This window comes from Mytilus edulis, chromosome 4, assembly GCF_963676685.1.
Source record: "Mytilus edulis chromosome 4, xbMytEdul2.2, whole genome shotgun sequence".
Classification (NCBI taxonomy): domain Eukaryota; kingdom Metazoa; phylum Mollusca; class Bivalvia; order Mytilida; family Mytilidae; genus Mytilus; species Mytilus edulis.
Genome location: NC_092347.1, coordinates 68,554,013 through 68,842,370, shown reverse-complemented (window position 1 = coordinate 68,842,370; position 288,358 = coordinate 68,554,013). Strand labels below are relative to the sequence as shown.

Here is a 288,358-nt window from a genome sequence, read left to right as displayed (position 1 = left end):
TATGTATAAAGCACATAAGCAACAATAAGACAGGAATACAAAAAAATATCAAGACGCAATTACGGGATGCGTAAGTACCAAGTCACGTGAAATTGATATTTCCTAAAATGACCCGACGGTAAAATTAATAATCTACGAGACAAAAAGTGATAAATGTACAGAGTTTTCTACCATTTTTATGTCGAAAAGTATCAGTCTATGGAAGAAGGGATTCGATAAAAGCTTTTCTTGTATCAACGAGCGATATTGTCTTATATCAACGAGTTGCATTGTGGGAAATTTCAGACGAATGTTAGCATTTGTACGAAGAAAGGCAGATTTTTCGGTATAAAGTAATGACTCTTTTCTTAAAATAGGGTGACATTTAACACGACATACGTCTGGTGTATAATTTTCATGAGTTATTTTATGTAATAACAACAAGGTGTATTTAAACGAGAAAATTGAATTATTGAATAAATGAGACATAAATGCACGATTTATCATTTGTAGATGTACACATTCTATAAATATCATGTAGCAAATTCAGTGGAATGCAATTGAGATGAATTCAATTGTTTGCTACGCCAAAATCACTTATAGGTTGCATTTCTGTAAATATTGTTGTGTTACATATTTGTTTTTAGTTAATTTTTTTTTATAAATAAGGCCGTTAGTTTTCTCGTTTGAATTGTTTAACATTGTCTTATCGGGGCCTTTTATAGGTGACTATGCGATATGAGCTTTGCTCATTGTTGAAGGCCGTACGGTGACCTATAGTTGTTTTAAAATGTCTGTGTCATTTTGGTCTCTTGTGGATATGTAAGAGTTTTCAGCATTAAAACATTTTTTAAAGGTTTGATTTATTGATTGTTGTTTCCAGCAGACATATTATCATGTTACAAAAACTTCATGCATATTCAAGACAAGACAAAAAAGGAAAATTATCCGATGGATGTGTACAGAGTAACAAGATAAAAGTAACTTTGTATTGTAACAGGTCCCTGTTGATCCGTTCCATGGGTTCTATAATGTGTAAAGTTAATGAGTGTTCTCTTCCTTCATCAGTTTGAACGTTCCACACTTCGTCTGTAATTTTAGTAAACCATGAAACGCTATATTAATCGGTCCAGTAAGAATCTATGTTTCCCGTGTTCAAATGTCCTATCGTTGTTAGATTGATACTTCGGTTGTGTTTATACTAAGTTTTGAATTTGTGGTTATTCATCTTTCTCCGTTCTACAAATAATCAACAGTTGTTTGAGATCTTGGAATAGCGTTTACAGTGTTCGTTAAGTCAGTTCCATCTTTTATTTTTAATTACATGGCCAAATTGGTTCTTTTACCAGACATGACTTCATTTCGGAACAAAATAGCTTCAACCGTCTTTCTATGTGAAAATTTCAAGAGCCAAACAACATTTTGAATAACCTAACACAAAATATAAGCCCAGGTACGAGATTTTCTCGCTGTGTTGAATACCCATTTAGGGCCTTGGGCTGTTTTCTGCTCTTTTGTTGAATTGTTGTCTTTTTGACGTATTCTCAATTTCCATTCTCAATTTCATAAAAAAAAAAAAAAAAAAAATCGATAAAATGCTAACTTGTATTCGGGAAGTAATACATTCATCACTGAAAGAAAATTGTTTCCTCGAGTCGGAACTAAATAACATCAGTTTAAACATGGCGCCATGGTTTGAATGATTTTCGGAATACAAAATCCAAATGTACAAAACGAACTTAAGGCAATCGATAAAACGCATTTCTGGCCACTTAAAGATACAGAATAAAATACTTTTGTTTCACAAAGAACATTTGTAATAACATTCATCTTTGAAAGAGGGGGATAAGTTTTATTTTATACTACCCAACTAAGAATTTGATAGCATATATTTTTCGTTTCAATTTATAAACACCTTAAATATGAGTTACGTGTAGCATGTCGTCACATATCTATATTTTAACCTTCCTGGTCCATATAACATTTGTCATGTAAATATACTCATCAAAGGTTCCAAGATAACATATTAAATCTAGACCGTTCAACTTTGCATGTAAGTTTTAAGCTTCATTAAATATCGCTGTTATATGTACATACAAATCCATAGAAAAGTCTAGCTCAAGGAAACAATGAAATACCATTATTAAAAATGTGGGCAATTTGCTATATTTTGTAAAAATGGGGCGTCATTCTTTTTTAAAACTGCCTATTTGGCAGTAGAGACGATAAAACGGAATTAACTTTTGTAATATAACATTTGTTTGTTGCTTCAAACTTAACTAAATCATTGCCTTTTTGAAGAACGGAAGAAACTTCTAGATAATATCAATATTGTAGTTTCAAATAATTTATCATGAATTGTCTCCCATTTAACTAAATTCTATGAATTAATGAATAAAACGTATTTTCTCCAGGTCACAGTGGCTTCTAAAAGACTTAATGTTTTATCAATGTCATTTTCTAATGTTGTTATTTTCATATGTGTATACATGTTTTTGTTTAGATGTACTCTAATCACTATTATTAATCTAATCATTTACATTTGTGATTTATTGTGTATAAATATTCCTTTGATTGAATTTTTCGAATTCGGGTCACTTTGCTTTTTTGCCAAAAATATTTTATAACATATAAAAATAGTGGAAGTAACCATTTATTCAGTCTAAAAACTTTGAATATATTAGATAAAATACGTGCTTTTGATTTGGTTTACAGTTTTGACTTTCCGCTCTGTATACTACACATCAAAACAATTTTATCGAAAACAAGTTTTCTATTTGTTTGAAAAGTCAATTGATAAATCTGATTGCAAATTATTTGCTGCAACTCATATATACAGCCTTATTCTCAAATTAGAAGATATACCTACTGTAGATGTGATGAGATGATTAAAGCCGTTACGGTAATATTTTTTTTCATAACAAAATTTATGATTTATGTATGTTTCGTCAATTAAGTTTATCGACAGGCTTTATGTATTGCTATTGGTACTAAATGAACCCATTTGATAGCAAACTTGTTCTTGTACTTTGATGATCCACAGTTTATGGCCAAACTCAGTTACTACCGATTGATTCCATTTAATTTATAAATTCAAATCACTTTCCTTTATCTTAATATTTTTTTCGTCAAATAATCTAGATTTCTCAAAATTTTGCTGCCGAAATTTACCAACATGGATTTACCTGAAATAAATCAAATATTAACAGCCATAACAGTCCTTTCCTGCATTTAGATATTTCAGTTTTACAACATATAACTCTACACAAAAATGTACGACAACAGGGATATTTTGTCCTCTAATTGTATAAACACCATGCCACGTACGGTCTCTGTTTTTATTTTACTGTTTTATGCTTTCTGCCGAACCCTGTTTATTTTGTTTTGTATTTTTTGTTCTTATGTTGTGCTTGAACACCACTGTTCCAGGCAAAGGGGGGAAGGTGGGTTAAGCGACCACAAACATGTTTAAACCTGCCAAATTCTCTATTTGCCTGCCCAAAATCTGGAGCCTTTAGTTGGTGGTTGTAAATTGTTTTGTTATAAATAAGGCCGTTTGTTTTGACAATGGAATTGTTTTTATCTCCTTATCGTTATATTGTATAAAAACTCAACATAATTATCATAACATGTGGTCCGAGCCCACAATTGTCGTCCCTTGATTTTGTCGTCCCTTGATTTTCGTTGTTCACGAATATAGTCCCTAGTGTTAATGTAACAAAAAATATGTTCCGCCGGAACTTATATCACAGAAAATATGTTCCAGCACTGTAAAATTTGTTCCGGAATTTTTTACCAAATATGAAATAAGTTCCGGAACAAATATCAAAGCTCCATGAATTTTGTTCCAGTTAATATTAAAAGTTTTAAATAAGTTCCTGTGATATTAGTTTAAGACCAATATGTACATATTTCAAAGAAATCAATGAATAAGTTCTTCTCAAACCTATTTTCACTGAAATAAGTACCTTTGCAACATATTGCACAGCGAAACATTTTCTTGTTACACTTTAATTATAAAGCAAGCTAAATGCTGTACTGAGTGTGCTGGCATGGGATACATGTGCAATTGACGGCATGACTGTAAAGTTGTACAGGATAAAGCGATGGTAATTTATCATAAATTGTATCTATGTTATATGTGGTATTCCTCCTTGCTTCCTGTTAACTGTCATGGCCCTGTTTCTAGTCATACATGTACTTGTCATGGAACCGTTTCAAAAGAGTGTGTCTTTTGTTTCTTCATGTCTTTTGGAATCATTAATCAATTATTTTGTCCTTTTCAAATTAGTTCATATGTTCATGTTCATCTTTGACTTTAATTTTTTCTGAAAGATTTTTCTTATCCTATCCTACTCTTTTCTGGCTCAAAGTGGGACTGTCATTTTGATATTTTTTACGTTTATAATTAAACATTTGCTATAGTCCACAAGATTCTAATTGGATGATTTACATTTTTCATTTGTTATATTATCAATATATTATACTTATTTTTATAATGCACTTGAATGATAACTTTAAACTCATTGATGACAAATGTTCAGTATATAAGATAACCTGTTTAACCAGTGGAACATATTTCACAGACTAGGAACTTATTTTACCAGGTGAGGAACAAATTTTACAAACCCAGAACTTATCATCAAGTTCACCAGGTGAGGAACAAATCTGGAACCTATTTCACTAGGTAAGGAACAAATTTCACCAACCCGGTACTTATTTCACCAAGTAAAGTGTGGAACTTATTTCATAGAGATGGAACAAATTATATTGAAATTATCTATGAAAAAAGCTCTCCCAGAACATATTTCCTGTGATATTAGTTCCACTGGAACTTTTTTCACAGGAACAAATGTTGGCTCACATGAACAGTGGGTTACTTGCCATTAATTTTTAACGCCCTGTTATCTAGTTCTTTTACTTATTTATGAACTCTGAATCTACAGAAAAGAAGATCATCTCTGACAATGTGTGCAAAATGTGTTGTATAAATGACCCTTGTTTAATGCCCTGTTTGGATAAAGTCAAAAGTGGGGAGCTTGATACATAAAGTTCACGTCTCAGTCATTACAGCTGAACGAACGTGCTGGGCCAGCTCTCCTTTACCCGCTATCTTCGATGAGGGTTTGCAGTTAGATGATCACCGACTTACTACGTTAGATGACAGAAACCAATCCAAGCCGTACAGTAGACGTAGTAGTAGGCGTACCCGCGTTAACATGCACTCCAAAACCCATTGTATCATGGGGGAGTGTTATGCCGATGAACGTCAGAGGGCTGTATCCTAGGTGTTGGGTTATTGACCTTCATTTCACTGCCTCGCGGCTTTGGTCCTGATAACGCTTCCTGTCATCTATATTACTACGTCCGAGACTCATCTACCGGTACTCCTTCAATCATCGAGATTAGCGGACTGCCAAGCTGACCAAACTGGCCCTGAAAGCAGCCGTTGTGAAGAAATAACAACAAAATGAGTCAACAAAAGAAAACGAACTCACCAAAACCAAGATGGCGGCCTACATATGGCGTCCTCCACTACCTCTTCCTGACCCACGGCATAAAATATGATAAAGCTCTCCAAACGCCTTCCGGCACCGAGACGACCATGCGAGGGCTGAAAAGCCAGTCTAGGTCGTTAAACACTTCCATATATATATAAAATTTGAAGTCCATAATAAAGACCTCACTAAATTTGTATCAAAAGCACTTTACAATGTCTATTGTACCTGTTCCATTTCACATAATATCTTTCTTTTCTTCTGTAGGATAGCAAGTGGTTTAAATATAAGCCTGTTGAGACTAAAATTGCATGCAAGTTTTTCACTAAAAAAGGCAAAAATCTTTGTATCAGACCATACTGTCTGCAAGAAAAGTTAATTGCAAGAGTCTATTTGTGCTTAGATTTGTTGTATCATGTCACATGAGTATAGAAATGATAAAACAGACACAATTTTTAATTTCTTATAGCCTCAATATGCATTTTTTTAATGTAAATATGTGGCATGGCCTAAATTGACCCTAAATTTTTTTCCAGTCTTACTTGGCCTAAGACTAATATGATATGCTATTTGTAACTATTCTTTCCATTTAAAGTACATTCAATACATATGTAAGGATTATTTATAACCAAAATGCTTCACAAATATAAATTGCTGGAAAATATAACATCTTCATGCAAGCCCCCCCCCCCCCCCCCCCCTCTTTGAAAAACCTCAATTTTTAGGAGCAGGCTCATATAAATTTGACTTTTGAATAATTATGCTAATTCTGATAAATCAAATGAGTACTCTATTGCTTTAAGTACATGATAAATTATATATCAAAGCATTTAAAAAGTATTTTTTTGCAATATTTTAATTTTTAAAGCCCCAAATGTTGATAGTTGGAATTTTTCAATTTTAACGTCAAAATTTAACAGGCAAAGATAAGAATAGAATTTAACATATTGTATATGATAAATATCCTATTGTTATGAAACTTTGTACGCAATGTTATAATTTATAAAGCTTTGGTCATAACAAGTTTTTTTAAGATTGGTCAACTCTTTCTATATCCTATTAGGTGAAATCTGTAAATATAGAATCCGTACTTTGGCAACTTCCCTAAATGATTTGATGGTGTCAATATGTCAAATAGCGTAAAACTAAAGAATTTAAAATTTTATTTTATAGAATTTCTGCAAAAATGACAAATTTTGGCATTTTATGGTCAAAATAGGCATTTATAGCTTTTTGAATATTGATGCATAAATGGCACCCTGACTTTCTATCTGACAGGTTTTCATGTGTCAATATTTGTGTTTCTATGCCTGTATCTAGTTCTTTTACTTATTTATGAACTCTGAATCTACAGAAAAGAAGATTATCTCAGACAATATGTGCAAAATGTGTTGTATAAATGACCCTTGTCTAACGCCCTGTTTGGATGAAGTCAAAAGTGGGGAGCTTGGTACATAACATTTGAAGTCCATAATAAAGATCTCACTAAATTTGTATTAAAAGCACATTACAATGTCTATTGTACCTATTCCATTTCACATAATATCTTTCTTTTCTTCTGTAGGATAGCAAGTGTTTTAAATATAAGCCTGTTGAGACTAAAATTGCATGCAAGTTTTTCACTAAAAAGGCAAAAATCTTTGTATCAGACCATACTGTCTGCAAGGAAAGTTATTTGAAAGAGTCTATTTGTGCTCAGATTTGTTTTATCAAGGTAAATGAGTATAGAAATGATAAAAAAGACAAAGGCCTAAATTGACCCTAAATTTTTTCCAGTCTTACTTGGCCTAAGACTCTTTTAAACTAATATGTATGTTATTTGTAACTTTTCTTTCCATTTAATGTTCATTCAATACATATGTAAGGATTATTTATAACCAAAAAGCTTCACAAATTTAAAATTGCTGGAAAATATTACATCTTCATGCAAGGCCCCCCTTCTTTGAAAACCCTCAATTTTTAGGAGCAGGCTCATATAAATTTGACTTTTGAATAATTATGCTAGTTCTGATAAATCAAATGAGTACTCTGTTACTTTTAGTACATGATAAATTATATATTAAAGCATTTAAAAAGTATTTTTTTGCAATATTTTAATTTTTAAAGCCCCAAATGTTAAAATTTTTCAATTTTAACGTCAAAATTTAACACATAAAGATGAGTATAGAATTTAAGATATTGTCTATAATATATATCCTATTGTTATGAAACTTTGTGAGCAGTGTTATGATTTATTAAGCTTTGGTCATACCAAGTTTTTTTTAAGATTGGTCAACTCTTTCTATCCTATTAGGTCCGAGACCACAATTGTCGTCCCTTGATTTTAGTCCCTAGTGTTAACAGTGGGGACTTGCCATTAATTTTTATACCCCTTTCAAATTTATTTCTCCATGTTTAATGCCTCAAATTGCAAGTAGGGGGATGAAATTACACAGTAAAAAAAATTGGGGCCAGAATTTTAAAGGAAAGTAGTGATTTGGTCCAGCTAAAAAAGGTTAAAAATTAGCACTTCGGCAGCTGTCAAAAGATTTCAAGACGCCATAAACATAAAATTTCCATATTTTGAGTTAGAGCCGATGAAGTTTTCTATAATTTTGATATAATTTGTTCCAAAAGTAGCACAACACACTGTAAAAATTTCATTGAGAAAGCGCAGGTGGGATTTTTTTAATTTTCATTTATGTTCTAAAAGAAATGCACTACGAAATAATAACGTCCCTCCCCAGAATGACAAAAATGTCATTAATCGAGATGTTATTGATCTCATTATTAATATCGTTCATACATGATTTCTCTTGTTTATACATAAACGTGCATTAGACTGTTTCTACCAAGTACACGGTCTCTCGTCTGCACTGATTCAGATCTGAATGTACCAATTGAGACATGATCTGAATGTACCAATTGAGACATTGCATACATTTCCTTATGAAATGTTTGAAGGAAGCACGTGTTTATTTGTGTGTTTTTTTCATCACTTGTCGTCCGTCGTGGTGATCCGTTAACTTTTACAAAAATCTTCTTTGAAACTACTTTTTAAAACTTAGCAATACTCATCATTTGGGTATCTAGTTTCCAAAATGTGTCCAATGTCTCGGCATGCCAAACAACATGGCCAATATACCTGAAAAAATAACAAAGATAAAATTGCAAGTTGTGTCTATTATTTTGAAAACCGTTATAAATATAGAGAAAAATCTGATTGATGCAAAAATGTTCAGAAAGTTTAGATCTTCACGCGGTCTATTCGCATCAAAATTGTCAGACGACTTATTAGAATTAATGCCCTTAAAGGACGAATTTTACCAATCATAGATCGGCGAGAGAAACTTTAAAAAGAAAAATAGTCAGAAGACCAGATCTAGAAATGATTCAACATATCGAAGTCGTCCTAGGCCTACGACTCCTTTTTTAATTTATTCTTATTGACGGAAAGCAATGTCTTTGTAAGGTTTTAACTTTTTTAACACGATCTACCGTTTAAACAAAAAAGTAGATCTAACCCCGAGATTGCTGTGGCATCCGGTTTCTTTAGTCCACTACCGACGAAACCAAAGGAGACTTTACTTTAGGTTTTCACTCCGGCCGGCTGTCCGTCCATTCATCAGTCCGGCATATCATTTTACCACACTATTTTTTTTTCATGCTTGGAGATATTGATCTTATATTTGACGTATTGCTTTATTGTGACAAGTTGCAGATCAAATTCGAATTTTATTCCGGTCTGGTGATTGTGCAGAGTTAAGGTCCTTAGACTTAGAAAAATCACTAAAATAATCAGTGTTCAGCACTTTTAGCTGTCATGCTTGAAGACATCGATTGGAAAATTGTTAAATAGTTTTATAATGACAAGTCACATATCAAGTTCGAATTTTGTTCTGGTTTGACGATTTTGTGCAGTTTTTTCCTTGGATTAAGATTATTCACTTAAATAATTTAATCAGCTATCAACACTTTTTTTGTCATCCTTGAAGATATTGACTTAATTTTGGTTATATAGTTTACACCATGACTAGTTGTAGATCTAGTTAGAATTTTGTTCCAATACAATGAATTTTAAACCGGTAGGAGACTATGTATTGCCATGCAATACTCGCAAAATGCTTGTTCAATCATGTAAGACCCGTACAAGCATGTTTAACAATTTGAACTAATTACAGTCCGTCAGACATGAAATAAATGTCATAATAAGTTCATTTATTCCGAGATTGTTGACTTACTTGGTTTAAGTGCACTTTAAGCTTCTTTTAATGAAATGTTATTTAGTAGATTGTTTTGAGACAATAAAGATTATCAGAGTACTTTAAAAGTTACTGTCATAAAAAGCCAAATTAATATTATATGACTTACTAACTATCTTGCTGTTTTATACTTCATCACTATCCTCCAATGATCTCTATTATAGTGACAAAATTGGGCTCACAGTTTTTTTTTCTTTCTATTTTTCAGAGGGAATACTAATATCATAATATGGCATCATCTATCAAAGTAATATGTGGTGTTTGTGAGTCTCAACACAGAACAACAAATGCTGAATTCTGGTGCCCTGAGTGTGACGAAGGATTATGTTCCGATTGTCTGAAGTATCACAATGCATTAAAAGCTACACGTGCCCATGAAGTTATACTTGTCGAAAAGTATAAACAATTACCTACGTCGATAGCCAATATATCACATCACTGTTCAGAGCATGACAGAAAATTCCAGATGTATTGTCCACAACATGAAAGTATCTGTTGTCCACTGTGTATTCATTCCAACCATGCTAACTGCGTTGGGATATTATCGCTGGAGAAAGTCATACAAACAGCTAAGACTTCAGTCTTATTGGAAAGTTTTGATCAGGATCTACAAAATATCAAAATGAATATCGAGAGAGTCGTTCAAGATAGAAAACAAAATCTTTTTGAAATCCAGAAACAAAAGCAGAAATTTCACGATAAAATAAAGCAGGTCCGATATAAAATAAATGAACACCTTGACACTCTAGAACAACAGATACTTCAGGATTTATATGCTGCCGAAAAGAAAGTTAAATCCGAAATTGAAGACCTTCTAGGAAAACTTGCTGAAAATACAGAAGAAGTTAATGCAATGGAGAATAATATTTCAGCCATAAAAGAATATGCTTCAGAACTACAAGCATTTTTAGGGAGTAAAATGATTGAAACAGAAATTCAAAAACATGAAACATTACTGCAGTCTTTATTCGACGATGGAAGTTTGCGGAAGATAGACATAAACTGTAAAATTGAGGACAAGATAACCGACGTATTGTCAACTGTCAATTCACTAGGTTCAATATCCATCGAACCAAGCTCTCCATTGGTGGTTATGAAGTTAGGGAAAGAAATACAAGCACAGTGTTTGCAGCACATACCCCCTTTGACTATCAATGATTTAACAATGACATTACAAAGTAAATTCCAATTTAAACTAATCACTGGATGTTTCTTTTCTTCTACAGGAGACATCGTTCTAATAGATCACGGCAATCATCGTCTGTTGATTTTAAAGGAAGATGGAATCTTGAAGAGTGACATACCTCTTTCGATTCAACACCCAGCTGACGGTACCTGTATTGATGACAAAACAGTCGCTGTTTCTTTTCAATATTCGAATCAAATGCAAATAATAAATGTTTCAGCTAACATAGTTGATCGCACAATAAAAATGGCAGGAAATTGTTACGGTTTATGTCACTCAGATGACCATTTGTTGTACTGTGATACTGGCAGAGGTATTCAGAAAGTAAATATGTCGGACAATTGTTCTTCTACTTTAGTTAATGACAACACCTTATCCACCCGGAGTTATGTAGCAACTTATAAAGACAAAATGTTTTATACCAATAACTCCAAACATACAGTAACATGCTGCTCGTTGACTGGAGAGAAGATGTGGGAATACAAAGATCAATTAGTTAGTTCTCCACGAGGAATAGATGTAGATAAAGACTCAAACGTCTATATTGCCTCATATGGTAATGATAGCATAATTGTTTTGTCGTCGGATGGAAAACAGGCAAGAAAACTGCTTGGAAGTGATGACGGAATTAGTAAGCCTTATGGACTCGCGTTTGATACAAAGAAAGAAAATTTATTAGTTGCGAATTATTATGGACCTGCTTTATACAGACTAAGTTGAGGACCAAAGTGATGATAGTGATAACGTCGTTTACAGCTTTAAAGCAGATTTAGAAGGAATAGTAGAAGAATTCAATTATCTGAATTTTTTTGAAATGACAAACATTTAAAAGAGTATAAATCAACTATACTTAATTTCATTTCAGTTATTTGCTTTAAAAGAGGGACGAAAGATACTAGAGGGACAGTCAAACTCATAAATCGAAAATAAACTGACAACGCCTGGCTAAAAATGAAACGTATGATATAATGTGTAACAACATGTGGTATACGCGTTAGCTGGCTTTCATTTTTTTTAAAGCATCCCTGAAGAACATTTAAATCCTGAAAATAGCTTTGAACACAACAAATAAAAAATAAAAAATTGTCATTTTACGCGTGATAATGTAAACAGTCTTCGTACGATGGACATCATTTCTTTGTTTCCACCTGCTAGACATGGGTACGTTTATCTGTCGTCTGCGGAGTATGCTTTTATTTTCTGGTTTTGGATACCTGTGCTCTTTATACATTATAAGCATATACTTATTTCACAAGTTTACTGGTAATAGTTGAACAATTCAGTATATACATAACGATCAATAGGGGTAAATCAATATGCCCCTCGACATTTGTTGCGGGGTCATACAAATTATAAGCAATGAAAGATTGATAAAAAAAGATATTTTTGTCAGGAACTCAATTATAGTCCATAATGTTGGAGAGTGTTCATTGCTGAATATACACGTAAACATAGTTGACGTAAACCCGCCACATTCAGTGTATGTGCCTTCCCAAGTCAGGAGTCTGATGTTCAGTGGTTGCCGTTGGTTCACGCCTGTCATATTTGTTTTTCGTCAATTGTTTTGTCATTAATTAATCCGTTAGTTTTCTCAATTGAATGGTTTCATATTTTTCATTACAGGACTTTAACAGCCGACCAAACGGTATTGTTTTTTCCCACTGTGGAAGGCCGTACAATTGAATATCATTGCTTACATTTAATGCATTTGAACTTAGGTCGATATTATCATACCACATCTACTGATTTTTATATATGTATGTACTTAAAGTGTTTTAGTAAAAAAGAAGCCTCTTCCAACCTCTTATCAGATGATATCTGTGCTGTTAAATACGACTAAGACTTTAATCAAACCCAATTCAATTGAAAAGGTGTAATGACGTCTTATTGTCAGAAGAGTAATTAAGTTTTACGTCGAAGTCAAGGAAAAGCCAATTTAAAGAAGAAGAAAAAGATAATGCTGGTGTTATTACGGAGATGAATCTTCTGTAAATAGTTATCAAAGTTACCAGGATTATAATTTAAAATGCCAGACGCGCGTTTCGTCTACAAAAGACTCCTCATTGACGTTCAGATCAAAAAAGTTATAAAGCCAAACAAGTACACAGCTGAAGACCATTTAGGACCAAAATTCCAAAACGGTGTGCCAAATACGGCTAAGGTAATCTTTGCCTGGGATAAGTAAATCCTTAGTTTTTCGAAAAATTCAAAGTTTCTTAAACAGGACATTTATATAAAAAAAGGACCATATAATTAAAATTCAAGACAACACCGAAGTACTGACTACTAGACTAGTGATACCCTCGAAGACGAAACGTTCACCAGCAGTTCAGTATATACATAACGATCAATAGGGGTAAATCAATATGCCCCTCGACATTTGTTGCGGGGTCATACAAATTATAAGCAATGAAAGATTGATAAAAAAAGATATTTTTGTCAGGAACTCAATTATAGTCCATAATGTTGGAGAGTGTTCATTGCTGAATATACACGTAAACATAGTTGACGTAAACCCGCCACATTCAGTGTATGTGCCTTCCCAAGTCAGGAGTCTGATGTTCAGTGGTTGCCGTTGGTTCACGCCTGTCATATTTGTTTTTCGTCAATTGTTTTGTCATTAATTAATCCGTTATTTTTCTCAATTGAATGGTTTCATATTTTTCATTACAGGACTTTAACAGCCGACCAAACGGTATTGTTTTTTCCCACTGTGGAAGGCCGTACAATTGAATATCATTGCTTACATTTAATGCATTTGAACTTAGGTCGATATTATCATACCACATCTACTGATTTTTATATATGTATGTACTTAAAGTGTTTTAGTAAAAAAGAAGCCTATTCCAACCTCTTATCAGATGATATCTGTGCTGTTAAATACGACTAAGACTTTAATCAAACCCAATTCAATTGAAAAGGTGTAATGACGTCTTATTGTCAGAAGAGTAAGTAAGTTTTACGTCGAAGTCAAGGAAAAGCCAATTTAAGGAAGAAGAAAAAGATAATGCTGGTGTTATTACGGAGATGAATCTTCTGTAAATAGTTATCAAAGTTACCAGGATTATAATTTAAAATGCCAGACGCGCGTTTCGTCTACAAAAGACTCCTCATTGACGTTCAGATCAAAAAAGTTATAAAGCCAAACAAGTACACAGCTGAAGACCATTTAGGACCAAAATTCCAAAACGGTGTGCCAAATACGGCTAAGGTAATCTTTGCCTGGGATAAGTAAATCCTTAGTTTTTCGAAAAATTCAAAGTTTCGTAAACAGGACATTTATATAAAAAAGGACCATATAATTAAAATTCAAGACAACACCGAAGTACTGACTACTAGACTAGTGATACCCTCGAAGACGAAACGTTCACCAGCAGTTGCATCGACCCAGTGGTGTAAATAGTTATCAAAGGTGCCAGGATTATTATTATAAATACGCCAGACGAGCATTTCGTCTACAAAAGACTCCTCTAACAATCGAACTCATGTTGAAGAATAGGAAAATTCTGAAGTGATAATAACAGCCTGTGATTAAAGTTTTTGGTTAGCTTTGTTGTAGTTTGATCCCTTCAAAAAGTTTGAACTACAATTATATCGCTCTAATTCCTTTCACATTTTATTAGGTTCTGGGTAAGGGGTTCTTTATTTCTGTATTCTTTTAAATCCTTAAGTCCATTTTTCTATATTCTTTATATAAAGTTTACTTGTTATTTTCTATTCCTTTAGATTTTAGCACCCCATTATTCTTATTAGTTATTTTTTATGTAGTTTTTTTAACTTTATTTTGGGTCTTCCTTCTCTATTCTTTAAAGCCCATCCCACCCTCTTTCGTTATGAATACTTCTTCTCCGTACTGGTAAAGCCTTATTGACAATAGTTGTCGTATAATTTGTTGATTTTATTCCCCGCGCAAAGCGTTTGGGGAGCATAAAAAACCGTGCGTTCGTGTGTTCGGTCATGGAAAATCGCATTGATAGTATCATCAATATAAAAATTAGCAGATGTGCAATAATTGCCGATGAGACAACTTTCAAAAGACAAAATGACGTAGAAGTTAATGCATTAGTTTATATGTGCTTCTGATTTCTTGTCTATATTCGTTCCTCTTTCTTATGGTGATGATGTTTATAGGCTAGAAGATGTGGTATGATTGTTAATGGGAAAACTCTCCACAAGAGACCAACATGACGCAGAAATTAACAACTATAGGTCATCGTACGGCCTTCACCAATGAGTAAAGCCCATACCGCATAGTCAGCTATAAAAGGCCCCGAAATGACAGTGTAAAACAATTCAAACGAGAAAACTAACGGCCTTATTTATAAAAACAATGAACGAAAAACAAATATGTTACACATAAACAAACGACAACCACTGAATTACAAGCTCCTGACTTGGGACAGGCACATACATACATAATGTGGAGGGGTTAAACATGTTAGTGGGATCCCAACCCTCCCCCTAACCTGGAACAGTGGTATAACATAAGAAAAAACTATAAAGATCAGTTGGAAAAGGCTCAACTCATCAGATGGACAAAAAAAACCTAGTGGACGTGGTCGGGTACTATGTCTGTCAGTTTTTAATTTCCTTCTTTAATGACTGATATCAATAAAATATTTGAAATAAAAAGAAATAGTTGTTATCATTTGAGTAATCTTACTTTTCATAGTTAACATTGATGTGTAAATACGAAAGTTAAATATAAGTTTTAGTAATCTATTCAGTCAACAAACCACAAATAGGTCCTTTAAATGAAACCTGAGATGATATCGTTGTCCTTTAACCAAGAAAATATTTCAGTTATACTTTAATTGACACATTTAAATGAAACATAAAAAACTTTTAACAGAGACATATAATATAATGTTCTCTTTTCGTATAATATATCACCAATTAATTGGATAATCAGAAAGTTTTATTTTCCTCCTTTATTTCAGTTTTACCAACAGCGGCCTTTTTTGCTGAGGTTCAAATCCTCAGATACAATTTCCCTTCCTTCTTATGCATGTCGTTTTGTCCCCTGTGTATCGCGTCGCGGAGAACATAAAAATACCGGGCGTCCGTCCATTAGTCCATTCATGAATGCACCCTTAAGGATACGATAATAACTGCCCTAAGTGCAACGCGGGGGACATTGGAACTCTGTTCTCTTATTTAGCGATCTAATACACCGGGTAGCGATAGGTGACTCGAATATTGTCAATTAAGCTTGACATTTTAGCCAGTTAAGCGGGGTCTCATGATTGTAGATTATCAAAAAAAGTCTTGCAATGTCTAAATATTATACATTGCTAAGCAATTATTGAGCATTAATAGACACATCTACCAACTCCACTGAAGTTTTAATTCATCTGATTTACAGTTTCTTATAATCTTTCTTTAATTTACTTTAATTTGAACAAATAGAATAAAGTTGTAGGAAACTACTCATAACTTCCCATCAAAAACAAAACTAGTAAATGACTTCTGATAATACTGTATATTTATTTTTATTTGAACGAGGTTGTAAAATTTGAAATATGCTTATTTGTGCTTCCTTGTTACATATTTGTTTAATTTAAAAGAGGGCCAAAAGATACCAAAGGGACAGTCAAACTCATAAATCGAAAAAAAACTGACAACGCCATGGCGAAAATGAAAAAGACAAACAGACAAAAAATAGTACACATGACACAACAAAGAAAACTAAAGAATAAACAACACGAACCCCACCAAAAACTAGGGGTGATCTCAGGTGCTCCGGAAGGGTAAGCAGATCCTGCTCCACATGTAGCACCCGTCGTGTTGCTTATGTGATAACACATCCGGTGCATAGTCTAATTCGGTAGGTCACATTCATGAAAGGGAAGGGGATTGTAGTTACGACGTAAGGAACATATCCGATATCATTTGTGAAACGGTTATTCCATAACGGTCAACCAACTCGTGATGGCGTCCATAAAATTTACGAAGGGATGATTTCAACTTCACCATTTGGAACTCTTGGTTTAATAGCTTCCTTGTGAGCAGCAACCCTCTATCAAGAAAACCATGATAGGAAATGCAAGCACGGGAATATCGTATCAATTGGGAGATATATACCCCGTATGCAGGTGCTGCTGGAATGTTGCCACTTAGAAATGGAAATTTCACAATTGGAAAGCTGAAATCGTCTCTTTTGTCGTAAAGTTTTGTTTTTAACCCACCCTCATTGTCAATTTCTAGATGTAAGTCAAGATATGAGGCCGACTTAACTGTATCCGTAGTGTCCTTTATCTCTAGTTCGATGGGATAGATGCGTTCGACATAGTCACCAAATTTTAAATTATTTAGTGAAAGAACATCATCTATATAGCGGAAAGTAGAGTTCAAGGATATCGCTAACTTCTTATCTTTTTTCCTAAGAAGTTTTAAAAGTGATTACGATTTTAACACAATGTTGACTGCTGTACCCCTATTTTTGACATTTTTATCTATAGTGTCTGTTTGTTTTGTTAGCGCATCGTTGCCATAATAAAGAAGTTTGATGCGACTGTCATACATGTGAGAGGTTTAGCTAGCTATAAAACAAGGTTAAATACAACATTTTCTAAATAAGAAAACGTCTGTACCAAGTCAGTAATAAGACAGTTGTTGTCCATTCGTTTCATGTGTTTGGGCTTTTGATTTTGCCATTTCATTAAGAACATTCCGTTTTGAATTTTTCTCAAAGTTCAGTATTTTTGTGGTTTTACTTTTCAAAGGACATAACAATTGTTAACTAATCTTTAACGGCAGTGTTCGTAGTTTATTTAAGATACTATTTATTTTGTTTGTATAGCGATAAGTTAAAGATCTGATAAATCTTAGCAATATATTTACTAATAATTTTCTTTTCAGTTTGTTAGAATACTTTGTCTTGTTTTAAAAGCTTGGATTTTTGTTTTCTTAAGGAGAAAAGTGTCACGCCTTTTCATTTAACAGCGTTACTTTAAATATAGGAAAATCATCTTTCAGCTAATATATCATTACGATAGACGTATGGCATTCATGATAACTTGTGATTGTGTTCAGGTTTTTTTTTTAAAGAGTATTGTTTGATATATTGTTAAGTTTTATAAAATTTACTTTAAACAGATCGAATCTCGCAATATTTATCAGCTTTGTAATGGCCTCACTTTTAAGACATTACCTAAAAGACTCAGTTGAATCGCAGTAAAATGTTGCTACACCATGCAAAAAAGGACAAAATTATCGGTTAAGACTAGCCTGGTTAAACACTGTCTGCTATTGCCTATTTTTATTTTATCCAGTATTTTTCGACTCCCCTGAATCATTTCAAGAGCTCATTCTATTTACTTGTCTCAATTATTATGTATGTTTCACGATATTGGTAATTATATTAAACGTCTAATTGTTTATTGTAGGTATGTTTCTCAAAAACAAAAACAAAAAAAGATGCGATATGAACGCCAATGAGAAATCTCTCCATCCAAGTCACAATTTATAAAAAAAAATAATCATTATAGGTCAAAGCCCGGTCTTCAACACGAAGCCTTTTTGCTATAAAAGGCCTAAAAAAATACAAGTTTAAAACCATTCAAACGGAAAAACCAACGGTTTAATCTAAACAAAAAGGACCTGCGCTATAAGCGCATGATACGCCCTTTGCCCTTTAAGCTTGTCTTTATGCTTTAAATGATTTTTTTGTACATTAATTAAGCTGTTAGTTTTCTCATTTGAATTGTTTTACATTTTTATTTTATAAAGGGCTTTTATAGCTGACTGTGTGGTATGGGCTTTGCTCATTGTTGAAGGTCATTCGGTGACCTTAAAATGTTAATTTTCTTTTAATTTTTGAAAGGTAGCTTAAGTCAACAGATATAAACAATTCACAAAAGTTTCATAAAATTTTGTGAATTTACTCAAAGTGTTTATGAGTGATTGTCCAAAACTGGAAAATCCCTTTTTTAAGCATAAAAATTCATAACACGGAAACGTAAAATCTGAAATTTATAACAATTGAAAGGGAGCATATGTCAATAGATATAAACAATGCAACAAAGTATCATAAAAGTTCCTGAAAGCGTTTTTGAGTTATAGTACGAAAACTAGAAAATCCCCCTTTATTCAAGGAGAAAACTTCACAACATTGGAACGAAAAATCTGAAATTTATAAAAATCGAAAGGGAGCTTACGTCCATAGATATAAACAATGCAACAAAGTTTCGTAAAAGTTGGTGGAAGCGTTTTTTTAATAATTGTCCAAAGTGTGGACGACGGATAGACGGACAGACGTACAGACGGACAGGCGGACGGTACGACAGACGGACGGACAGACGGGTGGGCAACAGTATACCATAATATGTCCAGTCTTAGACGGGCGTATAAAAACGAGAAACACTTATGAACACATCAGCAAATGACAAGTAATGAACATCAGATTCCTGACTTAGGACAGATGCAAACAATTGCAGCGGGTTTAAACGTTTAAATGGTACCAAACCTTCATGATAGAAATCTATTACGGGCCCCGCACTTGCCCATCCAAGTATAATGTAGGTATTATCTTGGAATATATCAACCTAAAACATGACAAAAGAAGTATACAACAATAACAGATGTTAAAACATACTAAACATAATAACATTTTAGTTGATACCTTATCATGATTGTCAATGAATCCATAGGGCTTATCAGACAACCATTTCCTATTCGGGGTGAAGGGTGGAACAAATGTGGAAGGGGAGGTAGGGGATTTGATTTTGACGTGTTTTTAATCCTGTGGACTATAAAGACAGATTATCTATTTTCTCATGTTTCTACACCATTGAATTATGATTATTCCTTTTCACAAAAATCAGTCGTGTTCAGGATCTTTCAAATTGTATATTATTACATTTCTACTAAAATGAAGATGAAGAGCCAAACAGTGCAATAACTTTTTAATGCATGCTTAAGTTACTCTGATTATGATCGATTATGTGTTTTTCCTATGACAGCGGGATAGTACAGACCAACAGCTAATACAAATGCTATAAATTTATAACAGAGGATCGCTCACTAGAAGATCAAAGGAATACTAGTAGGTAACATGTTAAAACTACAGTTCTATTTCATTTTGATTAAATGCTGTCTACAGAATGTACCGCAAAAATGCATGTTTTGAGCTCGAGGTTTTGAGTTTTTCATATGAGAAATTGAGAAATTTTTTGTTTCAATCTATAAATACCGCATGTGAGTCACGTGTAGCATGTCGTCACATACCTATATTTTAACCTTCCTGGTCGATATAACATATATTTTATCATGTAAATAAACCTCAAAATAAACTCATCAAAGATAGCAGGATTACATATTTTAGACCGTTCAATTTTGCATGTAAGTTTTAAACTTCATTAAATATCGCTGTCATATGTACATACAAATCCATGCAAACGTCAAGCTCAATAAAACAATGTTACCCGTTTTAAAAATGTGGGCAATTTGATTGCTATATTTTGTAAAATTGGGGTGTCAAATTTTAAAGACTACCCATTAGACATTAGAGACGATAAAACGGAATTAACTTTTGTAATAAAACATTTGTTTGTTGCATTAAACTTATCTAAATTATTCCCTTTTTGAAGAACGCGAGAAACTTCTAGAAAATAACAATGTAGTGAAAAAATGATCATGAGTTGTCTCCCATTTAATTAAATTCTATGATTTAATGAACACAATGCATTTTCTCCAGTTCACAATGACTTCCAAAAGACTTAATGTTTTATCAGGCCAGTTGAGCTTTTGGCGTCCGTCGTCCGTAAACTTTTACAAAAATCTTCTCCTCTGAAACTTCTTGGCCGAATTTAAACAAACTTGGCTACAGTTTAACAGATTTTCTGATATTGTTAAATTTATTGGTGTAACTTATGCAAGACCTTTCTGGAGATAGGAAATACCTGTGCCTTATGGTCATGCGTCAAACGTCCCTTCCCTCTCCCTTAGCATTGGCATCAAATCAGCCTACTTTCTATCGTTATTTTTCACATTATATTTTAGAGCTACCCGAAGAGTCCAAAATAAGAAAATCAAAGTTAATTTGACAAAATATCATTGATCCTGTTGTTGTGATTCTTACCCATTCTCTTTTATGAGTGATTTCTTTTGTTTATTATAAGCCTTCCAAACTTTAGCAGTTTCTATAAAATTTATGGTCTCTCGTCTGCATTGATTAATAAAATTCTCAAGGTATGTCTCTATGAGATTAATCACAAAAATCATATCGTGGAACCTGTACGTAAACAAAACAAACATCTATGAATATTAATCTCCTCTAAAGAGGCTGGCTTGTGTAACAGCTGTATTCACAACGTGCAACATTAATGACGTTACCTGTTATATTGAAAAGCTATTTTTAAAAGATAGATAGATACTTTGAAAGTAACATTGATGATCAAGTCTAAATCTACAAAATTAATAAGTTAAATTTATCCTCAATCGTTAGTAAATAGACTCTTTGTGGTTGTTACTGTCCTTTATTGCCGATTGTTTACCTTTTTTTTTGTGTTTTGGGCAAAAACTGTTTAAAGAAGACAGAGAGTAACTGTCATCAAAATAAGGATAAGCGATACTAGTACAAGATCAACAAAAAACGATTTTTGTAATGAACTAGATGCTAGTCCACAGTGTTAAAGATCGTTTATTGTTGTAGATTCACGTAGACCTAGGTGAATGACTCAGGCTCTTAAGATCCTGACCTCTAGTTTGTATTGATGTCGTATAAGAATATCAACTCTTGGCTGTTTGGAGGTTGGAAAATAAATTTATCTGCTTTTCCTTATTACACATATAAATACTGTTTGGCAGTCCAACATTGCACTTTTATACTGACGGCAGCATAACATAATGTTTAGTGGAGCCCCTCGTAAAAGTCTTGTCCTACAATATCTAAATTGGTAGAACATAATAAGTATGTATGCGTTTTGTGTTTAAAAATTATTAACCGACATCTAGATTCTCAACTCAATAATATAAAACGTGAGAAAAATTCTTACAAGTAACATTTTTTTTTAACACAGTTAGTATTTGTATTTTGCTTGAATCTTCAAGTAACAGTCAATCTTGAATACTGATTCCTTTAATAACTCTCTATACAATATAGGTTTTCCTCATTCTTGAAGGCCTCCTCTGACCTATGATTGTTCACATATTAGTCGTTATGACTCATTTCCATTCATACAGCATCTGCTTAATATGTATCTAGAGTTTAACAAAATTGACAAAAGTCTTTTTCCCGACAAAAAAATAATGAACCAAAATGTCTTTGTAAGGAGCCTTTTTTTGTTTAACTATGGACCATTTACAGAACAGAGAAAATCTCGAAGTCGGGGATTGCTGTGACGGTCTGATTTTCTAGTAAGAGCCAAACAAACATGTCCAATCATTTTAACTCATTCCAATTACAGACTGCCTGACTTGAGATACATCTCAATTTTAGTATATTAATTTAAGATTACCATTTTATTTAAATGCATCATATTAAGTATCGTTAAAATGCAATTACATCAATAAATATTTTCATTTTCATTTAACAACCTTTTTCAACGACAACTCTAATATTGTATGCCTAGCTATACTGATGTAGGAATCTTCTTCACCATTATAATATTCAAAGACCTCTTTTAAAGTGACACAATTTGTCTAACGGTTTCATTTTTAATTTTCCAGAGTGAATACAATCATGGCATCATCCAGCACAGTAATATGTGGTGTTTGTGATTCTCAACACATGACATCGAATGCCGACTTCTGGTGTCCTGAGTGTGACGAAGGACTTTGTTCCGAATGTCTGAAGCATCACAATGCATCAAAGGCCACTCGTAACCATGGCGTTATACCTGTCGACAACTATAAACAGTTACCACCGTCGATAGCCGATATATCACAATACTGTGCCCAGCATGACAGAAAATTCCAGAATTATTGTCCCCAACATGAAAGTGTCTGTTGTCCACTGTGTATTCACTCCAACCATGCTAACTGTGTTGGGATATTATCGCTGGAGAAAGTCATACAAACAGCCAAGACTTCCGTCTTATTGGAAAGTTTTGATCAGAATGTGAAAAATATCAATATGAATATCGAGCGAGTCGTTAAAGATAGAAAACAAAACCTTCTTGAAATCCATAACCAAAAGCAGAAATTTCATGATGAAATAAAGCAGGTCCAATATAAAATAAACGAACACCTTGACACTCTAGAGCAACGACTGCTCCAGGATCTATATGCTGCCGAAAAGAAAGTGAAATCACAAGTTGAGGAATTACTAGCAAAACTCGCTGAAAATACGGAAAAAGTTAATTCAATGGAAAATAATATTTCAGCCATAAAAGAATATGCTTCAGACCTTCAAGCATTTCTAGGGAGTAAAATGATTGAAACAGAAATTCAAAAACATGAAACATTTCTGCAGTCTTTATTCGACGATGGAAGTTTGCGGAAGATAGACATAAACTGTAAAATTGAGGAAAAGATAACCGATTTATTGGCAACTGTTACTTCACTAGGTATAATATCCATCGAATCAAGCTCTCCATTGGTGTTTATAAAGTCAGGGAAAGAAATTCAAGCACAGACAAGTTCTTTGCAACATGTACCCCCTTTGACTATCAATGATATAACAATGACATTACAAAGAAAACTAGATATTTCTGGTATCACTGGATGTTCCATTTCTCCTACAGGTGACCTTATTATAATAGGCCACGGGAACCATCGCTTGCAGATTTTAACGGAAGATGGAACTTTTAAGAGTGGCATACCTCGGTCAACACAACTCCCAGCTGACGGTACCTGTATTGACAACAAAACGGTCGCTGTTTCTGTTCTATGTTCTAATCAAATGCAAATAATAAACGTTTCAGCTAACATAGTTGATCGTACAATAAAAACGGCAGGAAATGGTTACGGTTTATGTCACTCAGATGACCATTTGTTGTACTGTGATACTGGCAGAGGTATTCAGAAAGTAAATATGTCGGACAATTGTTCTTCTACTTTAGTTAAAGATAACACCTTGTCCGCCTGGAGTTATGTAGCAACTTATAAAGACAGGATCTTTTATACCAATAACTCCAAACATACGGTAACATGCTGCTCGTTGGCTGGAGAGAAGATTTGGGAAAATAAAGATCAATTAATTCGCTCTCCGCGAGGGATATCTGTAGATAAAAACTCAAATGTGTATATTGCATCGTCTGGTAACAGAAGTATAGTTGTATTGTCACCAGATGGTAAGCAAGCAAGAAAGCTGCTTGGGGAAGATGATGGAATTGGTGATCCTTTTGGACTCGCGTTTGATGTCAAAAAAGAAAATTTATTAGTTGCGAATTTTTATAAACCTGCATTATACAGCCTGAGTTGAGACTAATGTTATGATAGTGGTAGCGTAGTTTACAGCCTCAAAGCAGATTTAGTAGGAATATTACAATTTATTTAAAATGTATAGAAATGACAAACAATAAAATAGTATAAGTCAAATATACTTAATTTCATTTCAGCTATTTGCTTTAATTTTTTGAAATATATGATTTACACGTTACCTGGCATTATTATTTTTTATTTTGGCATTGCTGATGAACATTTAAAGCCTGAAAAGCGCTTTTGAACACAACAAATAAACATAGGGAGTTATCATTTCACTTGTGAAAATGAGCCAGTATCCCTTGTGTTGTTCTTCATGAAATATATAAATGAAGTAGAGGTATGATTGCAAATGAGAAAACTCTCAACAAGAGACAAACATTAAAAACTATAGGTCATCGTACGCCCTTCAATAATAAAAGCCCATACCGCATAGTCAGCTACAAAAGGCCACAATCGCAAATGTAAAACAATTCAAACGAGAAAACTATACTAACGGCCAAATTTATGTACAAAAAATGAACGAAAAACAAATTTGTAACACATCAACAAACGACAACCACTCAATTACAGGCTCCTGAATTGGGAAAGGCACATACATACAGAATGTGGCGGGATTAAACATGTTAGCGGGATCCCAATCCTCCCCTTACCAGGAACAGTAGTGTAAAAGTACAACATAAAGAATAAGCTTGCTAACATTTTTTTGCAATTCTTCATACGATGAACGGTCATTTCTTTGTCTCCAGAATACTAGACAAAAGGCATGTGTATCTGTAGGCTGAGGTGTAGGCTCTTTATATTTCAGATGTTCGAATACCTGTGTACTTTATACATTGTAACCAGTGACTTATTTCACAAATTTACTGGTAATAGTTGAACATTTCAGTATATAACTTACCATCAAAAGGGGTTAATCAAATATGCTCCCTCGACATTTTGTCACGGGTTCATAAAAATGATAAGCAATGAAAGACCAATAAAAAGTATATTTCTGTCAAGAAGTCTATTTTAGTCCATAATGTTGGAAAGTGTCCATTGTTGAAGATACATGTACTTCTTGTCATAATTATAGAGTAAAAGAAAAACGGAAAATAGTTTACACTTGTAATGAGTTAAAAAATTGATTATTTTGTCATGATTAACTTCAAATGTCTAGATAATCTCCTATGGTTATTTTTTCTTTTTTATGAATTGATAAAAATACCTTATCGAGCAATGATTGATGTGATTTAGGAGATAACTGTATTGTATTTTCAGCTCCGACGGCATCAATTGGGGATTTGATGGTCGCAAATTAAGTTTACTGGCGACGCGTTAGCGGAGACAGTAAACGGGTATTTGCGACCATCAAATCCCCAATTGATGCCGTCGGAGCTTAAAATACAATATTGTTATCTCCATTCTAATGAAACTGACAGAAAACAACGTTAAAACATGTAATTAAAATCTGTCATATGCTGTCTGCGCTTGCGCGTACGTCCCATAGCATCAATTGTCAATTGATGCTATGTAAAAAAGTGACGTTATCCAATCTAAATGAACGTGACAAACGTTGTTGCATTAGAATCTTTGGTCGCCTCCCATTTTTTTTAAAGACGAGTAACAGCAATAAAAATGTCTTTCTCTTAACAAACAGGTTATTTCGTAATAAAGAGTCTATCTGCGTCCACCTCGCAAGTTTTCAGTCAACAATCATTCGTTGTATGATGAAATTGAGGTACAAATGTAGAGACTTTACGAAAAAAATCGACTTGCAATGGAATTCAATTAATACATGTGATGTTGTATTTATTAAATATCAATAATGTGTTTGGTTTTTTTTTCATCTGTTCAATTTAAACACTGATTAAATCATGAACAGTTTATTTCTGACAATTTTTTTAGCACTGTTCCTATTGTAATTTGCATATTTATATTTTAGTAATAGAATACTTTATAGCAAACCAAATGAAAGTTTTCTACAAAGTCATCTGCTCTTGGATGGGGTTTTTAAACTTTTGTCTGTTCTATTGTCCATGTTGTTCCATTGAATAAATACAACAGCTATTGTTCCCTGTGTAGTTTATTAACTGGGACATAATAATTATCTTCTTAGATTTTTGGAATATATGCATAAACATGCAAAGTTGTCTTTATTCCTTTTACTAGATATTCAGAAACTCATTTAGCCTAAGTTTTGCTGAAATTGATACAGCAGTTTTGGACGTTTCGTCCCCGAGAGTATCACCAGCCGAGTCGTCAGCACTTCGGTGTGATATGAATATCAATTGTGTGGTTATTTTTATAAATTTCCTGTTTACAAAACTTTGAATTTTCGAAAAAAAAACTAAGGATTTTCTTATTCCAGACATAGATTACCGTAGCTTTATTTGGCACAACTTTTTGGAATTCTGGATCCTAAATGCTGTTCAATTTTGTACTTGTTTGACTTTTTAACTATTTTGATATGAGCGTCACTGGTGAATCTTATGTAGACGAAACGCGCGTCTGGCGTACTAAATTATAATATTGGTACCTTTGATAACTATCAAAGCAAGCAAACTAGATGGACAAATTCTGAAAAATTGTCTTTAAAGGGCAGTAACTCATTGCCATCACTTGGCGTCCATCGTCGTCCGTATGGTGTAAACTAATTCAAACATCTTCTCCTCTGAAACTACTCTACGAATTCCTACCAAAATTTTGCTGAATGATCCTTAGGGTATCTAGAATAAGTTTATGGTTTTTTTCTGTTTCGTCTGAAAACATGGCTGCCATGGCTAAAAATAGAACATAGGGCTAAAATGCGGTTTTTGGCTTATATCTCAAAAACTGAAGAGTTTAGAGCAAATAATTAGTATATAGTCCCAGCATAAATGTCTCATTAAAAACTCGAACCCTCAAAGTTTTTTTTATCGACATTTAAAAAAGGTCATTTCGGTATTCTTCGATATACATTTGTACACATGAAATCAGGCTATGCGGTTTGATTGACAATGAGATAACTATCAACAATAATCCATCGGTCGTGCATATACACAAACACAGATTTTTGTACGGCCGTCAATAATATTCAATACCTGTTCTATATTCGATAATAAAATTGAGAATGGAAATGGAGAATGTGTCAAAGAGACAACAACCCGACCATAGAGCAGACAACAACAGAACGTCACCAACAGGTAGGTCTTCAATGCAGCGAGAAATTCCCGCATCCGGAGGCGTCCTTCAGCTGGCCCCTAAACAAATATATATACTAGTTCAGGGATAATGAACGCCATACTAAACTCCAAATTGTACACAAGAAACTAAAATTAAATATAATACAAGACTAACAAAGGTAAGAGGCTCCTGACTTGGGACAGGCGCAAAAATGCAGCGGGGTTAGACATGTTTATGAGATCTCAACCCTCCCCCTATACCTCTAGCCAATGCAGAAAAGTAAACGCATAACAATACGCATATAGAATTCAGTTCAAGAGAAGTCCGAGTCTGATGTCAGAAGATGTAGCCAAAGAAAATAAACAAAATGACAATAATACATCAATAACATTAGACTACTAGCAGTTAACTGACATGCCAGCTCTAGAAGTCAATTAAACTGATTGAAAGATTATGTCTTTATCATATGAATATCAGGCACAATCCTTCCCGTGAGGGGTTTAGTATCATACCATCATAACGTATATGAGAAGAACACAACCCGTGTCATGCCAAAAACTGGTTTTTAAATAAATGTGTTTAGTTCCGATGCAGAGACCCCATAAGTGAATCAATATTAACGCCAAAATGTGCAATTTTTAATGACCTGACAACAGTATTGTAACTATATCCCTTCTAAACATATTGCCAATGAGACAACCTCTCCATATTAGACCAAATGACACAGAAATTAACAACTATGGGTCACAGTGCGGCCTTTAACAATGACCTATGCCAAAAATGCATAGTCAACTATATGCAAGGCGCCCAAATTACAAATGTAAAACAATTCAAACGAAAAAACTAACTCCGCCACATTCTTTATATACTGTCCCAAGTCAGGAGCCTGTAGTTAATTTATTAACGTTGGTTCATGTCTGCCATGTTTCTTTTCTGTAAATTGTTTTGTTATTGTTTAGGCCGTTAGTTTTTCTCATTTGAATTGTTTCTTATTTTTTATGTTAGAGCCGATCATACGGTATGGGGTTTTCTCATTGTTGAAGGCCGTACGGTTGCCTATCATTACTTAGATCCACTACATTTACACTTTGGTGGATATTTATCTCAGATAGCAATCATACAACATCTCCTTATTTTATATATTCATATACTAAATGTGTTTTAGAAAATAAGAAGCCTATGTCAACTTCTGGTCAAAATGATACCTGTTCTATGAAAAAAGACTAAGACTTTTATCAAACCCAAGGATGAGTTTCGTGAAGAATCCAACCGATGTTAAAGACAAAGGAAGTTCCATCCAACCTGCGATTAAGCTTGTGTGTTATCTTTGTTATAGTAATTATAAGATCTCTTTAAAAAGTTCGGACTGCAAAAAACATTTCGCTCCAATTCCTTCTACACATCATGAGGATCTGGGTGAGGGGTTCTTCATTTCTGTATTCTTAATTATTTTCTATTCTTAATCAATTTTAGCACGTCTTTCTTTATTTGTTATTTTTCACCTAGTTTTCTCTATTCTTTATTTTATTTTATTCTGCACATTTTACAAATTATTATCTATATTCTAAAAACCCATCCACACACTCTCTCTTTATGAATACTTCTTCTCCGCACTGGTTATGCCTTATTTTATAAAAACTATATTTGTCGTATAATTTGTAAATTTTATTTATGAGACAACTTTCAACCAGAGACCAAATGGCATAGAAGTTAATGCTTCGTTGTATATGTGCTTATTTGGGCTTTTTATTGCATGTTTGCTTTTTGGCCTTGTTTGTTTGTCCCTTGTATTTTATTAACTGTACATTTGAATTCAGGTATCGCAGATCAAATTTATTCGTTCATAGTGTGTCAATTTACGTTTTTCGATTGAGTTAAGCCTTCCAATTGATATTTTATCGTATGGTTTTCTATGTTATGATGTTATGCTATTGTTTCAGAAAAAGGGAGAAGGTTTGGTACCATTAAAACGTTTAATCCCCCTGCAAATGTTTGCACCTGTCCTAAGTCAGAAATCTGATGTACAGTAGTTGTCGTTTGTTTATGTAATTTATACGTGTTTCTCGTTTCTCGTTTTTTATATAGATTAGACCGTTGGTTTCCCCTTGTAAATGGTTTTACACTAGTAATTTTAGGGCCCTTTATAGATTTTTGTTCGGTGTGAGCCAAGGCTCCGTGTTGAAGGTCGAACATTGACCTATTATGGTTTATTTTACTTAAAAATTGTTATTTGGATGGAGAGTTGTCTCATTGGCACAACACCACATCTTCCTATATCTACTTATTGTCCCCTGCGTAACGCGTTGTGGGGATAGGAAAATACCGGGCGTCCTTCCATCCGTCCGTCCATTCACGGGTACGATCCTGGCCAGAATTTTATAAAATTTAGAGTATAGCAATATCTCGGAAAAGTTCTATAATGGTTGACGATCGACTGTTTTTAAACGTTATGCCCCTTGGAAATTTAATAGAAAATCGTCTCGTAAGCGAGCTCACAGGTACATTGATTTTTTATAAAACTTATACCACAGGTTAATATCAGCAGTATCTCTGAAAAGTTCTAAATGGTGGACGATTGACATTTCTTAAAAGGTTTATGGAAAATGGCCTCTGTGCGCTCTCACTGGTATTATTCTTGCCAGATTTTCATATAAGTTTTATAATATCATCAATATCTCGGACAAGTTTTATCATGGTGAACGATCGACCTTTTTTAAAAGAATTATGTTCCTAGGAAATAAAAACTATGGCATAAGTTACTTTTATGATTTTGTTTAAACGTGGGAGAAATCTCATACGGACCCCCGTACTTGGCCATCGCAGTAATGTATTCTTTGTGGACTATAACGACAGATTATTTATCTTATGCACTATTGAGCATGATTTTTTTAATTTTAAGTAGAACAAGAGATTTCTTTTTAACAAATGTATATTGAAATTAGTGGGGTTTAGCTAGGATATTTCATTTTGTTTATTCCTTCATTTCTACTAGATTGAGGATAAGGGGCCAGGCAGTGCAATAACAAATCAATTAATGAATAAATTGTCAAAGCTCCTTTGATAATGTGTTATTCCTACGGCTACAGTACTGTAAGACAGCGGGATAGTACAGACCAACAGCTAATACAAATGTTATATACTAACAAATGGACACGCAATTACGACTACATCGGTTACTGTAGTTTTGTTCCTTTGTGGTTTATAGACATATCGTTGTTATAAATCGGGAAAGAAGACAAAATGGCCGAACGCAGAGAATTGATACTCTAAATTTAAAATCGATGGTGATCGCTTATCTAGCGGAATAAAACTTTAATATCTATGAATTAGAGCATTTTTATACAGATTGAACATAATATCAATTTTTGATTTTTTTGCGAAGTTTCCCTTTAACTCACTATAGACATGCTAGAAGATCAAAAGAACAGGTAACATTTATGTTACAAATATAGTTCTACTTCTTTTTGACTAAATCCTGTATATAGAACGCACGGCAGAATGCATATTGTGAGTTTGTCATATGTAAAGTTAAGAATTTCATATCATGTATTTTTCGTTTTAATTTGTTAATAACTTATTAAAGTCACGTGTATCTTGTCGTCATATATCGATATATTAACCTTCCTGGTTCATAAACCATTAATGAAACCATCATATATACCAGGATAAGATATTCTAGACCGTTCAACGAATTTACACGTAAGTTCCAAGCTTTCATTAATTCGCATTCAAGGTCAATTTCACTTACCAATCCATACAAACGTCAATTAAGCTCAAGCATTAAATGTTTCCAGAATGGCATCCTGCCTTGTTTTTTTGCAGTGTCTCATCCTGCTTTTTTTTTTTTTTTAACTTAAAACCCCTGTCCTGCCTTTTTCATATTTCATCCTGCCCCACCCCACCCTTTTCCCTAGAATTCAAATGTTAGCTCCATTAGCTATATTTTGCTCGAGATCTTTTGTATAATTATTGGGATGGCAAATGTTTTCTTATATATTCTGACATTGAAGACGATAAAACGGTTCTGTATAACCACTCATCATGTATACCAATTCTAACTCTCTGAATACAGTTTAACAGATTTTCTGAGATTAGCAAATTTATTTGAGTAACTTATGCAAGGCCTTTCTGGAGATAGGAATGACCCGGGCTTTATATAGTCATGCATCAAACGCCCCTCCCCTCTTCGTTATTATTTGCGTCTAATCAGCCTACTTTTTTATCGTCATTTTATGAATATTCATCTCCCCAACATAGGCTTGGCTTGTGATACAGCTGTACTTACAAAGTGCAATCTTAATGATGTTACCTGTTATCTTGAAAACTATTTAATATAGATCGATACTTTTAGCGCTATAAAACCAGGTTCAATCCACCATTTTTTAGATTTGAAAATCCCTGTACCAAGTCAAGAATATGACAGATGTTGTCCATACGTTTTATGTGTTTTCCTCGGAGTTGAATATTTTTCTGATTTTAATTTTTAAAGCAACCATGGTGATCTAGACAAGATCTTAAAAAATAATTTAAATTTAGCCTCAATCGTTAGTACATACACTCTTATTGTAGTAATTGATATTTAATGCCGATTGTTTAACTTTTGTTAATGTTTTGTGCAAAAACTATATAAAGAAGTTGGAGGAACTGTCAACAAAATAAAGGATAAGCAATACAAGATCAACAACAAAGTGTTTTTGTTATGAACTATATTCTAGTTCACAATGTAATGGTGTCTATTGTTGAAGATACACGTAGACCTATGTGAATGACTCAGGCTCTTTAGATCCTCTAGTTTGTCTTGATGTCGTATAAGAATATCAAGTCTTGGCTGTTTGGAGGTTGTAAAATATTTTTTTTCCTTTTCCTTATCCCACTTATAAAGACTTTATTTGTCAGTCAAACATTACACTTTAACACTAACGGCAGCAATTGCAGGTGTTATAAAATGTTCAGTGGAGTCCTTCGTAAATATCTTGTCCTACAGTGTCTAAATTGGTAGAACAAAATAGGTTGGTATGCGAATGGACGTCAAGTTGATTACCTGTTCCCTATTCCCTATTCGTTACCTATTCGTTACCTATTCCCTATTCCCTATTCGTTACCTATTCGTTACCTATTCCCTATTCCCTATTTATTACCTATTCGTTACCTATTCCCTACTCCCTATTCGTTACCTATTCGTTACCTATTCCCTATTCCCTATTCGTTACCTATTCGTTACTTATTCCCTATTCCTTATTCGTTACTTATTCGATTTTTAATATCCTTCCCCCTTTTTAATTAAGTCTCCCAATCAAAGTTTGGAGACTTATTGTTTTTGCTCAGTTCTTATTATGTCACCCGATCGACAATGTCGGGTGACATATTGCTTTTCCTCTGTTTCTTTTTCTGTATTATTATTATTATACTTCCACCTAATTTTGTCCGCCCGATTTCTCAGAGCCAAAAGTACCAATCCGAATGATGGTGCACTATAACAAGGAACCCTGACTCCCCAGAGTCTGTGCAAAATTGGAACTAAAAAATGGCTGCCATCACCATGGAAACGGAAAAATGGTGAAAAAATAAAATTTTGGAGTTCCTTGAATTATTTGAGAATGCTTAAGCTTAAAATCTTTAGATTTTAATACAATGTAGGTGCCCCCTTTATACAGGTTTTGGATGATTTTGGCACATTTTGGAACTGCTATGTTGCCATGGAAACTACACCAAAAATTTCAAAAATATGGAAATGCTCCAATTTTTTTGAAACTTTAGCATAACGATGAGCAACTTTGGTAGATGTGGAATTTGGCGTTGGAATTTCCAAAATGTCTGCCGTTTCCATGGAAACAATGCAAAAAGGTCAAAATGCTCCAAAAACTTCCGGGTTTGGTGAATAACTTTGGTATGCTTGAACTTAAAATCATCAAATTTTTATGCAATATAGTTGTCCACTATATACAGGTTTTGAATGATTTTGATAATCATTGGAACTACTATGTTACCATGGATACAGGTGCAAAAATTTTAGAATGCTTCAAAATTGATGAAACTTGATATGATTGTTAACTGTCAAGTCTAGATATGACTTTTGAAGTTGGAATTTCCAAAATGGCCACGGTTGCCATGGAAACTGCAAAAATGTCAAAAATTCTCAAAATGGTTTTAACTTAATGAAATTTGATAATATTGGTAACTGACAAGTTAAGATTGAGACTTTTGACTTTGAAATTTTCAAAATGGCTGCCGTTGCCATGGAAACGGTATAAATGTGAAATACTTTAAAATGCTCTGAATATACTGAACATTTACAAAAAGATGAATAGCCATGCATATTTGTGCATTTACTGTTAAACAAGTTTGAAATGGCTGCCGCTTAGTGGCAATAGGGGGAAGGGTGACATCCGCTATTGCTTGCAATGGCAATTCTAGTTATTTTTATTATTCTTCTTCTTCCTCTTCTTCCTCTTCTTCCTCTTTATCTTCCGCCACTTTAAAAATGAACTTGTCCGCAGCATTTCTCCAAAACTACTTGTCAGATTTACTTAGGGTTTCATAAAATGTTAAACTAATATGTCTAGGTGAGCCATCAATCGTTCATTTGTGCATTGGGGTCTATTAAGGGGTATTTGGGGGGGGGGGGCAGAAAGAAGGGAGGGGTTTACTATAGAACCCTATGGGATTTTATTTTCTAATATTTTCAAATGAATATAACTTGAAAACTGTAAGTGATAGATACATGCAGTCTTCAGAAATGATTAAAGGACAATAAAACAAATGACATGAAATATAGGGGAGTCCCTTGGGGGTCATCCCTACCCCCTTCAATTCGAGAATATACTTTTAACTTGTAAACGGTCCAGATCCCCACCCCTAAACCATATATATTCTTGTATGGGACAATAAAAGTAATTAAATGAAATTAAATAAAAGTTCCTGGGGGTCACCCCCACCCCGTTCAATTTGAGAATGTACTATTATCTTGTAAACGGTCCAGATCCCCACCTCTAAACCATATATATTCTTGAATAGGACGATAAAACAAATCAAATGAAATTAAATGGAAGTCCTCGGGGGCATCCCCACCCCGTTCAATTTTAGAATGTGCTATTACCTTGTAAACGGTCCAGATCCCCACCCCTAAACCATATATATTCTTGTAGGGGACAATACAACTAATCAAATGAAATTAAATGGAAGTTCCTGGGGGTCACCCCCACCCCGTTCAATTTGAGAATGTACTATTATCTTGTAAATGGTCCAGATCCCCACCCCTAAACCATATATTTTATTGTAGGGGACAATAAAACAAATGAAATGAAATAAAAGGAAAGTCCTTAGGGGGTCACCCACCCCCTCTTGTTTGAAAACTTGTAAACGGTCAACATCCCCACCCCTAAACTATATATATTCTTGTAAGGGACAATAAAACTAATCAAATGAAATTAAATGGAAGTTCCTTGGGGTCACCCCCACCCCGTTCAATTTGAGAATGTATTATTATCTTGTAAATGGTATAGATCCCCACCCCTAAACCATATATGTTCTTGTAGGGGACAATAAAACAAATAAAATGAGATAAAAGGGAAGTCCTGAGGGGTGATCCCACCCCCTCTTGTTTGAAAACTTGTAAACGGTCAACATCCCCACCCCTAAACCATATATATTCTTGTAGGGGACAATAAAACAAATAAAATGAAATGTAGGTAAAGTCCCTGGGGGTCACCACCATCCCCTCCTGTTTGAATACTTGTAAATGGTGGAGATCCCCACCAGTAAGCCATATATATTCTTGTATTGGACAAAAAATCAAATCAAATGAACATGGGACCATATGAATTGCGAGTTAGGGGAGCTTTGTTTGGGAGACTTCGTAACAGCATCCTGTTACAATTACTTCTTGTTGTTTATACTCTTATATCTGGTAATAGTTCTAAATTTGTTGAGGTAAAATGATCTTTTTATGACCTATTTATATGTGTTTGTGCTCAACCGATCCTTTTACTTTATGTTCGATACTCATTTGTTCCTTATATGATTTTGATACGTTCTACCTTTTAACTGCTTTATGTCCGTATGTTTGAAGATGGATCTTGGTTCGAAGGAATGAAATCACCGTGTTAGCGCTTGCATAAAAAAAAAGATGTGGTATGATTGCCAATGAGACAACAACCCACAATAGACCAAAATGACACAGAAACTATCAACTATAGGTCAATGTACGGCCTTCAACAATGAGCATAGCCCAAACAGTGTAGTCAACTATAAAAGACCCAGATATGACAATTTTAAACAATTCAAACACCAAAAATAACGGCCGTATTTCATATACAAAAAAATAAACGGAAAACAAATATGTAACACAAAAACAAACGATAACTACTTAATTTCAGGCTCTTGTCTAGGGACAGGCACATACTAACATAATGTGGTGGGGTTAAACATGTCACCAGGGTGTACATCGTTTCGGAGCATGCTATTACCTTGTTTAATTCGTTCCATCACTCGCTTATAATTCGCTTATAATACGTGTATCATACGTTGTACCTTTTAAAACATGATTTTCAATTGTTTTTTTTTTGTCTCTGGTGGTAGATTTGGGTTCTTAGAGGTGATATAACTCTATAAGCGCATATGTACCCGTTCCAGCGCTCGGATAACACCCTGTTAAATATTCGTTACTTATTCGCTTTTAATACGTTTCTTGTACGATGCACCTTTTAGAAAAGGATTTTCAATTGTGTTCATATCTCTGGTGGTAATAATGTGTTCTTATAGATGAAATATCCCTATTAGCGCGTATGTACCCGTTCCAGCGCTCGGATAATACCCTGTTACTTATTCGTTCTTTATTCACTTTTAATGCGCGGGGTAAGTATACGTTGCACCTCGAAATAAATCGTTTTTTAATTGTGTTCATGTCTCTGGTGGTAACAATGTGTTCTTAGAGACGAAATAACCCTATTAGAGCGCATGTACCCGTTCCAGCGCTCGGTTAATACCCTGTTACCTATTCGTTACTTATTCGTTACATATTCACTTATAATACGTTTGTTGTACGTTGCACCTTTTAGAAAAGGATTTTCACTTGTGTTCATGTCTCTGGTGGTAACAATGTGTTCTTAGAGATGAAATGACCCTATTAGCGCATATGTACCCGTTCCAGCGCTCGGTTAATACCCTGTTACCTATTCGTTACCTATTCGTTACTTATTCGCTTTAAATACGTTTGTTGTACGTTGCACCTTTAAGAAAAGGATTTTCACTTGTATTCATGTCTCTGGTGGTAACAATGTGTAATTAGATATGAAATGACCCTATTAGCGCGCATGTACTCGTTCCAGCGCTCGGTTAATACCCTGTTACCTATTCGTTACCTATTCACTTATAATACGTGTGTTGTACGTTGCACCTTTTAGAAAAAGATTTTCAATTGTGTTCATGTCTCTGGTGGTAACAATGTGTTCTTAGAGATGAAATAACCCTATTAGCGCATATGTACCCGTTCCAGCGCTCGGTTAATACCCTGTTACCTATTCGTTACCTATTCGTTACCTGTTCACTTATAATACGTTTGTTGTACGTTGCACCTTTCAGAAAAGGATTTTCAATTGTGTCCATGTCTCTGGTGGTAACAATGTGTTCTTAAAGATGACATGACCCTATTAGCGCGCATGTACCCATTCCAGCGTTCAGTTAATACCCTGTTACCTATTCGTTACCTATTCGTTACCTATTCACTTATAATACGTTTCTTGTACGTTGCACCTTCTAGAAAAGGATTTTCAATTGTGTCCATGTCTCTGGTGGAAACAATGTCTTCTCAGAGATAAAATGACTCTATTAGTGTGCATGTACCTGTTTCAGCGCTCGGTTAATACCCTGTTACCTATTCGTTACCTATTCGTTACCTATTCACTTATAATACGTTTGTTGTACGTTGCACCTTTTAGAAAAGGATTTTCAATTGTGTCCATGTCTCTGGTGGAAACAATGTCTTCTCAGAGATAAAATGACTCTATTAGTGTGCATGTACCCGTTCCAGCGCTCGGATAATACCCTGTTACTTATTCGTTCCATTTTCGCTTTTAATGCGCGGGGTAAGTATACGTTGCACCTTGAAATAAATCGTTTTTTAATTGTGTTCATGTCTCTGGTGGTAACAATATGTTCTCATGAACCCTTTCCAGCTAATAGAGTCATTTTATCTCTGAGAAGACATTATTACCACCAGAGACATGGACACAATTGAAAATCCTTTTCTAAAAGGCGCAACGTACAACAAACGTATTATAAGTGAATAGGTAACGAATAGGTAACAGGGTATTAACCGAGCGCTGAAACAGGTACATGCACGCTAATAGGGTCATTTCATCTTTAATTACACATTGTTGCCACCAGAGACATGAACACAAGTGAAAATCCTTTTCTAAAAGGTGCAACGTACAACAAACGTATTTAAAGCGAATAAGTAACGAATAGGTAACGAATAGGTAACAGGGTTTTAACCGAGCGATGGAACGGGTACATATGCGCTAATAGGGTCATTTCATCTCTAAGAACACATTGTTACCACCAGAGACATGAACAGAATTGAAAATCCTTTTCTAAAAGGTGCAACGTACAACAAACGTATTTAAAGCGAATAAGTAACGAATAGGTAACGAATAGGTAACAGGGTATTAATCGAGCGCTGGAACGTGTACATGCGCGCTAATGGGGTCATTTCATCTCTTAGAACACATTGTTACCACCAGAGACATGTACACAATTGAAAATCCTTTTCTAAAAGGTGCAACGTACAACAAACGTATTATAAGTGAATAGGTAACGAATAGGTAACGAATAGGTAACAGGGTAATAACCGAGCGCTGGAACGGGTACATGCGCTCTAAAAGGGTCATTTCGTCTCTACGAACATATTGTTACCACCAGAGACATGAACACAATTAAAAAACGATTTATTTCAAGGTGCAACGTATACTTACCCCGCGCATTAAAAGCGAATAAGGAACGAATAAGTAACAGGGAATTATCCGAGCGCTGGAACGGGTACATGCACGCTAATAGAGTCATTTTATCTCTGAGAAGACATTGTTACCACCAGAGACATGGACACAATTGAAAATCCTTTTCTAAAAGGTGCCACGTACAACAACCGTATTATAAGTGAATAGGTAACGAATAGGTAACAGGGTATTATCCGAGCGCTGGAACGGGTACATATGCGGTAATAGGGATATTTCATCTCTAAGAACACATTATTACCACCAGAGATATGAACATAATTGAAAATCCTTTTCTAAAAGGTGCATCGTACAAGAAACGTATTAAAAGCGAATAAGTAACGAATATTAAACAGGGTATTATCCGAGCGCTGGAACGGGTACATATGCGCTTGTAGAGTTATAATACCTCTAAGAACCCAAATCTACCACCAGAGACAAAAAAACAATTGAAAATCATGTTTTAAAAGGTGCAACGTATGATACACGTATTATAAGCGAATTATAAGCGAGTGATGTAACGAATTAAACAAGGTAATAGCATGCTCCGAAACGATGTACACCCTGGTTACAAGTTTAACCCCACCACATTATGTTAGTATGTGCCTGTCCCTAGACAAGAGCCTGAAATTAAGTAGTTATCGTTTGTTTTTGTGTTACATATTTGTTTTCCGTTTATTTTTTGTATATGAAATACGTCCGTTAGTTTTGTTGTTTGAATTGTTTAAAATTGTCATATCTGGGCCTTTTATAGGTGACTACACTGTTTAGGCTATGCTCTTTGTTGAAGGCCGTACATTGACCTATAGTTGATAGTTTCTGTGTCATTTTGGTCTATTGTGGGTAGTTGTCTCATTGGCAATCATACCACATCTTTCTTTTTTATGCAAGCGCTAACACGGTGATTTCATTCCTTCGAACCAAGATCCATCTTCAAACATACGGACATAAAGCAGTTAAAAGGTAGAACGTATCAAAATCAAATAAGGAACAAATGAGTATCGAACATAAAGTAAAAGGATCGGTTGAGCACAAACACATATAAATAGGTCATAAAAAGATCATTTTACCTCAAAAAATTTACAACTATTACCAGATATAAGAGTATAAACAACAAGAAGTAATTGTAACAGGATGCTGTTACGAAGTCTCCCAAACAAAGCTCCCCTAACTCGCAATTCATATGGTCCCATGTTCATTTGATTTGATTTTTTGTCCAATACAAGAATATATATGGCTTACTGGAGGGGATCTCCACCATTTACAAGTATTCAAACAGGAGGGGGTGGTGGTGACCCCCAGGGACTTTACCTTCATTTCATTTTATTTGTTTTATTGTCCCCTACAAGAATATATATGGTTTAGGGTTGGGGATGTTGACCGTTTACAAGTTTTCAAGAGGGGGTGGGATCACCCCCTCAGGACTTCCCTTTTATCTCATTTTATTTGTTTTATTGTCCCCTACAAGAACATATATGGTTTAGGGGTGGGGATCTGGACCGTTTACAAATTAAAAGCATATTCTCGAATTGAAGGGGGTAGGGATGACCCCCCCAGGGACTCCCCTATATTTCATGTGATTTGTTTTATTGTCCTTTAATCATTTCTGAAGACTGCATGTATCTATCACTTACAGTTTTCAAGTTATATTCATTTGAAAATTTTAGAAAATAAAATCCCATAGGGTTCTATAGTAAACCCCTCCTTTCTTTCTGCCCCCCCCCCCCCACAATACCCCTTAATAGACCCCAATGCACAAATGAACGATTGATGGCTCACCTAGACATATTAGTTTAACATTTTATGAAACCCTAAGTAAATCTGACAAGTAGTTTTGGAGAAATGCTGCGGACAAGTTCATTTTTAAAGTGGCGGAAGAAAAAGAGGAAGAAGAAAAATAATAAAAATAATAAGAACTGAGCAAAAACAATAAGTCTCCAAACTTTGTTTGGGAGACTTAATTAAAAAGGGGGAAGGATATTAAAAATCGAATAAGTAACGAATAAGGAATAGGGAATAAGTAACGAATAGGGAATAAGGAATAGGTAACGAATAGGTAACGAATAGGGAATAGGGAATAGGTAACGAATAGGTAACGAATAGGGAATAGGGAATAGGTAACGAATAGGTTACGAATAGGGAATAGGGAATAGGTAACGAATAGGTAACGAATAGGGAATAGGGAATAGGGAATAGGTAACGAATAGGTTACGAATAGGGAATAGGGAATAGGTAACGAATAGGTAACGAATAGGGAATAGGGAACAGGTAACGAATAGGTTACGAATAGGGAATAGGGAATAGGTAACGAATAGGGAATAGGGAATAGGTAACGAATAGGTTACGAAAAGGGAATAGGGAATAGGTAACGAATAGGTAACGAATAGGGAGTAGGGAATAGGTAACGAATAGGTAACGAATAGGGAATAGGGAATAGGTAACGAATAGGTAACGAATAGGGAATAGGGAATAGGTAACGAATAGGTTACGAATAGGGAATAGGGAATAGGTAACGAATAGGTAACGAATAGGGAATAGGGAATAGGTAACGAATAGGTTACGAATAGGGAATAGGGAATAGGTAACGAATAGGGAATAGGAATAGGTAACGAATAGGTAACGAATAGGGAATAGGTAACGAATAGGTAACGAATAGGGAATAGGAAATAGGTAACGAATAGGTAACGAATAAGGAATAGGGAATAGGTAACGAATAGGGAATAGGTAACGAATAGGGAATAGGTAACCAACTTGACGTCCATGGTATGCGATTTGTGTTGAAAATGATTAACCGACATCTAGATTCTAAACTCAATAAAATAAATGTGAGAAAAAAACTTCATGCGGTAAAGTAACAACTTGTTTAACTTACTATGTATTTGTATTTTGCTTGAATCCTCGATTAACAGTCAATTTTCAATACTGATTTCTTTTATAACTCTCTATACGATATAGGTTTTCATCATTCTTGAAGGCCTCCTCTGACCTATGATTGTTCACATATTAGTCGTTATGACTCATTTCCATTTATACTGCATCTGCTTAATATGTATCTAGAGTTTAACAAAATTGACAAAAATCTTTTACCCGACAAAAAAATAATGATCCAAAATGTCTTTGTAAGGAGTTAACTTTTTTTTTTTTTTTAACTATGGACCATTTACAGAACAGAGAAAATCTCGAAGTCGGGGATTGCTGTGACGATCTGTTTTTCTAGTAAGAGCCGAACAAACATGTTTAATCATTTTAACTCATTCTCAATTACAGACTGCCTGACATGAGATACATCTCAATTTTAGTATATTAATCCAAGATTACCATTTTGTTTAAATGCAGCATAAGCAGCCTCGTTTAAATGCCATTTTACTTTAACAACATTTTTCAACAACAGCCGAAATATTGTGTGACCAGCTGTACTGATGTAGGAATCTTCTTCACCATCATAATATTTAAAGATCTCTTTTATAGTGACACAATTTGTCTTACGGTTTAATTTTTAATTTTCCAGAGTGAATACAATCATGGCATCATCCAGCACAGTTATTTGTGGTGTTTGTGAGTCTCAACACATGACATCGAATGCCGACGTCTGGTGTCCTGAGTGTGACGAAGGACTTTGTTCCGAATGTCTGAAGCATCACAATGCATCAAAAGCCACTCGTAACCATGGCGTTATACCTGTCGACAACTATAAACAATTACCACCGTCGATAGCCGATATATCACAATACTGTTCCCAGCATGACAGAAAATTCAAGAATTATTGTCCACAACATGAAAGTGTCTGTTGTCCACTGTGTATTCACTCCAACCATGCTAACTGTGTTGGGATATTATCGCTGGAAAAAGTCATACAAACAGCTAAGACCTCCGTCTTATTAGAAAGTTTTGATCAGAATGTGAAAAATATCAAAATTAATATCGAGCGAGTCGTTAAAGATAGAAAACAAAATCTTCTTGAAATCCAGAAACAAAAGCAGAAATTTCATGATGAAATAAAGCAGGTCCGATATAAGATAAACGAACACCTTGACGCCCTAGAGCAACGACTGCTTAAGGATCTATATGCTGCCGAAAAGAAAGTTAAATCACAACTTGAGGAATTACCAGCAAAACTTGCTGAAAATACGGAAAAAGTTAATTCAATGGAAAATAATATTTCAGCCATAAAAGAATATGCTTCAGACCTTCAAGCATTTCTAGGGAGTAAAATGATTGAAACAGAAATTCAAAAACATGAAACATTTCTGCAGTCTTTATTCGACGATGGAAGTTTGCGGAAGATAGACATACACTGTAAAATTGAGGACAAGATAACCGATTTATTGGCAACTGTAACTTCACTAGGTTCAATATCCATCAAATCAAGCACTCCATTGCTGTCTATGAAGACAGGGCAAGAAATACAAGCACAGACAAGGTCTTTGTCGTACGTTCCGCCTTCAACTATCAATGATATAACAATGACATTACGAAAAAAATACAATTTTTCTGGTATCGCGGGATGTTCTATTTTTCCTACAGGAGACTTAATTCTAATAGACAACGGGAACCATCGTCTGTTGATTTTAAAGGAAGATGGAACCTTGAAGAGTGACATACCTCTTTCAATTCAACTTCCAGTTGACGTTACCTGTATTGATGACAAAACAGTCGCTGTTTCTTTTCCAGGTTCAAAAGAAATACAAATCATAAAAGTTTCAACTAAAACAGTTGATCGCACTATACAAACGGCCGATTATTGCTATGGTTTATGTTACTCGGGTGGCTATTTGTTATACTGTAATACTGGCAGAGGTATTCACAAAGTAAATATGTCAGACAGTTGCTCTACTAATTTGGTTAAAGACAACACCTTGTCACAATGGAGTTATGTATCAACATCTAAAGACAAGATATTTTATACAAATAGCTTACACCATACAGTTACATGCTGCTCGTCGACTGGAGAGAAGATATGGGAATACAAAGATCAATTAATTCGCTCTCCGCGAGGGATTTCTGTAGATAAAGACTCAAATGTGTATATTGCATCGTCTGGTAACAATAGTATAGTTATCTTGTCGTCGGATGGTTAACAAGCAAGAAAGCTGCATGATATAGGTATTGGATATGATAATCTTCGCGGACTAGCGTTTGATGTTAACAACGAAAATGTATTACTTTCAAATCATACAGAACCTGAATTATACAGACTTAAAAGATACTAGAGTGAAGATAAAGTAGTTTACTGCGGCAAAGCAAAATATGTTGAAATATTATGATCTGTCGGAAATCTATTAAATAAAGGCAACAGTAGTATACCGCTGTTCAAAACTCATAAATCCATGGACAAAAAACAAAATCGGGATAACAAACTAAAACCGAGGGAAACGCATTAAATATAAGAGGAGAACAACGACATAACACTAAAATGTAACACATATAGACAAAATCCCACGAGAATAACAAATATAACATATATATATAACATCAAAACCAAATACATGAATTTGGGATAGACAAGTACCGTGACACGTCTTATCGCAATGTGAATTTACACTCAAAAATAAGAGAAAACAAACGACACAACGTAATAATGTAATACACACAGAAACGAACTATAATATAACAATGACCATATTCCTGACTTGGTACAGGGCATTTTTAAAGGAAAAAATGGTGGGTTGAACCTGGTTTTGTGGCATGCCAAACCTCGCACTTTTATGGCCATGTGAAATATAACATCAAAATGACAACACAGGACTACAATATAAATAAATTGGAGAACACAATTGACAAAGAATCACACGAACAACAGCCAACAAAAGGCAACAAGTTCAAAATTTTAATACGCCAGAAGTGTATTTTGTCCACACAAGACCTATGTGTGACGCACAGATACAAAAGTTTGAAAGCCGAAACGAGTACAAAGTTGAACAGCATCGAGGACCAAAAGATCAAAAAGGTTGTGCCAAAAACGGCAAGGGTTTTCCGTTAAGTTACCAGAAAATCCCTATAATTTAGAGTAATTTATACTTTTGCAAACAGTAAATTTAATAAAATGAATATTCAAAAGATGTACATGATAAAGCTGAAGTATTAACTAATTACAGGAATAACAAATAACAAATATTTAAAAGTATCAACCAAATAATTTTTATAGTTAATTTTCGTTACTAAATTTCACTTCAATTAATTGATTCAAGTTGTAATAACATATGGTATACAAAATGCCTTTTTCTTTCTTTTTTTTTTTTAGCTTTTTAGCATCTCTATTGAATATTTAAAACTTTGGAAGCCCCAAATAAAAAAAACGGAGGACATCATTGACGGGGTGACATTTTTATTAACAACAGTATCCTTGATATCTAATTTTCATGACAATTACTTATATTTTGGCAATTTCTACATAATTATGGTGAACGGTCACATTTTGTCGCTAGAATGCTAAACATAGACGCCTATCTGTCGCAAACGGGGTTTGCACTTTGTATTTTAGATGGGTAGAATACCTGAATACTTTATATCTTGTAATACAAATACGCAGTAGTTCAACTGCATGTATTTAGTGTATGGAAAAAAGTAAAATCACAAAAATACTGAACTTAGAGGAAGATCAATTGGGAAAGTCCATAATCACATGGCAAAATCAAATAACAAAACGCATCAAAAACGAATGGACAAGAACTGTCATATTCCTGACTTGAAAGCCACTAAATCAGTGGAGCAAAATGATGAGAAAAGCTCAGTTGGTCCTATTTGGCCTGTGAGCTAAAAAAGGAAATATTTCACACTAGTTATCAGTAAATTCAATTGTATTAATTATCCCATATGATTGTCTTCTTTTTTCCGAATGTTGCGTTGTAGTTAGGAATATCTGTTAGATTAACAAATGGTGAATTCTACAGGTCGCTTTTTAGTTATTTTTAAGATGAGTAACAGCAATAAAAATGGCTTAATGAAAAGGGTTCGTCTGCATCCACCCCTCATAACTTTCCCGTCAAACCCCTGTAGTTGTATGATGATATTGGGGGTCCCAAATTGGAGAGACTTTCCACAACTCAAAACACCCGTTTTACAATGTAATTTTAGTTTCAAATATAAATTTATTCCTGGTAATGTTATTTACTTACCTGTCTAGATCAACAGAGAAAGAACTAAAAAGCCTGTCAAAATGACGAATTGAGTGAACCTTGCATCGATTTAGTTTAATTTCTAGTTAAGATGTGTACATTGTACGAAAATAAAGGAAAGGAAATCAAGATGTAAGCATTGAAAATGAAAGACTAGCCACTTTTGGCACATCAATGAATGTATTTAAATGTTCATGGAACGAAAGAAATATGTCATGTAAATAATATAAAGACCTGGTTTTGTCAATGTTCACCATCCATTGCGTCTGATCGCCTGATGGAAATTGGAGGACCTTTATTTGAATTCGCGAAATAAAGAAATAAAGATTTAAACGCAATTTAAGGTAAAATTGAGAATGAAAATGGGGAATGTGTCAAAGAGACACAACCCGACCATAGAGGAGACAACAGCAGAAGGTCACCAACAGGTCTTCAATGCAGCGAGAAATTCCCGCACCCGGAGGCGTCCATCAGCTGGCCCATAAACAAATATATATACTAGTTCAGTGATAATGAACGCCATACTATAAACTCCAAATTGTACACTAGAAACTAGAAGTTAAAATAATACAAGACTAACAAACGCCAGAGGCTCCTGAATTGGATAGGCGCAACATGCGGCGGGGTTAAACATGTTTGTGAGATCTCAACCCTCCCCTCTATACCTCTAGCCAATGCAGAAAAGTAAACACATAACAATACGCACATTAAAATTCAGTTCAAGAGAAGTCCGAGTCTGATGTCAGAAGATGTAACCAAAGAAAATTAACAAAATGACAATAATACATAAATAACATCAGACTACTAGCAGTAAACTGACATGCCAGCTCCAGACGTAGGTGTATGTTCTCTATACGTTTTGTCATATGAAATATGTACATTTAAGTGTTCAAACTAATATAGTGTGTATTTGCGGTCTTGAAAAATGACCACATATTTGATATTTTCTTGGACAACATAATGGGTGTGTTAATAAATATTTCCACACTACTTACAGGATGTAAATTTTGCTATGATCGTCTGAAAAAATATACTGAACACTTAATGTTCACAATAAAGAAAGATAATAAGACACATGTGTATGCATGGATTTTCATGCGATGAAAAAGATCCCAATAATCATGCGTTAACATTCTGTTTACCCCGCCTTGCAACTACTATACTTAGAATAAATTAGCAAAATAGTCTCATGCTATCTAGAAACTGCATTAATGATTATTTCATCAGTAAATATAAAAAACAAACGTGTCTTTTATCTCTCCATTGTGTAATAATTACATTGCATGTATGTTTCATTATGGAACTTTATTTTGATTGGCTAACAGCAATCTCGCGTCTCATTCACAATGAAATTTAACATTCATATTGACATGAGGTCCTTCAATAAAGTTCACAGGGAATTTAGAGCAAAACTTGATAGAAATCGTGTTTTCATTATCCTAGCTAAACATGGTAGTTATAAGGATTGAATGCTTCTTTTTGTAATTTTTGTAAAAGCGTTGACTGAGCGCATAATTTTAGAATGAAGCCCTTTCGCGCTTCATACAAAATGTACTTCGGTCAACGCTATTACACCCCAATGTATTTTCAAAATATCGCATTCAATTCTTAAATGGTTATCGTACATTGGCAAATGTTTTACATTTTGGTGATGTTGTTCCAGGTAGTAGTTATCGGTTCAGCTAGCAAATTTGGTAAGCGAGTCTACATATGAATATTGGTAAACGGTTAAAATAATTAGTAATGTTATAAAATATTGACAACTACAACGTTATTATCATTACTGGGTTGACAGTTTGATCTTGTATCTATTTAGTAGGTATACTTTACGGGTCAGAAACTGGTCTTATATATGTTGTTTAATATTGAAACAAAACCATACTATACATCATTTTTTTAATTATTAATTTGTATTGGCTTCGAAATAGAGGCATGTACTTTCAGGTCTGTACTTAGTGTTTTTTTGTCGTGAGAATGTATATGTACCCGTCTTCGTTCACTCGTTGTATTTGTTACATGTATTTCTACATGTGTATCCATCTGAAGAGTTAACCCTTTTTTAACTGATTTTAATAGTTTGTTCTTATTGTTTACTGTTACATCGCTGTTCCAGAAATGGGGAGGATTGAGCGATCATAAACATGTTTAGCCCCGTCACAATCTGTATGTGACCGTCCTATACTTCTTTTCCGTACTCTTATGCCTTATTAACTATATTTGTAGTATAATTTGTTGATTTAATTCCCCGCACAACGCGTTTGGGGGAGAACGTTATCAATTTCTTTCTTTAATGGCTATTATCAATAGAATATTGAAATCATATGAAATACTTGTTATGATTTGAGTTATCTTACTTTTCATAGTTAACATTGATCTGTAAATACAAAAGTTAAATATTTACTTTAGTATTATCTTTACCCACAATAAGTCTTTAAAATGAAACCTGAGAGGATATCGTTGTTCTTTAACCAAGTAACATATTTCAGGTTTACTTTAATTGATACATTTTAATGAAGTTTTTTAATAACCTTTAATAGAGACATATAATAATAATACAATGTTTTCTTTTAGTTTAATATATCACCACGAAAAGTAAGAGGCAGATAATTGGAATAATAGTAATGAATTTCAGCCATTATATGTTTTGATGACATACTTTTTTTTATATTTACTCGTTTTTTAGCACAAATGGTCTAAAAACAACATGTGTGTTTTGCCTTCACATCACGCCCGTAGGCTAAATGTTACAAAACTTCAACTGGATGTTCCTTCCACAACCTAGTTTAAAAAACTTAATCTGGGGATTTGATTTCTCAGCAAACAAGGCCTCTGTTGCTTAAAATAAAAACATAAGAGGTATAAAAGAGTGTTGGCTTTTAACTCCAATAAGTAAAACTGACAGGGTAAAAGTGATCAGTAGTTCAAGAAATATCGGTTAACTCATTTTGAGTTGCTAATGGAAACAATAATTGCTGAGCAAACAATGTGAATGATTCTGTAAGAGGTGCTATGGTTGATGAGGGTGTACATTGGTACTTGACAATATTGATTATAAGTCACAAAAGTACAAAAAAAATAAGAAAAATGGCATAAAACATGAAAGAATTTAGAAATGAATAACCCCAATCCAGACCAAAAGTAATGTCCTTTGGAAATGTCAAATTTATAGAAAATGGCCTCGTTAGCGCTCTCCTAGGTACAATTATTGCCAGATTTTTAAAGAATTTATACTCTAGGTTAAAATCAGCAATATCTCGGACAAGTTCAATAATAGTGGACAATCGACGTTTTCTTAAGAGAATTATGCCCCTAAGAAACATAAACAAGTTGCAACGCAGGAGACATTGGAATTCTGTTCTTTCTAAATTAATGATAACAGATGGTGTATACTGTAGATTCAGAAATTGTTGCATGCATTAATTTATGAAGTTTGGATAAAAAATGATAAATTAAATGTTGCAATGTCAACAAAATTGGCTTATGTATAAACAGTATAACATGTCTTATTTTTGTCAAATTTTATAATACTTTTGTCTAGCCAACTAATACAACATATACAAGAGGTAGCGTATGGATACTGTTTGCTATCACCTTTTTTTAAATTTTGTTCAGTATTTTCCACACCCAAGGAGAATTTCAAGTGCTCATTGTATTTATGTGTCTATATATATTATGTATGTTATTTCACGATATTGGTAATTTTATTGAACGTCCAATGAAGTAAAGTATGTAATTTATGGCATAAGTTACTTTTAGGATTTTGCTGAAACATGAGATGAATCTCACACGGGGTCAAATTTGCCCATCCCAGTATAATGTAGGTATTTTCTAGTAATATATAGAACGATATATTTGATCAAATATCAACTTTAAGCAAGAAGTATACAAGAATATCAGACATTTAAATATACTTACCTCATAAAATCGTTAAACAATAATTGATACCTTAATTATCTGTGTATGAATCCATAGGGCTTAAAGAACAATCATTTGATATTCTGGGAGACAGGTGGATTTGTTTCGACGTTTTTTTTTTAAATTTTTGTGAACTATAGGGACAGATTATTTATTTTCTGCACTATTGAATAAAATTGAGAATGGAAATGGGGAATGTGTCAAAGAGACAACAACCCGCCCAAATAAAAAACAACAGCAAGCATGATTTATTTTCAGTAAAGGGACTGATTGTTTATTTTCTCAATTACATATTAAAATCAGTCTGGTCCAGAATATTTCATTTTAATTATTCCTTCATTTCTACTATTTCTACTAAATTGAGGATGTGGGACATGCAGGCAGTGTAATACCAAATTGATGAAGTAAATATCAAATCTTCTCTAGTTATGTATTTTTCTTATGACAGCGGGATAATACAGAACAACAGCTAATACATTTTTTATGTATTAACAGAGGTTCACTCACTAGAAGATCAAAAGAACAATTTACACTCATGTTACAAATACAGTTCTATTACATTTTGATTAAATGCTGTCTACAAAATGCACCGCATAATGCTTATTTTGAGTTTGTCATATGTGAAGTTGAGAATGTTATAGCATGTATTTTTCGTTCTGATTTATTAATAACTTATTAAAGTCACGTGAAGCTTGTCGTTGTATATCTATATTTTAAACTGCCTGGTTCATAAACCTTGATTTTATCAAGTAAATTAACTCATCATAGATACCAAGATATTCTAGACCGTTCAACGAATTTGCACGTAAGTTCCAAGCTTTTATTAAATTGCATTCAATGTCATCCTCACTTACCAATCCATACAAACGTCAATTAAACTTACGGAAACATTAATGATTCTCGGTCTAAAAATGTGGGCAATTTGCTTTATTTGTAATGGGATAGCATATTTGGAAGACTGACCATTAAGTATTGCAGACGATAAAACGATATTGTATACAATCTCATCATATACCATGTCTTTGAATACACAGTTTTTTCCGATATTGTTAAATTTATTGGTATAACTGTCTGGAGATCGAAATGAACAGGGTTTTATGGGCATGCGTCAAAGTTTACACGATAAACGCCCCTCCCCTCTTCCTTATCATTTGCGTCAAATCGGTGTACCTTTTCTTACGTCATTTTTCACATCATATTTAAGAGCTATCCTAAGTGTCATATATAAAAACATCAAAGTCAATTTTGCAAAAAATATCATACATCGAGATGTTGTATATATTCCCGCTTGAATCTTTTTTATAAAAAGTTGCTCGTGTTTATTTGTTTACCTTCAAAAATTTAGAAGTTTCTATTAAGGAGGCTCGAGGGTATAAAAGTTATCAAAGGTACCAGGATTATAATTTAGTACGCCAGACGCGCGTTTCGTCTACATAAGACTCATCAGTGACGCTCATATCAAAATATTTATAAAGCCAAACAAGTAAAAAGTTGAAGAGCATTGAGGATCCAAAATTTCAAAAAGTTGTGCCATATACGGCTAAGGTAATCTATGCCTGGGATAAGAAAATCCTTAGTGTTTCGAAAAATTCAAAGTTTTGTAAACAGGATATTTAGAAAAATTACCACATTATTGATATGCATGTCAACACCGAAGTGTTGACTACTGGACTGGTGATACCCTCGGGGTCGAAACGTCCACCAGCAGTGGCATCGAAAGAACTCCAAGCACAGACAAGGTCTTTGCAACATGTACCCCCTTTGACTATCAATGATATAACAATGACATTACAAAGAAAACTAGATATTTCTGGTATCACTGGATGTTCCATTTCTCCTACAGGAGACCTAATTCTAATAGACCACGAGAACCATCGTCTGCTCATTAACCTTAAAGAGTGACATACCTCTGTCAAGTCAACACCCAGTTGACGGTACCTGTATGGATGACCAAACAGTTTCTATTTCTTTTCGATATTCTAATCAAATGCAAATAATAAATATTTCAACTAAAACAGTTGTACTAACAATAAAAACGGCCCACAATGGATACGGCTTTTGTTACAAAGATGGTTATTTGTTGTATTGTGATTGTGGCAGAGGAATTCAGAAAATAAAAAATATCCTTCAGCTGGCCCCTAAACAAATATATACTAGTTCAGTGATAATGAACGCCATACTAATTTCCAAATTGTACACAAGAAACTAAAATTAAAATAATACAAGACTAACAAAGGCCAGAGGCTCCTGACTTGGGACAGGCGCAAAAATGCGGCGGGGTTAAACATGTTTGTGAGATCTCAACCATTCCCCTCTAGCCAATGTAGAAAAGTAAACGCATAACAATACGCACATTAAAATTCAGTTCAAGAGAAGTCCGAGTCTGATGTCAGAAGATGTAACCAAAGAAAATAAACAAAATGACAATAATACATAAAAAAACAACAGACTACTAGCAGTCAACTGACATGCCAGCTCCAGACTGCAATTAAACTAAATGAAAGATTATGATTTCATCATATGAACATCAGGCACAATCCTTCCCGTTAGGGGTTTAGTATCATACCATCATAACATATATGAGAAGAACATAACCCGTGTCATGCCAACAACTGGTTTTTGAATAAATGTGTTTAGTTCCGATGCAAAGACCCTATATGTAAGATGCTATGATGCTAGGGTTAGTACTTCGCTTTTGTAGGCAATAAAAAGACGTTGTGTTGCTTTCAATTCTATAATTCAGATCGCCCATACAAGTTTGCGTTACAATAACGTTACGTCAACAATAGTAACGTTGGGTACGTTTGAACAAGGTCATGAATCTTTGACACTCCGGGCGCCGAAAGTGAAATATAAATAGAAATGAAATGAAAATTTGACTAAATTGAAGACATAAATTATAATTCATCACTTTACTTTAAAGTCTATGTATCATAAAAGAAAGAATTAATCACTGAATCACTTCAAAGTCCATGCACTAAATCAATTTGAATTTGAATCTCTTAATTAATCACTTTGAATTTGAACAGTCTATTTCGATCATAATTTGAAAAGTTATTTTGTCCACTCGTGAATCTTTTGTACGGCATCTGACTTCGCCTGACGGAACATCTTGGGTCGTGTAACATCCTCCGGTTCAGATTCAATACAGTTCACTTCGATTGGGTATAATTTCGTGATTGGGCGGTTGGTGGTTCCATTTTTAGTGCGAAGTTTTACAGTTCTGATAAGATTATCCTCTCCTTTTACGAGTTCTTCGACAACGGCGAGTTTCCATGAATTTCTTAAAGTTTCGTCATGTATTTGAACAACATCACCAATAGCTATCGATTGTTCGTTATTTCCTACACTTCTGTGATGTTCCCGTAATGAGGTCAAATACTCATATTTCCATCGCTGTTGAAAGTGGTTTAGAATGTCTCTTTGTAATTGAACACGTTTGTTAAAGTTAATTGGTTCAAAATGTCTATTGTTTTCACTAGCTTGATACGGAAGTCGCGTAATTTTTCGACCATACAAAAGATGTGATGGTGTCAGTGGTTCTGGATCCGTAAGATCGGATGAAACATACGTTAGAGGTCTATCATTGAGAGTTGCTTCGATCTCTGTTAACACAGTGTGTAAAGTCTCTAAATCGACACAGTTACTTCCTAATACTTTCTTTAAACACATTTTCGTTAACCCAATCAACCGTTCATAGAAACCACCAAACCACGGAGCTTTCTTTGTAATAAATTTCCAATTTGTTCCTGTAGAGCTTAGACTTTCGCGCACTGAATTTGAGTTTGTAAGATGTTTGATTTCTCGACTGGCTGCTTCAAAAGTTAGTGCATTGTCAGATATTAGTAACTTCGGTAAGGATCTTCTGCTTGCGAATCTTCTGAAGGCTAACATAAATGTAGGTTCTGATAAGTTATTCACAAGTTCTAAATGAACAGCTCTCGTCGACGCACATGTAAACAAACATACGTATACCTTTGATTTTGTATCATATGTATTTCGCACATACATAGGACCAGCAAAGTCTACGCCTGTAACAGTAAACGGTATATCCTCGTGTAACCTCTCTTTGGGCAGTGGCGGTGGATCAGGTTGTTGGTAAGCATGCCCTGTTACTTTCCGACAGTTAACGCATTTTCTAAGAATAACTTTGACTCGTTGACGAATTCGAGGTATCCAGTATACTTGTCGCAAGTGTGTTACGGTAGAGTTGACGCCTTCATGTAAATGATTGATATGAGCATCCATAATAATGAGTGAAGTGAGTCTATGTAACAGAGGTAACAAGTATGGATGTTTAGCTGATTCCTCCAAAGGTGCATGTTGAATTCTCCCGCGGCAACGAAGTGCATTTTCTTCACCAAAGTACAAGTTCAATTGTCTTACAATAGACGGCTTAACTGTCACAGATTTGTTGAAATAATTAAACACTTCATGATATTCTGATTTCTGAACCGTTTGTATCCATGTCAATGTAGCATGCTGTATTTCATTAACGGTTAATTCCGACAATGTTCTATCACTCCGTGCTAACTTACAGTTTTGTATAAATCTCATCACATAGGCTGTAACACGTATTAATGTCTTCAAACTGCTATAACGTTCGATATCCATAATCTTATGTATGCCAAATTCTTGACGTTTCTGAGATGTGAGTAAGACGTGCTGTTTTTCTGAGGTTTCATTAGTGGGAATCTCCATTATATTCTCGTTTTCAACAATTTCGTTTCCGCTCCATGTTGGCCATTGTGTTTTGTCTGTTATCCACTCGGGTCCATGAAACCATAATCTGTTGTTTATGAATTTCGTTCCTGTTATGCCTCTAGTTAATAAATCTGCAGGATTTGCATCCGTCGGACAATAACGCCATTTTTGATTTTCATTTGACTCCATAATTTCCTTGACTCTGTTTGCGACAAACTTTTTGAGTGGTTTTGTTGATTGAAGCCATTTCAAAACGATCTGACTGTCACACCAGAAGTTGATTTGTAAGTTTCCAATATGTAGATTTTGAATAAGATGTTTCGCAAGTCGAGCCCCTAAAAGGGCAGCCATCAGTTCAAGATTAGGTAGAGTGACACTTTTCAATGGGGCAACTCGATTCTTTGCCATTACTAATGCAGACTCCTTTTCTGTGACAAGATACGCACAGGTTCCATAAGCTAGTTGACTTGAATCTGTGAAAATATGTAATTCTGCTGTTTCAATGTCCGTTATTCCTGAACACTCAAAATAACATCTAGGAATCTCAATGTTCATTGCAAATTGTAGATCTTTGGTCAAATCACTCCATGTTGATTCGATTTCTTTTGGTAAAGGGCAGTCCCATGCAAACTTTTCTTTCCACAACAATTGCATTAACATCTTTGTTCTGACGGTGATGGGGCTAAGCAGACCTAGTGGATCATAAATATTTGAAGATTGTTTTAAGATCTCACGTTTTGTTATTATCCTTTCCGTTGTTGTATTTATGTTGTTTCGAAACGAGATTTGATCGTTGTTCACATTCCAACAGAGACCAAGAATTTTAATGTTCGTATCTCTTTCTATGCATTTTCAGATTGGGCTAAGCGTAGTAATTCTGTGCTATTTGACGTCCATGATCTCAGATTGAATCCTCCTCTTGCCAATAAATCTCGTGATTCTCTGTAGAATTTCAGCATTTCTTTCTCATCCCAGAAGCTTGACAAAACATTGTCAACATACAGGTCGTTTTTCAGTATCTCGGCTGTTTTACAAGAATTGAGTTTGAAGTGCTTCATAAGGGTGGCATTCAATATGTAAGGTGAGCATGTAGTTCCAAATAGAACGACTCTTAAACGGTAAGTTATCAGTGGACTGTCTGGGTCAGATGGATCACTCAACCAAAAAAATCTTGTGACGTCCCTATCTTCTTTATCCAGTTCGACATTCAAAAACGCTTTCTCTATGTCGGTAGTCACTGCGTGCTTGTGTAATCTGAATCTAGCTAAAATTCCCGTCAAATCGTTTAACATCGGCGGAACTGACATGAGACAATCGTTTAAACTAGCCTTGTGAGGTGATTCGTGACAACTACAATCATAGACTATACGTATAGGAGTCGTAGATGAGCCCTTTTTTACTGCATGGTGAGGAATGTAGTGAATTCTGTTTGACTGGTTTCCATTTTCTGTTACCCGCTCAATGAACCCTCGGCGTTTTTGGTCCTTAATTATGTCGCCATACATTTTCAGCATGTTGGTATCCTTTTTGAGTCTATCGATCATATTACAAGTTCTGCGTAAAGTGACATTATAGTTCGTAGGTAACTCATTGAAATCATTTCTCCATGGCAGTTTTGCGGTATAGCGATTATCTTGGTAAGTTATGCATTTTGTTTCGTATTCATCATTGAAGTCTGTCATGGTGGTTGTTTCTAATTCGTCTGCTTTGACATCAATAGATTCTAAATCCCAAAACTTTTCCAGGCTGCGTTCCTCTTGCTGATGTTGAATCAGTACATTAAACATTCCTGTTGATGATTGTTCTCCTGGGATTTGTTGCAAAATATGCATGGCTTGGGTTTATTCGATTAAGTGTTGTTCCTGGAGTTTGTGTGTACTCTATTGACTTGTCTATAATTTCCTTTCATTGTAGCCTTTGTTACAAACGATGCGGTAGGGGTTAAATTATCTGTGTTCATAGCGTGGCCAGCTTGTTGAGCGCGCAGCTCCTTACCTATAGCCTTCCGTAGTAAGTCTATGGTCCATGTACTTGTATCATGCTCTCTTGTCAATGTAGTTCTCAATTCCGGTGGTAGTTTTCTAAAGATGATGGGTGTAAGTACTGTTCCAAAATTTGTTTGACACTGTCCTAGCGATTCTAGGCCTCTAATACTAGTTTCAACTTTGTCATAGAATGTTCTGAGACTGTTTAATGACATTGTGGGGTTTGGCAAATCGACTAGTTTTTGCATATGTGCATCAATAATGATTCCTTGTTGACCATATCGCGCTTGTAGTAATGAAATTGCTTGCTCATAGTTTGCGTGTGTAAGTGACAATCCCGATATGCAACTTTCCGCTTCTCCGTGAAGCTGGGCCTTCAAGTATGTGAAACGTTGTACGTTTGTCAATGATGGGTTTGTATGGACATTAGTTTCGTACGATTCCCAGAAAGTTTGCCATAGAAGTAAATCTCCCGAAAAAGTTTGTGATAGAACTTATAAGTTTCATTTAATGGCGGATCTCTGTTGATCTCATATTCTCCTTGTGAGTTTGCACTTGTCGATGTTTGCATGTGCTGATTTGTATTCTGATTGAAATTATTTGAAGATGAATGCGTTGTACTAGTATTTTGTACGATACTTGAAGTTAATTGACTCACCGAGTCCTGGGGTGTACTTGATCTCAACTCCAAATCACATTCTTTGTAGCGGCGAATATTAATGTCTATATGCTGATTAAATTCGTCTGCATCCAAAATTTCCTGTTCCACACTTTCTGCATCCAAGGAATCCAATATTTCAGCGTCTAGTTTCTGCAAAAGTTCATGTTTCCGTTCAAGGTTTTCAATGGCACTATGAATGTCCCGTCCGGTGATCTCTCCTTCGTTGATTTTCTCGTCAGTTTTGTGAATCTGTCTGGTTACGGCGCTTCTGTGGCCTCCTCTCACTGCTTTCAGCTTATCCATCGGTCACGGTACCAATATGTAAGATGCTATGATGCTAGGGTTAGTACTTCGCTTTTGTAGGCAATAAAAAGACGTTGTGTTGCTTTCAATTCTATAATTCAGATCGCCCATACAAGTTTGCGTTACAATAACGTTACGTCAACAATAGTAACGTTGCGTACGTTTGAACAAGGTCATGAATCTTTGACACCCTATAAGTGAATCAATATTAACGCCAAAATATGCAATCTTTAATGACCTGACAATATTATCGTAACTATATACCTTTGTGCTTTATAAAGAATATTTCCATAAAAAATTGGATGTGAAATACCTGAACGTATAAGAAGTCTGCATGTTGAGCTATATTTACGAATGATGTCCTTATACCGATGATAAAATTTAGTAAATGTTTTGACTAGTCTGTGATATCGAAAACCCTGGTGTAATAAAATTTCAGTAATACATAAATTTCTCTCGTTAAAATCTAAAACATTGTTACATACACGAGCGAATCGTACAAGTTGAGATAAAAAAAACACCGTAAGATGGTGACATGGGAACGTCACCATCTAAAAATTGCTAATTAACGATAGGAAATGAAAAATCATCTCTTTTATCATAAATTTTAGTATTCAGCTTTCCGTTAGTGATAAAGATATCAAGATCGAGGAAAGGGCAGTGGTCATTGTTAGTATTAGCTTTATTTAAAGTAAGTTCAACAGGATAAATTTCTTTAATATACATACTGAAGTCGTCATTATTGAGAGCCAAAATATCATCCAAATATCTAAAAGTATTATTAAATTTGTTTATCAGATGTTGTTTCGATGGGTCTTTGCTTATTTTTGTCATAAATTGTAACTCATAGCAATACAAAAACAGGTCCGCAATAAGTGGTGCCCAGTTAGTCCCCATTGGAATTCCGATAATCTGACGATATACGGAATCCCCAAAGCGAACAAAAATGTTATCTAGTAAAAATTCAAGAGCATATATAGTATCAAATCATGTCCAATTGACATAGTTTTTTTTTATTGCTACTAAAAAATGACCTAAAAGAGTTTGAACATATATATTCACATTCTGATTTTTTAAATGCCCATTTAATTAGGTGTGTGATTTTTTTCTTAATGAGAATGTGAGGCAATGCATTATACAGACTAAGCCGAGACTAACGAGATGATAACAGCTGCAAAGCAGATTTTGTAGGAATATTTTAATTTATCTGTGAAATTTATTGAAATGAAAAATATTAAAAGATTACAAATCACGTATACTTAATTTCACCTCAGTTGTTTGCTTTAATGTGTAACAAACATATGGTATACGCGTTACCTTACTTTTATTTTAAAATTTTAAACATCCCTAACTAATATTTAAATCTTGGAAAGCGATAAGAACCCAACAAATAAAAATAGGGGGTTAACATTTTACCCGTGACAACGTTAGCAGTACCCTTGTTGTTGTTTTTTTCGTGAATTTTATTTTCATACGATGAACGGTCATTTCTTTGTCTTCAGAATGCTAGACATGGGCATGTTTATCTGTCGGCTGCGGCGTATGCTTTTTTATATTTCAGATGTTTGAATACCTGTGTACTTTATACATAGTGATTTATTCCACATATTTACTGGTTATAATTGAACATTTCAGTATATAACTGACGAATCAAAAGGGGTAAACCAATATGTCCCTCCACATTTTGTCGCGTAGTCATAAAATATGCAATGAAAGACCAATAAAAAATATATTATGTCATGAAGTCTATTTTAGTCCAAAATGTTTGAGATTTTCCATAGTCTAGATAATGCACAATGGTTTTTTTCTTTTTAATGTTATGGTAAAAATACTTTGTCGAGCAATGACTAGTAAGATTCTTTGATCGCCTTCCAGGTTGTTTTTTTTAAAGACGAGTTACAGCAATAAAAGTGTCTTTCGACATATAGATTATTTCGTAATAATGTTTTAAGGGTCTGTCTGCATCCACCTCGCAAGTTTTCGGTCAACAACCTTTCATTGTATGGTGATATTGAGGGCAACAAATGTAGAGAACAACTGAAAACATGCAACGTACAATGTAATTCTATTTTTATTGCGAACAAATGATTCTTTTCTACAGATTCACTTGAAAGTTACCTGTCGATTTAAACTTTTGTAAGTTGTTTTGTCCCATTAAATTAATATAATAGCTAGTGTTTTCTATGTAGTTTATTCACTTGGAATTTCTTCTCAGAGAATTGTATCACTCATTACATGAGTAAAAAAATATTTTATGAATAGAGTAATAATACATGTTTTTTGCTCAAAAATTGTATGTGATGTTTATTTAATATTAATAATGTTTTGTTTAAACCTGGTAAATAAAAACACTAATTTAATCATTTAAAAGTTGATTTCTGACTAATTTTAAGCATTGTATCTGTTGTAATGTTTATTTTAGTAAAAGAATACTTTAAAGAAGGCATTAATTTGCGCATCATAATTTTTCGGTTTTTATTTGTCAACACACAGAAAAATAATTAAAAAGGAACAATGTTAAAAGCTTTGTTGGAACTCAACTTAATCACTGTTTACATTCAAAAGATTGAAAATATAACATTAATATAGAATAAAAACGACATAACATGCAGTGCATGCATTTTCGTTGAACCATAAGCTAATTTTTTTACTCGGGTAAATTAATGAATGAGTTATAGATTTCACTTAGAAGATATTATATAATATACATTTGAATACACATTGGTTTTCGCACTATAACTTTGGTTTAAGTAAATAGAAATCAATGAAATTCAAACACAAGGTTTATGACCACAAAAGGAAGGTTGGGGTTGATTTTGGGAGTTTTGGTGCCAACATTTTAGGAATTAGGGGCCAAAAAGGGCCAAAATAAGCATTTTCTTGGTTTTCGCACTATAACTTTAGTATAAGTAAATAGAAATCAATGAAATTTAAACACAAGGTTTATGACCACAAAAGAGTTGTGGTCCCAACAGTTTAGGAATTAGGGACCAAAAAAGGGCCCAAAATTTAACTTTGTTTGATTTCATCAAAAATTTAATAATTGGGGTTCTTTGATATGCCGAATCTAACTGTGAATGTAGATTCTTAATGTTTGGTCCCGTTTTCAAATTGTTCTACATTAAGGTTCAAAGGGTCCAAAATTAAACTTAGTTTGATTTAAACAAAAATTGAATTATTGGGGTTCTTTGAAATGCTGAATCTAAGCATGTATTTAGATTTTTGATTATGGGCCCAGTTTTCAAATTGGTCAAAATCGGGGTCCAAATTAAACTTTGTTTGATTTCAACAAAAATTGAATCCTTGGGGTTCTTTGATATGCTGAATCTAAACATGTATTTAGATTTTTGATTATAGGCCCAGTTTTCAAGTTGGTCCAAGTCGGGGTCCAAAATTAAACTTTGTATGATTTCAACAAAAATTGAATCCTTGGGGTTCTTTGATATGCTGAATCTAAACATGTATTAAGATTTTTGCTTATGGGGCCAGTTTTCAAGTTGGTCCAAATCGTGGTCCAAAATTAAACTTTGTTTGATATCAACAAAAATTGAATCCTTGGGGTTCTTTGATATGCTGAATCTAAACATGTATTTAGATTTTTGATTATAGGCCCAGTTTTCAAGTTGGTCCAAGTCGGGGTCCAAAATTAAACTTTGTATAATTTCAACATAAATTGAATATATGGGGTTCTTTGATATATGCTGAATCAAACCATGTATTTAGATTTTTGATATTTGAGCCCGTTTATCAAATTGGTCCACATTGAGGTCTAAAGGGTCTTAAATTGAACTTTATTTGATTTCATCAAAAAATTGAATTCTTGGGGTTCTTTGATATGCTTAATCTAACCGTGTATTTAGATTTTGGATATTGGACCATAATAGGTAAATGACCAATTTAAAAATTTTAGGTTTTTAAGTTTAAGTTCTTAGACCACATTCATTCTGTGTCAAAAACCTATGTTGTGTCAACTATTTAATCACAATCCAAATTCAGAGCTGTATCAAGCTTGAATGTTGTGTCCAAACTTGCCCATACTGTTCAGGAGTCGTATAAAGCTGCGCCCTGATTATATCCTAATGTCATTTAAAAACTCAGAAATCTCTTCAAACCTCGGATCAGATGATACCTGTGCTATAAAATACGACTAAGACTTTGATCAAACTCAAATCAAATGAAAAAGTGTTATTAACTTCTGTTGTCAGAAGAGTCAGCCAGTTTTATGTCCAACTCAAGGAAAATTTGGTTCAAGGAAGAAGTAAAATATGATGCTGATATTATTACTGAGATGAATCTGCTTTAACAATCAAACTCATGCTGAAGACTAAGGAGTTCGAGTTTCTGAAGTGATAACAATCTCTGATTAAAGTTGTGTGTTAGCTTTGTCGTAGTAAGAACTCTTATTAGGTTCTGGATGAAGGTTTCTTCATTTCTGTATTTTTAAATCAGATCTTTTTATAAAATTTACTTATTATTCTCTACTCTTTTATATTTTAGCACACCATTATTCGTATTCGTTATTTTTTATTTTATCTAGTTTTCTCTATTTTTTATTTGATATTGGTTGTTCATTCTACATATTTTGCTCATCGTTCTCTTTTATGTAAAGCACATCCCAACGTTTCTCGTTATGAATACTTCTTCTTCATACTTGTTTTGCCTTATTAACTATATTAATTGTATAATTTGTTGATTTTATTCCCCGCACAACACGAACATAGACATTATGTGCGTTCGGGTGTTCTGTTGTTAATGCCCGCGTCACACTGTCCCGATTTTTATATACGATGGACACCCGAATGCGAAAATTGTAAGTTCGTACGAAGTTGGTCCCGATCTCGTTAAAATACCAAAAAAGTGACCGAAGCAAGTACGATGAATAACGAAGTCTATACGATGGTGCCGAAATTATATACGATAGCAAAAGATGGACATACGAAGGTTAACCGAAGACGGGTATTTAAGCTTCAAATCTCAGCCGAAGCCTACACGATGGATCACGAAGGCTACACGATGGATTACGAAGGCTACATGATGGATTACGATGATGGCGCGATGGCCATACGATGTCTAAAAGATACGAACAGAATTTCGACAACATATCGTTTCTGTACAAGTCTTCCATGCATGGCGGAAAAACTTGGTATGGTGTTACTCGTTAAGAATATCTTAAGCGCTATTGACTTGAAAGTTCAAAGGTCAAGGTCAGAGTGGAAGTTATAATACAAGGCAATATCACCCTTGTAGACACTCTAAAACCAATATGCTTCAAAAGATTTTATCCACATTTGGTATATTGTTCCTCCTTGTAATGATCTGACATTTTTTAACGGTCAAGGCCAAAGGTCAAGGTCATGCAGATGGACTTGTTTTTTCTCCTTGAAATAGCATAATACACAGGAAATTGGTTGCTCATTTTTTTACTTGCTGGTTCTAAAGACAATATTACTGTTACAGTTACTGAATGTTTTGGTTGATTTCTAAAAACATAGTTTATGTATCAAATATGATTATTCAATTTACCATTTTCTACATGTGTCATATACAAATATAGTGTCCATAATTGTCCCTAATATGTTACATACAAGGGGAGGCCACGCTCGGCATTGCCTTGTTTGAACTGTAAAATGTGTGCACTAGTCTGAATAATCACCCATAATTATGCCCATGTTTACTGATCTATCTTAAAGGTAAGGTAATGGGTTCGTTGATCTATTTTATTCAAAAAGAGCTCTTTCCAGGAGAATATCATAATAATATAGATAAATGATAGGATGTGGGGAAAGCAACAAATGCGGCAAAATATGACATATAGAAAACAAAATGGTTATGGAGTAAACATTCGTGTGACAACAACTCAGACGATACATAAAAAATCAGAATAATGAAGAAAATGTTGCTTTCCCTATATACGTGTACCTGCAGTGTTGGTGTACGAGGCGCGTTTATGATTTTCATTATGTTACTTGATATGAAAAATTGACAAAAAAATAATATTTTACTTGTTAAAGTAAATCCTGAGCCTGTAATAGCTGCTCTTCTTGTTCCATTTGAATTAATAGAAACAACGCTGTCGCCTTTCTTGTTCTCATAGAATCATATGATATGAGCTCCATGTTTTGTGAACGTCTTTCTTAACTGTCGTATTAGACTGACCAGTGCATATCACGCATGGCACTTTAAATGTATTTCAGTGCGAAAATTAACTTACATTTAGCTGGATTTATTGCCGTCGTAGTTCCATCTTGTCGCCTTCGTACTTTTATTCGATGGCAACACGACGGGATTACGAGGTCTTCACGAAGTCGTGTTGTCATCGTAAGACCTTCGGGTATCTTCGTGATTCATTCGTGTAGACATCGTAATGTCAAAAATGACCGATGGAAACGATGGAAACACGAATGCAATACGATGTTCAAAGATGCATTCCCGGTGACATTACGATGGTGAGGATGGTGATACGAACTCAATACGAACCCTCAACATCGGACGCACCTTCGGGGATTTTTTAACATGTTAAAAAATTTAGAACCCTTCCCGAAGTTGTCCCCGAAGGCTAGAAAAAGTGGCCGATGGTTCTACGATGGTTAAAGATGGCACTACGAATAGCCCGATCTGGATACGATCAGTCCCGATTTTGAAAATTTCCATTATCGTGTTGCCATCGGCGTAAAAATCGGGACAGTGTGACGCGGGCATTAAAATTGCAGTTAGCATTCTCAATATAAGATAAGAAGATGTGGAACGATTGCCATTGATACAACTTTCTACCAGAGACCAAATGGCATAGAAGTTTAAAATGCCTTGTTGGGTATGTGATTATGTTGTCTTGACTATATAAGTTCCACGTCGTTATGGAAGATGATGTGTATAGGCTATGCCTGTCGATTTTCAATTCCCTTCTTTAATGACTATTATCAATAAAATATTTGACTTCTTGTTTTAATTTGAGTTATCCTATTTTTCATAGTTAACATTGGTGTGTAAATACTAAAGTTAAATATTTACTTTGAAGTATTCTCTCTAGTCAACAAGCGACAATTAGGTCTTTAAACATGTTACAATGAAACCTGAGTCGATATCGATGTTGTTCAACCAAACACAAATTCAGTTATACTTTAATTGACACATTTTAATGAAGTTTTTTAATAACCTTTATCAAAGATATATAATACAATGTTATCTTTTCGTTTAATAAATCACCATGAAAAGTTAGAGACAGATAATTAAAAAGTTTTATTTCAGCCTATGTTTTATTTTTTCAACAGCGGCTTTGTTTGCTGGGGGATCAAATCCCCAGTACAATTTCCCTTCCTTCCTATGCATGTCTTTCTGTGCTATGCGTATCGCGTCACAGAGAATATGGAAATACTGGTCGTCCGTCCGTCTGTCCATTCTATCTAGAGCCCTCGCGGGTACGATTCTAGCCAATTTTAGCCAATTTTTTTTATAATATAGGTGACTATCAGCATTATATTGGACAAGTTCTATAATGGTGGACAATCGACTGTTGAAAACTTGTCTCATAAGCGCTCTCACGGGTACATATGACTGATGGGACGACCATTTGATATTCAGGACGGGGATTTGTTTTGAAACTTTGAAAACAAATCTTTGTGGACTAAAAGGATAGATTATTTCTTTTCTGGACTATTGAGTATGATTTTTCGTTTTCAGTAGAACAAGGGACTGATTATTTATTTTCACATATATATTAAAACCAGTGGGGTCCAGGTTATTTCATTTTGTTAATTCCTTCATTTCTACTAAATTGAGGACGTGGAGCCAGGCAGTGCAATAACAAATTAATGCATCAATTGTTAAAGCTCCTCTGATCATATATTTTTTCTATGACAATGGGATAGTACAGACCAAATGGTAATACAAGTGTTATACATTAACCATTTTAACAGAGGTTTACTCACTAGAAGATCAAAAGAACAGTAAACGTTCATGTTACAAATACATTGCTATTACATTTCGATTAAAAGTACTGTCTACAGAATGCACCGCAAAATGCATACTTCATGTTTTAAAGCATGTATTTTTTGTTATGATTTATTAATAACTTATTAATGTCACGTGTAGCTTGTCGTCATATATCTACATTTTAACCTTCCTGGTTCATAAACCTTGACAGAAACTCATCATAGATACTAGGATAAGATATTCTAGACCGTTCAACGAATTTGCAAGTAAGTTCCAAGCTTTCATTAAATCGTATTCAAGGTCAATTTCAATTACCAATCCATGCAAACATCAATTAAGCTCAAGCAGTAATGTTTCTAGGAATAAAATGTCATCCTGCCTTTTTTTCCAAAGTGTCTGATCCTGCAAAACTCCTGTGTTTCCTTTTTCTTCAAATTTCATTCTAGTTCCCCCTCCCTTTTCCTAGAATTCAAATGTTAACTCTCTTAGCTATATTTTGATCGAGTTCTTTTGTAAAAATGGGGTTGCTAATGTTGAAGACCATATGTTTTGAAGACGAGAAAACGGTACTTTATAAACACTCATCATGTATACCAATTATAACTATCTGAATACAGTTTAACAGAACTTCTCAGATTGGTAAATTTAATGGTGTAACTTTTGCAAGACCTTTCGTAAGAATAAACGCCCCTCCCCTCTTCATTATCATTTGAGTCAAATAAGCCTACTTTTCGTATCGTCATTTTATGAATATTCATCTCCATAAAAGAGGCATGTCTTGTGCCACAGCTGTATTTACAAAGTACAATATTGTTGATGTTACCTGTTATCTTGAAAACTATTTAATATAAATCGATACTTTTAAAGCAAACATGATGATATAGACAAGATCTAAAAATAAGTTAGATTTAGCCTCAATCGTTAGTGCATACACTTTTAGTAAAGTAGCAATTGACCTGTAATGCCTATTGTTTACCTTTTTTGGTGTTTAGTGCAAAAACTATATAAAGATATCTTGGCTGTTTAGATATTGTAAAATAAGTATTTTTCCTATTTCTTATTATACTTATTAGTTCTGTTTTTGGCAGTTAAATATTACACGTTTACATTGACGGCAGTAATTGCAGGCGTTACAAAATGTTCCGTGGAGTCGTTCGTAGATATCTTGTCCTACAATATCTAAATTGGTAGGACATAATAAGTATGTATGCGTTTTGTGTTGAAAATGATTAACCGACATCTAGATTATCCACTCAATAATTTAAAAAAAATGTGAGAAAAAAAGCTAAATTCTTCAAAGTAACATTTTTATTTAAAAGTAACAGTCACTTTTGAGTACCGATTCCTTTAATAACTCTCTATAAAATATAGATTTTGTTAAAGGTCGCACTGTGACCTATGATTGTTTACATATTGGTCATTGTTGTTTCATTTTCATAAATACTGCATTTTCTTAATCTGTATCTAACGTTTATCAAAAGTGGCAAAAAACGTTTTACCGGGCAACACAATAATGATTGAAAATGTCTTTGTAAGGAGTTAACTTTTTTTTTACTATGATAAATCTTTAAGTCTTTAATTGCTGTGACGGACTAGTTTTCTAGTAAGAGCCGTACAAACATGTGCAATAATTTTAACTCATTCACAATTAGAGTATGCCTGACATGAGATACATTTCTATTTAAGTATTTTAATCCAAGATTACTATTTTGTTTAAATGCAGCATAAGCTGCCTCGTTTAAATGCCATTTTACTTTAACAACATTTTCAACAACAGCCGAAATATTGTGTGACCATCTGTACTGATGTAGGAATCTTCTTCACCATCATAATAATCATAATATTTAAAGATCTCTTTTATAGTGACACAATTTGTCTTACGGTTTAATTTTTAATTTTCCAGAGTGAATACAATCATGGCATCATCCAGCACAGTTATTTGTGGTGTTTGTAAGTCTCAACACATGACATCGAATGCCGACTTCTGGTGTCCTGAGTGTGACGAAGGACTTTGTTCCGAATGTCTGAAGCATCACAATGCATCAAAAGCCACTCGTAACCATGGCGTTATACCTGTCGACAACTATAAACAATTACCGACGTTGATAGCCGATATATCACAATACTGTTCCCAGCATGACAGAAAATTCCAGAATTATTGTCCACAACATGAAAGTGTCTGTTGTCCACTGTGTATTCACTCCAACCATGCTAACTGTGTTGGGATATTATCGCTGGAGAAAGTCATTCAAACAGCTAAGACCTCCGTCTTATTGGAAAGTTTTGATCAGAATGTGAAAAATATCAAAATGAATATCGAACGAGTCGTTAAAGATAGAAAACAAAATCTTTTTGAAATCCAGAAACAAAAGCAGAAATTTCATGATGAAATAAAGCAGGTCCGATATAAAATAAACGAACACCTCGACACTCTAGAGCAACGACTACTTAAGGATCTATATGCTGCCGAAAATAAAGTTAAATCACAACTTGAGGAATTACTAGCAAAACTTGCTGAAAATACGGAAAAAGTTAATTCAATGGAAAATAATATTTCAGCCATGAAAGAATATGCTTCAGACCTTCAAGCATTTCTAGGGAGTAAAATGATTGAAACAGAAATCCAAAAACATGAAACATTACTGCAGTCTTTATTCGACGATGGAAGTTTGCGGAAGATAGACATAAACTGTAAAATTGAGGAAAAGATAACCGATTTATTGGCAACTGTTACTTCACTAGGTTCAATATCCATCAAATCAAGCACTCCATTGGTGTCTATGAAGACAGGAAAAGAAATACAAGCACAGACAAGGTCTTGGCAGCACGTACCAATTTCATCTATCAATGATATAACAATGGCATTAAAAAGTAAATTCCAATTCAATCTTATCACTGGATGTTGTTTTTCATTGACAGGAGACACCTTTTTAGTACAGTACAGCTATCAGCGTCTGTTGATTTTAAAGGAAGATGGAACCTTGAAGAATGAAATACCTCTATCAACTTCAACCCCAATAGGAATTACCTGTATTGATGACAAAGTCGCCATTTCTTTTCTTAATTCTAAGCAAATACAAATCATAAAAGTTTCAACTAAAACCGTTGAACGCACAATAAAAACTGCCGGTGATTGTTACGGTTTATGTCACTCAGATGACCATTTGTTATACTGTGATACTAGAGGCATTCAGAAAGTAGATATGTCAGACAATAGTTCTTCTACTTTAGTTAAAGACAACACCTTGTCATGCTGGAGTCATGTAGCAACATCTAAAGACAAGATCTTTTATACAAATAGCTCCAAACATACAGTAACATGCTGCTCGTTGACTGGAGAGAAGATGTGGGAATACAAAGATCAATTAGTTAGAATTCCACGAGGGATAGATGTAGATAAAAACTTGAATATTTATATTGCATCGTCTGGTAACAATAGTGTAGTTGTATTATCGCCAGATGGTAAACAAGCAAGAAAACTGCTTGGGAAAGATGACGGAATTGGTGATCCTTTTGGACTCGCGTTTGATGTCAAGAAAGAAAACTTATTAGTTGCGAATTATACGGAACCTGCATTATACAGGCTAAGTGGATACTGAGGTGATAATAAAGTAGTTTACTGCGGCAAAGCAGACTACGTTGAAACATTATAAGATCTGTCGGAAATCTATTCAAATATTAAACATTAAAAAGTTTTAGAATCAAATATAGTTTCTTTACTAAATTTCCCTTCAATTTATTGCATTAAGGTGTAAAAACATGCTAGTATTGTATAAAATTGCATTTTTTTCCTTTTTAACATCGATTTTTAATATTTAAAACTTGAAAAACACTTTGAACCACCAAATAAAAAAAATGGAGGGTATCGTTGAAGGGATGACATTTTCTTACAACAGTATCCTTGATGTCTGTTTTTCATGACAATTGCTTATATTTTTGCAATTTCTACATATGGTGAACGGTCATATTTTGTCTCTAAAATGATAAATAGAGCATTGCGTATATGGCGGCAACGGCTTTGGTACTTTGTATTGCAGATTGCTGATTACTTGGAGACTTTCTTTATATCTTGTAAACAGAGCGACGTAGTACGTCAACTGTATTTGGTGTAGGGAATGCTTGTATGATGTACGTGTTAGTCTTATATGGTTTATCTAACCTTGACCTCATATTCATGAAATGTTGGTCTGTTTTAGGTTTTGGTGGTAAAGTACGTTTCTTAAAGAACCAGTGGGTCAACTAAATTTGGCATATGAAAGGATTGTAAAATGTGCATGTGCGTCTGAGAAGGTTAAACGTATAGCCAGCCTTTCCCTAGTTCGAAATGACCATTGATCACTGTTATGTTTTTGTTATTATGTACTATGTTTATTTTATGGAATGATTGTAAGATGTATATGTCTGTCTGACATAGGGGACATGACCTTAACCTCATTGATTTAAGGGCCTTTCATGTTATACTATTGTTTTCTTAAAATAAATATCTTTCCAGGCAATAGTATTATTTTTGTATGTGTTTGTGTAAAATATAGATATAAGTTACAAAAAGTAAAATCAGTGTTAAAATCTTGCTTTTACTTATTCTACCGTTTGCAATGTTCTTTTACTCTAGACTATTTGTTATATTCATATTATAACAGAAAGAAAAGACAATAGTTGACACTAGTTATCGGTAAAAAAATACTGATTTTGTCAGGATTTAATTTAAATATCTTAAGTATCCCCTATGATTGTCTTTTTTTCGAAAGTTGTGTTTTAGTTAGGAATATCTGTTAAAGCAAACAATGTCGAATTCGACAGATCACTTTTCTTTTAAGATGAGTAACATCAATAACTAGAGTCTTTAAAGAGCCTGTGTCGTTCACCTTGGTATATGTGCATAGTAAACAAAGGACACATATTGATTAATGACAAAATTTTGTTTTGGTGTTGTTGATGTGTGTGTAGATCTTACTTTACTGGACAATCTTGCTGCTGACAAGTATCTCTACCTATAATGAACTTGGCCCAGAAGTGACAGAGGAAAATATTTTGAAAACATATACAAAAATTTACAAAATTTATAAAAACTGTTAAACATTGGCTAGGTGAGCTTAAAATGGTTTCTTTTGATATATAGTGTATTCGTAATAATTCATTAATGGTTTGTCTGTTTTCACCTCACAACTTTTCGGTCAAACCCCTACAGTTGTATGATGATATTGAGTGTCACATATTGTGAAGACTTTCCGCAACTCAAAACACCCGTCTTACAATGTACTTTTAGTTTCAAATATAATAGGCGAGTAGATATATATTCATATACTGAATGTATTGTAGAAAATAAAAACCTCTTTAAACCTCTTGTAAGATGATACCTCTTCTGTGAAATACGACTAAGACTTTGATCAAACCCAATTTAATTGAAAAGTGTAATGAACTCATGTTGTCAAAAGGGTAAGAAAGTTTACGTCCATGTCAAGTAAAAGTCGGTTCCAGGAAGAAGAAAAAGATAATGCTGATGTTTTTACGAAGCTGAATCTCCAATTACAATCGAACTCATGTTGAAGACTAGGGAAGTTCTTAGGAGAAAAAACAACCTGTGATGAAGTTATATCCCTTTAAAAAGTTTGGACTACGATTATATCGCTCTAATTCATTTTTCATCTTATTAGGGTTTGGATGAGGGGTTCTTCATTTCTGTATTCTTAAATCTTTAGACCATTTTTCTAATTTTTATGAAGTTTACTTGTTATTCTCTATTATTTTAGATGTTAGCACCCCATCATTTGTATTCGTAATTTCCTAGTTTTCTCTATTTTTTTTAATTTTGGTTCTACATTCTACACCATTTTGCCTATCATTCTCTATATAAAGCCCATCCAACCCTCTTTCGTCTTCAACGTACTGGGTATGCCTTATTAATTATATTTGTCGTATAACATGTTGATTTTATTCCACGTGCAATGCGTTGTGGGAACATAGAAATACCATGCGTTCGTCGTGTTTGGTCAGGGAAAATTGCATTGTAAGGCTTCTCTATATAAAGATAAGACGATGTGGAATGATTGCCAATGAGCAAGTTTCAACCAGAGACCAAATAACATAGAAGTTTTGAATGTATTGTTGTGTATGTGCTTATGGTTTCCTGTCTATATAAGTACCACGTTGTTATGGAAGATGATGTTTATAGGCTATGCCCGTCAGTTTTCAATTTTCCTCTATAATTGCTATTATTAATAAATTATTTTAAATGAAATACTTGTTGTTATAATTTGAGTAATTTTATACTTTTCATAGTTAACATTGATGCGTAAATACAAAAGTCAAATATTTGCTTTACTATTCTGTTATGTTAACAAACCACAAATAGTCTTTAAAATGAAACATGAGAGTAACCAAGAAATTATTTCAGTTATACTATTATACATTCATCTTTAATGAATATTTTTTAATATAAAAAAATGAAGCTCATCTGGCATAGAAGGCTATGTGTGTGTATGCATTCACGTTACTTCCTTAGGCCAAATGTTACAAAACTTTATTTGAATGTTACTTCGGGAACCTTGTTAAAAAATGTATATTGGGATTTGATCTCTCAGCAAATAATGCCCCTGTTGCTTAAATCAAAATATAGGAGGTAAAATAGAGTGTTGGCTTATAACTCAAATAAGTAAAACTGACAGGGTAAAAGTAATCAGTAGCAGTAGAAATTTTGGACAACCTAATTTTGAGTTGCAAATAGAAATAATAATTGATGAGCAAACAATGTGAATGATTCTGTGTCGCTTTGGTTTATGAAGTTTCGAAAAGGTGTTTACAACATTGAGAATAATGGATAAAAATATAAAACATGAAAGAATACACAAATGAAGAACCAAAATTCAGAAAAATGTTTATCCATGATACCCCGACTCCAACTGGTTATATTTTTTAACAGGAAATATAAGTGTGGTCAGCACATCTAGTATGGTGAATATGGGATACTTCATGCATGAAACAAGCCTTCTGAAATTATAATGTATAATCAAAACAAAGAGCATATATTATATAACAGTTTAGCTTTCGTAGCTCCCTTCCTTCATATCCATGTCTTTTTGTCCCCTGCGTAACGTGTTGTTGGGGACATGAAAAAAAGGGCGTCCGTTCGTTCGTACGTCCAGTCTTACTAGCGCTCTCACGGGTACGATTCCAGCAAGCATTTTTTAAAACGTATAGTATAGCAATATCTCGGAAGATTTCTATAATTGTGGACGATCGACTGTTTTGAAACGTTATGCCCCTTGAAAATATTTAATTAATAGAAAATTGCCTCGTAAGCGCTCTCACAGGTACATTGCTTGCCAGATTTGTAGAAAACGTATACCACAAGTTAATATCAGCAGTATCTCGGAAAAGTTTTAAAATGGTGGACGAGTGACAATTTGATTTTTACCCCTGGAAATATTACATCTATGGAAAATGGCCTCTGTGTGCTCTCACTGGTATCAATAATTCTTGCCAGTTTTTATAAAACTTTTATAATATCATTAATATCTTGGACAAGTTTTATAAAGGTGGACGATCGACCTTTCTTAAAAGAATAATGCCCCTAAAAAATATAAACTATGGCATAAGTTACCTTTATGATTTTGATCTCACCTATCCATCGCAGTATAGTGTAGGTATTTTCTTAAAATATATAGATTGATTTTTTTTTTATCAAAAATCAACATGAAACATTACAGAAGACGTATACAAAAGTATCATACATGTAGACATACTAACATCATAAAATCTTAAAACAATCCATATCTGGATTGTCCATAAGGCTTATGGGACGACTATTCTATTTGATATTTTTGTTTGTTTTTGACATTTTTTTTTAATCTTTGTGGACTAGAAGGACAGATTATTTATTTTATGCACTATTGAGCATGATTTTTCTTCTTCAGTAGAACAAGGGATTTCACATTTTTCACAATTATATATTGAAATCAGTGGGTTCAAGGATATTTCATTTTGTTTATTTCTTCATTTCTATTAGATTGATGATGCAGGGCCAGGCAGTGCAATAACAAATTAATGCATAGATTGTCAAAGCTCCTCTGATCATGTGTTATTCCTTCTTGCTACAGTACTGTAAGACAGCGGGATAGTACTGACCAACAGCCAATAAAAATGTAATATATTGACAAATGGCTCTGTCATCAAAGTGAGAGGGTTAGGGCTTTAAATCCAGGTTTAATCCACCATGTTTTACATTTTAAAATGCCTGTACCAAGTCAGGAATATGACAGTTCTTCTCATTCGTTTTTTATGTGTTTTGTCTTTTGATTTTGCTTTGTGATTAAGGACTTTCCGATTATATTTTCTTCTGAGTTCAGTAAACACGCCAGGAGATCAAAAGAACAGTTAACATGTATTTTACAAATATATTTCTCTACATTTCGGCTAAATGCTGTATATAGAACGCACGGCTGAGAATGCATATTTTATGTGTGTCATATGTGAAGTTAAGAATTTCATATCATGTATTTTTCGTTTTAATTTATCAATAGCTTATTAAAGTCACGTGAAGCCTGTCGTCATATATCTATATTTTAACCTTCCTGGTTCATAAACCATTAATGAAACCATCATAGATACCAGGATATCATATTGTAGACCGTTCAATGAATTAAAACGTAAGTTCCAAGCTTTCATTAATTCGCATTCAATGTCAATTTCACTTACCAATCCATAAAAACGTCGATTAAGCTCGATGAAACATCAATGATTATCAGTCTAAAAATGTGGGCAATTAGCTATATTTTATAAGTAAGTATAAAATCTCATCATACACCATGTCTCTGAATACACAGTTTTTCTGAGATTGTTAAATTTATTGGTGTAACTTATGCAAGACTTTTCTGGAGAAAGGAATGACCCGGGCTTGGTGGTCATGCGTCAAACGCCCCTCCACTCTTCCTTATCATTTGCGTCAAATCGGTGTACTTTTTCTTCCGTCATTTTTAACATCATATTTAAGAGCTACCCTCAGCCTCGTACATAAAATCATCAAAGTCAATTTTGCATAAAATAATCATACATTGAGATGTTATGTATATTTCCGCTTGAATCTTTTAAAAATAAAAGGTTTCTCGTGTTTATTGTTAACCTTAAAAAAATATCAGTTTCTTTTAAGTTCATGTTCCCTCGTCTGCAATGATCAATAACATTCTCAAGTTATGTCTCTATGAGGTGAAACACAGAAATCATATCTTGGAATCAGTACGTAAACAAAACAACATATCTATGAATTAAAATCTACCCAAAGAGACGTGGCTTGTGAAACCTTTATGACGTTACCTGTTATCTTAAACTAATTTTAAAAGATAGATATAGTTGCTTTTAAAGCAAAACTGATTACCGAGACAAAATCTACAAATGAATTAAATATATCCTCAATCGTGGGTACATAGACTCTTTATAGCAGAAATTGTTTTCCTTTTTTTTAGTGTGTTTTGAATAAAATTCTATATACAGAAGACAGAGTGAAACTGTCAACAGAAAGAATATCAGCAAAATAAGATTAACAAAAAAAAGAGATTTTTCTCATGAACTATATGCTAGTCCTCAATGTAAGGGTGTCTATTGTTAAAGATACACATACACCTATGTAAATGACTCTGGCTCTTAATATCCTCTTGTATGTTTTCGTGTCATGTATGCGGATCAACTCTTGGCTGTTTGGAGGTTGTAAAATAAATATTTTTCCTATTACTTATACTTATTAGAACCGTTTTTAGCAGTTAAACATTACACTTTAACACTGAAGGCAGTAATTGCAGGGTTTACAAAATGTTCAGTGGAATCCTTTGTAAATATCTTGATATACACGATCTAAATTGGTAGAACATAATAAGAATGTATGCGTGTTTACTTAGTAGTTGAAAATGAATAACCGACATCTAGATTCTCAACTCAATAAAAAAAAAAAAATGCAAGAAAACAAACCTAATTCTTGAAATTAACATTTTTTCAGAATACTACACAGCTACTTTTGCAAAGGTACTTTTTCTGTACTAGAAATCTGTAGTACTGGAAATCTACTTTTAATATTAAGTACTATTTTGTTACTTTAACATTATTGTAATATTTAGGTACCTGTATTTTTTTTACTTGAAATTTAGGTACTACAGATTTTTGGTTACTACCGTTACCTTTTTGGCATTTTGAAAGTTTTTCTATTTCAAATCTCTTAAAATTATGATTTTCAAACATGGAATATTGTATTATTTCTCTACCAAAATATTTAGTACAAATCAAGTACTGTAAAATACAAGTACCTAAATATTACTATAATTTTAAAGTAAAGAAATAGTACTAAATATTAAAAGTAAATTTCCAGTACTTCATATTTTAGTACAGAAATAGTACCTATGCAAAAGTAGCTGTGTAAGTATTTGTATTTTGCTAGAATCTTCAAGTAACAGTCAATCTTTAATACTGATTACTTTTGTAACTCTCAATACGATATAGGTTTTCTTAAAAGGTCGAACTGTGACCTATGATTGTTCACATATTGGTTATTGTTGTCTCATTTCCATTCCTAGTGCATCTCATTAATCTGTATATACAGTTTATAAAAAGTGACAAAAAAAGTTTTACCCAGTGAAAAGAAAATGAGCGAAAATGTCTTTGTTACAGGAGTTAAACTTTCTTTATTAACTACCGAAAATTTACTTAAAAAAGAAAATCTAAGTCAGGGATTGCTGTGACGGCCTGATTTTCTAGTAAGAGCCGTAAAATGTCCAATCATTTTAACTCATTCCCAATTACAGGATGCCTGACATGAGATACATCTTAATTTGAGTATATTAATCCAAGATTTACATTTTGTTTAAATGCAGCATGAGCAGCCTCGTTTAAATGCAATTACAACAATAAAGATTTTCATTTTACTTAAATAACATTTTTCAAAAACAGCCCAAATATTGTATGACCAGCTATAATGATGTAGGAATTTTCTTCGCCATTATTCAAAAATCACTTTTATAGTGACACAATTTGTCTTACGGTTTCATTTTTTTATTTTCCAGAGTGAATAAAATCATGGCATCATCCAGCACAGTAATATGTGGTGTTTGTGAGTCTCAACACATGACATCGAATGCCGACTTCTGGTGTCCTGAGTGTGACGAAGGACTTTGTTTAGAATGTCTGAAGCATCACAATGCATCAAAAGCCACTCGTAACCATGGCGTTATACCTGTCGACAACTATAAACAATTACCACCGTCGATAGCCGATATTTCACAATATTGTTCACAGCATGACAGAAAATTCCAGATGTATTGTCCCCAACACGAAAGTGTCTGTTGTCCACTGTGTATTCACTCCAACCATGCTAACTGTGTTGGGATATTATCGCTGGAGAAAGTCATACAAACAGCTAAGACCTCCGTCATATTAGAAAGTTTTGATCAGAATGTGAAAAATATCAAAATGAATATCGAGCGAGTCGTTAAAGATAGAAAACAAAATCTTCTCGAAATTCAGAAACAAAAGCAGAAATTTCATGATGAAATAAAGCAAGTCCGATATAAGATAAACGAACACCTTGACACTCTAGAGCAACGACTACTTCAGGATTTATATTCTGCCGAAAAGAAAGTTAAATCACAACTTGAGGAATTACTAGCAAAACTTGCTGAAAATACGGAAAAAGTTATTTCAATGGAAAAGAATATTTCAGCCATAAAAGAATATGCGTCAGACCTTCAAGCATTTTTAGGGAGTAAAATGTTTGAAACAGAAATTCAAAAACATGAAACATTTCTGCAGTCTTTATTCGACGATGGAAGTTTGCAGATGATAGACATACACTGTAAAATTGAGGACAAGATAACCGACGTATTGTCAACTGTAACTTCACTAGGTTCAATATCAATCGAATCAACCTCTCCATTGGTGTCTATAAAGACAGGAAAAGAAATACAAGCACAGACAAAGTCAATTGCATCTATCAGTGATATAACAATGACATTACAAAGTAAATTCCAATTTAATTGTATCACTGGATGTTTTTTTTTCATTTACAGGAGACGCCATTTTAGTACAGGACGGCTATCAGCGTCTGTTGATTTTAAAGGAAGATGGAACGTTGAAGAATGAAATACCTCTATCAAATTCAAACCCAGTAGATATTACCTGTATTGATGACAAAACAGTCGCCATTTCTTTTCCTTATTCTAAGCAAATACAAATCATAAAAGTTTCAACTAAAACAGTTGATCGCACAATAAAAACGGCCGGTTTTTGCTACGGTTTGTGTTACTCAGATGACCATTTGTTATACTGTGATACTGGCAGAGGTATTCAGAAAGTCAACATGTCAGACAATTGTTCTTCTACTTTAGTTAAAGACAACGCCTTGTCTGAATGGAGTCATGTAGCAGCATATAAAAACAAAATAGTTTATACCAATAACTCTCATCATACAGTAACATGCTGCTCATTAGCTGGAGAGAAGATGTGGGAATACAAAGATCAATTAGTTCGTAATCCGCGAGGGATCTCTGTAGATAAAGACTCAAACGTGTATATTGCATCATATGGTAATGATAGCATAATTGTTTTGTCGTCGGATGGAAAACAGGCAAGAAAACTGCTTGGAAGTGATGACGGAATTAGTAAGCCTTATGGACTCGCGTTTGATACAAAGAAAGAAAATGTATTAGTTGCGAATTTTTATGGACCTGCTTTATATGGACTAAGTTGAGGACTTAAGGGATGATAGTGGTAACATTGTTTACAGCTTTAAAGCAGATTTAGTAGGAATAGTAGAATAATTCAATTATCTGAAATTTATTGAAATGACAAACATTTAAAAGAGTATAAATCAACTATTCTTAATTTTATTTCAGTTATTTGCTTTAAAAGAGGGACGAAATACACCAGAGGGACAGTCAAACTCATAAATCGAAAATAAACTGACAACGCCTAGCTAAAAATTAAATGTATGATATAAAATGTAACAACATGTGGTATACGCGTTACCTGGCTTTCATTTTTGTTATTTAAAGCATCCCTGAAGAACATTTAAATCCTGAAAATAGCTTTGAACACAACAAATAAAAATAAAAAATTGTCATTTTACGCTTGATAATGTAAACAGTCTTCGTACGATGAACATCATTTCTTTGTTTCCACCTGCTAGACATGGGTACGTTTATCTGTCGTCTGCGGAGTATGCTTTTATTTTCTGGTTTTTGGATACCTGTGCTCTTTATACATTATAAGCATATACTTATTCCACAAGTTTACTGGTAATAGTTGAACAATTCAGTATAAAAATAACGATCAATAGGGGTAAATCAATATGCCCCTCGACATTTTGCGGGGTCATACAAATTATACGCAATGAAAGATTGATAAAAAAAAGATATTTTTGTCAGGAACTCAATTTTAGTCCATAATGTTGGAGAATATACACGTAAATATAGTTGACGTAAACCCGCCACATTCAGTGTATGTGCCTTCCCAAGTCAGGAGTCTGATGTTCAGTGGTTGCCGTTGGTTCACGCCTGTCATATTTGTTTTTCGTCAATTGTTTTGTCGTAAATTAATCCGTTAGTTTTCTCAATTGAATGGTTTCATATTTTTCATTACAGGACTTTAACAGCCGACCAAACGGTATTGTTTTTTTCTCACTGTGGAAGGCCGTACAATTGACTATCATTGCTTACATTTAATGCATTTGAACTTAGGTCGATATTTGTCTCATTGGGAATCATACCACATCTACTGATTTTTATATATGTATGTACTTAAAGTGTTTTAGAAAAAAAGAAGCCTCTTCCAACCTCTTATCAGATGATATCTGTGCTGTTAAATACGACTAAGACTTTAATCAAACCCAATTCAATTGAAAAGGTGTAATGAAGTCTTATTGTCAGAAGAGTAAGTAAGTTTTACGTCGAAGTCAAGGAAAAGTCAATTTAAGGAAGAAGAAAAAGATAATCCTGATGTTATTACGGAGATGAATCTTCTGTAAATAGTTATCAAAGTTACCAGGATTATAATTAAAAATGCCAGACGCGCGTTTCGTCTACAAAATACTCCTCATTGACGCGCAGATAAAAAAAAGTTATAAAGCCAAACAAGTACAAAGCTGAAGACCATTTAGGACCAAAATTCCAAAAACGGTGTGCCAAATACGGCTAAGGTAATCTTTGCCTGGGATAAGAACATCCTTAGTTTTTTCGAAAAATTCAAAGTTTCGTAAACAGGACATTTATATAAAAAAGGACCATATAATTGAAATTCATGACAAGACCGAAGTACTGACTACTAGACTAGTGATACCCTCGAAGACGAAACGTCCACCAGCAGTTGCATCGACCCAGTGGTGTTAATAGTTATCAAAGGTGCCAGGATTATTATTATAAATACGCCAGACGAGCATTTCGTCTACAAAAGACTCCTCTGTAACAATCGAACTCATTTTGAAGACTAGGAAAATTCTGAAGTGATAATAACAACCTGTGATTAAAGTTTTGGGTTAGCTTTGTAGTAGTTAGATCCCTTCAAAAAGTTTGAACTACAATTATATCGCTCTAATTCCTTTCACATTTTATTAGGTTCTGGGTGAGGGATTCTTTTTTCTGTATTCTTAAATCCTTAAGTCCATTTTTCTTTATTCTTTATATAAAGTTTACTTGTTATTTTCTATTCCTTTAGATTTGAGCACCCCATTATTCTTATTAGTTATTTTTTTTATCTAGTTTTTTTAGCTTTATTTTGGGTCTTCATTCTCTATTCTTTAAAGCCCATCCCACCCTCTTTCGTTATGAATACTTCTTCTCCGTACTGGTTAAGCCTTATTAACTATAGTTGTCGTATAATTTGTTGATTTTATTCCCCGAGCAAAGCGTTTAGGGAGCATACAAAAATCGTGCGTTCGTGTGTTCGGTCATGGAAAATCGCATTGATAGTATCATCAATATAAAAATTAGAAGATGTGCAATAATTACCGATGAGACAACTTTCAACCAGAGACAAAATGACGTAGAAGTTAATGCATTAGTTTATATGTGCTTCTGATTTCTTGTCTATATTCGTTCCACGTTATTATGGTGATGATGTTTATAGGCTAGAAGATGTGGTATGATTGTTAATGAAACAACTCTCCACAAGAGACCAACATGACGCAGAAATTAACAACTATAGGTCATCGTACGGCCTTCACCAATGAGTAAAGCCCATACCGCATAGTCAGCTATAAAAGGCCCCGAAATGACAGTGTAAAACAATTCAAACGAGAAAACTAACGGCCTTATTTATAAAAACAATGAACGAAAAACAAATATGTTACACATAAACAAACGACAACCACTGAATTACAAGCTCCTGACTTGGGACAGGCACATACATACATAATGTGGAGGGGTTAAACATGTTAGTGGGATCCCAACCCTCCCCCTAACCTGGAACAGTGGTATAACATAAGAAAAAACTATAAAGATCAGTTGGAAAAGGCTCAACTCATCAGATGGACAAAAAAAACCTAGTGGACGTGGTCGGGTACTATGTTTGTCAGTTTTTAATTTCCTTCTTTAATGACTGATATCAATAAAATATTTGAAATAAAAAGAAATAGTTGTTATCATTTGAGTAATCTTACTTTTCATAGTTAACATTGATGTGTAAATACGAAAGTTAAATATAAGTTTTAGTAATCTATTCAGTCAACAAACCACAAATAGGTCCTTTAAATGAAACCTGAGATGATATCGTTGTCCTTTAACCAAGAAAATATTTCAGTTATACTTTAATTGACACATTTAAATGAAACATAAAAAACTTTTAACAGAGACATATAATATAATGTTCTCTTTTCGTATAATATATCACCAATTAATTGGATAATCAGAAAGTTTTATTTTCCTCCTTTATTTCAGTTTTACCAACAGCGGCCTTTTTTGCTGAGGTTCAAATCCTCAGATACAATTTCCCTTCCTTCTTATGCATGTCGTTTTGTCCCCTGTGTATCGCGTCGCGGAGAACATAAAAATACCGGGCGTCCGTCCATTAGTCCATTCATGAATGCACCCTTAAGGATACGATTGTATTTAATTTTTTATAAAACTTATATTAAAGGTAAACATCAGCAATTTATCTGACAAGTTCTATAATGGTGGACGATTGACTGTTTTTGAAAGTAATGTCCTTGGAAATAACAAATTTACGGAAAATAGTCTCATAAGCGGGTACAATGTTTGCCAGATTATTTACAAAAGTTATACGACAGGTTTATAACAGCAGTCTCTCGGACAAATATTGGATGATCCTCATTTTTAAAAAGGGTTATACCTGTTGGAATTATTGAATTTATGAAAAATTAGCGTTAGCGCACTCGTGGGTAAAATTCTTGTCGGATTTTTATAAAACTCATACTATAGGTTAATATCAGCAATAACTCGGACAAGTTCTATAATAGTGGGCTATCGACTTTTAAAAATAAAAGTTATGCCCTAAGTGCAACGCGGGGGACATTGGAACTCTGTTCTCTTATTTAGCAATCTAATACACCGGGTAGCGATAGGTGACTCGAATCTTGTCAATTAAGCTTGACATTTTAGCCAGTTAAGCGGGGTCTCATGATTGTAGATTATCAAAAAAAGTCTTGCAATGTCTAAATATTATACATTGCTAAGCAATTATTGAGCATTAATAGACACATCTACCAACTCCACTGAAGTTTTAATTCATCTGATTTACAGTTTCTTATAATCTTTCTTCAATTTACTTTAATTTGAACAAATAGAATAAAGTTGTAGGAAACTACTCATAACTTCCCATCAAAAACAAAACTAGTAAATGACTTCTGATAATACTGTATATTTATTTTTATTTGAACGAGGTTGTAAAATTTGAAATATGCTTATTTGTGCTTCCTTGTTACATATTTGTTTAATTTAAAAGAGGGCCAAAAGATACCAAAGGGACAGTCAAACTCATAAATCGAAAAAAAACCGACAACGCCATGGCGAAAATGAAAAAGACAAACAGACAAACAATAGTACACATGACACAACAAAGAAAACTAAAGAATAAACAACACGAACCCCACCAAAAACTAGGGGTGATCTCAGGTGCTCCGGAAGGGTAAGCAGATCCTGCTCCACATGTAGCACCCGTCGTGTTGCTTATGTGATAACACATCCGGTGCATAGTCTAATTCGGTAGGTCACATTCATGAAAGGGAAGGGGATTGTAGTTACGACGTAAGGAACATATCCGATATCATTTGTGAAACGGTTATTCCATAACGGTCAACCAACTCGTGATGGCGTCCATAAAATTTACGAAGGGATGATTTCAACTTCACCATTTGGAACTCTTGGTTTAATAGCTTCCTTGTGAGCAGCAACCCTCTATCAAGAAAACCATGATAGGAAATGCAAGCACGGGAATATCGTATCAATTGGGAGATATACCCCGTATGCAGGTGCTGCTGGAATGTTGCCACTTAGAAATGGAAATTTCACAATTGGAAAGCTGAAATCGTCTCTTTTGTCGTAAAGTTTTGTTTTTAACCCACCCTTATTGTCAATTTCTAGATGTAAGTCAAGATATGAGGCCGACTTAACTGTATCCGTAGTGTCCTTTATCTCTAGTTCGATGGGATAGATGCGTTCGACATAGTCACCAAATTTTAAATTATTTAGTGAAAGAACATCATCTATAGCGGAAAGTAGAGTTCAAGGATATCGCTAACTTCTTATCTTTTTTCCTAAGAAGTTTTAAAAGTGATTACGATTTTAGCACAATTTTGACTGCTGTACCCCTATTTTTGACATTTTTATCTATAGTGTCTGTTTGTTTTGTTAGCGCATCGTTGCCATAATAAAGAAGTTTGATGCGACTGTCATACATGTGAGAGGTTTAGCTAGCTATAAAACAAGGTTAAATACAACATTTTCTAAATAAGAAAACGTCTGTACCAAGTCAGTAATAAGACAGTTGTTGTCCATTCGTTTCATGTGTTTGGGCTTTTGATTTTGCTATTTCATTAAGAACATTCCGTTTTGAATTTTTCTCAAAGTTCAGTATTTTTGTGGTTTTACTTTTCAAAGGACATAACAATTGTTAACTAATCTTTAACGGCAGTGTTCGTAGTTTATTTAAGATACTATTTATTTTGTTTGTATAGCGATAAGTTAAAGATCTGATAAATCTTAGCAATATATTTACTAATAATTTTCTTTTCAGTTTGTTAGAATACTTTGTCTTGTTTTAAAAGCTTGGATTTTTGTTTTCTTAAGGAGAAAAGTGTCACGCCTTTTCATTTAACAGGTTACTTTAAATATAGGAAAATCATCTTTCAGCTAATATATCATTACGATAGACGTATGGCATTCATGATAACTTGTGATTGTGTTCAGGTTTTTTTTTAAAGAGTATTGTTTGATATATTGTTAAGTTTTATAAAATTTACTTTAAACAGATCGAATCTCGCAATATTTATCAGCTTTGTAATGGCCTCACTTTTAAGACATTACCTAAAAGACTCAGTTGAATCGCAGTAAAATGTTGCTACACCATGCAAAAAAGGACAAAATTATCGGTTAAGACTAGCCTGGTTAAACACTGTCTGCTATTGCTTATTTTTATTTTATCCAGTATTTTTCGACTCCCCTGAATCATTTCAAGAGCTCATTCTATTTACTTGTCTCAATTATTATGTATGTTTCACGATATTGGTAATTATATTAAACGTCTAATTGTTTATTGTAGGTATGTTTCTCAAAAACAAAAACAAAAAAAGATGCGATATGAACGCCAATGAGAAATCTCTCCATCCAAGTCACAATTTATAAAAAAAATAATCATTATAGGTCAAAGCCCGGTCTTCAACACGAAGCCTTTTTGCTATAAAAGGCCTAAAAAAATACAAGTTTAAAACCATTCAAACGGATAAACCAACGGTTTAATCTAAACAAAAAGGACCTGCGCTATAAGCTCATGATACGCCCTTTGCCCTTTAAGCTTGTCTTTATGCTTTAAATGATTTTTTTTTACATTAATTAAGCTGTTAGTTTTCTCATTTGAATTGTTTTACATTTTTATTTTATAAAGGGCTTTTATAGCTGACTGTGTGGTATGGGCTTTGCTCATTGTTGAAGGTCATTCGGTGACCTTAAAATGTTAATTTTCTTTTAATTTTTGAAAGGTAGCTTAAGTCAACAGATATAAACAATTCACAAAAGTTTCATAAAATTTTGTGAAAGTGTTTATGAGTGATTGTCCAAAACTGGAAAATCCCTTTTTTAAGCATAAAAATTCATAACACGGAAACGTAAAATCTGAAATTTATAACAATTGAAAAGGAGCATATGTCAATAGATATAAACAATGCAACAAAGTATCATAAAAGTACCTGAAAGCGTTTTTGAGTTATAGTACGAAAACTAGAAAATCCCCCTTTATTCAAGGAGAAAACTTCACAACATTGGAACGAAAAATCTGAAATTTATAAAAATCGAAAGGGAGCTTACGTCCATAGATATAAACAATGCAACAAAGTTTCGTAAAAGTTGGTGGAAGCGTTTTTTTAATAATTGTCCAAAGTGTGGACGACGGATAGACGGACAGACGTACAGACGGACAGGCGGACGGTACGACAGACGGACGGACAGACGGGTGGGCAACAGTATACCATTATATGTCCAGTCTTAGACGGGCGTATAAAAACGAGAAACACTTATGAACACATCAGCAAATGACAAGTACTGAACATCAGATTCCTGACTTAGGACAGATGCAAACAATTGCAGCGGGTTTAAACGTTTAAATGGTACCAAACCTTCATGAGAGAAATCTATTACGGGCCCCGCACTTGCCCATCCAAGTATAAAGTAGGTATTATCTTGGAATATATCAACCTAAAACATGACAAAAGAAGTATACAACAATAACAGATGTTAAAACATACTAAACATAATAACAATTTAGTTGATACCTTATCATGATTGTCAATGAATCCATAGGGCTTATCAGACAACCATTTCCTATTCGGGGTGAAGGGTGGAACAAATGTGGAAGGGGAGGTAGGGGATTTGATTTTGACGTGTTTTTAATTCTGTGGACTATAAAGACAGATTATCTATTTTCTACAACATTGAATTATGATTATTCCTTTTCACAAAAATCAGTCGTGTTCATGATCTTTCAAATTGTATATTATTTCATTTCTACTAAAATGAAGATGAAGAGCCAAACAGTGCAATAACTTTTTAATGCATGATTAAGTTACTCTGATTATGATCGATTATGTGTTTTTCCTATGACAGCGGGATAGTACAGACCAACAGCTAATACAAATGCTATAAATTTATAACAGAGGTTCGCTCACTAGAAGATCAAAGGAATACTAGTAGGTAACATGTTAAAAATACAGTTCTATTTCATTTTGATTAAATGCTGTCTACAGAATGTACCGCAAAAATGCATGTTTTGAGTTTTTCATATGAGAAATTGAGAAATTTTTCGTTTCAATCTATAAATACCGCATGTGAGTCACGTGTAGCATGTCGTCACATACCTATATTTTAATCTTCCTGGTCGATATAACATATATTTTATCATGTAAATAAACCTCAAAATAAACTCATCAAAGATAGCAGGATTACATATTTTAGACCGTTCAATTTTGCATGTAAGTTTTAAACTTCATTAAATATCGCTGTCATATGTACATACAAATCCATGCAAACGTCAAGCTCAATAAAACAATGTTACCCGTTTTAAAAATGTGGGAAATTTGATTGCTATATTTTGTAAAATTGGGGTGTCAAATTTTAAAGACTACCCATTAGGCATTAGAGACGATAAAACGGAATTAACTTTTGTAATAAAACATTTGTTTGTTGCATTAAACTTATCTAAATTATTCCCTTTTTGAAGAACGCGAGAAACTTCTAGAAAATAACAATGTAGTGAAAAAATGATCATGAGTTGTCTCCCATTTAATTAAATTCTATGATTTAATGAACACAATGCATTTTCTCCAGTTCAAGATGACTTCCAAAAGACTTAATGTTTTATCAGGCCAGTTGAGCTTTTGGCGTCCGTCGTCCGTAAACTTTTACAAAAATCTTCTCCTTTGAAACTTCTTGGCCGAATTTAAACAAACTTGGCTACAGTTTAACAGATTTTCTGATATTGTTAAATTTATTGGTGTAACTTATGCAAGACCTTTCTGGAGATAGGAAATACCTGTGCCTTATGGTCATGCGTCAAACGCCCCTTCCCTCTCCCTTAGCATTGGCATCAAATCAGCCTACTTTCTATCGTTATTTTTCACATTATATTTTAGAGCTACCCGAAGAGTCCAAAATAAAAAAATCAAAGTTAATTTGACAAAATATCATTGATCCTGTTGTTGTGATTCTTACCCATTCTCTTTTATGAGTGATTTCTTTTGTTTATTATAAGCCTTCCAAACTTTAGCAGTTTCTATAAAATTTATGGTCTCTCGTCTGCATCGATTAATAAAATTCTCAAGGTATGTCTCTATGAGATTAATCACAAAAATCATATCGTGGAACCTGTACGTAAACAAAACAAACATCTATGAATATTAATCTCCTCTAAAGAGGCTGGCTTGTGTAACAGCTGTATTCACAACGTGCAACATTAATGACGTTACCTGTTATATTGAAAAGCTATTTTTAAAAGATAGATAGATACTTTGAAAGTAACATTGATGATCAAGTCTAAATCTACAAATAAGTTAACTTTATCCTCAATCGTTAGTAAATAGACTCTTTGTGGTTGTTACTGTCCTTTATTGCCGATTGTTTACCTTTTTTTTTGTGTTTTGGGCAAAAACTGTTTAAAGAAGACAGAGAGTAACTGTCATCAAAATAAGGATAAGCGATACTAGTACAAGATCAACAAAAAACGATTTTTGTAATGAACTATATGCTAGTCCACAGTGTTAAAGATCGTTTATTGTTGTAGATTCACGTAGACCTAGGTGAATGACTCAGGCTCTTAAGATCCTCTAGTTTGTATTGATGTCGTATAAGAATATCAACTCTTGGCTGTTTGGAGGTTGGAAAATAAATTTATCTGCTTTTCCTTATTACACATATAAATACTGTTTGGCAGTCAAACATTGCACTTTTATACTGACGGCAGCATAACATAATGTTTAGTGGAGCCCCTCGTAAAAGTCTTGTCCTACAATATCTAAATTGGTAGAACATAATAAGTATGTATGCGTTTTGTGTTTAAAAATTATTAACCGACATCTAGATTCTCAACTCAATAATATAAAACGTGAGCCTTTTTTTGTTTAACTATGGACCATTTACAGAACAGAGAAAATCTCGAAGTCGGGGATTGCTGTGACGGTCTGATTTTCTAGTAAGAGCCGAACAAACATGTCCAATCATTTTAACTCATTCCAATTACAGACTGCCTGACTTGAGATACATCTCAATTTTAGTATATTAATTTAAGATTACCATTTTATTTAAATGCATCATATTAAGTATCGTTAAAATGCAATTACATCAATAAATATTTTCATTTTCATTTAACAACCTTTTTCAACGACAACTCTAATATTGTATGCCCAGCTATACTGATGTAGGAATCTTCTTCACCATTATAATATTCAAAGACCTCTTTTAAAGTGACACAATTTGTCTAACGGTTTCATTTTTAATTTTCCAGAGTGAATACAATCATGGCATCATCCAGCACAGTAATATGTGGTGTTTGTGATTCTCAACACATGACATCGAATGCCGACTTCTGGTGTCCTGAGTGTGACGAAGGACTTTGTTCCGAATGTCTGAAGCATCACAATGCATCAAAGGCCACTCGTAACCATGGCGTTATACCTGTCGACAACTATAAACAGTTACCACCGTCGATAGCCGATATATCACAATACTGTGCCCAGCATGACAGAAAATTCCAGAATTATTGTCCCCAACATGAAAGTGTCTGTTGTCCACTGTGTATTCACTCCAACCATGCTAACTGTGTTGGGATATTATCGCTGGAGAAAGTCATACAAACAGCCAAGACTTCCGTCTTATTGGAAAGTTTTGATCAGAATGTGAAAAATATCAATATGAATATCGAGCGAGTCGTTAAAGATAGAAAACAAAACCTTCTTGAAATCCATAACCAAAAGCAGAAATTTCATGATGAAATAAAGCAGGTCCGATATAAAATAAACGAACACCTTGACACTCTAGAGCAACGACTACTTCAGGATCTATATGCTGCCGAAAAGAAAGTGAAATCACAAGTTGAGGAATTACTAGCAAAACTTGCTGAAAATACGGAAAAAGTTAATTCAATGGAAAATAATATTTCAGCCATCATGGATTATGCTTCAGACCTTCAAGCATTTTTAGGGAGTAAAATGTTTGAAACAGAAATCCAAAAACATGAAACATTACTGCAGTCTTTATTCGACGATGGAAGTTTGCGGAAGATAGACATAAACTGTAAAATTGAGGACAAGATAACCGACGTATTGTCAACTGTTACTTCACTAGGTTCAATATCCATCAAATCAAGCACTCCATTGCTGTCTATGAAGACAGGGAAAGAAATGCAAGCACAGACAATGTCTTTGCCGTACGTTCCGCCTTCAACTATTAATGATATAACACTGACATTACGAAGAACATACAATTTTTCTGGTATCGCGGGATGTTCTATTTCTCCTACAGGAGACTTAATTCTAATAGACAACGGGAACCATCGTCTGTTGATTTTAAAGGAAGATGGAACCTTAAAGAGTGACATACCTCTGTCAACTCAACTGCCAGTTGACGGTACCTGTATGGATGACAAAACAGTCGCTGTTTCTTTTACAGTTTCAAAACAAATACAAATCATAAAAGTTTCAACTAAAACAGTTGATCGCACTATACAAACGGCTGGTAATTGCTTTGGTTTATGTTACTCATATGACCATTTGTTGTACTGTGATACTGACAGAGGTATTCAGAAAGTAAATATGTCAGACAATTGTTCTTCTACTTTAGTTAAAGACAACACATTGTCCGCCTGGAGTTATATAGCATCTTCAAAAGACAGGATCTTTTATACCAATTACTCCACCCATAAAGTAACATGCTGCTCGTTGACTGGAGAGAAGATTTGGGAAAACAAAGAGCAATTAATTCGCTCTCCGCGAGGGATATCTGTAGATAAAGACTCAAATGTGTATATTACATCGTTTGGTAACAAAAGTATAGTTGTATTATCGCCAGATGGTAAACAAGCAAGAAAACTGCTTGGGAAAGATGACGGAATTGGTGATCCTTTTGGACTCGCGTTTGATGTCAAGAAAGAAAATTTATTAGTTGCGAATTATATGGAACTTGCGTTATACAGCCTAAGTTGAAACTAATGTAATGATAGTGACAGCGTAGTTAACAACTTCAAAGCAGATTTAGTAGGAATTTTAAATTTGTATATATATATTGAGTTACTTAGTTATTGTCTCCATTTGTTTTTGTTGTTGTTATATGTCACAAACTGTAAAGTTTATATGGCAATAAAACTTTGAATTGAAAAAAAATTGAATTTAAAATGTATCTGAAATGTATTGAAATGACAAACATTAAAAAGAGTATAAATCAAATATACTTAATTTCATTTCAGCTATTTGCTTTAATGTGTTGGAACATATGATATACGAGTTACCTGGCATTTTTTTTTATTTTGGAATTGCCGATGAACATTTAAATGCTTAAAAGCGCTTTGAATACAACAAATAAAATTAGGGAGTTATCATTTCACTCGTGACAATGTAAGCAGTATCCCTTGTGTTGTTCTTTTCATGAAATGTATAAATGAAGTAGAGGTATGATTGCAACAAACTATACAATGGACAAAAATTAACAACTATAGGTCACTGTAAGGCCTTCAACAATGAGAAAGCCCATACCGCAAAGTCAGCTATAAAAGGCCACAATCGCAAATGTAAAACATTTCAAACAAGAAAACTATACTTACGGCCAAATTTATGTACAAAAAATGAACGAAAAACAAATATGTTACACATCAACAAACTACAACCACTGAATTACAGGCTCTTGAATTGGGACAGGCACATACATACAGAATGTGGCGGGGTTAAACATGTTAGAGGGATCCCAATCCTCCCCTTACCTGGGACAGTAGTGTAAAAGTACAACATAACGAATAAGCTTGCTAATATTTTTTGCAATTCTTCATACGATGAACGGTCATTTCTTTGTCTCCAGAATACTAGACATGGGCATGTGTATCTGTAGGCTGAGGTGTAGGCTCATTTTTTTTCCAGATGTTTGAATACTTCTGTACTTTATACATTGTAAGCAGTGACTTATTTCACAAATTTACTGGAGTGGTAATAATTGAACATTTCAGTATATAACTTACGATCAAGAGGGGTTAATCAAATATGCTCCCTCGACATTTTGTTACGGGTCATCAAAATGACAAGCAATGAAAGATCAATAAAAATTACATTTTTGTAAAGAAGTCTATTTTAGTCCATAATGTTGGAAAGTGTCCATTGTTGAAGATACATGTATGCCTAGGTGAATGACACAGCATCATTAAAGCATATAGTTCTGTTTTGTTGTCGTAGAAGAATATCAAATCTTGGCTGTTTTAAGGTTGCAAAAGCTTCATTACACAGCGTTGCTTCAATTGTTCAAATGCACAGTTTTGTATGTTGTTTAAATCTTTCCTTAGAAAATGAAAATTTGTGATATTCATATGAACGAAAATCCATGTTTTTATAATGGGTTAATCTTTTAAACATGATGCAATATTTCGAGAAAAACAATAAATCTAACCCCGAGATTGCTGTGACGACTTGGTTTTTTTTTGGTGTTTATTGGCTTCATTTGGTAACGATAGCATCAATGTATTCTCATAGGATGGTAAACAAGCAAAAAAGTTGCTTGGAAGTGTTCACGGAATTATTGTCACTCGTGAGACAATGTAATCAATATCCCTTGTGTAATTTTTTCATTAAAATTTGCTAATAGTTTTGGCGTATTTATTAGTCTCCAGAATACTAGACATGGGCATGTGTATCTGTAGGCTGAGGTGTAGGCTCTTAATATTTCAGATGTTTGAATACTTGTGTACTTTATACATTGTAAGCAGTGACTTATTTCATAAATTTACTGGTAATAATTGAACATTTCAGTATATAAATTACGAATCAAAAGGGGTTAATCAAATATGCTCCCTTCACATTTTGTTGCGGGGTCATAAAAATTATAAGCAATGAAAGATCAATAAAAAAGATATTTTTGTCATGAAGTCTATTTTGGTCTAAAATGTTGGAGAGTGTCCATTGTCTAGATAATCCCTTATGTTTCCGCGCTTCATACAAAATGTACTTCGGTCAACGCTTTTACACCCCAATGAAGTTACAAAAAGAAGCATTCAATACTTATAATTACATTTTTTTAGCAATGATCATGAAAACACGAATTTTATTATTGTTTTATTTAATTCACCTGTGCACTTTATTGTGGGACCACGTGTTATCATGAATGAAAAGTTTTATTGAGCAATGCAATTGCTTACGGAATAACACGTGATGTGCAGTTAGCCAATCAGAATAAAGTATCATAATGAAACATACATCTAATGTAATTATTTCCTAATAAAGGGTCTGTCTGCATCCACCTGGCAAGTTTTCAGTCAACAACCTTTAGTTGTATGATGAAATCGAGGGCAACTAATATAGAGACTTTTCCGAACAACTCAACACATTCGACCTACATTGAATTCTAGTTTTATTGCGAACCAAATGATACTTTTCCACAGATTTACTAAAGTTACCGGTTGATTTAAACTTTTGTAAGTTCTGTTGTCCCATTGAACACATACGATAACTATTGTTTTCTGTGTAGTTTATTTTGAATCACTGTAAAAAATTTATCATTCATAACCTGAGTAAAAACATATATATTTTATGAATATATAATTGTGCTCAAAAACTGCATGTGATGTTTATTTGATTTTAAAAATGTTTTTGTTTTAACCTGTTCAATATAAACACTATTTTAATCATTAAAAGTTTATTTCTGACAATTTGTTTAGCATTGTACCTATTGTAATTTGCTTTTTATTCTTTTTGTATAGTAATAAATTACTTTTAAGAAGGCCTTTTTTGCGCAAAAACCAAAACAAAAATTCAAATAGGAAAAACTTTTCAAAGCTTTGTTAGAAATCAACTGAATCACTGTTTACATTCAACAGACTGAAAATATAATATCAATATTGAGAAAACACGATTTTCGTTTATTTATAAAATATAAGTTTTTTTCTTAATCAGTTAAATTAATCAATGAGTGATAAATTTCATTTAGGTATTGTATTTATTTAATGGGATAATAGTCTTAATCAACAGGTAATCTTGAAGGAAATCTATGGAAAAGCATCCTTTGGTTTGCAATAAATGTAAAGATTTTCCTCTTAATGGAAATAGTTATATTTTATAAAAATCATAATCTTTCAGTCAGTTTAATTGAAGTCTGGAGCTGGCATGTCAGTTAACTGCTAGTAGTCTGTTGTTATTTATGTATTATTGTCATTTTGTTTATTTTCTTTGGTTACTGAATTTTAATGTGCGTATTGTTATGCGTTTACTTTTCTACATTGGCTAGAGGTATAGGGGAGGATTGAGATCTCACAAACATGTTTAACCCCACCGCATTTTTGCGCCTGTCCCAAGTCAGGAGCCTCTGGCCTTTGTTAGTCTTGTATTATTTTAATTTTAGTTTCTTGTGTACAATTTGGAAATTAGTACGGCGTTCATTATCACTGAACTAGTATATATTTGTTTAGGGGCCAGCTGAAGGACGCCTCCGGGTGCGGGAATTTCTCGCTACATTGAAGACCTGTTGGTGACCTTCTGCTGTTGTTTTTTTTCTATGGTCGGGTTGCTGTCTCTTTGGCACATTCCCCATTTTCATTCTCAATTTTATTTATTTACTTATTGAAAACTCAAAATCAAGGTGGTTTTTTTTATTTTCAAAAATCAAATAAAAACTGTACTTTGACCTATAATGGTTTATTTTACAAATTGTGACTTGTATGGAAAGTTGTCTCATTTGGACTCATACCACATCTTCTTATATCTATGAACGCAAAAAAGAGCTTTGTACGGCCGTCAATGAGCAAAACCTATTCTGTATTCAATTATAAAATATATTGCAAGTGAGACAACTCGCCACAATAGACCAAATGACATAGATATTAACAACTATAGGTCACTGTGCGAACTTCAACAATTATCCAAGCTCAAACCGCATAGTCAACTATATAACCCCCCCCCCCCCACACACACACTTCCCCCCCCCCCAAAAAAAAACAATACAAATGTAAAACAATTTCAACGGGAGATTTACCCCGCCACTTTTTGTATTTGTCTGTCCTATATCAGAAGCCTATTTATTGATTATCGTTCATCTTGGTTAATGCATGTCTTCTATATTTGTTTTTCGTAAAGTATTATGTTATGAATAAGGCCGTTAGTTTTCTCATTTGAATTGTTTCTTATTTTTTATGTCGGGGACTTTTATATCCGACCATATCATAAGGGTTTTTCTCATTTAAGGTTTTACGGTTACCTATCATGGTTTACAATAAGGATGTTCTTTTCCCAGGCAGAAAACCCTATCCGTATTTAGCACAACTTCTTGGAATTTTTGGTCCTCAGTGCTCTTCAACTTTGTACTTGGTTTGGCTTCCGAACATATCTTAACTGAGCGTCACTGGTTGGTCTTTTGTGGACGAATCGCGCGTCTGGTGTATAAACTTTTAAACCTGGTACCTTTAGTTAGCTATTAATCGTGTATATCTCTGTCCTATATGTTCTCCCATTTATTTGTATTGTAGTCCTGTCATGTAATTTTGTCATTTTAATGTTATATTTAACATTGCCTTAAAAGCGGAAGGCATGCCACAAAACTAGGTTCAACCCACCTTTTCTGTTTTCTTAAAATGTCCTGTATCATTTCAGAAAGATGGCCATTGATATGATATAGTTCATTTATGTGTGTGTTACATTTTAATGTTGTGTTTCTGTTGTGTCGTATTTCTCTTATATTTGATGTGTTTCCCTCATTTTTAGTTTGTAACCCGGATTTGGTTTTTTCTCAAACTATTTAATGCTAAGGAGGTTCTGAAGTGATAAAAATATGTGATTAAAGTAGTGTGTTAGCTTTGTTGTAATAAGAACTTTTAATATGAGGTTCTGGATGATGGTTTCTTCATTTCTGGATTCTAAAATGAGACCTGTTTATAAAATTTACTTGTTATTCTCTACTCTTTTATATCTTAGCACACCATTATTCGTATTCGTTATTTTTTATTAAGGTCTTTCCTTTTTCTATAAGGAAAGACCTTACTGTATTTCTTCTGTTTATTATTATTCTTTTTCCGCCAAACTTTGACGAAGTTAGCAGCCTAAACCGTAAGACGTGTCGCTTTCATGTTCTCACTTTGTATCGGTGTCATGAATACCTATCCGGAACTCACCCTGTTAGTCGAAATATTTTGTCGGTTCGGAGTAATCCCTCCGAAACCAAAAAACCTTGTTATCGTTCCAACACCGTAACCGTAATAGATAGAAAAAAAACGAAGGGTGAAATTTGTTCAGGACCAGACCCCGGTTCTTCGTTACATTTGATTCGAAAAGATTCAACGACTCATTGGTAGGGTTATGCCCCTTTGAAAATTAACCGGTGTCGGTGGACCACCAAAACTCAGAAACCGTAAATCGTAGAGACCTAGGATCTTCACCATTCATCAACAATTCATGAGACTTTCAAAAATACCTCAAGGTCAAATGTGTATGTTGACCTTGACCTTTGACCTAACACCTTGTTATCAGAACAACTCAAAAACCATTATACTTACAGAAGTTTTAAATAGTGGAAAATGTTTGGGTCATTACGGCACAACTTTGTTACATTTGACCGAAGAGATTTGACCTTTTTTTAAGGGGCATAACACCTGTTTTAGGTTTCTGGAAAGACAAAATCATCTTTTACTATATAACCAAAGGTCCTAGACCCATGGGGTCTTCGGCAATGACATTGGGGACTAATGACCTTGACAAAGGTCAAAAGGTCAAAGGTCAAGGTCATGTCCCATATAGCGAATTTGGTGTTTTTAACCTTATTTAAAGGTTTTTCAGTGTGTTTTAAAGCTTTTCAATACATTCTACGTCTATTTGAACATGTATTTTACATTACAAAAGGAAAGACCTCTCAATTGTTCAAGAACAATTGACAGTTTAATTTTATCTAGTTTTCTCTATTTTTTATTTGATATTGGTTCTTCATTCTACATATTTTGCCTATCATTCTCTCTATGTAAAGCCCATCCCAACGTTTCTCGTTATGAATACTTCTTCTTTATACTGGTTTTGCCTTATCAACTATATTAATTGTATAATTTGTTGATTTTATTCCCTGCACAACGCGAACATAGCAATTCTGTGCGTTCGGGTGTTCTGTCGTTTAAAATTGCAGTTAGCATTCTCAATATAAGATAAGAAGATGTGGAACGATTGCCATTGATACATTTTAAACTAGAGACCAAATGGCATAGAAGTTTAAAATGCTTTGTTGTGTATGTGCTTATGTTGTCTTGACTATATAAGTTCCACGTCGTTATGGAACATGAGGTTTATGGACTATGCCTTTCAATCTTTAATGACTATTATCAATAAAATATTTGACTTCTTGTTATGATTTGAGTTATCCTATTTTTCATAGTTAACATTGGTGTGTAAATACGAAAGTTAAATATTTACTTTAGTATTCTCTCTAGTCAACAAGCGACAAATAGGTCTTTAAACATGTTACAATGGAACCTGAGTCGATATCGTTGTTATTCAACCAAACACAAATTCAGTTATACTTTAATTGACACATTTTAATGAAGTTTTTTAATAACCTTTATTAGAGACATATAATACAATGTTATTTTTTCGTTTAATATATCACCATGAAAAGTTATCTACAGATAATTAGAAAGTTTTATTTCAGTCTATGTTTTAATTTTTTCAACAGCGGCACTGTTTGCTGGGGGTTCAAATCCCCAGTAAATTTCCCTTTCTATGCATGTCTTTCTGTGCTATGCGTATCGCGCCGCAGAGGATATGGAAATACTAGTCGTCCGTCCGTCTGTCCATTCAATCTAGAGACCTCAAGGGTAAGATTATAGCCAATCGACTGTTGAAAAATTGTCTCATAAGCGCTCTCACGGGTACAATATTAAAGCAATCGTTGATACCTTATCATTTGACTTTTCTACATTCCAAACTAAAAGACAAATTAAAAGAGTTTGTATTGCTTTGTTTCATAAAAAAGAATGACCAACGTAGATACAAGTATCTTGTCTTTGAGAGGGATAAATCCTACTTTGTAAAGGATCACTCTGATTCAACAAAAAATTCTCTGAAACTGATTTTATCAAGATGCTTGATTTCTTGATTGACAACATATTTGTTACGTTCGGAGGACGTGTTTTTCAACAGACTGTCTGCATTCCAATGGGAACCAACTGTGACCCTCATCTTGTCGACTTGTTTCTTTATTATTATGAGGCTGATTTTATACAGGAACTTCTTAGGAAGAAAGATAATAAGTTAGCAATATCGTTTAACTCTACTGTCCGCTATATAGATGATGTTCTCTCATCATATAATTCAAAATTTGGTGACTATGTTGAAAGCATCTATCCCATCGAACTAAAGATAACGAATACAACAGATACAGTTCAGTCGTCCTCATATCTTGACTGACATCTAGAAATTGACAATGAGGGTCGGTTGAAAACAAAACTTTTCGACAAAAGAGATGATTTCAGCTTTCAAATTGTGAACTTTCCATTTCTAAGTAGCAACATTCCAGGAGCACCTGCATACGGGGTATATATCTCCCAATTGACACGATATTCCCGTGCTTGTATTTCCTATCAAGGTTTTAAACCAAGAGTTCCAAATGGTGAAGTTGAAATCATCCCTTCGTAAATTTTACGGACGCCATCAGGAGTTGGTTGACTGTTATTGAATAACCGTTTCACAGATGATATCGGATATGTTTCTTACGTCGTAACTACAATCCCCTTCCCTTTCATGAACGTGACCTAACGAATTATACTATTTACCGGATTTGTTATAACATGAGCAACACGACGTGTGCCACATGTGGAGCAGGATCTGCTTACCCGTCCGGAGCACCTAAGATCACCCTATTTTTGGTACGGTTCGTGTTGCTTATTCTTTAGTTTTCTATGTTGTGTTCGTCTGTTTGTATTTTTCATTTTTAGCCATGGCGTTGTCAGTTTATTTTCGATTTAAGATTTTGACTGTCCCTCTGGTATCTTTCGTCCGTCTTTTATCTGGATCGTCAATATGGCTTATGGGACGACCATTTGATCTTCGGGAGGGGGATTTGTTTTGAAACTTTTAAAAAATCAATTGTGGACTAAAAGGTTAGATTATTTTTTTTCTGGACTATTGAGTATGATTTTTCGTTTTCAGTAGAACAAGAGACTGATTATTTATTTTCCCAATTATGTAGTAAAATAAGTGGTGTCCAAGATATTTTATTTTGTTAATTCCTTCATTTCTACTAAATTGAGGATGTGGAGCCAGGCAGTGCAATAACAAATTAATGCGTCCATTGTTAAAGCTCCTCTGATCATGTCTATTTTCTATGACAATGGGATAGTACAGACCAAATGGTAATACAAGTGTTATATATTAACCATGTTAACAGAGGTTCACTCACTAGAAGATCAAAAGAACAGTAAACTTTCATGTTACAAATACAATTTCATATAACAGTCCTAAGTATGAAATTGTTCATATTATAATGGCATATTGTTATTCTAATTTTTTTCCAAAAATTTACCGCCCTGAAGATCATAAAAAACATTTTATTAAAATAAAGTATGTCAATAAAGGTTTTGATTTTGTAAATATTTCTATTAAAGACCAAATTCCTGGATATTTTGATAATACTGAACTCCCTGTTATTTGTTATATTTACAAGAAATCTACCCGGAAATATGTGTTTAATTATAGCCAATTGTGTAAAGATTTAAATATCATTGAAAATACACCTATGTCGTGTAATTGCAGAAATTCCGAATACACCTATGGACCCATTTCCCCATGTCATAACAGGAGACCTTAACATCGTTCGCGACTGAGAGTTAAAATCATTCCTCAGTAAAGGACCTAAATATCGTCCCCCGTCAATTATTAATTGGAATGAGTGTCGTAATATCATCCACGACTCACTCCATACCTACTGTTTGAAATGGGTAAAACGGGAAAAAGCTGATAAAAAATCTTTGGACTCTTTTTTTAATTCAGTAATGAAGATAGTTGATATTCGAATACAACATTTTAAAGAGCATTTTACTCTTAAACAACAACCATAAAAACCCTATTTCGCGTATCAAACATAAACTAAAAGAACTAGCCATGGAATTTGTTTTTGTCCCGGCTGATAAAGCTGCTAATAATATCATTATTGTTTGACGTAAGTTTTATATAGAGGTTCTGCAAAAGGAAATCACGAATTCACCAACATTCCAACTGACTTCATTTTCAGAAAACGACATCTGTAACAAACACAAACTTTTAGCTACTTCTTTACAAGCAGAACCAAATACAATGAAAGTCCCAACTATGTACTGGCTTCCGAAGCTACACAAAAAAACCTTACAAATATAGATTTATTTCATCTTCAAGCCATTATTCCACTACTAAATTGTCTGTTTTACTTACTAGTACACTTGGTACAATAAAAACCTGATAATGAATTGTTCAAATAAGGCCTTTGAAAATAGTGGAATTAATTACTTTTGGAGTTTCAAAAACTCGTTGGAAGTACTTGATAAATTGCATGCATATATTGGTGATTTTGAATCTGTTCAAAGTTTTGATTTTTCTACCCTTTATACCACTTTGCCTCATATATTTATTAAGAAAAAATTCACATCCCTTATTAACTGGGCATTTAAAATGTCAGAATGCGAGTACATATGTTCAAACTCTTTTAGGTCATTTTTTAGAAGCAATAAACAAAAGAACTATGTCAATTGGACATGCTTTGGTACTATATATGCGCTTGAATTTTTACTTGATAACATTTTTGTTCGCTTTGGAGATTCCGTATATCGTCAAGTTATTGGAATTCCAATGGGGACTAACTGTGCACCATTTATTGCGAACCTGTTTTTGTATTGTTATGAGTTACAATTTATGACTAAAATTAGCAAAAACCCATCGAAACAACATTTGATACAAAATTTTAACAATACTTTTAGATATTTGGATGATATATTGGCTCTCAATAATGACGACTTCAGTATGTATACTAAAGAAATTTATCCTGTTGAACTTACTTTAAATAAAGCTAAAACTAACAATGACCACTGCTCTTTCCTCGATCTCGATATCTATATCATTAACGGGAAGCTTAATACAAACATTTATGATAAAAAGAGATGATTTTTCATTTCCTATAGTTAATTATCCATTTTTAGATGGTGAAGTTCCCTTGTCACCATCTTATGGTGTTTATATATCTCAACTTGTACGATTCGCTCGTGTATGTAACAACGTATTAGATTTTAGCGAGAAAAATTTATGTATTACTGAAAAATTATTACACCAGGGTTTTCGATATAACAAACTGGTCAAAACATTTACTAAATTTTATCACCGGTTTAATGAAATAATTCGTAAATATAACTCAACATGCAGACATCTTATACGTTCAGGTATTTCACATCCAATCTTTTATGGTAATATTCTTTACAAAGCACAAAAATGTCAGTATTCACCTCAAAAGCTTACAAAACCTTTAAACAGACTTATTAAGAAGGGATATAGTTACGATACTGTTGTCAGGTCATTAAAGATTGCATATTTTGGCTTTAATATTGATTCTCTTATAGGGTCTTTGCATCGGAACTAAACACATTTTATTTATTTATTTATTTTTTATTTTTTTATTTTAAATAGTTATTGGCATGTCACGGGTTATGTTCTTCTCGTATACTTTATGATAGTATGATACTAAACCCCTAACGGGAGGGATTGTGCCTGATATTCATATGATGAAGACATAATCTTTCAATCAGTTTAATTGAGGTCTGGAGCTGGCATGTCAGTTAACTGCTAGTAGTCTGTTATTATTTATGTATTATTGTCATTTTGTTTATTCTCTTTGGTTACATCTTTTGACATCAGACTCGGACTTCTGTTAGTCTAGTATTATTTTAATTTTAGTTTCTTGTGTACAATTTGGAAATTAGTATGGCGTTCATTATCACTGAACTAGTATATATTTGTTTAGGGGCCAGATGAACGACGCCTCCGGGTGTGGGAATTTCTCGCTACATTGAAGACCTGTTGGTGACTTTCTGCTGTTGTTTTTTTTTTCTATGGTCGGGTTGTTGTCTCTTTGGCACATTCCCCATTTCCATTCTCAATTTTATGTTCCTTTGGTAATCTAGAATAAAGAAAAATGTATCTGGGGACTGGGGATTCGATCCCTCAGCAAACATGGCCACTGTTGCTAGAATTAGAACAATAGAGGTAAAATACAGTTTTGGCTTATATCTCAAAAAATCTCTAAAGTAAAATTGACAGGGTATAAGTGATTGGTAGTTCCAGAAATATCGGACAACCCGTCTTCGTTCATTGATTTGAACATAAATTAGGCTGATAGTTTTTCCGTTTGGAGTTGTTTTTCATTTGTCATTTCGTGGTCTTTTAGGGAACGACTATTCAACTTCAAATGGGTGGTGGCGGGGCTTTGAAGTTAAATGGTTGCTACATTCTGGCTGATTATGCAGTTTGGATTTCGTTCGTTTTTGGAGGCCACACGGTGATCTATAGTTATTTAAAAACTACTACGCAATTTAAGTCATGGTTTTAAGAAACCCAGTCCGTCATTCGATAATTAGAGTTGTGACAACTTCACTGGAGTTAATCTACATAAAATCTACATAAAACACCCCAAAAACTATACATAAAACACCTCAAAAACTAACAAAACCTTTGAATAGACTTATTAAGAAGGGATATAGTTACGATACTGTTGTCAGGTCATTAAAGATTGCTTATTTTGGCGTTAATATTGATTCACTTATAGGGTCTTTGCATCGGAACTAAACACATTTATGCAAAAACCAGTTGTTGGCATGACACGGGTTATGTTCTTCTCATATATGTTATGATGGTATGATACTAAACCCCTAACGGGAAAGATTGTGCCTGATGTTCATATGATGAAATCATAATCTTTCAGTCAGTTTAATTGAAGTCTGGAGCTGGCATGTCAGTTAACTGCTAGTAGTCTGTTATTATTTATGTATTATTGTCATTTTGTTTATTCTCTTTGGTTACATCTTTTGACATCAGACTCGGACTTCTCTTGAACTGAATTTTAATGTGCGTATTGTTATGCGTTTACTTTTCTACATTGGCTAGAGGTATAGGGGGAGGGTTGAGATCTCATAAACATGTTTAACCCCGCCGTAATTTTGCGCCTGTCCCAAGTCAGGAGCCTCAGGCCTTTCCCAGCAGGCACACAACGTTGATTTAAAATTGAATCAATGTTTATTTTCTAGGTTGAATCAATGTTGAATTATTATTAGATTTTGCAAATTTGTATCAACGTTGAAATACTATGTTGAATCAACGTTGATGTTCAACATTGAATCTATATAGAATAATGGTTGCTTTAACATTGTTTCAACCAATAGCTTAATTTGAATTCAGATTGAATTCAGGGTGAATACAATACTAGTATTCAACACGGAATCAAAATTGGTTAGTGGTTGTGTTCAACTGTTTCCACCTAAACTAATATGTTTCATTCATCCTGTATTCTCTGTGTCTTGCAGTCCTTCATTTTATACTGTAGCAATATTCAGGCTATTGTCTTCTCAAGGTGCTCAACATGCAAAATGCCATATCAATATTCTGCTTCAGGAAACCTGATTCAATAACTGCTCCATTAGACCCAAGTTTAAAAATAACCTCAAAACAAAATTGATTAACTTTAAAGTCATTGTATTTATATTTGACATGGTGTGGGCTTTAGCTCATTGTTGAAGACTGTTTGGTGACCCAAAGATGTGTGTTGAGGGATTTCCTACGAACCATAATTTAACCACCAAGATTTTTTTAACATTTTACGATATGCTTATAACAACACAAATTATCATCCAAGAGAAATATTGATTTCGAAAGCGCACAACCCTTAATACACAAATTTTGCTCAATGTCTATTTGAAATATCTGATTGATCAAAACATAAAACAAAGTTTGCTGTTCGGACACCTCCTACCCCATGTATTCTAATGTCCAAGCACTGATTATAGAGAAATATTCAATACAATAAAATTAAAATAAATTTATTTATTAAAAGTGAAACTTCAACTTCTTTTTTCTCACACCTTGTCTTTTTAGAGCCAGTTTTAGAAAGTTTATTGTTTTGTCAGACACTTGATTTGCTGTTCCGTGATTCCATCTAGGTCTTCATGATGACATCTACAAAATCAAAAGTTGTAACATTGTCAAGTTTAATTCTGTTCAACACATTTAACTATTAATAACTTCATAATGATATTACTTTAAAGTATAAATCAAAAGTGAAAGAACCGGTGAAAACTAAAGTAAATGACAGTTGTCCTTTGAGATTAACTACATTTTCTTTTAGATAGACTAGAAGGTATAATCTGCAAGAAAATCCTAAATACTAAATCATAACTTAATCGTAATTAATATCCTGGGAACACATAATTTAAAACAATCTTCGACTGACTTCGAATTTAGTCCTGGTTTACTTTTTTTATATCTTGAATGTTGGACTAGAACAAGAATTAAGAGACTCACACGAAATACGGAAAACAAATAAGAGGAAACAAAAATAATGCATGTCGAACCAATAACGAGAAATAAAATGCCAAAACACATGAAATAAAAAGGCCATCAATGCAAATAACTTTTTACCACCCTCATACACCCTTTATGTTTGATTACCTTGTCAAAACTCTACTTAAATTTTGACAGTAAAATTAAAGGTCCAACTCTCGTCCAACTCGGTGAGTCATATATAGCTTCTGACCTTTCCATCCCAAAGTTGTAAACAAGCCCCCCTTTTTATGCGATTAAAATTTCTTTCTACTTATGATTCAATCATATGATTTCAAATAGTCAATGATAAAAAATCATGATACGTTGCAAAATATCTTGGGAATGGTAACATGTTATCCTGATCCTAAGGCCCTAAACATCCCCCTTTTTCACGTGTAAAATTTCAACTTTTCAGTACTGTTTCATAACAACATGATATGCTCACATTTCTAAAATACGATAACTTAATCACAACAAATAATATAAATACTTACGATAAAAATGTAAAAGCTGTATACAGGAAAGATATTGATAAAAACTGCAGAAATCACTTGTGGTCTCGTTAGCGGATATTCAAATTTTGGCAACAAAAACAACTGCGCATACGCATATAAATCTGAATAGTCTTAAAATAGAAATGTTACAATGCCGCGAAAATTTAAATCGTTATTTAAATAGACCTTTCCGATGTTTATATTACAAGTTGTCAACCATTGTTTATGTACTTTCTGTTTGAATTGATAAAAGAATAGAAAAAAGAAAAAAATGAAAACAAGATATTTGACATCAAGGAAAAGGGGGAGGAATCTTTTAAGGGGAAGGGGTTATTCACAAATATTTAATTTTATATTCACTGTATGATCCTGTATACACGCTGGTTCTATTACGAGTATAATGTTTTGGGGTGGATGAAATTTTGGAATTTTCTATTAATTCAATATTTGGTGTGCGAAGTTTATGATTAATCAGTAATGCTTATATACATTGATTGTTTTATGTGTTATTCTATAATAACCACAACAATTAGTGATAAATCTACTAAATATTTCATTTAATGTGAATATTGTTGTCAATTAAAAAATTATTGTGATGTGTCCAATACTTCTTTTTTGACAATTCTGGTATCCACAACTACTTGTTTAGCCAATGTTGATTCATTGTTTGTATTTCAACACAATGTTAATTCAACGTTGAAACAATGCACTAATTTCAACGTTGCATTGTCAACGTTGAATCAAGGTTGAATATGTGTTGATCAATGTATAACCTAAAATCAACAAAGATTCAACGTTGATTCAACAAAGTGTGCCTGCAGGGTTGTTAGTCTTGTATGATTTTTAATTTTAGTTTCTTGTGTATAATTCGGAGTATAGTATGACGTCCATTATCACTGTACAAGTATACATATTTTTAGGGGCCAGCTGAAGGACACCTACGGGTGGGGGAATTCTCGCTACATTGAAGACCCATTGGTGGCCTTCGCCTGTTGTCTGCTCTATGGTCGGGTTGTTGTCGCTTTGACACATTCCCCATTTCCTTTCTCAATTTTACATTGTTATTACATTTCGGTTAAAAGTACTGTCTACAGAGTGCACTGAAAAATGCATAGTTTATATTTAAAAGCAAGTAGTTTTCGTTTTGATTTATTAATAACTTCAACAAATCACGTGTAACTTGTCGACATATAATTTTTTTTTAACCTTCCTGGTTTAAAAACCTTCATCTTATTATGTAAATAAACTCATCTTAGATAATAGAATAAGATACTCTAAAAACCATTCAACGAATTTGCACGTAAGTAAAAATTAAGCTCAAGGAACCATTTATATTAAAAATGTTGGCAATTTAGCTATATTTGAAAAAAATAATGATTAATCGGTGGTATTTTTTTTAAGACTGACCATATGATATTCATGATATTGGAGACGACAAAGCGGTATTGTATAATAACTCATCATATATGTCATCTCTCTCTGAATAGTTTTAACAGATTTTCGGAGAATGTTAAATTTATTGGCGTAACTTATGCAAGAACTTTCTGGAGATAGGAATGACCCGAGCTTTTATGGTTATGCATCAAACACCACTCCCTTATTCCTGATAATTTTCGTCAAATCATCTCACCTTTTTTCCGTCATATTTCACATCAGATTTTATAGCTACCTATGGTAACTTCTTAGTTAATTTGGCAAAAAATAACATAGATCTAGATATTGTGTATATTTTCCATTCTCTTTTATAAAGTATTTCTTTTGTTTATTCGTTAACCTTTAAACATTTGCCAGTCTCTTGTCTTCGTTGATCAATAATATTCCACAGTTATGTCTCTTTGAGATAAAACACATAACTCATATCTTGAACCAGTACTGGGAGAAAACTATATAAGTTTGATTAACTTGTGTCTCATCCCATTTGCATATTTAAGTAAATAAAATATGTTTAAACTTAAACCAGTACGTAAACAAAACAAAATATCTATGAATATTAATAACCCCAAAATTTAAAGATGTGTACCTTGAGAAACAGCTGTTTTTACAAAGGGCAATCTAAATGACGTTACCTGTTATCTTGAAAATTTTAAAGCAAAAATGATGATCAAGACAAGATCTCAAATGAGTTAAACTAGCCTCAATCGTTAGAATATAGACGCTGTATTGTAGTGAGTGTCCTTAAATGCCGATTGTGTTTTTGTCAAAACAATAAAGGGAATTAGAGGGGAACTGTCAAGAGAAAAAATGATCAACAATACAACAAAAAGAGATGACAATATATTCTAGTCCACAATGGCTTCCCAATTGTGAACTTTCCATTTTTGTGTAGCAATATTCCAGCATAACCAAGATTTAGAACTAGTGAAGTTGAAATCATCCATTCGTAAATTTAACAGACACCATCATGGGTTGGTTGACAATTATGGAATATCTGTTTCACAGATTATTCGAGTATGCTCCTTATGCGTTACAGCAATCTTGCTTTTTTATTTAGTTTTCTATGTTGTGTCTTATGTACAATTATTTGTCTGTTTGTTCTGGTTTTTTTTCTCTTTTAGCCATGCAGTTCGATCTATGAGTTTGAGATGTCCCTCTGGTATGATTCATCCCTCTATTAGAGAGTGTCTTTTGTTGTAGATACACGAAGACCTTGGTGAATGACTCGGGCTGATCCTCTAGTTTATCTTTATGTCGTATGATAATAGCAACTTTTGACTGTTTTTCAGGTTGTAAAATAAATAATTTTCATTATTCCAACTATATACTGGTGATGTAAATGTCTTTTGGTTTTGTGAGTCTTTGTTTACTCCTTGGTTTTGGTTGTTACTGTCTTATAGATACTATGTTTTGGCAGTCAAACATTACACTTTTGTTCACACATCTTTGTTAATATAATGGAATTTTAAACGACTTTCGTACAAGTTAGAGGTTTAGCTAGATATAAAACCAGGTTTAATCCAAACATTTTTTACCTAAGAAAATACATGTACCAAGTCAGGAATATAAAAGTTGTTGCCCATTCGTTTTATGTGTTTGGGTTTTTAATCTTGCCATTTGAATAGGGACTTTCCGTTTTGAACTTTCCTCGGAGTTCAGTATTTTTTGTGATTTTACTTTTTACACTGATGGCAGCTATGGCAGGCGTAACATAATGTTCATGGTAACTTTATATTGGTAGAATATGAAAGGTCTGTTCGCGTCTTGTGTTGAGATTAATTCACCTTTTTCTAGGTTCTCGACTCAATAAAAAATAAGAAGCTAATTTCTTGAAAGTATATTTGTTTTAACATACAAAGCATTTGTATTTTGCTTAAATCTTGAAGTAACCGCCACTTTTGAATACTAGTACTGATTCGTTTTATAACTTTCTTTACGATATAGGTTTTTCGCATTCTTGAAGATATTTTTTTTACCTATGATTGGTCACGGTTGTCTCATTTCCATTCATACCGCATCCCGAAAACTGTGTCTAGAGTTACCGGCAAAAACTAAGGAATGAAAAGCAATGAGTTAACCTGGTTTTGTTTTTAGCTATGCACCTTTTACAGACCTGCAACCTTTTTCAACAACAGCCAAAATAATATTGTATGACCCGCTATACCGCTGTGGAATAACTTATTTGCAACTATTAAAAGATCTTTTTATAGGGACACAATTAGACTTGCGTTAACTTTTTTTTATTTTCCAGAAGGAAATACAAATATGGCATCACCAAGCACAGTAATATGTGATGTTTGTGAGTCTCAACACACTACGACAAAAGCTGACTTCTGGTGTCCTGAGTGTGACGAAGGATTGTGTTCCCAATGTCTGAAATATCACAATGCATTAAAAGCCACACGTGCCCATGAAGTTATACCTGTCGAAAACTATAAACAATTACCTACGTCGATAGCCAATATATCACATCACTGTTCACAGCATGACAGAAAAATCCAGATGTATTGTCCCCAACACGAAAGTCTTTGTTGTCCATTGTGTATTCGGTCCAACCATGCTAACTGTGTAGGGATATTGTCGTTGGAGGAAGTCATACAAACAGCCAAGACTTCAGTCTTATTGGAAAGTCTTGATCAAAATCTGAAAGATATCAAAATAAATATCGAGAGAGTCGTTAAAGATAGAAAACAAAATCTTTCTGAAATTCAGAAACAAAGGCAGAAATTTCACGATGAAATAAAGCAGGTCCGTAATAAAATTAACGAACACCTTGACACTTTAGAGAAACGACTACTTCAGGAGCTATCTGTTGCCGAAAAAAAAGTTAAATCACAAATTGAGGACGTAATAGCAAAACTTGCTGAAAATACAGGACAAGTGAATGCGATGGAAAATAATATTTTAGCCATAAAAGATTATGCTTCAGACCTGCAATCATTTCTGGGAAGTAAAATGATTGAAACAGAAATTCAAAAATATGAAACTTTTCTGGAGTCTTTATTTGACGATGGAAGTTTGCAGAAGATAGACTTAAATTGTAAAATTGAGGACAAGATAACCGACGTATTATCAGCTGTTACTTCACTAGGTACAATATCCATCGAATCAAGTTCTGTATTGGCGGTTATGAAGACAGGGAAAGAAATACAAGCACAGACACGGTCTTTGCAGAATGTACCGCCTTCAACTATCAATGATATAACAATGACATTACGAGGAACATACCATTTTTCTGGTATCACAGGATGTTCCATTTCTTCTACAGGAGACATCATTCTAACAGACATCGTCCATCATCGTATGTTGATTCTAGGGGAAGACACCTTGAAGAGTGACATACCTCTGTCATATTCTGTAGATTGTGCCTGTGTTGATGACACGACAGTCACTGTTTCTTATCCTTATTTAAATCAAATTCAAATCATAAAAGTTTCAACTAAAACAGTTGAACGCACAATAAAAACGGCCGGTCATTGCTACGGTTTATGTTACTCAGATGGCTATTTGTTGTTCTGTGAAGTTGGCAAAGGTATTCAAAAAGTAAATATGGCAGACTATCGCTGTTCTACTTTGGTCAATGACAACACCTTGTCCGAATGGAGTTATGTAGCAACATCTAAAGACAAAATATTTTATACCAATAACTTACACCATACAGTAACATGCTGCTCGTTGACTGGAGAGAAGATGTGGGAATACAAAGATCAACTAGTTTGTAATCCGCGAGGGATAGCTGTAGATAAAAACTCGAACGTTTATATTGCTTTATATGGTAACACTAGTATAATTGTATTGTCCTCGGATGGAAAACATGCAAGAAAGCTGCTTGGAAGTGATGACAGAATTAGTCAGCCTTATGGTCTTGCGTTTGATGTAAAGAAAGAAAATTTATTAGTTGCCAATTATGATGAACCTGCATTGTACAGACTAAGTTTAGACTAAAGTGATGATAGTGATAACGTCGTTTACAGCTTTAAAGCAGATTTTGTAGGAATGTAAGAATAATTCATTTATCTGAAATTTATTGAAATGGCAAACATTAAAAAGAGTATACATCATATATACTTAATTTCATTTCAGTTATTTACTATAATGTGTAACAACATATGGTATACGCCTAACCTGGCTTTTAAAATTTTGATTATGAGTATCCCTGATGAACATTTAAAGCCTGAAAAGCGCTTTGAACACAACAAATAAAAGTATGGGGTTATAATTTTACGCGTGATAATGTAAGAAGTATCCCTGGTGTTGTTCTTTTCATGAAAAAAATCTTCATACGATGAACGGTCATTTTTTTGTTTCCACATGCTAGACATGGGTACGTTTATCTGTCGTCTGCGGAATATTCTCTTTATCTTTCAGGTTGTTTTTTTTTATATACATGTGCACTTTATACATTATAAGCAGTTACTTATTCCACAAATGTACTGGTAATAATTGAACATTTCAGTGTACAACTTACGATCAAAAGGGGTGAATCAATATGCCCATCGACATTTTGTTACGGGTTCATAAAAATGATAAGCAATGAGAGATCAATAAAAAAGATATTTTTGTCCTGAACTCAATTTTAGTCCATAATACTAGTATAATGTTGCATTGTTGAATATACACGTAGACATACAGTTAACGTAAAGCCGCCTTATTCTGTGTATGTGCCTTTCCAAGGCAGGAGCCTGATGTTCAGTGGTTGCCGATGGTTCACGCCTGTCAGACTTGTTTTTCGTCAATTTTTTGTTGTAAATTAATCCGTTAGTTTTCTCAATTGAATGGTTTCATAATTTTCATGACAGGACTTTAATAGCCGACCATACGGCTTTAAGAAAAATATTGGGTTCGTTGTATATATGCTTATCGGGGCCTTTTATAGCTTACTATGCGGTATGGGCTTTGCTCATTGTTGAAGGCCGTACGATGACCTATAGTTGTTAATGTCTGTGTCATTTTGGTCTTTTGTGGATAGTTGTCTCATTGGCAATCACACTACATCTTCTTTTTTATATTATTTCGGCTCTTTATAGCTTGCTGTTCAGTGTGAGCCAAGGCTCCGTGTTGAAGACCGTTCTTTGACCTATAATAATTTACTTTTACAAATTATGACTTTGATGAAGAGTTTTGTTATTGGCACTCATACCAATTTTCTCATATCTATTTATGGTGTCTTGCAAAGTTGGTACAGAAGATGATGTTTATAGGCTTTAAAAATGAGAATGGAAATAGGAAATATGTCAAAGAGACAACGAACCGACCAAAAAGCAGATAACAATCGAAGGCCACCAATGATTGTTCAACGCTGCAAGAAAATCCTGCACCCGGACATAAAAATGTGTACTAGTTAAGTGGAAATGGACGTCATACTTAGCTCAAAAACATATTAATGCCTAAAATTAAGAAGACGCACAAGACTAACAAAGGCCAGAAGCTCCTGACTTGGGACAGGCGCAAAAATGCGGCGGGACTAAACATGTTTTCTGAAATCTCAACCCTCCCACTATATCTCTAGCCAATGTAGAATAATGACACAGCAATACGCACAAAAAAACTTCGTTTAAAAGAAGTCCGCAGTGGAGGATTAAGGGGGCAGGGTGTCCCCTTTTCTGGGAAAAATTTAGTTGATTATATAAGGATTCACTTAAGCTTGACTGGAGCGGATCCTCTCTTAGGCAGTCAGTGGGCCCCCACTTATGAAAATTGCTGGATCCGCCACTGGTCCGAGTCCGATGTTCGAATAGGTAACAAAAAAAATTAAGCAAAATGACAATGATACACAAGGTAACAAAGGCACTATGCCTATCAGTTTTCAATTGATTATTCCCTTCTCCCTTCTATTATGACGATTATCAATAAAATATTTGAAATGAAATGAAATACTTTGTTTAAACATATTTTATTTGCTGAATTAAAGCAAAATGGATTAGACACAAGAAAAGCATACTAATGAAGTCTTCTCCATTTTCAAATGAATGATTTGAGTAATCTAACTTTTCATAGTTAACATTGATGTGTAAATACAAAAGTTAAATATTTACTTTTATAGTATTCTCTTTAGTCAACAAATCACAAATAGGTCTTTAAAATGAAACCTGAGGGGATATCATTGTTCTTCAACCAAGAAAATATTTCAGTTATACTTTAGTTGACACATTTTAATGAAGTTTTTGAATAACCTTTAATAGAGGCATATAAAAAATACAATGTTTATTTTTCGTTTTATATATCACCATGAAAAATTAGAGACAGATAATAAGAAAGTTTTATTCATTTTTTTTGACATATCTTTTGAATATTTACTCGTCTTTTAGCTCATCTGGCCTTAAAGTCCATGTGCCAGTTTGCCTTCACTTAACTTACGTATGCATACTAAACCCCTATCGGGAAGGATTGTGCCTGATGTTCATATGATGAAATCATAATCTTTCAGTCTGTTTAATTGAAGTCTGGAGCTGGCATGTCAGTTAACTGCTAGTAGTCTGTTGTTATTTATGTATTATTGTCATTTTGTTTATTTTCTTTGGTTACATCTTCTGACATCAGACTCGGACTTCTCTTGAACTGAATTGTAATGTGCGTATTGTTATGCGTTTACTTTTCTACATTGGCTAGAGGTATAGGGAGAGGGTTGAGATCACACAAACATGTTTAACCCCGCCGCATTTTTGCGCCTGTCCCAAGTCAGGAGCCTCTGGCTTTTGTTAGTCTAGTATTATTTTAATTTTAGTTTCTTGTGTACAATTTGGAAATTAGTATGGCGTTCATTATCACTGAACTAGTATATATTTGTTTAGGGGCCAGATGAACGACGCCTCCGGGTGTGGGAATTTCTCGCTACATTGAAGACCTGTTGGTGACTTTCTGCTGTTGTTTTTTTTTTCTATGGTCGGGTTGTTGTCTCTTTGGCACATTCCCCATTTCCATTCTCAATTTTATGTTCCTTTGGTAATCTAGAATAAAGAAAAATGTATCTGGGGACTGGGGATTCGATCCCTCAGCAAACATGGCCACTGTTGCTAGAATTAGAACAATAGAGGTAAAATACAGTTTTGGCTTATATCTCAAAAAATCTCTAAAGTAAAATTGACAGGGTATAAGTGATTGGTAGTTCCAGAAATATCGGACAACCCGTCTTCGTTCATTGATTTGAACATAAATTAGGCTGATAGTTTTTCCGTTTGGAGTTGTTTTTCATTTGTCATTTCGTGGTCTTTTAGGGAACGACTATTCAACTTCAAATGGGTGGTGGCGGGGCTTTGAAGTTAAATGGTTGCTACATTCTGGCTGATTATGCAGTTTGGATTTCGTTCGTTTTTGGAGGCCACACGGTGATCTATAGTTATTTAAAAACTACTACGCAATTTAAGTCATGGTTTTAAGAAACCCAGTCCGTCATTCGATAATTAGAGTTGTGACAACTTCACTGGAGTTAATCTACATAAAATCTACATAAAACACCCCAAAAACTATACATAAAACACCTCAAAAACTAACAAAACCTTTGAATAGACTTATTAAGAAGGGATATAGTTACGATACTGTTGTCAGGTCATTAAAGATTGCTTATTTTGGCGTTAATATTGATTCACTTATAGGGTCTTTGCATCGGAACTAAACACATTTATGCAAAAACCAGTTGTTGGCATGACACGGGTTATGTTCTTCTCATATATGTTATGATGGTATGATACTAAACCCCTAACGGGAAAGATTGTGCCTGATGTTCATATGATGAAATCATAATCTTTCAGTCAGTTTAATTGAAGTCTGGAGCTGGCATGTCAGTTAACTGCTAGTAGTCTGTTATTATTTATGTATTATTGTCATTTTGTTTATTCTCTTTGGTTACATCTTTTGACATCAGACTCGGACTTCTCTTGAACTGAATTTTAATGTGCGTATTGTTATGCGTTTACTTTTCTACATTGGCTAGAGGTATAGGGGGACGGTTGAGATCTCACAAACATGTTTAACCCCGCCGCATTTTTGCGCCTGTCCCAAGTCAGGAGCCTCAGGCCTTAATTGTTAGTCTTGTATGATTTTTAATTTTAGTTTCTTGTGTATAATTCGGAGTATAGTATGACGTCCATTATCACTGTACAAGTATACATATTTTTAGGGGCCAGCTGAAGGACACCTACGGGTGGGGGAATTCTCGCTACATTGAAGACCCATTGGTGGCCTTCGCCTGTTGTCTGCTCTATGGTCGGGTTGTTGTCGCTTTGACACATTCCCCATTTCCTTTCTCAATTTTACATTGTTATTACATTTCGGTTAAAAGTACTGTCTACAGAGTGCACTGAAAAATGCATAGTTTATATTTAAAAGCAAGTAGTTTTCGTTTTGATTTATTAATAACTTCAACAAATCACGTGTAACTTGTCGACATATAATTTTTTTTTAACCTTCCTGGTTTAAAAACCTTCATCTTATTATGTAAATAAACTCATCTTAGATAATAGAATAAGATACTCTAAAAACCATTCAACGAATTTGCACGTAAGTAAAAATTAAGCTCAAGGAACCATTTATATTAAAAATGTTGGCAATTTAGCTATATTTGAAAAAAATAATGATTAATCGGTGGTATTTTTTTTAAGACTGACCATATGATATTCATGATATTGGAGACGACAAAGCGGTATTGTATAATAACTCATCATATATGTCATCTCTCTCTGAATAGTTTTAACAGATTTTCGGAGAATGTTAAATTTATTGGCGTAACTTATGCAAGAACTTTCTGGAGATAGGAATGACCCGAGCTTTTATGGTTATGCATCAAACACCACTCCCTTATTCCTGATAATTTTCGTCAAATCATCTCACCTTTTTTCCGTCATATTTCACATCAGATTTTATAGCTACCTATGGTAACTTCTTAGTTAATTTGGCAAAAAATAACATAGATCTAGATATTGTGTATATTTTCCATTCTCTTTTATAAAGTATTTCTTTTGTTTATTCGTTAACCTTTAAACATTTGCCAGTCTCTTGTCTTCGTTGATCAATAATATTCCACAGTTATGTCTCTTTGAGATAAAACACATAACTCATATCTTGAACCAGTACTGGGAGAAAACTATATAAGTTTGATTAACTTGTGTCTCATCCCATTTGCATATTTAAGTAAATAAAATATGTTTAAACTTAAACCAGTACGTAAACAAAACAAAATATCTATGAATATTAATAACCCCAAAATTTAAAGATGTGTACCTTGAGAAACAGCTGTTTTTACAAAGGGCAATCTAAATGACGTTACCTGTTATCTTGAAAATTTTAAAGCAAAAATGATGATCAAGACAAGATCTCAAATGAGTTAAACTAGCCTCAATCGTTAGAATATAGACGCTGTATTGTAGTGAGTGTCCTTAAATGCCGATTGTGTTTTTGTCAAAACAATAAAGGGAATTAGAGGGGAACTGTCAAGAGAAAAAATGATCAACAATACAACAAAAAGAGATGACAATATATTCTAGTCCACAATGGCTTCCCAATTGTGAACTTTCCATTTTTGTGTAGCAATATTCCAGCATAACCAAGATTTAGAACTAGTGAAGTTGAAATCATCCATTCGTAAATTTAACAGACACCATCATGGGTTGGTTGACAATTATGGAATATCTGTTTCACAGATTATTCGAGTATGCTCCTTATGCGTTACAGCAATCTTGCTTTTTTATTTAGTTTTCTATGTTGTGTCTTATGTACAATTATTTGTCTGTTTGTTCTGGTTTTTTTTCTCTTTTAGCCATGCAGTTCGATCTATGAGTTTGAGATGTCCCTCTGGTATGATTCATCCCTCTATTAGAGAGTGTCTTTTGTTGTAGATACACGAAGACCTTGGTGAATGACTCGGGCTGATCCTCTAGTTTATCTTTATGTCGTATGATAATAGCAACTTTTGACTGTTTTTCAGGTTGTAAAATAAATAATTTTCATTATTCCAACTATATACTGGTGATGTAAATGTCTTTTGGTTTTGTGAGTCTTTGTTTACTCCTTGGTTTTGGTTGTTACTGTCTTATAGATACTATGTTTTGGCAGTCAAACATTACACTTTTGTTCACACATCTTTGTTAATATAATGGAATTTTAAACGACTTTCGTACAAGTTAGAGGTTTAGCTAGATATAAAACCAGGTTTAATCCAAACATTTTTTACCTAAGAAAATACATGTACCAAGTCAGGAATATAAAAGTTGTTGCCCATTCGTTTTATGTGTTTGGGTTTTTAATCTTGCCATTTGAATAGGGACTTTCCGTTTTGAACTTTCCTCGGAGTTCAGTATTTTTTGTGATTTTACTTTTTACACTGATGGCAGCTATGGCAGGCGTAACATAATGTTCATGGTAACTTTATATTGGTAGAATATGAAAGGTCTGTTCGCGTCTTGTGTTGAGATTAATTCACCTTTTTCTAGGTTCTCGACTCAATAAAAAATAAGAAGCTAATTTCTTGAAAGTATATTTGTTTTAACATACAAAGCATTTGTATTTTGCTTAAATCTTGAAGTAACCGCCACTTTTGAATACTAGTACTGATTCGTTTTATAACTTTCTTTACGATATAGGTTTTTCGCATTCTTGAAGATATTTTTTTTACCTATGATTGGTCACGGTTGTCTCATTTCCATTCATACCGCATCCCGAAAACTGTGTCTAGAGTTACCGGCAAAAACTAAGGAATGAAAAGCAATGAGTTAACCTGGTTTTGTTTTTAGCTATGCACCTTTTACAGACCTGCAACCTTTTTCAACAACAGCCAAAATAATATTGTATGACCCGCTATACCGCTGTGGAATAACTTATTTGCAACTATTAAAAGATCTTTTTATAGGGACACAATTAGACTTGCGTTAACTTTTTTTTATTTTCCAGAAGGAAATACAAATATGGCATCACCAAGCACAGTAATATGTGATGTTTGTGAGTCTCAACACACTACGACAAAAGCTGACTTCTGGTGTCCTGAGTGTGACGAAGGATTGTGTTCCCAATGTCTGAAATATCACAATGCATTAAAAGCCACACGTGCCCATGAAGTTATACCTGTCGAAAACTATAAACAATTACCTACGTCGATAGCCAATATATCACATCACTGTTCACAGCATGACAGAAAAATCCAGATGTATTGTCCCCAACACGAAAGTCTTTGTTGTCCATTGTGTATTCGGTCCAACCATGCTAACTGTGTAGGGATATTGTCGTTGGAGGAAGTCATACAAACAGCCAAGACTTCAGTCTTATTGGAAAGTCTTGATCAAAATCTGAAAGATATCAAAATAAATATCGAGAGAGTCGTTAAAGATAGAAAACAAAATCTTTCTGAAATTCAGAAACAAAGGCAGAAATTTCACGATGAAATAAAGCAGGTCCGTAATAAAATTAACGAACACCTTGACACTTTAGAGAAACGACTACTTCAGGAGCTATCTGTTGCCGAAAAAAAAGTTAAATCACAAATTGAGGACGTAATAGCAAAACTTGCTGAAAATACAGGACAAGTGAATGCGATGGAAAATAATATTTTAGCCATAAAAGATTATGCTTCAGACCTGCAATCATTTCTGGGAAGTAAAATGATTGAAACAGAAATTCAAAAATATGAAACTTTTCTGGAGTCTTTATTTGACGATGGAAGTTTGCAGAAGATAGACTTAAATTGTAAAATTGAGGACAAGATAACCGACGTATTATCAGCTGTTACTTCACTAGGTACAATATCCATCGAATCAAGTTCTGTATTGGCGGTTATGAAGACAGGGAAAGAAATACAAGCACAGACACGGTCTTTGCAGAATGTACCGCCTTCAACTATCAATGATATAACAATGACATTACGAGGAACATACCATTTTTCTGGTATCACAGGATGTTCCATTTCTTCTACAGGAGACATCATTCTAACAGACATCGTCCATCATCGTATGTTGATTCTAGGGGAAGACACCTTGAAGAGTGACATACCTCTGTCATATTCTGTAGATTGTGCCTGTGTTGATGACACGACAGTCACTGTTTCTTATCCTTATTTAAATCAAATTCAAATCATAAAAGTTTCAACTAAAACAGTTGAACGCACAATAAAAACGGCCGGTCATTGCTACGGTTTATGTTACTCAGATGGCTATTTGTTGTTCTGTGAAGTTGGCAAAGGTATTCAAAAAGTAAATATGGCAGACTATCGCTGTTCTACTTTGGTCAATGACAACACCTTGTCCGAATGGAGTTATGTAGCAACATCTAAAGACAAAATATTTTATACCAATAACTTACACCATACAGTAACATGCTGCTCGTTGACTGGAGAGAAGATGTGGGAATACAAAGATCAACTAGTTTGTAATCCGCGAGGGATAGCTGTAGATAAAAACTCGAACGTTTATATTGCTTTATATGGTAACACTAGTATAATTGTATTGTCCTCGGATGGAAAACATGCAAGAAAGCTGCTTGGAAGTGATGACAGAATTAGTCAGCCTTATGGTCTTGCGTTTGATGTAAAGAAAGAAAATTTATTAGTTGCCAATTATGATGAACCTGCATTGTACAGACTAAGTTTAGACTAAAGTGATGATAGTGATAACGTCGTTTACAGCTTTAAAGCAGATTTTGTAGGAATGTAAGAATAATTCATTTATCTGAAATTTATTGAAATGGCAAACATTAAAAAGAGTATACATCATATATACTTAATTTCATTTCAGTTATTTACTATAATGTGTAACAACATATGGTATACGCCTAACCTGGCTTTTAAAATTTTGATTATGAGTATCCCTGATGAACATTTAAAGCCTGAAAAGCGCTTTGAACACAACAAATAAAAGTATGGGGTTATAATTTTACGCGTGATAATGTAAGAAGTATCCCTGGTGTTGTTCTTTTCATGAAAAAAATCTTCATACGATGAACGGTCATTTTTTTGTTTCCACATGCTAGACATGGGTACGTTTATCTGTCGTCTGCGGAATATTCTCTTTATCTTTCAGGTTGTTTTTTTTTATATACATGTGCACTTTATACATTATAAGCAGTTACTTATTCCACAAATGTACTGGTAATAATTGAACATTTCAGTGTACAACTTACGATCAAAAGGGGTGAATCAATATGCCCATCGACATTTTGTTACGGGTTCATAAAAATGATAAGCAATGAGAGATCAATAAAAAAGATATTTTTGTCCTGAACTCAATTTTAGTCCATAATACTAGTATAATGTTGCATTGTTGAATATACACGTAGACATACAGTTAACGTAAAGCCGCCTTATTCTGTGTATGTGCCTTTCCAAGGCAGGAGCCTGATGTTCAGTGGTTGCCGATGGTTCACGCCTGTCAGACTTGTTTTTCGTCAATTTTTTGTTGTAAATTAATCTGTTAGTTTTCTCAATTGAATGGTTTCATAATTTTCATGACAGGACTTTAATAGCCGACCATACGGCTTTAAGAAAAATATTGGGTTCGTTGTATATATGCTTATCGGGGCCTTTTATAGCTTACTATGCGGTATGGGCTTTGCTCATTGTTGAAGGCCGTACGATGACCTATAGTTGTTAATGTCTGTGTCATTTTGGTCTTTTGTGGATAGTTGTCTCATTGGCAATCACACTACATCTTCTTTTTTATATTATTTCGGCTCTTTATAGCTTGCTGTTCAGTGTGAGCCAAGGCTCCGTGTTGAAGACCGTTCTTTGACCTATAATAATTTACTTTTACAAATTATGACTTTGATGAAGAGTTTTGTTATTGGCACTCATACCAATTTTCTCATATCTATTTATGGTGTCTTGCAAAGTTGGTACAGAAGATGATGTTTATAGGCTTTAAAAATGAGAATGGAAATAGGAAATATGTCAAAGAGACAACGAACCGACCAAAAAGCAGATAACAATCGAAGGCCACCAATGATTGTTCAACGCTGCAAGAAAATCCTGCACCCGGACATAAAAATGTGTACTAGTTAAGTGGAAATGGACGTCATACTTAGCTCAAAAACATATTAATGCCTAAAATTAAGAAGACGCACAAGACTAACAAAGGCCAGAAGCTCCTGACTTGGGACAGGCGCAAAAATGCGGCGGGACTAAACATGTTTTCTGAAATCTCAACCCTCCCACTATATCTCTAGCCAATGTAGAATAATGACACAGCAATACGCACAAAAAAACTTCGTTTAAAAGAAGTCCGCAGTGGAGGATTAAGGGGGCAGGGTGTCCCCTTTTCTGGGAAAAATTTAGTTGATTATATAAGGATTCACTTAAGCTTGACTGGAGCGGATCCTCTCTTAGGCAGTCAGTGGGCCCCCACTTATGAAAATTGCTGGATCCGCCACTGGTCCGAGTCCGATGTTCGAATAGGTAACAAAAAAAATTAAGCAAAATGACAATGATACACAAGGTAACAAAGGCACTATGCCTATCAGTTTTCAATTGATTATTCCCTTCTCCCTTCTATTATGACGATTATCAATAAAATATTTGAAATGAAATGAAATACTTTGTTTAAACATATTTTATTTGCTGAATTAAAGCAAAATGGATTAGACACAAGAAAAGCATACTAATGAAGTCTTCTCCATTTTCAAATGAATGATTTGAGTAATCTAACTTTTCATAGTTAACATTGATGTGTAAATACAAAAGTTAAATATTTACTTTTATAGTATTCTCTTTAGTCAACAAATCACAAATAGGTCTTTAAAATGAAACCTGAGGGGATATCATTGTTCTTCAACCAAGAAAATATTTCAGTTATACTTTAGTTGACACATTTTAATGAAGTTTTTGAATAACCTTTAATAGAGGCATATAAAAAATACAATGTTTATTTTTCGTTTTATATATCACCATGAAAAATTAGAGACAGATAATAAGAAAGTTTTATTCATTTTTTTTGACATATCTTTTGAATATTTACTCGTCTTTTAGCTCATCTGGCCTTAAAGTCCATGTGCCAGTTTGCCTTCACTTAACTTACGTATGCATACTAAACCCCTATCGGGAAGGATTGTGCCTGATGTTCATATGATGAAATCATAATCTTTCAGTCTGTTTAATTGAAGTCTGGAGCTGGCATGTCAGTTAACTGCTAGTAGTCTGTTGTTATTTATGTATTATTGTCATTTTGTTTATTTTCTTTGGTTACATCTTCTGACATCAGACTCGGACTTCTCTTGAACTGAATTGTAATGTGCGTATTGTTATGCGTTTACTTTTCTACATTGGCTAGAGGTATAGGGAGAGGGTTGAGATCACACAAACATGTTTAACCCCGCCGCATTTTTGCGCCTGTCCCAAGTCAGGAGCCTCTGGCTTTTGTTAGTCTAGTATTATTTTAATTTTAGTTTCTTGTGTACAATTTGGAAATTAGTATGGCGTTCATTATCACTGAACTAGTATATATTTGTTTAGGGGCCAGATGAACGACGCCTCCGGGTGTGGGAATTTCTCGCTACATTGAAGACCTGTTGGTGACTTTCTGCTGTTGTTTTTTTTTTCTATGGTCGGGTTGTTGTCTCTTTGGCACATTCCCCATTTCCATTCTCAATTTTATGTTCCTTTGGTAATCTAGAATAAAGAAAAATGTATCTGGGGACTGGGGATTCGATCCCTCAGCAAACATGGCCACTGTTGCTAGAATTAGAACAATAGAGGTAAAATACAGTTTTGGCTTATATCTCAAAAAATCTCTAAAGTAAAATTGACAGGGTATAAGTGATTGGTAGTTCCAGAAATATCGGACAACCCGTCTTCGTTCATTGATTTGAACATAAATTAGGCTGATAGTTTTTCCGTTTGGAGTTGTTTTTCATTTGTCATTTCGTGGTCTTTTAGGGAACGACTATTCAACTTCAAATGGGTGGTGGCGGGGCTTTGAAGTTAAATGGTTGCTACATTCTGGCTGATTATGCAGTTTGGATTTCGTTCGTTTTTGGAGGCCACACGGTGATCTATAGTTATTTAAAAACTACTACGCAATTTAAGTCATGGTTTTAAGAAACCCAGTCCGTCATTCGATAATTAGAGTTGTGACAACTTCACTGGAGTTAATCTACATAAAATCTACATAAAACACCCCAAAAACTATACATAAAACACCTCAAAAACTAACAAAACCTTTGAATAGACTTATTAAGAAGGGATATAGTTACGATACTGTTGTCAGGTCATTAAAGATTGCTTATTTTGGCGTTAATATTGATTCACTTATAGGGTCTTTGCATCGGAACTAAACACATTTATGCAAAAACCAGTTGTTGGCATGACACGGGTTATGTTCTTCTCATATATGTTATGATGGTATGATACTAAACCCCTAACGGGAAAGATTGTGCCTGATGTTCATATGATGAAATCATAATCTTTCAGTCAGTTTAATTGAAGTCTGGAGCTGGCATGTCAGTTAACTGCTAGTAGTCTGTTATTATTTATGTATTATTGTCATTTTGTTTATTCTCTTTGGTTACATCTTTTGACATCAGACTCGGACTTCTCTTGAACTGAATTTTAATGTGCGTATTGTTATGCGTTTACTTTTCTACATTGGCTAGAGGTATAGGGGGACGGTTGAGATCTCACAAACATGTTTAACCCCGCCGCATTTTTGCGCCTGTCCCAAGTCAGGAGCCTCTGGCCTTTGTTAGTCTTGTATTATTTTAATTTTAGTTTCTTGTGTACAATTTGGAAATTAGTATGGCGTTCATTATCACTGAACTAGTATATATTTGTTATGGGGCCAGTTGAAGGACGCCTCCGGGTGCGGGAATTTCTCGCTACATTGAAGACCTGTTGGTGACCTTCTGCTGTTGTTTTTTTTTCTGTGGTCGAGTTGTTGTCTCTTTGGCACATTCCCCATTTCCATTCTCAATTTTATTTATTATTTTTTTTAATAACAAAAAAAATATTTGTGAAAAAATTATGTGTAGGCACGTGCCTAAAGTGCCTAACGGCAGCTACGCCCCTGAACACTTAACTGGATCTCTGCCTTTTTATCAAACCGCACACAAAGTGAAACAGTTGTCCTGGATGGAGAGTCATGAGACGTTGCTCCAGTTACTTCTTGTGTCCCACTGGGAACAGTTCTGGGTCTAGTTCTATTTCTGGAATATATTACTGACGACCTACCAGAATATTGGAAATCCAGTCAGCTCAGACTTTTCGCAGACGACAGCATCATATACAAAAGCATCAAATCTAAAAAAAGATTGTGATAGCCGTCAGGAAGATGATCTTGGTGCTGCTGCAAAGTGGGAAGAAGACTGGCTGGTGGCTTTCCATTCTGACAAATGTACAGTTCTCACTGCCTCAAACAAGAAAGATACCATCAAACACGACTACATCCTTCACGGTCACTCTAGAATATGTCTCCTCCGTAAAATATCTTGGAGTAAGACTGCAATCAGACTTAAAATGGAACCAGCATACAAACAACATCATTGGTAATGCTAATAAAAGCCTAGGCTTTCTAAAAAGAAATATGAAAACATCCATCACAAACATTAAGTCTCAGGCATATCTAGTACTTGTCCGAACAAAACTAGAATATGCTTGTTCGGTTTGGAACCCTCATACTGCTGAACAATGCATTAAACTTGAGATGGTTCAACGTCGGGCTGCTAGGTATGCCTGTAATCGTTATCCCAACACCAGTAGCGTTACAGACATGCTCAATACTTTAAATTGGCCTACCTTACAACAACCGGCGCAGACTTAAAACTAGAGGCTTATAATCAATGTTTTATAAAATTGTTCACCATATTGTCGCTGTACCATCAGAATTACTCATACCAACAGACAACCGAACCTGACAATTTCATCCACAAACTTACAGACACCTACTTAGTACATTTAAAGATTGTTACAAATATTCATTTTTTCCTCATACTATTACACAATGGAAGGTAGTACTTTCTCCCACTCTAAATATTTTTAGAGAAGTGACTGTTTCATTTTGTATACCATAGAAATGTAGTTTATATAAGAGTCTTGAAATTGTGAGCCTCTTAAGCATAACTGATCATAACTGAACTCTGTTAAAAATATGATGAAATTTATAAATTTTACGGAATTGATATGTTTGATATCCGACTTCAAAATTAGACTCCAGTGTCACGTGACCGCACTTGTTTTGGTAACATGGCCGACAAATTTTCCAACCTGTACTTTCTCATATTTCACAACAATGATGATTCAGCATTGAAAAATCATAGAGAAAACCGGGAGACGTAAATTATATTTATCTTTTATTGAATCTGTTAAACATGTCAGGTAAAGGAATTTAGATATTTAGTCGAAATATGTCAAAAAAATATATTATTATCTGAAACACGGGATGATCATTGCACAACTTAAAGTTACTTCCATATTTTATAAAAGAACAGTTCAACTGTGCTTCATTCACTGTAGTTTATATTCAAAAGAAGAAACACAAAGTTACAAAACTACTAATGATATTAAAAAGTGCAATTAAACACCATGCAAATCTATTTTTAAGTATTGGTTTATTATTTTGTTTTAATATTAGAAATTACTATGTCTATGAGGCAGGTGCTATACATGAAGAGCTCCTTCAGATATTTAAGTTTTGCTCATTCAAATATTACTAATGAATAATATGTAAGGGTAATAAATGTAGTCCCAGTTTTCAGCAAGACAATTTCAGTGATGCAGTATTACAAAGGCAGTGTCTGCGCGTACCCGCATTTGGGTACGAATAGTCAAATTGCCTTTCTAGGCTGCACGTACCCACATCCGGTTTTATAATAAAATGCCGTCGGATCGGGAATGATACGTGAAATATATACGGAATTTGTTGCAATTAGTGAATAAATTGATTAAAACTACTCAGAATTTTTAGAAATATACACATATATATAAAGGCAAGTGAACAGTTTTTTCTCAGTTAGTAAATATTCTTTTAAAAAATGGAAGAGAGTGATATTATAACTGTGGGGAAGACATTTCAGACTTATAATGAATTAGAAAGATTTGTACAGAACTATCAGGCGTTAAATTTCATACAATTGTATAAAAAAAATTCGCAGTCTATAGCAGCCGCAGAGAAAAGAAGAACCGGGAGCACAAAAATTAAAGAAGATTTAAAGTATAACGAAATAAATTTTTCCTGCATTCATGGTGGGAAAAAATTCCAAACAAATTCGACAGAAAAAAGGCCGAATACAAGGTATTTGTTTTAAATTGTAGTTTTTAATCGAATTTGCCGCGTTTCTTTTCAGTTTTTTTTTATGTCGATTATTTCTAGTTTTTGTATTGTAAATCGTTCTTGATATTAAGGATATGTCTAATTTCAGTACTTTCCAAATGTTTAGACTGGCAACATTGGAAATGTGCAGGGTTGAAATCTGTGCCAAAACAATCATATATTGGATATGTAAAATTTGTTCGAAATCTTAACAAGTTACATGAATCTTTTATAATTGGTTTAAATTGATTTATTACTTGCTTCTTTAACTTTTTATAAACTCAAGCTTTTAGTAGTTTTATATATTTTAAAATTTCAGTTTCTGTTTTACATTTTACTAAAAGATTATTTTAAAATATCATATGGGTATATTTTTAAATTATTAAAATGTTATTCTTTAAATTTTCATTTAAATTTAATAATATTATTAATTTCTATCATCTTTTTCTTTTACAGGGACTGTACAGTTTCATTTTACATCATTGTGCGTTTAATTTTGCAATGTTTATTATGTATCATTATTTAATAAATACAATTTGAAAATATTATTTTTCATACTCTTCACTCTTTCTACCACGAAATCCCCATATTATCGATAATTTCGGTATATATTTCACGTTTCATTCCCGATCCGATGGCATTTTAATAGAAAACCGGATGTGGGTACGTGCAGCCTAGAACGGCAATTTGACTATTCGTACCCACATGCGGGTACCCGCAGACACTGCCTATTACAAATGTATTACACTGTTACAATTTTGTAAGCGTGGCACGGGATTGCAGATTTTCTGTAAGTGTGACACGTGAAAGTTAAATTATTGTGCTGTGAAAACATGAAATTTAGTCTAGCAGGACATTAGAAATTACAAAAAAAATAGAATTGCTTACATTTTACCTACATTGAGTAAGCGGGATACAGGAAACTGACAAAACTGTAATAGAATGTATTTGCTATAGGAACATAAGTTGATTCACTCATTGTTTGTTGAAATGAGGTTGTTTTGTTTGCAGAAACTATTTCCTTGAATTGGCGAATGGCGACTTCCATATTCATTGCATAATCGTCCGCGTCAAGAATTTCTTGTTCCATTTCTTCTAGTTCGGTTCCATCTAAGATCTGTGAGTCCAGTGACCTGGAAGGTTTTTTGTCGAGCCTTCAACTTTAGTCGAAAAAGCAAGACTAAACGATCCTACATTCCGGTGTCGGCGGCGGCAGCGTCCACAAATATTCACTCTGTGGTTAAAGTTTTTGAAATTTTAATAACTTTCTTAAACTATACTGAATTTCTACCAAACTTGGACAGAAGCTGGTTTTTGATCATAAGAAAGTATCCAGAAGTAAATTTTGTAAAAATAAAATTCCATTTTTTCCGTATTTTACTTATAAATGGACTTAGTTTTTCTGCGAGGAAACATTACATTCACTCTGTGGTTAAAGTTTTTAAAATTTTAATAACTTTCATAAACTATTCTTGATTTGTACCAAACTTGGACAGAAGCTTGTTTATGATCATAAGATAGTATCAAGAAGAAAATTTTGTAAAAATAAATTTCCACTTTTCTGTATTTTACTTATAGATGGACTTAGTTTTTTTGCCAGAAACAAAACATTCACTATGTGGTTTAAGTTTTTAAAATTTTTATAATGTTCTTAAACTATCCTGGATTTCTACCAAACTTAGACAAAAGCTTGTTTCTGATTATAAGATATTATTCAGAAGTAAATTTTGTAAATAAAAAAATCACTTTTTCCGTATTTTACTTATAAATGGACTTAGTTTTTCTTCCAGTTAACATTACATACTGTCTGCAGTTAAAGTTTATTAAACATTTATTAGATTCATAAACTATCCTGGATTTTTTTACCAAACTTGGAAGCTTCTTTCAATCAAAAGACAGTATCGAGAGGGAAATTTTTATTGATGTTTTTCCTCATTTTTGTTGAGTCTGCTATCAACAGCAAAAGTAGGCGAGACACTGGGTTCCGTGGAACCCTTACAAATTTTTTCACTATGGGCCCAGGGTCCCTCAAAAATAAATTCAATGGGCCATTTTAAAAAATAATGGGCCATGTTGTCAAATGAGTGGGCCATTTGAATTGACTTTTGTAAAAAAAATAAAAAGTATCATTATTTTTTGGCAAAGAGGTGTTGATACTTACCTTTATGATTTTAAATAATATCATGGATATTGTTCCTGTGATTCTGTAATTTCAATGAATATACAATAACTTCTTCCAAAACGGACAATATTAAAGATAACCTTTATTTATAATGTTTAAACTGGTACTGTTGCCTTGGCTTGTTCATGCATGTTCATGGGTTTTTTTAAAACATTAAACTTGGGTCTTCGTCGATACCATACTTATTCCAGACGTTCCGTATTAGAGGACATTTCAGGCACTTCCTCTGCACTTCTTGTATTATTATTATTACTTCATCACGATCACTGTGAGTCTAAAGATTCAAGCAGGTTCCTCTTCTTTGTAAGGTTATCTGCGGCAGCCGAAAGTTCTTCATGTCAAATATCTTCTTGCGAAATTCTTTCCTTCGTTCTATTAATTAATCTTGTAATTGCACTACGGTGACCACCAGGAATTGCTTTCAATTTCTCCATGGGTCACAGCACCAATATCGTGTATCGTGTTTCTTGTGGTTAGTACTTCGCTTAAGGGCTAGTAATGAAAGGCGTTGTGTTCATATCAAATTGTATTCAAGTTATGAGACGTTGCTCACAAGGCAACGTTACGTAAACAATAGGCAACGTAAAACAATAGGTAACGTTAGTGACGTTAGTTACTTAGTAAATGTACAGCGGCTTATACTTGACACCGGGATCAGAACCCCCCAATGAGACCCCATAAATACATTTAGTCCAAATACTGTAAACCTACTTATGTTCGCAAGAAGAATAATAAGGAAAATAAAAAACTTTCATCGTTACATATATATTCAACTACTTCAAGTAATTTTGAAAATCGCTAAATTACATCGCAGCGAAAAAGGATAGAAAAGGCTTAAATTGGAATAAAGTATCTGGGAAAATAAGTAGGTTAACAGTAATTGTATTTAAACCTCTTGAAAGACTTTTTTGATTTGTTTTCTGTGATGCCTTCGAATTCCTATGACACAGAAAAAACCCACATATACAATTTTAACGAAAATCGAATACCTTAGATCTTTTAACATGTAAAATGCAGGAAACTGATCAATGCTCCTCTAGGACAAAAGTTGTGAATTTTTCCCTGAATACATGTACCATATTTTTAAAATCCATTCTGTTCTTTTATTTCAAATATCAAATGTTTGTTTATACATGTACATGTATATAGTTAAAAGTGGTAAAGTAATGCTGATTGGCTTTAACCATTATGACCATGTGTGGAGGTCTTGGTGTAGGTACACATTTTTTCATACTTTGATGTGCTGAACTAGCTGTAAAAAAAAATCCAATATCTGAACCAAATTTTATAGTGGATTTTATTTTTGATAGAACTAAGATATATATTTAAAATTTATTAGGGATAGGTTTTGATTGAGAAAATTGACTGAAATTGTTTATTGACCCCTAAGGAGTTATCATGGTTATTGGCCTTTAAAGCCAATTTTACAATATTTGTTCATCATGTTTGTTGAAAAAATCTCTGAAACTGCTGTACCAATTTCAACTTAACTTGAATAGAATGATCCTTATGGTATCTAGTATAAACCATCTGTTTTATTTTCTGTTTCGTCAAAAACATGGCAATCATGGATAAAAATAGAACATACAATGTACAGTAGCCTGTGTAAAATGCAGGTTTTTTTTGGCTTATACATGTATCTAAAAAGAAGTTAGCATTTAGTGCAAATCTGACATTTGGGGAAACAGTGTTTATTAGGTCAAGAACTACCTGCCCTGAAATTCGAAGATGAATCAGTTGATCAATATTTGGGTTATTTCCCCATAATTGATAATTTTAATGAAATTTTGCAGTTTTTTGTTATTCTCTTGAATAATATCATAGATAAAGATAAAGAGTAAACATTGAACAGTAAAAATGTTAAGCAAAGTAAGAACTACAAAAAAGTGAAAATTTTCAAAAAAACTTCAATATACCTATTACATGTATTAAGGAATTGTCGCCCTTTAAAGCAATTTTACACAATTTGTAAAACTAAGATGTGTCAAAGAGACAAAAACCTGAAAATAAAACAGAAAATAGCTTAAGGTCATCAATTGACATTCAACACAATCCATAATCAACACACAGGAGCAGGCTTGATCAAGGCCTTGCTATAAATTCAGAAATTATTGCGTGCATTATTGGGCTTTTGTCATATAAGACTTACAAAAAAAGTAAGTGCGATTCTAATTTTTGAGATATTGAGAAAATCCTTTTTAATTCATTTAAAAGATTTTAAAATCCAAGTTTAAATTATTGCATTTATTACCCTGTCCCATTTTTTGCAATAATTTCTGAATTTACAGTATTCATATGATAAAAGTACATTGTACTGGTACATTTGTACATGTAAATGTAAAATTGATGTCCTTATACTTCAAAACAGATAGGAACCAAGATATAAAAAAAACCAAGACTTACAAAAGCTACCTAGATGTTCCTAAATTAGGCCCAAAAAAATAATTCTTGAGTTACTGCATAAATTCTGGAAAAATGGGTTAGGTACATTACATGTACATATATACTTAAAGGTAGGAAAGCAATATTATTTAATTTTACAAACATTTTTTTGTTCTGATTGATAAAAAATTTGAAAGTTCAATAGTCTCTCCAGTCTAAATAAAAGTGAAATAGACGTGACGATTTATTTAATCTTATTTTAATTTCAGGTAGTTTTGAAGTTGCTGACTCTTATGATAATGGAATGTCAGATACCCTACCCCCTATTGACTCTCATCGGGTACATGTACCAGGGTCGCTGAGTGATTTTGATATAGATGATTTAGACTCGACTCAGAATATGTACGAGAAATATTTTAATAGCTCACCTCATTCTTTGTCTGGTAATGAAAGAGAGTTTGATAATGTAGATGCAGAAGAAGCAATCAAATTGTTGCGGAAACCATTTCAGATTCTAAATCCTGGTCACCATGTTGGCCGGCGCCATTCTGAACATGGTAACATTAGTTTTCTTCATTGCCGACATGTCTTGGGCATTGGTAAACAATACTTGGAGCTGCGCAAGATCCTTGAAGAAAGAGCAAGACTTGAATTCTTACGTGATTGTTTGTTTAGAATAAAATCTGTTTCGACTTTTGTTAAAGATTTAGAGAATTTAGTCCAGCTTGAATACAGAACATTGTATGGAATAACACACAACTGTCTGACTGAAGCTCCCATGAGTAAATTATATTGTTTGAATGGTCTTTGTGAGGATTTACGGGTCCATGTTGGACACTGGAATACCATTAAACAACGTCTACATACAAGCAAATGGCTTTTACCAATTTTGGGTCGCCTCTATATCGATGTCGAACATATCAGAGAAAAACTATTCCAATTGTACAACAATGCCATCTACTGGATGGAAAAGTTAATAATGATTGGCTTAAAAGTCTTTGCCCATGGTTCATATTCTAATTTAACCCATGAAATCTTATGGAATGTAACAAGGGGACTTGAAGATTTCAATAATATTTTGAATGGGCTACCAAAAGCTCGTGGGAAGACATATTTCATTAGGGAACTTATTAGTAAAAAGGAAAAAATATTAACTCCAAGTGCAGCTCTGTCTAACCTCTCACGCCATGCTGGTATCAGTGTCAAGGCAATACCTTTCATCAATGTCATGAACATTTTGGCGAGTGAGAGAGCTAGATATGCAGCTCATCAGACACACAGATTCTTCACAGCCAATGATGATTTCATGAGAATCTTGTTTTCTGGTAAACTTCCTTTGTATGTTTGGAATGACGAGGTACAGAGACGTCCTATGTCCGCCATACCAGGACTGGACACGTCTGATTACCACACTGCAACAGGAAGCACAACCAGTATTAGTGGTGCTGTTTTAAAAGTTGGTTCAATCAAAGCACCTGATCTATCTTCTGAACCTCCTCCATTATCAACATTCTCTCAAAATGAACAAACTTTTGCCGAGGCATTTCTTCAAATTGTTTGTCATTCTACACACATATTACGTAAAAGTGAGAGTCATTCTAAAACAAGGCACAAAACCAGTCGCACAATCAGCAAATCTGATTCTGAAAGACCACCAAAAGGTCCAGATACACCAGTGTTATCAAGAACAGATTCTAAACGGAAGACAGTTTCTTGGGGAGATAGTGCAGACAGTACCATAAAAGATCAACTAGTCAAAAAATATTTAGATGTTTTATGGAAAGAATTTGGTAATGCTTTAGAGTTGTGTTTCTATGAACATGATTGGGGAGCAAGAGAACAGGGACATGATTATTTTAGTCTTGGAAGCATTGTCATTTGTAATACCACATTGATAGCCATTGTTAGAAGTATGATGGAAAATGCTGGCTTAAAAGGTAAGTTACAAGATATTTATGACTGTTTTTCTTGTCGATCACAAAAGGCCATTATTAGTGATGATGAGTTATAATTAACACTTTGTGTCTGTTGTCTGAAGCCTAGTAATTCCTTGTGCAAAAATTAAATGTTTTATGCTATAGCAAGGATTTAACATGGAGCTTAGTTACATGTATGTTCTTTGCTAAATCAATTTTATGTTCTATGCTCCTTAAAAGTCCTTATAAGAAGAGGGGGTTTATTTTTTTAACTAATTGTTGCCACTTGTAATCCACTAGAAAGAAGATGGGGTGGGGTGTCAAGGGTGTGAGTTGTTTGAGCTTCCTGTCAAAGGTTCTTTGATTATAAACAGTTCTCAGTTGTTATCTTGGTTATCTAGAACCTTTGCAATTGGATCTCAGACATGTTAAGAAGAAAATTTTCATTTTATGGATTTTTTTGAAAATCAGACGACTTCTGATAAAGCTTCAATTATTATATTTACGTAGGATATAATTGAGTTTTGTCAGTAATTTTAACTTATTTACACAGATTTTATATGTTAACATCAATTGACAGTCCATGTTCCCATCAATGACAGAACCAATTATTACTGATTAAATTGATTATCACAAAATTAAGCATAAATAATTTATTACTCAAACTATGTGGTATCTATGTTAATTATATACATATTTTTTGTTTATGTTATTAGTTGTTACATGTACATGTGTTGTATGAGGGATTAGGCATTACATGTAGCTTGATTTATCTTTTTGCATTATCATCTTTTGAAAATTATATTTATGCAGCAGTAATCAGCTTTACAAAATGCAATTTGTTTTCCAGTACTTTACATGTACACAATAAATCATTAACATGCTCAGGGGTCACCACACCAGGTGAAGAGAGTAATTTGGGTCTACCCACTTTGCTCTAGAGAAGCTCCAGAGAAAAATTCTAGTTGCCCTTGATTTTCAGTAAAATTCCCCAATGTAACCTCCTGAATTTTGAGAATTCTCGACCCAAACGTAAACGACTGATAGTTGATGAAATACCAAGCATGTTTTCCACAAAATTCAGAACTGATTTCTTTGCTATAGTATACTTCAACATTAAAAATGCTTGCCCAAATGTACATTTACTATAATAAGCATGAAACAAAAAAAATCTAGATTTTGTTATGTTTGTTTATAGTCCGCCATCTTTTGTTATTGTCAATATTGAAAATTGTAGATCTTATATCTCTTTTATCATTTCAACTCTCATCATCTGCCTAATTAATCCATATCCATATGCACTTTTTATTTTGATTTTCATTAATTTTCTGATCGATATTTAAATTTGAAGCTCCTTTTCATTACATTTGTAGATTTTAATAACATAGTAACATGTACACATTCATTTGTAATTGCAATCTTACTGACCTACATGTATAATATTATACAATTACTGTCTTTTGATGAGGTAAATATGCGGTTTTATTGACTTTTGAAAAATGATATTCACTGAGGCCGACGGCAGAAGTGAATATCAGTTTTTCAAAAGTCAATAAAACCCCATATTTACCGAACCAAAGGACAGTAATTGTTTTATTCCATATTCCGAGAGAAGAAAATGTATTTAATGACAAACATATACCAATTTTTTTTACATGAAACATTTTACCATAACTTTGCATGTAAAAGCGCGTAACGTTTAGCGCGGTGATTAACACTTTCTCAGGTAGATATGCTTTTTTATTCAAAATCCAATTCATATAGAGAAACCTACTAACATAATACCAATATGGAATAACATAGTTTATTTCCAGAAATAAGCTCATGAAGCAAGTTGTGTTATTATTAAAATTTATTTGCCACAAAAAAAAATACTTTTGACTGATCAATGTCTTTATAGTACAAAAATGTAGTGATTTGCATTGATCCTGTTGATAAAGGTTGAATTAAAACAAAAACAAATAATTACACTGACAATGTCCAGTTCTGCTGAGTTCTATAGTTATGAGTTAATGTATTGAGAAATATATGTTTGATGTTTTTATTTGAACAGATTTATTTCCACCAAGCTCTGTACCATCACTATTGGCAACAGCACGGAAACTTCATGTTATATCAGCTTTATCATCATGGGATTCATGTAAGTATAATGTATAATACAAGGATTCAGTTTAAGAACTAATTTTAATAAGTTGTCTAAATTAAACACCTTAAAATTCAAATCTAGACTAGTCATGATAGATTTAAAGGTTTTTTGAAAATAGTCCATATTTCAATTTTGAATTAGATATATACGTAATGTGTATATCAGTGAAAGTCATTTCATGTTTCAAGTTATTTATTAAAGGATAAAAGAAAATACTTTGAATTTTTGTAATATAGGGATTGGAATTTAAATATGTGCATGTTATTAGCATTGCCAATTATTGGAGAAACAATTTATAAAAACTACATTAGTAATTTCTTGTAACATGACTAAAGGAAACTTGCATTCTTTTTAAAAAATCTCTTTGTTTTGTTGTAACAAAAACAACATTCGACATATGCTAATACGTTGTTTTTTGTTTGTTTGTACATAATTGGCTTTTTGATATCTCTAATTCATGTTAAGGAAAAATATTGCATAGATTATATCAATTTCTCTTTTGTTAGCAATTCATGAAAATTTTCTGTCTACCGTATTTATTCTATTTAAAGCCCCCTTCTAATTAACGCCCCCTACCGAAAATCGTGCGTTCAGAACTTTTGACTTCTAATAAACGCCCCCATTTTGTAGTTAAAAAAATAAAATTGAAACTTACACATTACAATATTGCAAAGACATCGACCCGGCGGTCACTCAGAAACATGAAACGAAAAATCAATAATGCCCATGTTTTAATCCAGTCCGATAATACAACACAGTGTGTACAAGTTCCAAAAATAGATCTGTCAGTTACACAGTACGCTATTAAAGTTCAACGTTATAAACAGGCATGCATTTCTAAACTAATATTGAATAAATTTATACATCAAATGTTATTGTTATTGCACCCTTGTTCATTCGAAAATTTATTAACAAATTATTTGATGAGGTCACATTACCGATAAACGCTACTTATAGATTATGGAGACAATAAGAAACACGTGTATGTTACTATAGTCTGTTTCAAAAAAATTCAGGTAAAGGTCTATGAAGTAAGGTACGAAATTCGTTTCTCTAATTGACGCCCCCCTTTTGGAAATTGTCTTCGCCCCCGGGGCGTTTATTAGAATAAATACGGTATTTATAAAACCAACAATTATTAACACAAATTGATAAATAACTTTGATACAAAATGTATACATATTATCCCAGTACACTAAAAATGCGAAAGACTGAAAATCACATATGATTGAAAGTGGTTTTTTTTAAACTTTGCATCTTTTCATGTAACACTGTAACACTACTTACATTTGTGTTCATGTAGGAGTTTTTAGGTACAGCAATTCAAATGTTTTTTTGAAAAATTATAATTTAAAGTTATTTTTGCAACCTGCTAATTTCATATCATATATTGTCGAGCCTGCAACTTTTGTTGCAGAAAGCTCGACATAGGGATAGTGATCCGGCGGCGGCGGCTACGGCGGCGGCGGCGGTGTTAGCTCACTTCTTAAAAGCTTTATATTTTAGAAGGTGGAAGACCTGGATGCTTCATACTTTGTATATAGATGCTCCATGTTACGAAGTTTCTGTCAGTCACATGTCCAATGTCCTTGACCTCATTTTCATGGTTCAGTGACCACTTTGAAAAAAAAGTTCAAATTTTTTGTAATGTTGAATTCTCTCTTATCATAAGTAATAGGATAACTATATTTGATATGTGCGTACCTTGCAAGGTCCTCATGTCTGTCAGACAGTTTTCACTTGACCTCGACCTCATTTCATGGATCAGTGAACAAGGTTAAGTTTTGGTGGTCAAGTCCATATCTCAGATACTATAAGCAATAGGGCTAGTATATTCGATGTATGGAAGGACTGTAAGGTGTACATGTCCAACTGGCAGGTGTCATCTGACCTTGACCCTGTTTTTCTCATACTATATGCAATAGGTCTACTATATTTGATGTATGGAATGATTGCAAGGTGTACATGTCTAGCGGGCAGATGTCCAGTGACCCTGTCCTCATTTTCATGGTTCAGTGGTCAAAGTTAAGTTTTTGAGTTTTGGTCTTTTTATCTAATACTATATGCCATAGGTCAACTATATTTGGTGTATGGAAATATTTTATGATCTTTATGTCAGTCGCGCAGGTTTTATTTGACTGTGACCTCATTTTCACGGTTCATTGCACAGTGTTAAGTTTTTGTGTTTTGGTCTATTTTTCTTAAACTATAAGTAATGGGTCAACAATATATGTTGTATATAGAAGCATTGTTAGCTGTACATGTCTGCCTGGCATGTTTCATCTGACCTTGACCTCATTTTCAAGGTTCATTGGTCTTTTTTTAGTTATCTTGGTTAATGTTAAGTTTATGTGACAGTTGTAATAAAGCTTAGCTTTATACTTAGGACTATCAACATAATATCAATGATTAGTATAGAAGGCGAGACATTTCAGCGTGTGCACTCTTGTCTCTAACATATCAAAGAAAATATTCAAATGATAATACTTTTGATTCACAGTTAGAAAACCAATGACACAAAAAATCAATATTAATTAAGAGAGACATACAATTAAATTTCAAACCTAGACAGATTTCTACATTGTACATTGTAGATTGAATACTACATATACATTTAATTGGTTTTGAATTGAGATAACGGTTGTTTCTATTTTTTAGGTCTGTGTGAAGCCTTAGGAAACAGACTATCAGACAAATGTTACCCCTGTCCTCTAGCCTCAGGAGATTATAGTTATTTCTATTTTTTAGGTCTGTGTGAAGCCTTAGGAAACAGACTATCAGACAAATGTTACCCCTGCCCCCTAGCCTCAGGAGATTATAGTTGTTTCTATTTTTAGGTCTATGTGAAGCCTTAGGAAACAGACTATCAGACAAATGTTACCCCTGCCCCCTAGCCTCAGGAGATTATAGTTGTTTCTATTTTTAGGTCTATGTGAAGCCTTAGGAAACAGACTATCAGACAAATGTTACCCTTGCCCCCTAGCCTCAGGAGATTATAGTACAAGGACAGGGATGTTATTAAGAGACACATATCAACCTTTGTTTAGTATACTACAAGAGAATATGAAAGATCTATCGGAGTCAGGGAGAGGTAACTTTTTTGTGACAAGTGTACTTCTGTTTTAAATTATAAATGGGTGATATGTTAACTTATAAATGAAAATTAAGTAAAGATATTAAAAGCTTCCATTTTTGCTAGAAAGCATTAGAGAACAAAATTAGAAAATTTTAAATATTCTCTTCATCAGTTATCTTATAAATAGCAGCTCTGACTGCCTTTTTATATGATGATTACAGGATATATCATGGTATACCATTGTCCGTCTGTCTGACTGTCCATCCATCTGTAGTCAACATGTCATTCATAAAATCACATTGCTTCAACCAATTTGCATAATACTTTAGTGAATTGATTTTATCTATTGATGTGAGCTCCTTTTTGATTTTTATAAGTTTTGGATTTTACATGATTTTATGTTTCTGATTTATTCATAAAAATGGGGGATTTTCCAGTTTACTGAAAATAACTCAAAAAGTACTTGACGTAGTATTCCTGAAACTTTGGTGAATTGTTTATATCTTTTAACGTAAGCTCCCTTTAGATGTTTTAGGTTTGACGTCCTTGTAATGGGATTTTATTCTTGAAAAAAGGGTGGATTTTCCAGTTTGCAGACAACAACTGAAAAGTGCTTTGAACAGTTCATTAAATATTGACTGTTTTATATCTTTTAAAATAACTTCCCTTTATTTTATTTATTTCTCACATGACCTTGATGAATCATAAAACTTTATTTTATAAAAACTCAAAGGGTGTATGTATCATGAGCACAAGACACAGCTCTTTATTGTGGATGTTCATAAATTGATATTTCTTCCAGATTCCAGTGTTCTAGTACCAAAACAGGACCTAGATCTGTGTCATGTGACCAGTGTAATCTGTCGTCTGCTAGCCAATTGTCACATGTCACACATGTGGTGTTTGCAGAAAGCGAATACCTTTTTGTCTAGCTGGGCAGTAGGCAATTTCCTGTTAATCTCACAGACTGATCTAAAGGTATATTGATAATTTTTTTAAACAATGGCCACTATACACCCAATTAAACTCTTTTATATAATAATGGGTGAGTGAATCTGAATTGATATTTGGTGAATTATTGTAAATATTTGATAATCAAACAAATGAATAAATTATGTTATTGCATATTGATAAAATTTTAATAGGTTTTTCTATATGAATAAATTAACATATTCACCTGTGGAAAAAGTATATTCACCGTGCGAAACGTCGCGTGCTTTTACCTGCATAATTTTAGTAAAAAACGGTTGATTACAATTGGTTTTGGTAAATAATTGCCATTACATACATTTCTCTCCGAAAATGGAATAAAACAATTACTGTCTATTGTTTTGGTAAATATGTGGTTTAATTGTTTTTTGAAAAACTACATATTTACCTCATCAAAAGACAGTAATTGTATATTATTTAATAACGATGGTAAAAGACATTCTCAAGGGGCATTATTCTATTTGCATAATTCCTTGAAGTAAATTTATATTATAGATATATTCAGATATAAATCAATATTTGCACTATTCAAAAACCAACTTAAAACTTTAAACATGAATGCAATGTTTGTTTTACTAAAAAGTGGAAAAACAAAGAATAAATATTGACATTTGCTGACAGTTATCCTTTTCATTTGTTATTATATGAAAACAGTTGAATGCATTCTTTATATATAATGGTCTGAGACCAAAATTATTTCGTAGTGCATTTCTTTAAGAAGATAAATGAAAATTAAAAAACCCACCTGCGCTTTCTCAATGAAATTTGGGACAAATTATATCAAAATTATAGAAAACTTCATCGGCTCTAACTCAAAATATGGACAATTTTATGTTTAGGGCATCTTGAAATCTTTTGACAGCTTCTGAAGTGCTAATTTTCAACCTTTTTCAGCTGTACCAAATCACTACTTTCCTTTAAAATTATGAATTTTTTTACAGTGTAATTTCAAACCCCCCCCCCCCCCCCCCTTCTTCCAATTTGAGGCATTAAACATGGAAAAATAAATTTGGAAGAGGTATAAAAATTAATGGCAAGTAACCCACTGTCAACACTAGGGACTATATTTGTGAACAACAAAAATCAAGGGACGACAATTGTGGTCTTGTGGTCTCGGACCTAATGACATTAAAAAAAAACTCCATTTGCAATACAATTTACTTTGGGTAAATGTTTAGTAATTTATAATACATTTGATCTTATATAGTCACAAATTCGAAGAAAATCGGTACTATTGTAATGCAATAAATTTTTATCTCATTGTAGGTTTTAGCAGATGAAACAAAGAAGTCACTTTATCAGGCCCATACATTTAGTGGAAAAAATATAAGTCGTCATAAACTATGGGAACAACAGATGATATCATACCTTAGTGATGTCACAAAACAGTTGGCAGAAACAAATGAACAGATGCAGGTATATGATCTTATTCTGTTTGGTCATTTAAGAAGTAAAATCACACAATACTGAACTCGTGCGGAATATTTAAAACGAAAAGTCCCTTATCAAATGGCATAATCAAAAGCTCAAACACATTAAATGAATGGATAACAAAGTGTTCATTTAAGGGGTTTTTTGTAAAAAAAAAATAATTTCAATATTACAATGAACACTCTTTAAGCTTAAAAGAATTATTGGTCACATAATGGCTTAACTTGCATATGAGTTTCAAATTTATCTTATTAGCTTAGTCTTTCTTAAAGAAGTTTTGTATGGCTTCTTCGAAGCTTCTTTCTTTAATCATTCCAAATGTAAAAATTCCTCATACCTCTGTTAGATGAGGTCATTATTGTACAAAATTATCTCAAATGTGTTACCTTAAGCTCTCTACTGGAAAGTATTGACCAGTAAGTTGTCAACCAGATTCATATTACAGTGAGTTGACTGTTAGTGTTGCTCTCCACCAATTGCAACTCATTCAAAATTTTTACCCAATTGCAATTTGTTTTATTAAACCAAATTGTTCAACTGGTCAGAATATTGAACAAATTGTTCAGTCAAAATGTGAAAGTGCAAGGTGATAAAATAAAACATACTTACAATCCTATAAGACTTTAACTCCACTTTAATGATGTTGTGACAAAATTAGTTTATCAGTTTGTATAGATATATTATAGTCATTTCCATGCGGAAGAGGAACTGTTTATTTTGAATTGCTATACAATTGTCCAAACTAAGCTTTCATATAGTTTTTCTTTCTAAAAGTATTCTATATTTATAAGAATCAGATATCATTTTAAATAAAACATCATATATTCAGTAAAATATGTGTGAAATAACAATATGCTATTGATAAGTTTTCAGGGGAGATAACCTAAAATATTATTCTTTTGAATAAAGACTTTTTGAAAGAAAAGTTATTATCTCCCCCATGGAAACTTCCTACAAACATATATTGCAATTTTACACATATTTTACTGAATATGAAATGTTTTAATTCACATAATGTCTGATTCTTATAAATATAAAATTGAGAATGGAAATGGGGAATGTGTCAAAGAGACAACAACCCGACCATAGAAAAAACAACAGCAGAAGGTCATTAACAGGTCTTCAATGTAGCGAGACATTCCCGCACCCGGAGGCGTCCTTCAGCTGGCCCCTAAACAAATATATACTAGTTCAGTGATAATGAACGCCATACTAATTTCCCAATTGTACACAAGAAACTAAATTAAAAAAATACAAGACTAACAAAGGCCAGAGGCTCCTGACTTGGGACAGGCGCAAAAATGTGGCGGGTTAAACATGTTTATGAGATCTCAACCCTCCCCTATACCTCTAGCCAATGTAGAAAAGTAAATGCATAACAATACGCACATTTAAAATTCAATTCAAGAGAAGTCCGAGTCTGATGTCAGAAGATGTAACCAAAGAAAATAAACAAAATGACAATAATACATAAATAACAACAGACTACTAGCAGTTAACTGACATGCCAGCTCCAGACTTCAATTAAACTGATTGAAAGATTATGATTTCATCATATGAATATCAGGCACAATCCTTGCCTATTTTAGGTTATCTCCCCTGAAAACTTATCAATAGCATATTGTTATTTCTCACATATTTAATTGAATATATGATGTTTTATTTAAAATGATATCTGATTCTTATAAATATAGAATACTTTTAGAAAGATAAACTATATGAAAGCTTAGTTTGGACAATTTAATAGCAATTCAAATAAACAGTTCCCCTTCAGCATGGAAATGAATATAATATAACTATACAAACTGATAAACTAATTTTGTCACAACATCATTAAAGTGGAGTAAAAGTCTTATAGGATTGTAAGTATGTTTTATTTTATCACCTTGCACTTTCATGACTTGTCTGTGGTTTTCTACAGCAGTTGGTTCAAATTTCTGACCAGTTGAACAATTTGATTTTATAAAACAAATTGCAATTGGGTCAAAATTTTGAATGAATTGCAATTGGTGGAGAGCAACACTAACAGTCAACTCACTGTAACATTTTTGGGGAATAAAAAAAAACAGTGTGGAACCTTTTGACCGTTGTATTCATTAGAGTCCATTGACCATGTACTATATATACTGTCTATTTCTGTTTAAAAAAAATGCTTTGCAATACAACAACTTTTTTGGGGGGACCAAGAACAAATGGGTATCTCATCTCATTGTGTTGCAGATTCATTATTCTTCAAAGGATATAGATTTCAGTATAAAGCAATATTAATGATTTAAGGAGCACTTAGAGTAACTTAGTTTTGACGGGATGGCAGCTTTTTTTGTTGATGATAAAAATCAAAAGGTTCAATAGGGAGACATATACAAAAAGTAAAATTTGGGAAATCTTTCTTGTTACAAGTTACAACATGCATGTATATCAATAATTTTAGAACCTGAGTGCAACATCAATGACCTTATTTGGAGATAACTGTAAGAATATGTCAAAGGAGTACTTCCAGAAATCAATGCCTCTGGGTAAAGGATGGAGGAAAAAAGGAACAGGTAATTGTTGTTTACCTAATTTCATATTATATGATCAGAAAACTGGAAAATATGGCTTTTCAAATTCATTAAAGAAGAAGATTTTTATTCATCATCTGAAATAAAATGTTCTTTATTTTTTTTGTATTGACAAAAGTAATTGTCTCATTTATATATCATAATTGGTTCTACTTAATTTAATTCTTGAGAAATATATTCCAATTATTTTCATGCTGAAATGGATGTCAATAACAAAATCATCTAAATTTGTGTTTAGGTAAACAATGTATTTGATCCAATCTATGAACATTAAAAACATGTATTAACTTTATTTGAAATCAGCCCTTTTAAAGCTTTACTGATGAAAGTTATTGTGTTGTTGTCCACATCCAAAACTTTGTTGATGAGCAACTCTTTGTAAACAGTTTGACAGAATTTATCTTTGCTCAGTCTACTATTTCAATATTTGATCTGAGTGATATTATGGACTTCTCCATTTTCTCAATTATTTGAGACGACATCTTCGAAGGTTTACACTTTTTTACATTGTTATTACAGAGGTACCCAAAGAACATAGTGTGTACATTGAGTTAGCCTTGGAGACAATATTAGAACCAGTAGTAGATGGTGTCAGTAAATTAAAATTGACATCACAACTCCATGCCATGTCTATGGCAGTATCAGCAGTCTGTGAAGCATGGAAAAACTTCATTCTAAAAGAGAAAATCAAATTTAGGTAAATATTCAGTTATATACCAGTATAAGTAATTATAACAGATTGAATGTTGAAAAAAATACATATAGAATATGTATTAAGGCTTCATATGTATGTTCAGGTCAATTATAGTTTTGACTGTTATTTAATCTAAACTGGTTAAAAGGATGTGATTCTATAAAGGCCTGCTGTTATCACTGTAAATTTTCTATAGTCTTATTGTGATGATTTGGGCCTTGTCTTTTAATTTTAGTTTTGATTTGGGAACTAGCTCATGAATAAAAACATGTCTTACATCAACAATGTTTTTTACAAGAGAGAGTGCCCAGGTACTCCACAATGTGATGATATGGGCTTGTCTTTTAACTTTAGTACTGGTTTAGGAACTAGCTCATGAATAAAAAACATGTCTTACATCAACACCATTTATTACCAGATAGAGAGAGTAAACGAAAAGGCATTTCCGGACATCATTTGTACTAACATTACGTTACTGTATTAACACACTGTAAACCAACTTATTTTTGGGGATACTTTATTTCACGTTTAGCCCTTTCTATCCCATCTCGCGGCGATTTAATTTCACGATTCTCAAATTTACTTGATGTAGTTTAATAAAGAAAAATTCAAGTTTCTTATATTCGCGATAGTTTTCTTTTCACGAAAGTCGCAAAAATAAATCCCTCGCAAAAATTAGTTGGTTTACAGTATATAAATCTGAATTTCACATATATTATATATATATGTATATCTAATTATATAACTATATTAAATTTTTAATTGTACAAGCTTAAGGATTGATTTGATTTTAATGGTATATTGAAACTTTGTTAACTGATATACAAAAATGCATCATTTATTTTCCAGTTACCTTGGTGCCTGTCAGTTAGAACAAGACTATAACTTTACCAGAACCTGGCTGAGTGATAACATTGTTAATGATGATGTCAGACAAACTGTGTTAGAACTGAATGTCTTAAAATGTTTACATGGTGGTATACTGTTACTGAAGAAACAACCAATCAGAAGGAGTGGCGGCAGATTTAGGGAATGTTCAATGGACGATCTAAGTAAGTCATGTCAAGATACCTAATATATTGTTTTTATGTCCCTGTAACTAGGCAAAGGGGACATTAAGATTTACTTACCTATGACTGTCTATTCATCTGCACATCCAAAAATTTATTTCAATTCTCTAACTTTTTGTTACCAACAAACACAGATCAAGTTTGAATTTGAGTGGCTTCAGATCTAATTCACTGTTCTTTTTGATCCTTTTTAAATGGGAAAAAATGAAAATTTTGTATTTGCATACTCCTTCTTTACCAAATGTCATGAAGCTTAAACAGAATTATTATTACCATCAAACATAGATCAAGTTTGAATTTGATAAGCATCACTTTCACCAATCTTGTATTCATGAAAAAATTGCTTTTTTGTGCACTCTATCACTAATTCTTACAAAGAAAACAATATTTCAATAGACTTTGATTTGTCATAGTACATTGACTCTTGCATAATTACAAGCAGGGCACTCTGTTCTGCATTCTTCTTTTATTTAAGAAGTAGCCAATTAAATTTGCTTAGATTTTATTTTGTGTAAGAAAAATCATAAGATCTCTATAATAATTTGTATATGTAAATGTGAAAAGAAATGAAATAATTGGTAGTGAAACAGCAACCTGACAGTACATATAGCATGCTAGCCATGATTTGGCATATCTTTTCCTAACAGCTATATGAAAACAAAAAAATGGCAAACAGGGTAAGATTATTTTGCCTGCCATGATACGTTATACTGTATTCAGGTAACCAACGATTGAGATAAAGTAGCATTGACAAATTCAGCTTGCCATTAAAAATTAATTCAAATAACATTCATGTCTTTTAAATAAAAATATAAAATAAAGGAACCAAACTAATTACATGTATTGAATTTTTCAGGTTGCCCAGGAAGTAATAGTACTAGTCCTTTAGAACGCCATGCGTCATCTGTTGAATACGAGACAAACCAAGATGAGTCAGACATTCAGTATGTTGGTAACATTGATGATTGGTTATCTCTGAGAGTACAGGGAGGAGCTAAAACTTGGAAACTGCCTTTTTGTTTAAATCCTCCTCCAGCAGAATGAAGGTTTTAGTAATACTGAGAAGTTGATCTTGGCCATTGGAATGTACCTTGTTAAGGAAAAGAGGAAACAGCTGAAATATACCATGATAAGAAATCATTTGGTATAAATGTATGACAAAAGCATGTGGTATAAATTGTATGCCAAAAAAGCATGTGGTACAAATTGTTTGATCAACATTAAGATGTGGTATAAATGTATAACAGAAAAGCATTTTAGCTTCTACTTGATTAGAGAATACCTATGGTACAATATGTTTTAAAATATTTTCACAATAATCAAACCAGACGTTGTTAATATGAAACATATCACCTTTTGTGCATTTTGTTTTTAAATTAACCATTTTTAATATGAAATTGTTTGAAGCTAATCCTAATTATTTGATGTATAAATTGTTCTTTTATCCACTATTTTTACTGCCAGGCACTTTATTTTATCAGTCAGTTATTTTTTGTTAGTTTGATATATACATGGTGTATTGCTTGTACAATACCTTTAATTAATGATGATTTTAACAGGTTATCTTTTCTTAGTCAAAACTCATATCATATCACTTTATTTTGATGACTAGACAACAAATTTTTATATTATATCAAATCAAATCATATCATGATATTATTTTTAATGATAGCTGTTTTAGTTTATAAAAGCTATGACATTATACCAAAAAGGACCTTTGTAATATATATATATATATATATTGATGTTCTGTTATGTTGTAGCATTAGTATACAATCATTTAGTCATTTAGTAAAAAATCACTTAAGCAACATGATATTTATTACCAATTGACTTTGGGCATTACTGTATTATATGCAGGGTTTCCGCTGGCGGTCGCCATTTTCGCAATTTGCGAAAAAATAATAATTGTGGTGATTAAAATTCGTCATTGGCGAAAGAATTTGGCGACAGAAATATATATATTAATTATATAACGATTCATTTTCAGCCATCTTGTTTATTTACTTTTTTCGGGTTTCTCTGACTTTACCGATCAGACAATACTCGGAATTCACCTTGAACTCGTTAAGATTTTGACAGAAAATCAATAATCAGCTGATTGCATTCATAGCTATCGACATCAAAGGACTAATTAATAAAGGTGTTGATTGTATGATATGACAAAATGATAGTTAAATGGCTTCTGTCACATGTCACAAAAGGGATTTATTAACCACTTTGCGACGCACGTGTTTGAAGCAAAATTTTTACGCTTCCTCTCCTTCTTTTAATGATAGTCCAGAAAATAGAATTGTTGTTATGACGAAAAATGTTCAAAAGCAAGAAAGGTCTCTGATTTAAAACTTTATCATTTAACTTTCATATAGAACATCGATTTGAGCTGTTGAGTGGGTACATCAAAGTCGTTTCAGTGACACACGTGTTTCAAGCATATAGTATTACTTATTTACGATTGTCTAGAAAAGAAAACTGTCGTTATGATGAAATCTATTCAAAAGTTTGGCATGAGAGTAACCCTTTAATGTAACGACTACACCTTACACGAGGGATCAATTCCAAGTGATAAGATGCTTTGTTTTGTTGTAATAACCACTTCTTATTTAGGGGGAGGGGGCTGGAAAAAAAAGGAAAATTTTAAAAGAAAAATATATTTGTGTTACTTGGCGAATAAAATAATAGAGTGGCGAAAAATATATTGTTTTGGCGAAAAAGGTGGTGAAAAAAATAATTGACCCAGGGGAAACCCTGATTATATGAGCTTATCATCCATCAGATTTGTGATAATTTAAACTGTTTTAACGATTCTGTACCATTGACTATTTGATAATTTTAAAACCCAGGATGTAAGCACGAACAGCTATATCACTCAGCCACCGAAGATTTTATGTTATGAGAGAAATACTCATATTCTTATTTTAGATCACGAATACTCACAGATCTGGTTGCTGTGCATTTAAATCAAAGCTATTTTAGTTGACTTTATTGATTGATAGACTTATTAAGATTTCGGGTAAGACATACACATTTAAGAAATTTTTAATTCATTAAATTACTACTATTATAATAAAAATATTTGAAAATTTAAATTAAATTATTTTTTCAAAATTTTTATATGAATAAATTAAGATTTCATCATTAACATAACTTTCATTCAAAGTTGTGTAGTTCCCTCAGTCATGCTATAGCCATAATTAGATATATTTTATAACTGAAATTTGTTTGAAATAATGAAGTATTTCAATGGTGAAATGTTTCATAGTCATTTGTACCAAAGCTTATCATCATATATGTAATTTGTTATAAATTGTAGTGCTAATGTCCCTTAATATGGTGCTAAATGGATTGTTCAGTGTTGAATATAATAAATTATAGAAGTCCATAAATCGTTTATAGTTATTTTTGTAATAGCTAATGATATGATGATTTAAGCTTTCTTAATGATAACGGTTTTCATTTTAGATATTCGTTAGTGATAGAAAATAAGTCTTCACCATACATTATTGCCAAATGTATTCGTTATATTATATTTCAGAAATAAGACCCATCTCTTTTTATTTTCCTACAGTTTTAAGAACTGCATTTTACAAAAGAGTTCTCCAAAAGTTATAACATCTTTTTATTTTTTTTTATTTTTTTATTTTTTTTATTTTGATATCCAATATGTTACACTTTTTAATAGTTTGGATATTGTTCAAGTTTCAAGTTCAAAATTGTTGAAATTTTCAAATTTATCAAAATAACCTAAATTCTGTGGAATTTAATAACTTCTGAAATGATATTTTTCATTTAGATATGGTAATATAATATATGTAAAGGGAAAATATATGTTGTAAAAGGTAATTATTCATGATGATAGAAAACTCATTTCAACCTTTAGTGAGTGTTAAATCATACAAAATATATATTAATCAAATGATTTACATTAAATAAGGTATACTATTCACATTACAAGATGTATACACTTACTGAATATTATAGGATTAACTCGTTAGATTATGTTATTTATATGCTTTTTTGGTGCACATCTCATTAAATTACCCATGATTTGTTAGTTTGTAAGTCATATTTGTGAACATTTTATGCTAGAATTTATTTTAGTATGTTCATTTTATTTTAATAGCTAGTTATACTCAAAAGAAAAAGCTACCTCGTTTATTAAGACTATCAAATCCATGTAATCCTTTCACCAATTTCATTGTCTTGTCTTGTCATTGACAGAAGGCTTGTCATTAAAGAAAATCTTGAGGATATATGTGAAAACTTTAAACAACAAAAATGTGGCCTTTCGTGTACCATACTTTCGCATTAATTTTTATTTATTTGTAGACAGATTTTATTTGATAAGGTGATTAGGTAGTATAACTTGAAAATGAAGTCTATCAATTCTATTTGTATACATGTTTACTGAATAAAATTAGTTAGTTACATTGAAATATACACATATTTAAATGGATATATTTAAAATTAGACAATACTCATAGATGTAAAAATATTTATTTGACAACTAATCTTGTTTTGGTTAAGCTGCGTAAATTCACTGTAGTGTATTTATGATATATGTTGAAATATCACTGTTGACTTTTTTTGGTAGAATTAAAGTAAATGCACTTTCTTTCTAGTGTTAACATGGTTAAAGCAAATCGTGTTTTGATCTTTTATTACACATTCATGATAGATTTTTCAGATAAAGTAGAGTTATGTCACTTCCCTTCTATGGAAATCTCTGATAGGACAAATTTAACACAACCTCAAAATTATTTGTTGTAAAGAATTATAACGATGATTATACCGGTAAACTGAGCTTTAACCTTTTTCCTTGTTAATTATAAATTGCCATAATTGTTATTGTTTATGTTATTGTAATTATAATATTATGTCCACTTGTAGTATTTTTGTTTACATTGAATGTTTTATAGATACAATTTTTACTAGAACCTCTGAAAATGTGTAATCGATCTAGGCATATGTTGGTTTGGATGTGATACTTAATAAAGAATAAAGTATAAAAGGTTATAACAAAGGCAAAAATTATATTAGATAGAGAAAATAGACCAAAAAGTAAAGAATAGAGAATGATGGGGTGCTGAATATAAAGAATACAGAATCAGAGTAAAAATAAATAAAAAAATAATTAAAAAAAAGTTTTAAAAAATTGAAAGAATAAAAAAATGAAGAACAATCAGACCCTTGTATATTTGCAACAGTGTTGCATAAAGATATTGTTTCAAAAGAAGGCTGATATTTGTAAAAGTATAAAAACTCATCACTATTTGTTATTATTGCTGTGATTGATTTTAAGTTATTGAGCTGATATATTGTATTATCATTGCTAATTTTAAAATGGAAAATAATAACCATTGGCATAGGATTTTGTCTTAATGTATAGTACATAAAACACTTTCAATTCAGAAGTTTGTGCAAAAATTAAAAAAACCCAAAAATTCTGTATTTACAGAATCTTCAATTATATATCACATTAATATGTTTAAAATATACAAATATTAAAAAATCTTATCTTTTTAAAAATTCAAAACTAAATATAATTAGATAATGAATGAGTAACATTTATGTAGCAGATATATATATATATATTATAATGTCATCTCCAATATAAGTAGTTTTCTCATGTTGATTATTTTCTTATTCTTCTGTATAACAGGTTTACTGACTTTAGCTGCTACAGAAGATATTGGATTTAGGGTTTGCAGCATCTTTCTAATTTTAATGCCAAATAAGAGTTTTGAGTCTTATGTAGACGAAACGCGCGTCTGGCGTATAAAATTATAATCCTGGTACTTTTGATAACTATTGACCCAAATTTCACGGTCCAATGAACATAGAAAATGATAGTGCGAGTGGGGCATTCGTGTATTGGGGACACATTCTTGTTTGTGATAATATGCGTAGTGATATGTTGTGAAGTTTGTTTGAGGTTGATCCAATAGTCACATTGCATCTTCCTTAGTAGAGGAAGGAGGTTTTCATGTTGTGACACTATTTTGATGAAGGTGTGAGCATGTTTTGTGTGTAGTAGTTACAATACAATCCATCCTATTTATTATTATAAAAATCCAAGGTTTTATTATTTTTTAACAAGTAATTAGAGCCAGATATACTCATACATGTATATTTTTAATAACCCTTAATTTATTGGCCGATCTGTGATAGATGTATATGCTAGTATTTCCTTGCTCTTGAAATGTATTTACTATGTAGAAAGATTATTATTGGCACAATTTAAATTTTACAGAATTGAAATTAACAATTGCAACTTGGTATATCTACAAACAGTAAAGCAGGCTTTCATCTATATATTGTTGCTTCAGTGGACTTTTAAAGGTTTTTCATCAGAAGCCCAGTTTGGAAAAGTGAATTCATACTGCAACTTGAAAAAATTTCAACCAATGACAATCTGAAATACCAAAACTTTTTTATAAACAGTGATGTTATTTTTTTAAGTGGTCAGATTCATATACAATATATGTACATTGTTGGATAATATAAAATTTATTTGTACGAGCTTTAGAAACATGATGAAAAGGGAGGCTATGCCGATCTTTTCACCTGTTTCGTAGCGAGTACAAATAAATTTTGTGTTTTCGGACAATGTACATATATTGTTTTTATCCTGCAATTTACACCCATAGCATAAAATAAAATAAAATTTATTTGTACTCGCTACGATACAGGAGAAAAGCTTGGCATTGCCTCGCTTTTCATCATGTTTCTAAAGCTCGTACAAATAAATTTTATATTTTCCGACAATGTATATACCGGTATATTGTTTTTATCCTGCAATTTACACCCAGTACTTGAGGTTAGCTGTTTAAATCGAAATCATTGCTTTTGATTTTTCAAAAAAATCGACATAGTTGAGGACCCCAAAATGAACTGTTACTCAGAAAAAAATATCCGTCGTACCGCTTGCTCAATGTCAAAGCGGGTAACAGGAGACTTTGTTTGAACATGTACAAATAAAGCAAAAATTTATTTGTATACCTGTTATATTTGTACAATATAAGGCTGATTGCAGAATAAAATTGGTTTATCTATGTCAATTTTGAAAAAATGTTTTTTGGTATATGTAGATTCTTATGTAAACATGAAAATTAAAAGTCAAAAATTTCTTTAATGAAAGTAAAAATGTGGCAGCTATTTTATACAACTTTTAGTGCATTTGTTTAAAAAACTGCAAATTTGCTACAACACTAATTTTGTTTTCAACACTTTGTAATCAGTTTTCATGTAAGAGAACCTTCTTGTGTCAGATGTGAGCTCTTTGCATGCTTGGGGTAAAAAATGGTATTTTAAGTGTGAAGTGCTATATTGTGAAGATTTATTGTGGACGTTTGTCATGTCACTTCTCCAGACTGTGTTCTTTATTTTCCAAAATCTGTTAGATTGTTATTTACATTTTAGAATAAAATTTAAATCTCAATGTAATTTTGTTATTAATAAATATAAATTTTATACATGTATCATTCATTATTATTATGTGCGATTATCGAACTGAAAAAGGGGCCTTAACAGATGTTTTCTTGGAGTTTTTCAACTACAAATATCACTAGCCTGTCAACTTTGAGATTGCGAGTTCAAACCCTGCACATTGTTACCTTCGACTGTGGTCTTAATTAACTTTAACATTTTTAAAGATCAATGACAATGAGATTAATGTCTGATAACACCTGCCAGAAAGACATGTACATCAAATATAGTTGACATTTTGCCTTTTGTACTTGGAAAACAGACAAAAAACGCAAAATCTTAACATTGACCAAAGAACCATGAAAATGGTGTCACTGTCCAATGAAACCTGCCAGACTGTTATATACCCAATATTATCATTCCATACACCAAAACTAGTATTTGAAAAATAGACCTAATCATGGAACTTCTAACCTTAATCTCTGATCCATAAAATGAGGTTGAGGTCGGGTTAAATATATGACAGATGTTGCCAGGAACCCACATTCCAAATAAAGTTATCCGAATGAGTGAGAAATTCACATGCCAAACAAATTCAGATTATTATCTAGCAGTCACTTAACCATGAAAATGAGGTAAAGGACAATGGACATATAATTGACAGACACTTTGTATCATAAGGTATATAAAATTGAGAATGGAAATGGGGAATGTGTCAAAGAGACAACAACCCAACCATAGAACAGACAACAGCAGGTCACCAACAGGTCTTCAATGCAGCGAGAAATTCCTGCACCCAGATATCAGATTCCTTCAGCTGGCCCCTAAACAAATATATATACTAGTTCAGTGATAATGAACGCCATACTAAACTCCAAATTGTACACAAGAAACAAATTAAAAATAATACAAGACTAATAAAGGCTAGAGGCTCCTGACTTGGGACAGGTGCAAAAATGTGACGGGGCTAAACATGTTTATGAGATCTCAACCCTCCCCCTATACCTCTAGCCAATGTATAACAATACGCACATTAAAATTCAGTTCAAGAGAAGTCAGAGTCGACAAGATTTGAAGCATACCAGGTCCACTGAAACCTTATATGTAGTAATATATCTTCTACAAACACTTGAAAGTCACAATCCTTGTATTTATCTCCCCTTTATTGAAGCTTGAACAACATTTTTATACCTCAGCTGTTGTGTAGATAAATAACAGCTATTAAGTTTATATGGAAGATATTGGATAAGTTAAATTTTGAATCTATGACAAACGAGACGATTTTAATTTTGAAATTTACCAATTTTCCCCACCTTAGTAGCAATATACCAACTTCACCTGCATATGGGATATACATTTACCAACTTATTCAGTATTCAAGAGCATGCAGCAACCACTTGTAGTTGTAAAATGTCAGCAGTTTTTTTTTTAAAAGTTCATCGAAAGGTACCAAGTTCTTGCATGTGACATAGCTCTGTACTCATACATCCTGTCATTGTGTCATGGTAAATGTTCGTTAATATATGTTTGTTTTTATAGTGATTAAGATATAAATAACATAACGTCAACTGCTGTTCCCCTATTTTTGACATATTTTTCTATTAGGTCTGTTTTGTTCAAACATCATTGTCAATATAATGGAATTTTATAAGACTGTCAAACACAAGTGAGAGGTTTAGCTTGCTATAAAACCAGGTTTAATCCACCATTTTCCACATAAAAAAATGCCTGTACCAAGTGAGGAATATGAGTTGTCCATTCGTTTGATGTGTTAAGAGGTTTTGATTTTGCCATTTTACTACGAACTTTCTGTTTTGAATTTTTCTCGGAGTTCAGTATTTTTTTTATTTTACTTTTGTTGTCCTCATTAACAGGAAATTGAGGATCAATAAATAATTAAACTTCTTGACAGAGTATGTCATGTTCTCGTAAAGACCGACGCCACATGTCAGTGAGGTCTGATTTGCATTTCTCGAGAAAAATGTGAAGGAATTTCACGAGACAGACAGACACAGAAGTTAAACAGTAATCCCTTATCCTTCCAGAGACATATATTTATAAATGTCTCTGATCCTTCTGAGAGGTAGTAACATTCAAATCTCTCCAAATAGCAGATTCAGATCTTAAAAGCTTGATAGCACTGGAAAAACCATTTGCTTTATATAGATATATATACATGCATGACAGTGTCCCCTTCTTTTCAAACAAGTAAAATATAAGTTCCCTTATCACGAGTTATGAAGTGATTTCATACCAAGTTAAAACAAATTTAAAGTGCAACTAAGTGAACAATTCTGTGACGTCAATAAGCCTGACATTTGAACGGATTCTGAAAGATTATATTCAGTTATTGATGACACCTATATTGCAAAAAATAAAATTAGTATTTTAGTCTGCAATTAATAAATGCACACAATAAATTTTGAATTTACAGAACATAATCCATGCAGGTGCTTAGTTGGGTCGTTTCACCAGGGCTATTAGTTGTCAAACTTCAGTTGGAAGCCTGTATTTGCTAGTTTTCCTGTTGTCCCACATATTAACCAAATTAAAACACACTGCCAGTTTAATAGCGACTCATTCATTACTGATATAATGTCTTTTGGGTCCTGAGATTCAGTCTGATTCCATGTAACTCGGCAACATTTTTAACACCCATCATGTAATCCCTGATTGTTGCGTAGTAGTGACATTTTAACAGTTCTCTATAAATCCAAAGGCTGCCTCAGTGAATGATCTTTTTACTTGGATCAAGTGATGAACAGGGTTATATAAATTAGCTCAACAGTGTCCAACATGATATTATAAAATTGGTCTTTACTATCACTGGAACACAGACCAGTTTACATTAAATTGGATCTACATGGCACCTATCCTTCCTTTGTTCACAAGGAATACGAATGCATTCAAGAACCAGAACATTTACATGGACAGTGAGTGATTTGGTATATGCTTTTAAGTTACAAAATTCATATGTGCATTAAAAGTTCAATTAACAGATGAAAACAATCCGAGCAGTTAGAATTTGCCACCTTTAAAAATGGTGTTCTATAAGTGTGGAGCAAATATCATTAACAAAATTGGTCAACAGCTGGTTTTGCATAGTGTATATATTTGACTAAGAATCTTGGTAAGAATTGAGACTTACAACTAATCTAACCAATCCAGGGTATATCATGTCAACTCACTAGATTACACCATTAACCTTTTAAAGACATCAACCAATCAAGTTAAAATACAAAAAAGCCAGAGTGCCAGGAGGAAACCACGACCGTAGATAGGAAAACTGACAATCCTAGTCAATTAAGATTGGATATTTGATTTTGAATGAAAAATGTGTGCACTCTACCATCTGACCATCAGAATACAAAACATAATGACAATATTATAAAGCAAATGATTTTTAAAAAACTCTGTGAGGCAGGGCAGTTTTTTTATTGTTCCAGTAGAATGAAAATGCTTGAGAACGACTGATAAAACTTGTGCAAATCATATTTATTTTACAATCAACATCATAATTATTTAACTATTAGCACTTCAATTACATAGATTTTGAAAAAACCCACAAAAAACATTAACAACATTTATAAATAATAACAACTGTTTCTACAAATTTGTCATATACATGGATCAAGTTCTCAGTTCGTCAATGAAAAAGTGGAAATGTATATTTTAACAAGAATGTGTCCAAAGTACACAGATGCCCCATCCGCACTATCATTTTCTATGTTCAGTGGACCGTGAAAATGGGATAAAAATGTCATATTTGGCATTAAAATTAGAAAGATCATATCATAGGGAACAGGTTTACTAAGTTTCAAGTTGATTGGACTTCAACTTCATCAAAAACTACCTTGACCAAAAACTTTAACCTGAACCGGGACGAATGAATGGACGTAGACCAGAAAACATAATGCCCATATATGCGGCATAAAAATCTTGATCGGTTGAATAATCAAGAAAATTTTAATGTTGCTTACTTTATTCAATATGTGTATGTATTTTTAGAGGGGCACTGAAACTCCCAACCATCCACAACATATTTTGTTTCTTCAAAATCCTAAATAATTCTTTTCTTTATAAAATATATCAATGTTCAAGTGGACCAATTATTCATTAAGGTAAAGTTGTCCAATAAGAAGTTATCAATATTCCAGTTGTTTAATATTACATGATCAATATCTGACAGTTGTCTTATAAGAAGAATCATTTAATATAATCAAGTTCTCAAATAAGAAGTGTTCAATAAATTTGAGTTGGTCAATAAAAAGATTCCACTGTCCAGTATGGTATAGTTGTCCTATTACAGAGTTATTTGTATTTGACCGTTGACCATCCTTCGTCCCCTTCACCAGGTTTCCTTTCTGAAAATACACAAAATTTCAATAATTTGATAAAACTCATAAATTTAAAAGTCAACAACATTTATTAATACTGAACTTTATTCATCAAATCCAGATTCACAATCAATTTTCACATAATGCTAAAAATATATACACTGTATGTCGAAATTATAAATCTGAGAAGTGCTTGAAGGTACCATATCATTCACTGCTGTCAGCCATATGAGTACATTTGTATTTAGTAAATGCTATATTATGTTTGCACTTATAAAACAGGAATCAACAATTGTTCTATAGGCCTACAGATAAAAGCTATTGTATTCCTACCTCATTTAATTTTACACATCTTTGACACCTTTTCTAGGAGGGTAGGCAATGGTAGAAAGAACATATTTTATGGATATTTTCTGTGAGTCAAACTTTTTTAGGGGAAATTACAGGTACTCAGATGTTTTAACAGTTGTCATCAAAAATAATCAGGACAGGTCTGTGTTTCATCATCACTGTAAGCTTGTAATTCTTAATTCTGTAAATTGTTTTGAAAGCTTAAAATATTTGATGTTAACTTTATATATTATTATGGTTTTGACAAACAAGTAACTTTAAATGCAATACAAATTTGAATTTTGGGAGAAATTAATCATGTTGATTAAAGGATTTATACATTTAAAAAACAAAATGACCTATTAATTACACTTGCTGGCCATTTTTTTTAAAATAAATAGTTGAGGAATTTCAAAAGAAAGTAACCTACATTACATTCCATTGGCAAAATATTTTTTACAAGGGAAGATTATAAAGTGTAATAAACTGCTTCGCCAAGCCCAGCTTGATGCAACTGCAGTGGTCCAAACACCAAAAGTGAGAATAAAAATGGACACAATATTCAGGCTTGATACAGGTCTGAATTTTAATTGTTATTAAATATCTAACACAGATTAAATGTAGTCAAGTAACTTGAAATTGGTAATATGATTTGAATTCATATTCAATTGAAGAATTCTAGCTTTTGTGCAATACACAGTGCTGTTGCTCAATGCTTAGTAATTCTTGTTTTCAGACTTTCTTTTTTTAAATGTCTAAATCTTCAGGAAACACCTAATACTGACTGTTGTTTAAAAAAATTAAATATGCCATCATATTTGTAAGATAACTACTTTTATGGAATATCAAAAATGATTATTTCATATCGTTAAGTTATCATTTAATTTCTGCCCCGTTTCCCACCAAACAATTATGTAAACTGTTCAGCATTTAAAAGGCAAAGCATATTATTTCAGAATACTGTTAAATCATTTAGCACTCGAGTTACTAAACTGTTTTTAAAGTTTTTTCTTATTTTGTACTATTACACCACTGTCCAGATCCATACATTTAAACTACAATAATTGTCCAGAAACCAAATGTGTCTGGACGCCACCACAAACGTGATAGCAATATATACGCCCCAAAGAAAATTTATATAAATTACAGGCGAGTGATTGAAATAGTTGGGTTTTCCTGTTTGAATGGTTTTACATTAAGACATTTTTGGGGCATTTTTAAGCTTGCAGTGTGAGCCAAGTCTCTGTGTTAAAGGCCATACTTGGACCTATAATGTTTTAATTTCCCAAATTATGACTTGGATGGAGACTTGTCTCATTGGCACTTATACCACATCTTCTTTCTGGCTCTATAAGCTAAAACAATATCTATATGAGCAAAATACTTCAACAAATCCAGTAAAAGAACCATAAACAAGTTACCTTTCTCTGGTTGTTTATCTCTCCAGCTTGTCTTGGGTGGTCCTCCTTCACTTGGTGCACCTCCACCTCCTGGAAAACAAAATTCTCTTACAATCAAGTCTTCCTTGTTAAGTAATGCATACACATAGACACTGATCCTTAATTATACACTTTGTAATAATATTAATGCAAAGAAGTCAGGAGAAATTGTCATCTATTATGACACTGTCAACAATATTAAGAACTGGATTTATTTAGTTTTGTGGATTGAGAAAACTTGCATTTTTTGTGGATATTAAATTTTGTTGTTTTGACACTCCAAAGTCTGCAAACATTTCGTTTGAAAATTTGTAATTCGTTAAACATTTAAATTCATGGTTTCCCTGTTCCTATGAAAATTGGTATCCAATGAATATTTAGAAGATAATTGTATCATATTTTAAGCTCCGACGATATTAATTGGTGATTTGAGGGTTGCAAATTAAGTTTACTGGAGACACGTTAGCAGAGACAGTAAACAGGTATTTGCGACCATCAAATCACCACTTGATGCTGTCAGAGCTTAAAATACAATATTGTTATCTCCATTCTAATGAAACTAACAGAAAACAATGTTAAAACATGTATTGAAAATCTCGTCTTATATCGTCTGCTATTGCGTGTACGTTCCATGGCATCAATTGTCAATTGATGCCATTAAAATTATCGACATTATCCAATCAAAGCGAAAGTTACAAACATTGTTGCATTAAAACAATGAATCCACAGTATACAATGGTATAATAAAATATTCTAATATGCATAAAAGTTTTTCAAGATATAGTAACATACTCTCACCACTGAATGCAGCATAAATAGATCAAACAATCAATCAATAATCATTTGAAAATTCTACTGAACATTAACCATAGTGTTCATAGTGGTAGCCAAATTAGACATTTGACATGAATGTGAAGTAGTATGTTTTCTCAATATATATTTTACCTTTTCGCCAAGTATCCTCCCTTTCTTGAGGTGGTGGTCCTCTATCATCACGTGATGGAGGTCCACGGTCTTCTCTAGACCTCTCTGAAGGTCTATCTCGGCTTCCCCATCTATCGTCCCTTGAACTGTCACTACCACCACCAAATCTATCAGAGTCTCCACCTCGTCTCCATGGACCTCTTTCTTCTTTGTCATCTCTTGAAGGCCCACGATCCTCTCTGTAATCCCTAGATGGTGGACCTCTCTCCTCTCTGATATCCCTTGAAGCAAACCTTGAACCTCTATCATCCCTTGAAGGTCCTCTATCAAAGTCTCTTGAAGGACCTCTGTCAAAGTCTCTTGAAGGACCTCTATCAAAGTCTCTTGAAGGTCCTCTATCAAATTCCCTTGGAGGTGCTCGTTCACTGTCCCTTGCTGCAGCTCTATCTCTCCAGCTGCCAGCAGGTGGGGCCGCAGCATCTCTACCTTTGTCTCTCCAAGATTCTGCAGGAGGGCCTCTGTCATCTCTATTTCTATCTGGGCCTCTGTCATCTCTATTTCTATCTCTTCCCCATGCATCTCCAGGAGGACCCCTATCATCCCTCCCTCTATCTCTGCCCCAGGCAGACTCCCCTGAAGGAGGAGGACCACGATCATCACGTCTATCCCTCCAAGCATCACCAGGTGGCCCTCTTTCATCTCTACCTGGTGGTGGTCCTCTGTCGTCACTGGCAGGTGGTGGCCTCTCATCTCTAGATGGTGTTCCCCTTCCACGCCATCCTTCTCTATCATCTCTAGCAGGTGGTTCATCACCTCTGCAATGAAAAACACAACAATCTCAACTAAAAATTATTGTTTTCAATACTGTAAATTCAGAAATTATTGCGAATTGTGTCATTTTAGACTACAATGCCATTTTAATTTTTGCAAAATTGAAATTTTTTTAAATCATGTTATATTCATAAAGAAAAATTCAAAATGTGAGTTCAAATTATTGCGATTACAGCCTTGTCACATTTTTCTCATTAATAATAACATTGCAATAATTTCTGAATTTACAGTATTTCTTCTTAATCATTCATAATGAAATGATTAATGCCATAATTTCTATCTTCAACACTGAATATTATTAATTAGGAATCATTCACCAGCATCTAATATAGACGGCTGTTAAGATAGATGCGTACAAACATATTTGTATGATGACTACTTTCATGGAATATCAAAAATGATTATTTCATGTCGTTAAGTTATCATTTAATTTCTGCCCCGTTTCCCACCAAACAATTATGTAAATTATTTAGCATTTAAAAGGCAAAGCCTATTATTTTAGATTACATTTACTTCATGGAATACTAGTTGAAATACTCAGTTAACTATGCACATATGCCTAAATTATAACTCTTTAGAAATTCTTAACAGAAGGGCCTAATTTAGCTTTTACTTTTAATTTCAATACTGAAATTTGATCATTTTGAAAACTCACACTTTAAGCTTATTCCAACTGTTGTTAATATAGATATATAAAAATATATTTGTAAGATGACTACTTTCATGGAATATCAAAGATGATTATTTCATGTCGTTAAGTTCATCAATTAATTTCTGCCCCGTTTCCCACCAAACAATTATGTCAACTGTTCAGCATTTAAAAGGCACAGCATATTATTTTAGAATACCATTACTTCATGTATTACTAATCAAAGTTCACAATAAAGATATGCACATGAATATATCTTGTAAGACTTTTTTCAAATCAGAATTAAACATACATAAACCATAAAATTATAAAACTCTGGCCTTAATTAGAATGTTTATATTTTTTCCATAGAACAACAGCAGCTTCCAGAAGCATAATTACATATTTTCTTTACACTTCATTTGAAATGAAGTGTAAAGAAATGATTTGTATGATGACTACTTTCATGGAAAATCAAAAATGATTATTTCATGTCGTTAAGTTATCATTTAATTTCTGCCCTGTTTCCCACCAAACAATTATGTAATTTATTTAGCATTTAAAAGGCAAAGCCTATTATTTTAGATTACATTTACTTCATGGAATACTAGTTGAAATACTCAGTTAACTATGCACATATGCCTAAATTATAACTCTTTAGAAATTCTTAACAGAAGGGCCTAATTTAGCTTTTACTTTTAATTTCAATACTGAAATTTGATCAATTTGAAAACTTATTCCAACTGTTGTTAATATAGATACATAAAACATATTTGTAAGATGACTACTTTCATGGAATATCAAAAATGATAATTTCATGTCGTTAAGTTCATCATTTAATTTCTGCCCCGTTTCCCACCAAACAATTATGTCAACTGTTTAGCATTTAAAAGGCAAAGCATATTATTATTAAAACCCTGGACTAAATTCAACAGATAAGAAATTGTGCACATCTTTATCTTCTGGCATCATCATTACAAATTTTGTAACCACTACAAAACATTAATTGCATGTGAAACTTGATTAATACAGTTGAACCTCGTTGTGTCGAAAACTCGGATGAGTCGAAGTAATTTCTCAGTCCCGGTAAAATTCCAATTTGATACATAATACATAATTACCTCTGGTGAGCGGAACTCAGTTGATTCGAATACTCGGTTAAGTCGAGTTAATTTTATAGTCCAGTTGTAGTAAAATTAATGTAAATTGACCCCGATGTCCCGAACTTCAAAAGTAAGAATTTTCGAAAGATGCAGACCTAATGATAACAAGAGGCTGTCACAACGACAGCAAACCGGATTTATTAATATTAATTTGTGTCCTGGCAATATCACAAGAACCATTACTGAGGAATGGTGAAAGTGAAAATCGTCAATATCAAATTTGACCTCCATTTTGTCATCAGTATCAACATCTTAAAATTTGAAAAGCTTAGATTGAATGGTTCATGAGTAAATGCAACAACATGAATGGAAACACCATTTCACAATCTTTCAAGAACCATAACTCCTGAACGGTAAAAGTCATAATCGTCATTATTGAACTTGACCTCGAATTTGCCATCAGTAACAACATATAAAAATTTCAAAAGCTTTGGTTGAATGGTTCATGAGAAAATGCACAGACACGACTGGAAACACCATTTTTCAATCTTTCAAGAACCATAACTCCTGAACGGTAAAAGTCAAAATCGTCATTATTGAACTTGACCTCCATTTTGTCATCAGTATCAACATATTAAAATTTGGGCAGCTTAGGTAGAACAGTTCATGCGTAAATGCACGGACACGACTGGAAACTCCATTTTTCAATCTTTCAAGAACCATAACTCCTGAACGGTAAAAGTCAAAATTGTCATTATTGAACTTGACCTCCATTTTGTCATCAGTATCAACATATTAAAATTTGGGAAGCTTAGGTAGAACAGTTCATGCGTATATGCACGGACACGACTGGAAACTCCATTTTCCAATCTTTCAAGAACCATAACTCCTGAACAGTAAAAGTCAAAATCGCCATTATTGAACTTGACCTTCATTTAGTTGTCAGTAACAACATATTAAAATTTTAAAAGCTTTGGTTGAAAGGTTCATGAGTTAATGCACGGACAACATTTGATTGCCGCCCGCCCGACCGCCGTACATCCCGAAATCAATAACCGACATTTTTGTCACAAAAATCCGGTTAAAAATTCAAATCAGATGTATTTCTTATGTTACCTAATCATTTTCAAAAGAGATTAAAGCTGTCACATACTTGTTTGAATAACAGTTAAAATGACATGTTTATGGTGACCTCTTATTAACATCTTTGTTGATCGTTCAAGCGGAATGTTGGTGTGTTGAACATTTATCACCTGAGATAAAAACAAAACGAATTTAAATGACCCAAGCTGAGATTCAATGAATCGTTAGATTTAAAACTCATTAATTACAATAGATAAAAGGATTAGGACAACTATAATAAATTCATCATAATTTAATGTAAAGCAGACAACCTCATCATAGACCGTTCAGAACTTATTTCTTGCTGCGAGTGATTTCATAATTTATAGCGACTGACCTTTGTAAATATTTGAGTAGACTATTGATGTTATTTGTGCATGATTTGTATCTGTAATTGTGTTTTTAATTATTACGAAGGACCAACAATGGAGATTGAATACACAATCATATAGTTTCATATGGAAAAAAAAGGCACGCTGTTCATTGTATCTAGTTTACACAAATCTCATACCGTATTTCATGCATTCAAATTTATGACAACACACTCGACCTCGGATGAGTCGAATACTTTAGTCTGGTCCCTTTGACTTCAACACAACGAGGTTCAACTGTATTTTTAGTTATGAAGCTTTTATCATCAAGCATTTCAAATCAAGAGCTTGTTGTATGTTTAAAATTTGAAATTAAAACATTTTACAACACCTATTGTATTTTACCAATATAAATATTATTCTTTTAGTTGTCAAGTCATATTTTTACCCTTTATTTTTTACAGAAGGGCCTATTTTAGCTATACTTTTGATTTTAACAGCTATTTTTTTATGTTTCAATACTGAAATTTTATAAATTATCAAACAGTCACTAAAATCTTAAAAAGACTGCTGTTGATACAAGATATATAAAAGTTTTGTATGATGACTACTTTCATGGAATATCAAAAATGATTATTTCATGTCGTTAAGTTATCATTTAATTTCTGCCCCGTTTCCCACCAAACAATTATGTAAATTGGTCAGCATTTAAAAGGCAAAGCATAATATTTCAGAATACTGTTTATTCATGTAGCACTAGTTGAAATAAACAATAAGCTATGCTGTATGTATATATCTTAAATGATCTAAACTTTCTGCAAAATTAAATTATAAAACCCTGAACTTAATTTAACAGGTCTGAAATTGCACTCTTCTCAAACTTTTTTTTCAATAGAATACCATGAGCTTCCAGAAGCACCATTATAAATTTTCTAAACACAAGCAGCAAGAGTCAGTTGAATATTTCTTGTAAATTGTAATTGACAAGTCATTTTTTACTATTTATTTTAAAGTAAGGGCCATATATAGCTATCAAAAGATTCAAGTACCTATTTCTTTTTATTTCAACACTGAAATTGATAAATTATAAAACTTAAACCAACACCTTAAACTGACTGTTAATAAAAGATATACATAGACATATTTGTATGATGACTACTTTCATGTAATATCAAAACTGATTATTTCATGTCGTTAAGTTCTCAATTAATTTCTGCCCCGTTTCCCACCAAACAATTATGTAAATTGTTCAGCATTTAAAAGGCAAAGCATATTATTTCACAATACTGTTTATTCATGTAATACTAGAGTTTCATAAATGTTTCTTCTTATGTTGTTCTGTTACACCATTGTCCTCAAGTTAATGGGAGGGTCAAAGACACAAACATATCTAACCCCGCCATAATCTTTGTGTGCTTGTCCAAGGTCAAAAGTCTGTATTTCAGAAATTGTCATTGGTTCATGTCTGCAACATTTGTTTTTAAATAAGTTAATTGTTTTGTTATAAATTAGGCTGTTAGTTTTCTCAATTGATTTTTTTCATATTTATCATGTCAGGGCATTTGATAGCCAACCAAACAGTATGGGTTTTTCTCATTAACCAACCAAACAGTATGGATTTTTCTCATTAACCAACCAAACAGTATGGATTTTTCTCATTAACCAACCAAACAGTATGGATTTTTCTCATTAACCAACCAAACAGTATGGATTTTTGTAATTGTTCAAATTATTACAGTTGTCTTTAATTGCTTACATCCATTTATATGATTTTTGGCGGATAGTTGTCTCATTGGCAATCATACATCTCCTTATTTTTATATTTGTAAGATGACTACTTTCATGGAATATCAAAAATGATTATTTCATGTCGTTAAGTTATCATTTTATTTCTGCCCCGTTTCCCACCGAACAATTATGTTAACTGTTCAGCATTTAAAAGGCAAAGCATATTATTATCAAAACCCTGGACTAAATTCAACAGATAACAAATTGTGCAAATCTTCATCTCCTGGCATCATCATTACAAATTTTCTAAACACTACAAAACATTAACTGAATGTGAAACTTTATTAATATTTTTAGTTATGAAGCTTTTATCATCAAGCGTTTTAAATCGAGAGCTTGTATGTTTAAAATTTGAAATTAAAACATTTTACAACACCTATTGTATTTTACCAATATAAATATTATTCTTTTAATTGTCAAGTCATATTTTTACCCTTTATTTTTTTACAGAAGGGCCTATTTTAGCTATACATTTGATTTTAACAGATATTTTTTATGTTTCAATACTAAAATTAAATTATCAAACAGTCACTAACATCTTAAAATGACTGCTGTTGATATAAAATATATAAAATTTTTATATGATGACTACTTTCATGGAATATCAAAAATGATTATTTCATGTCGTTAAGTTATCATTTAATTTCTGCCCCGTTTCCCACCGAACAATCATGTTAACTGTTCAGCATTTTAAAGGCAAAGCATATTATTTCACAATACTGTTAATACATGGTATACTAGTGAAAATACTCTGTTTACATGTTTATAAGATCTTTTTTTCTCAACAGAATAAATTTTATATAAACCAGAAAATTATAAAACCCTAGCCTAAATTAAATCTTAAATTGTGCACATCTACATTTTTTTCCATAGAAAACCAGCAGCTTCCAGATGCATCATTGCAACATTCATGCTTCAGTGATTCCCTATATAATCAACCAAATTATTCCCACAAAAAGGGCCCCCCCCCCCCCCCCCCCCCCCCATCTTATCTGATGAATTACCTTTGAGGAGGAGCATCAGGATCCCTTTTCCAGCTATCTGCTCTCTGTTTCTCCCTCTCTCTCCATCCAAGACCTCCACCTCCTTGTAATGGTTTCCATGATCTACGACCCTCATCTGAAGGAGCCCTGTAATACAAATTTTACATATTCATTTTCATGTTTTGAATCACTGTTAACAGGGTTTGAAATACCTGCTTGTATAAAGCTACAAAGATATGATAAATTTTTTAATGCCACATAAAAAATTGAAGAAAAAAAACTTGTAATAGTTCTTATTTGATAAACTCAAAAGACCTGATCAGATTATAGACTACAAGATTGTAATGGATTTTCCATTTAAACTAATTTAACGGAGTCAATTCCTGAAATGCATTCTAAAACTATATTAGTTGCCCACAGAAGCAATTTACCACTTTTTTTATGAATATTCTGTAACAAAATGCTGCAAATGTGGGTTCTATTCACTGAATTGATTTCAAAGCACCTACATTTGTTGTTTTCTATTTAAACTGAATAACTTTGAATGTACATATTAAATACAGTGCTGTAAAGATAGTTTTCACAATATAATAAATCTCATTACTTCTATTTGGCTTTTTCATTAACATTTATTTATTGCGCTTTACAATGGCTGTCAGAATCTGCTATGGATAATTCATGATTCTAATGTTTTCATGCTTTAATTTTACTTCAGGGCTATTCCATTAAAATGTATGTGGGAGGGTAGGAGGGTATAAAACTTGGTATTGTCTATTTAAATAACATTAGTCATGTAGTAGTTATGATAAACTTCTGAACAAAACTCACCCTCCTGGTCTTCCTCCTCCACTACCAAGTTCTTCTCTTCTTCTTTTCTCTCTTTCTTCTATCTCCACCTCTCTTGCTCTCTGTTTGGCAGTCTGTTCCTCCAATCTCCTGATTTTCTCTTTATATTCTTCTTCTTCTTTTTCTATTCTCTCCTTCTCCATCTGTTCTTTTTCTTCTCTCTCTGAAGTTAAACATACATGTATCTTGACATTGAAAACAATAAGAAAAACATGTCTAAATATTCTGAAACTGTGCTTTATTTCATCACCTTGCACTTTGATGACTTGACTTGTTTTCGACAGCAATTGATTAACATTTTTGACCAGTTTAACAGTTTGCTTTGATCAAACAAATTCCAGAATTTTGAAAGAACTGCAATAAGTGAAGGGCAATACTAGCATTCAATTCACAGCATTTGAAGCAATATCTATAGATCTAAACCTGATTTATATGGCCTTGGCAATAATTAACCCAACCATATCCTGTTATTTCTACATAACAATAATCATTGACAAATACTGCACATTCAGAAATTATTGTGTGCATTTGTTATTGCAATTTTTGCAAGTTATCCTGAAATATATAAATTTTTGTGATATAGAGAAAAATCCTGTTCGATTCATTTAAAAAATTTCAAAATGCAAGTTTAAATTATTGCAATAATTTCTGAATTTACAGTAATCAGTATTTTAAAGTTAGAACTCAATTTATAACTTGAAAAGACTTTTACCAGTAATTTACTGCAATTGAATATTTGTGAAATAATTTTTAATGATATATTTGTGCAATTCAAGCTAAGGAAAGCTTCATACATCCAAATTTATTCATTGCATGTAAAACAAGAATGTGTCCCCAGTAAATGGATGCCCCATCCACATTATCATTTTCTATGTTCAGTGGACTGTGAAAATCAAAAACTACCTCGACCAAAAACTTAAACCTGAACAGACACACAGACCAGAAAACATAATGCCCATAAATGGGACATAAACAAATATATAATCCGATGCTTGAAAACCGTAGGACTAAGAAACATTTGGAATCTATTTCATTTTCTTAAAGACAGACCTCTATCTAAAACATCTGGAGATAATTTCAATTTCCTGACTAACCTCTGAGCAACTCTTCATCTTTAGCTCTCTGTTCAGCTTCTCTCTTTTCCTCAATCCATTTAGTTCTTCTATCTTCCTTTCGTTTTTCTTTCCTGTCTGCCAGTCTCTTTTTTCTTTCTTCTGACATTTTCAGATCAAACTCTTTCACTTTTTGCTGTAAAAGAAACCAACAGAATTCATTTTTGAAATGCAAATACTGTTACTTACAGAATAAATGCATATATTAAGTATAAATAATCCCATTATTTAGCAAGAGACAAAAGGAGTGGGGGAGGGGCATTAAGGGCGGTTTTGGCGCAAATATTTCAAATTTTCACCGGTTTTGGCGCAAGAAAATAAATTGTTGGACAACTATTTCAAATTTTCACATAATGTTTGGAAATGCATAGGGTCAAGAAATGTAAATGAAAACAAAGATTTTTATCTGATGACGTCACAATCACGTCGTAGTGTGTACCCTTTTCTCTAAAACGATGAAAAATACAGAATTTAAGCAGTCTTTCATCGTTGTTTCCATTGTGGAAACATAGAATGGAAACATAGTGCGCAGCCAAGAAACAAAAACAGAATTTAAATGAAGCTTTATCATGACTATTGACATAATCTCACCAAATATGAAGTTGTTTCTTGTGTGCAGACATACTTTTCCAATCTAAATTATACTTAACATTTGATGAAAACACGAGAAATCATGACATTTTTTAAAATAAGCAAATTTTGTCATGGTTTGTTGCTATGCTATTCCATTCAGTGGTTCTCTAAAAGAACTCATTTGTATGCATTTCCCATAGGGTCCTATGTTAAACTAAGTCCCCCGTTGGAGGCCATATTGGATGATGCATCGGCTACAAAGTAATAGCACTTGGTCAGCACCTCATCAGGAACATTCATGCTATGTTTGGTTTCATTCCATTCAAAGAAGTCATTTGTATGCATTCCCATAGGGTCCTATGTTAAACTAAGTCCCTCGTTGGTGGCCATCTTGGATGATGGATCGGCTACAAAGTAACAACACTTGGTCAGCCCCTCACAAGGAACATTCATGCTATGTTTGGTTTTCATTCCATTCAGTGGTTCTCTAAAAGAAGTCATTTGTATGCATTTCCCATAGGGTCCTATGTTTAATTAAATCCCCCGTTGCAGCCATCTTGGATGATGGATCGGCTACAAAGTAACAACACATTGTCAGCACCTCATAAGGTCCATTCATGCTATGTTTGGTTTTATTCCATTCAGTGGTTCTCTAAAAGAAGTCATTTGTATGCATTTCCCTTAGGGTCCTATGTTAAACTAAGTCCCCCAGCTGGCGGCCATCTTGGATGATGGATCGGCTACAAAGTAACAACACTTGGTCAACATCTCATAAGGAACATTTATGTCATGTTTGGTTTCATTCCATTCAGTGGTTCTCTAGATGAAGTTCAAAATGTAAAAAGATAACGACGACGGACGCCAAGTAATGAGAAAAGCTCACTTGGCCCTGTGGGCCAGGTGAGCTAAACAGCAATGCGACTAATACAACTTGGTATAAGCACCAAAATCTATGGAGAAAGACGTTTCAACAAAGCTACTTCGAGCCTCTGGAACAATCTTCCTAGCCATCTAAGACACACTCAATCGACTTTTTAAGAAAAATCGGAAAACCCATTATTTCAGACTCGCATTCAGTAATTACATTTAAACTTCTTTTACTGACAATGACTTTTTTTATCTTTGTTCTTTTCGTTGTAGTTTATGCCTTTTAAATATGATTTTTTTTTTTAACTGTTCCGTTTCCTTTTTATATGTGTTCAATTTTATTTTATTCTTATTGCATTGATTGTTTTAATGTCTAACAACTCTTTTAACTGCATTGATTCATTTGGTGGTTCAATTTTACATTGCATTTGTTGTGAGACTTAAGCGGGGTTGTCAACTGCAGTCTAAATATATTAATACATTTAACTCCCAAAGTTTATACAATGTTAACTTGAGTGAAACATTCTTGTTCTATTAATATTTGTAATGTAAAACAGAAGCTGAAGATACCAAACTAAATATCATTAATATTAACCTTGAACTGTTCCTTCCTCTTTCCTCTCAACATGTTGACAAATTCGTCTTTGTCCTTCTTCATTCTGCTTAATCTATCCCTCTGTTGTAGGGCATTTTCTCTTTCTTTCTTAACTTTTTCAATCTAAAAAACAATAATAGACAATTAATGCTAACAATCTTTTTTTAATGTTTGCTCAGTCATTTGATGTTATTCAAACAAACAAAAATAAAATTTTTCACTATTACCAGGCCACATAATATCAACTAATTCTTTTAACACTGTATATCAAATATCATTCACTTAAGGTGGTACCTAACACTACAGGGAGATAAGATAACTCTGTAAAATCAACTAAATGTTTTAATCACAGTATTATTAAGCTTCCCAATGATCAAAATTTGTGTTTGTCAAACTGCCGTATAATCAATGAAATATTTCTGATGAAATAGTTGGTTCAAATCTTTTTAAAATTTATATATTTTTTTCAAAGGGTCAAAGTAAATATTTTGTAAAAAAAATTATGAAAATTAAACGAGCCAAATTAATTTTAGTCAAGGTGTTGGGTACCACCTTAATAGATAGAGTCACTTAATGTACTCAGATTTATAAATCTGTCATCAGCGTGATGTCAGGACAGGTCTGTGTGTCATCATCACAGTACATTATCGTTGTTGGTCTAAAACTTTATACCCTTGCTATGAAGGACACTAAATTGTTTCCATTGGATTGACTTTGTGAAAATTCTATTTGTAATACATTACTTTGTGTAAAGAACACAGTAGTCAAGTCATCTATATCACTGCCAAATTCAAGATGGTATAAAAAAAAAAGGTGCTCATTGTAAAACTGTATAGCCAGTCAAGGTCGTTAAAAACTTCCATTTGTAAAACAAAGATTTTTTTTTAATGACTTTGGAGAAACTTTTGTAAGGGCTGGACAATTATTTCAATCAGTAATGATTCTTAAAAAATGAAAGCGTTATACACATTAAGCATGTTTAAAGTTTGATTTTCCAGTAGATATATAAAAAAATGTGCAGTCAAGTGAATATGTGCGAGATTGTAAATTTAAAATTGATATCACTACTGATTTTCTATACAATCTTCATTAAAACAGTCTTGTAGCAGGGATGGGGTCGATTACATTGAAATGTAATCGATTAAATTACAATTACTTTGCTAATAAAATGTAATCGATTACATTACAATTACACCCTATTTCATATGTAATCGATTACATTAGATTACTTTTCTTTATTGTAATCATGATTACTTTAGATTACTTATGATTACATTGTATATTGCTATATCAAAGTTTTTTCATAACTTTTTATCCGCTTATTTTGGTGATTTTTTTTAAAAGCCTTAATTTATTCATCTTTTAAAAGAATTTATAGACAAGACAGTTACAGTGTAACATGTGTAATTTGATAAAATAGCTATAGTCCGTTTGACTTCTATAAATCTTCAAAAAATAATTCTTAAAATTTCATTTTTAAAGATAAATATTTTTTTTCTTCATGTATGTTAATGTATGATATATACAAACTCTGACTATGAATATCATAATTTTAAACCTATAATCAAAAAAGTTACTCATTAGGTCTCTATGTTACTTCAATTTATTTTAATATAAAATACTCAATGGAGTACGTATGAGTAGTGTAACAGCCTTCCATTCAAAACAAAAACATTAGACATGTGCTCTTAACCTGTTTTATTGTACCATGTGACTTTACTCATTTAAATAACTCTGGTCATGTGTGCATGCTTTTGTATTTCTCATTGAATGCAGAAAGCTCAGTAATCACATGACCAGAGTTATTTAAATGAGTAAAGTCACATGGTACAATAAAACAGGTTAAGAGCACATGTCTAATGTTTTTGTTTTGAATGGAAGGCTGTTACACTACTCATATGTACTCCATTGAATATTTTATATTAAAATAAATTGAAGTAACATAGAGACCTAATGAGCAACTTTTTTTATTATAGGTTTAAAATTATGATATTCATAGTCAGAGTTCGTATATATCATACATTAACATACATGAAGAAAATAATAATTATCTTTAAAAATGAAATTTTAAGAATTATTTTTTGAAGATTTATAGAAGTCAAACGGACTATATAGACAAGTGTCCTATATGTAAAAGATGTAACTTTATTTTTAACTACAAATTGTAACCAACTTCCTAATTAACAAAAAAACTGAAAATAAGGAAAAATTAATCAAGTATAGTTTTATTGTCTGTTGGGACATAATTGACACATCCATTAATGTTTTTACAGGTGTTAATCACTACTTCCAGTTTTTTTAAACAAACAATGGGTGGACTAAAGTATTAAAATTTTATTGTCTTAATAACGATATAAATAAAGTTAAAAGTGGTTGATTGTCATTATTTGTTTGAAAATTTTTATAACTTGATCTAATTGAAATTAATAGAATTATTGTCAGGTGAAAACACGAAACAGTTTTGTAACTTAGGAAAGATTATACATTTCTCTTTATATTATTGTATTGATGAAACTTCTGACGTCACCTATTGTTTTCTATGCATATTGTTTGCAATATTTATGCCATATGTATACACTGTACATGTACAAAATGTACTTGTTTATACTGGTGAGCCTTAAGGCTAATAAAGTTAATAAAGAATAAAAATAAAAAAGCACATATTATACACAAATTTATGGAAAATAAAATTCATTCAATTTTGTCAATAAATGAAACCTGGTTTTAAACTTCCATTTTGAATTAAGTGGGCTTATATATTTATGCCGACCATCAAAGTCAAATAGGAACTAAATGTTTTCTGCATTTGAATTTCAATGTATTTATGTAAAAATTTTGAGTAAACTAATATGAAATTGGAGTTAATATCAGAAGTTTTCAATTAAGGAAAACAAATGCTTTCAAGGCATATTCTTGTATCATAAGAGCTCAATTTCACAAAGAAATATTGGACAGAAAATATCTTTTTGTAAACTGTTAAAACAAAATAAAACACTTGGTTATACAAATTTGTTATATAGATGATCACATTAAACAAGGTCCCATCATTGTGATTACTAGTTTCATGATTTTTCATTCAAGCTTTACATTTTCTTATTTTCATCTTGTCTATCAAAAACTATTTTCATATTTATACAAGATTTGTAATCATCAAGTAATCTTATGAATGTAATCTTAAAGTAATCTAAAAGTAATCATGATTACACCTGTTTTTTGCCATGTAATTGATTACATTACGATTACTTGTAATCAGAAATGGCATAATTACTGATTACACTGCAAAATGTAATCGATTACAGCTGATTACGATTACCCCATGCCTGTCTTGTAGTTACTGAAAAAATATGTCAGGAGTGTAACAAAAGCATAAAAAAACATCAGTTTGTATATTTTAAATGAAGAAAGCTTAAAATTGACTAAAGCAATTGGTGTGAAATTTTCTGAGGATGTAATGAGATCATATATGTTTGCTTTCTTGTAATTCTGATATAAAGTTTAAGCTTTTGCAAAGAGATATAAAAACTTTTGTTATTGAATATTAAAAAATACACTAAAAATTGGTGAAATTTACGTATTTAAAAAAAATCCCCGTTTATGAAGGAAAAAAGGCAGGAAAATCATCTATAACAAAAAAAATCATCTATAACAAAAAAATTACATTGATATATTTATACTTATTTATGATTGTAAGTTGATAATAGTAGTATGTTGTTTCCTTTGAAAAATTGATGAATTCTTCTGAGTAAAATGTTGTTAAATTTTTTGTTTTTATTTTTTTGCATTAACCCATGGTAGTTTTTTAGATTTTTCTGGATTCAAATAGAATGATAGAAAATAGATTAGCAATGACTTTATTTTTTACCATGCTTGTCACACTTGGGCATCTTTTTTTATTAAATAGTCCGGTTTCAAAAGTAAACACTATCAAAATCATTCAATTTTCTCTTACCCTTTCTTCTTCTTGTTGCTCCCAGAATCCCTTCAACTCCTGACGATCTGATTCATACTGCTTTTTCAACAAAGGAATCTCTTCCAGTCTCTTAGCTCTAGCAAAGAAGTCGATCTGTAAGAAATAAAGATCATTCAATGGACATTCTGTCACAGACAAGCTAGAATCTGATGAAAATTCTGATGGTGTTAAAAAATTAAAATCAAGAAAAGTACTGACTGCACAAGACTATCATGGTCAATGTTATTAAAACTCAAAAGTAGCAATGGTATACACTGGTCTGTTAAGCCAGAAGAATTGTCCATTGCCAGTTTAGAGACCTGCGGACCTTTTGTCACGTCTGTGTGGGAAGGGGGTGTTTCGGACTTGAACTTAGAAACAGAATAACAATAAAATTGCACATGTTAAAATTAACAGATCTGTGTTGTCAGATCCTTATAAGGGAAGCTACACCTCAAGGTCTGTATGTTTATCAGATATGTTTGACCTTTGCTATTAAATGTCATTCTTTTTCTTGGTTAAAAGGTCAAAACATTTTCTATCTCTAGCTCTAGGTTGTCATACAATACCAGAAATACATTGAATATGTTCAACACCCACCTTTTTGTCCTGAGACTTCAATCTTTCATTTAATTCTTTCTTTTCTTTTTCAAGCTGTTCAACCTGTTTAGCCATAATGTCGTCAATGTCTAAAGTGCCAATATCCTGAAAACAAATTTACACTTATCATTTTACTACTGTGAGACTCTCTTGAAATTATTTTCAAAACGACACAGAAGATCTAATATCTCTAATATTTTCAACATTACATAGTCAAAGAATGCCCTTGATGGTCTCCTGTTCACCTAGAGTTTGGGAAGTCGTAGATTCAAACTAAAGACTTTATAATTGGTATAAGCTAAGCCACAACATTAAGGAGCAAGAGCAGACTGGTTGGCTCTTATTCAGAATTATTGGTCCGACTAGAGTGATGTGTCTTCTTGCAAACTGTTTTCTTGTCACAACCATATTCATTTTGAGATTATTTAGTACTTGAATTGGTTTTAACACAATCTTTATATAATTCCTTTTCATTGCATAATTTATATCAGGTTCAAACTGATTTTATGTATGTGCCTGTCCCAAGTCAGGAGCCTGTAATTCAGTGGTTGTTGTTTGTTTATGTGTTACATATTTGTTTTTTTCGTTCATTTTTTTATACAAATGAGGCCGTTAGTTTTCTCGTTTAAATTGTTTCACATTGTTATTTCGGGGCCTTTTATAGATGACTATGCGGTATGGGTTTTGCTCATTGTTGAAGGCTGTATGGTGACCTATAGTTGTTAATTTCCGTGTCATTTTGGTCTCTTGTGGTCAGTTGTCTCATTGGCAATCTTACCACATCTTCTTTTTTTTATATTTAAGAAGCCTAATACATGAAATCAAACATAAATAACTTCTGCCGCCAAAAAACAATTCTGCCATGTTAAGTCTTACATCTTCATCCATGTTTTGTAAGACTTTAGCACCAAGTTCAGTTTTCCTCAGTTGCTCTATTCTTTCCTGTGCATGTTTCTTCTGCATTTCTTTATGTTCCTCAACCTTCCTCTGTCTCTCTCTCTCCTTAGCTTCACGTTCAAGTCTAGCCATTTCAGCATCATAAGCTTTCTTCTTCTGTTCTTCTTGTTGCTCCATTTCTTCTTTTTCCTGTTTTGTAAAATAACAATGACAATCAACTTTTATTTCTTAATCAGCTTTCAAATTAATACATATTTCACTTATTCATTGAGATCTTTCAAGTATATAGTCAATTGTAATTCAATGCTTTTTTATTTTTATTTTCTAACAAGATTAAGAGCATATATTACATTATCTGTTGTGGTGTCTATATAAATTTTCTGTACTGCATTACTGACGAGAACTTTTTTAATCTTTAAAGCCTATATCCTTTCATAGTCAAGTTTATTTCATCTCTTCTATCAAAGCATACATAGCAAACCATTGATCAACTTGCTTGCTTTGTCTGTTTGAATGTTTGTAAACAGGTAGGTAGTCTGTATACTATATACTGTAATTTGATTGGGCAATAAACATTAATTCAATTCATGTCCAAGCAAATCCCAGTATATATTGAAACTCCGCCTACCTATTGTTTGCAAACATCCAACCAAACATAGCAAGCAAGTCATTCAAAGTTTTGTTATGCATGCTTTTATAGAAGAGCTGTTAGACAGTTCATAAATATGATATATAACAACTAATTTTGAGAATTACAAACCCTCTGATCATTCATGTGTTCTAACTGTTCTTTTCTCTGTTCAATGATGTTTCTTCTCTGGAGAACATTGACATGATCTTTCTTGGCAGTCATTCTGTAGCTGTTAGCTATCTTTACTCTTAACTCATCTCTGATAGACTGAAAAAATACATACAATGACCAGATCAAAAAAAATATTTCGAAGCCAATTCAGTGAGCATCAGATCAGTTTTCTGTAATATAAATTATGTTACCTGTAGTAGATATAGATTGTAAAACCAACATTTATTTGATTGTTATTTACTGAAAAATTTCCTTTTTTTCCCCCCAACAAACTATTGAACAGGGATGCCTTATCAAATTCTGTAGATAGGTTGGGGGGTTTTTAACAGCATTTAGTGAAATAAACTTAAAAGGGGGGAGAAAGAATACATATAATCTGTTTTCCCCTATTTTATTATAAAATATTATTATTTATTACTATACATTGTTAAAACATTCAATTTCTCATATGGCACATTTGAATTCACAGGAAAGTTGAAGCTAAAATGACAGATACATACCTGTCTATCTTCAGGCTGAATGAGTGTCATAGCTTTATGTAAACAGCGGGACATTGATGTCAACTGGTTCCTGATCTGTTCACTGGGCATGCTCTGTATGTATGGTCCTTCTGGAACATCTTCCTTTTGAGCTACCATCAAGTCAGTACCAAAGCTTAATGATTTACTTCTGTGGTCAATTCTCACCTAGACAATGCAAACATAGCAAGCATTAGTAAATGTATTATTAAAACAAATCCATTTTTCCTCTAATTGTTGCCCAATGTTAATGACATTCAACACGATTTGCCTCAAATTTCATGAACTCATCATTAATTATTTGATTTGCAGTTATGTCCAGTCACTTGAGGTGTACATGGAAAACATAAAGAGTTATGTCAGTTACTTGTCCCAACATTTAAAAGAAATCTGAGCATGATATACAGGATATCACAATAACATCTGTGTATTAACCTAACCTTCTGTCTATTTTTTATTAGCCATGATACTTTAAGTTATGATCTTTAATCGGATAATACTTTACCTGGAGTTCTAATGTTAACGCTGTTTCTACAATCAACCTCTCAAGTCTAAATTTGGATGAAAATGGCACCAGTGCTGCAAGTCTTGAGAATTCAATTGTCTGGTATACCTGTGACACCTGCAATTATATTTTCATTAGATATATAGTCCGATAAATAGAAATGCATTGCATATCAAAGATAATTTTATACAAATACAATAATTCAATACTTGTCAAATGAAATATCTTTTGAGAATTTAACAAAATAAATCCTCAGGGAGACAAATCATCTGAGTTTATCTCTGCCCCGTTTGACACCAAACAGCAACAAGATGCTATATAGCAACGCCAAGGCAATTATCATTTATCATATTTGATATTTACAATGACCACCTATATACATTTATATTTTGTACTTTTGCAGCAGCATTCCTACTTCACCCTGTTATATGAGCATTTTAAAAATCTTGATTTGAACTGATAATTCAATGTATACTGTAAATTCAGAATGACTGCGAGGTATTTGTCATTGCAAATAATGGTAGTGTGATTATTGAAATAAAAAGAACTCTCATTACAAAATCAGACACATAATTTAGTGGTCAACTTTTCCTATAATCAAAATAATTATTCTCACATTTTGGTTTGTCATGTCAAAATTGCAATAAAAAATGCACTCAATTACTTCTGCAGATATATTTTTTTCTTTGGAGGAATAGCTTCAAATAAGTGTAAGGACTTGCATGTACATTTATACTCATACTGCAAATTGGAACCCCACCTTTTTTTGGACGATCAATGAATTTGAATGGGGACATGTGGTTGGAACCCCCCGCCCCTTTGTCCTGGGTTTGGAACCCCCCCCCCCTTTTTAAAATGGGTGGATACGCCCCTGAAAAACGTTTACTTTCGCATGAAAATTCAGAAATTTAACTTCCTCAAAAATTATGCTGCACTCGAAGCATCATGTAAATAATGCTTGAACCAATCAAAATGTTCTAAGACAGTCACAAGATGCATCATCATGCCTGAATGGGTCAATTCCTGTATTAAGTATTTTACCTGTTTCAGCACTCTTGTGATGACAATTTCTTCAAGAGAGTTAAGGTATTGATTAAGATCATCATTCTGGTTAATGAACTCCATTGAAGACTTGACTCTTTCGTGCAGTTTTAGAGGATGAAATTCTACCTCTAACCACTGATATAAGTTCTGCAACTCAGGGCTGACATACTGGAGAACATTGTACTTTGCCTAAAACAAAACAAAAATTGAATGTAAAAGTTTAATTCCCCCTGAGCAAAACTATTCTGGATAATCTTCCAAATAAATATGAAAATCATAAAAGATTTATTATGGTTTATACTATCATATAGAATATATTTTGTCAAATAACTACTTTCTTGAAACCTCAAATAAAACCAAGATATAAAGTCGTTAACTGCCCCATTTGACATCAACCAATAATATTTGTTTAGCAACGTAAAGGCATAAAGAACTTAACACTGCAATGACAATTATTTTAACAAATATAAGTTTTAAATTGTAAGATTGAAAAGAACCCCATTTATCTATTATAAATCACATACTTTTGAATGCAGTTCAATATTCAACGATAAACATGAACCAACTTCATATAAATCTTATTAACATACATGGGAGTGGTTCTTAAAAGGTTAATGAAAATAAAATATTGTCAAATAATCAGCAATTGAGACATCAATAATTGAATACCCAAGTAGACTAGTTATTCATTTAATATCTGCCCCGTTTGACACCATACAGTAATAAAGAACAGTCTAGCAACGCCAAGGCAACATGCTTAAATTAAACACTCTAAAGCAGCTGGTCACTTAACACAGTATCATAACAAGTGAAACTTCAAGCTACTGCTCACTAATGATACCCAAGCCGCAGGTGGATAATATTTATAGTATAATAAAGGGCTGCGCTTTAGCGCATGATACGCCCGTTGCTCTTTTAACTTGTCTTTTATGCTTTAAATGTATTGTCCCAAAATTGGAAAATCCCCCCTTTTTTAAGCATAAAAATTCATAACACGGAAATGTAAAATCTGAAATTTATAAAAGTTGAAAGGGAGCTTACATCAATAGATATAAACAATTCACCAAAGTTTCATGGACATTGGTGAAAGCCTTTTTGAGTTATTGTCCGAAGTGTTAAAAATCCCCCTTTTTTTATGAATAAAGCCCCATAAATCCAAAACTTAAAATCTGAAATTAATAAAAATTGAAAGGGAGCTTACATCAATAGATATAAACAATTCACCAAAGTTTCATGGACATTGGTGAAAGCCTTTTTGAGTTATTGTCCGAAGTGTTAAAAATCCCCCTTTTTTTATGAATAAAGCCCCATAAATCCAAAACTTAAAATCTGAAATTAATAAAAATTGAAAGGGAGCTTACATCAATAGATATAAACAATTCACCAAAGTTTCATGGACATTGGTGAAAGCCTTTTTGAGTTATTGTCCGAAGTGTTAAAAATCCCCCTTTTTTTATGAATAAAGCCCCATAAATCCAAAACTTAAAATCTGAAATTAATAAAAATTGAAAGGGAGCTTACATCAATAGATATAAACAATTCACCAAAGTTTCATGGACATTGGTGAAAGCCTTTTTGAGTTATTGTCCGAAGTGTTAAAAATCCCCCTTTTTTTATGAATAAAGCCCCATAAATCCAAAACTTAAAATCTGAAATTAATAAAAATTGAAAGGGAGCTTATATCAATAGATATAAACAATTCACCAAAGTTTCATGGACATTGGTGAAAGCCTTTTTGAGTTATTGTCCGAAGTGTTAAAAATCCCCCTTTTTTTATGAATAAAGCCCCATAAATCCAAAACTTAAAATCTGAAATTTAAAAAAACCGAAAGGGAGCTTACACCAATAGATATAAACAATTCACCAAAGTTTCATGGACATTGGTGAAAGCCTTTTTGAGTTATTGTCCGAAGTGTCCCGTCCCGGGCGTATAAAAATATGCAAGTGTTCAGTTAACAGAAAGTTGTGGAGTAATGAATCTGAAAACGCATCACCAGTATAGCTGACTTCTATAAACCCTGAAACAAAATTTCAGAAATCCTTGTATTGTAGTTCTTGAAAATGTGACGAAAATTTTCAACTTGGCTATCATGTGTAAAATCATACAAGTGTTCGGTAACAGGAAGTTGTCAAGTGATGAATCTAAAAAACGCATCAAATGGTAAAGCTAACTTATATAAACCCTGAAATCACATTTCAGAAATCCTTGTATTGTAGTTTCTGAGAAAAATGCAACAAAAAACATTTATGGGACGGACTGACTGATGGATGGATGGACGGACAGAGGTAAAACGAGGGTAAAAGGGTATAATAATAATATCATATTGTCAAATAAACAACATTTGGAGACACCAACAATGAAATTATAAGTAGACAACTTATTCATTTAATTTCTGCCACGTTTGACACCAAACAGTAATAAAATACAGTCTAGCAACGCCAAGGCACCATACCCAACTTCAGCACACAAAAGCAACTGGTCACTTAACACAGATTTATAACAATATCATATTGTCAAATAAACAACATTTGGAGACATCAACAATGAAATCCCAAGTAGACAAGTTATTCATTTAATATCTGCCCCGTTTGACACCAAACAGTAATAAATTACAGTCTAGCAACGCCAAGGCAACATACTTAATTGGATCCCAGAAATGTGACTGGTTGCTGAACACAGATTTATAACAAAATCATATTGTCAAATAAACAACATTTGGAGACACCAACGATGAAATCCCAAGTAGACAAGTTTTTCAATTAATATCTGCCCTGTTTGACACCAAACAGTAATAAAATACAGTCTAGCAACGCCAAGGCAACATTCTCAACTTAAGCACACAAAAGAAACTGGTCACTTAACACAGATTTATAATAATATCTTATTGTCAAATAAACAAGATTTGGAGACACCAACAATGAAATCCCAAGTAGACAAGTTATTAATTTAATTTCTGCCCCGTTTGACACCAAAAAGTAATAAAGTACAGTCTAGCAACGCCAAGGCAACATACTTAAATTAAGCATTCTAAAGAATCTGGTCACTCAATACAGATTTATAACAATATCATATTGTCAAATAAACAACATTTGGAGACACCAACAATGAAATCCCAAGAGACAAGTTATACAATTAATATCTGCCCCGTTTGACACCAAACAGTAATAAAGTACAGTCTAGCAACGCCAAGGCAACATATTTAAATTAAGCACTCTAAAGAAACTGGTCACTTAACACAGATTTATAACGATATCATATTGTCAAATAAACAACATTTGGAGACACCAACAATGAAATCCCAAGTAGACAAGTTATACAATTAATATCTGCCCCGTTTGACACCAAACAGTAATAAAGTACAGTCTAGCAACGCCAAGGCAACATACTTAAATTAAGCATTCTAAAGAAACTGGTCACTTAACACAGATTTATAACAATATCATATTGTCAAATAAACAACATTTAGAGACACCAACAATGAAATCCCAAGTAGACAAGTTATACAATTAATATCTGCCCCGTTTGACACCAAACAGTAATAAAGTACAGTCTAGCAACGCCAAGGCAACATACTTAAATTAAGCATTCTAAAGAAACTGGTCACTTAACACAGATTTATAACAATATCATATTGTCAAATAAACAACATTTAGAGACACCAACAATGAAATCCCAAGTAGACAAGTTATACAATTAATATCTGCCCCGTTTGACACCAAACAGTAATAAAGTACAGTCTAGCAACGCCAAGGCAACATACTTAAATTAAGCACTCTAAAGAAACTGGTCACTTAACACAGATTTATAACAATATCATATTGTCAAATAAACAACATTTGGAGACACCAACGATGAAATCCCAAGTAGACAAGTTATACAATTAATATCTGCCCCGTTTAACACCAAACAGTAATAAAGTACAGTCTAGCAACGCCAAGGCAACATACATAAATTAAGCACTCTAAAGAAACTGGTCACTTAACACAGATTTATAACAATATCCTATTGTCAAATAAACAACATTTGAAGACACCAACAATGAAATCCCAAGTAGACAAGTTATACAATTAATATCTGCCCCGTTTAACACCAAACAGTAATAAAGTACAGTCTAGCAACGCCAAGGCAACATACTTAAATTAAGCATTCTAAAGAAACTGGTCACTTAACACAGATTTATAACAATATCATATTGTCAAATGAACAACATTTGGAGACACCAACAATGAAATCCCAAGTAGACAAGTTATACAATTAATATCTGCCCCGTTTGACACCAAACAGTAATAAAGTACAGTCTAGCAACGCCAAGGCAACATACTTAAATTAAGCACTCTAAAGAAACTGGTCACTTAACACAGATTTATAACAATATCATATTGTCAAATAAACAACATTTGGAGACACCAACAATGAAATCCCAAGTAGACAAGTTATTCATTTAATCTCTGCCCCGTTTGACACCAAAAAGTAATACAGTACAGTCTAGCAACGCCAAGGCAACATACATAAATTAAGCATTCTAAAGAAACTGGTCACTTAACACAGATTTATAACAATATCATATTGTCAAATGAACAACATTTGGAGACACCAACAATGAAATCCCAAGTAGACAAGTTATACAATTAATATCTGCCCCGTTTGACACCAAACAGTAATAAAGTACAGTCTAGCAACGCCAAGGCAACATACTTAAATTAAGCACTCTAAAGAAACTGGTCACTTAACACAGATTTATAACAATATCATATTGTGAAATAAACAACATTTGGAGACACCAACAATGAAATCCCAAGTAGACAAGTTATACAATTAATATCTGCCCCGTTTGACACCAAACAGTAATAAAATACAGTCTAGCAACGCCAAGGCAACATTCTCAACTTAAGCACACAAAAGAAACTGGTCACTTAACACAGATTTATAATAATATCATATTGTCAAATAAACTACATTTGAGAGATCAAACATTGATATCCCAAGTAGACAAGTTATTTATTTTAATATCTGCCCCGTTTGACACCAAACAGTAATGAAGTACAGTCTAGCAACGCCAAGGCAATACCATGTCTATGTTGAAACAATTCAAGCAGACAAAATAATTCAAGTATAGATAAATCTGACCTTCCTCTATATATATGACATTGAATAAAAAAATAGATATATCTTTTAGTTATTGGCAACAATTACTTTACATTAAATTGTGCATTAAACATGTTAAATTAAAGCATATTTTACTCAGGGCTATTCCAGAAAAAAATGTATGGGGGAGTTGGAAGGCAGTTTTTTTTCAGCACCTGCCACCCAGACAATTGTAATTTAGAATTATAGTGCATTATAGTGTGAAAAGTTGCTCTGATACCCATCACCCATGTATTATTAATATAATGTGCCTTCCAACCCCCCATACATTTTTTTCTGGAATAGCCCTCATTCACGTCTATGGACTGGAAATGAAATAAGCATGAATGACAAAAAGACAAGTTTATTCCAATTATATTTAACTGAGTCACAGATTGCCATGATTGTGCTTCATTTGTTGTGGCCACAATTTGAATAAGACCATATAATTACTTGTTATGAGCACTATTCATTAAACATTCAATTATCTTTCAGTCATTTTTTTCAATATTACAAAATAAAACAGTAAAATTCACATACTGATGGTCATACTTCCCTCCCATCTTTAACATTATTATTTTATTATAATTTATATATATATATCATAGCAGATTATATAAATTTAAAATAAAAGAAATGTTCTGTCAAATAATACCATTTGAGAAATCAACAATGAAATCACAAGTAGAAAGTTATTTATTTTAATATCTGCCCCGTTTGACACCAAACAGCAATAAAATACAGTTTAGCAACGCCAAGGCAATAGCATTATACACAGCTTTCATGATTTAATGCCAATGGAAAAAAAATATCGTTGGCCAAGTAACATTTTCTTGAAAAAACTCAACACACCATATTAGTTAAATAAAATTTGATGACAGACTGATTTTCAGGCTTGTTAGTTAAAAAAAATTATTAGTGAAAACTATGTGGTTAACATTTTCTTGAAAACCTCAACACACCATATTAGTTAAATGACAGACTGATTTTCAGGCTTGGTAGTTAAAATTTTTTATTAGTGAAGACTGTATGTGGTTATAATTTCATTATATTACCATTGTCAAGGTTTTGACATAATATAGGTAACAAATAAGTTTGCTCCTCCAAGAATTTTAGAGTATACCATCCATTATAGAAATGACCCATCTTAAGGTCAACTATAAACCTGGCAATGATATAAACTATACACTCAGTGAAGCAAGCAAAGACCAATTGTATGTTCAGCAACACACCATAAGACAGATATTCATGATGTAACATAACAGGATTTTCAGGTAAAAAGTAAAATTATTACATGAACCATTTGGCTTCAGTTACAAATTTTTTTAAATCAAACTTACTAAGTCCTTAATAAGGGCTGTTCGCTTCGGTGGGTTTTGTAACATCAAGAGTTGAGCTAAACGTCTTTGTTTTTCCATTGATCCCTCGTCACTTTCTAAAAGCTGATCAATAGCATTTCTAGAGGCAGGAATAGGTATGGCTAGTGTAGCACAGAGCACTCGTGATGCCATTCTACAATGAAAGTTCATACATATACAACAAATCCTTTGATGCGTAAATAATGCAGAGTAAAACTTAAAACTAAATTTTGGATAATGTGATTGTTTCTTGCATGTTTATTGAAGAAAATGAACTATTTTGACCAAATGAAATCTAAATATTCCAGTAATGTACCAGCTACAGATACCTCGAACAGAGCTTAAGTAAATCTTTGATTGGATTATCTATTTTAAGAGAATTATTTCTGATTGGATAAGAAATAAAAACTTCCAATCTTAAACATTATTATATCATTATGAAATATAATAGTGCAATTTACATAACTTTAAAATAATAAAATAAATATATTGTCAGATAAGCAATATCATTGAAATATCAACAACTGAAATCCCAAGTAGAAATGCAATAATTTTTATATCTGCCCTGTTTTACACCAAAACAGTTATGTAATACAGTCAGCAACTCCAAGGCAACAAATTATAGTCTTCAAAAAAATTTACCACAAGCCCTACTGCCCAGACATTTTATAAGAGTGTTATTCTAATTGGAGAAGAATTGAAAAATTCACTATTGCGTAAAAGCAATGTGAGAACTTGATTTTTTTTTCTCTTACTGGGAATTAAAATTCATTCCATGCATTATCTTTTGGAATTTAAAATCCATGCTTGGTGACTTATACTTTTCTTTGGCTCAATTCACACCTATGAATTGCGATACCTAACGAGTTGAAATGCTTCTAAAAAATCATCAACAGAAACGTTTTAACTAATTAGGTATCACAATGCATGGACGTGAATTGAGCAATAAAAAGAGACTGGAACTCTACTGTAAATTCACAAATTATTGCGAAAAATGTTACAGGGTTATAATAGCAATCATTTAATTTTGAACTTTTTTTTATGAATTAAATAGGATTTTTCTTCTATTGCAAAATTTAAAATGACAACATCGCAATAATAAATGCGCTCAATAATTTCTGAATTTTACAGAAAATAGTACATTCTTAGAACATACTTCTGCAATTCCTCTGGTGACAAATTCTTTCTCTGTTCCCTTGACAGATGAAACATTCGGTGAAGTGTTGATGCATGGAATAACTGGTTACCAGATTTCCAAAAGACTAAACCTAATTTCTGGTAGTAGTTAGCCATCAGTGAAGGTTTTGGAGGCTTCTTTGACAAACCAATCAACCCATGGATGTCTTCAACTGCCTTGAAAGCTTCCTGTAAAACAAAATGGTATTTATAAATGGTAAACTTTGAAACAAATGAACACTTAACCATATTACGACACAAAATAATAAATTATTCATTAAACATCAGGAAAAAAGAAAACAGGTTAAGAGAGCACTCAAAATTTCCTGAAAATAAATATCTTTGGCATGAGCAGATGACATTTTTCATCATCCCCGATCAATCAAAAAATAATGTGGAAGAAGTCATATTTGTTCATGGACTAAACTTGTGAACACCGAAACAACAAAATGATACTCACAATAAAAGAATTTGGGTTTATATATTAAACCAAACACAATAAAATCTTTACAGGATGGTTTGTTCTTTATAATGAAACAATTTATTATACAAATGTGAAAATGAGGTAAAACAACACTATGTTGTAATTTGTCTTTTACCTTCAGATAAGAAGCATCAAAGACATTATTCTATAGTGTATATTGCATGTTTTAACAAACAACATCTGATAAAATACTCACCTGCCAAAGTTCCATGTTGATAGCATTATCCAACTGAACCAATCTGGTTTCTAGATGCATGGCCTGGGAGTCTGGGTTGTTTAGGTTAATAGCAGTCTGCTGGTGCTGATGCTTGTGAACCAAGCTCAAGTGAGTTCTAAGCTATAATTGCAAGAAAAAAATGCCACTGTTTACACAAGTAATATACATGTATCTGTATAAGAGTTGCAATTTCTGGTGTCAGAAAATAAACAGCATATGCAATTTCAAAAGTATGTATGAATTTTATATGTAGTACAAAAAGTCTATACAGTGACTAAATTGCCTCGTTATTTCTACTGAGGGTTCCATTTTACTGCATCATAATTAATAATAATTGAAATTATTGAATTCAAATTTCTATAATAATTTGTTTATCTCTTCATTTCATTCATGGTAATAGATCTACTTCAACAAAATCAAATACTTACATTATCACACAACTTTCTAAATTCTGTCTTTCTGCCATACTTGAAGCAAAATTTAAATGCTGAAAACAGAGGAAAAAAACATAATTCAAGTTGTTTTAGGATATTTTCAAATTTATTCAGTCTTTTTTACTTCTTAGAAATTCTCCTGAAACTTTCAGGGTTGAATTATGCTATAAAATTGATGAACCCAAATTTAAAACTGGGTTGAATTCCAGACGATTCTTTTAGAGCTCCCCTAGTGGTCAGTAAAAATAACATAAAAGCAGATATTAAATAATTAATGGCTTCCAGTTGTACAGATTTTAGTTTTCCCTAAAATAACCCAGTTCAATAATATAGCCAGGGAGGGGGGAACAACCTGTCAGAGAAAAATACTCACAAACTCCATTTAAATTTGAATGCTTATGACATTTCCTCAGTCTAATTATTTTGTGATAAAATTGTCAACTTTTTAAGGTAGATGTTGCAGATTTTATCCTGTATGTCATTCATACAATATAAATATCATGATAAACCTATAATTGGTAACTATTAAGTTAAACATTTATTCAACCACAAATTTGGTGAAAAATACTGTTTCCAATGTTTTGTTCTCATTAAAGGACATATTTGAATAGGTGATCTTGATTTGTTATAAAAGATATGGTTACTATACCTTGTTGAGCTATATCCTGATAGAGTCTCTCTACTCTTGAATTGTTTCTAAGAAGATCAAGACACTGTCTGTATGATTCCCACAGGAATTTGACCCATGGTGTCAGGATTGCTCTATCTGTTCTGTCCTGGGTGTCTTCCCCACTGACTACTTTCAACAACAGACTAAAAGAATAAAATTAAGTCTTATATGACTCACAAACTACATGTAAAATGTATGTTATATAATAGAAAGGCTTTTTTTTTAAAATGTAGAAATTTAGTTTAAAATATAAATGATTTTTTTCCTGTTGAAGGTCTGTGGTTATCTACAGACTTACTCCAATAAAAACTGTCAGCCATGCATGATATAGCCAAAGACTTTATGAGTGATGCTAAATACCTTAACCAACCAATTTATTGTATTGTACATCAATTGGTTAGTCAGCTTCTGATTATTATAGTGATGTACTATTTGACCTATACTTATGCATACACTTTGTTTGAACTTTGGTGGATGATTGTCTCATAGGCAAACATATCACATCTCATTACTTTTACAGCCAATTTTAATGAGTGTGTAGGCAAAGCTAATATCTTTGGTTAGCTTGCTTGCTAGCTGAACCGTGAACCAGAAGTCATTGTTCGGGTAAGTAAACTACCCTCCTTTTATAGTAGACTAGTCTGACATGACAGATAACCAATCTATCTGTCTGTAGGACTAGGCTACTTCAAAGGAGGGAAGTATACCTGACTGAACAATGACTTCATGGTTTAGCTAGCAAGCAAGCTAACCAAAGATTTTACATTTAGCTACACTCTCATTGAAATTGGCTGAATATTTATAATAGTAATACGTTTTTCAAACACATGATTAAATTAAAACAATTGATTGTTTAGTACTTGCTTAAACAGCAGAAGAGTTATTTATACCTTTCAGGTGTGTCTGGTTGTTCTAAGTCATCAATATCTACAACAACTTGATGAGATTCCTGTCTAGCTTCCTCTGTTTTAAACTCTGCTAGATTGATGTATTTCCTTACTACATCTTCCAAGGATTTTATGTTTACCTAGATAATATCAATTATTAGTTTATAAAATTATACTAGTAAAAGTGTAATGGTAATTATATGCCACATTTTGTTACAAAAATGTAACTTGAAAGACATAAGACATTAAAAGTCTTATTAGGCTAAAAATAAATTATAAATGAAAACTCGTATTAGGAATTTTTGCAGTTTTAGAAATTTCATTTTTAACAAAAATTTGGAAAACAAGAAAACTATATATTTTCTCTCCTTTTAATGGTCATGTGATTTGTAGAAGTTTAAAAATGAAATATGCAAGTTTATATTCATACAATGTAATGACTTGCATGACTTGAATACAAATATGACCTCTTTTCACTAAATCCAATGGATGTTGAATGTGTATTGATTGATAATTTAGTCTTAGATGCAAGATTTTGTTATAAGTTGTTATTGGCTTTGAACTAGATATCAGTAGCTGTAAGTACTCTCAAATCTGTGCTTAGTGTCTTTTGATTGTTGGGATGTACGAGTACCAGGCCACATCCACTCAGTTTTTGTTAGAATTTCTATTTGTCAGAGTATTTGTATCTATCTGTTGAGTCAAGCCTTTTGCAATTGATCTGGGCCAAAATAAAAAGATTGTATGTTTGCCCAAACGGAACCGACCCAAAATAAACCCGCCGACTCAAATTCTTTTTTGACGTTTTTTTGAAGAATTTTTTTTCTTCAGATTTTTTTTGGATCTGCTCCGTCATCGTACAAAACTTCATGTTTGTCGTCTTTGCGTTTGAAAGTAACTGTGAATAAGATTAAAAGAAAGCGTATGAGAGACGCAGTTAATCGATATTCGATGTTCTCTGTTTTTATTATCTTCTGATTTAACGAACGTAAATTAAAGAAGTAAAACATGTTTAGTGGCACAGTTTTTTTACGCTGAAGTTGTACTTTTTTTCAGATTTGCTCTAAATGCTTTGGTTTTTGAGTTATAAGCCAAAAACTGCATTTGACCCCTATGTTCTATTTTTAGCAATGGCGACCATGTTTGTAGATAGATCATAACTTCAGATACAATTTACAAACTAGATACCCTAAGAAACATTCAGTTAAAGTTTGGAAGTATTTGGCCCAGTAGTTTCAGAGGAGAAGATTTTTGTAAAAGATTACTAAGATTTACGAAAAATGGTTAAAAATTGACTATAAAGGGCAATAACTCCTAAAGGGGTCAACTGACCATTTCCGTCATGTTGACTTATTTGTAAATCTTACTTTGCTGAACATTATTGCTGTTTAGTTTATCTCTATCTATAATAATATTCAAGATAAAAACCAAAAACAGCAAAATTTCTTTAAAATTACCAATTCAGGGGCAGTAACCCAACAACAGGTTGTCGGATTCATCTGAAAATTTCAGGGCAGATAGATCTTGACCTGATAAACAATATTATCCCATGTCAGATTTGCTCTAAATGCTTTGGTTTTTGAGTTATAAGCCAAAAACTGCATTTGACCCCTATGTTCTATTTTTAGCAATGGCGACCATGTTTGTTGATAGATCACAACTTCGGATACAATTTACAAACTAGATACCCTAAGGAACCTTCAGTTAAAGTTTGGAAGTATTTGGCCCAGTAGTTTCAGAGGAGAAGATTTTTGTAAAAGATTACTAAGATTTACGAAAAATGGTTAAAAATGGACTATAAAGGGCAATAACTCCTAAAGGGGTCAACTGACCATTTCCGTCATGTTGACTTATTTGTAAATCTTACTTTGCTGAACATATTCCTGTTTACAGTTTATCTCTATCTATAATAGTTTTCAAGATAATAACCAAAAACAGCAAAATTTCCTTAAAATTACCAATTCAGGGGCAGCAACCCAACAACAGGTTGTCTGATTCATCTGAAAATTTCAGGGCAGATAGATCTTGACCTGATAAACAATATTACCCCATGTCAGATTTGCTCTAAATGCTTTGGTTTTTGAGTTATAAGCCAAAAACTGCATTTGACCCCTATGTTCTATTTTTAGCAATGGCGACCATGTTTGTTGATAGATCATAACTTCGGATACAATTTACAATATAGATACCCTAAGGAACATTCAATTAAAGATTAGAAGTATTTGGCCCAGTAGTTTCAAAGATTTTTGTAAAAGATTACTAAGATTTACGAAAAATGGTTAAAAATCGACTATAAAGGGCAATAACTCCTAAAGGGGTCAACTGACCATTTCCGTCATGTTGACTTATTTGTAAATCTTACTTTGCTGAACATTATTGCTGTTTACAGTTTATCTCTATCTATAATAATATTCAAGATAATAACCAAAAACAGCAAAATTTCTTTAAAATTACCAATTCAGGGGCAGTAACCCAACAACAGGTTGTCGGATTCATCTGAAAATTTCAGGGCAGATAGATCTTGACCTGATAAACAATATTATCCCATGTCAGATTTGCTCTAAATGCTTTGGTTTTTGAGTTATAAGCCAAAAACTGCATTTGACCCCTATGTTCTATTTTTAGCAATGGCGACCATGTTTGTTGATAGATCAAAACTTTGGATACAATTTATAAATTAGATACCCTAAGGAACATTCAGTTAAAGTTTGAAAGTGTTTGGCCCAGTAGTTTCAGAGGAGAAGATTCTTGAAATAGTTTACGACGACAGACGACGACGGACGCCAAGTGATGGCATAAGCTCACTTGTCCCTTCGGGACAGGTGAGCTAAAAAGACACAAATTAAGGATGGTAGATAATAATTCATATAAATATTTTAGGACATTTAATCTATTTTAATAGAAATAGGATTTAAAAACTGCAAATTTTTTAATCATTACATATTCAGCTGATATTTTTTTTTTACACAAACATCGTGTTGATGGAATTGTTGAAAATCACTTCATAAATTTACCAGCCCTTTCACACAGTTAGCAATTATCAGGGTTATAAACATCTCAGGATACAAATCATATAGTAGACTAATTTACTTATAGAGGTTTTAAATTCATGGCTTTTGGTTGTCTCTACAAAGGTTTGACGGAAAAAAAAGATATACTGTTTTAAGATCTTTTAATATTTTCATGCAAATTCTGATAAAAAAAAAAAAAAAAAAAAAAAAAAAATTTGCCTACCTACCTACCCACACATCATGGGTCGGGTTTGGGCAAACTGAAATATTTTTAATTGTGGCCCTGTTGACTTATAACTGTTAATTTATGCGTCATTTGGTACCTTTATGAAGAGTTATTTCATTGGCAATCATAACACATCCTTTGTATATGAAATATCACCTTAAAAATTTAAAGTCAAATGTTATTGATTTCTACCTGCTGACATATATTTTTATATTGGTAAAGACCCTCTTTGGCAATATGACTCTTCCGTAACTCCACACATAACTGGAGATACTTTTCCATGATGGGCTCGTGTATTTTCTGCCATGTTCGATGCTTTTTACTTTTGATGACATCATAAAGTGCATCCAAGGCTCTCTGCTTTTTTCCAACATCTATAAACTCTAAAAATAAATTAAGTATGACTGTAGTACAGAAAATAACAGGATAAGTCACAATTCAGTTCTGACTTAATTGCTTCTTTGATTTTTTTTTTAAAATAATTTCTATATGTTCTTTGTCATATTAAACCAATTATCCTTGGAATATTAATTTGTTCTTGCAATCCTCAGGAAATTGTGGTATCCCCCCCCCCCCCCCCCCCCGACTCCAGCAATTTTTTAAGTGTATAAAGTACAACCAGTTTTGTCTATTTATCAACCTTAAAAAAATGCCTTTTTCATTCAGGAAAATACAATAACCATCTTATTCAACTGCATTTAAAATCAATTTTAGCTGTCTGAACACGTTACAATGTATATTTTTTGGTTGTTATGAAAGGTTAGGCTTAGTCTAAATAATTATGACGCCTTGAAGCTATTATATTTTTTTTTTTACTTCTTTAATTAGACGCCCGACATTGAAGGCGTCAAAGCAAAAATTTAAAATAGCCTTCCTCGACGTCGCAATACACCTTATTGCTAATCCCGGCTGACCCGGCCGCTTGAGTATCAGGTCCGTTCGCGCCCAATATACTTTCGCACCCTACACGTTCGCACCCAAAGTCCGTTCGCACTCTACACATTCGCGCCCAATTTTAATTCAAATTCGAGTTGAATAATTGGAAAATCATGATTGTTGTTTTTAATTGCTTTCGTGTAAATACTGCATACATGTATTTATAGCTTGGTATGAGTAAAAGATTGAAGATTTTAAATGAAAAACACAAAAGATAATTGTTTTTAACAGCTTGGTCCCTTTGATCAGGTTGGGAACAAACCCCCTGGATGGTGATTATACCTGTATAGAGGGATAATCCTTCTTTAGAGGGTAAAAATTATCCCTCTATAGAGGGGTATTTTTGTTTGCACTGCATTTAAAGCAAATTAGGGCAGAATGGCATTTTCTAGTTATATTGGCTATAATCTCTAGCATTATATGCATCAACATATGCACTTTACTAAAAATTGGGATAACCAGTTTTCTGCTAAAGTGACAAAACTTGCAATCTATTGTATACCTATCTGAACACCTGATCAACAACAAAAGGAATAGTTGACCTTTAAATTTCATGTTAAATCTAACAATAGAAATTCTGTTCAGTGAGGCATAAGTGAGTAGATTTTACCTGATCATCACATCTTTCAATCATGGTTAACAATAGATTTTATATTTAGTTAGATAAGCATCAAACTGGGCATGTGCATATTAAATTAAGTACATCAATTGGTGCATCAACTGTTCCAGGTTACTGCCATAATAAGAAGAGAATGCCATTCTGCCCTAATTTGCTTTAAATCCAGTGCAAACAAAAATACCCCTCTACAGAGGGATAATTTTTACCCTCTAAAGAAGGATTATCCCTCTATACAGGTATAATCACCATATAGGGGGTTTGTTCCCAACCTGTTGATCTGAAATAATGAAACAATACACTATTATATATTACTATACATGATAAAATTTAATCAACACACAAAAATAAAAAAAAGAAACGTAGTCAGAATCTCACTTCATTTTGAAACAAGTCGATGAAACAAAAGTTATAGCAATACACTAACCAAAACATGATAAACAGTTATTCAACACAAAATAAAACATTGACAGAATTCCACTTTATTTAGAAAGGAATATAATTTTTTTTAACAATACACTATCCAAAACATGATTAAGATTTATTCAACACAAAAAAAAAAAATGCGGTCTCACTTTATTTTGAGACCATGAAAACAATTATACTTATAAGAATACTACTTGCCAAAACTTGATTACAAAGTTATTAAACAAACACAAAACCAATTAAAATTGGGCGCGAACATGTAGGGCGGAAATGAAAGGGGGCGAACATGAGTGGATGCGAACGTGAATGGGCGCTAACGGACCTGGATTCGGCCGCTTGAACTTTTAGACACATACAACAATCACTTTTCCATTGTGGCGTCAGATATTTTGTTATATGACGTCAAACTTTTATGTGATATCCAGTAATGGCGGACTAATAGCGATAAGGTGTATTATTTGGGACTAACATGGACTAACCTAAGCTACAATACACCTTATCGCTATTTGGCCGGTTCAGCCGGGATTAGCGATAAGGTGCATCATAAATGGAGCGGGAAAAATAATTAACTGAGAAGTAATCATATTTCATTATTTGTTTTCTTGTTATATTAATCAATAGTTCACGCGACCTTACAAGACCCTTAATGCAGACACAGAAGATAAGTAGACTCGTAGTCGACGACATATGGCAATCGAAAAAACAAGCTCTATTATAAAATGAAACAAGACATCAAGTATGCTGAAAAGTACCGACATCTGAAAAAACAAGTACAAAAAGAACAAAGAACTGCATACTGGGGTTATATTGAAAAAATGATCTTAGACCTACCCATAAATGAACCAGACCAACAATTCAACAATCAGTCTAAACCTAAAAAGCTATTTTCCTTCATTAAATCACTGCGCACAGATAACACCGGTGTTGCACCTCTAAAAAAAGAAGGACAATTAATAGCTGACACAAAGCAAAAGGCAGACATCCTCAACACACAATTCCAATCAGTGTTTACAACAGAATCAAATAACACCATTCCAGACAAAGGTCCTAGCTCACACCCTGTGATAACATCACTTGAAATATCCTTACCTGGTGTCAAGAAACTCCTACACAATATAAACCCACATAAGGCAACTGGCCCAGACAACATCAGCGGCAGAATACTTAAAGAACTCAAAGACCAAACAGCTCCAATTCTCACACTTATCTTTAAAACATCTCTTGAAACTGGCATTACACCATCAGACTGGAAACACGCCAATGTAGCACCAGCATTCAAAAAAGGGGAAAAATATAAACCAGAAAATTACCGCCCTATATCATTGACATGTATATCCTGTAAACTTATGGAGCATATCATCACAAAACACATCATCAACCATCTTGAAAAGAACAACATACTGTATGACCTCCAGCATGGCTTCCGTCAGTCTAGATCTTGCGAAACACAACTCATTTCATTCATTCAAGAACTTGCAGCAAATAATAACAACAACACTCAAATTGACTTAATTATAATGGACTTTGCCAAAGCCTTTGACAAAGTCCCTCATAAAAGATTACTCTATAAATTACACTATTACGGTATCCAAAATGAAACTTTAAACTGGGTCTCTGCATTCTTAAATGACAGAACACAAACAGTTGTCCTGGATGGAGAGTCATCTGACCTAGCCCCAGTCACCTAAGGTGTCCCTCAAGGCACAGTTCTGGGCCCAGTATTATTCTTGGTATACATTAACGACCTACCAGAATACCTATCATCCAGTAAGCTCAGACTGTTTGCCGATGACAGTATCATCTACAAAACCATCAAATCTCAAAGCGACTGTGATGCACTACAGTTAGATTTAGATGCAGCTGCTAGGTGGGAGCAAGACTGGTTGATGGCTTTCCATCCAGACAAATGCACAGTCCTTACAGTCTCACAGAAGAAAAACCCATTTAAACATGACTATATCCTTCACAATCACAAACTGGAACTTGTCTCTTCGGCTAAATATCTGGGCATTACACTTCAAGCAAACCTAAAATGGTCTAAACATACAGACAACATCATAGCTAATGGCAACAAATCTCTGGGCTTCTTAAAAAGAAACTTAAAAACATCATGTCAGAACATCAAAACTCAGGCATATCTGGCACTAGTCCGTCCTAAACTGGAATATTCATGTTCAGTATGGGACCCTCACACAGTTGAACAAACCTCAAAAATCGAGATGGTCCAAAGGCGAGCTGCCAGATATGTCTGTAACAGATACCATAACATCAGTAGCCCGACAGATATGATAAACACCCTAAACTGGCCAACTCTACAGGAAAGAAGAACTCGCACAAGATTAATAATGTTCTATAAAATAGTACATCAAATCGTAGCTATACCATCGGCTATTCTCATACCATCAGACAGTAGAACACGCAAAAACCATAATTATACTTTTAGACACATTTCAACCAAAAAAGATACATATAAATACTCATTTTTTCCATATACCATAACTCAGTGGAACTTATTGCCAATGCAAACAGTCGCTGTCGCCACAGTCGACACTTTCAGAGAACAGCTCACACCAGCTGTTCTCCACAAATTCATCTAACTCATTATTAGCCTATGTACATAGTTTTAATCACAATTTTAATAAATTATGCACCTCAAATTTATTTCCAAATATTTTTGTTTTTGTTTTGGCCCTTTTGTTTTTGTAAATATATATATAGGCCACGCTGCGCGCGCAAACAGTAAATAATCTTCAGATCATTGAAGGACTACTGAAAACCTAAAGAAGAAGAAGTAATTTATCATTATTCGCAAATATTGAAACATCAAGTAAAGAAGAGTATTTGTTAAGAGGTTAGTACCATTAGCTCTTTTCAGAGCATTCTCTGGTCTTTGGAAATATGTTGGCATCTTTTCAGTTTATGTGCATAATGTATTAAACCGATAAAAAATTTCTTAGGTCGCACTTCACTGTGTCTTCCCGGCCATGTGGAGTACAAAATGGCCGACTCATTAGATAAAGGGCATGATATAACTAAAAAGAGATCATGGTACGTTTCTTCTATAAAACTTTGACGGAAAACATGATAACCCCGTACGTGAATCCGTCTTTTTAATTTAATTTCGTCTGAGACTACTATAACACATATAGTAGTCTCAGATTTCGTCAATCGTTATTTAAAATATCGTCGTGTCATATGTTTTCGTATGTCATATGTTTTCGTATCAACCACATTTCGTCGGTTTCGACTGCATACGCGTACATTGTGGCATGTTTTTCTGTTTCTATATTTAGAACAACAACACCACTACAACTTGATATATTTAAAACATATTCAACGTCGCTTTTTAAAGACGTTAGAACAAATTAAATAAAACTGACCTATTTAGCCATTTTTATTTAATGTCAAAAATACGCATCACTAGAATAGTTGTGGAAAAAAATTCTGAAGGGTTAAAATAAAGTCCAGATATGTTTTTTGCAAGTCAGACACCGGATCTTCAAGACATATGACTGTCATGTGTTTTTATGGCCGTTTTAATTACAAACCATCGAGTTAAAATTAGCAGGGTTCTTATATAAAATGGTTGTTCAAAATCCAACTATTCAATATTTCATTGACAATTTTTTTTTATACATCCTTGATACATGAAGATGAAAACAGTCTTAACTTTTTATATTTAATCATAAATTTTGAAAACTGCATTTTATTTTAGAAAAAATAATGTATTTTGTACAAACCAGGTGCCAATCTGAAAATTAATCAAAATCTAAAAATTTCATCACACGAAACACCAACCTTACACTATTTACTAGTAATTTTTAGTACTGAAAAGTATTTAATAACTTTTTTTATGATTCAAGCGATCACCAGAACCACGACTTTAGAAAAAATTTATTTCCGGATTTTGTAGTCATTTCCTGTCCGTGTACTGATCCAATTTTTATTTCATACGAAAACATATGACGCCGTTTTTTTGACATACAAAAATCGCAAAGTAATCGGAAACAGTAAAAAATCGTAGAGAAATCATTGACAAAAAAACTAGATACCTAAAATCAATCTACAGGACATGCTTTTTAAATCTGAGTAAACACCTAAATAAAAACTCAACAGTAAAAACCGTAAGCAGTGAAAATTGTTATTAGTACGAAAACACATTACACGATGATATGTGTCAATTATACTTTTAGTTTAAAGAGGTTGTATACTTTAGATCAGTTGGAAAACTTTTGTCTATTTAAAACACATTGTGTCTTCCGGCAGGTGCTTGATCATGAAGCCCTTCGTATTTATTTTACCAAAGTTATATTCATTTTTTCAAGTGGCATAATTAAAATACATTAAATATATGGTCTAGGACGAACTGGACCATATATGTATTTGAACCTTATGGGTTAATTTTAGACAAACATTCATCTTTTTTTTTTATTGAATTTACAAATTAATATTATTAGACTAGAATACAGTGAAATATATCCGGCCGCGTCATCCCTACCTGAGACTAAAATTGAGAATGGAAATGGGGAATGTGTCAAAGAGACAACAACCCGACCGCAGAGAAGACAACAGCAGAAGGTCACCAACAGGTCTTCAATGCAGCGAGAAATTCCAGCACCCGGAGGCGTCCTTCAGCTGGCCCCTTAAACAAAAATATATTATACTTTTTCAGTGATAATGAACGCCATATATACTAAACTCCAAATTGTACACAAGAAACTAAAATTAAATTAGTACAAGACTAACAAAGGCCAGAGGCTCCTGACTTGGGACAGGCGCAAAAATGCAGCGGGGTTAAACATGTTTATGAGATACCTCTAGCCAATGCAGAAAAGTAAACGCATAACAATACGCACATTAAAAATCAGTTCAAGAGAAGTCCGTGTCTGATGTCAGAAGATGTAACCAAAGAAAATAAACAAAATGACAATAATACATAAATAACATCAGGGGCCGTGTCAATGAAAGTATCCAAGGATATATATCTTAGGACATTACTTAGGATGGTCTTAGGTCGTGTCTGAGACATGTCTTAGGGTGTAAAACAAAGCTGTCTTAGGATAGTCCTAACTACGATGGTCCTAGGACCATCATAACACATTTATTTTATTGAAAAATTTGTAGAGATTTCTATGATATAGATTTTATTGTATTTTAGTATCTATATGTAAAGAGAGGGAGGATGACTTTTATATGGAAAACAATTAACGCAAAATAATAGTTAAAGATTTAACGTACAAATGTAATATTAATATTATACGTTATTAGAAAATATGATAAAAGATATGAATGATTTTAATACGAAAACAAAAGGAAATATAGTCACAAAACTTTGTTAAATGCGACAGATGTGCTGCAATTTTAGCACATTAACCATACGCGGAGCTACGTTTACGTCAAAACGCCCTGGCGTACACTTGAATTTGGTTAAAAAAAATATTTTCATATAAATAAAAATAAAGGAATTGGTTAACAGTACATCAACATTTTAATTCTTTCTTCAATGGCTTGTAATTGCGAATAAAAGTGACGAAAATTAGTTTCATATTATTTCTGTCAAATTCTAAATCTACTCTCTCTCCTTATTTTTTTCAAGCAATTCATTATGAGCTAAGATTCGATTCAGTGGCGGATCCAGAACTTTTCCTAAGGGAGGGGGGCCCGCTGACTGACCTAAGGGGGGACCCCCCTGGATCCGCCTATGGATATGTGACTTTTATTTTTTGTCGAGCCATTGACATTTATGTCGCGAAAGCGAGCTATTTTGATCATCAATTTCGTCGGCAGTGCCAATATTATAACTATGTACATGCAGGTTCATTACGTAGTTTAGTTTTAAGATATAAATAATTTTGTCAAACATTTGTGAAATTTTACGGTAGCTGGACAAAAACTGTTTATGCTCAAATGACTATCCAGAGCATAATGACGAAATTAGAATTAATTGCATAACAGTGTGGTCGACAGTAAAACGTTTGTAGGTTGTAACTTGTTTGTCAACGGCTATGATTTTATGCTCACCCAGTCTGTCAGAGGCCTTCCAGTGGGGATTGAAATATTCACTTGTTACACATTCCGATACATAAAATGAAACTTTCTTTTTACAAAGCTTGAAAGGAATTTGTTTTAAATATTTATTATAATCATCACATACAACCGTGTCATTTATAAGAATAATAATGTTCAGAGATGATATTATTTAATAATAATAAAAAAAATAGGTTTATCCATTGTAAAAAAAAACTATTAAGTTGATGGGGTTAATTCACAAAATATCTCATTGATTAAGAGCACAACTACTTCTACGGTGTGATCATTTAAGAATGGCCTACTATTTATTCAATGCGTATACATGTGGGTTTTGTTTGTGAAGAGTTCTGGATAATTAAAAAATCATTTGATTTCTTTGTTTAATACCATAAAACGATTCATTCTTTCAGATATTTGTCACTTTGCCTTATCTTCAAGTCCAACACAATTTCTCACGTTTCTTACAAAACTTATATTCTTGTGATATATTCTTTTGTTGAAAAAAAAATGTATAGATATAGATAGATATAGGAAGATGTGGTATGAGTGCCAATGAGACAATTTAACTCTCCTCCCAAGTAATAATTCATAAAAGTAAACCATTATAGGTCAAGGTACGACCTGCAACACGGAGCCTGGGCTCACACCGAACAGCAAGTTATAGAGGGCCCCAAAACTACTAGTGTAAAACCATTCAAACGGGAAAACCAACGAGAAACGAAAAACACATATGAACTACATAAACAGACGACATCATGCATTGTAACTTTTAAAGCCAATTAAGTAAAAAAAAATAATCTGAAAGAACGATATCATATTAGGAAAATTGATGGTCAAACCATAACAAAAAATCAAGTAAAGCATTTTAAGTATTCAACCTTTATAGCTTGCTGTTCGGTGTGAGCCAAGACTCCGTGTTGTAGGCCATTTTTATTTATTTTCAAATTACAAAGGTTATTCCTGATTAGTATTTTTAATTATTTTATTTAGGCGTTTAGAACCTTTGGTGACCTCACAGTTTAAATTTCTATGATAAGTACGTCGTGAGCAGTGGGAATTACAGACGAACGTTCACCTAATTTTCCCCAGTCAATATTTCATTCTATATATATATGATGAGTTTTCCCGTATTTTTTTTTTTTTTTTTTTTTTTTTTTTTTTTATCTTTTTTGGCCTTCACAGTCTGACGTTAAAATTTATTACATAACAATTACTTAAACCTTCGTCGAATTCACTTAAACTTCCTTGAAGTTTTTTTTTTCATGGTTAATTTCAGAAGCCATTTTTTCCGTTTCTATTTTAGTTTTAGCGCGATTTAAGTCAGACGATCTGGTCACCGTTTAGTAACATATTGCAAGCTTTCAAATACTTGTAAGATCTAGTTATGTTGTTACATCAGATCGACAGATGCAGAAGCCATCGCTTTGCTAGGTTCAATTTCAGATGAAAACACTTTTCTGCGATTGATCCATCTTGTTTTCATAAAGTAAAATAATTCTAAATGAAAGACCACGCATACTGCTTCGGTAATGATTGAAGGTTATCCACGGCTCCCTTTAATCATAGTTTAAGGTACTGGTTTGGACGTTTACTCCAAATTAAACCAATGACCGTCATTAGATTCATTCTAAATAGATTTTAAACACAAAAATAGATTAAACATAAAAAAAAAAAAATTATATTGAATCTAAAAAATGTTGTTATTGGTGAGTTTTCAATGACAGGAATTTTATGACATTCTCTATTACTCTAAAACTTCCGGAGGCTTGTCCCTGCTTATCAACTTCCAGTATTTATTTTTTTGGCCTGGAACCTTTTGGGCATTCAGGCCACCGAGGTTCGGGCGTACACGTAAAAATGACCTAGCTACGCCACTGTAAACTAGTTTTGACCTTAGGTTAACTCGAATTCAATTCATTTCTTAATTTGGCGTATAAATATTCGCATACGCTTAAATCAGTAATTCGGTTTTCACACATATATATCCAGATTTCGCGCCTTTTCTCTTGTCGAGAAAAAATTTACTGATCAGATCGATCCGTATATATATAGTTTCCATTCATGATATGTAATTAAATGCAGTTATCTCTTTTTCTGATGTAACATTTTCATATTTGTAGATTTCCTACCATTTTTCGGAGATCCAGAGACCATAATTTACATGACCAGAGTTGTCACAATTTATTTCTATTAAACTGATCAGTACAATTTCTCATCCCAAATTGCTTTTCGTTTTATTTATGTATTATTTCGACAATTTTTATGTTCGTATGAGTATATATATAGCGAAGAAGAACACAATTACATAAAATTGAGAAAGGAAATGGTGAATATGTCAAAGCGACAACCACCCGACCATAGAGCAAACAACAGCCGAAGGCAACCAATGGGTCTTCAATGTAGCGAGAATTCGTGTATCGAATGAGGATTAGTTAAAAAAAAAAAGAGGTCATTTTTTCACATATTTAAATTAATATTGCACCGTTATCATCTTATTGAAAGCAAGCGATGTGTCTAACCAGTACTGAATTTGCGCTGAAGCTTATCTTTAACCACTAATAATCGATAACCACTCTGACTGATTTACTTCACTTGATCATTCTGAAAAATGTATTAAAACTGAACATGATTCATTAAATTAATGATCAGTCTTTTTAGATATATACAGATCAAACGTATTGCAATGCTTCTTTTCCGGTGCTTTAGAAATAACCGAGGACATATCAGCTATTAATCTTGTTGGAAATACGTGGCAAAAAGTTCACCAATGAGAGGACGACCATATGATATTTCCCGGGGAGGATTGTATTCTTTATTTTAACATCTTGCAAGGCCGTTTTATTTTTCTCTCGCAGCTATCATTTATTTTCGGCATTTTTTTTTATCTAAATACGGCGTTGTTCTGTAATATCGAGAACAAATATTTTCCTGATATGGGCCCTGTTATTATTCCACTACATACAAAGCTGAAATGGAGTAGGTTTGCACTCCGTCCGTCTGTCTGTCCGTCCGTTATCAGTCCTATTAATCAGTTTTACGATGAAAAAAACAACATTATTTTTTAAAGATAAAGATTAGATATTTGGTGCATAGTTTTATCATGACCAGTTGTTACAGATCAAGTTAAAATTTTATTTCTGTTTAATTAATGTTTTGCAGTGTTACGTTTCTTGGACGAATGCAATCATTTTCCCGCATTTAGCTCATCATGCTTGAATATATTTCTTTTATATGTACATGGTCAAGTTTGAATTTTGTTACTGTCTGGTGATTATTTCCATTTAGGTATTTTCCTATAATGGCAACTCCATCCACAGGTTTATTAAATTGAAAATAGGGAATATGTCAAAGAGTCAACAACAACCCGACCAAAGAGCAGAGGCCATCAAGGGGTCTTCAACGCAGCGAGAAAGAACTGAGCTGGCCCCTAAATGAAAAAACGTACTAGTTCAGTGAAAATGAACGTCATACTAAACTCCTAAAACATATAAATGAATAAAATTTAACATCGTAGAAGACTCACAATGGCCAGAGGCTGCTGACTTGGGACAAACTATAGATCCTTCTAGATCCTCAGAAAAATTGGAAGATGATTGCCAATATGACGTGACTTTTCAACATTGTATTTTTTAGATAAGATTGTTGTCAATAAGTTCTTTATAATACTGGTTTCAGAAGTGAGGAGAAAAATGAAAAATAGTTGTTTTCATTTGAAAATTTGAAGGAAAAAAAATCCATACAGTTCCATATTCCTGCATGTTTTTCGATGAACATCAAACAGTACATTTCAAAATTTATGTGCGGCCTAAGAAACTACCACAGAACGGGTTTAAAAAAAATAAGCATCACCCATTATGTGCAAAGAAGTCACAGGCACTTATCTCAGAATTTTTTTTTCTATATACCTTTATACAACAATATAAAGGTATATATGGAAAAAAAACATTCTGACGGACGAGTGCCTGTGAAAGAAGTCCACCAAAAAAGCCCTGACATGACAAAATGTCAAGAAATTCAAACGAGAACGCCAATCGCCTGACTTATACTAAAACGATACGGAATTATATGCTTCTTTACTTGTGACAGTCACATAAATAATTTGGTTTTGTAAATTATTATATTTTTAGCACTCATCACTTCCCGTACCATGAGCAGCAAAGCAACTGTACAACAAAATTACAAACAAAATGTAAAAATCTGTTGAGAATGGCTTGACTTGATAATTGGAGTATTAGTGCTTAGCATCCATCCAATCAGCATGCAGGAAATTAATGTCCTTTAATCGCCATATCAGATATAAAAAAAAATGGTATGATTGCCAATGAGGCAATACTCTAAAAGAGACCAAATGACAGAGAAATTAAATACTATAAGTCGCTGTACGGCCTTCAACAATGAACAAAGCCCATACCGCATAGTCAGCTATAAAAGGTCCCGAGATGACAAATGTAGAACAATTCAAACGAGAAAACTAACGGCCTAATTCATGTACTAAAAATGAACGAAAAACAAATATGAAACACATCAACAAACGACAACCACTGAATAACAGGCTCCTGACTAAGGACAGGCACGTATACATACATAATGTGGCGGGGTTAAATCAGAGTCCATTTCTCTAAAATTAGTTTTTAAAGAATATAAACATTATTACATAAACGTACATCAACGTGCATTATAACCAGTGAGAGAAAACATTGTAAAACTTCATAGATATATATGTTTCAGACTATATGCGTATGTGGACCGTATGCATACGTTTTTCAAGACACGCATACGGTCGGACTGTACGCGTACGGTCTTCCTGGTTTTAAGAGGTTGGTCAAGTAGATACAAATGTATATTAAAGATCACCTTGTCTGAAATCTTAGATTAATTCAAAAAGTTCGACGATTGTAAATGGAATTAAAACTGAAAATTCTAATTATTAAGAAAAATATGTTAATCTCCTATATATAAGGTGGGAAGAATTTATTTTCATATATTTAAAATTTTATTCAAAAATGCAAATGGAAAGGAATATGACTGAAGAGACATATAAATGTATAAACAAAAATCTGATGTTCCTTATGGGCTAGAGTGCTCAAAAAGGATTCAGATAGACAATTGAATAAATAATGTTTTTTTAATTGATTGGGTGTTCGCTTATTCGCTTTATTCCTTTAAAAAAAAAGATTTTATTCATCTTTAAATGAAACAGTATCTATATATATATTAATTTAAGATTTTGATAAATGTCTGTCTAAAATCAACCTACATGTTTTCATATATTTTCCTGACCATATGAGTATTTGGACCGTACACGTACAGTCTGGACCGTATGCGTTTACATGTACGGTCCGACCATACGGGTATGGACGGACCATATTAGTATACTCATACGGTCTATGACGAACTGGACCATGTATGAATTTGGACCATATTGGTTCATTTCAGAAAAACATTTATCAAAATCTCTTATCGAATTTACAAATTAAAACTATTACAATTATATGAATAATATGAAATATATCATTAACCCTCTTTAATAATCGGGAAAGAACCTATCAACAACTGGTATTATAACAGTAAAAACGCTACCTTATCCATTCTTTGCATTAGTTTACGACACATTTATATTATATTTTCTCATTGTATTTTCAATGGACTTATTTAATAGTTTTTGTCCAGATCAATTTATTAATTAGAGAGAGGCCGAAGATACCAAAGGTGGATTATTCAAACTTCGATGATAAGTCGACGACCGTGAATTGCCAAAAAAATAAAATAAAAACGCAAAAACGACAGATATAATGGCCAGTGTATGCCCATAATGCAGTGAAATGAACAGCACCTTGTTGGAAAATTAATATTGGTAACCCATATGGTATAAGGCTCAAACATTTCGTTCAACAGAAAAATAATTGGGGTAAAATTGCCTTACAGTCAAGTCCTCTTTTAATACTTATATTCAAATGGTATTTAGTTGGAAGAAACACGTTATTCTTTCTTATCATACCCACATTTTCAACCCGTATCAACTCGATTTCTTTTACTCATCTTCCCGATCGTTCATTTAACGGCAAACAGCAATATTCCCTTAGTCTTATAACTGTTCCGGACCATATGAGTATTTGGACCATACGCGTATGGTCATGACCATATGCGTATACTCATATGGTCCGACCATACGCGTATGGTCCGACCGTACGCGTATGGTCGGACCATATGAGTATTATACTCGTTTGGTTATTAACGGGCCGGACCATATGAGTATTTGGACCATATAAGTATTTTTTCAAATATACATGCAATAGAAATAATACGTATTAATTTTACATTTCAAAAGCTACATAAACATTAAATATTGATGCCACAGTCAGTTGATCTTAGTTTTCATCGTTAATTGTATTCGTGTATGCTTTGTATACTTAGAATGACATTCACACGGTACCAACCATGTAGCTCAGTTTCTGCGATTGCTTGTTTTGGCTGCGTGTAGTGATATCTACTCGGACAATTCCGATGTGTCTACAGTGTTTTTAAGAAACTCTAGATCTCTGATTCATTTCCAATATCGTAAAATGAATATCACCGATCAAATTAAATAAAGGCAGTAGCTATTTCATGGCTATTTCATGGCTCTTAAATGCTATTTTACCGGTCTTATAATTAAGATTAAAATAGAAGTATAGAAATAAAGAATAGAAAAAAATAAAGAAACATACACTTTTAATATTTTACTTGTCTTAAAAAATATCATGATCCTTGCCGGTGATGTCACCTACTTTAAACAATAAAATTCCTTTTACAATATGTTCATTTGAATTTGACATCTTATAATTGTACTTACAAATAGTAAGTAATATTAACTGTGTTTTTTTTAATAAATAATAAGATGACATTTTAGTGACGTAACAACCAGAAGGGTCACACCTAATGAAGTTAGAGTTTAAAAGTAAACGTGTTGATTACCCCGACCATACGCGTACGGTCCGACCATACGCGTATGGTCGGACCATATGAGTATATACCCATATGGTCATGACCATACGCGTATGGTCCAGATACTCATATGGTCCGGAACATAACTACACAATTCAGTTTATTAAGTAATAATTGATGAGATAGCCTAGGGAACAGTATATCTAACTATGTTCCTGGATAGCCTAAGCGTATTTTTTTAAAACTAGCTGTCAAAATCATGTTCATCGATTTGACCCAAATTTTCATATTTATTTTAATAACTTAAATAAATAATGCGTAATCCATCTCAAGTTAAGCCGGGACACATTGAAGTTCACATGAATACGGATTCAACCAGGTCGAACTATTCACTTGCAAGTTAGTGAGTAATTCATCATCATGGGCGTCAAGTTGGTTACCTATTCCCTATTCCCTATTCGTTACCTATTCCCTATTCCCTATTCGTTGCCTATTCGTTACCTATTCCCTATTCCCTATTCGTTACCTATTCGTTACCTATTCCCTATTCCCTATTCGTTGCCTATTCGTTACCTATTCCCTATTCCCTATTCGTTACATATTCGTTACCTATTCCCTATTCCCTATTCGTTACCTATTCGTTACTTATTTGATTTTTAATATCCTTCCCCCTTTTTAATTATGGCATGGAATAGTTTAATATTGCTGCCGTTACCATGGAAACGGCACAATTGTGAAAAAAATGAGTTTTTGGTTTTTGGTGAACTGTTTGGATATGCTTCAACTCAGAATCATCATATTTTAAAACAATGTAGGTGCCCACTATATACAGGTGTTGGATGATTTTGGCGATCATTGGAACTACTATGTTGCCATGGAAACTACACCAAAATTTTCAAAATTCTAAAAATGCTCAAAACTTCATGAAACTTCACAGTAATGATGAGCAACATTGGAGTTGGAATTTCCAAAATAGGTCTTGTTACCATGGAAACAATGCAAAAAGGTCAAAAATTTCAAAAATAAGAATTTTCCGCAAACTGGATGAAACTTTACAGGAATGGTAACTGGCATAGGCAGAGTTGGATTTTGAAGTTAGAATTTTCAAAATGGCCGCCGTAACCATGGAAATTCTTTGACTTTGGAATTGTCAAAATGGCTGCCGCTCACCTGGTAATAGGGGGAAGGGGTGCCTTCCGTTATTGCTAGCAATTACAAATCTAGTTGTTAATAGTCTTACATATGGTAATAGTTCTGAATTGGTTGAGGTAAAATGATCTTTTTATGACTTATTTATATGTGTTTGTGCTCAACCGATCCTTTTACTTCATGTTCGATACGCATTTGTTCCTTACTTGTTTTTTTATACGTTCTACCTTTTAACTGCTTTATGTCCGTATGTTTGAAGATGGATCTTGGTTCGACGGGATGAAATCACCGTGTTAGCGCTTGCTAAAAAACGAAGATGTGGTATGATTGCCAATGAGACAACACTCCACATTAGACCAAAATGACACAGAAATTATCAACTATAGTTCACTGTACGGCCTTCAACAATGAGCATAGCCCAAACCGTGTAGTCACCTATAAAAGGCCCAGACATGACAACCTCATACAATTCAAACAACAAAACTGACGGCCGTATTTCATATACAAAAAAATAAACGGAAATATGTAACACAAAAACAAACGATAACTACTTAATTTCAGGCTCTTGTCTGGGACAGGCACATACTTACATAATGTGGTAGAGTTAAACATGTAAGCAGGGTGTACATCGTTTCGGAGCATGCTATTACCTTGTTTAATTCGTTCCATCACTCGCTTATAATTCGCTTATAATACGTGTATCTTACGTTGCACCTTTTAAAACATGATTTTCAATTGTTTTGTTGTCTCTGGTGGAAGATTTGGGCTCTTAGAGGTGATATAACTCTATAAGTGCATTTGTATCCGTTCCAGCGGTCGGATAATACCCTGTTAAATATTCGTTACTAATTCGCTTTTAAAAAGTTTGTTGTACGTTGCACCTTTTGGAAAAGGATTTCCAATTGTGTTCATATCTCTGGTGGTAATAATGTGTTCTTATTGATGAAATTACCCTTTTAGCGCGCATGTACTCGTTCCAGCGATCGGTTAATACCCTGTTACCTATTCGTTACCTATTCGTTACCTATTCACTTATAGTACGTTTGTTGTACGTTGCACCTTTTAGAAAAGGATTTTCAATTAAATTCATATCTCTGGTGGTAACAATGTGTTCTTAGAGATGAAATGACCCCATTAGAGCGCATGTACCCGTTCCAGCGCTCGGTAAATAACCTGTTACCTATTCGTTACTTATTCGCTTTTAATGCGCGGGGTATACGGTGCACCTTTAAATAAATCGTGTTTTAATTGTGTTCATGTCTGGTGGTAACAATGTGTTCTTAGAGATGAAATGACCCCATTAGAGCGCATGTACCCGTTTCAGCGCTCGGTAAATAACCTGTTACCTATTCGTTACTTATTCGCTTTTAATGCGCGGGGTATACGGTGCACCTTTAAATAAATCGTTTTTTAATTGTGTTCAGGTCTCTGGTTGTAAGAATGTGTTCTTAGAGATGAAATTACCCTATTAGCGCGCATGTACCCGTTCCAGCGCTCGGTTAATACCCTGTTACCTATTCGTTACCTATTCGTTACCTATTCGCTTATAATACATTTTTTTATACGTTGCACCTGTTAGAAAAGGATTTTCAATTATGTCCATGTCTCAGGTGGTAACAATGTGTTCTTAGAGATGAAATTACCCTATTAGTGCTCATGTACCCGTTCCAGTGCTCGGTAAATAATCTTGTTACCTATTCGTTACCTATTCGCTTTTAATGCGCGGGGTATACGCTGCAACTTGAAATAAATCGTGTTTTAATTGTGTTCAGGTCTCTGGTGGTAAGAATGTGTTCTTAGAGATGAAATTACCCTTTTAGCGCGCATGTACCCGTTCCAGCGCTCGGTTAATACCCTGTTACCTATTCGTTACCTATTCGTTACCTATTCGCTTATAATACATTTTTTTATACGTTTCACCTGTTAGAAAAGGATTGTCAATTATGTCCATGTCTCAGGTGGTAACAATGTGTTCTTAGAGATGAAATTACCCTATTAGCGCTCATGTACCCGTTCCAGTGCTCGGTAAATAATCTTGTTACCTATTCGTTACCTATTCGCTTTTAATGCGCGGGGTATACGCTGCAACTTGAAATAAATCGTGTTTTAATTGTGTTCATGTCTGGTGGTAACAATGTGTTCTTAGAGATGAAATGACCCCATTTGAGCGCATGTACCCGTTCCAGCGCTCGGTAATTAACCTGTTACCTATTCGTTACTTATTCGCTTTTAATGCGCGGGGTATACTGTGCACCTTGAAATAAATCGTTTTTTAATTGTGTTCAGGTCGCTGGTGGTAAGAATGTGTTCTTAGAGATGAAATGACCCTATTAGCGCGCATGTACCCGTTCCAGCGCTCGGTTAATACCCTGTTACCTATTCGTTACCTATTCGTTACCTATTCGCTTATAATACATTTTTTTATACGTTTCACCTGTTAGAAAAGGATTTTCAATTATGTCCATGTCTCAGGTGGTAACAATGTGTTCTTAGAGATGAAATTACCCTATTAGTGCTCATGTACCCGTTCCAGTGCTCGGTAAATAATCTTGTTACCTATTCGTTACCTATTCGCTTTTAATGCGCGGGGTATACGCTGCAACTTGAAATAAATCGTGTTTTAATTGTGTTCAGGTCTCTGGTGGTAAGAATGTGTTCTTAGAGATGAAATTACCCTTTTAGCGCGCATGTACCCGTTCCAGCGCTCGGTTAATACCCTGTTACCTATTCGTTACCTATTCGATACCTATTCGCTTATAATACATTTTTTAATACGTTTCACCTGTTAGAAAAGGATTGTCAATTATGTCCATGTCTCAGGTGGTAACAATGTGTTCTTAGAGATGAAATTACCCTATTAGCGCTCATGTACCCGTTCCAGTGCTCGGTAAATAATCTTGTTACCTATTCGTTACCTATTCGCTTTTAATGCGCGGGGTATACGCTGCAACTTGAAATAAATCGTGTTTTAATTGTGTTCATGTCTGGTGGTAACAATGTGTTCTTAGAGATGAAATGACCCCATTTGAGCGCATGTACCCGTTCCAGCGCTCGGTAAATAACCTGTTACCTATTCGTTACTTATTCGCTTTTAATGCGCGGGGTATACTGTGCACCTTGAAATAAATCGTTTTTTAATTGTGTTCAGGTCGCTGGTGGTAAGAATGTGTTCTTAGAGATGAAATGACCCTATTAGCGCGCATGTACCCGTTCCAGCGCTCGGTTAATACCCTGTTACCTATTCGTTACCTATTCGTTACCTATTCGCTTATAATACATTTTTTTATACGTTTCACCTGTTAGAAAAGGATTTTCAATTATGTCCATGTCTCAGGTGGTAACAATGTGTTCTTAGAGATGAAATTACCCTATTAGTGCTCATGTACCCGTTCCAGTGCTCGGTAAATAATCTTGTTACCTATTCGTTACCTATTCGCTTTTAATGCGCGGGGTATACGCTGCAACTTGAAATAAATCGTGTTTTAATTGTGTTCAGGTCTCTGGTGGTAAGAATGTGTTCTTAGAGATGAAATTACCCTTTTAGCGCGCATGTACCCGTTCCAGCGCTCGGTTAATACCCTGTTACCTATTCGTTACCTATTCGATACCTATTCGCTTATAATACATTTTTTAATACGTTTCACCTGTTAGAAAAGGATTGTCAATTATGTCCATGTCTCAGGTGGTAACAATGTGTTCTTAGAGATGAAATGACCCCATTTGAGCGCATGTACCCGTTCCAGCGCTCGGTAAATAACCTGTTACCTATTCGTTACTTATTCGCTTTTAATGCGCGGGGTATACGGTGCACCTTTAAATAAATCGTTTTTTAATTGTGTTCAGGTCTCTGGTGGTAAGAATGTGTTCTTAGAGATGAAATTACCCTATTAGCGCGCATGTACCCGTTCCAGCGCTCGGTTAATACCCTGTTACCTATTCGTTACCTATTCGTTACCTATTCGCTTATAACACATTTTTTTATACGTTGCACCTGTTAGAAAAGGATTTTCAATTATATCCAGGTCTCAGACGGTAACAATGTGTTCTTAGAGATGAAATGACCCCATTAGCGCGCATATACCCGTTCCAGCGCTCGGTAAATAACCTGTTACCTATTCGTTACCTATTCGCTTTTAATGCGCGGGGTATACGGTGCACCTTGAAATAAATCGTTTTTTAATTGTGTTCATGTCTCTGGTGGTAAGAATGTGTTCTTAGAGATGAAATTACCCTATTAGAGTGCATGTACCCGTTCCAGCGCTCGGTTAATACTGTAAACCAACTTAATTTCGCGAGCGATTTATTTTCGCGATTTTCGCGAGTAGAAAAATAACGCGAAAATAAATCGTCGCGAATATGTAAAACTTGGATCTTTCCTTATTAAACTTCATCAAGTAAATCAGAAAATCGCGAAATTAAATAGCCGCCAATTGGTCAAGAAAGGGTAAAACGCGAAATAAAGTATTCGCGAAAATAAGTTGGTTTACAGTACCCTGTTACCTATTCGTTACCTATTCGTTACTAATTCGCTTTAAATACGTTTGTTGTACGTTGAAATCCTTTTCTAAAAGGTGCAACGCACAACAAACGTATTATTAGTGAATAGGTAACGAATAGGTAACGAATAGGTAACAGGGTATTAACCGAGCGCTGGAACGGGTACATGCGCGCTAATAGGGTCATTTCATCTCTAATTACACATTGTTACCACCAGAGACATGAACACAAGTAAAAATCTTTTTCTAAAAGGTGCAACGTACAACAAACGTATTATAAGTGAATAGGTAACGAATAGGTAACAGGGTAATAACCGAGCGCTGGAACGGGTACATAAGCGCTAACAGGGTCATTTCATCTCTAATTACACATTGTTACCACCAGAGACATGAATACAAGTAAAAATCTTTTTCTAAAAAGTGCAACGTACAACAAACGTATATAAAGCGAATAAGTAACGAATAGGTAACGAATAGGTAACGAATAGGTAACAGGGTATTAACCGAGCGCTGGAACGGGTACATGCACGCTAATAGGGTCATTTCATCTCTAATTACATATTGTTACCACCAGAGACATGAACACAAGTGAAAATCCTTTTCTAAAAGGGGCAACGTACAACAAATGTATTATAAGTGAATAGGTAACGAATAGGTAACGAATAGGTAACAGGGTATTAACCGAGCGCTGGAACGGGTTCATGCACGCTAATAGGGTCATTTCATCTCTAATTACACATTGTTATCACCAGAGACATGAAAACAAGTAAAAATCTTTTTCTAAAAAGTGCAACGTTCAACAAACGTATATAAAGCGAATAAGTAACGAATAGGTAACGAATAGGTAACAGGGTATTAACCGAGCACTGGAACGGGTACATATGCGCTAATAGGGTCATTTCATCTCTAAGAACACATTGTTACCACCTGAGACATGAACACAATTGAAAATCCTTTTCTAAAAGGTGCAACGTACAACAAACGTATTATAAGTGAATAGGTAACGAATAGGTAACGAATAGGTAACGAATAGGTAACAGGGTATTAACCGAGCGCTGGAACGGGTACATGCGCGCTAATAGGGTAATTTCATCTCTAAGAACACATTCTTACCACCAGAGACCTGAACACAATTAAAAAACGATTTATTTCAAGGTGCACCGTATACCCCGCGCATTAAAAGCGAATGGGTAACGAAAAGGTAACAGGTTATTTACCGAGCGCTGGAACGGGTACATGCGCTCTAATGGGGTCATTTCATCTCTAAGAACACATTGTTACCGTCTGAGACCTGGACATTATTGAAAATCCTTTTCGAACAGGTGCAACGTATAAAAAAATGTATTATAAGCGAATAGGTAACGAATAGGTAACGAATAGGTAACAGGGTATTAACCGAGCGCTGGAACGGGTACATGCGCACTAAAAGGGTAATTTCATCTCTAAGAACACATTCTTACCACCAGAGACCTGAACACAATTAAAAGAACGATTTATTTAAAGGTGCACCGTATACCCCGCGCATTAAAAGCGAATAAGTAACGAATAGGTAACAGGTTATTTACCGAGCGCTGGAACGGGTACATGCGCTCTAATAGGGTCATTCATCTCTAAGAACACATTGTTACCACCAGACATGAACACAATTAAAACACGATTTATTTCAAGTTGCAGCGTATACCCTGCGCATTAAAAGCGAATAGGTAACGAATAGGTAACAGGTTATTTACCGAGCGCTGGAACGGGTACATGCGCTCAAATGGGGTCATTTCATCTCTAAGAACACATTGTTACCACCAGACATGAACTCAATTAAAACACGATTTATTTCAAGTTGCAGCGTATACCCCGCGTATTAAAAGCGAATAGGTAACGAATAGGTAACAGGTTATTTACCGAGCGCTGGAACGGGTACATGCGCTCTAATGGGGTCATTTCATCTCTAAGAACACATTGTTACCGTCTGAGACCTGGACATAATTGAAAATCCTTTTCTAACAGGTGCAACGTATAACAAAATGTATTATAAGCGAATAGGTAACGAACAGGTAACGAATAGGTAACAGGGTATTAACCGAGCGCTGGAACGGGTTCATGCGCGCTAATAGGGTAATTTCATCTCTAAGAACACATTCTTACCACCAGAGACATGAACACAATTAAAAAACGATTTATTTCAAGGTGCACCGTATACCCCGCGCATTAAAAGCGAATAGGTAACGAATAGGTAACAGGTTATTTACCGAGCGCTGGAACGGGTATATGCGCGCTAATGGGGTCATTTCATCTCTAAGAACACATTGTTACCGTCTGAGACCTGGATATAATTGAAAATCCTTTTCTAACAGGTGCAACGTATAAAAAAATGTGTTATAAGCGAATAGGTAACGAATAGGTAACGAATAGGTAACAGGGTATTAACCGAGCACTGGAACGGGTACATGCGCGCTAATAGGGTAATTTCATCTCTAAGAACACATTCTTACCACCAGAGACCTGAACACAATTAAAAAACGATTTATTTAAAGGTGCACCGTATACCCCGCGCATTAAAAGCGAATAAGTAACGAATAGGTAACATGTTATTTACCGAGCGCTGGAACGGGTACATGCGCTCAAATGGGGTCATTTCATCTCTAAGAACACATTGTTACCACCAGACATGAACACAATTAAAACACGATTTATTTCAAGTTGCAGCGTATACCCCGCGCATTAAAAGCGAATAGGTAACGAATAGGTAACAAGATTATTTACCGAGCACTGGAACGGGTACATGAGCGCTAATAGGGTAATTTCATCTCTAAGAACACATTGTTACCACCTGAGACATGGACATAATTGACAATCCTTTTCTAACAGGTGAAACGTATAAAAAAATGTATTATAAGCGAATAGGTAACGAATAGGTAACGAATAGGTAACAGGGTATTAACCGAGCGCTGGAACGGGTACATGCGCGCTAAAAGGGTAATTAAATCTCTAAGAACACATTCTTACCACCAGAGACCTGAACACAATTAAAACACGATTTATTTCAAGTTGCAGCGTATACCCCGCGCATTAAAAGCGAATAGGTAACGAATAGGTAACAAGATTATTTACCGAGCACTGGAACGGGTACATGAGCACTAATAGGGTAATTTCATCTCTAAGAACACATTGTTACCACCTGAGACATGGACATAATTGAAAATCCTTTTCTAACAGGTGAAACGTATAAAAAAATGTATTATAAGCGAATAGGTAACGAATAGGTAACGAATAGGTAACAGGGTATTAACCGAGCGCTGGAACGGGTACATGCGCGCTAATAGGGTCATTTCATCTCTAAAAACACATTCTTACCACCAGAGAACTGAACACAATTAAAAAACGATTTATTTCAAGGTGCACAGTATACCCCGCGCATTAAAAGCGAATAAGTAACGAATAGGTAACAGGTTATTTACCGAGCGCTGGAACGGGTACATGCGCTCTAATAGGGTCATTCATCTCTAAGAACACATTGTTACCACCAGACATGAACACAATTAAAACACGATTTATTTCAAGTTGCAGCGTATACCCTGCGCATTAAAAGCGAATAGGTAACGAATAAATAACAGGTTATTTACCGAGCGCTGGAACGGGTACATGCGCTCAAATGGGGTCATTTCATCTCTAAGAACACATTGTTACCACCAGACATGAACACAATTAAAACACGATTTATTTCAAGTTGCAGCGTATACCCCGCGTATTAAAAGCGAATAGGTAACGAATAGGTAACAGGTTATTTACCGAGCGCTGGAACGGGTACATGCGCTCTAATGGGGTCATTTCATCTCTAAGAACACATTGTTACCGTCTGAGACCTGGACATAATTGAAAATCCTTTTCTAACAGGTGCAACGTATAAAAAAATGTATTATAAGCGAATAGGTAACGAATAGGTAACGAATAGGTAACAGGGTATTAACCGAGCGCTGGAACGGGTTCATGCGCGCTAATAGGGTAATTTCATCTCTAAGAACACATTCTTACCACCAGAGACATGAACACAATTAAAAAACGATTTATTTCAAGGTGCACCGTATACCCCGCGCATTAAAAGCGAATAGGTAACGAATAGGTAACAGGTTATTTACCGAGCGCTGGAACGGGTATATGCGCGCTAATGGGGTCATTTCATCTCTAAGAACACATTGTTACCGTCTGAGACCTGGATATAATTGAAAATCCTTTTCTAACAGGTGCAACGTATAAAAAAATGTGTTATAAGCGAATAGGTAACGAATAGGTAACGAATAGGTAACAGGGTATTAACCGAGCGCTGGAACGGGTACATGCGCTCAAATGGGGTCATTTCATCTCTAAGAACACATTGTTACCACCAGACATGAACACAATTAAAACACGATTTATTTCAAGTTGCAGCGTATACCCCGCGCATTAAAAGCGAATAGGTAACGAATAGGTAACAAGATTATTTACCGAGCACTGGAACGGGTACATGAGCACTAATAGGGTAATTTCATCTCTAAGAACACATTGTTACCACCTGAGACATGGACATAATTGAAAATCCTTTTCTAACAGGTGCAACGTATAAAAAAATGTATTATAAGCGAATAGGTAACGAATAGGTAACGAATAGGTAACAGGGTATTAACCGAGCTTTGGAACGGGTACATGCGCGCTAATAGGGTAATTTCATCTCTAAGAACACATTCTTACCACCAGAGACCTGAACACAATTAAAAAACGATTTATTTAAAGGTGCACCGTATACCCCGCGCATTAAAAGCGAATAAGTAACGAATAGGTAACAGGTTATTTACCGAGCGCTGAAACGGGTACATGCGCTCTAATGGGGTCATTTCATCTCTAAGAACACATTGTTACCACCAGACATGAACACAATTAAAACACGATTTATTTAAAGGTGCACCGTATACCCCGCGCATTAAAAGCGAATAAGTAACGAATAGGTAACAGGTTATTTACCGAGCGCTGGAACGGGTACATGCGCTCTAATGGGGTCATTTCATCTCTAAGAACACATTGTTACCACCAGAGATATGAATTTAATTGAAAATCCTTTTCTAAAAGGTGCAACGTACAACAAACGTACTATAAGTGAATAGGTAACGAATAGGTAACGAATAGGTAACAGGGTATTAACCGATCGCTGGAACGAGTACATATGCGCTTATAGGGGTATTTCATCTATAAGAACACATTATTACCACCAGAGATATGAACACAATTGGAAATCCTTTTCCAAAAGGTGCAACGTACAACAAACTTTTTAAAAGCGAATTAGTAACGAATATTTAACAGGGTATTATCCGACCGCTGGAACGGATACAAATGCACTTATAGAGTTATATCACCTCTAAGAGCCCAAATCTTCCACCAGAGACAACAAAACAATTGAAAATCATGTTTTAAAAGGTGCAACGTAAGATACACGTATTATAAGCGAATTATAAGCGAGTGATGGAACGAATTAAACAAGGTAATAGCATGCTCCGAAACGATGTACACCCTGCTTACATGTTTAACTCTACCACATTATGTAAGTATGTGCCTGTCCCAGACAAGAGCCTGAAATTAAGTAGTTATCGTTTGTTTTTGTGTTACATATTTCCGTTTATTTTTTTGTATATGAAATACGGCCGTCAGTTTTGTTGTTTGAATTGTATGAGGTTGTCATGTCTGGGCCTTTTATAGGTGACTACACGGTTTGGGCTATGCTCATTGTTGAAGGCCGTACAGTGAACTATAGTTGATAATTTCTGTGTCATTTTGGTCTAATGTGGAGTGTTGTCTCATTGGCAATCATACCACATCTTCGTTTTTTAGCAAGCGCTAACACGGTGATTTCATCCCGTCGAACCAAGATCCATCTTCAAACATACGGACATAAAGCAGTTAAAAGGTAGAACGTATAAAAAAACAAGTAAGGAACAAATGCGTATCGAACATGAAGTAAAAGGATCGGTTGAGCACAAACACATATAAATAAGTCATAAAAAGATCATTTTACCTCAACCAATTCAGAACTATTACCATATGTAAGACTATTAACAACTAGATTTGTAATTGCTAGCAATAACGGAAAGCACCCCTTCCCCCTATTACCAGGTGAGCGGCAGCCATTTTGACAATTCCAAAGTCAAAGAGAGCATCTACAGATGTCTAGTAACATTTTTGCAAAGTTTCATTAAGTTTGAACATTTTGAATTTTTGATATTTTTGCTGTTTCCATGGTTACGGCGGCCATTTTGAAAATTCTAACTTCAAAATCCAACTCTGCCTATGCCAGTTACCATTCCTGTAAAGTTTCATCCAGTTTGCGGAAAATTCTTATTTTTGAAATTTTTGACCTTTTTGCATTGTTTCCATGGTAACAAGACCTATTTTGGAAATTCCAACTCCAATGTTGCTCATCATTACTGTGAAGTTTCATGAAGTTTTGAGCATTTTTAGAATTTTGAAAATTTTGGTGTAGTTTCCATGGCAACATAGTAGTTCCAATGATCGCCAAAATCATCCAACACCTGTATATAGTGGGCACCTACATTGTTTTAAAATATGATGATTCTGAGTTGAAGCATATCCAAACAGTTCACCAAAAACCAAAAACTCATTTTTTTCACAATTGTGCCGTTTCCATGGTAACGGCAGCCATATTAAACTATTCCATGCCATAATTAAAAAGGGGGAAGGATATTAAAAATCAAATAAGTAACGAATAGGTAACGAATAGGGAAAAGGGAATAGGTAACGAATAGGTAACGAATAGGGAATAGGGAATAGGTAACGAATAGGCAACGAATAGGGAATAGGGAATAGGTAACGAATAGGTAACGAATAGGGAATAGGGAATAGGTAACGAATAGGCAACGAATAGGGAATAGGGAATAGGTAACGAATAGGGAATAGGGAATAGGTAACCAACTTGACGCCCATTTCATCATCGATGTTTTTAGCTTATTTTAACTAAATTGATCCATACTGGAGCTAGAGGAGAATTATCATTTCACTATTTAACTTTCATTAATGTTTGAAAGAAAAAATTTGTTTAAATGCATTCACCAAAAACTTTATATGTTGATTGCGCGGACGTCAGAGAAGACATCACATGAATACGTATATTTCGGTCTCACTAATTAGCGACAACAAGAATTTTAGCGACAACAAGCGTCAACAAGCGACAAGAAGCGACAACAAGAATTATTTTAGCGACAACAAGCGACAAGAAACTATTTAGCGACAAGAAAACATTTTTTTTAAATTAAAATTAATTATTGCAATAAATATTAAAAGAATATGCAAAAGAAAATAATTTTAGCGACAAGAAAGTTAAAATTGATAGAAAAAAATGAAACATTATTTACATAATATTTTATCATCTATTATGAATTACAGCCAGTATTACGTTTAATTATTGTATTATGAGATTACTTTTCCTTGTGTTTTAGAACATATGATTTATCTTATAATTTGTTTTTTAAAACTCTTTTCGTGCAATATATATTAAGCTCGCAAAATGAATTATTTGTGCATCATTGTCCTGAAAATATTGACACAAATTGTGAAATACAAAGAACTGAAATGTGAATGTTTTCATCTTTTTATTTGTTTATTGCCTTATTAAACGATATTTATCATGTTTATGCCTATTGATTGAAGATGAAAGGAAATTAATGACAATCTTGAGTTTTCAACAGGTGTTCACTATTTACAATGATTGTATATTCTGGCGCGTGTAATTGTATAGTCTGACGCGTGTACAAAGTTGAAGGTGTTAATTGGATGTTATTGTAGCAATAAAACAGGGGACACGCGACTCGTTCATCTCATTTGATGTTCCACATTGTGTGTACTGTTATTACCTTAGGGTGAAGCCACATCTAATATTGTTCCTATCAAGAACAATGAAATATACTGTTAGAAAGGAAATAAAATTTCATGTTTTTGTTTCAATAAATCCTTCAAAGGAAAGTTGACCTTTTTTTTGTTTTTGTTTCAATTTTATAGCGTGTGCATTTCCATTGCTCTACCAAGCTGACTGAAGCCATTCAACTTTTATGTTTATTATAAAGTAAATTGTCAGCATTTCAGTATTATTCTCGCAAAAGTACGTGCTCTTTGCAATTGCTAGAACCTAAAACGCAACTCGGTTTACCTTTGATTAATAAATCAGTTACTTTGAACGTCTTTGATACTGCGCGGTATCAAACGAACCCTTTGGGCAAGGGAAAAAAAGGTTACGACTCGAACTTCGATAAATGCATATTAGAAGTATTATAATTATACTATAGTGGACACGTCCGTTCATGATATCCCCTTGGGCAAGGGTAGATATTGAAACGCACTTATTTTGTCACATCGCCGTGTCAAACTGAATCCCTTGGGATAAGGGTTTTCCTCTTGAGCAAAGGAAATAGTAAGGGAAGTTATACCATGCAATATTAGTCTTACACTATAAAAATGGCACACCCATGTGGTAACTGTTCAAAAAACTGCACTCGAATGTGTGTGTTTTGTGAAAAATGTGAAACATGGTTTCACCAAAAATGCCAGAAATTAACTTAAGTCAGACTAAAAGCTGTGATTTCATATGTACACAATGTTGTCATACAAAAGATCATAAATTTGACTATGATCTTTCTATTAGTAGATTAGAAGTTTATGCAAGTAAAAATTTGTTGACGGATGGCGTAAATGTAGAGAAAATATTGTTAAGAAAAGAACCACTAACACAAATTATTGGGGAGACAAACCATACATATTCTGCGATGACCTCTTTGGTTGAAGACAGGGTTTCTAGACAAATATTAAATGAACAAAGCATGATTATTAAGGAAAGAAACCCTGTCCAAGTCTCAACAAATCCCAGAGTCCACCACTTCAACAGATGGTTGGCTGACAATCCCCAAAACAAGTGCATGTGCACGTAAACTTTGCCAACGGAAACGTATTAAAAATGCTAAAACTACAACTTCAAAAAGGGCAAAAATACAGTGAACCTTAGTGGTAAAAATCTACGGCTTATCAAAATGGGACCACCATGTACAAAATGTATAAATATTATGTTAGATAGGAAAGTACATATTACTATATAATGACTAAAAATAATTAAAAAAAAATAAAAAAATATATGGACCCCAAGGTAGAACCACGTCCTCGTCGTGTGGTCTGGAAACACGCTTAAATAATAAAGATGGCAAAGCGTGGCTGAGAGTTCTACAAATAAAGCATCGAATTGACATAACAAGAGTACACTTAGAGCATAGTATTAAGCAAATGAATCAAAATATTATATTCCATTATGCCCGCTCCATATATATCTCCATTCGTTTATTCATACTTTGACTTTGATGAAAACAGATACATACATTATCTTATACATATTCTTCATATTTAAAAATAAAAAAAAGAAGCTCAATCTCTTTCTTCTTCACAAATATTAAATTTCTTCATCTACCAATATACTAATATAAACTTCACAATCTCTTTCTTCCTCACAAATGTTTCATTTCTTCGTCTATCTATATAATAAACCATTTTAATAAGACATATCTGCTCGTATATTTTAAAAGAAACCATTAAATACAAATTTCTTTATATCTAATAAAAAAAAATGTTTTCTTGTCGCTGAATAGTCTTCTTGTCGCTTGTTGTCGCTTCTTGTCGCTTGTTGACGCTTGTTGTCGCTTCTTGACGCTTGTTGTCGCTTTTTAACGCTTGTTGTCGCTAATTAGTGAGACCCGTATATTTATACAGTTCTTCTCCGTTATTCATTTATTCGTCCCCGCAAAGTATGGTAGCCAGAAAAAGAAAAACAAGTTTTTCCATACCATACTATGTATAACTTAACTTTGCAATAAAATAATATATTACTTTGCGAGTTACTACATATTTCTACTGATTTTCTTCCTATAACTAAAAACCATAAAAATATTAACTCCGAAACTAGAGACAGGGAATGTCACGTGATTAACAAAATGTCTGCGCCCATGAATTTCATTTCCAGTAAATCAGCTGGCCTAATTGGTAAAACAGTGCTTAATTCTCACTTGGAGCGAGTTAAATTGAGTCAGATTATAGTTTCTAATACTTATGTGCAGATAATGTCCAACAGAACTAGCAAAAAAACTGTTTTCAAGATTTAGATTCATCACATAAATCATACAAATTATACACCTACAAATCGCTATTTAATCCAAGTTTATTTAAAATGTATGATATCTTGATTTAAGGAAAGTTAATGTAATATGTGTTGTTTGACATGCAGACTTTAAGTTAAGCTTTTGATATCATTTATTTGATTTATGTTGTTACATTACTGCATTACTATTATTTTAGAACGAGACACAAATGGAGATGTTTTATGGACCTGGTCCTATCCAAATGTTTCAGAAGAAGAAAGAAACTTTTTTCTTCAGAAGAGTCAGTTGACCATGACTACAGATGGGATAATTCCTTTTATATATAGTCAATGGAGAAGAAATTGGTATTACATAAAGACATATCAAGTGACAGAGGAGGATCGTCTATCAAGAGTTTGTAGTATACATACATGTATACTGTGGATTCATTATTATAAATTTTGTTGGATACCAATTTTGTGGATTTTGTGGTTACCTTGGAACCACGAATTCCAATGTCCAACAAATTCCAAATTTTATATATAGGCAGACTTTGGCAAAGCCACAAAATCAAATATTCACAGAAATACAAGTTTTCCTTAATCAAGGATTTGTATATACAAATCCTTGCCTTAATCAATGAAAAATTGGTGCCCACGAAATTTAAATGAATCCACAGTACTTAGTTTAAAAGAAGTCTGAGTACAATGTCAGAATAGGTAACAAAAGAAACTAATCAAAATGACAATGATAAATAAATGAACAAATGACTACAATCAGTTACTACTATAAACCAGCTCAAGACCTTTAATGGTTTACTTTTACATATTGTTACTTGGATGGAGAGTTGTCTCATTGGCACTCATGAATCATACCTTATCTTCTTATATCTACATGTATATACCAGGAACATGACATATGCATTATATAACCATTTAAATGTGTTACATGATGGAATTATACCTTTATTTCATCAATCAGATTTTTATGATACAAAATATATCTATAATCTGACTAATTTTTTTTAGTAATGAAAATATTAATTCATTGATTTGAAACTTGAGATGAGATAGGTTTTGCAATAAGAAAAATTCATATTTTAAATGTTGATACCATTATTTGTTTGCACCATTTCCTGAGACAGGAATAATTAGTCTACCAATTTGTTCAAGAACTGCCAAAATCAATGCATGTTAAAACTTATTAATTTTTACTATACATTAAATTCATTTTGAAGAAAGTTTGCTATTTCTTGTGAACTGATGATATAATCCATATACCAATAAATATACTCTTTTAATGGGCTTTCTACATTGACTAGAGGTATAGGGGGAGGGTTGAGATCTCATAAACATGTTTAACCCCGCTGCAATTTTGTGCCTGTCCCAAGTCAGGAGCCTCTGGCCTTTGTTAGTCTTGTATGACTTTTAATTTTAGTTTCTTGTGTATAATTCAGAGTTTAATATGATGTCCATTATCACTGTACTAGTATACATATTTTTTAAGGGGCCAGCTGAAGGACGCCTACGGGTGCGGGAGTTTCTCACTACCTTGAAGACCCATTGGTGGCCTTCGGCTGTTGTCTGCTCTATGGTTGGGTTGTTGTCACTTTGACACATTCCCCATTTCCTTTCTCAATTTTATTTGCTCATTGTTGAAGCCTATATGATGACATATGTACATAGATACAGGAAGATGGGGTATGAGTGCCAATGAGACAACTCTGCATCCAAGTCACAATTTATAAAAATAAACCATTATAGGTCAAGGTACACAGAGCATTGGCTCACACTGAACAGCAAGCAATAGAGGTCCCCCAAAAAATGCTAGTGTAAAACCCTTCAAATGGGAAAACCAACAGTCTAATCTATAAAAAAAAAACAGAAACAAAAAACACTTATGAACCACATCAACAAACAACAACTACTGAACATCAGATTCCTGATGTTTACTTCTACTTCATTTTGTCTATGGTAGAGAGTGATCTCAATTGGCAATCATAGTTTTATATTTAATATCTCCAAGAATGATGATAATGTATGTCCAGCAGCAAGTTACAAATTGATCAATTACTGTTTCAAGATTTTCTGATAAACTTTGATTTAGTTTAGATTAATATTACATTTCAAAGTTCAAATTCTCTTTTAATTGATATCACAATATATAGTCTTCTTTAAAATGATCAATATAATACATGCCAAGTTTGCAACAGAGTGGGACTTGCTACTTGTACACTAAAAGTTGTAATTTACCATGTTTTTTAGGTAACACATTTTTCACTAGTTCTGGTAACAAAAGACTTCAATCCTGAAAAATATGAAGTACTCTGTAAGATTTTATGCATGAAATACAGAAAAACAGGAAATCCAGCATCCATGTTAGAGTTATACTTACATGTATTAACAAGGGGATCATGTGCAACTGATGAAAATGGTCGATTTTCTGTTCGAGATTTTGATGTAAAAAGAGCTTTTATCAATTCAAAAATAAAAGGTATAGTGCATAAGATAAGATAAGATAAGATAATTTTATTAACCAATCATGGTGCCCAAAATTTGAGCTATACAATCAAATGAATTATAAAATAAAGAACAGTAAATGATTAGACTTATTAGAATGATTAAAGTACATTTAAACTAAAAACATGAATACACATTCACAAAAAGTAACATGATTATAAACCATGTTATTGACAAAACATAAAGTTGTTTTGGGTGCCACTGTGACCTGGAGAAATTACATAATTTTAAAGTCCTATGTCTATGGGAGACAACTCCTGATCTATTATATTACATATATATAAAAAAAAATCTCTACCTTTTCAAACTACATTGATATTTTTTAAGAGTAACAAATGAATCTTCATATGAAAGAATTCAAACAAATTTCATTTCATCAGATAACCTTGGAAAATTTTGAATTTAGAATATAAATTAGACAGATGTTGAGATCTAGTATCTTTTAGAACAGGACATTTAAAAAAAAAATGTAGTTCATCTTCAACTGCGTTCCTACATAGCTTGCACTTTCTGTTTTCAGCTTTAATATCAATATACCTCCCTCTTTCAATTTCAAGATCGTGACAGATCATGCATATATATACATTTTGATAGCTCATTTGTATTACTTGATTTATTTCACTTGACTGTGCATAGTTTAACCAGCTTGCTTATTAAAGACCAGTCCATCTATAGACAGGAGTTTTAGGATAAACTCATCAATGAAGTGTCCAGTTATTCGTCCCATATCATACACTCGGTTCTTTTGTATATCCGTTTAGTGACACTGATAGGTGATTAGAAATCAATAATATTTATAAAAGCAATCATCCTAATCGCACACATCTCTAAATAGGCTGTCCTTATTCAAATTGAAACGTAAGCTCTCCCCAATCAGTTGAAATAACATTGGTAATATCTATGTTTTATACAGGATGATCTTGCAAATAAATACTATTTCAGATCAGCATTTGGAAATACTATTATTTTTGCAATAATTAAGATGAAATTGTTTATCATACAATTTCAGTGTATGATAAGTTTAGAAGGATAGATTTTTTAGTTTTTGTATTTACATTGTATCTTTTATTAAATTTCTTAAACATAGAACGACTGGTGCACCTTGTACATCCACCTTCTCACCAGGTAATATCAATCATGATCTCGCAGTATTATTGAATCTGTGACCAAATTTATATGGATACATACATTAATTATCAATGTCAATAAATGAGAAAAAGACAGGACATGGTTGGATGTATCATGGTATATGGGACAATTTATAGAAAATAGTAGTAATACTTATGTATTAATTTCTGCTCTTGACAATTGGTGCAAGGGTTTCATTTATGAGCTAAAGAGCTTTCTTCTTTTCATGAGATTTATCTACTACATGTATTAGCTTTAAAGTAGTGTTACCTTTTTACAATTATGTAGCTGCATATTTTTTTGAAGAAACTTGACATGACTGACACAGACATGATTATATCTTTTTTACAACTAGTAAATTTTGATTTTTTTTCATTATCCTTTCCAGAATTTATGGTTGGTGTTTTTTATTTGACTAATTCAATTTTTTATATTTATGATATATTTATTTTTTGAGTAATCACATATTGATAACAATTTTTTTGATTTACAGACATAGTCACCACATTTGGATTAGAAACAATACTCATATACACAGCATTATTATTAAAGAAAAGAATAGCTGTCTATTATCCTCAGAACCAGTTAGAAGATTTATTACAGTTTATTAGGTAATATTTCATTAGAAATAACATTAATAAAAGAAGATGTAGGTGTTCATAAATGAGACAGCAACCAAGCAATACAAAAATAATTCCTCACAATTCTTCTGATGTCAACATAATGTCTTCTACAATAGACAAAATGTTCTATACAGTATGTCTCTGTGACGTCAAGAATGGCCTATTTAATCAAAACAGTTGGGTATGAAGAGTTAATCATATTGTGAATTTTTTCTGTCATTGCATATTCTTTTAGTTTACATGTATATTTTGTGATAGGGTCAGTTTATGGGGGACCACTATAGCTTATCAATGTTTGTTTTGAAGAAAAGCTTATTTATTTGTTATTTGGGCATATTTGCTGTTCGTTGTGAGTCAATGCTCTGTATTGAAGACAGTACTTTGACCTATTATGGTTTACTTTTACATGTTGTGACTTGGACAAAGAGTTGTCTCATTGGCAATCATACCACATCTTCCATTATCTATAATACATCTATGTGACTGTTCATCATTTAGTCTCTAGGTTGTGCTTCTTGCCTCGATTTTTGGAAATGTTTTAATTTTTAGTTTTTGCAAGGTAGTAATATTATTTTTTTATCAAATCATGAATCATGGTCAAAACAAGGACATATGTATACCATTTTTTTTTCATTATCATTTTAGATCCTTGCCTACCTTCGTATGGCATAGACAGAATTGGGATATAGCCTATCCTTATGTAGAACTTGATTCTACAGAATTAGAAGATCTATCACAGAAAAATAGTTTTGTAGCAGGTTTTACAGATGCTTCTATAGAGGGAAGGTAAATTGATAATATATAATATATAGTTGATAAATAATTATTTTAGATATGCTGGTGGAGCAACATTAAACCTGAAGTCAATACAGAGTTTAGCAAAGCATGATTTCTTAAATACTTAGATTTTGCTTTAAATAACTGTGGGCATTCTCTGATATCATATAATTTTTTTTGTGTGAACAGAGTAAGATTAATAGCCTAAAGTACAATGTTAACCCTGCTTCCATGTTTATGTTCATATCCCAAGTCATCAATGGTTGTTTGAAGTCTAAACTGAATGCTTTTATTTTCTTTGAGAGTTCAGAATAGGTAGCAAATTTAAAGTCTAAATGAATTTCAAGATTATGAGCAATTTTTAAAGGCTTAACTTTATCTCTTGTTTACTTTGATATTTTGTGCTGAAAGTCTTTATTGTTTTGTGTTGTTAGTTTGCAGTCTCATTAATGTATACCTGATAACTCCAACAGAAGTTTTCATGTATTAATATTGACTATTTCAAAGACTATAAAATAGAAAGTTTGATTTTTCCCCCCTTCATATGGAATAGTTATAAAGCTCCCATAAGAAATCAAGTTTTTAACAGTTTATTATTTATTTGCTTTCAGAACAGATTTATATGATATATTTGTTAATCCTTCGACCAGCCAGATAACTACAGCCACTCATGCCAAAGGTATATATATATATGCATATTTTACAAACTTTGTTTACAGCCTGATGAAACCATAAAAAATATTAAAACCTTTTCCATTCAATCTAAATTGCATATGAAACTACAGAGACATGTTTTAAAATTGAGAATGGAAATGGGGAATGTGTCAAAGAGACAACAACCCGCCCAAATAAAAAACAGCAGCAGAGGGTCACCAACAGGTCTTCAATGTAGCGAGAAATTCCCGCACCCGGAGGCGTCCTTCAGCTGGCCCCTAAACAAATATATACTAGTCCAGTGATAATGAACGCCATACTAATTTCCAAATTGTACACAAGAAACTAAAATTAAAATAATACAAGACTAACAAAGGCCAGAGGCTCCTGACTTGGGACAGGCGCAAAAATGCGGCGGGGTTAAACATGTTTGTGAGATCTCAACCCTCCCCCTATACCTCTAACCAATGTAGTAAAGTAAACGCATAACAATACGCACATTAAAATTCAGTTCAAGAGAAATCCGAGTCTGATATCAGAAGATGTAACCAAAGAAAATAAACAAAATGACAATAATACATAAATAACAACAGACTACTAGCAGTTAACTGACATGCCAGCTCCAGACTTCAACTAAACTGACTGAAAGATTATGATTTCATCATATGAACATCAGGCACAATCCTTCCCGTTAGGGGTTTAGTATCATACCATCATAACATATATGAGAAGAACATAACCCGTGTCATGCCAACAACTGTTTTTAGAATAAATGTGTTTAGTTCCGATGCAAAGGATGTATTGAAGTTGATCAGGATTTCAGCTGACGGTCGCCATTTTCGCAATTTGCGAAAAAATAATTATTATGGCGATTAAAATAAGTCATTGGCGAAAGAATTTGGCGAAAGAGATATATATACGATTTATTTTCAGCCATCTTGTTTATTTACATTTTTTCGGGTTTCTCGGGTTTTACCTCATCAGACAATATACTCGGAATTCACCTTGAACTCGTTTAGATTTTGACAGAAAATCAATAATCAGCTGATTGCATTTTGTGATATCTACAACAAAGGACTAAAGGTGTTGATTATATTGTTTGACAAAATGATATGGTTAAATGGCGTCCCTCACATGTCACAAAAGGATCATTTATTAACTACTTTGTGACGCACGTGTTCAAAGCAAGCCTTTGACGTCTCCTCTCCTTCTTTAAATAATAATCCAGAAAAGAAAACTGTTGGTATGATGATTTAAAACTTTATCCTTTGACTTTGCTATAGATAATTGATTTTTTTTAAAGAGTACTTTAAAGTTGTTTGTGTGACACGATATGTTTCAAGCGTAATTATACGTCTCAACTTTTTCATTTACCATGGTCTAGACTAAAAGAAAACTGTCGTTATGAAGAAATCTTTGCAAAAAATTGGGAACAACCCCTCGAAAGGGAGAAACCTTTCAATTTATACCTACACCTTAAATGATGGATCAATTCCTAGTGATAAAAGCTTTTGTTTTGTTGTAAAAACCACTTCATAGACAAAAAGGGCACCTAATTTTCTTTTGAAGAAACTTTCCCAAAGAACTGTACATCTTTCTTGTATTATATGGTCAAAACATGTCCAAGAATTTTGTTATATTATGGGACTGATATCTTCTTTATTGCTCAGGTGAACCAGATATAAGTTAAGATGACTTTACCCCAGAATTTACATAATCATACCACATCTCCTTATTTTATTACTAAATGTATGATCAGTGGGTCTTGACTTGTCAATTTATATTTTACAGAATCATTTGCAATGGGAAAGCTACACAAAGATACAGCTATGTTTATGGTACAGTGTGCTGAAAAAGAAGATGTTACAGATGAACAACTAATTAAGGTGGGTTTAGAAAAGAACAATGTCTTGCAAAAAATTCCAGTAGGGGAATAACTTGTAAGTGTATGAATCTCTCTGACCACACGTTTCCATGAAACAAAGCGAATGCTGGGATTGAGTTTGGGGGTAATTGCCCCAAACATGCAGGAATTAGGGGGGCATATTAGGACCACATTTATTTTGTGTCAGAAACCTATATTATTTCAAAAATTTGATTACAATCCAAATTCAGACAGTATCAAGCTTGAATATTGTGTCCAAATTTGCCCCAGCTGTTCAGGTTCATGTTACTTAAAATCATAGTTTTTACAAACTCAACCATTCAAGTTTATAACATGGGAAATTGTTTCGACAGCGTTTTAATTTATGGTTGAATGGTACCCATGAAATGAAGAAGAATTTTATCATCTCATTTATAAAGATAAATCAACAGTATCAAAAACAATTAGGAATACTGCAAGCAAAATTATGTTAAGGTAGCCTACTTTTCATGCAATACTATATTTGTTCAGTTTTGCAGATTCAAGTTGGCATTTGTTTGATTGTTAGTTTGTGTAGACAAGGGGATATTTCATTCTTATTCTAACAGGAAAAAAAGATTTATTGGAAGCAACAATCTTATTTAAATACTGTTCTAGCTACACTTATACTGATCTGACAATGCTCCATGTTACTTTCTGTTTTAAAGATCTTTCAGAATCCTTTCATTTTTTCATAATGATACGAACCTTCAAAAATTTGTATGCAAAACTTTCATTGGCTCTTGTAATAATTTCCAGAACAGGAAGAGGAATGTGGTATTTTCAGTTCCTTTTTTTTAAGCTAAGCCTTGACACAGGATCTATAGTTCAATTAGATTGCTGTAGAAATTTCATATGTTATACAACTTAAGGGGGCTCGAGGGTATTAATCGGTTTATTTTTTAATATGATTTTGCTATTTTTTTCTATTAATGAACTTTATCATATACTCTATAGGAAAAAAAGTAAAAAAATGGGGTCAAAGTTCATTTAAGCTCACAATCTGACTGCGCAAGAAGCATGCATTTTTGTTAAGGTACTTTTTTCTGTTGAACTAATAGAAGAAATAAAAAAAGAACTAAATTACCAAAAATGCTTAAATTAAAGAGTTGTTTAGTGTTAGTAAAGGTTATTTGAAAAAAGCATAAAAAATATAGGTGACTGATGAGTTAAAAAAAAAACCCCAATTTTAATGCCAAAAAATGGCATTTTTGGATCAAAGGGAGATAATTTAGAGCTTTTCAATGATACAAACATTTTAATAGTCATCTGGGACCAAAACTTGATTTTTGTTCCATATCATTAAGTAACGACTAATAGTATAATAAATAAAATTTGTAATGAAAAAAAAAATGTTTAAAATTTTGCTGAAATTTTTGAACCCTCGAGCCACCACAAGAAGAAATATGGAGCAAAGATAAGTGAAGTCTTAGAAAATGAGAAAAATATTAAAAGAATTGAATGAAAGGTAAATAAACAAAATTAATAATTGTCAAGAATTGGAAATGATAACCAGTAGCATAAAATTCTGAATACAAAAAGAATGCAAGCAAAAAGTAAAATCACAAAAATACAGAACTGAGAGGAAAATCTAATTGGAAAGTCCATAATCACATGGCAAAATCAAATAACAAAACACATCAGAAACGAATGGACAAGAACTGTCATATTCCTGACTTGGTACAGGCATTTTCAAATGTAGAAAATGGTGGATTAAACCTGGTTGTATAGTGCTAAACCTCTCCCTTTGATGACAGTCTCATCAAATTCTGTTATATTTACAATGATGCGTTAACTAAACAGACAATAATAAATAAAATATTCAAAATATGGGTACAGCAGTCATCATCGTGTAACAATTTTAAAAGGAACAATTTAACAGAACACAAAAACATCTATCTACAAAAGTAACCATGTATATTAGTTTAATGGATACTCTTACCTCCCCTTGCTAAGATAAACTTTGGTAGAACATGTCGAAATGATCAATTTCATGGTTTTATGTTTTCTTTAACCTTAATATTTGTAATCAAAGTACTTACCATTATATTAGATTGACAGAGGATTAATATTGTCAGCAATTTTTGTTATTTCTTTCAAATAAAGGTGTATATTTCCAGATTTTCCATTTTTTTATTTCAGGAAATAGCTTCCAAAACCAGAGAATTAATCAACAACTTAAAATCCTTATCAGTGACAGGGGAAGATAATAAACAATACATAACAATAGAAGTATTAAGAGAAAGAAAGATGACTCCAGCCACGGAAAATTTTCTTTTCAGTTTAGCAGCTTGTGAAGGACTGGTGCAAATGTGAATAGCTTTTGGTAACAAAATACCCAAATGGTGTCAAAATTATTAAAATACTAAATGTATAAACACTCTTCCATGTGTATACAAATGTAGTGTATATTGTTCCAACTACCAGGTATACAAGTATTTTACTTTTTAAAAGATTGTTATAATGAATGGAATGTTATGTATGATTGATTCTAAATTAAAGTTAGAATTTTGAAATATGTTTCCTTATATTCCAATACTGATTTAAGGTTTTTTATCGTAAAAAGTATTTTTTGCGACATTATAATGATATTTATTGGAAAAGATGTATATTTCCACTGATTTTATCATTAGCTAATTGGAAATAAGTATATGGACTCCAATTTTTTAAAATTGTCATTTGACTTTATTATGTTGGAAGATTATTAATTTGTACTAATTTTTAAATGAAAAAAAATCACCTATGAATTGTTTTTTGAATAAGATAAATATACAGCAAAAATGCAGTGTTTTTCTTCGAAAAATCATGTAATCTAATTAATATGATTTTTTTTTTCAAGAACTGTTACACAGTTTAAAAGCAAAGTTATATGAAGAAGATATCCAAATATCTTTGCAAAATATTTTATCTTTTGAAACTACAAGATTGGATATATCTGTGCAGAAGATAAAAAAATTAAAAAGAAAAGAAAATTTAAGTAAATTTTTACACAATTTATCTCTGAAAGTATCACATACAGGTATTTTTATTACAATTAAGAACAAAAAAAAAAAAATGAAAATATAGCTTCTTTACAAGTTGAGACCATTGGCCTATAGAATCAAAACGTTATTGTATGCAAGATACTTTAATAACATTGTATTGCATTATCTGTAGATAAAATTATTTAACCACCTCAATTTATGTATGTTATTGTTATAAAAATTATTACTAATATAAATTGTTAAAAGTAAATATGTAAAAAAAAATATCATTATTTATATATGTTATTTATGCATGTGTCTTTTATGAAAAATTAAAATTATGCATCATAAAATATTAAATTAAAATTGCACGTTTTAAATTAATTTTGAGTTATTTAATTTTATTTATTCCTTCAAATATCTACAAATATTTTAATTTTATTAAAGAGTATAAATGTGGAACATATGTCATTAAGCAATCTTAAATAATTGAACAATTTGTTTGTTTCCACTTGACGGAGTCAAATAGCTAGACATAGGTAGCTGTTTCCGGCATCAGCGGTGGTGGCAGTGTCAACACATTGTATTAGTTTGTGATAATGTCTAGTTTATGGTGAACCACTTGTATAATGTTGGCACATTTTATTTCAGTGTAGTTTATTTGGCCCTGCCCCCTCAGTCGTGGTCTATTGTCTTAGAAACTTTTGCTTAGTTTACATGTGTTAGTTGATTAGGTCAGTTTTCAGGGAACTACTAGTGGTAGGTCAATGATATTTGGTATGTAGTTGGAAAAGCATTGACATATCTCATTTTAATGGAGAATATTTGGCCCTGGTCTCTATTGACTAATACATTAGCTTAATTTACATGTATTATGTATTAGTTTGTGACTAGGTCAGTTCAAGGGGAACCATTAGTGGTAGGCCAATGTTAATTGGTAAGCAATTGTATAATAAATCTCATTTCCATGGAGAATATTTGGCCCTGGCTTCTCAGTCACGGTCAATTGACATATACTTTAGCTTAGTTAATATGTATTAGTTTGTGATTAGATCAGTTTAAGGTGAACCCATGTGAAGCCATGTACCGTCAGTCATGGTTCATTGACTTTGAATATTTGCAATATAAAGTTTTCAACAATTGCATTATCAAAATAACAGAAAGGCGACATATCTGTGTCAACGGTTTGATTAAATACTCTTCATCTTGATCATGTCATCTCTTTTTACACAAAACTTTCCTACTAACCATAGAGAAACAAAAGATAATCACTGACCTAAACTATGTTGTTTTTGTGCTAGGTACTTACCCAGGTTGGTCAAACATCAATTAAAATGAAATTTCATTTTTATTTCAAGAACCATATAATTCATATTATTTGTTCATAAGTCAATGAGACAGCAACCCAATAAAACAAAAACATCAAGATGTCAACTTACGGTCTATAACAAATAAGGGGTATTTATAACTGTAAATTCAGAAATTATTGCATGCATTTATCATTGCTATTTAGAGGAATGGACCAAAATGAAAGATCAATTATTGCGATTTAGGGAAATCAAAGCTGCCTACATATGTATCATGTATCGGAATAAAATTGAGAATGGAAATGGGGAATGTGTCAAAGAGACAACAACCAGACCTAAGAATAGACAACAGCTGAAGGTCACTAATTGGTCTTCAATACAGTGAGAAACTTCTGCACCTAGAGGTGTGCTTCAGTTGGCCCCTAAACAAAAATGTACAAGTATACAATAATGAATGCATGTTTTAATATTTCGATACTCATTCAGTCAAATTATTCACATAAATAAAAATACTGCATTTTCAGTAAATATGTCTAGCTCTATGTCATTCTGAAATTTTGGAGAAATGAATAAAGACTGTAAAATCCACTGAAGCCTGTTGATAACAGACATCACTTACAAGGTTCAAGAAGCATGACCATGTGACAGGATTAATAATGTTTTTTTTTTATTCATCTAAGCTGGATTTATGCGAACACTCAAGATTTGGAGATTCTAAGTTTGAATACAGGTCATGAAAATAAAAATGTGATTCTTTGACTTGCAAAAACCTTATACACCATTTTAATCAACAACTGCCAATCTTGATATGTTATTTGTCCGTAGATTAAGAACTTCTTTATTTTAGAAAAACATGAGTTCATAGTTCTTTTGTAAATCAAAGTTTAAATTAAATTACCATTTACTAATTTATTTTAAATTGCTATAATGTCCATTCTTTATTTATGCAAATGAGATTATTCATATAATAACAGTATGATGGACAGCTGCCACTTTTGTTTTGGCGAATCTATATTGTAGAAGGGTGAAAACCTGGATGCTTCATACTTTGTAAACAGATGCCTTATGTTGCGAAGTTTTTGTCTTTCACAATGTCCATTGTCCTTGACCTCATTTTCATGGTTCAGTGAATACTTGATAAAAAGGTTAAGTTTTTTTGTAATGTTAATTTTTCTCTTATTATGAGTAATAGGATAACTATATTTGTTATGTGTATACTTTGCAAGTTTCTCATGCTCATCAGACAATTTTACTTAATCATGACGTCATTTCATGGATCATTGAACAAGGTTTAGTTTTGGTGGTCAAGTTCATATCTATAAAACTATAAGCAATAGGTGTAGTATATTGGGTTTATCATTATGGAAGTATTATAAGGTGTACATGTCCAATTGGCAAGTATCATCTGACCATGACCTCATTTTCATGGTTCATTGGTTATTGTTCAGGTTTGGTTTGCACTCCATTAGTCTGTCTGTCTGTCTCTGAGTGTCTGTCTGTGTATGTCTGTATCTGTCTGTCTGTGTCTTTCTCTTTCTTTGTCTCGGTGTCTGTCTCTTTGTGCTTATCTGTCTCTGTCTGTCCATCTCTGTGTTTGTCTGTCGCTGTCTGTAAGTCTTTGTTTGTCTGTTTTTTGTCTGTCTCTCTGTGTCTGTCTGGGTTTGTCTGTCTGTGTCTGACTTTCTGTTTCTGTCTCTCTGTGTCTATCTGTATGTCTGTGTTTCTCTGTCTGTGTTTCTGTGTCTTGGTGTCTATCGGTGTCTGTGTCCGTCTGTCTCTGTCTGTCTGTCTGTCTCAGTCTGTCTGGGTCTATCTCTGTGTGTCTGTATGTCTCTGTCTGTATGTATGTTTCTGTATGTTTCTGTTTGTATGTTTCTGTCTGTCTCTGTCTGTCTGTGTTTGTCTGTCTCTCTGTGTCTGTCTATGTCTGAATTTCTGTCTGTCTGTGTCTGTCCTGAAAATCATTTTTTTATTCTTTTTCTTTATGCCTGAAGATATTGATATGATATTTGGAGTAAGGGTTTATCATGACAAGTTACCTTCAATTTGATTTTTTCCTGTGTGATGATTTTGCGTTGAGTTATGGTCCTTGGACTTAGACAATTCCCTCACATAATCATTTATCACACTTTATCATGCTTGAAGATATTGATTTGAAAATGGGTCTATAGTTTCATCAAGACAAGTAACAAATCAGTTCAAATTTTGTTCCGGTCTGATGATTTGTGCAGAGTTATGGTCCTTAGACTTTTAAAAATTACTTAAATAATCAGATTTCAACACTTTTAATCGTCATGCTTGAATATTTGACTTGATATTTGTTATAATGTTTACAACATGACAAGTTATAGATCAAGTTAATGACATGTCAGTCCCTCAGGTTTTTGTGTTTTTTACCTTGACCTCATTTTCACTGGTTCATTGCTCAGTGTTAAGTTTTAGTGTGTTTTGGTCTGTTTTTCTGAAACTATAAGCAACAGGTCAACTATATTTGTTGCACAGAAGGATGCTAATCTAAATATTTCTGCCTGGTATGGTTCATCTCAGTTTGACTTCATTTTCATGGTTTATTGGTCAATGTTTAGTTTTCTTGGTTAAGTTTGTTTCTAAGAAACTATAAGCAATTAGGTCAACTATATTTATATATTGAATTATTGTTATGTGTGCATGTATTTCTAGTTTGGTTTATATGACCTCTCCTTCGTCTGTTATCTTCTCTTTGGTCGGTTTGTTGTCTCTTTGACATAGTCCCCATTTTTATTCTCAATTTTATTAATTTACCACAGTTATATCTATCAGATACAGGTTTTGATTAACTGTGACAAAGGGTCAACTGAGCTTTTTTAATCAATTGGCGTCCGTCGTCTGTCATCGTCTGTTAACTTTTACAAAATTCTTCTTATCAGAAATTTCTGGGTTCTGGTCCAAATCAAACCAAACTTGGCCACAATCATCACTGGGGTATCCTGTCAAAAGACTGTGTCCCATGACCGTCTCTTCCAACCAAGACATGGCTAAAAATCAGTAGAACATGCAAGTTTTGTCTTTTGTTCTGAAAACCGTTAAAAAAAAGAGAAATCTGATGATGTCGAAATGTTCTGAGCTCAACCAATAATCCGTATATGTCAAAACTGTTGGACGGAGTTATTGCCCTCCGAGGAAAAATTTTAGTACTCCATATCATTTTTGTCTATTATCTTGAAAACTATAAAAAAAAAAAAAAGAAAAAAAAAAAAGAATTAAACTTTCAATTGCAAAATTGATCAGAAAGACAAGTTCTACAAATAAATTTGATGGCTGAAATCGTCAATTGACTCCTTACATGAGTTATTGACATTGATTACGATTTGTACATTTTTAGCGTTTTTATCTTGAAAATTATAATAGATTGAAAGCCGGAAATTTGGAGAAACAAAATTGATTATGAAGACAAGATCTACAATTCAGAAAATATGACAAGAATCGTCCTACGACTTCTCATTTTTATTATTGCTCATTAATGACGATTTTACCAATAACCTCATATGATAAAAATATAATAGATAGATAGTAACTTAAATGATAAAAAAAATTCGCAAGGGTTCCGCGGAACCCAGTGTCTCGCCTACTTTTGCTGTTGTCTATGGGGGGAAATTTTCCTCTAGATACTATTTTTTTGATTGTAAAAAGCTTCTGTCCAAGTTTGGTAAAAATCCAGAACGGTTTAGGAATCTAATAGATATTTTAAAAACTTTAACTGCAGACTGCATATAATGTTAACTGAAAGAAAAACTAAGTCCATTTATAAGAAATATACGGATACACAAAATTTCCTTGTAGATACTAGCTTTTGATAATACACGAGCTTCTGTCCAAGTTTGGTACAAATCCAAGATAGTTTTGGAAAGTTTATATTGAATTTTTAAAACTTTAACCACAGAGTGAATGTAATGTTAGATAACTGGCAAAATAAAAGTAAGTCCATAAATAGGTAAAATACGGACAAACAGTATTTCTTTTACAAAATTTACATCTGGATACTATCTTTTGATCATAAACAAGCTTCTGTTCGAGCTTGGTAGAAAAACAGGGTAGTTTAAGAAAGTTATTAAAATTAAAAAAAAAAAAAATAACCACAGAGTGAATGTTATGTTCACTGGCAGAAAAAAACTAAGTCCATGTATAAGTAAAATAGTAAAAAGGATTTTTTTTTACAAAATTTACTTCTGTTTATTATGCTATCATCATAAACAATCTTCAGTCCAAGTTTGGTAGATATCCAGGAAATTTATTAAAATTTAAAACACTTTAACCATAGAGTGAAATTCAATATTTGTGGACGACCCCGACGCTTTTGCGTCGCATGCTCGACTAGAAATTATAAGCAAGACAAGATCTACTAACAAGTTAAAATTAGCCGATATTGTTAGAAGACCGTTACTCTTTACAGGAACGATTGCTATTAGACTAGGATATTTTTCACTCTCTTTTATGTTATGAGCCAGAAAATAGAGAGAAACTAAACAGGCTGAACTATCAGCAATAAAAGATAAAAAAAAAAAAAAAAAAAAAGATTGATTGATGTCATGAATTTTATTCTCGTTTACAATATTTAATAGTATCCATTTTTGAAAATGCATATATTCCAAGGTGAGCCACATTTACAGGCTGCTTAGATCCTCTAGTTTAGTTATACAAGTATCCCATCCACGTCTGCGGATTTCATACGGTTGCATATATGTAGATGTTTTACCCAAATTAAACACAATTTAATAATTTAGTGCTAATATAAATCTTGCACCTTATACAAAATATTCGGATCTCGAGTGGCAGTTCAATTTCCCAGTCCGTCGTCACTTTCGTTCTTCCTTTAAAAAAAACCCCCTTTTTTTATTGTTTATTTATTATCCATCTGAATAATTTTTTGATTGACTTCATAATTATTTCTTTCCTATTAAAATATGTCAACAGCTATATCAAAGGTACCAGGCATATAATTTGATACGTCAGACGCGCGTTTCGCCTATCAAAATAGCTATAAAGCCAAAAAAGTAAAAAGTTGAAAAGCACTGTGGACCCAAAATAATAATTCCAAACAGTTGTGCCAAATACGACTAAAGTAATTTGTGTCTGGGATAAGAATAGTTAGTATTTCGAATAATTCTTACATTTGGAAATATATAAAAATGACCATATAATTGATATTCTTCTAGTATTTTTTAAACTTTGACAACAGATGAATTACAAAAGGAGGGCGAAATATACTAGATGGACATTCAAACTCATAGATTGAAAATAAACTGACATTGCCATGGACACGATGGTTTGAAAAAAAATGACAAACAATAGTACACAAGATTCAAAATTTAATATTTAAAATACATGAATTATCAATTATTCATGTATGTATCACAATACTTGTTGTTTTGTCAGTTACACTACAAAAAAATACAAACAAAAAGTACACAAGACAAAACATAGAAAACTAAAGACTAAGAAACACAAACCCAACTTAACACTAGTGGTGATCTCATGTGCTCCGAAAGGGTAGGCATACCCTGTTCCAGATATAACACCAGTCGTACAATATATCCTAATAAATCCTTTGGTACAGTGAATAAGTATACATCTGCACACTGTATTGTTACACAAAATAACATATTGCAATTATGCAAATTTAAATTTAATTTGATGTACCTTTATATTTGCATATGCAATTGTTTTTCTTTTTCTCCTTAACAATACTCCAATCTGTCTGAAAATTTCTTAACTTTACGAGCAATAAACGAAACGTAAAACTGAAGCGATGATTTAGGGTTAACCAAAACTTTCCAAGATACAAAAATATTAACAATAAAATTGAATTTAATCTAAGAATAAACTCGTTATAGATGCATAGCTTAAACGTTTGTACGCAAGACGCGTAGTTCGTCCACAAATGGCTTGCCATTGACGCTCGAATATATAAAATTTAGAAGGAAAAATTAAGGTTGAAAGTTGAAGACAAATCTACAATATATGTTTCAGGTCATGTAACGGTTGGCAAAATACAATGAAATAATATATATCTGTCTACGACATAAGATACAATACAAACACATATAAAGTAATATATTTTTTGAAAAGATATTAACATGTTTTATAAAATATATTAACAAAAGAGACATCTGCAGTTTTGTATTGTCTCACAAAAAGATCGTCTGGTGCTTTGTTTTCTGCAAATGAACCAATTAGTAGAAATCCAATGTCACAGTCTGACTGACTAGTGAAGGTCTACGGCTTGAGTAAGGCGGTGGACATTCCGCTTCAGCATATATTTCTTCGTCAGGGTAAATATGATAAATCATGTTTTCATTATTCAAGTTGCAATCAAATGTCACAGTCTTTCTGACAACTGTAGGTCTACGGCTTGAGTAAGTCATATTTTCATTATTCAAGTTGCCATTGTTTGCAATTGTTTCAAGATTTGAATTTTTTCTGTTGCTAAAATATAAAATATTATCAGATTATTACATGGCATTTTTCATATCGCATATATTATCAGCCCTAGGTTCAATATCAGCCCAAGAGCCGCATTGCTCGAGGGCTGATATTGACTGAGGACTGATAATACATGCGATATGAAAAATTCCATGTTATGATCTTTTTATTATATGCTTCAAATATGGAGAAAAATAACAGCTTCATATAATTGATCCTTTTACGTGGTTCCCAAATAGAAGTTCAAAGAGTGAAAGTTCACGGGCGTTGATCCCCAAATTAAGTACATTCGATATCAAATCTTTCTATCATATGCCTCAACAGAGAAGAAAACATTTTAATATGGACGAATCGACAAAAAAATAATTCAACAATATACCGAATGAACACTGTTTGTAAAAGTCAACTTTTTTTTAAAGTAATTTTCTAAATAATGTTTGAAACTGTTCAAATGCATTTTTTAATAATTTGTTTGTTTTTGTGGGTTTTTTTTTATATTATTTTACACAGTATACTTTCCAGTATCCAAATAATTGTTTTGAACACTACTTTGTAATGTTTTTCACTGAACACGTAGCATTGAGGTGTATTTTCCGGAATTTGCCGAGTATCACCGGAAAGTCATGCGATAACGTTACGGAAAGGCATGTGATAACACTCTAGGCATGAGATAATATCAGATTATTACGGCTCTTAGGCTGATATTGACCGAGGGCTGATATTGACCGAGGGCTAATAATACATGCGATATGAAAAATGACATGTTATTATCTTTTTATCATATGCTTCAACATTTGAGAGAAAAAAAGATTCTTATATTGATCCTTTAACGTAGCTACCAAATAGATGTTCAAAGAGTAAAAAGTTCACAAACGTCGAACCCCAATTTTAGTACGTTCGATATGAAATGTTTCTATCATATGACTCAACAGAGAAGAAATACATTTTAATATGGACGAATCGACAAAAGAAATAATTCAGCAATATACATAATGAACACTGTTTGGAAAAGTCAACTTTTTTTTTCATTTTTTTTTATTTTCTTTTATTATTTTACACAATAAACTTTCCAGTATCCAAATAATGGTTTTGTACACTACTTTTTAATGTTTTTTTTTCACTGAAAACGTAGCATTGAGGTTAATTTTCCGAACTTTGCCGAGTATCACCGGAATGCCATGCGATAACGTTACGTAAAGGCATGTGATAACAGTCGAAGCATGTGATAAACTTTTGATATCAGCCCTCTAAGCACCAAGTCGAAAAATATGGAATTTACGTTAATTTAATGCTATTATCATACAGTTAAAATCTTATGTAATTTAGTCTAAGTATATGATAATCTGTATTAATGCCTGAACGAAAAGTAGATTTCATTGTCAAAAAACAGGCCATATTTATGCAACAGAAGTATACAACTTTCCAATAAAGAGCTAGAAAATTACATTTTACCATTTCTGCTATATTTTGTAGCCAGAAAACGGTCGTACTGGGTTACTCCCATGTTCGTGCTTTGAAAACGTACAAAGGTATTCTTACTTTTAGGCCCTGAATTTTAAATTTCTGTCTATAAATCTCTTCTCCGGCATAATATAAAAATTAGATATTTCTGCGACATTTCCCCCTTACTTTCAACTTCAGTAATCTTAAGTGACAATTCTTATTTCCACATTTTTTAGCAAAAGTTAACATTGTTATTTCAAAACACCAAATACGTAGCTTATGTTTATGGTTCTGTTGTACCTTTTTCGTTTCCTCTTCAGGTGTAATATCACAGGTACAAAGATGGATAACAGGCATAAACTCACAGAAAAGGTTACCACGGAAATAACAGATATATTTGCGCTGCTTCCTTAAATGAAACTTAAGACAGTCAAATAAGGTTAATATAATTACAAAATGATTACATGTATGAACGTATTTGAATAATGCTTTTTTTCCTTTTTAATCAGATGTAACATACTTTTGCAATACATATCGATAATTAATGCTATATCAAAAAAAGATCTTCCTCGTATGGTTGTCGCCTGTTTCTTGTAACACGAAGAGATGTTTCTCATAACACACTGAACGAAGTGTGATACGAAAAAGTCATACGAAAACGTCGTTATTTGATTGGTGATCATTGTATTATCATGCATCATTCAAGAGACAGTATTATGATATTTGCATAAGCTGTTCGTTAGGTCATTGATAACTCCAAAAGGTTGATGCGATGTACATTTGGTTCATGGCAACGGACATAAGTGAATTTTAGATAATATATAAAACGCTCCAACTTTTCACCCGAAAATCTTATTTTTGTCAAATTTCATAACATTCTGAAGCGTACAAAAAGTTTTTCAAATAATTTATGTTTAAAGTTTTTTGACTATTGACTACGTAATAAGACAAATGACGCCTCTGGTGTGTACAAAAATGAAGACTTATAAAAGATACCACAAAAATGAAACAATGACCGTCTTTTCTTTCAGAGCTCTTAAGCTCTTTGATTTTTTTACACCCAAATCTTCTATACAAGTCATCTTTATTATACAATAGTTGAACACAGTGTATATAAAGTGCGAATCCAGTTAGGTCATTTTCAATGCCGTATGCGATTATGTCTATTGTCGAATAAAGGACGATGGGGAAAATGCGTTGTTTTTTGTTGTTGAAAATACAAAATAAATGATTTGAAAGTATTTTTAACACAATTTCATTGTAACTTTTCAATGTATAATATCAGGATTAAAGTCCAAAAAATTGTAATTAAAGCAGCAGAATCAATAATATTGATAACTGAATGCGATTCATTTAAACTGTAGATGCGATGAATTATCGATCACTGTTAATGCGATCATTTCTGATGTGGAGTTTTTGGAGTGAATTGTCATTGTTGAAAACTCGAAACTAAAAATAGTCTTATGATGACTTTAATATAAATGAAAAAAATCTGGAGGCCTGTGAGATGACTTAATTTGTTTAAAATTGGTATGGACGAACATTGTTGATTGTAATGCAGTACAAGCTAATGTTTATTTGTCACATAAATATGTTTCAATGTCATTTTTGTTCAATTTCTGTATTGTACCTTTGATATTCGTTCACTTAGATACATGAAATTAACTGAAACTCGTAAATCAATATATTTTCTTAAAAATCACCATTAGCTTGTACTGCATTACATGTAGCAGTATTCATTCATACCAATTTTAAACAAATTAAGTCATCTCGCAGGCCTCCAGATTTTTTGGAAAATTTAGTGTTCACCTCAAAAACCTGTTTGGCCACAACATTAAAATTTCAAGTTTGTTTACAATTTCCACAGTGTGTATATGTTAAGGATGTTTAAATGAACTTATTTTCCCATAGTTTAGGACTTTATTCATTTTAGGTTGAAAAATGCAGGCAAAATTAACATGTTTCTGTAATGTCCTATATTTTTACTTTAATGAACCCTTAATGTTTAAAAGTACATTTTTTCTGCAAATGTAACTTAACTGTTGCTTCTGAATCTCTTGCACACTCATGAATTTATAAAAACGGTTATTTCAACTTTGTACCTGTTTGACTTTATAACTATTTTGGTACCTTTGAAAGCTGTTATTTCGTATTTTGTAAAAACAAATCATGAATTTGTCGTCTGTTTTTTTATCATTCTACATGAGAAACTCATAGCGGATACAATGAAAATATTATTTCAGGATTCATATAATTATATACACTGATAACATATCTTGTTATTCATCACAAAACGTTCCTCTATCGTAATAATTAAACATTTAAAAACAATTTTCAAAGGTACTTTTAGTATGAGGTCTTTTAGTCTGCAGGTATGCTTGTATGTATGTATATAGTTCTTAAGAATATGCCACAAAGTTCTTTCTAAATCAACTTTTTCGATGCATCGCAGTTTGTTTGGTGCTCCAGATTTTACATATTTTAATGTTAAAGCATCAAAATAAGACGATGCTGTTACATGAATACCTATTATACATAATCATATACTAGAAGTGTAATGTAAGGTTGTATATTTTTTTTTCAAATCGTCTTACTAAAATAAATTTTGTATTCTTACAAACCTGAAGATCTATGGGTGGTCCTTTGATTAAAAGGCTTCCATGTACTTGAAGTTGGCATACATTCTTCGTATGGTTTCTATGAATCAAAAGAGGGTCTTCAAAACAGTTAAAGTAATCAATGTTAAATTATATTGCAACAAATGGTCTCTCTCTTTGAATACAAACAAAACTAAATCCATGATTTTTAGTCAGACAAAAAATAATAGTGAAACATCACATATTTACTATAAGAATACAGCCATAGAGAGTGTAACAGAATATTCATTTTTGGGAATGTTGATAAAATGTAATGGAAATTTATCACAAAGTACGATAGAGCTGACAAAAAAGGCAAAAAAGTATTTTTTGCAATAAAATCCTATACTAAATCATTGAATAATTTACCTATAAAAGTAGAAAATAATCTTTTTGATTCTTTAGTTAAACCAATTATGACCTATAATTCAAAAGTAACATATTTGGATACATATATTTCTTTTCATAGAGCCAAACACAGAGCCGTATCTTCAGGAAAACAAATTAATCAACTTGATTTTATAGACAAAACCCCTATTGAAAATATGCATCTTAAATTTTGTAAATCTACTCTAGGAATAAGAAACTAGAGGCTCTAAAGAGCCTGTGTTGCTCACCTTGGTCTATGTGCATATTAAACAAAGAACACAGATGGATTCATGACAAAATTGTGTTTTGGTGTTGGTGATGTGTTTGTAGATCTTAATTTATTGAACAAACTTGCTGCTTACAATTATCTCTATCTATGATGAAATTGGCCCAGAAGTGACAGTTTTTTATGAAAATTGTTAAAAATTGACTATAAAGGACAACAACTCATTAAGGGATCATTTGACCACTTTGGTCAAGTTGACTTATTAGCAGATTTTCTCTAAATGCTTTGGTTTCAGAGATATGAGCCAAAAACTGAATTTCACCCTATGTAATATTTTTAGCCATGTCAGCCATCTTGGTTCACGGGCGGGGTCATCGGATACATTTTAAAACTAGATAACCTAATGATGATTGTGGACAAGTTTGGTTAAACTTGTCTTAGTAGCTTCAGAGGATAAAATTTTTGTAAAAGATAAGAAAAATTTACAAAAGTTTGTTAATAATTTACTATAAAGGGCAATTACTCCTAAAGGGGTCAACTTACCATTTTGGTCATGTTGACTTATTTGTAGATATTACTTTGCTGAACATAATTGCTGTTTACAGTTTATCTCTATCTATAATAATATTCAAGATAATAACCAAAAAAGGCAAAATTTCCTTAAAATTACAAATTTAGGGGCAGCAACCCAACAACCGGTTCACCGATTAATCTGAAAATTTCAGGACAGATAGATCTTTACCTGGTTAACAATTAACCTCTTTGTGATTTTCTCTTAATGCTTTGGTTTCAGAGATATTAGCCAAAATCTACATTTTACCCCTATGTTCTATTTTTAGCCATGACGGCCATCTTGGTTGGTTGGCCGGGTCACCGGACACATTTTAAAAACTAAATACCCTAATGGTGATTGTGGCCATGTTTGGTTTAATTTGGCCCAGTAGTTCCAGAGGAGAAGATTTTTGTATAGATTATGAAAATTTAAGAAAAAAATGGTAAAATTGACTATAAAGGGACATAACTCCTTAAGGGGTCAACTGACCATTTCGGTTATGTTGACATTTTTGTAGATCTTACTTTGCTGAACATTATTGCTGTTTACAGTTTATCTCTATCTATAATAATATTCAAGAAAATAACCAAAAATAGTAAAATTTCCTTAAAATAACCAATTCAGGGGCAGCATCCCAACAACGGGTTGTCTGTTTCATCTTAAAACTTCAGTAACAGATAGATTTTGACTTGTTAAACAATTTTACTCTGTCAGATTTGCTTTAAATGCTTTGGTCTCAGAGTTATAAGCCAAAATCTACATTTTACCCCTATGTTCTATTTTTAGCCATGGCGGCCATCTTTGTTGGTTGGATGGGTCACCGGACATATTTTTTGAACTAGATACCCCAATGATGATTGTAGCCAAGTGTGGTTAAATTTGGCCCAGAAGTTTCAGAGGAGAAGATTTTTGTAAAAGTTAACAGACGACGCCGGACGACGGACGACGGACGACAGACGACAGACGCCAAGTGACCTAAATATGCATCTTATTTAGGAGCCAGAGTTAAAATAGGGAGATTGCCTATAGAATGTTTTATCAAAACACAAACCCTTTTATATTTTGCTAGACTTTATAATAATAATATTAATCCATTGATAAAGGAAGCTTTCTCTAGCACAGTCTCTAGATTTGACAGGAACTTATTCATGGTATACATATGCAAAAACTATTGTTGAAGAGACTAATGTTGACCCTAATATTCTTTCTACTTGGAAGGACATAAAAGATGTAAATAAAAAAAAAAAAAAAATATAAAGTTATAAATGAAAAATAGATATAAAGATTTAATTTAAACTAAATTTGAAAACATTGATGATAAAAGTAAATTTTATCTATATAAAAAACTTAAAAAAGATTACAAACTAGAATCTTATCTAAATACATCTAATTTTTAAATAAGGAGATTAATCACTAAATTTAGAATAAGTGATTACTCCCTCTTGATTGAAAAGGGGAGATATTTTAAAACCCCAAGAGAGGAACGACTTTGCCATAAATGTAAAATACTACAGGATGAGAAACATTTTTTACTCTATTGTAATTATAATAAAACTTTAAAAAATGACTTTTTTCAATACAATGTATGTACTGAAAATAATAACTTTAATAATTTAACTGAAGATGTAAAAAATCATTATTTACTAAATAATCAACATCTCTACAAACAAATAAGTTATAAGGATTCTTGAAAAAGTCTTTATAACTGAGGGTAGGGGACTCTTAACAGCTTGTTTATTGTTATAAATTTTGATGCTGTTTTTATTGTGTATGTTTGATATGTATGTATATATGTTTATTGTGTTAATATATAGAGAATAATACATGAAATATATGATAAAGCGTATAAAACATGGCAAAATCCGTATCATATGTCGTATCATCCCGAGGCACCAATATCAGCCCAAGGGCCTTTAACTAGGCCCGAGGGATGATATTGGTCGAGGGTGATACGGCATGTGATACGGATTTTGCCATGTTCTTAAGCAAAAAAAACCCAAAACTGACTTTATGTAAAAAAAAAAAAAAAAAAGTAGGGGTGGGATAAAGGGTATGCGATAAAGGGTGCGCGATATGGATTAAACAGCAGGCTATTTATCAAATATGCAAAACTACTGTATTTAATAATAAACATATGATAAATGTTGGTCACAAACTGTAATGTTTATACGACAATAAAATATTTGATTTGATTTGATTTTTAAAATGATTTTGCTCTTTATTTTAATTTTGAATAACATTCCTTTCGAGATTTATCATTAAAATCTAAATAATGACCAAAATATTTTTAGTTCTATATGCCTTTTACAAAACATTTGTTTGTAAAAGTGAAATAACATTTACTACTGGATCAATGATGTTCAGCCTAACTTTACAGAAAATATTTGGATAATGTGTATACTTTCAGGAATAATTAAATGATCACACGTATCAAATTCAAGCTTTTAAAGAGGGTTGAGATCGTAATTGCTTACCAAAACATTGCAAGTCAATGTTGATACTTCACAAGTAACACAGGTTCCATCGTAAATAACAATGGAAACATTGTCCCCAAAATGTTCTCTATCATATGCGATTGATATTATATACCCCACTGCGAGTTCAGTCGTCGGTCTATTTCTTGGTTGCCTAGGGAATTGACAGGAAATGCTATGTGCACTGTTATATTCTCCCGGCCAAATGTTGGAAGTTTCGTTTTGTACAATGCCATTAACAGTTATCTATATCAGAAAATAGACAAAAAATCGGTACAACACATAATGATTAACAGTCGATATCTTTTTTTCAAGTTTGTTTTTACTACTAGTTTATGCGGTATACTATTTTCCTGCAGGAAGAGAGACGATATGAAATGATTTTGAAAAATTGAATGTAAAAAGTAAAGAATTATACCAGTTAAGGTGGTATGGGAGTCTAAAATAAAAATGATAGAATTTGTTCATACTTTGCCAAAACGTTGTATCTATTGATACATGTTGAAAAATATAATAAAAATGATAGGTCACCGCGCATTTTCTCAAGCTACAGGACGGGACAAAATGACACATTTTGTATGGATTATACAGGAAAAAACACCATTTTGTGATTAGAAACTAAACAAAATGATAGAATTGTTAAATACTTCAGGAAAAGATAGCATTCAGACACTGCTTTGAGAATATCAAAAGAAAAGATAGGGTCACCGTACGTTTTTCCAGCTAAAATACAAAATAGGAAAATTCCATACAGAATCCTTCAGAAAATGCACTTTTTTAGAGTTACCTCCCCTTAAAATACCATTAAAAAAAAAACAAAAAAAACAACCAAAAATAATTAACATTTGCAAAAATATCAATATTTAGAAGTTATATTCTTGTAAATTGGTACTTTTAAATGAAAATGTACATTAAACATCTGCATTCCTGCATCAAATTTTGCTAACTTAATGGAAAATCTGGACCTTTGATTCTCTGTTTTTTACAATCCAAGATGGAGGAAGACACCCATACCACCTTAAAGCTTATATTGCATTACATGCATTGTAGTGAAAAAGGCGAATTCAGAAGAATAAGTATTTTTTTTAATAACTGAATGAACCCCGAGATTCATTGACTCATATGAGTTATATTTAAAATAAATAACATTTTCTTACATTTGAGATGTCAAATGTGCTTTTGGAAATATTGTGTGCATGTAAACTATTGGAAACAAGCGGTAGAAGACTTAGCTTGGTAATTTGTTTCAATTTTTCGAAGTAAACACACAAAATTAACATAAAACACTAAATATGTCATTATACGTATCAATATTTCTATATCTTTTCTTATCAAAATGTTTTAAAAATGTATGACCACTGCTGGTTGACGTTCGTCCCCGAGGACATCCCCAACCCAGTAATCAGCACTTCGGTGTTGACATGAATATCAATTATATGGTCATTTTTATAAATTTCCTGTTGACAAAATTATGAATTTTTCGAAAAAGTAAGGATTTTCTCACACCAGACATAGATTACCTTAGCCGTATTTGGCACAACTTTTTTGGAATTTTTGGTTCTTAACGCTCTTCAACTTTGTACTTGTTTGGCTTTATAACTTTTTTTACCAGAGCATCACGGATGAGTCTTATGTAGACAAAACGAACGTCTGGCGTTATGAATCGTAATCCTGAAACCTTTGATAACTATTACAACCATTGTAAAATTTTGTATGAGATAACAAAAAAAAAAAGAAAAAAAAACCAACCTAAAATGACAATGATATAACCAAGGGAGGGATACCACATGCATGGACCTTGGTAAAGTTGACCTCACAGATAACCATTTTATGAAAAGAAAGGAAATTGACTCATATAATTACATTACAAAAATCAAAAAACTTTTAACGTATTTGTATCGAAAGAACGATAAGCATTAATTCCTGTTCAAATAATATCTCAAAATTATTAGTTTGATATATTGTCAAAAAAACAGCGAGGTCAAATATCCAGGGAACAATTAAAAAAAAACCCACAGACATTACCATGGACGAAAACAAATCGATAAAAACACCAACTGCATTACCAAAAACACCTCACAGAAAGTTCTAAAAGTCTGCCGACAACCCACCTATCATATTTATCAAATTTTGCCGAGATTTAATGAACAGAAAACGGTATTTCTGTGACCAAATCAGCTTCCCCATCATTGCTTAATCGACTACTTACTTTAAATGAATGTTGCAATTGTTGAATTGCAATTAAATGCCATTGAATGTGTTTGTTTTATCCAAGTTGATTTGACCATTATTCATTATTCACATAACAAATTTACAGCAACTAAAGGTTTTTTTCAACGCTGACATTTAGGAGGTATCAAAAGTTCGACCAAAACATTTTATTGTTTTATTTGTCACAGTGAAGAAAGATAGCTTTTTTTGCACTCTTCTCTTTCCGTAAAATACAAAATTAATAACAGGCGGAAACCCAGTTGTAATAAAACAAAAGAATCGAAGCTCTTTGTTAAAGAAGGCTATAAATGCTTACTGTAATGTTTACTATAGTAACAAAAATGTTAAAAGTAAAAAGAAACACATAAAACGACAATTTTATTCTCAATTACTTAAATTTATTTTAAAAACATCATTTACATAAGTTTTCAATTAATCAATTATATAGTAATGCAGAAAAAATAGATATCAAGTCGACGACATGGGTATCTATCAAGTTGGATGAAGAAAATGCATAACCTCCGATTTTTTTTAAACAAATTACCACGAACGGAGAACATATCAATCTAGTTCAGTAATTTTTGTGTCTGCCCTTCCATTATGTGACTCAAGAAAAAAATCTAAAAAATGGGTAACAATTGTATCGAAAATAGAAAATCGAGTGCACTTTTTTATGTTAGGGCGTGTTTGAGGTGTATGTTGTGTCTTTAAAACGTAAAAAGCATGAGTATTTGATATAATATCTCGCATCAGATTCTATCATTTTTATATATCAAAGCTACAGGTTGATTTTATAACATACAAAAATCACAGTACGAAAAGATGATATATATGGGTCAAGTGAAATACCTATCTAAGAAATCACAAAAAACAGAGAAGCTGAGTTTGAATAGATTTTTTGTTACTAAAAGTACTTGACGACAGTCTTTTCGAGCGTCACTGATGAGTCTTTTGTAGACGAAACGCGCGTCTGGTGTACATACTATCATATAAGGATTGTATTTGGTGCTATGTGGATAAATGTATCGTTTTTCAAGAACAAAATTGGCAGCGCGTCATCCCTACAATGGATTTCATTTCTACCATTGTGAAAATGAACTGGCGTAATGGGGATACAATTTTTACGAAGTAGAATCCTGGGCCCAGTTTTACGAAGCTGTCTTAGGACTAAGCCATGTCTTAGGATGGTCTTACGACATATCTAAGTCCTAAGTGGGTTTCACAAAACGGTCCTAAATTAGGACATCTCTTAAAGTTGGTCATAAAGTTAGGACAACGCGAGAGGTGTCTTATGATGGTCTTAGGATTTTATTTATTCATATAAATTGCACTCATTTATTATATTAATTTTGAAAAAAAATATCTTATTATTATCTAATTATCTATTCTCCTGTTCCTGCTTAAAACATATATACATTGACGGATAATCAGGATTTGTCAACAATAAAAATTCGATGTATTGATATAAAAATTGCACGATTTTATCTCTTAACCTTTTATTACCAATAAAGTCGAAATTGAATTCAACTCACTTGTACCAAAACAATGTCATAATTTTATATTCTTTTTTCTTAATTTTGCATTGAAAATTTCATATTTATATTGATGTATTGTTTAAAGATAATTTATATATAAATTACTTTTATTTTTTTATATTTATTTTGCAAATTATGTCATTATATTAATCAATACGTTTAGAATAATTTATGGTAAGACATACTACATTTACATGATTTTGAATGTGTTGATCATATTTATATTTGAAAATTTAAAGAACTTGCAACAGGTTTAGGATGTCTTAGCTAAGATGATCCTAAGACAGCTTCGAGACGAGGTCTGAGATATGTCCTAGGATAGTCATAAGAGGATCATAAGACATGTCCTAAGATATGTCTTATGACATGTCTTAGGATAGCTTCGTGAAACCGGCCCCTGACAGATAACCTATCCAGCAAACATACATGAATATAATAACGTTTCTCTCTTCTTTTTATTTTTACAAAACAACGCTTGTATTTTACAAACAATATGAATATGAAGATTTTTTTACATTCTGACAGTTTTTGAAATAACGGGTCTTTCACATTAATTCATATTGCTTCAAACTAAAATTATGATTTGTTTGTCTCTCTATATACGACGTCCTTATATTTCATGACAACAACAAAAAAACACACACTTACTAAATTAAGTTAAAACAAAAACGATCAGTTTTTTTAAAACAATATTGTCGTTTAATTCCCATATAAAACTATCTTATTTAGTAAAAAAAAAAAAAGTTCAGTATCTAATCAAACTCTTAATTTTTCTGTCTGTTACGTTAGATTGGAATCTTTGAGTAATGCTTACTTTAAATCTACTTAACTTGCAGTACAGTAGTGTAGACTTAAACTCGCCATAGATGTCTGTTTTCAAACAAGGTCTTTGCCTGGTATTACATGAGCCATTGCCTGCAAGGACAATATCTTTTGGGGGCTCTGATTTCAGCGCTAAGCAATCATGGCCAATGAAGTCATTAGAATCGCACTCTATGCATTTCCCTTCAATGAAACAAAAAAACATTAAATCTTACTAGTTAAATTACATAGATTCTTGTTGTAGCGTTATGAACTTTTGTGTTTATTTATGACAATGTTTTATATTGATGTCATTTGCACTACAAAATGTGGGGAATTTAAGATTCAATACATCGAAGTTAATCAAGGTAACGTATGCAAATTTCCATTCTATTCTAATAATCTGAAATATTAACGTTTGATGTAAGACTGTATGAAAAAAGTAAAATCACAATAATATGAACTCTTAGGGAAATTCAAAAACGGAAAGTCCCTTATCAAATAAAAAACAACAACTCAAACTCAAACACATCAAATGAACGGATAACAACTGTCATATTCCTGACATGGTACAGACATCTTATGTCTTATGTAGGAAATGGCTGATTAAACCTGGTTTTATAGCTAGCTAAACCTCTAATTTGTATAACAGTCACATCAAATTCAAGCAAATCGATAACAACAAAAAAACAAAACAACCAGACATGACAGGTTAAAGGTAAAAAATATGGTCACAGAGGTCAACATTGTGTTATAATCTTCATCACTATTATAACAATCAAATATGCAATATTCGTAGGAAAAGTCTCTTTATATATACTTATCAATAAGAAAAGCACTACCAGAAGAGTGTATAAGTCGGTTTTATTTTCTAGTAATGTTTAACTATGAACTAGGGGGGACCTAGCGGTCAAATTCAGTTTCATATGTGACTAAAATTCTCATATTTAATTTATAACATATTAAAACATTTATTTAAATCCCAAAAGTCTGAAATAAACAATTTACAATATACAGACTCGATAAAATGTCTCATCGTTCCATGTATATTTTAGCATTAGACGCCACCTGAATAACTACCGAGTTGGCCTCTGAATACTGCCGATGGTCATATAAGTGATAAAAACATATATAAATATATGAATAGATAGCGAACTCGTGCAATTGGATTTGTCAAGGTCTGTTTAATTTCATATTATAGGTTATAAATATATATCAATCATCGTTTTTACCTATATTTAAAAGAGTATTTGTGGATCGAATCAGTCAATCAAATGATTTATCTTTGTTTCCCTTTCAATGTTGACATTCTTTTCCTTTTAATAACTGTAGACGCATAATTCATACTTAATCCCTCTTTAACTAAGCGGTTAAATTGAAGTTCATATGAATACGGATTCAACGAGGTCGAATTAATAATTTGAAAATGAACAATTCATCACGGATGTTTCTAGGCTTGCTTCATGCAGGAACTTCTTAGGAAGAAAGACAAGAAGTTGGCAATATCCTTTAACTCTACTTTCCGCTATATAGATGATGTTCTTTCACTAAATAATTCAAAATTTGGTGACTAGGTGGAACGCATCTATCCCATCGAACTAGAGATAAAGGATACTATTGATACAGTTATGTCGGCCTCATATATTGACTTACATCTAGAAATTGACAATGAGGGTCGGCTGAAAACAAAAAATTACGACAAAAGAGATGATTTCAGCTTTCCAATTGTAAACTTTCCATTTCTAAGTAGCAACATTCCAGCAGCACCTGCATACGGGGTATATATCTCCCAATTGATACGATATTCCCGTGCTTGCATTTCCTATCATGATTTTCTTGATAGAGGGTTATTAAACCAAGAGTTCCAAATGGTGAAGTTGAAATCATCCCTTCGTAAATTTTACGGACGCCATCACGAGTTGATTGACCGTTATAGAATAACCGTTTCACAAATGATATCGGATATGTTCCTTACGTCGTAACTAGAATCCCCTTCCCTTTCATGAATGTGACTTACCAAATTAGACTATTTATTGGATTTGTTATCACATAAGCAACACGACGGGTGCCACATGTGGAGCAGGATCTGCTTACCCATCCGGAGCACCTGAGATCACCCCTATTTTTTGGTGGGGTTTGTGTTGTTTATTCTTTAGTTTCCTATGTTGTGTCATGTGTACTATTGTTTGTATGTTTGTCTTTTTCATTTTTAGACATGGCGTTGTCAGTTTGTTTTAGATTTATGAGTTTGACTGTCCCTTTGGTATCTTTCGTCCCTCTTTGACAAAACTGAATTATGCTGTGCGAAAAGCGAATAACGATTTTACTTTTTCACTTTCATAAATGTTTGAACCAAAAAAAATCATATTTCAAGTCTTTTTAGCTCACTTGCACGAAGGGCCAAGTGAGCTTTTCTCATCACTTTGCGTCCGTCGTCCGTCGTCGTTAACATATACAACTGAAACTTCTGGGCCAAATTATACAAAACTTGGCCACAAACATCATTGGGATATCTAGTTTAAAAAAATGTGTCCGGTGACCCGCCCAACCAACAAAAAAATAGAACATAGGGTTAAAATGTAGATTTTGGCTTATATCTCTGAAACCAAAGCATTTAGAGCAAATCTGACATGGAGTAAAATTGTTTATCAGGTCAAGACCTATCTGCTCCGAAATTTCGTTTTTGGTTATTATCTTGAATATTATTATAGATAGAAGTAAACTGTGAACAGCAATAATTTTCATCAAAGTAAGATCTACAAATAAGTCAACATGATCAAAATGGTCAATTGACCCCTTAAGGAGTTATTGCTCTTTATAGTCAATTTTTAACAATTTTTGTAATCTTTTACTTTGTAAACTACTAAGGCAAATTTAACAAAACTTGTCCACAATCATTATTACTAGGGTATGTAGTTAAAAAATGTGTCCGTTGAACCGGCCAGCCAACCAAGATGGCCGCCATGGCAAAAAAAAAAACCAAAACATAGGGGTAAAATATAGAGTTTGCCTTATAACTCTGAAACCACAGCATCTAGAGCAAATCTGACATGGGTTAAAATTGTTTATCTAGTCTAGATCTATCTGCCCTGAAATTTTCAGATGAATCCGACAACCGGTTGCTGGGTTGCTACCCCTTAATTGGCAATTTTATGGAAATTTTGCCGTTTTTTGGTTATTATCTTGAATATTTTTATAGATAGAGATAAACTGTAAACAGCAATAATGTTCAGCATAGTAAGATCTACAAATGAGTGACCAAAATGGTCAGTTGAACCCTTCAGGAGTTATTGCCCTATATAGTCAATTTTACTTATTTTTCTTAAATTTTTGTAATCTTTTACAAAAATCTTCTCCTCTGAAACTCCTAAGACAAAATGTAATTAAACTTTTCCACAATCATCATAAGGGTAGCTTATTTAAAAAAAAAATGTGTCTGATGACCCTGTTCACGAACCAAGATGGAAGACATGGCTTAAAATAGTACATAGGGTAAAATTCAGGTTTTGGTTTATATCTCTGAAACTGATGCATTTAGAGAAAATCTGACGGGTGGCAAAAATGTTTATCAGAATTAGATATATCTGCCCTGAAATTTTCAGTCAAATCCGACAACCAGTTGTTGGGTTGCTGCCCTTCAGTTAGTAATTTTATTGAAATTTTGCAGTTTTTTGCTATTATCTTAATAGATATTATTATAGTATCTAATGATATCTTATATAAATTATAATTTTAACCTTATTTTACATGATTTCCAAAGCATCAGTAAATACAGGTGAGCGACACAGGCTCTTTATAGCTTCTAACTTATATATCTCGTAGCTAGTGCACTCTTAATAGGTAGATACGAATTAACATAAACGGTACAATATTATTGCATCAGTTGAATATTTCAACAATCAATGTCTCTTCAGTGATGCTTGAGTCTAATATATCTTAAAAACCAATTTATTGATAAATCTTTGAAGAGCGAATCCAATCAAGATGGATCTAAAGTTTAGCCAAGGTATTACACAGACTAAAACGTGTAATTATAGTCTTTTATATATCAAAATAGTTCATGCTCAAAATCATTAACGAATATATGATGTTATTCAAGTGTGTCGCAAATTTAGTAAAATAATTTGTAAGAATATTACATTTTTGTTAATATTTGTGTTTCCAATCCATCATTGTCCGATATCAATTGCAACATATTTTTTGTCGAAGTATCTAATGAAAGTTTTAAACAAACAGCAAAGATTACGCGTTTGTTTTCGTGTAGGCTACCAATCAAGACTTGTAGAAGGGTCTTAGTAGGATTTTGTATTTCCAGCTGAAGTAAAATTACTTGAAAAAAATAATTATAGATTATCGTTGTTCATCTTAAAGAGATTGATTTTCTTGCTTGCAGGCGAAAATGAGAAAAGCAATCGAGTTGAGCTGCCCAAAGTTATCTGTTTATCACTATTTGCCTATGACGTTGTTAATTTCATTGATAACGGCACGTGTGCCCTTAGTTTCTAGCGATTATTTTTCATATCACTCTACTGTGCTGAAGAAGGGAATATCAGCCAGTAAAATTGAAGGAAAATTTAATTTGAAAATATCGATAATGTTATAAATTCTTACAAGTTACTGTTTAATCAGCTGCAAAAATTAATATACTTGGCTACCAACCATTCACACAGTTTCTCCAATGGCGACATCCAGTAGGACAAAATGTATACAATAATTCGTAGTATAAAGTCTTTCCATTTTCTGTTGTTCTTGACATGCTAGTTGCGTTACGTGAAAGCTCAACAAAGCAATAATCTTTGATAACTCCGACAATCCATTCAACATAGTTAGTGTTACCCCCATGCTAAAATGATTAATATTTCAAAATGGAAATAATTCGATTAAGAAAAAGAAAAATATAATATGTTCATGATTGTCTTACCAATTAATGTTTCTAATCATTAAACAAATTTCTATCAATATCCATAGCAATTCAATTAATTCAATGCTATTTGTGTGCTCAAACGAAATACAACAGTATGAATAAAAAAAAAACATAATACCTTTATATCCTTCATGCATCCCTCAGTGAAAGTGTCTACGTTGAAACTCGAATACTGTCGACATAACCGAACTATTTCCATGCTGCTTGTATAATTTTCACAAAATACTTGTGCCTGGTATTTTGACCACATTTCTGGCCATGAAGGTTCCTGAAATAATTAAGATAAAATTATTTATAGAAATACTTCTTTTTTTTCTATCAGCTACTTGCATATATTTGTATACTGATTTGTACAGGATAAACATCAGTATAAACTAGTAATCTGAAAACTTTTAGCTTAAATTATATATATATATATACTGACCGGCTTTAGAAACGCAATACTATATTATTCGTTTTAATTCCCATTTTCAAATATTAAATTTTTTGTAAACAAATTTATGAACAGAAAGTTATTTCATTACTTCAATGTTTAAAAAAAATGCAGTTTAAAAGTTGAATATATTACGTCATTTTTAAATGTTCAAATATTGTGGTATACACTGAAACCCTGGCTTTCCCCTTACCAAAAAAACGTGTCACCGTCAAATGCAATGAATGTCTGTAACAAACGCCAAAATGATTGTCAGAAAGGTCAGCCAATTCTGCTCGGCACGTTTTGGTTTCTGTTTTGCACCTTCTGATTTTGCCGTTGTTCCACCCATTTCAATGGGTTTTTGGCAATTATGCGGTTGCAACTTTAAAGCTCTAAATGTTTTTCTGCAGTCGTTTCTGTGGCAGTTCAGATCTGTCTCGCAAATGACGTTGTGTAATCAAATTATATTGACGTTGCATTGTCACTACATGTTGATCTGGTCTTTGATGGTCTTCAACAAATCCCGTCTACCGGTATCATTGTAGGAAGGACAGTAAGACGAGTTTCTGACGTCAAATTGTCTTGTTGTAGCACGTTCACGTTTTCCTGTTTGCAGTATTCTAATAGGTTGATTCAGTTTTTTCCCCCCAGTCTTGGCAATATTGAGATGCAACATTGTTTAGATGATTTATGTGTGACCAAGGATTGAACGAACTGTTTCACAAAGAAAAAAGAATGAAAAAATCTTTTATTGGCTCGAAATTTTGATTTCTGAAATTCGTGCGATCTTAATAATCTGGTATGTTCAATAACCACAGGTAAGTCATATGATGTTTTTCGAAAGAGAAAGAAGTATGATGAGCATGAATAGTAGTTGTATGAGCCTTAAACATGATTTGGTAAAAAAAAAATCTATAAATTGAGTGTTGCTTTTTTTTTAAGTCAGTCAGTATATATAAATTAGAATTCAATAATAAATTATGCTGAACTGAATACTACGAAGTTCCAATATATATTGTTACATTATTAACATTCACCCGTGTCATAAGAAAATTAACTTGCCGCCACAAAAAATTATAATACATGCATGTACTTTCATATCAAAATTTAGATATCATATATGTATATTCACCTGTGGGATATAATTCGGGTCAAAAGAAGAGTCATACGTCAAAGGGATTACTTCCTTTATATCATCTAGTGTTGGTATGTTTCTATTCACGACACTTCTTCTGTTTCTTGAAAGTGTGCACTCATCAATGATATACTCGTTTACTTGATTCGGGTGTTGGCATGAATATACATCAATAGGTTGAGACAAATCACATTGAACGAACTCAAACTTGAGAATGGAAGGGTCATCTGTAGGACCTGCTTCTTTTTTACATGTGCAGTATTGTTGAGGTGGACGAAATGCAGTTTGATGTTGAGGCTTTTCAATAAACAGTTGTTGCAAGGCATTAGAAACTCTTAAAATATAACAGAATATACATAATAAATTGCAAAATAACAAACAAATTAAGTGAAAATAAAGAAAATTGTTTTTTTTTTTTAAAGTGTTCCAGTGTACAAAACTTGTTATCTTATCTGTTAAACAGACAATTTAGAACAGTGATTTTATTTTATAGATGTCGATTAAAAGAAAACAAATTGTGCTACAATTCATTCTAGTTTTACCTATACTTCATTCTATATTTAGCTGAGGAAAAATACATCATACATATCATATAATAAAGGCAAAACTCAAAACCGAAATAACAAGAATGTGTCCCTAGTACACGGATGCCCCACTCGCACTATCATTTCTATGTTCAGTGGACCATGAAATTGGGGTACAAACTCTAATTTGGCATTAAAATTTGAAAGATCATATCATAGGGAACATGTGTACTAAGTTTAAAGTTGATTGGACTTCAACTTCATCAAAAACTACCTTGACCAAAAAAAACTTCAACCTGAAGCGGGACGAACAAACGGACTGACGAACGGACTATATCTAAGACAATGTTTGAAATGAAAAGCCCATCACTTGCCTCCATGAGGTTGATATAGATTCTTTATTAGCGATGTTCCCACATAAACCATTCACTAGACCATCGTCTAGTACTGAAGGTTTAACTAGAATACTTTTAATCCAATATCTCTCATACTGAAATGTAATCTCTGTCCCGCTAGGGAGATGTATCTACAGTTAAAGAAAGAGTAAAAGATTTAACAAATTCAAATTTAATCCTATATTTTTTTTTATAAAGCAAACATCAATGTTGAAGGCCGTTCGATGACATACAGTTGTTAATTTCTGTGTCATTATGGTCCCTTATAGAGAGTATACTCATTGGAAATTAACCCACATCTTTTTTTTTTATATTTATTATAAGAAATGAATTTAACAACTTCTTTGTGTCAAAAAATTACCAGAAAGAGAAACAAGCGAAATGTTTAATCCTGTTTTTTCTTCCTCTAATTTACAATGTCAGTTACGTATTGGTGCGTTGTTGTTTGTTTGAATTATATATTTTACTGACGATGTGTTTTCATTCAAAATTGACGGTTGATGACATTACACACAAACATATTTGTTAACTCCATATTGTGTATTACAGATTGACTACAACAAAATATTTAGGTAATCAATCTCACCTGAATTCAAAAATGAAAAGTAGTTTGAAATAATAAGTAAGAGATAAAAGGGAACAATAAACATCATGTACTTCCTTTAGATGAAAAACCGTAGTGGACATTATTAAATATTATTCTAACATAAAGATCTGATTGGAAAACATTCGGCTAAGGTAATATCACCTCAATGATACAGAATTCCGCGAACACATAACTATTCCTTTTACATGTACATTCGATTCTTCCATGAATTATTAGTGTGATAAGTAGATTTGAACATGAGTTTTAGTAAGAAGTATGTTTGAAATTATTTCAACTTAAGAAGGTAAACTAAAAGATCTATTGCACTTAAAATAAGGAATGGGTTTGTAGGACAGACCATGATTTTATATACTCTATATTTTGCACAATAAAGTCAATATTGATCATCAAGTCAATGTTTTGGGGGAAAATGATATTCATAAGCATTAAACGGGTATACAACATATTGTCATTCGACAGATGGTATTTTATTGACAATAAGGATCAGTTGAAAACAAAATAATACGAAATTAGGGATGATGACAGCTTCACAATTGTGAAATTTCAATTTCTATTAAGAAACTATTCAGCAGCGCATGCAAACGGAGTATACATCTCCAAGCTGATACGAAATCCCAGTGATTGTATTTTTTATCATGATTCCCTTGAAAGATGGCTTTTACTCGCAACAAGAGGCTGTCACAACGACAGCAAACCGGATTTATTAACATTTATTTGTGTCCTGGCAATATCACAAGAACCATAACTGATGAATGCTGAAAGTGAAAATCGTCAATATCAAATTTGACCTCCATTTTGTAGTCAGTATCAACATATTAAAATTTGAAAAGCTTAGATTGAATGGTTCATTAGTAAATGCAACAACGTGAATGGAAACGCCATTTTACGATCTATCAAGAACCATAACTCCTGAACGATAAAAGTCACAATCGTCATTATTGAACTTGGCCTCTATTTTGTCATCAGTAACAACATATAAAATTTCAAAAGCTTTGGTTGAATGGTTTATGAGAAAATGCACGGACATGACTGGAAACACCATTTTTCAATCTTTCAAGAACCATAACTCCTGAACGGTAGAAGTCAAAATCGTCATTATTGAACTTGACCTCCATTTTGTCATCAGTAACAATATATTAAAATTTGGGAAGCTTTGGTAGAACAGTTCATGCGTAAATGCACGGACACGACTGGAAACTCCATTTTTCAATCTTTCAAGAAACATAACTCCTGAACAGTAAAAGTCAAAATCGTCATTATTGAACTTGACCTCCATTTTGTCATCGGTAACAACATATTAAATTTGGGAAGCTTTGGTTGAATGGTTCATGCGTAAATGCACGGACACGACTGGAAACACCATTTTAAAATCTTTCAAGAACCATAACTCCTGAACGGTAAAAGTCAAAATCGCCATTATTGAACTTGACCTTCATTTAGTGGTCAGTAACAACATGTTAAAATTTTAAAAGCTTTAGTTGAACAATTCATGAGTTAATGCACGGACAACATTTGATTGCCGCCCGCCCGCCCGCTCGCCCGCCCGGCCGTACATCCCCAAATCAATAACCGACATTTTTGTCACAAAAATCCGGTTAATTAAAGCTATTAAATCACGAGTTGCCAAGTAAGAAAGTTGAAATCATCCCTTCGTACATTTTACGGACGCCATCACAAGTTGGTTGAATGCCATTGAATATCCGATTCCCAAATGACAAAGGATATGTTTCAATTGTCTTAAATACTATCCTGTTCCCTTTTCTCCGAATATGTCATACCTTATCATGGGATTTGTGTTGCTTATTCTTTAGTTTTCTATGTTGTGTCATGTGTACTATTGTTTGTCTGTTTGTCTGTTTGTCTTTTTCATTTTTAGCCATGGCATTGTCAGTTTATTTTCCCTCTGGTATCTTTCGTCCCTCTTTTATTATACTTATTACCGAGATTGTTTTAACATGAGTTACTCGACAGGTACCTCATCTGGAGCAGTAAACTGTATACCTTTCGGATATCATCCCTAGATTTTGGTGGGGTTTGTGTTGGTCAGTCTCTAATTGTCTTTGTTTTATATTTGTGTACTTTTTATTGTTTGTTTGTTTGTTTGGGTACTTTTGATCATTTTTCATGGCGTTGTACGTTTGTTTTCGACTTTGATATATTCCGTTCCTCTTTTTTTCTCGCAATCCTTTTTGTGAAATTAGGTTATATGTTACTCCTTAACGTTTATTTAGGCACATTTTATAGTAAAACACCAAACAATGATGACACCCTCAGTCAGACTCTCTGATAGCTTATGATTGTAGTGGAAAAGTTTAAATGCAGACCAGGATATTTTGGAATCAAACGGTAGTTATTTCATTCAAGTCACTATCGTAGATCCACTGCCTTTACCTTAACATTCCTATACTTGACAGATACTTGATAGATATAGTATTATTGCATGCAGTACTCGCAATGATTTCCTTTAAACAAGTTTATGAATTGAAAAATTAGTTAAATCAAATATAAATATGGACCAATGCATGTAAACATTTAAAGGCGCGCTCGACTTTGTTTACTAAGCAAGACGTTTTGTGTGGAATTTCAAGGTTGTTTATTACTTTTAGTAAAGAATAAATTCTAGCACGTCATTGACAAACAAGTAAGTAACCAAGTTTTTGAATTTTTTAACGAAAATTTTTGTAATAAAATCTGTGGATTTTCTTCAAAACTATTTGCTTTTTTTGTCACAAAATCCAAAGTTTCTATTAAGTGCAATAAAAAAATGAATAATTTTGCTTTGAACGAAGTTTCCTCTTCGTATATTTACATTCCTCTTCGTATATTTACCAAATAGCAAATATCTATTATTCAGTATCTTTCCTGATTTGATATAATTGCACTTGGAAAATTTCTTAATACCCATTGCTACAAAAGGGATTATAAACCTTATTTAATAAAATTTCCTTACATCGTTCATATATACTCGTAGTCTAAATAGACTAACCTGCATGACATGATTATCTCACACTTCATAGTTTACGATTTCAAAGCTAAGACAAAATAAGAAAACAGAGGACACACAAAGATAGCAGAGATAAGAAGTTAAAAGCAAACTTTGTATTATCATTAATATAACATTTATATATATTCATAATAAATATGTATTTTTATAACAGTTATCTATAGTATAATACCTTATATCCTGAACCAGTTTCTTGAATTGTCATATCATTGTCATTGCATTGTTTATACTGAACTACTGGAACAGTCAAGACATTTTGATTTGAAAAGTATTGACTTATCGTATTGCATGTTCTAAGTACAAAAATCGAGTTGACACTCCTAACTGCTATCCCGCAGATACCTGTAGAACTTGACTTAATTGCTGTTTGGAGAATATGAACCTGTATAGAAAAGTGAAATATAAGATAAAAGTGAAGTTTAAAAAAATAGTCAATTAAAGTCAAAAAGAAAATGAATGTGACAATATTAGTATTGTTTAACTAAAAATAAAAATATTAAATTACTTTAATATATAAACACGTTGATACATTTTACCTTATATTATTGCTTTTGTATTTTTGGGTTTGACACTAAGCTTAATCTTAATGTTGTCTCAAAATATAAATCATTTTGATTCATGACGTCTTCCAATGAAATTGTTACAAAAAGTGTAATTTGTACTTGTATTGTATTCAATACAAATGTACAATTTGAACAACATGATGATTTAATGGAACTGTGTCAATTTGTTCTAAAATGTGTATGGTATTTGTGTTTTATACAAGACTCTTTATTATACAAATTGCATTAGGTTTTTACCACTTGATTTTAAAAAGTATAGAATAAACAAGCCTCATTTCTTTGTCGAGATGTGTACAATTGCATTGAATTGCTAATCACAAACGTTAAGAATTATAATCATACATCACTATTCATAATCTTAGTATTAATTCGGCTCCCTAGTAAACACGCTTCATGAGCTACAAACACTAACATTAACAAACTAGAGGCTCTAAAGAGCCTGTGTCGCTCACCTTGGTATATGTGAATATTAAACAAAGGAAGCAGATGGATTCATGACAAAATTGTGTTTTGATGATGGTGATGTGTTTGTAAATCTTACTTTACTAAACAGTCTTGCTGCTTACAATTATCTCTATCTATAATGAATTGGCCCAGTAGTATCAGTGGAAATGTTAATAAAAATTTACAAATTTTATGAAAATTGTTAAAAATTGACTATAAAGGAAAATAACTCCTTAGGGGGTCAATTGACCATTTCGGTCATGTTGACTTATTTATAAAACTGTTTACAGTTTATCTTTATCTATAATAATATTCAAGATAATAACCAAAAACAGCAAAATTTCCTTAAAATTACCTATTCACGGGCAGCAACCCAACAACGGGTTGTCAGATTCATCTGAAAATTGTAGGGCAGATAGATATTGATCTGCTAAACAATTTAACCCCATGTCAGATTTGCTCTAAATGCTTTGGTTTTTGAGTTATAAGCCAAAAACTGCATTTTACCCCTATGTTCTATTTTTAGCCCATGGCCATCTTGGTTGGTTGAACGGGTTACGCCACACATTTTTAAAACTAGATACCCCAAAGATGATTGTTGCCAAGTTTGGATTAATTTGTCCCAGTAGTTTCAGAGGAGAAGATTTTTGTAAAAGATAACTAAGATTTACGAAAAATTGTTAAAAATTGACTATAAAGGGCAATAACTCCTAAAGGGGTCATCTGACCATTTCGGTCATGTTGACTTATTTGTAAATCTTACTTTGCTGAACATTATTGCTGTTTACAGTTTATCTCTATCTATAATAATATTCAAAATAATAACCAAAAACAGCAAAATTTCCTTAAAATTACCAATTCAGGGGCAGCAACCCAACAACGAGTTGTCCGATTCATCTGAAAATTTCAGGGCAGATAGATCTTGACCTGATAAACAATTATACCCCTTGTCAGATTTGCTCTAAATGCTTTGGTTTTTGAGTTATTAGCCAAAAACTGCATTTTACCCCTATGTTCTATTTTTAGCCGTGGCGGCCATCTTGGTTGGTTGACCAGGTCATGCCACACATTTTTTAAACTAGATACTCCAATGATGATTGTGGCCAAGTTTGGTTTTATTTGGCCCAGTAGTTTTAGAGGAGAAGATTTTTGTAAAAGCTAACGACGACGGACGACGACGACGGACGACGGACGACGGACGCCGGACGCCAAGTGATGGGAAAAGCTCACTTGGCCCTTTGGGCCAGGTGAGCTAAAAAAGCTGACATAAGACTAGTAGTGATAGAAAGCTGTTACAGTAGATTGAATTATTTGAGTTTAAAAAAACCTGTGCATGTGTCTTACTGCATTAAAAAAAATCTTACCGAATATGGTAAAGTCTTGTGTCGGTAAAGAACATATTCTCCTGCTCCTTGAAAGGAATATTCGTCGCCATAAATCGTCACAAAATTAGAGAGTGTAAAGGCTAAACAAGCTCTTCCGCTCAATTTATGATCAGCATCAGTGATCCGAACCTTTTGTGGAAGTAAACATATTCTTTATTAGATAATGTATCTAAACTATGCTTTTGTTGAATATATCTAAATGCTGTTTTGATTTTTCAAAAGATCAAACACTAGCTGTATAATTCGTTTAACTTATTTGACTCAAGTTCTCGTATTTTGTTTATAACCTTTATCCAAGTTATAAAACGTCTGAAATAAACAATACATCGGACATGGGCTCGAAAATATGTCGCTTCGTTTCTTGTGTATTTAAGACTAGACGCCATCTTATTAACTGTCTGGTTTACCTCAGAATACATCCGATTGCCATATAAGGGTATAAACTGAATATTGATATAAATAGATATCAGACTCGTGAATTTAGTTTTTTCTCCGTCTGTTTGATTTTATATTACAGATTACATCGTTTGTACAAGTATAAGAATGACTTGTTTGCGGATCGAATCAGTCAAACAAATGATTAACCGTTGTTTTACTTTCAGTGTTAACGTTCTTTTTCTTTAAATAAATGAACACGCACAATGCAACGGTATCAATCTGTAGCTAAGGGGTTAAATTGTGATTCACATGAATACAATTTCAATGAAGGCGAATTATTCACTTACAGGTGCACAATTTATTATCAATGTTTTTAGCTTATTTTGACTAAATTGACCCCCAAACTGCCTGCATAAAGCGATATATGATTTTCCTATTTTTTTTTCATAAATGCTTGTACCGAAAAAAAATAATCAAAAACAAACACATCACGCCTATACCGGTATGCTTTTTTCATCTTGATATTGCATCGGATCACCAACGTCCATAACACATACGGTAGTGTATGGTACTTAAAGTGATAATGTCTTAATCTCAATTTTGTTTTCATTTTATTAGTTAAATTTACCTTTAGGTCAGGAATATCAACGCGGTTCCAAGTACCAGATATGTCAACATTATTCCTAACTAGTGATGTAAAATGAATGGTTGCTGTCCTTGTTTTTTGTTCGTCGTACAAATTGTTCACATAGCCAGTCACTTTTAGATCTAATGTATTATCCCATCCAATACTAGGTATGGTAATACCACAGAACTCTGTTTCGATCGCCAAATCACCAGTTTGAAGGTTGTTAATACATCTGTTTGAATTGTAGTTGTAACTAATCTGACGTATGTGCATGGTATGGTTGCATTGACTCTGGCGGTTTTTACTGAAACAACCTACTGGGACTGTTGATCTTAGTTTAATTGTTGCCGCCTTCCCCTCGGTGACTTCAACAAATGAATTCAGGTGTAAATCTGACTACAAGAAACATAACATACAAAATCAAATCAAAGCTTAAACAAATAGTTACATTTAAGAATATGGACAAGTACTCCTTCTGGAGTTTTTTTTGTCAATTTATATGCACTCATATTTTCGTATCTGTTATATAACATTCTAAAACGAATATACAGATTACAAAAATTAAACAGTAACCAATACATAAGGCACCATAATAATAATCAACATTTCGTTGGTATCTTTTTTATCTAAACGTCATTTGATTTACCATGAAGATGTCATCTGAAGACTGCCAACTGTTATATAACCCGATGTAAAAATAAGTATTAATAGATAGCGACCACCAGAAATTGGATTGTTCTAGTTTTGTTTGAATTCATACATTAGGTTAACAAGTATGTTTATCATCTTTTTAAACTGTTATGAATGTTTTTTTTTGTTAATCAAGAGGTTCGCACTTGTTTCACTTTCAATGTTGATATTCTTTTCTTTTAAATAGACAAATACATGAGTAACTCATCTCTATTTATTAAAATTGACATGAATTTTAGGTTATTTGGAAAAAACTAGACCAAATCGAATGTAAAAAGTGATTTATTATTTCATTATTTCACTTTCATTAATTTTAACGTTGAGTCGTTTGTGTTTTCTCTTATTTTTGAGATATTGAGATCAGACGTGGCACGGTACTTGTCTATCCCAAATTCATGTATTTGGTTTTCTTGTTATATTTGTTATTCTCGTGGTGTTTTGTCTGATGCTTGGTTCGTTTCTGTGTGTGTTACGTTTCGGTGTTATGTCGTTGTTCTCCTCTTATATTTAATGTGTTTCCCTCGGTTTTAGTTTGTTACCCCGATTTTGTTTTTTGTCCCTGGATTTATGAGTTTTGAACAGCGGTATACTACTGTTGCCTTTATTCATTAATGCCTGAAAATTTATCATGTCTTATTTTTATATCTCGTAGCTAGTGCCTCTTAAAAGTTTAGTAATTTTCATTAACTGATTGTTATTGTGTGTTCTTTTATATTTATTTTTTGATATGATGATACAAAGAGGCTAAACAAAGTCTGTATCGCTTCTCTTGTTCTATGTGCATATTTAACAAAAAACGCTATCGAAAATTGTCGTCCAGAATATAATTTCTGTTTTTTTATTTGATTTATCTTAATATCAAATGCGTTAAACTTCTCTCCTTTTTTTTTAGTTTTTGCTGAAAACACAAAAAGGTAAAACAAGTACTCATTTGAGGGCCATCACTCCTATAAAGAATGACAGTCTACAACCTATATCGGCCAAATTTGACTTGTTAGTAGATCTTGCTTGGTTGTAATTTTTCTGATATAAAATATCTATTTATCTAATATAATGTTTATCATTTAAGAAAAAAAACGCAAGAGGATATGTTTTTTTTTGTAGGTCTTGTCCTGCTAGTCATTTTTTGGTGATTAAAGTTTATATCTATCTATTACAATTCTTAAAATATAAGGCAAAAATTTAAACAAAAATGTTTATTCGTCATAAAACGGAAATTACTCTAATAAGAAGTCGACTTGGAACTTCAACAATGGAAACATACTCGTAGAACTTTTCTTTCTGATCATTTTAAATTTGAAGATTCTCTATTTATAACAGTTTTAAAAAATAATAATAAAATCTCGTATTTAAGGCATGTCAGCCATCTGACGGGGTGACCGGTCACCAAGTACCCTGTAGATGATTGTGTTCAAGTTAAGTTAAATTTGGCACAGTAGTTTCAGGGAAAAATATTTAGGTCAAAGTTAACGGCTAACGATGACGATGAAGACGACTTTATGTGCCAGTAATTAAATTAAAATTGGTTCAAATGAGAAATATTTTACTGAATCTGCTAAATGTTTTTACAATGTTTTGTCATATAAACTGAACACAATTAATTAATTACATTAAAGGTACCAATTTTCTTGCACCAGATGCGCATTTCAACAATACATGTCTCTTCAGTGATGCTCGTAGCCAAAATACTTGATATCCAAAGCTTATATAAAAGATGAAGAGCTATAAACCAAAAGGTCCAAAAAGTATAGCCAAATCTGTGAAAGGAATTAGAGCTTTGCATGAGGGAGATACATTTCTTAATTAAAAATAATTTTTAACATTTTGTAACAGCAAATTTTAATAACACAAAAAATCCGTATTTTCATGCCAGTACCGAAGTACTGGCTACTGGGTTGGTGATACCCTCGGGGACTAACATTCCAACAGCAGAGGCATCGACCCAGTTAAGTTATACATCTGTCGAAGATTAAATGTCTCCAACTGTTTGTGGATTTTTGGTATACTGACCGGAAGACGTGAATCCAATTTCCTCAAATAATCACTTGTAAGATGATTTTAGTCTTAAGGATGTACACCTCTGAGGAGCCAACCATTTCTAGAATTAAGCTTTTTTTCTTAACCTGATTTTTGGGTTTATAAGACTGTAACAAAATTATTGGTGAAGAAAAATCATATGGTGGTGCGGCCCTTTGAAAATGCCCAATTTTCATGATTTTCCCATTTTTCATCGAATTTTACCTATTTTCGGGCTATTATCGTGAACACAGTTCCACAATTAAACTTTTTTTCATACTTTCTATAAAGATGAAATCGATCAATCTGAATAAAGTTTACGTAAAAAAACTATAGGTAGGTGTTAATATAAGAAAGTTTTTTCTCAGTTTTAAAAACAAAATGCCTACTATTTCAACTTTTTTGTTATAAATGATTGAAAAAATACATATCTAAGAAATTTGAAAATACCAAAATGATATATGGGATGTACATGATTCTCGTAAAATAATTTTTTGTATCCCTCACCCATTTTCTCAAAATTTTGGCTGAAAATACTGACTTGATTGGTCGTAAAATTTGAAAACTGGATTACTCAAAAACCGTTTATTGTAAATACATAATTTTTTCACTGAGTTATGTTTGATTATAATATTTTTTAAAATTCATTTATATCTTCTACTTCTATCACATGTTTTGATAATAATTCACGAATGAGATTTCTACGAGACTGAACGAGATTGAAAAATCAGAAGAATACATCCTTACACAGTTATTTTGATCTTAAAATCCTATGGTAAGAGTTTCTTGAAAGTTTAATGTTATCGCAATTATTGAACCAATAAATGCATTTATACTTAATTAAGTTGTGTATGAACGGTTTTGTTATATTTATTACACATCAAAAAAGTATTATTGACAAATAGTATATGAATGGTTGTTAGTGGCAAGCGCCTTAACTCTCCAGTTTCGACTTTCCGAGCACCTGGCAAGCGCAATAGATAAATTAATTTAAAAGATCAATGTCATCTGTTTTCATATTTTCCATCCGTTCCCATTTGTTGATAAAACTGTTCCTTGACCATTGTTAAATGATTTGTTATATTAGATTTGATCTTTACAATTCTGTTACTTCTATTTACCTCGCACTTGAGCTGTGCGGCAGTCGAAGATATAACAAGAGGTCTCGTAATTAAGGTCGCTGTCTTTCCAAAACATATCTACGAACTATTGTCTGGGAAGTTCGAAACATTATTGATGATTATTTATAATAAAAAGTATTTTTTTTAGAGAAAAATGTCACGTTAACTTCTTTTATTGTTAAACTTAGCCATTACAGTACATAAAATCATTTTAAAACATCATATGAAAAAATTGGTATAATTGTCAATGTAATTTTCTTTCTATTGGCATGTTTATTTAAACTTAGATGTTGTATAAAACTAAATTTCTGTTAAAAAGAACTACTATATTTTTGTCAATTTAATTTCGTTGCCTGTTTTAGAAAACTAGAACAACACAAATAGTTTGACAAAAGACAAGTATTAAAGCTCTAAAGGAGATGTGAGGGATACCAAAGAGAAATTCAAACAAACAGTACCAAAATCAGTTGGGTGATCTCATGTGCTCTGAAAAGGTAAGAGATCCTTATCTTCCTATTTTTCCTTGAATGGATAATTTCCCCATTTTGATTTTAGTTATTTAGTAAGAGAACATCATCTTTATAGCGGAAAGTATCATCAACGGATAATGCTGACTTCATTTTTTCATTTATGAAGTCAGCCTCATATGAATAAAATGAAGAAGTCGGCAAAATGAGGAGCAATGTTGTTCCTTAAAATCATTTCCAAATCTAATGAAAAGATTGATTAACAGAAACCATCGAAGATAAAGTCATAATCAAATGATACCTAAATAAGTAAATCATAATTAAAAAAAATATGGCATGAGACAACTTCTGTCGAGATTCCTGGTTTGTGACATGCACATTAAAATTGGTAGTATTTAATCTTGACTTTGTGGATTTTGCTTAAGATATTACTCTAATCTCCTTTTATATCTCGACTTTAATTGAATCAGACAACATAATTGGTGCTTCATACTGAAACTTTTGGCTTAACGCCGCGCTTTTCTTAATTTCTTTCGCATTTATGTTCGCATTATGTTCCTTACTTGTTTTTAAATGTAATGAGGGGCATCGGAGACCGAATAGTCAAAGTAGTTACTGCTGTAATCACTAGCTAATCAACACTGAGATTGTGAGTTCGAACCCCGATTGTGCAGAATCACTCGACTCCAATCTTTATTGACTAGGATTGTCAGTTTTCTTATCAAAGGTCGGTGGATCTCCCGTGCACTCCGGCTTCCTCCACTAATAAAAACTGGCCGCCACGAAATAAGCATAAATGTTGTGCTTAAAAGTGGCATTAAAACACCATAAAAAAATCAAATCAAATTAAATTGAATGGTTTCCAGTAACATTGTAATTGTGTATTGTTATGTAATTTCTACATTCTTTTCTTTTGTTTTTTTCTAATGATAATTAAATGTGTGTCTTTTGTGTGTCTTTTTGCATGTGGCGTGACTCTGTAATTATGCATCCCGTCATTGTGTTATTGTGTTACGTTAAATGTCTGTTTATATACCTATATGTGTTTATAGTGATTTAGATAATAACACACGCGTTGACTCCTTTTGCTCTATTTGGAACTTTTATAGCTTTTATGTATGTTTGTTTTGTTCACAAATCGTTGTCAATAAAATGGAAGTTTATACGACATTCATGCAAGTCAGAGGTTAAGATACATTGTAGCTTTAAAACCAGGTTTAATCCACCATTATCTACATAAGAAAATGCCTGCACCAAAGCAGGAATATGACAGTTGTTGTCAATTCGATTCATGTGTTTGAGCTTTTATTATGTCATTTGATTAGGAACTTTCCGTTTGAATCTTCATCGGAGTTCAGTATGTTTGTGATTTTACATTTTATAGTCTGCAACAAAACAAAATTCCAAATATTATTTGAGTTTCCTGGTAAAAAGGAGATTGCAACGTTTGTTAGATCATACCATACCGTTGTATGCAATTTTAATTTTTTTAGTATTGCTGTACTCAGGTAACAACTCTTTATTCATATTTTGAGGTATCTCAAAATCACTTTGAAGAAGGCTTCATGACGTTACTTGGTGTGGTTGAAGGAGTCTTTGAATTAAGAAGTTTACTTACTATTACACCAGCAGTTATCTCTTCGCTTTCAAAAAATGGACTTGGTGTTTCATTTGGTCCCAGTCTTGCCCGCACACTACATTTTACCTATAAATGTATTCTACAAACACTTAAAATAATAATAAAAAAAACAAGCTTTAATAATTGTATAATAACCAGAATGTCTCTGATAAATGATATCCCGTTTAAGTATGTTAATTGTCTGTTTGTCTTTTTATTCTTTAGCCATGGCGTTGTCAGTTTATTTTCAATCTATGAGTTTGACTTTCCCTTTGGTATCTATCGCCCCTCTTTTACATGGTCTTATCTCAACTTTACTTAGTTTCAAAAATGTAACAAGAAAAAATTGCATTTTGTATGTTATTTCTGATGCATGGCAAAAAGAGCTACTCAACCACAGAGGTTAAAATCTACAAAACATGTCAAACTGATTATTTCCTTCTCTTTTTTCTTTTTGCTTTTTCACCAGGCTGCCCACTTTAAGTAACCAAAATATTCTGCCACTTTCCTATTTTGGTGTCTTTTACTTTAAGATAGATGTTTTAGTTTAGCATGCATTTAAATCAAACAGAACACATTGAGTGTAGGAAAGAAATAGCAATAAACTTTTTATTTCGCCTCGTGTACCTGTGATTATATTGGAAAACAGAACGATTCCAATTCACCTTTTCTGAAATAGAGTCGGTAAAAGAGAGCCAAAACTTTGGAAATAACAAACCCCTCTGACTGAAAATTGTATCTAAACAAAAGTAAATAAATATATATGTGGGGAAATTATGGCTTACTGAATATCTTTTTTTAATTAATGTCCATAAAGTTTCTTTAAGGACTGTCCAAACTATTACAATTTCATGTTCTCATGTTTTAAATTTGATGCCTGAAACATCACCTTCCTGCTTATTCATTGAGTATGGTGGGAAGTTATAGCTTACTGAATATATTATTCTTATAAATGTTCATTAAGTTTTATAAGCACTGTCTAAAATCAAAATATATCAAAGTCTTCCAATTTCAAATTTTTCGAATTCATTAGCTTGTTTTCATGTTTCGTTCTAACAAAATATGATGGTTGATCAATCACCTACCTGCATATTCATAGAGTATGTGGTTGTCCAGTGATGAGGCCTCATATGAGTATCAAACAATTTCCCTTGTGCAATATTCATGTTTACCACTACGAGGTCGTTATTTATGTACCAATGAATGTCGAATACAAGCTTAAGACTATCTATCATTTCATCAAATACACATTTGAAAACTGGCTCCAGGGTTGTAAATTTTCTTATCTGTATACCGTCTGCAAGGTCAGTTACTACTTTTGGTGTTAACACGACATGCGGGTAATTATCTTGAATGAAAAGCAATTTTCATACCATTTAAAGTGACCTTAAAATGTTAAAGTCATATAATCAGTGGAAAGACCTATTGTATTTGTTCTGATTATTATTTGAGACTGTCCCTGTTAAGTCGATGACCTTTCATTGCATGGGTTATCACCCAAACACTGTTTTTTTTTGTGTTGAAATCTCCTCCTGAAAACTAATAGAAAGCGACAAATATATTGTACCAAATTGCTCGCTAATATCTTCATGATTTCTTTGTCCTATTTTGATAGAAGCGATACGAAGACTTTATGTGAGAGCATCTAATAAGAGTTATTAGACCAGAAATGATTAAGGTTAATTGATTATTACTCCAGCTTGGTACATGAAAAGACCATCAGGTCTTCTGCAAAATGTTGGTTGACATGAGAACTTGTAAGATATCAACCGGAAGTTACCTGGGTAAACCGAAAGAAGCTATTTTTGAAGTTATTTCACGAGAAACTCCTGCACACGGAGGCGTGTTTCATCTTGCCCCTTAACAAAAATATATACTAGTTCAGTGTAATGAACATCATGCTAAACTCCGAAGTATACACAAGAAACTAAAAATTAAAAATTATACAAGACTAAAAAAGGCCAGAAATTCCTCACTTGAGACAGGCACAACAATGCGGCGGGGTTTAATATGTTGTCGTCTATCTCAACTCTCCCTTTTTACCTCTAGTCGATGTTAAAAAATAACAAAGGACTACAAGTAGTTACTGACATGCCAGCTTATACCTCAATTAAACTGATTGAGAGATTTGACTTTATTATATGAATATCAAGTACATACAGTTAGAGGTTTAGTATTGCTAAGTATACCATAATAAAATATATGAGAAGAACATAACCCGTATCATGCTTTAATTTAAGACCGGATATGAATTTCACTAAAACGGAAGTACCTAATTTCTCCCATATTGCAGACAAAAGTAAGAGCAACCATATATTTTCGATTCCGAGTTAATAAATCAATCATGTGAGACCGGAAGTGATGTTTTACAAACAGGAAGTTGACAATTATATTCTTTAATTCAGGCACAATTGATTTTTTTTTATCTTAACATGTCTTTCCACTAGCGATAACAAGTTTGTTTTTTATTTTGAAAAGAGAGAAGGGAGACAAAAAAAAACTACCTTCAAAAATGATAGATCAGCTGTTTTATTTAAAACGAGAGGTGAAAACTACTAAATGGATAGTCAATACAAATTATCAAGGTCACGTCAATCCCCCTAAAACAAAACTACAAACAAACGATGACCAAACGACAGTCTACAAAACACTACCTAGAAAACTACAAGCTGTGCAATATGAACCCAACCAAATTTCCTGTTCCACTCATTGTGTTATTCCTATAAAATATGTTTGCAACAAATTATGTCATGATATGCATCAGTCAAAAGTCGAATGGTAACAGACCCATATCTAGCCGTAAGACATCCACTTTTTACACTGAAACGTGACAAATAAAAGACAATTATTAAATCCAACAATTTGATATAACAAAAATACTGAACTGCGAGGAAAATTCCGAGAACGACAAGTGCCTAATCAAATGGCAAAATCATAATCTCAATCACATCAAACCAATGGATAACGACTGTCATATTCTTAACTTCCCGAATAATTGCATCGGAATCAAATATGTAGAGTCAAGATATCCATTGATGAGCCTCTAGTTCAAAAGTCATTATGAGCCACTTACCGTGACATGTGTAAATAAAGGCAAAAGTAGTATACTGCTGTCCAAAACTCATTAATCCATAGACAAAAACATAATCGGGGTAACAAACTAAAACTGAGGGAAACTCATTAAATATAAGAGGAGAACAACGACATAACATTAAAATGTAACACACACAGAAACGGACTAAGCATTAGACAAAATCCTATGAGAATAACAAATATAACATCAAAACCAAATACATGAATTTGGGATAGATAAGTACCGTGACACGTCTTATAGTAATGTGAATTTACACTAAGAAATAAGAGAAAACAAACGACACAACAGAAACACAAAGCAGCCAAGTAGTCAGCACTTCTGTGTTGACATAAATATCAATTATATGGTGATTGTTATAAATTTCTTGTTGACAAAACTTTGAATTTTTCGAAAAACTAAGGATTTTCTTATCCTAGGAATAGATTAGCTCAGCCGAATTTGGTATAACTTTTTTGAAATTTCGGGTCCTCAATGCTGTTCATCTTTGTACTTGTTTGGCTTCATAACTTTTTTATCTGAGTGTCACTGGTGAGTCTCATGTAGACGAAACGCAAGTCTGGCGAATTAAATTATAATCCTTGTACCTTTGTAAACTATATAGCATGTCAAACTTTAAAGTTGATGTGTTTTCTTTCGGTTTAAGTTTGTAACCCAGATTTGCTTTCTCTCTATCGGTTTACGACTTTTGGATAGTGGTATTCTGCTGTTTATTTATGCACGCTATCTTACTTAGGAATGAGGTAATCGTAATCAGTATTTTGCAATGTTCATTCTTGTAATTAGTAATTAAAAGTAATTGTAATGTAATCGATTACAGCGTGAAACCAGGTGAATTTATGATTAGTTTCAGATTATTATAAGATTACAAATTTTGTATATGAAAATAACATTTGATAGACAATATAAAAATATAAAAACTATAGCATCTATATTACATGACTGTATAACAAGTTAAGTACAACAAAATTAGGCATGAACAATGATGAAGAGTGAAGACGTCACATTGTGGGATTTATTTTGTAAATAGTTACGAAAGGAATTTACCTTTCTCAATGTTTCATGTGTGATATTGATTTCTGTTGATACATGAAAATTCATTAGCATTAAAGATTTGGTTCTCATATGAATTTTTTTTTTGGTTGACATAAATGAGCCCGTAAATTAATAACGGAAGTTAGACCCAAATTCTATTTTTAAACAATTTGAAGAAAAAAAATTGTTTTTCATAATTTATTTTGATATGCGCTTTCTGACTATCTCAAGTATTGAAAGTTTACAAAAAATTATGTACATAATGAAAAATAAACTACTAATAAATGTATTGAAAGTGCAATTTAAACAAATAAATGTTAATACCCTTTAAGCTCACCTATTTTTTGTTTGAGAAATGGAAGAAGTGATAAACACCTGTAAAAACATACATTTTTATATGAATGTGTTAATTATATCTTTACACACACTTTAACTTTTACTTGACCAGGTTTTTTGTTAATTAGGCAGTTGGCTTAAATTTTCAGAAATCATATTATATATGTCATTTAACACAGAAAAGGACACGTTTCTATGCTATCAAACTTTACACATGTAACACTGCTCCTAGTTGTCTGAATTTTTATTAAGATGAATAAATAAAGGAAATAAGAATAAGTTGTCACCAAAATTAGCTGTTTTGTAAATATACAAAGTTGATGAGAAATTCTTTAATATGTAATCATAAGTTATCTACGCGCGTCTGGCGTACTAAATTATAATCCTGGTACTTTTGATAACTATATTATTATCTAAAGTAATCTTGATTACTTTAAAGAAAAATTATCTAATGTAATCAATTACATTTGAATTTAGGTGTAAATGTAATGTAATCGATTACATTCATAAGCAAAGTAATTGTTTTAATCGATTACATTTTAAAGCCGTCGACTCCATTCTTACTTCGGTTCCACCCACTATTTAAATACTTTCAGCTATTCATAAGTTAAAAAATGTGACATTATTATACCGCTGTTCAAGAGTAATTTATGGATTGAAAGAAAACAAATTCGGGTTACAAACTATAACCGAGGTAAACACATCGATTAAAAAAAATGAAAAATGAAAGGAACATCAGTAACACTGAAGAGCAACAAAGTCAAACGCCAATGCATAGAACGAACTATTTGATAACATCTGATAGATTTCTGACTTGGTACAAGACATTTTAAAAAAAGAAATGGTTGGTTGAACCTGGTTTAAAGGCTAGTCGAACCTGGTTTAAAGGCTAGTCAAACTTTCCGTTTATATGACAATGATTATAAGGTTAAAAATTATCACTAAGATAACAACACTATGTGACAGAAATACAGCACATACACACAAGAATATTTATAACAGAGAAACGTATGGGACATTACAAACAGTGACGTATTTTTGTAACGAATATTTTGGTTACATATATAAAATGCCTTGTATATTTGGTATCATATCAAACAATTTTGTGCTAACGAAAAGACAAGGCTGCAAACTTTACAAAGTAACACCTTACTGAGATGTTATCATGCAATTTCTGTATAAAAAAGTTACTTGATGTAGCGTAAGCAAACATATTTGCTGGCGGCTGGTGGCTGTTAGCAGCCACTGTTCATTATTGTGATTGCACATGAATCATTTCCTTAATTTTGCAAGATTTCATCCTCGTTAACCAGCAACATCCGATCAGCCTGATCGGTAAGACATGCGCAATTAAGATTAGACTGATAACGATTCATATCGTTGTTTTATCACTTTTGTGTTGTGTCGTTGTTCTCCTCTTATATTTATGCGTTTCCCTCAGTTTTAGTTTGTTACCCCGATTTTGTTTTTTGTCCATGGATTTATGAGTTTGAACAGCGGTATACTACCGTTGCCTTTATTTGTACTAATGTTCGCAATAAAAGCCACATGTTTTCGATAGCATGGCAATAGGAGATTTTAATTCAATTCGTTTGTAACGATAATTTTCATTAAACCTTGACAAATATTTTGAAGGGATATTATTCCACGTTCTAGGTGTCAGACCACCAATTACTCCCTCCAATTTAAAACATGAAAGTAAGCCTACTGGGACAAAAAGTAGTACATTTGATGTCATTGTTTACTTAGACTAACCAACACTTTTGCAGAAATGAAACTTTTAGTGAAAGGAAGATTCATTTAGAACATTTTGAGTCAAAATTCATTCACTTGTCTATGAGTTTGCATTTAAAATTCAAGATTAATGCGCTACGTGGTACACTAATTTAAGATTTCTAGAAAATCGAGAGTTTTGATAGTACCTGAGTTTTCAAGATAGGACATTTCTAATAAGACTTTAAACATTGGTTGAAAATTTGCATGTAGAAAGGTGATACACGTACAATTCAGGATATACCTGGTTTCCTAGAAGTTAAACTTAAGGTAAAATATTTAGAAAGCTGAGAAAATTGCAAAATTTGGTTGAACAGACAGGGATTTTTAATTGGTGGTCTGACACCTGTTACCAGTCCGACACTAAAAACCGATTTTTGGTATGTACTTTCTCACAAAATAAACATGAAAGTCACATTGCGAGTCTCAAAAACTTCTTTTTGTCAAGTTGAAATCATTTTGAATCGTACGAAATGTTTGACATCGTGAATTTGATATGACGTTCCAATCCTATTGTCACATGTCTACCATGAAATATTTTCATTAGAGAGAAGTTAAAAACCTAGATATTTGAAAGCATACATATTTGAATTTTATCGAGTGTGTATACATCATTGCTGTTTTACTGCAATTAAATTTCAGCTAATTCTGATGAAAATTTAACTTTGTTTTTAAGCACTGACCTGAACAGCCTGGTGCCATTCCAGTTTCAGATGACTGTCCGTCAGCACAAACATCAGCAGAACCTGTTGAAATAATATTCATAAATGCGACATATTTAAAAATATTATTGACCAATTTTAAGGAGACTTTCGTCCATCTTCTTTATAAGAAGAAACGAAAATTTCGAAATTTTACAATTTTATGTCTCAAAAGCTATCCCAATCAAAGAATTCAAGTAGACCACATTATCATGGAGTGATACAGTTCAGTTACATTTCAACATTTCTATTTGATTCTACGATATTTGCTTTAAAATAGTTCACAACATATAGAAAAAGTAAAATATGTGTTTTACTATGTTAATCCTCATTACTCTTTTGTAATAAATTAGACAATGTCTGCCTTGTGTCATTCATTCAATAACTTGTCACTCCATTCAGAAATAATTTTGGCATTTACAAATTATTTCTAGTCGACCTGCAAACCAACACTGTCACAATAATTATAATATAAGCATATTGATTTACCAAAACAATAACCACAGTCGATGATAGGACTCACAAATATCTCATATACCAGGTATTAAAAAGCTAGTAACAATTGAATTTTGCAATTTTAAAATTAATTTTTTTTAATGACCCAAATGTCGAAATGCACATATCTGATTAGGAATCTGGTACCGTTACATTTTGCAGCAAAATATCTTTTTTGTGTAAATACTTTCTCCTTTAAACAAGAACATGTTCCAAATATTTAAGATGTGCATCGTGGGTGCATCACTTATATATAGGCTTCCGTAAGTTACAACATTGTAGACGTCAAATTAAGACATAACAGTTAAATAAAGTATTCGAAATGGCCTAATTTTAGACAACTTTAATGCACGATACTAACGACGGCATCTTGGTGGCAAAGAAATAGCATGCCGTTGAACCGTGATGTCGCCAGAAAAAACAATTTTGTAGTATGTTATATGTAAGGTCCGGTGGAAGAATATACATGTATACACAAAGTTCCCTTCAATTAGATGGAACGAACCAGTATTAATCAACAATGACACTGCAAATGTTTCTGAATCCGAAGTGTTTCTATATAAACTTATTTCTGTCTTTTCTCCAGGAAGTTGTTTAAGTGTTCATAGATGTTTCTGTTCTGGTAGACAGACACATGGAATGACACGTAAAAACTGTTGGCTTGCCCATGCAATAATGTGACTAAAATCATGCACATTAAAGTTGGTTTTATTTTTAGCCTTCAGAGATGAAAATGATATGTTGGCAATTAGAATTTAACGTGTAAAATGGTGACAGTCATGTAAAATAATGATAGAAATGCTCCAGATTCACGATAGAATCGGTCTGATTGTAATAATGATGTCTCGTACGTGTGGTTTACCGTCCAGCACAACCAAAGAGAGCAGTTCTTATATTGAAAAGTGAGGTAAAAAGAGCAATGATTAAAAATCTATTATTGATTGTTTTCTGTCACATCTATTTCTGAATCAACTTTCGTCTTGAACATTTAAAACTAACAGGAGGTTTGTCGGGTTAAAGTCTCTTCTACACATTTTCCGTTATCATTTTCAATTCTATCAATTCATGGGTCAAATCAATATCTTAATGAAAACTTACCTGAATTCGCAACAGATTTTCCAACATTAAAAATACAAATATAGTAAAATAGTATCCTCATCTTTACCGATTTGTTGTCCACATATTGGTGAACAGTAACCTGGTTAAATATCGATAATGGTCTTCTGATTTCGACATTTAAAACATAACATTATACCTCAAAGATGATCAAATTAGACCGCTAGGTATATTGACAACATCCGTGTTGCTTTAAATTGAATAATTCATCTGTGCATAAAAAAAGAACCAGTTTATTATGAAAGCTCATTCGAGCATAACAAACGTACTATTTGTGTATACATGCATTAAAATTCGATATGAAATCAACCCAGGATCCTGTTCGCGGTAAAGTACATTTAAGATTAATAAAAATAAAATTCCAATCAATATTAAATAACTTTGTGAATCTATATCATTTCCTGCTCGTCATATTTGATTGAAGTTAGTCCAATTTCTGGCCATTACTTATAGGTTAGACAATACTTGGTCATGTTATATGAAGATTTAAGCCCAAGGCCAAGTATTGTCTGACCAATTTAGAACATATTCACACCTTCGAGTGACCTTATCATTTCCCATTGTAATATTCAAACCTAAATAAGAGTTTAAATTGTAAAACATAGGTAATGATCAGTTCAATGAATGGAAAGAAATCATAAGTACTAATATAGTTTGTGAGGACCAAAAGGATAATTTGTTTTTCTTCTTCTTCAAATACAATTTAATACTTATACATATCTAGAGATTTTTGTTATTATAAAAAGCATACAATGTTAGATAAAACTCATTGTATAAATATTTGAATTCAGATCGTTCAACATTAAATGCTTACTTTTTATTGATAAATTTACATGTGTTTCTCAGAAAAAAATCTTTTGCCTTATATATCATCTGTCTGGCATTGTTTTCTTGAGAAAAAAATTCACTCAGATGTCAGGTATATAAATTAAATTAAGTATTATTTTACCTACATCCTTACCCCCATTTAATTTTTCTTAGTTTATTCTATATATATTTGTATGTGAACCATTTTAAGATGTATGAAAACTTGCAAAATTAAAAATGTTTTTGTTTTAATCTTTTCTCTTTCATTTTTAATCAGTAGGCTTTTTCCCTAGGAAAATGCCTCAGGGTATTGTACACTTCATTGGTGCAGTTATTACGAAGTTCACTTTCATAATTAAGCTACGATGAAAAGTCATTCATGTATAGCAAATTTATAGTTCATGGAAAGCCATGTACTATGAAAATTAGAGGGAAAAACACTGACTTTTCATTGGTCGAGAAGGGGTGAGTATGTTCTAATGATTTTTTTTAATTAGTTTAATTTATTATGCCGTGCATAATAGGAACGTAGGCAACACTGCAATTAGTTTGGTCATACAAATAGTGAACAGATAGATGAGTCAAGGCAACCTTCACTAAAAGGAGTTATTTACTAGTCCTAAATGTCTGAATCCACCGTTTTACAAATCTTATTACAAATCTTAGTATGGGTTTGCCAGCTAGGCGTTATGGTATGTGATGGACAAGTAAATGTGTCAGACATACTAATATATTTGAACGCGGTCTATTTATTTCGTACATAGTAAGAGATACATCAAATCTCTACATGAAAGCAAAATAAAAAAAGATGTATGATTATATGAAGAAAAAATAACAATTCAACATGCTTGGATATAGATAAATTATAGAAGATTAGACATAAAAATTATGTCCCATTCGAAATCCCTTAATTTCATTTAGTATCTGTGATTATGACTGTTTGTAATAAATTCTTTAGAACAAGATCTAGATGGTGAATTTCAATGACAATCATTTAGTCCGAAATTCTTTGAAAAATAAAACTGAGAATGATAATGGGGAATGGGTCAAAGAGACAACAACCCGACCATAGAGAAGACAACAGCAGAAGGTCACCAACAGGTCTTCAATGCAGCGAGAATTTCCCGCACCCAGAGGAGTCCTTCATCTGGCCCCTAAACAAATATATATACTAGTTCAGTAATAATGAACGCCATACTAATCTCCAAATTGTACACAAGAAACTAAAATTAAAAATAATACAAGACTAACAAAGGCCAGAGGCTCCTGACTTGGGACAGGCGCAAAAATGCGGCGGGGTTAAACATGTTTATGAGATCTCCCTTATACCTCTAGCCAGTGCGGAAAAGTAAACGCATAACAATACGCACATTAAAATTCAGTTCAAGAGAAGTCCGAGTCTGATGTCAGAAAATATAACAAAAGAAAATAAACAAAATGACAATAATACATAAAAAAAAGACTACTAGCAGTTAACTGACATGCCAGCTCCAGACTTCAATTAAACTGATTGAAAGATTATGTCTTCATCATATGAATATCAGGCACAGTTCTTCCCGTGAGGGGTTTAGTATCATACCACCATAACATATATGAGAAGAACATAACCCGTGTCATGCCAACAACAGGTTTTTAAATAAATGTATTTAGTTCCGATGCAAAGACCCTATAAATGAATCAATAAGAACGCCAAAATATGCAATCTTTAATGACCTGACAACAGTATCGTAACTATATCACTTCTTAATATTAAAGTCTATTTAAAGGTTTTGTTAGCTTCTGAGGTGAATACTGACATTTTTGTGCTTTATGAAGAATATTTCCATAAAATATTGGATGTAAACTACCTGAACGTATAAGAAGTCTGCATGTTGAGCTATATTTACGTATGATGTCCTTATACCGATGATAAAATTACTATTTTGTTAAATGCATCATATTAGACCTTTTCAACATCTCTCAACGTCGACTAATGACACCTACAGTTTACAGGTAAAATGGATGGGTCGTCTCAAAGACAAAAACCGTCATGATTATCAATACGTAACATATTGGATTGGCGGATATATACCGTCTTGACGTTGTAGCTTCACAATATAATTATATCAACCAAATAAATAAATAAGTATATGTCACTGTCATATAATATTCTTATGTTATATGTATTTACACGACATTTCATGTTAAATGATTAAAACAAATACAGCAACCGCCGTTCTGCTTCCTAATCCGCTTTCTCTTCAATTTTATGATTATGCGAGTCCTTTACCAATTATTTGCCGCATGTAAAAAAAAGATTAATTTGTTGGTGTAAAAGCTTTTATGAAATTTTCCAAAATTTATGAAAAATAATTACTGGACTGTCCGTACGTCCGTATCACATTTGTGAACATGACCAAATTGGTATTTTTTAACCGATCTTCACCTTCCTTAGTTGATGTACATATTGAATTTCTGGAGGGATAATCACATATTGATTTTGAAGGTCTAAGGAAATTCTCCGCTTCAAGATATTTTGTTAGATTTGATGTTTTTCATGATAAATTTTGAAAAAAAAATATAATTGACTTCTCGTTTTAATGTTACAACATTGTAAGCAGTGTAATTTTTACGTACCTGCGTATGGAATTTATATTTCAAGTTGTTAGTTAATACTATAGGGCTTGTTGACATTGCAAAATCGATATGGACAGTGCTAAGCAGGGGTTTGGAAACCGACGGCTGAAAACAACATACATTGTCCCTTTGTCATAGTGTCCTTCCCCCGTTCCTGAAAATGACCTTTCGGTTTCTTACAAGAAGTTGATCAAATTTCGTTGATTTTATTTATACACTGTCATTGCTATATTTTGTTTTGTTTTCATGGGGTCAGAATTTATTTCTCTATATCCAATTTCCGGAACAAAGTTTTGTACCTTTTTCAAGTTTTTTCGTACTTTAGATTTTTTTTGTATCTCATCTATGACCATACATAAGGGAGGTTTTGAATCAAAACATGGAGAAATAATCCGCTGCATTTCCCTTAGAGACAAAGTTTATCCATATCGTCATCCTTTAGTTACACCATTTATAACACCTCAAATTAATCGTAAGCCATAATATAAGAGAAAGAGCAGAAAATTTAAACGCGTGATTGGTGAATACAGAATTCAAGTGGACCACCAAATTGGTGAATTAAAAATATACAAAGTATACAGTACATTACGGAGGCATACAAAGCCAAATCTAACAGACATTGTGGAAACATGTGCCTCCTTTGTCAACAGACATAAAACATTGTTTAATTAAATATCAAATACAATTAAACATTTGTTCTTTTCATTTTCCAAATTCCACCATGACAGCTAGAAGCTCAACGTCTAAAAAGATAAATTGTGACTTAAAGCCCATTATTTTCTTTATAATAAATTTTTAAAAAAATCCATGTTATTTGAACTCTGTAGGAAAGTTCTATCATTGTCAATGAAAGCAATAAAATCAATAATGATTTCATTTTTTTTAAAATTTTGAGACGACCCCTCACATTTTACCTGTCGCAGTCGTTCTCAACTGTAGGTGTCGAAAGATGTTGAAAAGGTCTATTAAGTATCGTTAAAATGCAATTACATCAATAAATATTTTCATTTTTATTTTACAACCTTTTTCAATACCAGCCCAATTAATATTGTATGACCAGCTATACTGATGTAGGAATCTTCTTCACCATCATTCAAAGATCTCTATTATAGTGACACAATTTGTCTTACGGTTTCATTTTTAATTTTCCAGAGTGAATACAATCATGGCATCATCCAGCACAGTAATATGTGGTGTTTGTGAATCTCAACACATGACATCGAATGCCGACGTCTGGTGTCCTGAGTGTGACGAAGGACTTTGTTCCGAATGTCTGAAGCATCAAAATGCATCAAAGGCCACTCGTAACCATGGAGTTAAACATGTCGACAACTATAAACAATTACCTTCGTCGATAGCCAATATATCACAACACTGTTCACAGCAATACAGAAAATTCCAGACCTATTGTCCACAACATGAAAGTATCGGTTGTCCACTGTGCATTCAGTGCAACCATGCTAACTGTGTTGGGATATTATCGTTAGAGAATTTCATACAAACATCCAAGACTTCAGTCTTATTGGAAAGTCTTGATCATAATCTAAAGAAGATCAAAATGAATATCAAGATAGTCGTTGAAGATCGAAAACAAAATCTTGTTGAAATCCAGAAACAAAAGCAGAAATTTCACGATTAAATAAAACAGGTCCGTAATCAAATTAACGAACATCTTTACACTCTAGAACAACGAATACCTCAGGATCTGTATGCTGCCGAAAAGAAAGTTAAATCACAAATAGAGGACTTGCTAGGAAAACTAACTGAAAATTCAGAAAATGCGAATGTAATGGAAAATAATATTTCAGCCATCAAAGATTATGCGTCAGACCTTCAAGCATATTTAGGGAGTAAAATGATGGACACAGAAATCCAAAAACTTGAAATGTTTCTGCAGTCTTTATTTGACGATGGAAGTTTGCGAAAGATTCACATCAACTGTAAAATTGATGACAAGATAACCGATGGTATAATATCTTCGTCAGATTCTATCCCAGTTGACTGTTCTTGTATCAATGACAATACAGTTGCTGTTTCTTTTCGTTATTCAAAACAAATACAATTTATCACATTTCAATTAAAAGAATTGAACGCACAATACAAACGACCGGTAGTTATTGCGGTGTATGTCACTCAGATGGCTGTTTGTTGTACTGTGATACTGGCAGAGGTATTAAGAAAGTAAATATGTCCGACTAATGCTCTTCAACCTTGATTAAAGACGACACCTTGTCCATGTGGAGTTATATAGCAATATCTAAAGAAAAGATATTTTATGCCAATACCTCCAAACATACAGTAACATGCCTGGAGTGAAGATATGGGAATACAAAGATCAATTTATTCGCTTTCCGCGAGGGATTTCTGTAGATAAAGACTCAAACGTGTATATTGCATCGTCTGGTAACAATAGTATAGTTGTATTATTGTGGGATGGTAAACAAGCAAGAACGCTGCTTGGGGAAGATGACGGAATTATGAATCCTTTTGGACTAGCGTTTGATGTTAAGAACGAAAATTTATTAGTTGCAAATTATAGAGAACCTGCATTATACAAAAAAAGTGGATACTGAAGTGATGATAAAGTAGTTTACTGCAGCAAAGCAGAATATGTTGCAACATTATGATCTGTCGGAAATCTATTCAAATAACAAACATTAAAAAGTATAAATCAAATTAAGTTAACTCTTTTGACTACATTTCACCTCAATTAATTGCTCTAAGGTCTTAAAACATATGGTATACAATATGCCTTTTTGTTGTTGATTTTTAGCGTCCCTAATGAATACTTAAAACTTGGAAAAAAAACTTTGGACGCACCAAATAAAAAAACGGAGGGTATAATTGACGGGGTGACATTTTTTGACAATAGTATCCTTGATATTTGTTTTTTAATGACAATTGCTTATATTTTGGCAATTCTCCATATGGTGAACGGCCATATTTGGTCTCTAGAATGCTATACATAGGCTTGCTTATCTGTCGACAGCGGCGTTGGTACTTTGTATTTCAGATGGATGAATACCTGAATACCATATATTTTGTAAACAGTGCGACGTAGTCGGTCAACTGCATTTGGTGTTTCGAATGATTGTATGATTTAATTGTGTGTCTTACATGGTTTATCTATGATACTCATGAAATGTTGGTCAATTTTAGGTTTTAGGGATTAGGTACGTTTCTAAAATACTTTAACCAGTGGGTCATATATATTTTGTATATGAAAGGATTGTAAAACGTACACGTGCGTCTGTGAGGGTTAAGCGTTAATCATTGGTCACTGATATGTTTTTGAATATGTGCTTTTCCTGGATACTATAACTTGAAGGTCAACAAAAATTTGGTTTATGGAATGATTTTTAAGGGGCGTATATGTCCGTCAGACAAAGTGCAATATTTAGTGAGGTTTATATTTGCTATCTTTTATGGTGATATTGGGCAAATGAATCGGTATACTTGAGCATGAAACAAACATTCTGAAATTATAATGTATCATCAAAACAAAGAGCTTATTTAACAATAACAATACAGCTGTTTGTCGCTGCCTTCCTTTCTATTTGAGTCTTTTATTTATTTAATAAATGGTTATCTAGTTATCAAATACAATTGGTAGCGATTGTTTAAAACGGCTTTTGTCAGTTAAGCTTGAAATTTTAGCCTGTTAAGCAAATCGGTAGGGGTCCGATGATTTTAGATTATAAAAACATATTTTGAAACGTCAAAATGTTATACATTGTTTAGCAATTTGGGGTCCTTATAATGCACATCTACGAATACAGAGCCACAACTGTAGTTTCATCGATTTAAGTTTCTCTTAATCCTTTCTCAAGGTACCCTAATTTTAAACAAATAGACTAAATTTGTAAAGGGAAACTACTCATAACATCCCATCAAAATAAAACTAGAAATGAACCTCTGAAAATACTGTATATTTAAAGGACATAACAATTGGTAACAATCTTTAACGGGCAGTGCTCGTCGTATATTTAAAGGGGCACTAGCTGCCAAATTCACGTTCACCGATTTGACTCAAATTTTAATATTCTATTTATAACAATATTTATTGTCATTTTTACCTTTATAAGAAAGATTTTTTGTGGATCGACTCAGTCAATCAATTTATTTACCATGTTTCACTTTCAATGTTGACATTATTTTCATTTAAATAACCATACACGGGCAATGCATGCGTTATTCTATCTCATTCTACGGGTTTAAATTGGAGTTCACATGAATACATATTTAATGGGGTCGAATTATTCACTTGCAAGTGAATAATTCATAATCAATGATTATTAGCTTAATTTGACAAAATTGAACCATTTTAGCTGATAACAGCAAATTATTATTTCACTATTTCACTTTCATTAATGATTGAACAAAACAAATCATACTTTAGATTTTTTATACATCACGTAGCTAGTGTTCCTTTAAGATAATATTTATTTTGTTTTGTATAACGATAAATTAAAGATCTGATAAATCTTTGCAATTCATTATATATGCTAATATTTGTCTTTTCAGTTTGTTAGACAAACTTTTTCTCGTTTAAAAAGCTGGGATTTTTTTTCTTGGCAAAAAGTGTCACGCCTTTTCATTGCTTTTTATGCTTCTATTTGTAACTTCATTGGGGTGTTAAAGCGTTGACCGAAGTACATTTTGTATGAAGCGCGGTCAACGCTTTTACAACCCTATGAAGTAACAAAAAGAAGCATTCAATACTTATAATTACATTTTTTAGCTAGGATCATAAAACACGATTTTTATCAATTTTTTATTTAATTCACCTGTGCAATTTATTGTCGGAGTTTTATTGTGTAATGCAATTGCTTAAGGAAAACACGTGTTGTGCAGTTAGAATAACGTATTATAATAAAACATAAATCTAATGGAATTATTGTGGAACATCATCTCATCTAATACATCATTACGATAGACATATTGCATTCATGAAAACGTGTGTGTGTGTGTTGGGTTTTTTAAACGACTTTGTTTGATAATTTGTTAGGTTTTATAAAATCTACTTTTAACAGATCGAATTTCACAAAATTCAGCTGTTGAATGGACTCACTTTCAAGACATTATCCACACCTT

At 32.9% G+C, this 288,358-nt stretch overlaps 14 protein-coding genes and 1 long non-coding RNA gene across 18 annotated transcripts; 10 read left to right on the top strand and 5 right to left on the bottom strand.

Annotated features, from left to right (window-relative positions):
* Positions 1 to 1,925: 1,925 nt before the first annotated feature.
* On the top strand, positions 1,926 to 11,671 carry LOC139520355 (transcription intermediary factor 1-alpha-like). Its single transcript, XM_071312925.1, has 2 exons — positions 1,926 to 2,032; positions 9,927 to 11,671. The coding sequence occupies exon 2, from the start codon at positions 9,948 to 9,950 to the stop codon at positions 11,622 to 11,624; it is 1,677 nt and encodes a 558-aa protein (XP_071169026.1). The 5' UTR covers positions 1,926 to 2,032; positions 9,927 to 9,947; the 3' UTR covers positions 11,625 to 11,671.
* An 8,452-nt stretch (positions 11,672 to 20,123) lies between these two features.
* LOC139520354 (E3 ubiquitin-protein ligase TRIM71-like) lies at positions 20,124 to 24,447 on the top strand. Its single transcript, XM_071312924.1, has 2 exons — positions 20,124 to 20,246; positions 22,575 to 24,447. The coding sequence occupies exon 2, from the start codon at positions 22,588 to 22,590 to the stop codon at positions 24,268 to 24,270; it is 1,683 nt and encodes a 560-aa protein (XP_071169025.1). The 5' UTR covers positions 20,124 to 20,246; positions 22,575 to 22,587; the 3' UTR covers positions 24,271 to 24,447.
* A 6,576-nt stretch (positions 24,448 to 31,023) lies between these two features.
* Positions 31,024 to 43,679, top strand: LOC139520353 (nuclear factor 7, brain-like). The gene is made up of 2 exons (XM_071312923.1): positions 31,024 to 31,112; positions 41,910 to 43,679. Exon 2 carries the CDS (start codon positions 41,923 to 41,925, stop codon positions 43,477 to 43,479), a length of 1,557 nt encoding a protein of 518 aa, XP_071169024.1. The 5' UTR covers positions 31,024 to 31,112; positions 41,910 to 41,922; the 3' UTR covers positions 43,480 to 43,679.
* A 6,460-nt stretch (positions 43,680 to 50,139) lies between these two features.
* Positions 50,140 to 69,169, top strand: LOC139520352 (uncharacterized). 2 transcript variants are annotated; one of them, XM_071312922.1, is made up of 2 exons: positions 50,140 to 50,236; positions 66,917 to 68,716. In XM_071312922.1, exon 2 carries the CDS (start codon positions 66,930 to 66,932, stop codon positions 68,610 to 68,612), a length of 1,683 nt encoding a protein of 560 aa, XP_071169023.1. In that variant the 5' UTR covers positions 50,140 to 50,236; positions 66,917 to 66,929; the 3' UTR covers positions 68,613 to 68,716. The 2 variants fall into 2 exon arrangements, with proteins under 2 accessions (XP_071169023.1, XP_071169022.1); XM_071312921.1 differs by lacking the exon at positions 50,140 to 50,236 and adding an exon at positions 65,186 to 65,279 and having other exon boundaries at positions 66,917 to 69,169.
* LOC139521495 (uncharacterized) lies at positions 52,486 to 54,795 on the bottom strand. The gene has a single exon (XM_071314969.1). The coding sequence runs from the start codon at positions 54,793 to 54,795 to the stop codon at positions 52,486 to 52,488; it is 2,310 nt and encodes a 769-aa protein (XP_071171070.1).
* Positions 54,978 to 55,967, bottom strand: LOC139521494 (uncharacterized). The gene has a single exon (XM_071314968.1). It carries the CDS (start codon positions 55,965 to 55,967, stop codon positions 54,978 to 54,980), a length of 990 nt encoding a protein of 329 aa, XP_071171069.1.
* A 4,410-nt stretch (positions 69,170 to 73,579) lies between the features above and the next one.
* LOC139520334 (protein wech-like) lies at positions 73,580 to 77,861 on the top strand. The gene is made up of 2 exons (XM_071312881.1): positions 73,580 to 73,658; positions 76,058 to 77,861. Exon 2 carries the CDS (start codon positions 76,069 to 76,071, stop codon positions 77,128 to 77,130), a length of 1,062 nt encoding a protein of 353 aa, XP_071168982.1. The 5' UTR covers positions 73,580 to 73,658; positions 76,058 to 76,068; the 3' UTR covers positions 77,131 to 77,861.
* A 7,696-nt stretch (positions 77,862 to 85,557) lies between these two features.
* Positions 85,558 to 89,578, top strand: LOC139520333 (E3 ubiquitin-protein ligase TRIM71-like). Its single transcript, XM_071312880.1, has 2 exons — positions 85,558 to 85,678; positions 87,706 to 89,578. Exon 2 carries the CDS (start codon positions 87,719 to 87,721, stop codon positions 89,399 to 89,401), a length of 1,683 nt encoding a protein of 560 aa, XP_071168981.1. The 5' UTR covers positions 85,558 to 85,678; positions 87,706 to 87,718; the 3' UTR covers positions 89,402 to 89,578.
* A 12,874-nt stretch (positions 89,579 to 102,452) lies between these two features.
* On the bottom strand, positions 102,453 to 104,281 carry LOC139518513 (uncharacterized). The gene is made up of 2 exons (XR_011663387.1): positions 103,465 to 104,281; positions 102,453 to 102,604 (listed from the first exon to the last, which is right to left on the bottom strand). It is a non-coding gene; the product is annotated as an uncharacterized lncRNA (long non-coding RNA).
* A 399-nt stretch (positions 104,282 to 104,680) lies between these two features.
* Positions 104,681 to 108,961, top strand: LOC139520332 (uncharacterized). Its single transcript, XM_071312879.1, has 2 exons — positions 104,681 to 104,764; positions 107,150 to 108,961. Exon 2 carries the CDS (start codon positions 107,164 to 107,166, stop codon positions 108,841 to 108,843), a length of 1,680 nt encoding a protein of 559 aa, XP_071168980.1. The 5' UTR covers positions 104,681 to 104,764; positions 107,150 to 107,163; the 3' UTR covers positions 108,844 to 108,961.
* A 4,349-nt stretch (positions 108,962 to 113,310) lies between these two features.
* On the top strand, positions 113,311 to 117,591 carry LOC139520331 (uncharacterized). Its single transcript, XM_071312878.1, has 2 exons — positions 113,311 to 113,394; positions 115,780 to 117,591. Exon 2 carries the CDS (start codon positions 115,794 to 115,796, stop codon positions 117,471 to 117,473), a length of 1,680 nt encoding a protein of 559 aa, XP_071168979.1. The 5' UTR covers positions 113,311 to 113,394; positions 115,780 to 115,793; the 3' UTR covers positions 117,474 to 117,591.
* Positions 117,592 to 123,017: 5,426 nt separating this feature from the next.
* On the top strand, positions 123,018 to 144,346 carry LOC139520330 (uncharacterized). Its single transcript, XM_071312877.1, has 10 exons — positions 123,018 to 123,175; positions 128,943 to 130,610; positions 132,643 to 132,729; positions 135,662 to 135,826; positions 136,614 to 136,789; positions 138,068 to 138,217; positions 140,664 to 140,775; positions 141,313 to 141,490; positions 142,337 to 142,539; positions 143,414 to 144,346. The coding sequence occupies exons 1-10, from the start codon at positions 123,169 to 123,171 to the stop codon at positions 143,599 to 143,601; spliced, it is 2,934 nt and encodes a 977-aa protein (XP_071168978.1). The 5' UTR covers positions 123,018 to 123,168; the 3' UTR covers positions 143,602 to 144,346.
* Positions 144,347 to 153,461: 9,115 nt separating this feature from the next.
* On the bottom strand, positions 153,462 to 194,718 carry LOC139520329 (eukaryotic translation initiation factor 3 subunit A-like). Its single transcript, XM_071312876.1, has 22 exons — positions 194,515 to 194,718; positions 189,870 to 190,060; positions 186,444 to 186,580; positions 185,533 to 185,696; positions 184,878 to 184,936; positions 184,429 to 184,569; positions 183,729 to 183,937; positions 182,555 to 182,726; positions 176,087 to 176,278; positions 175,046 to 175,162; positions 174,523 to 174,708; positions 173,981 to 174,118; positions 173,200 to 173,409; positions 172,324 to 172,428; positions 171,724 to 171,837; positions 167,775 to 167,897; positions 165,722 to 165,875; positions 164,610 to 164,790; positions 163,803 to 163,928; positions 157,037 to 157,830; positions 156,074 to 156,142; positions 153,462 to 154,349 (listed from the first exon to the last, which is right to left on the bottom strand). The coding sequence occupies exons 1-22, from the start codon at positions 194,561 to 194,563 to the stop codon at positions 154,297 to 154,299; spliced, it is 3,684 nt and encodes a 1,227-aa protein (XP_071168977.1). The 5' UTR covers positions 194,564 to 194,718; the 3' UTR covers positions 153,462 to 154,296.
* Positions 194,719 to 220,234: 25,516 nt separating this feature from the next.
* LOC139520322 (DENN domain-containing protein 10-like) lies at positions 220,235 to 231,350 on the top strand. Its single transcript, XM_071312859.1, has 8 exons — positions 220,235 to 220,304; positions 220,617 to 220,813; positions 222,664 to 222,892; positions 224,540 to 224,657; positions 225,315 to 225,455; positions 226,058 to 226,125; positions 227,892 to 227,986; positions 230,146 to 231,350. Exons 1-8 carry the CDS (start codon positions 220,256 to 220,258, stop codon positions 230,317 to 230,319), a joined length of 1,071 nt encoding a protein of 356 aa, XP_071168960.1. The 5' UTR covers positions 220,235 to 220,255; the 3' UTR covers positions 230,320 to 231,350.
* Positions 231,351 to 237,605: 6,255 nt separating this feature from the next.
* Positions 237,606 to 280,049, bottom strand: LOC139520320 (von Willebrand factor D and EGF domain-containing protein-like). 3 transcript variants are annotated; one of them, XM_071312856.1, is made up of 16 exons: positions 279,824 to 280,048; positions 278,213 to 278,275; positions 272,380 to 272,642; positions 271,295 to 271,381; positions 265,383 to 265,778; positions 264,356 to 264,505; positions 262,157 to 262,366; positions 258,353 to 258,504; positions 257,452 to 257,788; positions 256,023 to 256,172; positions 255,640 to 255,823; positions 250,994 to 251,184; positions 246,434 to 246,679; positions 242,797 to 242,872; positions 240,476 to 240,584; positions 237,606 to 238,735 (listed from the first exon to the last, which is right to left on the bottom strand). In XM_071312856.1, the coding sequence occupies exons 1-16, from the start codon at positions 279,882 to 279,884 to the stop codon at positions 238,483 to 238,485; spliced, it is 2,928 nt and encodes a 975-aa protein (XP_071168957.1). In that variant the 5' UTR covers positions 279,885 to 280,048; the 3' UTR covers positions 237,606 to 238,482. The 3 variants fall into 3 exon arrangements, with proteins under 3 accessions (XP_071168957.1, XP_071168958.1, XP_071168959.1); XM_071312857.1 differs by lacking the exon at positions 278,213 to 278,275 and having other exon boundaries at positions 279,824 to 280,024; XM_071312858.1 differs by lacking the exon at positions 240,476 to 240,584 and having other exon boundaries at positions 238,349 to 238,735; positions 279,824 to 280,049.
* Between the last annotated feature and the right edge of the window lie 8,309 nt (positions 280,050 to 288,358).

Bases quoted from the DNA above. Each gene is read 5' to 3' on its own strand.
- LOC139520333 (XM_071312880.1), top strand. From the start codon at position 87,719: ATGGCATCATCCAGCACAGTAATATGTGGTGTTTGTGATTCTCAACAC.
- LOC139520331 (XM_071312878.1), top strand. From the start codon at position 115,794: ATGGCATCACCAAGCACAGTAATATGTGATGTTTGTGAGTCTCAACAC.
- LOC139520322 (XM_071312859.1), top strand. From the start codon at position 220,256: ATGTCTGCGCCCATGAATTTCATTTCCAGTAAATCAGCTGGCCTAATT. The intron at 220,814-222,663 runs GTTTGTAGTATA...CATGTTTTTTAG, and splicing joins AGGAGGATCGTCTATCAAGA to GTAACACATTTTTCACTAGT. The intron at 224,658-225,314 runs GTAATATTTCAT...TTATCATTTTAG, and splicing joins GATTTATTACAGTTTATTAG to ATCCTTGCCTACCTTCGTAT.
- LOC139520329 (XM_071312876.1), bottom strand. From the start codon at position 194,563: ATGCCAACATATTTCCAAAGACCAGAGAATGCTCTGAAAAGAGCTAAT. The intron at 164,791-165,721 runs GTTAGTCAGGAA...GTTTAACTTCAG, and splicing joins AGATGAAGAGTTGCTCAGAG to AGAGAGAAGAAAAAGAACAG. The intron at 154,350-156,073 runs GTAACTTGTTTA...GTGTATTTTCAG, and splicing joins AGATAAACAACCAGAGAAAG to AAAGGAAACCTGGTGAAGGG.
- LOC139520353 (XM_071312923.1), top strand. From the start codon at position 41,923: ATGGCATCATCCAGCACAGTTATTTGTGGTGTTTGTGAGTCTCAACAC.
- LOC139520354 (XM_071312924.1), top strand. From the start codon at position 22,588: ATGGCATCATCCAGCACAGTAATATGTGGTGTTTGTGATTCTCAACAC.
- LOC139521495 (XM_071314969.1), bottom strand. From the start codon at position 54,795: ATGTTAATGCAATTGTTGTGGAAAGAAAAGTTTGCATGGGACTGCCCT.
- LOC139520334 (XM_071312881.1), top strand. From the start codon at position 76,069: ATGGCATCATCCAGCACAGTAATATGTGGTGTTTGTGAGTCTCAACAC.
- LOC139521494 (XM_071314968.1), bottom strand. From the start codon at position 55,967: ATGCATATTTTGCAACAAATCCCAGGAGAACAATCATCAACAGGAATG.
- LOC139520330 (XM_071312877.1), top strand. The intron at 130,611-132,642 runs GTAAGTTACAAG...TTATTTGAACAG, and splicing joins GGAAAATGCTGGCTTAAAAG to ATTTATTTCCACCAAGCTCT. The intron at 132,730-135,661 runs GTAAGTATAATG...TTCTATTTTTAG, and splicing joins TTTATCATCATGGGATTCAT to GTCTATGTGAAGCCTTAGGA.
- LOC139520332 (XM_071312879.1), top strand. From the start codon at position 107,164: ATGGCATCACCAAGCACAGTAATATGTGATGTTTGTGAGTCTCAACAC.
- LOC139520352 (XM_071312921.1), top strand. From the start codon at position 66,930: ATGGCATCATCCAGCACAGTTATTTGTGGTGTTTGTAAGTCTCAACAC.
- LOC139520355 (XM_071312925.1), top strand. From the start codon at position 9,948: ATGGCATCATCTATCAAAGTAATATGTGGTGTTTGTGAGTCTCAACAC.
- LOC139520320 (XM_071312856.1), bottom strand. From the start codon at position 279,884: ATGAGGATACTATTTTACTATATTTGTATTTTTAATGTTGGAAAATCT. The intron at 271,382-272,379 runs GTAGGTGATTGA...ATACATTTATAG, and splicing joins CATACTCTATGAATATGCAG to GTAAAATGTAGTGTGCGGGC. The intron at 258,505-262,156 runs GTATTATACTAT...CTTTAACTGTAG, and splicing joins AAACTGGTTCAGGATATAAG to ATACATCTCCCTAGCGGGAC.